This window comes from Chiloscyllium plagiosum, unplaced genomic scaffold, assembly GCF_037043375.1.
Source record: "Chiloscyllium plagiosum isolate Xiang-an unplaced genomic scaffold, Cpla_swu_hap1 HiC_scaffold_8, whole genome shotgun sequence".
In the NCBI taxonomy this organism is placed as follows: domain Eukaryota; kingdom Metazoa; phylum Chordata; class Chondrichthyes; order Orectolobiformes; family Hemiscylliidae; genus Chiloscyllium; species Chiloscyllium plagiosum.
Genome location: NW_028270146.1, coordinates 50,897,472 through 51,116,058, shown reverse-complemented (window position 1 = coordinate 51,116,058; position 218,587 = coordinate 50,897,472). Strand labels below are relative to the sequence as shown.

The 218,587-nt window shown below is 40.9% G+C and overlaps 2 protein-coding genes across 5 annotated transcripts; both read left to right on the top strand.

Moving 5' to 3' along the window:
• Positions 1-63,010: 63,010 nt before the first annotated feature.
• LOC122553559 (kinesin-like protein KIF28) lies at positions 63,011-166,926 on the top strand. 4 transcript variants are annotated; one of them, XM_087989824.1, is made up of 24 exons: positions 63,011-63,136; positions 71,958-72,149; positions 72,393-72,599; positions 72,704-72,739; positions 74,013-74,234; positions 87,735-87,889; positions 88,098-88,209; positions 92,660-92,727; positions 98,705-98,847; positions 105,405-105,526; positions 106,039-106,129; positions 106,615-106,675; positions 110,083-110,206; positions 111,906-112,053; positions 115,187-115,305; positions 122,087-122,170; positions 123,440-123,585; positions 124,397-124,525; positions 128,157-128,291; positions 129,324-129,490; positions 130,744-130,850; positions 132,165-132,318; positions 132,412-132,578; positions 166,679-166,926. In XM_087989824.1, exons 1-24 carry the CDS (start codon positions 63,083-63,085, stop codon positions 166,844-166,846), a joined length of 3,111 nt encoding a protein of 1,036 aa, XP_087845950.1. In that variant the 5' UTR covers positions 63,011-63,082; the 3' UTR covers positions 166,847-166,926. The 4 variants fall into 4 exon arrangements, with proteins under 4 accessions (XP_087845950.1, XP_087845949.1, XP_043553479.2 ...); XM_087989823.1 differs by having other exon boundaries at positions 122,087-122,194; positions 130,747-130,850; XM_043697544.2 differs by having other exon boundaries at positions 122,087-122,194.
• Positions 166,927-174,656: 7,730 nt separating this feature from the next.
• Positions 174,657-194,718, top strand: tmem179ab (transmembrane protein 179a, genome duplicate B). The gene is made up of 4 exons (XM_043697553.2): positions 174,657-174,980; positions 178,830-178,967; positions 179,217-179,295; positions 192,511-194,718. The coding sequence occupies exons 1-4, from the start codon at positions 174,679-174,681 to the stop codon at positions 192,688-192,690; spliced, it is 699 nt and encodes a 232-aa protein (XP_043553488.1). The 5' UTR covers positions 174,657-174,678; the 3' UTR covers positions 192,691-194,718.
• Positions 194,719-218,587: the final 23,869 nt, after the last annotated feature.

Genomic DNA, 218,587 nt, shown 5'->3' with positions numbered 1-218,587 from the left:
AAATTGCCCGTAGTGTCAGGTGCATTAGTCAGGGATGAATGTAGAGGAATGGGCCTGCGTGGGTTGCTCTCCGGAGGGTCGGTGTGGACTTGTTAGGCCGAAGGGCCTGTTTCCACACTGTAGGTAATCTAATCTACCCTATATTTCCTTATTAATATCTTGAAAACTTTGATCAGATCACCCTTATCTTCTAAATTCTAGAGAAAACAGGCTGAATTTGTCTAATCTGTCTTCATAACTTAACCCCTGAAGTTCTGATATCGTTCTACATTCAGGGCCAATATATCCTTCTTTAGGTGTGGTGCCTAGAGCTGCTCAGAGTATTCCAAGATGGGTCTAAGTAGGTTTTTATGTAACTAGAATAGAACTTCTCTATCCTTGTATTCCAGTTAGCATTCTATTGATTTTGTTTTGCATCTGTTTGTGACGTTTTTAAGATCCATGCACCTGAAGCCCCAAGTCTTTTTGGAGATTTGTTGGGGGAGAGAATGTAAAATGGACATAATGTAGTCAGTTTCTGAAGTTATGGAATTTAATGTTGAGACCTCAAGGCTATCAAGTGCTGAAGAGGAAAATGAGGCATTGTTCCTTGAGCGTGCACTGTGCTTTGTCGGAATGTATGCAGCAAGCCCAGAACAGAAATGTTAGCCTGAGAGCAAGGTGGTTTATTGAACAAAACTGGGAGGTTGTGGTCATTCCTACAGATAGAGTGGAGGCAGTCAGTGTTGAATGCCTCACTACCAACATCCTGCGGTTACAATTCATAAGAAATTGAACTGGAGCAGCCATATAAATGTTAGGGCTCCTATACCTGGGAATTCTGAGATGTGTAACTGGTTTCCAGTCTCTCCAGAGTGTGTCCACCATCTACAAGGCACAAGGATGAGATTCCTAAAAGATTAATTTGTCTGGGTGGGTGAGGTTTCAACAACACTTCAGAAATTCAACACCATCCAGGAAAAATCAACCGACTTAATTGACATCTGATCCACCACCTTAAACATTTAGCCTCTCCACCACGGATATGCAGTGGCAGCAGTGTGTAACATCTACAAAATTTCCTGCAGCAAGTCACCATGCCTCCTTCGACAGCACTTTCCATACCAATAGAGTCATACAGCGCGCAAACAGACCCGTCGGTCCAAACAGTCCATGTCAACCATAATCCCAAACTAAACTAGTCCCACCTCCCTGCACTTGGACCATGTCCCTCCAAATATTTCTCATTCATGTAGTTATCAAAATGTCTTTTAAATGTTTTAATTGTACCCACATCCATTACTTCCTCTGGAAGTTCTGTGTTGAAAAAAATGTCCCCATGTCTTTGTTACATCCTTCTCCTCTCATCTTAAAAATGTGCCTCCTGGTCTTGAAATCCCCTACCTTAGGGAAGAAATGCTTGTCATTCAGCTTATCTGCACCCCTCATGATTTTATAAACCTCTATAAGGTCACCCGTCAACCTCCTGTGTTCTTGTGAAAAACGTTTCAGCCTATCCAGCCTCTCCCCATAACTCAAACGTTCCATTCCCAGCAATATTTCTTCTGAGCCTTCACCAACTTAATAACATCTTTCCTATAACAGGGCGACTAGAACTGGACACAGTAGAGTGATAGCATCATAGTGGTATACAGCTCAGAAACAGACCCTTTGGCCCTTCTCATGCATGCTGACCAGATATCCTAAATTAATCTAGCCCCATTTGCTAGCATTTGATCCATTTCCTTGTAAACCCTTCCTATTCATAAACCCAACCAGATACCTTTTAAATATTGTAATTGTGCCAGCCTCCACCACTTCCTCTGGCAGCTCATTCCATACACACAATACCCACTGTGTGAAAATTTTGCCCCTGAAGTGCATTTCAAATCTTTCCCATCTCACCCCAAACCAATGCCCTCTAATTTTGGATTCCTTTACCCTGGGGAAAAAGATCTTGTCTATTCATTCTATCCATGCCCCTTATGATTTTACAAACCTCTATACACCTCAGCCACTCCAGGGAAAATAGCCCCAGCCTATTCAGCCTCACCCTTTAGCTCAAACCCTCCAATTCTGGCAATGTCCTTGTAAGTCTTTTCTGAACCCTTTCAAGTTTGCCATCTTTCCTATAGCACGCACACCAAAATTGAATGCAGTATTCTGAAAATAGCCTCACCAATGTCCTGTACAGCCGCAACATGACTTCCCAACTCCTATACACAATGCACTGACCAATAGAGGCAAGTGTACCTAACGCTGCCTTCACTACCCTATCTACCTGCAACTCAACTTTCAGGAAACGATGAAGCTGTACACCTAGGTCTCTTTGCTTGGTAATACACCCCAAACCTTACCAGTAAATGTAGAAGTCCTGCCCTGACTTGCCCTACCAAAATGCAGCACCTCTAATTTATCTAAATTAAACTCCATCAGTGGTACTCCAGAAGAGGCCTCACCAATGTCTTGTACAACTTCAACATAACGTCTCAACTCCTATGTTGAAAGGTCTGAGCAATGAAAGCAAGTGTGCTAAATGCCTTCTTAACCATCTTATCTATATGTGATGCAAACTTCAAAGAATTATGTAATTGAACCCGAGGTCTCACTGGTTGACGGCACTACCCAAGACCCTACTTTTAGTTGTATAAGTCCTGCCCTTGTTTGTTTTACAAAAATGCAATACCACGTATTTATTCACATTTATCCAAATCAAACTCCATCTGCCATTCTTCAGCCTATTCACCCAATTGATTAAGATCTCTTTATATTCTTAGATAACCTTCTTTATTGGCCACTATATCACCAATTTTGATGTCATCCATAAACTTACTTAATTTGCCTTCAATATTCTCATCTAAATCATTTATATAAATCACAAACAAAAGTGGATCCAGCACGGAACCAGTGAGACATTGCTAGTCACAGGCCTCCATTCCAAAAAAAACAGCCCTCCCCATCATTACTCTCTGTCTCCTGCCATTAAGCCAATTTCATCTCCAACTGGCAAGCTCACTCTGAATCCCATGTGATCTAACATTAGATTTAACCACAACTTATCTTGTCTTGAAGTTATATTGCTATCCTTTCACTGTCGCTAATATTAAGTTCATTCGCCTTTTTTGGAAAAGGTGAGTGAATCAAATATCAGGTGACAGCATCCCATGAATGAAAGACATCAATTGAACAAGAATTGATGAGCAAATCAAGTCGACGATATAGGTTCTTAATCAGATTCTGTTGGCTGCAGCCTACTTGAGTGTCATAGCAGATACATTGGGGTTCAAGAATATAAATGTAAGTATTGAACAAGAAAAGATTAGATTACTTACAGTGTGGAAACAGGCCCTACGGCCCAACAAGTCCACACTGACCCTCCGTAGAGCAACCCATCCAGACCCATTCCCCTACACCTAACACGATGGGCAATTTAGCCGGAGGACACCCACACAAACACAGGGAGAACGTGCAAACTCCACACAGACAGTTGCCTGAGACAGGAATTAAACCCAGGTCTCTGGCGCTATGAGGCAGCAGTGCTAACCGCTGTGCCACCATGCCGCCCAGGCTGTACATTCCAAAATGTTTTCACATCTCACATTTCACAATGGCTTTGTCATGGATTCTAACCATTGAAGGGAAAGTTCTGCATGCTGTCTAATTCATAAAACTATTAAAGCAGGACTCTGAACAACTGACATATTTCCTCTATTCAAATCTGCAGGCTACATCTCTCAAACATCATGTAGTTTCTCCAAGAAGAGTAGAGCATCAATTTGGCATTCATAATTCAGGAACTACATGGTGATCGCGCATTACTGCCCAAGATAGTTTAGAGTTCCTTCTCATTTGATTATTGTTATCACAACCATTGCTGTTCACACCAAATACTGCAGCAAATCAGAGTCAGCCTCTTGCCTCTCGTGTATATACACTATGCAATGTACCGATTTCAATACCTTAGTTCTAATTAGGTCATTAATGATCTGATATCCTTCAGCACACTGAATGCAGCAGGTTGAGATTCATTAATTCTTAATAAGATTTCTGGACAGAACACATTGTGGTAGCAAAGTAGTTTCTATCAGAAAGGGAAACTGGCTTTGCCTTTGAACTAATTTAAAATTAATTCAGCTTGTACATTTCTCCCTGTCAAATTATTTCTCATTAAATAATCACAGATATAATTTGAAAATATTTATATTAATAAAAAACTAAATGCTTAAATACTTCTTAAGAAAGTCATGTTTATCACGTACCTCCTAAAAGGAGCTAGTTTTGATCAAAACGTTACCAATATTCCATTTTTTCTATCTGCTATTAAATAGCTGAAACCTTCTTATAGAAGTGTAGGGACATCAATGGGCCATGCTGAGCCACAAAGAGCTTTGTAGGTGTCTTTGCAATATGTGTCTCCACACTTGAGTTGCTTCCCATCTTTAATTCTTATTGTTCAATTTTAGACATTCATTATCAAAATTTAGGTTTCAGACTTGGGCTATACTGAAAAAAGAAAAGTGTAAATGCATTCCATTTGAATGTAGATTGTCACAAAGTGGTTGTAACTGCAGATCAATTAGATGTAGCTTAAGCCATAGTGGAAGAATGTCTTCTGTCAAATGTGATTTCAAAAGATTTCCTTTTAGCTTCAGCACATGAAGTCCTTTATATAAGATGATACATACAAATACGATGCTAACAATGATGTTTCCCATAGAATGACAAAGAAACAAGCATACTAAGCTGGTAAAAGCAACATAAATTCATTCATACAGCAAAAAAAAACAGACTAAACAAAAATGCTGGCAATTTAATGGCTTGGTTTATGTCTTTTCACAGAACTAGAATTAAATTTCAAGTCTTTATTTTGTTGAAATAATCAAGCCACAAAATCTTTGTGACCACAATAAAATTTCAATTTTTAACTGTTGCTAAGTTTTTGCATTAAACATGACTAATTTCTGTCTTAATAACACAATCTGTGTGTTTCCCTTTCCTATTCAGCTGGAAGTAATGACGGTTGAAGTGGGACAGTCGATGTCCATTTAGCTGAGAAAAGACATATTACTGCCACTTCCAAAGAGCCATGGGCAAGTTCTTCATTTGTGCAGGAAAAATGCAAATTCATCTCTTTGAACAATTGTGCTTCAAGGTAATTTCTGGAATTTGAACCTCAACAAAGACAACCATGTGAAATAAATTAAGTTAGGCCTCCCTGCTTTATTATTTCTATAAATTATCCTGCTGGGAACGTTAAAATTCATTATCAGAGTATAGAATTTCAGATTTCTGGGTTCAGAATGTTTTGAAAATATTTGTGTTTTGAAGGGGAGTTAAAATGGGTGGTGACTGGGTGGTCTGGTTGGCCTCTGTGGGCTTGGCTGAGATGCTCGGCAAACTGTTCCCCAAGTTTACGTTTGGTTTCCCTGATGTAGAGAAGACCAAACTGCAAAGTGGAGGAACAACACCTCATCTTCTGCCTGCGCAGCCCACAGCCCAGAGGACTCAACATTGAGTTCTCCACTTTCAAATACCTTCCATCCTCTTCCCATCCCTTGGCTCCCTTCCCTTCCTTCTTCCCATTGACCAACTGGCTGGTGCCCTCTGCCTGTCTTCACCTATCCCCACTTCACCATCATGCCCCGCCACCCCCTTAAGTGAAGCTCCCCTTAACCCACCCCCAGTCCTGAAGAAGAGTTATACCTGAAACATCGACTTCTCCACCTCCTGATGCTACCTGGCTTGCTGTGTTCTTCCAACCTCCTGCCTGTCTACTTGACATCAGGGTAGCACTTGACCGAGTGTTTATTCTTTATTCATTCACTTTTCTTTATTCACTCCCGAGATGTGGGCACTACAAATAGCCTTATAACAACTGTGTAGGTTTCTAGGCCATTAAGAGTACACCACATTGCTGTATGGTTGGGGTTACATACAGGCAAGTCAGATAAGAATGCTAGTCTTCTTTCCCTGAAGGACATTAGAGCAAAAGATGTTTCCTTATGATAATCTGATGGTTTTGTGGTCAACCGATGCATGTTCCACCTGCATGCTGATAATACCAGCTCTATTTTGACTCAAACTCATGAACCATTCATTGTCCCTGAATTGTCACTCACTTATCTGACTTCTAGGACTGTTTGTGCAGAAAATACATGCAACCAAATATTGGGAAGATTAAAGCCATTAGCTGCAGTTCCCTCTATGAAGGCCATTCCCTTGATACTTACTGCATTTCTTTCTGTGACAAAAATCTGAGGTTGAAACAGACTGTGTCAACTCTCTGTGTGCTCTGTGACCTTGGGATCCAGCTTCTGATTACATATCTGTACCATCACCGCAGATGGTTATCTCCGCCTCTGTTAAGTTGTCTGTACTCCATTTTGTTTCATATCATCTATAGCTCAAACCCTCATCTATACTGTTATCCCAGAATTTGATAATTTCAATGCCCATGTAGCCTGTTTCCCAGCCTTCACCTGACATATAACTGAATACACTCAAAAGTCTGCTGACCATATCCTAACCTGGACCAAACTATTAACCCATCACCCTTCTGATCACTGATCTATGTTGGCTGTTCATCCAGCAATGTCTTGATTTTGCAATTTTGATCCTTGCTTCCCTCCAGGAAATCCTCCTCCCTATCTTCCCCAGTCCCGCAGGATTCCTGAGGTCTGTTGCATGACACCAGTGCTGGCCTCCTACACATCCCTAATTTTAATTACTCCATATAGTGACCATGCCTTCAATTACTCAGGCCCTAACCTCTGGAATTTCCCTCCCTAAACCTCTCCATTTCTTCACCTCTATCTATTCTCACAAGGCATTGTTGAAACCTACTGGTTTGTTTAAACCTTCAGTCATTTTTCCTAAAATAATGTTGTGGCATATGGTTAGATTTTGTTTGAACATGGTTAAATGTTGTTTGATAACTCTCACGTGAACTGAATTGGAACATTTTATTACATTAAAAATGCAAATTGAATGTGAGTTGTTAATTTATAGAAATTGAAAATGCAACTCAGTAAGGAGCAGTAGGTGAAACGCAACAAAGAATTCTATTAACATGGGAGTTGAACTATATTGAATCTCTTGTAATTCTTAAAATTTAAATCTTGCTGCCTCTGTTTCATTTAGGAGGTGACATGACTCCAACCCTAATTTAAGGGGCAGATGATCAAGCAAAAGAATAACAAGAAAGGATTGATCAGCTGGAGATTTTTAGCTGCTGTGAGTTCACTGAACAAGTGCCCAGATATTATTTCAGTTTACTTGAAAACAAAATGAGGATGTAAATGAAAATGAAAATAGAAAGGAGGAAAGAAACAATTCCTATTACTGTGGTAGAGTGTGATGATTCACAGGGATATCCCAATATACTCCAAAATGTCAGGAAATGAAAAAGGAGGTTTAATGAAGGAATTTTTGGATTTAAAGAAATGTCATCTGTAAACAAAATGGCAACTGATTTGGAAGCCTCAGTATTTGCTTGTTTCATGACTCACTATAATGCAGAAATACACCAGTTCTATGCTCACAAATCCTGCAATCTATAGCGGGAATGAACTTGAGAAAGTAAATAAAAACAAATTAGAAGCACAAAAATTTAGAAGATAAATGGTGCCAGTGAAAGATTTGAGTCAATGGAAATCCAAAATTGATTGGAAAAAATGATGAATGAAGGAAGGGAAGCATCTGCCAGAGTTATTGCTGCTTTAGAAAGTGACACTCCCAATTCAAAAGGTAATGCTTCACAGAATGTAATGTAGGACAATTATATAGAGTTTTACAGTGCAAAAATGTATCAAAGTAGCATTTATGCTCCATGCAACCTTCTTCATTTTGCCCCAACATAATTTGCTTTTACTTCTTTCTCTTGTTAGCCAGCAACCGCTTAAATACATTGATGCTGTTCAGCATGTTAAAACCGAGGTGGATAAATGCTTAGCCTGAGTGGGTTCAAAGGCCCACCTTCATCTACTGGATCATCTGTCCAGTTCTGTAAATGAATGTTAGGGAAACTCTCACACTCAATCACTTCATTCAGTTGCACAGCTGTGTCAACAATACCTCAAGAGGTGAATATGTTATAACCATAATAAAACAAAGAACTGCAGACGATGGAGATTTGAAACAAGATCTTATTGAAAAATCTCAGCAATTCTGACAGCATCTGTGGAGAAAAAAACTGTTAACATTTTGAGTCTAGTGCCCCTTCATTAGAACTGAAAACAGATGGGAAATGATAGTATTTATGCTGATGACAGGGAGCAAGAGAAAGGGTTGAACTGAATGGATGGAAATTGTGTCCACAGAGAGAAAAAGAATGGAAAGACAAATAAAAGAATTGCTGATGGGCTGGCAGAGAGTCATGAATGCTGAATGGGTACTAACTAATCGAGGAACCTCGATTATCCGAAGGACACGGGCGGGAAATATTTCATTTGATAATCGAACGTCGGATAACATGGTCAGCCACACATCGGAACCTTGTGACCTTGTTCAGATAATCCGAAATTCAGTTAATCAAGTGCCGGATAATCGAGGTTCCTTTGTCGTTGGCTGCACTGGGAGCAACCTTTGATGACTTTTCGTGCCTTTAAAAGATCCCAACCATCTGTTTCATCTTTGAAGTCATGGAACAGACAGGCTACTGTTTTGGTGCTTCAAAGGATGAGCGTGTTGCTGTTCTAAATATATTAAAGCCTAAAACAAAAGCAAAGCACTGCGGATGTTGGAAACCTGAACTGAAACAGAAAGTACAGGAGGTCTGGCATCTGCCCACCTCTGTTTTAACGTGGTGAACAGCAGAGTTATATTTAAGGTGCTGCTGTATAAACTAGTGAAAGAAATAGAAACAATATGTACTGGGGTGAAATGTGAAAACTGCAGCATCTGCAGAAAAAGTAATATGGTTGTTTTTAAGCCTGATTTTCTCATCAACCAGTTCAGACATTATACACCTCTGGAGTAAATGGGACCTGGACCTGGGCCTCCTGATCCCGAGGTATGGACATTATCACTGTGCCATAAGAGGGCCTAGTTAATATGACTTCAATATGATTTTTCTTCAGAAGACTGAAACTGTTAACATTGATTCTTTCTCCACAGACTGACATTAAAAGCTTTTAAATTAATTATGAATAATTGTGTTAAAACATACTTAACTTCTCCTACATCACTCAGTTATGACACATGAAGTTGTCAACATCATTTGAATTTAACTGTTAAAGGATTCCTGACTCTTGACCAGGCATTCCTGACGAGCGTGTGTCTGATTCCATGAAAATAGTAACCAAAAAAACTATGGATATTGTAAGCCAGGATAAAAAACAGAAGTTGCTGGAAAAGCTCAGCAGGTCTGGCAGCATTTGTGAAGAGAAATCAGAGTTAATATTTCTGGTCCAGTGATCCTTCCTCAGTTGCTTAGATGCTACCTCACTTGCTTAGCCTGGGCTGGTTCAAATACCCACCTTCATTTATTGGGTCATCTATCCACTTCTGTTAATGAGTGCTAGGGACACTAACTCTCACACTCAATCACCTCATTCAGTGTCAACAAAAACTCCAGAGGTGAACACATTATAACCATAATAAAACAAAGAACTGCAGCTGCTGGAGATCTGAAACAAGATCATACTGATCAGTAAGTCAGGGAACATCTGTGGAGAGAAAAACAGTTAATGTTTTGAGTCCAGTGCCCCTTCATCAGAACTGAAAACAACTGGGAAATAGTAGTATTTAATGAGGATGACAGGGAGTGAGAGAAAGGGTGAATTGAATAGATGGAAATGGTAGAGTGAGAGAGGAAAATAATGGAAAAACAGACAGGATTGTTGATGGACTGGGAGAGAGATGAATACTGAATGGATGCTAACAGCAATTGTGGATTGTTGGAGAATAAAACAGATGGGGGAGGCTGTAAAGACCAAATCCGAATTTTTGTTGAATGAGGATGACTCAAGGACCTTGTAAAAATGATAGGTGGGTTCTAATTCCTGGAATACTTCCCCGATTACCATGGATTTTAATTCTTAGGACAGTCTTTTCATAGTGCAGACAGGTCCAGGTTGTGATTTCATGTCCAACTTGGTAGGATACATTATGGGCAGTCTAGTGGCTCAGTAGTTAGTCCTGTTGCCTCACAATGCCAGGGACCTGGATTCAGTTCCAGCTGTGGTTGACCATTTGTGTAAAGTTTGCATGTGTCTGTGTGAATTTACACTGGGTGCTCCAGTTTCCTTCCACAATCAAAAGATGCGTGGGTTGGTCATGCTAAATTCTCTGTAGTGTCCAACCCTTATAGAGGTTTATAAAATCATGAGGGGCATAGATAGGGTAAGTGGACAAGGTATTTTCCCTGAAATGGGCAAGTCCAAAATTAGAAGGCAAAGGTTTAAGGTAAGAGGGGAAAGATTTAAAAGGGACCTAAGGAGCAACATTTTCATGTAGAGCGTGGTGTGTGTATGGAATGGGCTACCAGAGGAAGTGGTGGAGGCTGGTAGAATTACAATGTTTAAAACGCATTTGGATGGGTACATGAGTAGGAAGGGTTTAGAGGGATATGGGCCAAGTGCTGGTAAATGGGACTAGATTTATTTAGGATTATCAGTATGGATGAGTTGGGCTGAAGGGTCTGTTTCCATGCTATACATCTCTATGATTCTATGACTCTAAACCTGGGGTTATGGGATAGGCTGCAATCTGGGTGGTATGCTCTTTGGAGGTTTGGTTGGTTGGCTGATTGACTCTTTCCAACTATAGGGATTCTGTTGTGGACATAGCCATGGTCTACTTCTCCACAAATTTCACAATCAGACTGTATTTTTACAAGAGTTGTAGTTTATGGCTCCTTTATTGTGTTGTGAACCATAGTTGTGAATGAACTTCTCCTTATGAGCCCTAAGCTAGGCTTGAAAGACTAATAGAGAGAAAGAGAGTCAGAGAGAAAACACACTTTGATTAAAAACTGGAAGAAATGTGGAGACTAAATCAGAAACAAAAACAAAAACTGCTGGAAAAGCTCAGCAGGTCTGGGAGCATCTGTGGAGAGTAATCAGTTAATATTTCCTCAGGTCCTGAGGAAGGATTACTCAGCCTGAAACATTAACTTGATTTCTCTCCAGAGATGTTGCCAGACCCGCTTTTCCAGCAATTTCTGTTTTTGGATACATTTTGATGTTTTTCTGAAAGACCAAACGTTCATTATTCTGTTGAAACTCATTGGACTCTGCCTGATTGACAGCACAAATCTAATCTCTGCTATCAAATTCAGAGTTTCTATTTACACAAAGTTAAAGGGCTTAAAGTGTCTGACATTTCACAGTTTGACATGGGAGCCATAGATAGACATGGGGATTGTTTGGATGATATGAGGAAGCTTGGATGGGTCATGGGGAATTTGTGCAGGATCGGGGGAAATGAAGGCTTGAGGAGCTTTCAGGTTTTATTTGAGTTCCACAGTCCTGAGAAACATTCTTTTGAAACATTCTGCCTCACACTCAGCAACTGCTGTGCCAGCTTCTGCACAGTTCCTGGGTAAGCTGATCTGACTGCAACCCAAACCTGCACCCCCATAATAAATAGCTCATCTTCCTGGTTGGAAGTGGGAGGGGAGATTGAAAGCCAAAGATAGGAGGTGCAGATGGGAGTCGAGATGGGGATGTCATGGGACCAGAGGAGTGGAGTACTGGGGAATTAATGGGACAATGCAAAAACCAGGTGAGAAGAGGTTTGTGGATTGGAGGTTAGGGTGACCAAAGCTGTAAGTCAGTCAGTCACAAGCTATTTAAATGCGACAATGTATAATGAGGTAGAACTAATAAGAGATCTTGTAGCTAAGGATTCTCCAGAGTTAATGGTTATAACCTGGTACAGTTTCAAACTCAGTTTAAAGGGGAGCAACTCCAATCTCAAACCAGAATCATCAATTTAAATAAGGGCCATCACGGAGATATGAAGAAAGAGTTGTCTAAAACTGACTGAAACAATAAACCAAGGGAAAAGTCAGTGGATGAACAGTATCAAACATTGAAGCAGATATTTCACAATGCTCAGTAAAAAATTTATTCCAGTCAAAAATGGACTCAGTGAAGAATAAACCATCCACCATTAACAAAGGGAGTAAAGGACAATATTCAACCAAAACCTAAGATATGCAAAGTCGTGAGAATTAATAGTATGCCAGAGGATTGGGAATTTTTAAGGAACTCCTGCCAGATGACTAAAGGACTAATAAAGAGTGAGAAAAGTGAATATGGAAGTGAATTGACAAGAAAAAATTAATAAAAAAACAAGAAGAGCTTTCACAGGGATATAAACCAAAAGAAAATAGTTCAAGTAAATCTGGGATTCATGAAGGATTCAAATGGTGCATTAATAACAGGAAAGAGGGAAATGGCAAATAATTTAAACTAATATTCTGGATTGGTCTTCATGGTAGAGGACAATATAACCAGGCCAAATATAACAGGTATGCAAGATGAGAATGGGAGAAACAATCTTGTAACACTCTCTATCATGAGAGACAAGTATTTGACAAACTAATGGGATTAAAGGCAGATAAATCACCAGGGCCCAATGGCTAGCAGCTAAGAGTTTTAAAGGTAGTGGTTGTAAACTGAGGGGAGAATTTGATTGTATTATCCTCGAACTTAACTGATTCTGGGAGGGTTCCAGTGGTTTGGAAAATCCATACATGATACCCTGCTCAAAATGGAAGGAGACAAGAGGCTGGAAACTATTGGCCAGTTAGCCTAATAGCTGTTGTTAGAAAAATGCTATTGTTCATCATTAAGGAAGAACTAATAGGACATTTTGAAAAGTTTGACTCAATCATCGTAAACATGGTTTTGTGAAAGGAAAATCATGTTTGACAAATTTACTAGAGTATTTTGAGGATTTAGAAAGTGTATTTGGATTTCCAAAAGTCTTTGTGGAAGGGCCACAAAGTTTATTGCACAAGATCAGAGCTCATTCTGTTGAGGATAATATATCAGCATAATTTGAGAATTAGTTAACACTCACAAGATTGAGATGAGATAATGGGTACATTTCACTTTGAAAAAACTTTGAATGGCACAAGGTTCAGTCCTCGGACCTCAATTATTTGTTATTAATATTCATGCGTTAGAGAAGGGGCATTGTAATGTATCCAAATTTGTTGTTGATACAAAAAAAAGGTGGGCGGGGCATTTTATGATGAGGACATAATGAATTAGCAATGGGGTATTTTAAGTTGAATGAGTGGCCAAGGCTTGACAGATAGAGTAGGAAGGTCTGTGGTAACACACCTTGGTAGGAAAAGACAAAAGGCAGACTATTATTTAAGTGGAAAGAGACTCCAAAAAAGTGCAGCACAGAGGGATCTGTGCAATCTTGTGCATGAAGTACATGTTAGTATGCAAATGCAGCAAGAAATTGAGAAAACAAATTGATTAATGGTGTACAGGGGAACCTTGGCATTCTGAACATGATGGGCAGGCACTATTTTGTTCAGATAATTGATTATTCGGTTAATTGATTAAATGCCTTTCTTCTGGGGATCAGAGTTTTTAAAAGTCTGCTCCTCGTTCAGGAGACTATAGCAGCACACAGCGTACAAGCCCCTGCACCACCCCCCCCCCCCCCCCCCCCACCGCCTCGGACAAACCCGCCCCCCAGCCAACCCCAACGCCTGTCCAACACCGCCCGCCTCACCATCCCTGTCCAGCGCTGCCCCCGTCCCTCTCCTGGGCAGCCGGACTGGAAACAAACAATAAGACTGCTGCTGCTACTGCTGCCTTTGTGGGGTAGGTCTCTAAATAGCACACATACACACAAACTTCTTACTGCAGCTTTTTGACAGGTTCCACATCTGTACAGTACAATGTTGGCCAGATTATCTGGGGAACGGAGGGGGTTTAGGGTACATCCCTCTGTAGAACTCCAGGGAAAGTGTGGGGAGAGAGAAAGGAAGAGAGGTCAGTCGTTTGGAGACGGTGTCTGTTTAATTACTGTAAATAAAAGACATAATCACTGTTGGAAACGTGTCTTTGATGTAATGTTTCTACCCGGACCTCGAGATCTTCGGATAATCCAATTTTCGGATAATTGGTATTCGGATAGTCGAGGTTCCTCTGTATATTGTTTGGGGATTGGAATTTTTAAAATAGGGTAACTAGGAAGTTTAGAAGAATGAGTGGTGATCTTAACAAATCATACAAGATACTGAGGGGGAATGACTGGTTAGGCGCTGACAACATCTTTCCACTAATGGGGCAATCTCAATTAAGGGAACCATGGTTACAGAATAAAAGGTTGCTTATTTAAAATTGAGTTGCAAAGTAATGTCTTCTTGTAGAGACCAATGAATGTCTATAATTCTCTATCACAAAAAGTTGTGGAGGCTAGATCACTGAAAAGGGGAATCCGTAGATTTTTTATTGCTAAGCAGTAGAGGGATGTGAGGAAATACCCAAGAAGATTTGAGACTTGGGTCAGAACAATCGTGATGCTGTTGGATGACAAGGCAGGTCTGAGGAATATCTTCTTCTTGTACCTATTTCTTATGGTTCATGCCATGGGTAGGTGGATTTCAGTTAGGCTGGGAGAGAGCAGAGATGAAGATTATGCACTGCTGCCTCACAAGCAATGCTGGAAAAACATCTAATTGCTGATTCAAGAATTCCTCACCTCCACTTAACTACTCAAGCTCCAGGTCAGAATTATACATCAATAGAAAATAATGTGAGACATACAACCTCACTAAAATATTTAAATGCCTGACCTGCCACCTGAGACTGGGTTGGTGTGCACAATCAGTGTCCCCTTTCCTCAAGCCAGAGGTGAATGGGTCTGAGGCTGACAGGTTTAGGTTTGAAACTTTAACGCGATAGCATTTGACCCAAACTCAAATCCATGCCCACCCGGAAAGGACATTAAAACCACTGAGAACATAAAGTATAATCTCAGCAGGAGGATACAGGAATGGAAAATTGGAATTTGGAATAGAGACCTGAGATGTTGGCCATTTCCCCTACATCAGAGAAGTCTAAGAAGATATTTAATTAAAAGTTTTAGAATTATGAGAAATTTTGGCGGAGTAAATACAGAAAGATATTTTCCCCCCTCTTGATGTGCCAGAGATGAAAGGAGTCAAAGGGAAACTTAGTTATTCAGCAAGCTATTAGAAGAAGGAATGATGTGTCAGAGAGAGTAGCTAAGAAATCTTTCGAAGGGCATTGAGAACGTATTTGAAGTTGAGGAAAATATCGAGCTATGGAGAGCACACAGGGCAGTGGAATTAGTTTTGGATTTTCTGATAAAGAGCTAGCACAGACACAATGGATCATGAAGTAGTTTCCATCAGTGTTATGATTCCTTAGTGTTATACATTTGAGAGCAAATTTCACCCTTCTTTTCAAGATTTTCCAGGCCCATTGTAAGAAAGCATTTAGAAGTAAACAGTTTCCTCATGTAAATAAGTGTGTCACTTCAATTAATATTATCAATGAGTTAAAAGTGCTGACAATCCTGGTATTTGAATTAAACAAGAAATTGGTAGAAAAAGCAGTTTCAATAGAAACCAGTTTTTTATGCAATGTAGCACAAAATTATGTTGATCCTATTATGCTGATTGCTTTTAATTGCTTACAAGGCAATATGTAATCATAACCACTTTTACCAATTACAGTGAATAGCAAACGGCATCTGGGAACCTGTTCAAGAACCAGGAATATTAACATAACAGGATACACCAAATATATGCAGCTAATATACACAACATCTGGAAATTAAGCCTCCAAGGCAACTGGTGTGCTGCAAATCATGCTAACACAACAGGCTTATTTATTAGTTTCTTAATCTCCTTGGATAAACTAAATTATTTAATGTTGCAAATAAGGTTCACTGAACAGAGTTTTGAAGATCATCATGCAAAATATGGAACATACAAAGACACAAACAAATCTGCCATTACAGTTTGTTGATATTCCATTAAAAATTTAAAATGGTTGCAAATCCTGGTTTGTGCAGACTCCATTGACAATAAATACAATGGCCAGCCATCTGATTATAGTTCAGTCTGTTATTTCTCCTTACTGTAAGCTGTTCCATTCCTTTTAAAGACTGATATTTCGAAGGAGGTCTGGCCCAGTTTGTCATCTTGCTAATATGATTTTTTTTTACTTTTAAGAATACAGGAAATAGAAGCAAAAATGGGCTATTACTCCTGAAATATTGGCTGATCTGACTGTAACCTAACTCAGTTTTCTTGTTTGCACTGCCAGACCAATTGTTTAGCTCGCTCATAGATCATTTCAAAGGGCATTTAGGATTAACTACGTTGCCATACGTAGGCTGGAATAGGTATTGGCAACACCTTTCATTACTAAAAAAAATTAATGCAACAGCACTGTTTAAAACTAACCATCTGGTAATTTCACAGAGTGGATTTGCATTTCATATTGATTTACTAGACAAATGTTTATTCTGCTAGCTACTGTGGGTGGGATTTGAACTCACATCGCCAAAGCTTTGGCCCAAGTCTCTGGTTTGCTAGTCCTATAAGATTGCCACTTTGTTGTCTTTCTTGCAATGTTAGTTTGTCAAGAAATAGATCAATCTTCATTATTTCAGCATGCTGTAAGACGATTATTTTGTATAAACTTTGAGACACTAAGGGCTTCCTCCACTTTAATAGCACTGGATATTCTTCAATGAGCCACCACACTTGTTTAATATTTCCCTGCAACTGGCAATACATCATTATTGGCAGAGGCCAAAACACAAGAATGTTCCCTTATCACCCTTAAAATTGGTGTGTGGCTAGTGTTGGAGTAAGAAAATGACAGAAATTTGAACCAATTTAAATTAATTAATTGGTTTTAAAAGTTTACATTTACGGTGTAACTTTAGTAAATAGCATTCTAGACACAAATTGATTTTCAGTGTGATGCAGATTTGGATTTTTGCTGTTAGTCCCAATCTCACTGAGGTAGATTTCAATGTGCTGGTGTATATTGTTCTATTGGCACAATTCTTCAAAAGGAAATGTGTAATTTCCAAGAATGGGAAGCTAGCAAATGTTGTGCAAGGACTGTATCATTTTATTTTTCTGTATTTTTACTTGTGGACTGAAATGGGGAAAAAGATTGTGTTTTAAAAACCAAGGATTATGGAAAGTTCTACAGCAATTTTCTTTTTGAAAGCAAGTTACTGGGCACTGATTGTAAGCGTTGTTTTAACAGCTGCTTGTTCAGTGGGGATATCTAGTTATAGACAAGCTGGACTCTGTGGACTGTATACAAATGGAGATTTAACTGGAAACAAGTAGTTGATTGATCTGTGGAGTGGTAACTAATTGTCAATGACAAAGGAGTTCTGCCTACGAACAACTTTGTGATTGGCTCCTAGGTAGCTGAACAGCTCATGGGTGTGAACGTTTGGGTAGAGGCCATCATTACAGGATGGCAGATTTCCTTCCCTAATGGACATTAGTGAACCAGTTGGGTTTTTCTGACATTTGGCAATGGATTCATCGTAGTCATTAGATTCTGAATTCCAGATAATTATAAAATTCAAATTCCACCATCTGTGGAATCCAGGTCCCCAAGAGCATTATCTGGGTCACTGGATTAACAGCTCAGCCATAACACCTCAAGGCCATCAACTCCCCTGGAGAAGCAAGATTGAGGAGCAGCATAAACTAAAAGCATTATCTCTATGACCTCTGTGGGCAGGGACCATTGAACTGCCTTCCCAGCTTTTCCTTCTGTTGATAATACCCTTTTGTTTGTATCTGTCTGTATGAGTGTAGGGTAAGTATTATAAGGAGGTTAAAGTTTTAACTAGTAGAGTTAAATGTCGATGATTTTCATAATTTATTTTATTCATTCACGGTGGAGAACATCACTGGCTAGGCCAGCATCCCAGAAGGCAGTTGAAAGTCAGCCATGTTGCTGTGGGTCTGGAGTCACATGTAAGGTAGACCACATAAAGTTGGCAGTTTCCTTCACTAAAGGACATTAGTGAACCAGATGGGTTTTTCCAACAATCAGCAATAGTTCCAACAGACTATTAATTACAGATTTTTAAAATTGAATTGAACCAAGATCCCAGAACATTATCTGGAGTCTGTGAATTAACAATCCTGTGATAATACCACTAGTCTATCATCACCCCAATATCTGTTGTTAGAATTTATGTCAGGTTAAGTACAGAAACCTAGTTTTGTACTTTCTGTCAAACCAGGTCTAAAAGACAGGTCAATTGGGGAATTTCACATATTTTTGTAAAGTTGTTACTTTAGTGATGACAGGGTTTGATTTCCAGCATATAACTCCAGTGAGGTATAACAGTTAGTGACTGACCAACTCACGTGGAAGCTTTCCAGGAAGATTACCTAGGCCAACCAAAGACTTACAATGTCAGAGAACCACTGAAGGATAGATAAAACTACAAAGAGTTTCATGCAGATCAACAAAGCTTACAGGTCCTAAGTACAAACACAGCATTTTAACCTTACATCAATGGTAGGGAAATAATTGGTGAAGATTCCTGGTGATAGGATTTACTCATATTTGGAAAAATATGGAATTATTAGCAATAAGCAGTATGGCTTTGTATGGGGAAGGTCATGTCTCATAAACTGAATTGAGTTTTTTGAGGAAGTGATAAAGATGATTGAGGGCAGGGGGTAAGATATTGTCTGTATGGAATTTAGCAAGGCTTTTGATAAGGTCCCTCACAGCAGGCTGACACAAAAGATGAAGTCACATGATGTTCACGGTCAGCTGATAAGATGCATATAGAACTGGCTTAGTTATAGAAGATAAAAAGTAGTGATGGAAAGATGTTTTTCTGACTGGAGAACTGTGGTCAGTGGTGTTCTGCAGGAATCAGTGCCGGGGCCCCTGTTGTTTGTAAAAGACTTGGAGGCGAATGAGGTGGAATGATTTGTAAGTTTGCAGATGACACAAAAATTGGGGAAGATGTAGATAGTGAGGAGGATTGCCAGAGGATACAACAAGACCAAGATAGACTGGAGGCATGGGCAGAACAATAGCAGATGGTGTTTAATCTGGACAAATCAGAGGTGATGCATTTTGAAAGATCTAATGCAGGAGGGTAGTCTACAGTAAATAGCAGAATCCTTACTCACATTATCATTAACGTACAGAGAGATCTGGGCATACAGGTCCACAGTTCCCTAAAAGTGGCAACACAAGTGAATAAGTTGGTCAAGAAGGCATATGGCATACTTGCCTTCATTGGTTAGGGCAAAAATTCTGAAGATTGGCCTGTCATATTACAGTTGTATAGAATTTTAGTTAGACCACATTTGGAATATTATGTATGATTCTGGTTGCCATATTATCAGAAAGATGTGGAAGCTTTGGAGAGGGTACAGGAAAGATATACCAGGATGTTGCCTGGTTTGGAGGGTATTAATTATGAGGGGAGATTGGGCAAACCTGGGTTTGTTTTCACTTGAACATCAAAGGATGAGGAGCAGCCTTTTCAAAGTTTACAAAATAATGGGAGACATGGGTAGAATGGATAGGCGGAGTATTTTTCCCAAAATGCAAACGTTAAGTACTGGGGGCCATAGGTTTAAAGTAAAAGGAGATAAGTTTAAAAGAGATCTGAGAGGAAAGCTTTTTTAACCAGAGAATGGTAAATACCTGGAACGCGCTGCTAGAGGAGGTAGTTGCAACAGCAATGTTTATGAGACATCTTGACAGCTTTATGAATAGGCAGGGAACAGAGGGATATGGACCATGTAGAGACAAAAGGTTTTCATGCATTGGCACAGCCTGGGTGGACTGAAGTGCCCGTTCCTGTTCTGTACTGTTCTTCTTTGACACGATCATCAGAACACACAAACATAGCAAGATAAATGGAAGGTGTGGCCTTCTTCGTGCACCAAGGAATTGCTAGCTTTCAATCAGCTTCATAAGGAATATAGCAGAAAGACCATTGGCAGACCATAGTGCACTAGAGCAACAGCTGATTCAGTCCAAACAGACATACGCAAACCCAAACAGACTATGCACAAGGGGTGGCGAAGATATATCAAAAATCCTCTGGTGTCCCATCAGAAATATAAACATAAAGTGATGAACAAATCAAAATCTGATGGTATACACAATGAGACAAAGACCAGCAAACACATATTTCACATTGTCATTGTCATGGAAAACATCAATGCCATTAAATCATCAAAATTATTGGCGTGCATTCAAATATGTGTCCGCTGAAAGCAGTTGACTATTTGTTATTGGCTCTGGATTATACAGAGGCAGGTGGCAATATACTGTCTATGCGAATTCTAGAGAACATAGAATCACAGCCATGGGATGACATGACAAAATGTATGAAAGTGAAGCTTTAAGAATACAATGGCTCACTAATTCCATGTCCAATATCAATTGCATTGGAGTGCAAGTATAGTCAACCTACTTGGACATCGCAGATATTCTACAACGTAGATACTGCTGGGCCAGCAATTGCAGCTATACTATCACCTTACACTAGTCATAATCCATAGAATCTGCCACACATCAGAGAGACACAGAATGGCAAACAGACCATTCAAGTGGTGACTGCAAAACTGAATATGAAAAACACCACAACATCACTTTCATCGGAATTGATGGAGCAAAAATCACAGCTCTCTGCTGTGGAGAGAAAATTGAAAGTTTATGAGGAAATAACTAGATCAGGATAAATCCAAACTAGACAACAACATCTTTGAGGTGAGGAATTCCTTAGGGGCCACCTCCACTCAACTCCAAAGACGAATGAAGAGCTGAAAGAGAAAGGAAGGAATTAGGATGAACTATAACCTTTCCATCGTAAATCCAATGAAAAGATTGTCAGTTTACTTGAAGAGCTGGAACAATTCACATGCAGGAGTAGATGAAAGGAGCACCTAGAGATAGTCCTTGTCATCTTACCTGGGTGTCCTCAAAGAGCCATCAAATTTCTGAGGGAGCAACTTGGAGGAAGAGGCTACAAATCGTAGATGAGTTTCTAGGTTTCCACCACTTACTTGGGAGTCAGAAAGGCACACCATTCAGCTGCTTGGAATCGTCCCATTCTGAGTTTGAACGGAGAATGGAAGGAAAACGGTGACAGGACAGAAAATCTGTCTTTAAATTGTCGTAAATTAGAAAAGAGGATTATTTTTAAAGACACGGCTTGAGATGAATTTAACTGAGAAGCACCAGGAATAATGGAAAGTCAGAGAAACATAATAAATTAATAGGAGCAATCCAAGGAATAGTAAGTTTAACATAAAGAAGGAATTTTCAGATACGGCAATTCAGCTCAGTTGAAGCAAAAGTATGGTCTGTTAAAAGATGTTACAAAATAAGGATAGCAAGCCAAATTAATCCTGTCATTATCACTGGATTTGCAACACTGATCTTAAATCATTCAGTGACCCTCTGAGTTGCTCAATTCTTCCTAATCAGACTTTACAAATAATAGATCTTGAACACAATTTATAAATTAAACAAAAATAATTATTTATTATTAAGTTTAGCAGGATACAAACATACTATAAGGTAATCAATTAGTACCTATGGTAAAAGCCTAATCTTCTTTGAATACAAACCCCCACTCACACACCGACACACAGAAACCGGGATAATTTTTTAAAAATTGGAATTTACTAGTATGATAGCCATTTCAATGAGGAACACCATCATCATGAAACCCTTGGACTATAGCTTGCATTACAGGCACGTAATTCAAAGTCACTGCTCAATACAAACAGCTTCCACAAACCTCTGGAGACTTTTACTTATTTTTAACAGACTGCAGCCTGAAATGACTCCACAGAGGGCGGTATTGTACCACCAAGTTATCCTTTATTTATACGTGGAAAGTCCGTGGCACTGATCCAGCTCCCTCAGAGCTAGCTCTCAGTGTGACCAGAAACTCTGACACTCCTGTTTATTTTTTTTTAAAATATTACCCCCACACTACTGCTTAACTGCAGTAGCTTATTTTTTCCCCCAGCATCCATGTTGTGCATGTGCCAGGTGTGAGACACAGTGAGAGACACAAGGTGCACAAATTCTTTATTCAGTTTCCACCACCAGGAAGAAAGGAAACACCCGAGTGGCCAGTGACAAGCAGTGCCCTTCACATCAAAGGGCAATGCTGTGTGATCAAACAGTGAAGGGGAGGGCAGGGATTAAATCAAAATAGAGTTGGACAGGGAAATAATGCACTCCACTCCCTGTGGCGCCCACCTCTCCCTGAACAACACCAGGGTGTTGGTGGAGACCGCGTGCTCCTTCTCCAGAGAAACCCGGGCTCTAACGTAACTGCGGAAGAGGGACAGGTAGTCGGTCCTAACGATGCCCTCCACGGCCCACTGCCTGTTTATGGCCAGTTTGGCCAGGAGCAGACCCACGAGGAGGTCTTCAGACTTGCCCTCCCTCTTCCGTACCGGGTGCCCAAAGATCAGGAGCATGGGACTGAAGTGAACCAAAAACAGAGAATGTGGTTTTTAAGAAATCAAAAAGGCAGTGCAAATGCCCACACGTGGTCAACGGACTCCACAGCGCCACAAAGCAAGCAGTTAGGCTGGGAGTCCGTGAACCACTGCAATCTGCGGTTGCCCAGATCCCCAAGAGAAAGGGGGAGGACTCCTGCATATAGAGACCTACACTGGGGATACCCACCGCCCGGTGGCAAATGGGCACACCAAGGCGTGTCCGGACAGTGGACAAGGGAGAAGAGGTGGACGAGGGAGAAGAGGTGGATGGTGTGCAGCAGCAGTCAATACAGGGCCTGCCTTTTCATGTCCTTAAAAAAAGGGACAAAACTAAAATTCCAGAGGCGGCTCAGGTTGTGGGGCACAGACTCCCGTGGGAAGTAGGGGACCTTGGGGTGAATGTGAAATTCCGTCCGGGCTGGGGTGAGCGCGGACGGGATCCCACCGCACACCTAAGCATCCCCCAACTGGTGCACTACGTCGGGTACAAGCCGTTTTAAGGCGTTGGATAGCGGTGGCCACGTACCAGCCGTCTACCGCTGCCCTGCTCGCTATATCTTGAGGCAGTGTCCAGCCCAGGCCCCCGGCACCCAGCACGTCCCCGACCCTGGTCACCCTCGCCGCCACAGCCCTCCCCTCCGACAGCCACTCGAACCTGCGAGTATGGAGGTGCGGATCCCTGAGCAACAGCTCCCTGACGACAGCCGTTACTCCTGCCAGAGGGTAGGCGCGGCGTGATTCGACCATGTTCCAGACAGTGATCAGGTCCTGGTAAAAGACAGGCAGCGTCCTGAGGGCGACCTCCAAACCGACACGGTCGACGAACAGGAGCTGCGTGTCGTAGTTGAGATTACGCACCTGGCGGAAAAAATACGTCACCAGGGCGCACCACCTAGGAGGAGGCTCGTCGTAAAGGTATCGCTTCAAGGTCTGAAGGCGGAACGTCGCGACCTGGGTGTGGACGCACACCAGCGACTGACCGCCCTCCTCAATAGGGAGACTCAGAACCTGCGCAGTGACCCAGTACATCTTTTTATCCCAGAAGACGTCGATCAACGTTCTCTGGATGTCAGCGACAAAACCAGGAGGAGGGACCAAAGTGACCAGCCGGTACCACAGCATGGCAGCCACCAACTGGTTTTTGACCAGCACTGGGAGCAGTCCTGCAAGATAGCACTCGCAGCAGTCCTGTCCAGCGGCCTAGGCGAGCCGAGACTTTGGCGTCCAGCTCCGGCTCCAGTTCACCAGCCAGGATTCCTCAGTCAGGCTGAGGTAGACCCCCAGGTAGAGGAGATGGGTGGTACTCCAGCTGAACCCCTATAACTCCTCCAGAGAGTCCACCTACCAAGGACCGACCAGTAGTCCGGAACATTTGGCCCAGTTGATCCTGGCGGAAGACACTGCCGAGTACACGGCCTGGCACTCGCGCATCCTCCCCAGGTCAGCTGGGTTGGTGAAAGTGAGGAGCATGTCGTCGCCGTAGGCCGAGAGGACCACCTCCTGTACCCACGCCGCGCAGAGTCAGCCCCGACAACCTCCTCCGCAAGAGGCGCAGGAAAGGGTCCACGCACAGGGAATACAGCTGGCCGGACAGGGGGCAGCCTTGACGCACTCCTCTCCCGAAGCGAAGGGGCGCCGTCAGGGACCCGTTAACTTTAACCAGACACTCTGCGGCGGCGTACAAAAGTTGAATCCGGGTGACAAACTGCGTCCCGAACCCGAATGCCCGCAGAGTCCCGAGCAGGTACTTGTGATCGACCCTGTCGAACGCTTTCTCCTGGTCGAGAGACAGGAAGGCGCTCGGCAGACCAGCCCGTCGACAGAAATGGATCAGGTCCCGGACCAGGTGGACGTTGTCGTGTATCCTCCAGCCCGGGACTGTGTAGGACTGGTCCGGGTGAATCATGTGGGCCAGCACGGAGGCCAGGCGAGAAGACAACACCCTGGCGAAGATTTTGTAATCCGTGCTGAGGAGGGAGACCGGACGCCAGTTCTTCAAAGAACGAAGGTCCCCCTTCTTTGGTCCGCCCTGCGCCAAGAAATGGGCAGCTCTCCGACATTTAGACACTCCCCAAGACCTGTGCGTAGTCCCAGAACACCCTGAAGAACTCCACAGTCAGCCCATCCAGCCCCGTGGACTTGCCCCTCGAGGGCCGGTCAGCTCCTCTAAAGGTGACAGGAGCGTCGAGCATTTTGGTGTCCTTCGGGCTGAGCTGCAGCACGTCCTCCCACAGAACTCTGCGATTATCCTCATTGGACGGATCCAGAGAGAACAGAGCCATGTAATAGTTTCGGACGTGGGCCCCGATACCCTCCGGGTCTGAGACGAGGGACCCGTCGTCGGCCAGCAGCACAAGGAGCTGTTGACGGGAGCCATGCCTTTTTTCCAGCGAGTAGAAGAAGGGGGAGCTGCGGTCCAGGTCCTGGAGGAGCTGGATCCGCGACCTCACGTACGCGCCCCGAGCCCCAACGAGCTGCAGGTCCCGGAGCACGGACTTCTTCTCTTCGTATGCCCCGCGCAGGGCCGGGTCCGCTTCGGGCTGACCGAGGCATGACTCCAGGTCGAGCAACTCCCTCTCCAACTCCCCGATCCTGGATTTCCGCCTCTTTGTTGACCCCTCGCGTACTCCTGACAGAAGACGCGGACGTGAGCCTTGCCCACATCCCACCATAGCCTCAGGGAGGGGAAGCTTCCCTGCTTCCTTCTCCAACCGGCCCAGAAACGACGGATGGAGTAGGTTGAGAGTTTGTTTCGGGTGAAGGTGACAGGGTAATCTCCATGAGGGCAGGCTTGGCACATTAGGTCTTTTTTCGCGCCTTCTGTCCTGCCAAAGCTCACCCCACCCCCACCCCCGCCAGAGGCCGAGGCACTATGGGCGGCACGGTGGCACAGTGGTTAGCACTGCTGCCTCACAGTGCCAGAGACCCGGGTTCAATTCCCGCCTCAGGCGACTGACTGTGTGGAGTTTGCATGTTCTCCCCGTGTCTGCGTGGGTTTCCTCCGGGTGCTCCGGTTTCCTCCCACAATCCAAAAAAAAGATGTGCAGGTCAGGTGAATTGGCCATGCTAAATTGCCCGTAGTGTTAGGTTAGGGGTAAATGTAGGGGTATGAGTGAGTTGCGCTTCGGCGGGGCGGTGTGGACTTGTTGGGCCGAAGGGCCTGTTTCCACACTGTAAGTAATCTAATCTAATACACTAGGAGCCTCTGGCTTAGCCCCTAGCTGCCGGGGCTTGTGGTGTTGACTTTGGGGGAGGGGGAGTGGGTGTGGCAGCGCCACCCTCAGCTGTTGGTGTGGGCTGAGTAGCCTTCTGGGTGGGACAGTTCTTTATGTGCCCCACCTCACGGCATAGGTGACCCTGTACTCCGTCCGCCGTCCAGAAGATGCGGTAGGCCGTGCCCTCATGGAGGAGGGTGAACGAGCCCTCAGTGACCACCTCCCGGGCCAGGCAAATGAACACCTTCCAACATCAGGAGTATATATGGCGGAGGGCAGGGTCCTTCAGACCGAGCAGGAGCAGTCGGACACCTGGCTGGATTTCCCCCAGAGTTTGAAGGTGGGGAAGAAGGAGCTCTCTGGCAGTGAAGGGCGGGACATTGGAAATCACAACCCTCTGGGCCATGACCTCCAAAGGGTCGATGGGTAGATGTGTCCCGCCCACAGTGGAGCCTCCTCTCCACAGCTAGGTGGACCGCCTGCTCGGTCCTGAGGACAAATACGGCCTTCCATACATTCTGGCTGCAGCGATGATGGCCAGTGGGCTGATCACACTAACCATGGCCTTACTGCAGGCCTCAACAGACATATTAGGGAGGGGGATAGGCCTTGACCCCCAGGCGTTTAGTCAAGTGCCTGAAGGGGGTCAGGGTTGCAACCGGGGCGGGAACAGCCGAGCCTAAGGCAGCGGTTACCCTAGCATAGGTGTGGCTGGGGCCTGCTATTTTGAGGCTCGCCATGCTGTGCTGCTGTGTGTTAGTGGTGGTAGACCCTAGGAAACAGCTGTATTTTTAAGTCCAGGTGGGGTTCCAGGGACCAGCAGTAGGAGTGCCCCAGGCAGCAGCAACACTCCCTTGACCTGGGTGAGGCTCTGGCAGCAACAGTGGAGGTAGGCCTCAGGCAGCAGCAGCAGTTGGGACAGCTGTGGGCAAGGCCCAGGCTGCAGCACAAGAAGCAGGCCCACGTCTCCTTTTCCTCCTTCCCCTTCCTTCCTTCCTTCTCCCAAGCATCCCAAGGAAGAGTAATAGCAATAGAGAATTAATTAATTAGGATAACAATCAGGCTTTTGTGTGGCTGTTTGTATGACCTCAAGATAGTATGGTTGCCTCGCTGGTGCCAGGTTAGGGATGCTACTGAGCAGTTACAAGATGTTTATGGGGCAGGGTGAACAACCGCATGGTCCATATTGATTGGAAATAGAAAGAAGAGGCCAGAAGTTATTTTTTGTGCTGGATTAGGGTTTAAAGTGGAAAAGGGTTGGTGTTGGGGCTATTGCTTTTCTTGTTATATATTATTGATCTAGATCAACAGACAATTTCAAGTTTTGCAGATGATGCAAAACTTGTAAACTGTGAATGGGATAGGGTTGAACTTTAAAGAATGCAGACGGTTGGTGGATATGTGGCAGGAGAGTTTCAAGGAGGACAAGTGTAAGGTGATGCATTTTGGTAGGCTGAACATGGCAAGATAATATAGAACAGGAGTTATAATTCTTGTGGGGGAGGTGTAGGAACAAGAGGAGCAGATATGTATTTGCATAGATCATTGAAGGTGGCAAGACAGTTGGAGACAGCAGTTCATAAAACATAGCCAATCCTTGGCTTTATTTATAAAGGCACAGAGTACAAGAGAAAGCAGTTTATACTGACCTTATATAAAACATCTTTTAGTCCTCAGGTAGAGTATTCGTATTTTGCACAGGTCTGGGTGACCTATTATAGGAAATATGTGAATGGATTGAAGAGAGCACAGAAGAGATTTCTAAAGCTGGTTCTAGGATTGAGAAACTACAGTTTCTGGTGCGAAACCTGGCTGTAGTGTGCCAAGATCAGCAAATTCTGGAACAGCAATTACATTCCATGAAAATAAAACCCTAACAACAGAAACCAGATTGACAGACAATATCACTGCTGACTGACCATTTGCAGCACCTCCAGACAGAGTCACCATGATGGGATCTGGATATATCAGCAAATCACCTATGTTGTGGATACTCATAGGCCTGGGTGTACAAAGTTAAAAATCACACAACACCAGGTTATAGTCCAACAGGTTTAATTGGAAGCACACTAGGTTTTGGAGTGACGCTCCTTCATCAGGTGATTGTGGAGGGCTCGATCGTAACACAGAATTTATAGCAAAAATATGCAGTGTGATGTAACTGAAATTATACATTGAAGAATTGATTGTCTGTTAAGCCTTTCATCAGTTAGAATACAGTGATAGTTTCACTTCTTTCATGTGTAAATCACAAAACCCTTTTTTTAAAAGTTGCATTCTCGGGTTAGCTGTTAACAATGGTGATAGCTAGACAACTTATTGAAGGTGTTAGCCCCCTGTGTTCTCTGTCTATGACCTGATGTTTAGACTGATTCTAAATCTAAATCTACTATGAAATGTGGCACCCAGAACTGAACACAATACTCAGTTGAGCCCAAACCAATATATTTTTAAAGGATTAGCATTCTAAGTAAAACTTATTAAGTGAGTCCTGCATTGCCCAATATCTTCAAAAGGAATGTTCCTTACTAAGCCTGCTTGATGGCACTGTTGCAACTGAAACCTCCATTACCAGCATAAACTGAGTTAGATAATCTCTGCAAAGCTTACTGCAAGTTATTTTTTATGGTGCAGAAGTGGTTTTTTTGGATTTGATTCACCCAGCCTCTGTTGGCAGGCTTGAATTTAAAGGATATAAACAGGATTTACATCCTTCTTGTCTGATTATATTCAAATTCAAGACACACAACTGAAAGATTATTTCATTAATTCCCCATCATAATATTTACAATAACATGTGCAAATTAATTTGACAAATGCTTAGTTACAGGAAATGTACACAAATGTAATCTTGGTATCGTGGGCTGTTTGGTCATCAGCCAAAAGCGATGATCTAACTGAGCGATGCAGCATAAATGATAGCTTAGATGTTGCACTAGATCAGCATATTGTTCTGGGACATAATTGTAATACCCACAGGTTTAAAAGAAACTGAGCATTTTAGTTTTTAAGCACAGATTGATAACAGACGAATAACTGGAATTGTATATCACCGTGTAGCTTTTTGAGAAATGCATTTTGAATGTTACACTTTTCATGTTCAATATTTACAATTTCATGAGAAAAGCTGAGTGTAAAGTTCATTGCGTAATGTAAACAATTGCAGCAAATAAGAAAAGAGCACCAAAACAGATTGGAATGAGAAATATTAAGAGATTTTACTAACATTTTATTGTTTTATTGATTAAGTATTTAATTCTGTGCAAAGGAATACAAGAAGACCCCAAAGGTACAGTGTTAGAGTTTGTATTCATCTAAGGCAGCTAGAGTTATGTTCCGGGGCTGTGTTACTAAAAGCATGGCATCATCCAGTTTTAACCTGCCTGCCTATTGCAGCAATGATCTCATCTTAAATTCTGGGATAGGGCCATTCATATATAAGGAGAGGGTGGGTGTATCATTAATGTCTCAACTGGGGAGTCTATTCAGCCACTGCACTAGATGGGGTTGGAGATATAGACAGTCTGGTCAAATTGTTGCAAGAGAAAAATTTTCTGTGCTAGCCTGCTCTTGCATTGATATGTCCTTTCCCTTTTAGTAGTTGGTCCTTGCTAATCCTACCTCCTAAGCCCTTCTCTCCACTTCCACTAGTACATGCAAAGGACAGAAACTTAACATCGATGATGTGTACTCAGCCCCCGACTGTACTCACTGTATACCCATGGCTGCGTCGCCAAATACCAGATGAATGCCATTTACAGGTTTGCTGATGACACCACCATAGTTGGTCGAATCTCAGATGACGATGAAACAAACTACCGACGGGAGGTGGAAGACCTGAAAAATGGTGCAGTGAGAACAACCTAGCGTTCAATGCTGGCAAAACCAAGAAACTCATTAATGACTTTCGGCAGGATGTTACTCATACCCCCCACACATTAAACAGCACAGAGGAGGAACGAGTGGAGAGTGTCAAGCTCGTGGGAGTGGTCATCCACAACAAGCTTTCTTGGACACTTCATGTGGAAGCACTGGGCTAACCTGCCATCTATAGAATCCATCTACCAGGCTCGCTGTCAAGGAAAGGCTGCCAACATTCTTAAAGATCCATCCCACCCTGGCAATGTTTTTCTACGACCTTTACCATTGGGAGAAGGTACAGAAGCCTGAACACACACACCAGCTGGTTTTGCAACAGTTTCTACCCTACTGTTAGAATACTGAATGGACTCACAAACTCTTAACATTTGTTGTACCTGTGTTTTTGTTTTTGCTGCTGTTTGCCTATTATTTACTGTCAATGCTACTTAACCATGTGATCTGCTTGTATTGCTTTCAAAACAAAGCTTTTCACTGTGCCTCGGTACACATGACAATAAATTCAAATTAATTCGATTCAGATTCCCTATGAAGGGAAACACCATCTTAGCAGTACAATGGGATCTTGATCAGATGGGCTGAGAAGTGACAGATGGAGTTTCGATAAATGCGAGGTGCTGCATTTTGGGAAAGCAAATCTTAGCAGGATTTTTACACTTAATGGTAAGGTCCTTGGGGGTGTACGTTCATAGCTCCTTGAAAGTGGAGTCACAGGTAGATAGGATAGTGAAGAAGGTGTTTGGTATGCTTTCCTTTATCGGTCAGAGTGGGGGGTCATGTAGCAGCTGTACAGGACATTGGTTGGGCCACTTTTGGAATATTGCATACAATTCTGTTCTCCTTCCTAGATGTTGTGAAACTTGAAAGGGTTCAGAAAAGATTTACAAGGATGTTGCCAGGGTTGGAGAATTTGAGCTATAGGGAGAAGTGAATAGACTGGGACTGTTTTCCCTGGAGCGTCGGAGGCTGAGGGGGTGATCTTTTGAGCTTTATAAAATCATGAAGGGCATGGATAGGGTAAACAGACAAGGTCATTTCCCTGGGGTGGTGGCGTCCAGAACTAGAGAGCATAGGTTTAGGGTGAGAGGGGAAATATATAAGAGACTGAAGGGGCAACTTTTTCACACGGGTGGTGCGTGTATGGAATGAGCTGCCAGAGGAAGTGGTGGAGGCTGATACAATTGTAACATTTAAAAGGCATCTGGATGGGTATATGAATAGGAAGGGTTTGGAGGGATATGGGCCGGGTGCTGACAGGTGGAGCTAGATTAGGTTGGGTGGTCGTCATGGACTGAAAGTTCTGTGTCTGTGCTGTACATCTCTATAACTCTATCCTTCCTTTCCCTGGTCACTCATAATCTCATCGCCCCAATCCATCTTCCTTGCTCTCTCTCTCTGAAACCTCTCTTCCCAACTCTGGTTCTACCAACCTACCCAGCTGCATACACATAAAGCCTTGGTATCCAAATTCAGAAAATCACAACCCTCTCACCAGGTTAGGCATGAGTACTGTCACTGGTGGGCCAGACATTACCCCCTCCTTTTTCTTTCTCACCAAAAGTTTCCACCGGTGACTGAACCATCCCTGTCTCAATCCCAAACACACATCTTCTGAAGCTGGACAGCTCAAATCAGAATAGCAGCCATTGCTCCTGCTCCCTTGTGGCTGCGTGCACTCATGTGTCTGTTCATGCAAACTGTGCTGTGTTAGACTCTGCATGCACAGCACCACAGTATGAAAAGATGCTCAAATAGCAGCAAGCAGAGACCTTAAGTGGCCTCCTCAGTTGCTGCCCAGAGGAAGCTGAGACAAAGCCCACACCAGGATTCAGAATGGGAAGGGAATTTCCAGAAGATTCTTGGAAATTCCAGAACGATTGGTCACCCTGATGTCTGGGTACAATTGCACTTTTCTTGACATGTTTCTCTGGTTATCTTTGTTTTATCACTCAAAATCATCTTGGAATTCAAGGGGACCAGAAACCTCTGGTTGAATACCTCTCCTCGAGACCCATCTTTTGTTTCTTTACTTATCCCATTTCTGGTGTGTTAGGTAATGGTTTGGAAAAGGTTAATGTTGACAAGAAAATTGAGGTCTACCTAATCTGATAATGGCTGGAGAAAATTGGAACACTTTAGGATCTCAAAGGCAACATACCTGTCTCTAATATTCATAATGGTGATGTCAATCTTACCACTGTAACTTGTTCTGATTGCTATCACACAATAAACTACATTGTTTAACATAGAAACCTCTCCTCATTAAAATGTCTATGGTTTTCCCCTATCTCTTTGGGCCATGTAGACTCTGTAGACCCCATCCTCCTTCTCAGAAGACCTTTCACTTGACCCAGTTTCTCAGCAACCAGGATTTTACCTCATTGCCTGCTCCAATTGTGCAGGCAACAGCACAGCAGGATGATGCAGCACATTCCGTCCAGTATGTACTGGAGACAGACTGTTCCACAGATCAGTCCAAGTGGTGGAATTGTATCTTCAGCCACCATATGCTCTGCTCCACCACAGCCCTGCTTACTGCACATGCATCAACTTGCTGAAGGTGCCTGGCAGCTGTGTGCCAACACAGTTCATCAAAAAGGGACTGTGTGCTCTTCTCAAATCCCTATCCCATCTCAGATCAACACTCAGGTATGCTCCCAGAGACTCCATGTCCTCTTTTACAGCTGTTTACAATGTATATTAATGATGTGGATGAGGGAGCAAAATGTGACATCTCAAAGTTTGCATGGGATACCAAGTTGGGTGGGAGGGTGAACTGTGATGAGGATGCAAAGGTCCTTCAGCAAGACCTGGACAGGTTGGGTGAGTGGGCGAATCAATGACAGATGCAGTATAATTTAGACAAATGTGATGTCATTCACTTTGGAAGCAGAAACAAGGAGGCAGATTGATACCTGAATGGCTGTAACTTGGGAGAGGGGAGAGATGCAGCAGGACTGGGGTGGTCTTGTGCACCAGTTGCTGAAGGTAAGCATGCAGATGCAGCAGGTGGTAAAGAAGGCAAATGGTATTTTGGTCTTCATGACGAGAGGGATGTGCTGTTGCAGTTATGCAGGGCCTTGGTGAAGCCACACCTAGAATATCGTGTACAGTTTTGGTCTCCTGTGGAAGGATGCTCTGCTCTCAAGGGGGTGTAGCGAAGGTTTACCAGGCTGATACCAGGGTTGGCGGGACTGATGTATGAGGAGAGATTGACTGTTTGAGATCTTGCTGTGTTGTATAGTAAGATGTCCCATCACCCTCCCCAAGCAGGGCAGATCCCTACTGACAAAGATGACCAGGAACCTGTCTGTATGTCTTTGTAAAAGAACATGTTAATACAACAGTACTGCTAGCCTTACAGCACCAATTCACTTACAGACAAGGCAAGGCATTGACACTGTGAGCATGCCACAGGCACTGAGTGAGCAAGTGTTAATGGATCAGGTGAGCAGCCCTGAGTTGCAGGCGGGTCCAATCCATGAGCTGGAAATCCTGTTGTAGATACAAAGTGTCCTTTCTATAGCCTTTCAATACCCTACAATGCAGATCTGGTTCCCAAATGTCCTGCAAGCGCATTGGAAAGATGCCATGCAGATCATAAAGGTTTGGTAAATCTCGGGTGCCAATGTCCATGAACAATATGGCTGCTGCCCATGGATTATGTCCTGAGATGCAACCAGCAATGAGTTGAACTCACCAGGGATGTGATTGACTTCCAATCACCCCAGACTTCTAAGCAACTTTGATGAGTGGTCCATAGACCAACTGCTGAGCACTGACATTGCAACCCCCTTCCCAACTCCTCTCCCAGCTCAGCATAGTCCACTTTCTGTGCAGCATAGCCAACTTCAGTCACAAGTGAGGTGCCAGAAGACTGGAGGTTGGCTAGCGTGGTATCACTATTAAGAAAGGTGGTAAACAGAAGCCAGGGAACTGTAGACCAGGGGGCCTGACATTGGTTGTGGGCAAGTTGTTGGAGGGAATGTTGAGGGACAGGAATTACACGTATTTGGAAAGGCAAGAACTGATTGGGGATAGTCAACATGGCTTTGTGCGTGGGAAATCATGTCTCACAAACTTGATTGAGTTTTTTGAAGAAGTAACAAAGGGGATTAATGAGGGCAGAGTGGTGCTATAGTATATGGACTTCAGTAAGGCGTTCAACAAGGTTCCTCATGGGAAACTGGTTAGCAAGGTTAGATCTCACCGAATACAGGGAGAACTAGCCATTTGGATACAGACCTGGCTCAAAGGCAGAAGACAGAGGGTGGTGGTGGAGGGTTGATCTTTAGACTGGAGGCCTGTGACCAGTGGAGTGCCACAAGGATCGGTGCTGGGTCCACTACTTTCCATCATTTATATAAATGATTTGGATGTGAACATTGGAGGTATAGTTAGTAAGTTTGCAGATGCCATCAAAATTGGAGGTCTAGTGGACAGTGAAGAAGATTACCTCAGATTACAATAGGATCTTGATCAGGTGGGCCAATGGGCTGAGAAGTAGCAGATGGAGTTTAATTTAGATAAATGCGTGGTGTTGCATTTTGGGAAAGCAAATCTTAGCAGGACTTATACACTTTATGGTAAGGTCCTAGGGAGTGTTGTTGAACAAGGAGACCTTAGAGTGCAGGTTCATAGCTCCTTGAAAGTGGAGTTGCAGGTAGATAGGATAGTGAAGAAGGTATTTGGTATGCTTTCCTTTATTGGTCAGAGTATTGAGTATCGATGTTGGGAGGTCATGTTGCAGCTGTACAGGATATTGGTTAGGCCACTGTTGGAATATTGTGTGCAATTCTGGTCTCCTTCCTTTCGGAAAGATGTTGTGAAAATTGAAAGGGTTCAGAAAAGATTTACAAGGATGTTGCCAGGGTTGGAGGATTTGAGCTATAGACAGAGGCTGAACAGGCTGGGGCTGTTTTCCCTGGAGAGTCGGAGGCTGAGGGGTGACCTTATAGAGGGGCATGGATAGGATAAATAGACGAGGTCTTTTCCCTGGGGCGAGGGAATCCAGAACTAGAGGGCATAGGTTTAGGGTGAGAGGGGAAAGATACAAGACACATAAGGGGCAATTTTTTCACTTTGTGGTTGGTGCATGTATGGAATGAGCTGCCAGAGGAAGTGGTGGACGCTAGTACATTTAAAAGGCACCTGGATAGGAATATGAATAGGAAGGGTTTGGAGGAACATTGGCCGGGTGCTGGCAGGTGGGGCGAGATTATGTTCAGTTATTCGGTTGGCATGGACAAGTTGGACTGAAGGGTCTGTTTCCATGCTGTACATCTCTTTGACTCTATGACTGTATTCCCTGATCTTGTCTGGCCAAACGACTGTGGCAAACTTGGACTGGATGCATCACTGATGCCACCTGAAAGTGACCCCTTCCACACCCCTCCCCGTCTGGACTGAGGACTAGCTTCTCCCCAATGGTCACTTGTTTGGAATAACGTCAGTCAGTGTAATTGGTAGCTGGCACATGCTATAGGTGGTACATTGATGCATTGGTGTGTTGCACAGCAAGATGGCCTCTTATCCTCATACTTCTGTCTCTCCACCTACAGGACAGATTCTGAAAGTCGAGCAGGGTGTCTGTGTACTTGCACAGTAGGTCTTCTCAATATGGCAATACAGAGAGCCTTTGGCTCTGGCTGAAGCTACGTTGGCTAATCTTGAATGCCAATGTCTGTGAAAAAGTGGCGCTTGTGGCTGGTGCCTATGAACCCTGTGCTATGGTACTGTTCTACACTGAACAACGTGGCAGGTCCTTGCAGCCAGCTGAGAGCTGAATTTACTCGGAGGATTCTCAACATCTAGCTTGTTCAGCACAGTTGAAATAATAGGAAGCTGCTTATTAATAAAGTGAAATGTGCATTTGATAAGAGATTTAACAAGCAAGAATTCTTCTTAAGATAAACAACTCACGGCTACCTGGCAAAGAATTTGCCTCAACATCCATTAGAAGCATAAAAGAAGCAGTGAATTGCTTCCAAGATAGGCCTCACCAGACTTCTCACATGATTCTACCACAAATCTTGCCATAGACCATGTTGAAAATGTGTTGCTGGAAAAGCGCAGCAGGTCAGGCAGCATCCAAGGAACAGGAGAATCGACGTTTCGGGCATAAGCCCTTCTTCAGGAATGAGGAAAGTGTGCCCAGCAGGCCAAGATAAAAGGTAGGGAGGAGGGACTTGGGGGAGGGGCGTTGGAAATGCGATAGGTGGAGGGAGGTCAAGGTGAGGGTGATAGGCCGGAGTGGGGTGAGGGCGGAGAAGTCAGGAAGAAGATTGCAGGTTAGGAAGGCGGTGCTGAGTTCGAGGGATTTGACTGAGACAAGGTGGGGGGAGGGGAAATGAGGAAACTGGAGAAATCTGAGTTCATCCCTTGTGGTTGGGGGGTTCCCAGGCAGAAGATGAGGCGCTCTTCCTCCAACTGTTGTTCAGGCTTCTGTAAGATTCTACCTCTTGTTTCTGATTGAGTTAAATACAATTTTTGCTGAACTTCTACCCTTCTTAAAGAGAAATGTATTGGTGTATTCCATTTGGTTTGTGTTGATCGATGTAAATAATTCATAATTTATTCTTGATATAAATAATGAATGTGTTGAAAGAATTATTTAAAAGCATGCTTCAAGTTCCAGTCATTATTAAATTAGGATTCTGTGAATTTGACATCTAAAATATGAAGGCACTTTCAGTTGCCTGAGTGACACAGCTGGATGTGTTTAGTGTCACTGAGGTGAAGCCCTGAGATCCCCAGGACCTTGTGAAGAGGCACAGCTGGAGGAGTTGATGACATTTAACAGGAACTTTCACATTTCACAAGAGGCATGAATCCTTCGTAGTTTATAGGTCAGAAGGGATCTTTTGCCAGACTGGCAAAGTAACTAGTGGAACACCACAATAATCAGTGCTGGGGTTTGAACTATTTATTATAGAAAAATAGGTGGTAATTGTGAGCAAGATACAAAGGGCAGAATTTTGTCAGTGGCATGCTGCACCCAGTGGTGGAACGTAAAGACTTTGCTGCTTCCAGCTTCTTGCTTTCCCGCCCTTTTCCATGGGACTTTAATTAAAATCCAATGCTGGCAGCATGCACATGAAACGTGTGATTCCCAAGAGGGGCACCCTTTTCCCACAATGCTGCTGCTATGGGTGAGATAAAAGAAAGCCTTCTGGTCAATCAGTGAAGCTTTACATCCCAGCCAAACCATGCATGGCCAACTCCATTGTTATTAACATGAAACTCGAAAACAAAAAAGTCACGCGGACATTTTTCAAAATTAAATTCTACTTGTGAAGATGTCACATTACATTGCTGTCACTTTATTCATGCATGCAATGTTGTTTGCTGGGGCTAACAGTCAGAAAACTAAATATACTGGCACTAAAAAACATCTGGATGGATATATCAATAGGAAGGGTTTAGAGGTGTATGGGCCAGGTGCTGGCAAATGGGACTAGATTAATTTAGGATATCTGGTTAGCATGGATGAGTTAGACTGAAGGGTCTGTTTCTGTGCTCTACATTTCTATACCTCTATGACCCCATGTTAACATACATTGGATGTTAGGGACATTTCGTTGTTGAGGAGGAAACAATCATGTGTGTTTGTGTTAATTATTTATTGAATGTTCCTTTTATTGAATATCCTGTGTTGTATTCACTAGCCCCGGCTGACTCTTTATCCTATGCATTATGAAGGACATCACTCTCGATCACTTGTGGCAGGTATAATTGAAATGTAGATAAACTAAAAGCCCTGGCCCTCTGCAGCCAACATTTTGAGATTGACACTCTCAGTGGATAGTACTGACACAACCTTTTCAAATCCTCATTTTCTTGCCTAGACTCACTGTTCCCACCATAGGCTGCCAAACCTTTCCCATTTTCTCTACTGCCCTGACCCCACCCACTATTCTTCCTTGGATCCTTCAATCTACCATGACCACAACCACATTGCATTGCACACCCACCAATGACCTATCCTTCCAGGCCTGAGTGTCCATGCAAGCTGCCTTCTCCTCCTCCCCTCCCTCTATCTGTGAGGCTAAACAAGGAAATTCAAAAACGGAGACAGGCAGATAGCAGAAAACTACAGGCCAGTTAGCTTGACGTCTGTTGTGGAGACAATGTTAGAACTGATCGCTGAAGAGTTTAACGCTGTGCACTTTTAGAAATGAAAGGAGATCAGGAAATGTCAAATTGGTTTTGAAAATAGAAATCATGTTTATCTATTTAATGGAGTTCTTTGAATGACCAACATTCACTCTGATAAAGAGTCCGCAGCTATATAATACTTGGACTCCAGAATGTATTTGGTAAGGTGCCACTGTTATGAAGTTGAACGCGTGTACTGTACCTTTAAGAGAGAGTGAATGCTGTTTTGCACTGAGACCTTACAAGCACCTGCCATTTGACTAACTAGCAATCCCGGAGTGTACTGGAAAATTGAAAATATGTAACATTTGGCTGTGAAATAGATACCTGATTTGTTTGCTGTTTTAACAACAATTCAAATTTAACCAATGAGTTTAAATTATGCTTCAGGATATTAAAACCCAATGTTTTGCCAACATCAAACCAATGAGACAATCAGATGTTGGGTGTATAAAAAAGGTACACAGTTTGAAAGTCAGACAGAGCAACTGCTATTTGAAACACTGTCTACCAAAGGTACCTTTTCATATGAAACACCTTCACAGTAAAAGGAAAGAAGATGACCCAGAGAGATCTTCAGACGGAAGAAGAAAGGCACTGGAGATGACAGCCACTGTATTGTTTTGAAATTAAGTTTATGGAATTTTAATAAGTGTTTTGGAACAGTATATTGTTATACAGTTGGAGGCAGATACTAAGCAATTAAGAGAAAGTGGGGCTTGGAGTTGTGAATAGCTGTTGTTTAATGTTCACTTTTAGTGCTAAAGAATAAATTGATGTTATTTTCTTTAAATATGGAATTTGGGAGTTCTCTGTCACTTATATTTTAACAGATTATGAGGCGAGGTGAGCTTTTCTGGGTGTTTGGTTTAATTAACAGAAGGCTTCACCACCGTGTCATAAGAACACATCAAAGGTTATTGTGGAAGTGTAAATTCTCATGGTGTAGAGGGTAACATATTAGCATGGATACGGTTTGTTGGCTGGCAGAAGATAGAGTGTGTATATGTCTGCTCCTATTTTGTATGTTCTATTGTACATTGATCTTACATAAAATTGGTGATACTCAGCATCTTTAAATGATTGCAAACTGGGTCCCATGATTAGTTATGACAATATTAAGGGTATTGAGGCACTTCAGATTGAAACATGTTGAATGGAGTCAAATTGAATTTTATTAAAAATTCTGTAAGTTTCAAGAGTATTTTTTTTAAAAATGTACACTTCAAATTTTGTGCAAAATATGTTTCTTTTGGGAAAAAAAATATTCAGAGAAGATTCACTACTGGGCTCATTCCTGGGATGAAGGTATTGGCTAATGAGGAAAGATTCTACAAGTCGGACTTCTACTCAATGAATTTAGAAGAATGATTAGATTCCCTACAGTGTGGAAACAGGCCCTTCAGCCCAACCAGTCCACACCAACCCTCTGAAGAGTAACCCACCCAGACCCATTTCCCTCTGACTAATGCACCTAACACTATGGGTAATTTAGCATGGCCAGTTCACCTGACCTGCATATCTTTGGACTGTGGAAGGAAACCCACGCAGACACAGGAAGAATGTACAAACTCTACACAGACAGTTGTCCGAGGCTGGAATTGAACATGGAATCCTGGTGCTGTGAGGCAACAGTGCTAATCACTGAGCCACTGAGACATGATCTGATTGAGACATACAGGATTCTGAGGAGATTAGAGCTGAAAATGTGTTGCTGAAAAAGCGCAGCAGGTCTGCAGGACTCCTCCCTACCTTTTATCTTAGCCTGCTGGACACACTTTCCTCATTCCTGAAGAAAGGCTTATGCCTGAAACGTCGATTCTCCTGTTCCTTGGATGCTGCCTGACCTGCTGCGCTTTTCCAGCAACACATTTTCAGCTCTGATCTCCAGCATCTGCAGACCTCACTTTCTCTTCTGAAGAGACTAGGCAAGGTAGCTGCTGAGAGTACATATCCCATCAAAGGGGAATCTAGCACAAATTCAATACATGTGACCTCCAATTTAAGACTAACCAGAGGAGAAACTTTTCTCAGAAGTGTCTTTAATTTTTGGAATCCTCCACAGAGAGGCAGTGGAGGCTGGATCATTGAGTTTATCCAAAGCTGAGCTAAACAGAATATTAATCAAGAAGGCCACAATTAGAACAACAATGATCTCCCTGAATGGTTAAGAAGATTCAAGGGGCCAGATAGTGTGCTCCTGTTCGTGTTTCATATATTCTTGATGAACATAATTCTAATAAACAGTATCTGAGTATAGACAGCAATTGTGAAAAATGTTCAAATGCTTCTCACATATGAGATTAAAAAAAATTGTTTGCAAAGTAGCTAATTGTGCACCACATAGCCACTAGATATGTCCTCACTGTGGATCCCTGGTGTCACATCTGTGGGATGGTTACATCTCACTCGAGACATCAGCCATGCTTGTATTCAAGCCAATTGGCAGCTACTGGCTCCCAAACAAGTACAGAATGTGTGCTCTGTAGCCATTAACATTTTACGCTAACTCAGTTGTGAAGCTAATTGACCCTTAGTATTGGAGCAACTGTTAAATCCAGTTAGGCTTTGAATTTAACATATCTATCAAAATTAGATTAACCTAGAATTAGGATATTGTGCTGTTTTTAATCTTAATTTGTACCTTCAGGCAATAAAGTTGTGTTGGAAACACAGCAGTATTTTTTTTGTTGTTGCAGAAACAATAATAAAAACCCACGTGACTTTCCACAGCAAAAGATGTCTATTCACTTTGCAGCTCTTTCGTAACATTTTTCAATCACATCAGTAAAAATAATAATGCCCATAGTATTTTTGATATCTTATTTTACTCCGCAGTTATCATTGCTGCTTCATAATTATCTGAAGTTTTCAGTGCCATTTATATTCCATGCTATAGGCAAGAAGACACAACACTCAGCAGGAAGGTCACATCATGCTGCACAGATGCATAGAGTCTACTTGCCGACAATGCTTGCTCTCTTGTCAAAATCAAGACACGCCGTGATGAGGATTGATGACAGCAGGGTAACTAAAAGCCTAAAAGCAGTTCCTATCTGTTTCATGCCATGTAGAAAGTCAGCCAGATAATTGACTAATAATTAAGTACAGCTGTAGTCGATTAGCATTTTTATGGTTGATTAACTTAAAATAAATGTTGTCCGTTCCGTAAATGCTACCTTTCAATCCCAATTTTGACACTGGTTTTGCTTTTAGATGCAAAATACTGAATTTACATATTGTTTGTATTATATGTATTCTGCAGGAAAATAAATGAGTCCCCAGAGAGACCATAATTTACATCAGAAAACAACAGGAAGACTGGAATTGTGAATTACTTTTCACCCTTACCAACTTTCTCTCTCCTTTTGCAATGGGTCAAGCACTTTTTTTGTGTTATAATAACTATTGCAAAATGTTGTTTTTGTATGTGGCAAAACCAATAAATGCTCATAAACAGCAGTCGAAATAATAAATGAACATTTTAAACATTTGAACATTTTGAACACAGTGGCAGAAATTAAACTCCATCCAGGTTATTCAAAAATATTTATAATTTATATTCTTCCTGTTGAAGGGCATGTAGGCCTAGGCACTGGTATGCTTCTGCATGAATTTCTTCTAGTCTATGTCTCACTATGGTAAGCAGTCTACACATGCCATATTCATATTTGATGTTAAAGAACAAGTCTTTGTTTCTATCTGTAATAGTCTTTAACCAGGTTCAAAGATGGGTCAGGTTCATGAAATGCTAGTAAATGCAATGTTGTCCCTATGAAAGAAGAAAATAAAGATGTAGAATTATGCCTTTCATGAACTTGGATGTTTTGTGTTACAGAAGGTTGTGTACCAGCCTTTGAGTTTAACACTGGGCTTGAGTCCTATTCCATCATGTGATTTCATTATTAACCTGTAAATCCTACCATACACCTGTGGCAGTTGGTAAAAGGAAGAGGGCATTCTGCTCAGCAAATTTGAAATGGAGAGGCATTCGTCAAGCTATAGCCGCTGGCAAACTGTTGCAGAAAATGCACTCTATGGAAACAGACACAATACAAGGAAGCCTCTAACTCAAAGTTCCTGACAGCAGAATATCCCAAAGTCCTTTGCAGTCAATTAAGTACTTCTGAAGTGTTACTCATTTCCCCTCCACCCACCTTGTCTCAGTCCCAACCCTCGAACTCAGCACCACCTTCCTCACCTGCAATCTTCTTCCTGACCTCTCCGCCCCCACCCCTACTCTGGCCTATCACTCTCACCTTATCACCCTCACCTTAACCTCCTTCCACCTATCGCATTTCCAACGCCTCTCCCCCAAGTCCCTCCTCTCTACCTTTTATTTTAGCCTGCTTGGCACACTTTCCTCATTCCTGAAAAAGGGCTCATGCCCGAAACGTCGATTCTCCTGCTCCTTTGATGCTGCCTGACCTGCTGCGCTTTTCTAGCAGCACATTTTCAGTGTTGAGGAATGTGCCAGGTAAGGCAAGTAATTGTTTGGTTTGGCCATGGGGATATACTCATCCCTTTCTCACTACCTCAGCAATTAAGGGATAGGTGATAAGGTTCATGGGCAACCTCTCAACCTGCACCTTTGTAAGGCCCTTGGCACATTAATCAAACCAATAAAATTGATGAAACGTAGTGGCCAAAGTGAACATTAAAAACAAATTTGAATAGAGTTAAAAATCACACAACACCAGGTTATAGTCCAACACGTTTAATTGGAAGCACACTAGCTTTCGGAGCTCTGAAAGCTGGTGTGCTTCCAATTAAACTTGTTGGACTATAATCTGGTGTTGTGTGATTTTTAACTTTGTACACCCCAGTCCAACACCGGCATCTCCAAATTTCAATAGAGTTTATCTTAATCAGGAGAAAGTTAGCAACAGACTGTTCACACCAGTGAAGCCAATGGGTTTCAGTTCAGCCGTAGTGGCAGCATTAACATTTCAGAGCAAACAGCTTTATGCAGTGTGCTTTGCAGTAAGAATAATGACATCCGCTTTGGGCAAATAAACCAATAGTTAACATTTCTGTCCCATGTGCATCATGTTATACTTGGCATGACCCAAACTTTAGCTTCCACCAGAATGCTTGGATTTGTGTCTCACTTTCTTCTGTCATATACACACATCACCCTCATTACAGCATGAATCTGGTGCCAAATTGCTAGCACACTAATGGCATAAAACACCAGCTGCCCATCAGCTAACACCAGTGCTCCAATGAATGAATCAGTCTTGAAATTAAATTAGGAAGGGACCTATCTCAAAGACCATTTGGAGTGAGTCTGAAAGATTGGACAGTTTAACCGGCAGTTCAGAAAAATAATAACAGGAAATTGGATAAAAGTAAAGAAACTTTTGGGGCTGCTGATATTTTGCTATGTTTAATATCTTGAAAGGTGTTCCAAGTAAATTTCTCAGCTTTATTACACATGGGAATGATTTCTTGAGTTAGTATAATGAAAGATAACAATATGGAAATTCAGATGTGAAATCTTTGGAACATCTCAGTTATCATTTTAAATTAATTGAGACTGTTTTAGTCCAGATCTGTACAGCCATGTCAGAGAATGCGTACAAGAGCATGAAGGGGAGAATCCACTTTATGTTGGTGACTAAAATATGTGCTCATGGAATCAGTTTTGTTAACCTTTCTATGTATTTGGAGATTTTTAGATAGAGATTTTGAGATATTTGAAAATTTAGAGCTTAGTGCTTCTTATTACACTTTGTTGATGATGTTATCCTAAGATTTTAGTTGTGCTACTCTGAATGTATGATGAAGGGCTTTTGCCTGAAACATTAATCTTCTTGCTCCTCGGATGCTGCCTGACCTGCTGTGCTTTTCCAGCACTACACTAATCTTGACTCTGATCTCCAGCATCTGCATTACTCACTTTCGCCTTCTCTGAATATATGTCTTGTCTGGCAGTTTCTTGGTCACTTTGTATACTATGCAACCGCAGCTGGTTTGATAGTAGCATTCATATAATTTTTATAATGACGTTTGGAGATGGTAAATTGTTTTTCTATTGATTGAAAGGAGTTTACGATTGTACAAAAGGTTTATTTGACTTTTTTGTATTACATGCGAAATTCACAGCCAGTCAGATTTTGGTTAATTCCACTCCATCACCTGCCATCACTTTCCAATGAATGCAAGATTGTAGCTCATTAAAGTTAAAATAAACAAGAAATGATATTAGAAAAAATAAAGGAACAAACGACTGACAAATTCCAGACTTGATGATTCCCCAGGATTTCAGAAGAAGTAGTAGATACTTTAGCCTTAATTTTTCAAATTTCTCTCAACCTGGGAATTGTCCTTTTAGATTCAAAAGTAATGATGTAATTCCATTATTTTAGTAAAGCGATAGAAACAAATTAGGAAGCTTTAGATTTGTTGGCATAATATATGAAAAAGATATTGGAATTTAATAAAGGATTGACTAACTAAGTACTTGAAGAAAATTGAGCTGTTAGATTTGTAAAGGATTATACATTTGTAAAGGATTGGTCATATCCAGTAAATCTAGTTGACTTTTTTGAGGAACTAACTTAAGAATTTGACAGGGGAATGTCTATGGATGGAGTTTATATGAAAATGAATGCTCACGGAATTGAAGGCTGTTTAGGTAATAATATATATAAAGAAAGAACAATTGGTAATTGGAAGAAAATAACTAGTGATGTCTCATACAAATTTGTGCTGGGACTTTAACTACTCATTGTACTATTAAAGATTTTAATAACATATTAGAGAGCTACATATACTGGTTTGTTAATGACAGACTGATTGGTAACTCGGTAAGTAGCATAGTCAGGAATGTCAATTCACAAAGATAGATTAAACAAGACACAAAACAATGGTAGATGTACCTCAATGCAGGAAAGTGTGTGGCCATCAATATTAGGTAAAGAAAAACCAACCTTTTAAACAATGAAAAACAAGCAACAATTGAATTCCAAAGAACTTTTAGATCAGTGTTTACACACTAGAATGTCATAGTCACATTAAATGGTAGTCAAAAGGCTTCTAGTTTTTCTAAATTGGAGGGTTAGAATGTAGAGGGAGGAAGATTTGCTACAGCTAAACATAGACATGAGTGGGACATATCTGATTTACAGTTCTAGGCACTGCAATTTAGAAAGGATACATTGACTTTGGGATATGCGCCATACAAGGTTGAAAGAGTTAGATTATATGCAGAGATTGTGTTGACTTGCATGACAGTCAAATAGAAACTTAAGGAGAATTTGATTAGCATATTTAGGACTTTGAAAGAAATTGATGGGGTGGCTAGAAAGAAGAACATTCTGCTAGTAACGGAAAAGTAGTGTTTCTGCAAAGCTGGAGTCGTGAATCTTAAAATCAGAACTAGGCCATTGAAGAAATAAATGAAGAAAAGCTTCTTTCTTCAAAGGGTTGTAGCAGTGTGGAACAGTTTTTCACAAAAAGAAAACAATAACTGTCAGCTGAATTAATAATTTTAAATAGGAAATTACTGACATTTTTACTATTTGAGGAATTAGGAACATAGGAGTAGGAAGAGGCCATTTAACCCCAAAATCTGTTCCACAATTTAACATGGATATTGGTGACCTACAACCTAAATCCATATATCCATCTCTGTCCCACATCACATTAATACCTTTAGTTATTATAAATCTTTCAATCTCAGATTTTAATTTCACAATTGATCAGCAAAATGGATACAAAATTTACTGAGTGATCAGAAATCTTTCACCCTGGACTAAGGTTTGCAATGGAGTAGTCGAGTGGTCATAGAGTCATAGAATCCTACAGCAAGGACACAGGCCCTTTGACCCAAACTGGTCCAAGCCAACCAAAATGTCCATCCAAGCTAACCTCATTTCCTTGCATTTGGCCCATATCCTTCCAGTTCTTTCCTATCCATGTATTTGTCTAAATGCCTTTTAAATGTTATTAATGTACCAGCATCAACCACTTCTGCTGGCAGCTCATTCCATATGCCTACCACTCTCTGTGTAAAAATGTTGCTCCTCAGATTCCCTTTTATTCTTTCCCCTCTAACCTTAAACTGTTGCCCTCTCGTCCTCGATTCCCAATCTCTGGGAAAAAGACTGAGCGCATTCACTCTATGCATGCCTCTCATGCTCTTATACACCTCTATAAGTTTCCCTCTCAGTCTCCTACGCTCTAAAGAAAAAGGTCCTAGCTTGTCCAACCTCTCCCTGTCATTCTGACTGTTGAATCCAGGCAACATCCTTGTAAATTTCTTCAGCACTCTTTCCAGTTTAATAGCACTCTTCCTAATAACAAGGTGACCAAAACTTAACACAGTTCTCCAAGTGAGACCTCACCAACGTTCTGTATAACTGCAACATAACTTCCCAACTTCTATACTCAATGCCCTGACTGATGAAGGCCAGTGTGCCAAAAGCCTTCTTCACTGCCCTGTCTACCTGTGACTCCACTTTCTGAGAACTGTGAACCTGAACACCAAGATCCCTCTGTTCCATTACGCTCCTTAAGGCCCTACCATTCACCATGAAACTCCGACCTTGATTTGACTTTCCAAAATGCAAGACCTCCCACTTATCTATATTAAACTCTGTTTGCCATTTCTCGTCCCACTTCCCCAGCTGATCAAGGTCCTATTACAATTGCTGACAACCTTCCTCACTGTCCACAATAATGCCTATTTTAGTGACATCTACAAACTTACTAATCATGCCCTGTACATTCTCATCCAAATCATTGATATAGATAACAAACAGTAATGAGTCCAGCATTGACCCCTGAGGCACTCCACTAGTCACAGGCCTCCAGTCTGACAAGCATCCTTCCACTATTACCTTCTGCTTCCTACCATCAAGCCAATCATGTCTTCAATTTGCCAGCTTGCCCTGGATTCCATGCAGTCTAACCTTTCTGAGCAGTATACGATGTGGTCAATGTTGGGATGTGTTCCTAATATATATTAATGATCTAGATCTTGGAGACCGGGGACAATTTTAAGCTTTGCAAATGGTGCAAAACTTGGAAACATTGTAGAATAAGAGGACAGTGTGGAATTCCAAAAGCACTTTGACAAGTTGGTGGAGTAGATGAATAAGTGGCAGATGACGTTCAATACAGAGTAGTATGAGGTGATACATTTTGTTAGAACAAGATGGAGAAACAGGATAAAATATCCTTCAGGATATGCAAGAGCAGAAGTCCATAATTCACTCAAGGTGGCAGGGCAGGTAAACAAAACAGTTCACAAAGCATGAACCATCTCCAACTTTACTAATAGGGGCATAAGGAAAAGCCAAGGAGGTTATGTTGTACTTATATGAGACACCATTTAATCTCAGCTGCAGGATTGTTTATAGTTCTGGGCAGCACACTCTAAGAATAATGCGAATGCATTGGAGAGTGTGCAGAAAACGTGAATTTATATGAATGTTTCCAGGATGAACATCTTCAGAAGACCTATTGGAGAAGTTGGGACTATATTTGCTGGAGAACAAATGACTAAGACAAGATACAGTTAAAGTTTCAAAATCATGAAGGGTTGGACTGGGTAGATAGTGAAAAACTGCTTCTGATCATAAGAGGAACTTTGCATGCAATGAGTGGTACTGGTCTGGAATGCGCTAGCTCAAAGTGTGGTGGAGACAGGTTCAACTGAGGCATGTAATAGGGCATTATATGATTATTTACAAGAAACAATATTCAGGGTTATGGGGAAAAGGCAGAAGAATGACATTAAAGTCATTATGTTCATTGACAGAGTCAGTGCAGACACAATAGGCTGAATGTCACATTCTGCAGCATAGCAATTCTGTGATGTTAGTAAGTCAGTATTGCACTCCTTTTAAGACCAACGTGTCTTTCTTGAGGTGAGATGCCCAAATGCTCACAGTATTTTAGTCAGGGGCTGAATCATGGTGTGTACAAGTTGGTGGAGTGGATGTATAATGGCAGATTGTATTATATTTAGCCTTGTATTCTAAACATCCACATATAGAGGAGATTTGGTCTTTTTAATTATTTCCAGTGATTGTTCATAATATTTGAGTGATCTATGCATTTGGTCTCTTCAATATTAAGGGATATAGACTGAGACAGAGGGATGGAATTTGATTAAAGATCTCATGGAATGGTGGAACAGAATCAAGGGACAAAGTACTCCATTCCTATGTTCCTATATAGCTGCTATTGTAAAAGCAGTAGCAAATTTGAAGTACAATTGAAACTACCATTGATTTGTAATGGAGCCTATACCAAAGGTTATGGCACAGTCGAACATTTACATCAGGGAGAGGTACTCCCAGGAGGAACAAGTCTCACTCTGCTTTGCTTATTGTACAGTTTAAGCCATCATTTTGGATTTAACTCTGGTAAAACTAGGCATTTACCAGAGAAGATGGCAGTCTTGTTCTGCTTCAGTTTAGTGCTGGGTTAGGCCCTGACTCTTAATTTACACTGCAGAGATTTTGTACAAAGCAGAAATGACTGTATCTTTGCTGATGGTAGAATATAAATGCCCCCTTAATTTTGATGAAGATAGAGGTTAGTCATGATCGGTGATATTATCGTAGTTCAGAGTTCTTCTATCTTTGCCTTTCTTTGAAAAATGATTCTTCATTTACGTGATTCTGCCTTATTCTGTATTCATTTCGAAACAATATCTCATGGGTAGAACAAAATTCATATACCAATAAAAGATTCTGAAAATGTAGGTTGAAAGTGAGACTTCACATTTACAAAGAATTAGATGCATGAACAAAGTAATGGACTAAGAGAGTATGTGTTATATAAAATTAAAGCAAAATGAGGGGAGAAATGTATTTGTAAACAATTCCTAGATTCTTCAAATAATAGTAAAGATTTATGTTTCAATAAGCATACTTGTTTACATGCAGATCACAGATGACTTCAATACCACAGTGCACTGAAAAACATTTGTACTGTTGTCAACCTGCTGGACAATACTCAATCTTTACACGCAATTATAATATCCACCACAAGCTGGTGCTGTAGACAAAATAAATGATATTAATCTGAACCAAAATATTTAAAGTACTGTTGTGAAATGGTGGAAATAATCTATTACAGTATAGTAATACGTTTTAAACAGGATATATAGCTACAATTAGGTACATTCTGTTACTTATTATTTATTTACAAATTTGGTGCCGTTTAGATTTACTCCTTAATTTAATATTACTCCTTAAAAAAAGAAAACACATTCATTTAACTGTACAATGATTTGATTAATGTATATGACACATAAAGTGCTGGAAACGGGTTGACCCAGCTGGCCTTAATATCTATATGTGTTTTATTTTAATAGAATACAAAAATGAATAAAGCAATATTAATGACAATTTTTCATCTGTCATTTAAATTAATAGTATCTATTATGACCATTAAATCAATGCCAGTGAAAAAAAGCTCAATAACTGAACACAAGGAATGATTAATTGGACAGGATATTTAAGAAGAAAAGCATGTGGACATGTTGTTACCAGGTTTGAAATAAGACATGTGTTTCTGATACAGCTTCATAAAGAAGATTTGACAGTTACAGAAAGTGGTCACCGGAGAACCAAGGAATCCCTACAGTGTGGAAGCAGGCCGTTCAGCCCATCGCGTCTACGCACTGGGAACAAATGCAGAGGAAATCAGGGACATATGGCTGTGCACAACTTCAACTTAATGGTTCATTTTAATTTTAATTTTGAAATTACTGAAGGATAACAAGGACTAGACTGTGCTACTGAATAAATATAAAGGATTTTGGAACACATGAAAGAAAATTATAGCAGGCAGCAGATGAAAAAAACAAACTTCTTAACTGATTAGCTTAATTAGGAGAAATGTCAAAGATTATTCATATTAAATTTTATGCCTGATGTTGTTTACTTGTGAAAGAGGTTCTCCACAGATATTCTTTTACATCATGTTGTTTACACTGGAATATGGAAATCTGTACAGTACAGTTACTGGCACTTGAACAACGTTGTTTGCCATCTTTTCAGTACAATTTTGGATACTAAATTGGTAGTCAGAAGTTACTGTTGATCAGCCTGAAAACTTTGACATTTTGCTGAGTTTTAATTCCGTAGAACCAGCTGGATTTCAGGCTTCCCCACAAACAATAAATAATAGAAAAATATTTGATCTTGGAAAACATTGCACCTTTTCCCAATCCTGTAATCTTTGTACATTTGTGCACACACATAGATTCGTGAAAATGTCACACTGCAATGCCAGTTTGAATTCTAAAAAGTAATATAATGTGACAGATTTTGGTGCAGTTTCAACAATTGTTTTACTCAGCCATCTTCAAGAAACTCAGTACTATGTGAACCAAAGAACTTGGCGACATGTTTGATCGGCACTCCTTAACATTCATGCCTTTTACCTCTGGCGTAGCATGTACCATTGACAGATGCACACCAACAACTTGCTAAGGCTTCTTCCCCAGCATTCTCCAAACCTGTAATCTCTAACACCCAAAATAATCACAGCAGTTGCATAGGAATGTCACCACCTCCACATTCAAACCCTGTATTATTCTCACTTGGAAATATATTGCTATTATTTCAAACAACAATACATATTAAATAAACAATAACCTGATTACCGTTGCAGGGACAGTGGAGGGTGGCATGGTGGCTAAGTGGTTAGCGTTGTTGCCTCACAGCACCAAGGACCCGACTCTGATTCAGCGTTGGGCAACTCTCTGGAGTTTACACATTCTCCTGCTTGCATCGGTTTCCTCCAGGTGTTCTGATTTCCTCCCACAGTCCAAAGATGTGCCAAGATTAGGTGCATTGGCCATGCTAAATTGCCCATAGGGATGTGCTTGCTAGGTGGATTAGCCATGGGGAAGTGGAGGGTTTCAGGGATGGGGTGGATTAGAGTGGGATGTTATTTGGTCAATGTGGACTCAGTGGGCCAAATGATCTGCTTCCACACTGTAGGAACTCTATGTTTATACCCAGTTGAAGATGGCAAAATGTGCAGAAAAACTTTGAATTCATTCCTCAGTGTGTAATTAAATAGTTTAAAAATCTGATTATTTTAACTTTGAGAGATTTGGGTGAATGGTTTTCTTGCCTAATTGTGTAACAATATATGTCTAATTCCTACATGCTTGTTAATTATTGTAAGATAACTACACTTAATGTTTTAATATTAAAATGGAAACTGATGGAAGTATGAACTAGATTTGCTACTTGTTTTCTGAACACATTACTGAAAACTTGTTTAGACCTAAAGACAATTGTAAAACATTGAAGATATGAGTCATTGTGCATTATCAATTAGAATGATATGGGAATACTGCTTTATATAATCCAGGACAAGCAGGTTGCTTTGTAGGATAATTATGACCAGATTTAAGGAAGTACCAAAGAGATAATTCAAAGGTGATGCAGAGTAAAAAAAAATACACTTGGTTTTGACTTACAACAGTTTACCAACATGTATACAGCTACTTCTGTTTTTAAAATGTGAAAGTAACAAAGTAGATAATTACTTCTAATGAAGACACAGTCAAAAAGGCCATTATTTTATATGTTTATATTTGTTATGTTTCAGTCACACAAGAGCTAAACTCACACTTTAACATTCATGAAAAGCATTGGCATACATCTGTAAGATGAGTAGCATAAAAACTGATAATGAATGTGTTCAAGGGGCCTGCTTCAGGCAGCATTATAATAGTTCATTGACCTTCAGTGATCTGATGACATGAGTACAGAAAACTATAAACACCGTGCTGAGTGACAATTCTAAGAGCTGGTTATTTACAGGCACAGGTAACCTCTCAAAGGCAATATATTTTGGGTGGAATATCATTCAGATTTTGATCTGCCTTTATAAATGTAAAGCTGGAAAATCATTTTTCGCTTGATAATATTTTCAAAACATCAGTACTGTGAGGTTCCATTTGTTTCTGATAGATACTTTTTTTATTACAAAATGTATTTTAATAAAAGGAAGATATGTTAGATTCGCAAAAAGGGCCTCTTGTAAAAATATTTACAATTAATTACCTGTGGAGTTTGCATAGGCAAATTCCACAACAGGATTTCATGACTGGAAGTTTACTTGCCCCACCCCCACACCTCCCCACCACCCCAGGGGTCAGTTGCCAAGCTTTGGGGTGGGATGTGTAAAATCAGGTGGCATAAGATTAGATTCCCTACAGTGTGGAAACAGGCCCTTCAGCCCAAGTCCACGTTGACTCTTTGACGAGTAATCCATCCAGACCCATTTCCCTCTGACTAATGCACCTAACACTATGGACAAATTAGCATGGCCAATTTACCTGACCTGCACATCTTTGGACTGTAGGAGGAAACCAGAGCACCTGGAGGAAGCCCATGCAGACACAGGGAGAATGTGCAAACTCCACACAGTCACCTGAGGCAGGAATTGAACCCAGGTCCCTGGTGCTGTGAGACAACAGTGCTAAGCACCGTGTCGCTCCTATAATTAGGAGCACTATGCCCATTATCTCATTGCCTCCACTGGAACTTTATCTCAGTCATCTGATGGCAAGCTGGGCTGGTACCTCTTTAGTGAGCTCAACGGAGGTCCCTGCAATGGTCAGCTCCACCCCCACCAACTCCCGCCAACCAATCATGGCCCACCCATACCAATTGTTCAATACCCAGTGATGATCCTGCTGAGGAACTGACTGCAGTGGCCATGTCTCCTGGTGCTCCTGGGACTAGTTGATTGGCCGGCAACATTTGAAGTTGGGACTTCCTTTCAGATGGGGGCAGAAGCCCTAAACTGAGCCCATTGTCACTGAAAAATCAGGTCTAGGTTACCCAGCCAGGCAGAGACAGAGGCATGGGTGATTCCACTGCACTGCTGTCTCGACATAAAATTCAGGTTTACCACATGTTCTTTGTTCCCAAAAATAAAATACCAATTAAAATGAATATATCAAATGCACTTATTCAGAAATGAATGTAAAATAGGTTTTACTACTTAAACTAAATTGCAACATTTCCAAAATGTGCCTATGTTAAAGTAGACAACATCCAATAAACCCATGTAAAGTGCTTTTAAGCTATTAGAAGAGACAATTTGTCAGAAACCAAAGCAATTTGCCATAATGTGAATGATGTGTTTTACACGTTTCATGATTTTGCGGAGATTCATACAACAGATCAATGAAGAATGTGTCAAAATGTTTTTATTACTACACAATTAAGCAAAAAATTTAAATTATCAGCCACTAACTTGCAGATAATCTGATAGCCCATCTACATTGATAGCTCATCTATGGAGCGGCTACCTTTCAAATTCCACTGCCTTCAAACTTTTTTAAACAGAAAAGCCATATTATTAGTCTTTGCTCAGCCATCATGATTGGAGTATCCCAGTGTACGTTCATATATTTAATACTGTGTAATGCATTCTCCTTAGCCTCCTCAAGAATGTCAATTATTGATTTGGTAAACTCCCTCATGCATTTTAGATACTTAGTTGACATTTGTGTAGTTACAATTGTCAATGGCCATCTGCGAATATTCCTAATTCCAGAGCAGCCGAGTGCCTTTCCAAATGGAATAGATACAAAGTAGAATTATCTCATTATTTTATTGATAGCTCATAGGATCCCTATAGTGTGGAAACAGGCCATTTGGCCCAACAAGTCCACGCCGATCCATTGAAGAGTAACCCTCCCAGACCCATTCCCTAATCTATTACTCTACATTCGCCGCTGACTAAAGTAGGTACCGAGATATTCCATTGCTTCATGTTACATTGGACGATTTGGATCATTTCAGTGGTTTTAAGTTATATCAGTATTTTAATTCTAGTGAATGCCTGATATTAAAATATTAGCTGAGATTGACTGACTCCATTGATTTATATTGAGAACCCTAGTTGTTGATTTATTGATGATCAGGTAGGGATGGGAAGGTAAGATTTGTGAGACAAGATTTGTGAATTTCCTCACAGTTTTTGACATATTAACAGAGTAGAAAGGGCACAGGAAAAGCATTTGACAGGAAACCTGTTTTGTTTTCACCTCAAATAAAACAAAAGAACTACCAGTGCTGAAGATCTGAAACCTGATTTCCACCATTAAGATACATTGTGTGTTCTCTTGGTTCTCTTATTAAGAACTAACAATGAGGTGTGGCTGATCAACAGTCTGTCAGCTTTCTCTCTTTACAGCTCTAATATAAATTTATTGGGTAATGGTTCTGAAAAGGTTTCTATTGGAGACTGTATTAAACTTCACCTAATCTGATGATGCCATGCTGCTTTGTTGGGAATAAAGCAGAAACATTAGAATCTTATGGAGTGCAGAACTACGTTCATTGTTCTCTTCATATACTTAGTAAAACTGGTGGGCAAACCAATGGCAGATGTAGTATAACTTGGATAAACGTGAGGTTATTCACTTTGGAAGCAAAAACAAGAAGGCAGATTACTACCTGAATGGTCGTAAATTGGGAGGGGGGTAGTGTGCAGTGGGACCTGGATGTTCTTGTGCACCAGTCACCTAAGATAGGAGAAAGTGAGGTCTGCAGATGCTGGAGATCAGAGCTGGAAATGTGTTGCTGGAAAAGCGCAGCAGGTCAGGCAGCATCCAGGGAACAGGAGAATCGACGTTTCGGGCATAAGCCCTTCTTCAGGAAGGGCTTATGCCCGAAACGTCGATTCTCCTGTTCCCTGGATGCTGCCTGACCTGCTGCGCTTTTCCAGCAACACATTTCCAGCAGTCACCTAAGATAAGCATGCAGGTGCAGCAGACGGTAAAGAAGGCAAATGGTATGTTGATGCTCATTGTGAGAGGTTTCAAGCACAGGAGCAGGGATGTGTTGTTGCGGTTGTACAGGGCCTTGGTAAGGCCACACCTAGCCTTTTCTGAGGAAGGATGCTCTTGCTCTAGAGGGAATACAGCAAAGGTTTACCAGGCTGATTCTGGGGATGGCAGAACTGACGAATGAGGAGAGATTGACAAGGTTAGACTTGTTTTACCTGGAGTTCAGACGAATGAGGGGGGATCTCATAGGGACTTCTAAAATTCTAACAGGACTAAACAGGGTAGATACAGGGAGGATGTTTCTGATGGTGGGTGTGTCCAGAACCAGGGATCACACTCTGAGGATTTGGGGTAGATCATTTAGGATGGAGATGAGGAGAAACTTCTTCACCCAAAGAGTGGTCGGCCTGTGGAACCTATTACCACAGGAAGTAGTTGGTGCCAAAACACTGACTTTATTCAAGAGGTGGCTAGATATTGTACTTGGGGTGAATGGGATCAAAGATTATAGGGAGACAGCAGGACTAGGCTGTTGAGTTGGACAATCAACTATGATCGTGATGAATGGCAGAGCAGGCTTAAAGGACCAAATGGCCTCCTCCTGCTCCTATCTTCTACGTTTCTGTGTTTCTATGTTTATCTTACTAAGGTAACTTGTTTGTATTAGGCAATAAACAACGTCTTTTAGAAAGTGGGAGAGGTGGCAGCATTATGGTAATGCCAGTGGATTATGAAATCTAGAACCCTAGGCTAACGTACTGAAGATGTTGGGTTCAAATCACATTACAGCAAGTTGTGATTTCACTATAAGATAGAAGTCTGGAATAAAAACGTAAGTTAGTGACTATGTTGATTGTTGTAAAAGCCCATTTCCTTTATTTCCTTTGGCTCACAAGTGACTCCAGATCCACAGCAATGTGGTTGACTTTTACTAGCCCTTTGGGAAAGGTAAGGCGCCATTTGGGATTATTAAAGTAGGCACGCATGTGTGTTTTTAAAAAGTGTATAAATTCATTTGGATTATCAAGCTCTTTAGAACTAGTAACAGATCTATGAAAGGAAATGTTGAACTAGAGAGGCATTTAAAACTCATGGATTTTAAACATTTGAAAAGAGTCTGTGCAGTGTATAAAAAAGTAGTGTTTGCTACTTCACTCTATCTGTTGACATATACTTGAGGTTTATTATTGCTAGATTAGTGCTATAATTACTGATTTCACAATCTTCCATTAGCACTGTAGGGAGGTTCTTAGTTCAAAGTTTGACTTACAGCTCCAAAGGCTATAGACACTTTGAAGTTGTACCATAAATGCTTGTTGGTGCATCAATAGCCTCTGCACCATAATACCTATTAATGTATGCTCCCAGTTGCACCTCAGCCAATTTATCCCTCATACCTTCATAATGCCCTTTCTTTAAATTTAACACCTTGGTTTGAACTACATGACTTTCAAGCATGATGTAATATTTTATCATTTATGATTATTCGTCCTGAAATGTGCTTTTATAAGATTATTCCTCCATCATTTCTCATAAATCCATTTTTTTCTATGTATTTATGAGATGAGAGCATTCTTGGCCAGGCCAGCATTTATTGCCAATTCCTAATTTCCCAGAGTCAGCCACATTGCTGTGGGTTTGGAGTTGCATGTAGGCTACAGCAGGTATTGATAGAAGTTTCCTTCCCTAAAGGGCATTAATGAACCAGAAGGGCCAACAATCAACAATGGATTCATGGTCATTAGACTCTTCATTCCAGATTTTTATTGAAGTCAAATTCTACCATATGCCATGGTAGCATTCAAACCTGGATCCTCAGAACATTTTCTGAATCTTGGATTAATAGTTCTGCAATAATATTATGAGGTTATTATCTTCCCTAGTAACACAATACTAGATAGAAAGTGACCTGTTCTCCAGTCAGTTCCTTAACACACAGCTGGGGAGAACCATCCCCAGTTCGCTTTAGAAACTCATCACCGCACTTATGCTCATTAGGTTTACTCAGTCTATTTGCAAATTGATGTTACCCAGGGTGCTCTGGTTTCCTCCCACAGTCCAAAGATGTGCAGGTTAGGTGAATTGGCCATGCTAAATTGCCCACAGTGTTCAGGGATGTGTAGGCTGGGTGCATTAGTTAGGGGAAATGTAGAGTAATAGGTACAGGGGAATGGTTCTGCGTGTGGACTTGTTGGGCCAAATGGCCTGTTTTCACACTGTCGGGATTCTAATTCTAATTACTATAATACCTAAGTGGTTGATTAGCACAATTTGGTGGTGGTTGATTTATGATGCAGAATGACACCAACAGCATAGGTTTGATTCCTGAGATTACCATGAAGATCCTACCTTTTTAATCTTTCAAACCTGAAGTGTGGTGACCTTCAAGGAATGCTTTGTGCATTCAGGTAGAGTGCCCTTAACTTTGTCTTTCTGACATTATGCTGCATTCTAAGCTTGGTTGATGCTCGTCGTCAGTTTACCTGCCACTGTATGGGATGCTGACTCTGGGTCAGAGAGGGCAACACACCATCCTGGAGTCAGAAATGATTTATTGCAGCATCCCCTAACATTACTGCTCTTCTATTCTTCTTCCTCCTGCCCTGAGGAGTTAAGTCAGTCGTGGTGCTACAAATGGGCTCTAGCTGCTCTCCCTTGCCCTCACCAATATTCAGGATGGAGCAAGCACCATCCACTGCCTGCTTTGCTCTCTTCAACTGTTTGGTGGTCACCCTATCTCTTTCTGCTTGTATGCTCCTAACGTAAAATGTGACCAACTCCTTAAGTGATCCTCTCAGTTTCCTGTTTCACAGATATGCACAACCGACTAACAAGAAGTGGTGCATCAACCTACAATGGGGGTTGCGTTGTCTCCAGTGAAATCTTATTTTGTAACTGCTAGGTTTGTTTGCTGTGCAGTTTGTATTCTTTAGTACATTGTTTTCTAATGGTAGTTTCATTCACATTTAAAAAACTATATGGAACATGGAGCAGTCTATATAAGTGTTGTACATTCTCTGAAACTCTTTGTAAGAAGGTAATGCAACTGACTGACCCTCTGATATCCTTCAGACCTCAAGAGCAAATTTTGCATTCATAAGTCTTACTGTTGCCTACTCTCACTATCTAATACAGGAAAAATGACAGTTGATCTCAAATCATAAAGAATATAAAACGTCAAACAGGCCTTCATTCATATTCCTGATCTCCTGAAGCGTTCACATTTCCTTTGCTAAATTAGCTGTGTATTGAAACTGTAATACTTCTTTAGATGTGAAGTGTTTGTTTACGACTAATTGTGGATTAGCTGCACATCAAGTGCATATTTATTCCTTGACTGAGCACATGGTAATTCTGGTCATGATCTGCTGAGCACTGTGTTGAGGATTACTGCCGATAGTGGCTTATTAAGGTTTGAGTACACAGCTGTCAGCAACCTTCATTTTGGGGACTGAATGAGTGCAAGCTTTCCACTGGGTTTTAATTTCTTAGCACCTTGTGATGGTTACACGAAGAAAGAAATTCCTGTCTGGAAGTTCAAGAGGTTTTGTTTAAGCAACAATGTAAACAACCACATTCAGGAAATACGTCTTATTGTATTGCAACAGAATTGCACATTACTACACCCATGTTTCTAGGCATATTGATTCTTTTATAGAATATCCACACTACCACATCTATTTTAGCTGGAGTGATGCAGGAATTTTTAAAATTCATTCATGGCAAGTGGGCATTGCTGTCTGGGCTTGTACTTACTGCCCATCCTTACGTGCCCTTGAGAAGATGATGACCAGCTGCCTTCTTGACCCACTGCAATCTATTTAGTGTAGCTACCCCCACCCGGCATTTGGGGAGGGAGTTCCAGGCTTTTGACCCAGTGACACTAAAAGAACGGCAATATGTTTTGAAGTCAGGATGTTGAGTGGCTTGGAGAGGAACTCACAGGTGGTGGTATTCCCATGTATCTAATACCATCTCTTTCAAGATGGTAGTGTTTTTGGGTTTAGAAGATGCTGTCGTATGAGCTTGGTGAATTTATGCAGTGCATCTTAACAATGGAAGCATTGCTGCCAGTATGCATTGGTGGTGGAGGGAGTGAATATTTGTGGAAGTGGCACCAATTAAGTTGGCTGTTTTGTCTTGAATGGTGCTGAAAATGTGTTGCTGGAAAAGCGCAGCAGGTCAGGCAGTATCCAAGGAGCAGGAGAATCGACATTTCGGGCATGAGCCCTTCTTCAGGAATGAGGAAAGTGTGTCAAGCAGGCTAAGATAAAAGGTAGGGAGGAGGGACTTGGGGGAGGGGCATTGGAAATGTGATATGTGGAAAGAGGTCAAGGTGAGAGTGATAGGCCGGAGTGGAGGTGGGGGCGGAGAGGTCAGGAAGAAGATTGCAGGTTAGGAAGGCGGTGCTGAGTTCGAGAGATTTGACTGAGACAAGGTGGGTGGAGGGGAAATGAGGAAACTGGAGAAATCTGAGTTCATCCCTTGTGGTTGGAGGGTTCTGAGACGGAAGATGAGGCGCTCTTCCTCCAACCGTCGTGTTGCTATGGTCTGGCGATGGAGGAGTCCAAGGACCTGCATGTCCTTGGTGGAGTGGGAGGGGGAGTTGAAGTGTTGAGCCTCGGGGTGGTTGGGTTGGTTGGTCCGGGTGTCCCAGAGGTGTTCTCTGAAATATTCCGCAAGTAGGCAGCCTGTCTCCCAATGGTGTCAAGCTTCTTGAGTGTTGTTGGAGCTGCACTCATCCAGGCAGGTAGGGAATGTTCTATGACACTCGTCACTGTGGCCTATAGAGACTAAACAGGCTTTGGCAAATTAGGAGTTGAGTTACTCACTGCAGGATTCCTAGCTTTGGGGTAGACGAAGTCCTACTGTTATTATCGCAAGACTATTAATCCAGAGACCCAGACCAGGGGGCCTGGGTTTGAATCCGACCATAGCAGATGGTGGAATTTGAATTTGATAATATAGAATTCAAATAGATAATATTGAAATCTAGAAATAAGAGTCTAATGATGACCATGATACAACTATTGAATGTCAGGGGAAAAAAAACCCCACCTGATTCACTAATACACTTCAGTGAAGGAAATTTGCCATCATTACCTGGTCTAGCCAACATGTGATGTAAGACCCACAGCAATGTGATTACTCTTAATTGCTCCTTGGCAATTAGGGCTGGGCAAATAATGCTGGTCCACCCAATGAATGGATGTTTAAAAATCCCTGCTCTTGCAGCCACTGTATTCATATGGCTAGTTTCTAGTCAATGTTAACATCCAGGAGCATTGATAATAGGGTACTCAGCAATGATAATGCCATTGAATGTCAAGGGGCAATGGTTAGATTCTGTCTTGTCGATGATGGCCATTCCCTAGCATTTGAATGTTGCAAATGCTACTGCCACATGTCAGCTTAATATTGTCTGGGTCTTGCTGTGTATGGGCATAAACTGTTACAATATCTGAGGAGTTGTGAGTTGCCTAGATGGGCAGCAAATCTTCACAACATGAGACACAATAAATTTGAACTACCAGACCTCAGCTGCATAGGCCCCAATGTTCCACTGGGTGAAGGTGAGAGCAGTGTGGCAGAGTACTCGTGGGAGTGGAACTTGCTACATTTTCAGTCACTGGCATAATCAGTATTGATTGTCCACATCTAGTTGACCTGGACGTAACTATATAGCTATTTAAAGTTACTTTTGAGAGAGATAAGAGTAAATTACACTGATGTGTGGCTGGAGGCATATATTTGCCAAGTCAAGTCAGGAGAACAGCCCTCCTTAAAAGAACAGTTGGGGAACCATATGGCTTTTTGACAGGTTTATTGTCACTTTTACTGGTTGCTATTTTACATTTAGATTTACTTTGTAAATAATTACAAATTCTCAGACTGCCAGATGTTATCCATACCATTCAAAAGCAGGATAAGAAACATTTTTTTCCTCAGAATTGAAGACTTATGATCTGAGCACAGATGAAGGTTGGACAATTCAGATTAGATTTTCCAAGTGGTGGCAGTCAGACTCAGGTTGCCACTCTACATCATTGTCTTCCTGTACATTAAGGACGAGCTCAGTATTTCAGACAGATTTCTGATCAGGGTTTCAATGAGGAGGATGAACCAACTGTTGTTAACAAATGTGGTCAAGGAGTGTACCGTCTTGTGGCTCATTGGTAGTGTCCCTACCTCTGACCAAGGATGGTCCTGTGTTCAAGCCTCACCTACTCCAGAGGTGTGTAACAACATCCCTGAACTGGTTGATTAGGAAATATCTCTAATTATAAAAAAAAACACATTAAAAACACGTGGTGAAGCTAATATTAGGCTGGAGGAATGGGAATGGTTTAGGAACCACCAATGAATGACCAGAAAGCTATTTAAAAAGGGAGAAAATTGCTTATGAAAGTAGCAGATAATGAGAGATTCTATGCGTACATAAAAAGGAAGTGAGTAGCTAAAGTGATTGTAGGAAGTGACTGGGGAACTAATACAGGAGAAAAGGAAAATGGCAGGAAACTTAGACAAATGTTTTGGATCAATTTTCACAATAGAGGACACTGTAAACATCCCAAAGACACCTGATAAGTAATGTGCTAAGGGAAGGAAAAGCCTTGATCTTGTTATGGTGCAACCCTGTGGAGATGTCAATTTGGACTCCCAATATTCTTGATTTTCAGATGTGTTGTCAGAGTGTCATTCATTGTCTTGGTGTTCCATCACATTGTCATATCTGTATGTGTTCTATCGAGTTCACTCTGCACAATTAGCATGTTGTTCATTTCCCTAAGCTCACTTTTATTCTTCTTCAACATGCCTCCATTCAATGTTGTGACTTTATAAAACCTGAGATCACTGCGCAATTTGGATATCTTTGCAGGTAATCACATTCCCATTGTTTGGCGTGTTTCTTTGACCTATTTTATGTATGGTTAGGCGGCACGGTGGCTCAGTGGTTAGCACTGCTGCCTCACAATGCCAGGGACCTGGGTTCGATTCCAACCTCGGGCGACTGTCTGTGTGGAGTTTGCACATTCTCCCTGTGTCTGCATGGGTGTGCTCCGGTTACCTCCCACAGTGCAAAGATGTGCAGGTTAGGTGAATTGGTCATGCCAAATTGCCCATAGAGTTAGGTGCATTAGTTAGGGGGAATGGGTCTGGGTGGGCTACTCTTTGGAGGGTCGGTGTGGACTTGCTGGGCTGAAGGGCCTGTTTCCACACTGCACAGAATGAAATCTAATCTGAAGGATGGAAGTTTTGACACAACCCTTTGGATAATGTCCAGTCTTTAAGGATCTACAGCCTGAAATATCTTGACCTTCAGAAGCCCTCAGGAAATTGTTTAAAGCTTGTCACTTCTGATTCTGAATACTCAGAATAAAAAAAATTGGCATGACCAAAAGTGCTGTCATTTCTTCTTGAAGGTTGAAAGAACTCCCTACATTTTTTGTGGGCATTTAAATAAAAAATGTACCTTCTCTTTGAAGACAGCAAGAATATATATATGCACTGCATCTGTTTCAATTTGACAATACAATTCAAAGACATTTGCTTGTTCATTTCTAAGGGCAGTCAGAGTCAATGTGACTGGTTTAAGATTTAAACAAAACATGACTGTCAACTGTCAATTGGAATTAATGGGTGAATTCCACATGGCAACACCTCTACCAATCAGGGCCCACTTGTCAATCAATCAGCACTCTCCTCACAGGCAGTCTAAATGTTGGCTTTCCTTTTGAATTGACATTTCTGTGAAATGTTCTAATCAGGACATAAGGTTTTTTTTATCCCCCACAAGACTCACGTTCTGTACCACCAAACGTTTGTATTTTTAGTGTTTTAATAAAAGCCAGTTAGATCCAGAATGGATTCAGGCAGTCTGTAAAGTGGAGTTTCTAAGCAGAATGTGAAATGTAATGTAAGTTGAGAATCAGAAAAAAAATTCCATGCTCATTTAGCAAAGGATTACAATGAACTTCAATATAATCTTAATCCTGTTGTCTGACATATGAGACTGTTGAATAAATTAATAATGAGTATTGTAGAATTGACTTTTAAATAATTAAGTCACTCAATTAAAATTTCAAACCTTAGGTACTTACGTAAATCCAAAATAAAAAATAAAAACAATTCCAAAAGAGATAAAATGTTTTACTTTATTATTTGTAATTTGTTTCTCCTTCTAATCTAGTGACTATATGACTTCAGTATTTTGGTTTCCCTAACTTGGTGATAGGAATTAAACATTAATATGTCTTGTCGAATAATTCAGTACTTTCATCACTATTCTTCTGCAGTTGCCAACATGGTCAGTTCTGAGGCTTGACAGAGCACCTTTTGGCTTTCAGACATGCCAGTGACATTACATCCGTCACACGAAGGTCACCTTCCTGATATAGCATCATATAAAACACCAGCAGAAGATATCAGCAAGGCACAAATCCATTAACATTGGCAGTGCATGAAGTAGATGAACTATTTCACAGTACAGCTTCCACTGCTTTTTTTCACCTTTATTGTGTTTTTAAATCAAACTGCAAAATATCGCTTAACTTGAGAAGCTTCATAATGATTAATGGAAATAGTCTAAAAGTTGCTGTTCGTGTACGCCCATTCAATCAGGTAAGATTATCCATTTTATTCTTTAAGATGCCAGTAAATTTCCCAGTGAAACCTGTCTGTAAAATCTATTATTAACTGTGAAGAATTGAAATTAATGATTTAAAAATACCTTTGTAGGCCAGGTATAGAATTTTACATGGCTTGATGATAAAATAGAATTCTAAGGAAATTATAACACTCAGCTTACTTACGCTTTATCTCAGGTAGCTCCTCAAAATCTCTATTCTGCAGACTCTGCCACATGGGAGACATTGGGTACTTGAAGGATTAGTTAGAATAGTTGTTTGGAAGTATGATACCTAGGACACCTCGACTTTGTTTCTGCATATTCCTGACAATGTCTTTTGATGTCTTTAGACCCATCCTGAGCATTTTCTATTTTGGCTGATCACAAGCCAGGATCTTTCATTTATCAGCAGGAATATGCTTTTAGAACATAGAACACAGAACAGTACAGGCCATTCGGCCCGTGATGTTGTGCCGAACTTTTCTCCTACTCGAAGATCAAACTAGCCTACATACTTTTCATTTTATTATCATCCATGTGCCTATCCAAGAGTCGCTTAAATGTCCCTAATGAATCTGACTCTACTACTACTGCTAGTAGTGCATTCCATGTGCCCACCACTCTCTGTGTAAAGAACCTACCTCTGACATCTCCCCTAAAACTTCCTCCAATTTTCTTAAAATTATGCCCCTTTGTGATATCCATTCCTGCCCTATTCACTCTGTGCCTCTCATCATCTTGTGCACTTCTATCAAGTCACTTCTCATCCTTCTTTGCTCCATTGAGAAAAGTCTTACCTCCCTCAACCTGTCTTCATAAGACATACCCCCCTGCAGCAGCCTGGTCAATCTCCTCTGCACCCTCTCTAAAGCTTCCACATCCTTCCTATAATGAGGCGATTAGAAATGAACACAATGTTCCAGGTGTGGTCTAACCAGGGCTCTACAGAGCTGCAGCATGGCCTCATAGCTCTTAAACTCTATCTCCTGCTAATGAAAGCCAACACACCATAAGCCTTCTTAACAATCTTATCAACTTCGGTGGCAACTTCTAGCGATCTATGAACATGGACCCTGAGATCCCTCTGTTCCTCCACGCTGCCAAGACTCCTGCCTTTAACTCCATAATCTGCATCTAAATTCGACTTCCAAAATGAATCACTTCACACTTTTCCAGGTTGAGCTCCATCTGCCACTTATCAGCCCTGTTTTGCAATGTCAATGTTCCACTGCAACCTACAACACATATCAAACTCCACCAACCTTCTTATCATCAGCAAACTTACTAATCCACCCTTCCACTTCCTCATCCAAGTCATTTATAAAAATCACAAAGAGCAGAGGTCCCAGAGCCAATCCCTGCGCAATAGCACTGGTCACTAAGCTCTAGAGTGAATACTTTCCATCTACCACCACTCTCTGTCTTTTATGGGCCAGCCAATTCTATATCCAGACAGCCAAATTTCCCTGTATCCCATGCCTCTTAACTTTCTGAATGAGCCTACAATGGGGAAACATATCAAACTCCTTTTTAAAATCCTTGTACACCACATCCACTGCTCTATCTTCCACAAATAATTGAATTAGTTTTGTGAGGCATGACCTGCCCCTCACAAAGCCATGATAATTATCTCTAAGCAAACTGTGGTTTTTCAAGTAATCACAAATCCTGTCTCAGAATCCTCTCCAATAATTTGTCCAACACAGACGTAAGACTGACTGATCTATAATTCCCAGGTTTATCCTTATTCCTTTTCTTGAACAAAGGAATAACATTTTCCACCCTCCAATCATCTGGCACTACTCCAGTGGATAGTGAGGATGCAAAGATCATTGCCGAAGGCGCAGCAATCTCTTCCCTCATTTCCTGTAGTAAACCTGCACCTTTTCAAAGATACTTCGAGCACACTGCTGATGAGTTGCCATTGTTGTCCTGGGAATGTCCTGATGTGACTGAGCAGCTACTTTCAGAATTTGGTGCCAATCACGCAATTGACAGGTCTCACCCAATGGAGCTGGTTTGAATGATTACTGGTCCTGGGAATATTGGGTTGCTACTGGATTCAGAGGATCATATGAAAGCAATGGCATTGAAAATTCTGTAATGTTTAATTCTGTAATGGATGTCCACATCTCAGGAGCAGCAAGATGTGCAGAGATCACTGGTGTCTAGTAAACCATGACCTTAGTCTCAGTGATGAGATTCTTGTCCTCAAATTCCATTTCCCTCAGTCAGCTGAAGGCTGAGCTGGCACCTTGGAGGTGATGATGAACTTGATTATCTATGTCTACCTGCACCTAGTCTGTACACCACAAGATTGACTTATGAAGAGGGTATAAAATATCAACAGACTAGCACACACCATAGGGACGCTGCTAATGCATCCATTAATTGACACTTTTCAGACAGCGTGACAGAAACTCTCTCCAGGAAGGTCCTCATTGAGGTTCAGAAGAACAAGGTCCAGTGATGTCTCCAGACCCTAACTATATTAATTGTCAGCCATAAGATCAGTGCATAGCACGAGCATAACTGGGGAGCACTCTACTGGGGAACCAGTGTTTGAGAAGTATCACGCCCAAGAAAGGGCTGGGAAGTTCAGTTGATTCTATTGGTAAAGACATCCTTGGTTCAATTAAATGAATAAATAATTATCTCATTTTATAAGTTTGAAAAGAAAAGGTTGAGTTAAGTTTCTGAGCAGGATAAAGGGGTGAACTCCTGCCCTAATTTGGGTAGCAGCTCAAGTGTCGATAGTGCCATTAAAGATGAAACGATGCTGACAAAAATGTAACTAGTACTGCACAAAAGTCAATGTATACATTATTTGTGAAAATGACATGCGAGTGATATGTTTACTGATTTAATTGGAATATTGCACGCTGACAAATTGCATGGAAGATAAATAACATTTTTACATTGATATAGACTTTCTTCAGAAATTTCTCCAAGAACTGAATGCATTTTGAAGTTCAGTAACTTGTTTTGGAGGCAAAGGTAGCAGTCATTTTATAGAGAACAATGTCCTATAGACTGTAATAAAATGAATGGCCAATCAATCTATTTTTGGTGCCATTCGTTCATCCAAACTGATTAAGACTGCAGGGGTCATTTTCCAATTTGATGCTAACTGCAGGGAGCCTTGCCCACAGGAATTTCTGGTGCATACAACCATCATTACAAACATTGAAAAATGTGCAAAATGTACCTGATTTTACGACAAGTGAAGCCAATTGTTGAGGCTCCCCACTGACAACATAAAGTTGGAAAGTGATTCCTAATGATCACCGACTCAGCGTGAATCTGAAAAGAAAAAAATTACTGTGATGTATAAAAAAATCATGCTCAGTTCATTGTCAAAATTGTGGAAGTGCATGGGCAAATTATGGCTGTGTTTACAGAATAAAACATTGTCTCATTATTATCTTCTGCTTGAGTTTATGCTGTATATGACAGACAAACACAATTTAGAAGCTTGACTGCAAATCCACATTTCAAACACCAAACTGAAACAGAACAAAGTTTCCTGAGCACTTAAAAAAAACATTCTTGACTGTTAGCTGCATGTTAATCTACTGGTTTGTTTCAATGAAGCGATTATGTTTTAAATGGTAGCAACAACCTGCAGTAGGGAGATAATTCTTGCTGCAACTCCAGTAAATGTTAAATCTCTGTTCTTTATGGGGTTGTGTATTTTAAAGGATGGATCTTTTTGTTGACTCATAAAATAAAAAGATTTAAATGCTTAAAATGGAAAAGTCATCGAGGGAATGAGAGAAGGATAAAGTTAAGAATTCTGATTACTCTGATCCTTAGTCTAGGAGTTCCTGCTTCTTCAGTTCATCTGGAGCTGGAGGCTGGTGGATCAAGTGAGATAGTGGCCTACCTCCTAGTACATAGTCATCAAATGGAATAGACTGCTGCAGAATAGCCAAGTCTTTTTTTTAAGGGGAAACAATGGTGTAGTAGTATTGTCGCTAGATTAGTCATCCAGTAACCCAGGTATGTTCTGTGGACTCAGTTCTGAATCCTACCATGACACTTGGTGGAATTTGAATGCAACAAGCATCTGGAATTAAAAGTCTGATGCTGACCTTGAAACAATTGCCAGGGAAAACCTATCTATCTGGTTCACTGATGTCCTTTAGGGAAGGAAACTGCCACTCTTACCTAATCTTCTCTATGTGTGTCTGCAGACCCTTAACAATTTGATTGAGTCTTAATCAGCCTCCGAAATGACCTTATCACACTATTCAGTTGTACTAATCATGACAAAGTCTCAAAAAGGATTAAACCAGACAGACTACCTGGCACATTGGCCTAGGCACTGGAAAGGATCACAGCAGAAATTGTTTTGCTGACCTTGCGAAGTCCTCCTTACTAGCATCTGGGGACGAGTGCCAAAATTGGAAGAGGTGTCTCACAGACAGGTTAAACAACAGCGACATAGTCATCCTCATGGAATCATATCTTACAGACAATTTCCCAGACACCACCATCCCTATCCCTGGATATGTTCTGTCCCACTGGAAGACAGAGCAAACAGAGTTGGTGGCACAGTGGTATAGAATCCAAAGGGTGTTGTCCTAGGGGTCCTCAATATTGATTCTGGACCCCATGATGTTTCATGGCTTCAGGTTAAACACTGGCAAGGAAATCTCCTGCTGATTACCATATACCATCCTCCCTCAGTTGATGAATCGGAACAACACTTCAAGGAAGCACTAAGAGTGGCAAGGGCACAAAATGGACTCTGAGTGGGGGATTTCAAAATCCACCATCAAGAGTAGCTCAGCAGCAGTACTACAGATTGAGCTTGTAGGTCCTAAAGGATTAGCTCCTAGACTCGAGCAGGTGGTAAGCAACCCAGCAAAAGTGACTTCATCCTTACCAATCTAACAGCTGCAGACAAAATCTGAGACAGCATCAGCAAAACTACACAGTCCTTGTGGAGATGAAGCCCCACCTTTACAATGAGAATATCCTCCATCATGTTGTACTCCAGCACAACCAGCAACCTCATGGCCTGGCATATCCCTCACTCAACCGTTACCATCAAGCAAGGGATCAACTCTGTTCTGACGAAGTGTGCAGAAGGGCATGCCAGAAGCAGCACTAGGCATATGTAAAAATGTAGTGTCAAAAGAGGCTTCTTACATACCAAACAGCAGAAGCAGCTAGTGATTCTCAGAGCTAAGCGATTCCACCAACAATGGATCAGATCTAACTGCCATTCCTCCATATCCAATTCTGAATGGTGGTTGACTATTAAACAATTTACTTCACAAATGATGCTCCAAAAATATCCCATCTTCAATGACAGGGGTGGCCAACACATCAGTACAAAAGATAAGGCTGAAGCGACTGCAGCAATCTTCGGCCAGAAGTGACAAATGGATGATCAATCTCAGCCTCCTCCAAAGGACCCCAGTATCAAAGATGCCAGTCTTCGGCCAATTCACTCCAGGTGATATCAAGAAATGGCTGAAGGCACTAGATATTGCAAAGGCTGTAGGTCCTGACAATATTCCAGCAATAGCACTGAAAACGTGTACTCCAGAACTTGACAACCCTAGCCAAGCTGTTCCAATGCAGCTATGCAATGGCATTTACCCCATAATATGGAAAAGCTCCAGATTTTGTAGACAAAATTAGACAAATCCAACCTGGTTAATTACCACCTTTTCAGTCAACTCTCGACCATCAGTAAAGTGATGGAAAGTGTCATCAAAAGTGCTCAGCAATAACCTGCTCAGTGATGCCCAGTTTAGGTTCTGCTTGGGCCACTCAGCTCCTGACCTGATTGCAACCTTGGTTCAAACATGGACAAAAGAGATGAATTCTAGAGTTGAAAGCGAAAGTGACAGCCCTGGACATCAAGGCTGAACTTCACCAAGTGTGATATCAAGGAGACCAAGCAAAACTAGAGTCAATGGGAATCAGGGAGCAAACCCTCCACCTATCATGGATTCATACCTATCACACAGGAAAATGGTCATATTGGAGGTCAGTTATTTACACTCTAGGATATCCCTGTAGGTGCTCCTCAGGAGAATGTCTTAGACACAATCATCTTCAGCTACTTCATCAGTGACCATCCCTCTGTCATAAGGTCAGAATTGGGTTGTTTGCTGATGATTTCACAATCTTCAGCACCATCATATATTGTTGGTAAAGTGTTGGAAAAAGTTATAAGAGATAGGATTTATAACCATCTAGAAATGAATAATCTGATCAGGGACAGTCAGCACGGTTTTGTGAAGGGTAGGTCGTGCCTAGCGGATCTTATTGAGTTTTTTGACAAAGTGACCAAACAGGTAGATGAGAGTAAACTGGTTGATGTGGTGTATATGGATTTCAGCAAGGCATTCGATAAGGTTCCCCACAGTAGACTATTATACAAAATGCGGAGGAATGGGATTGTGGGAGACATAGCAGTTTGGATCAATAATTGGCTTGCTGAAAGAAAACAGAAGGTTGTAGTTGATGGAACAGGTTCATCTTGGAGTCCAGTTTCTAGTGGCATACCGCAAGGGTTGATGTTGGGTCCACTGCTGTTTGTCATTTTTATAAATGGCCTGGATGAGGGCTTAGAAGGGTGGGGTAGTAAATTTGCGGACGACACTAAGGTCAGTGGAGTTGTGGATAGTGACGAAGAATGTAGTAGGTTGCAGAGAGACATAGCTAGGATGCAGAGCTGGGCTGAGAGGTGGCAAATGGAGTTTAACGTGGACAAGTGTGAGGTGATACACTTTGGATGAGTAATCGGAATGCAAAGTACTGGGCTAATGGTAAGATTCTTAGGAGTGCAGATGAGCAGAAAGATCTTGGTGCCCATTTACACATATCCCTGAAAGTTTCTACCCAGATTGACGGGGTTGTTAAGAAGGCATACAGTGTCTTGGCGTTTATTAATAGAGGGATTGAGTTCCAGAACCAGGAGGTTATGCTGCAGCTGTACAAAGCTCTGGTACGGCCACACTTGGAGTATTGTGTACAGTTCTGGTCACCGCATTATAAGAAGGATGTGGAAGCTTTGGAAAGGGTGCTGAGGAGATTTACTAGGATGTTGCCTGGTATGGAAGGAATGTCTTACGAGGAAAGGCTGAGGACCTTGAGGCTGTTCTCGTTAGAGAGAAGAAGGTTGAGAGGTGATTAATAGAGACATACAAGATAATCAGAGGGTTAGATAGGGTGGACAGGGAGAGCCTTTTTCCAAGTATGGGGACGGCAAACACGAGAGGACACAACTTTAAAGTGAGGGGAGATGGGTATAATACAGATGTCAGAGGTAGTTTCTTTACTCAGAGAGTAGTAAGGGTATGGAATGCTTTGCCTGCAATGGTAATAGATTCACCAAGTTTAAGTGCATTTAAGTCGTCATTGGACAGGCATATGGATGTACATGGAACAGTGTAGGTGGGATGGGCTTCAGATTAGTATGACATGGCGGTGCAACATCGAGGGCCGAAGGACCTGTACTGCGCTGTAATGTTCTATGTTCTATATTCTATCAGCATTCCTTGTGATACTGAAGCAATCCAGGTCCAAATGTAATAAGACCTGAACAATATCCAGGTTTAGGCTGAAAAATGACCACACAAATGACCATCTCCAAGAGAGAATTTAAACATTGTTGTTTGACATTTAATCATGTTACCATCATTGCAATCCCCCACTCTCAAAATGCTGGGGGTGGGGGAGGGGGGGGGGGTTGACATTTTTTTAGAACTGTACCATTCATATAAATAAAATGGCTACAATAGCAGGTTAGAGAGTGAGAATCCTGAAGTGAGTAACTTACCTGTTTAAAGCCTGTTTACTCTCTACAAGCCACAGTAAGGAGTGTAATAAAATATTCTCCACTTGCCTGGACAGGTAAAGTTCAAACAATAGACAAGGCGAAAGTGAGGAATGCAGATGCTGGAGATTAGAGTCGAGAGTGTGGTGCTGGAAAAGCACAGCAAGTCAGGCATCATCCGTGGAAGAGGAAAATTGACATTTTGGGCAAAAGCCCTTCATCAGGACGATTCCTGATGAAGGGCTTTTACCCGAAACATCGATTCTCCTGCTCCTCGGATGTTGTCTGACCTGCTGTGCTTTTCCAGCACCACACTCTCGACCATCCAGGACAAATCAGCCTTTTTGATTGACACCACATCCACAAATATCCACTCACTTCACAACACTCAGTAGCAGTAGAGTGCATCATCTGATTGATGGATTACAGAAAAGGCTCCTAAGGCAGCACCTTCTAAACCCACAACTTCTACCTTGAAGGACAAGTGCAGCAGATACATGGGGAACACCACCTGCCAGTTCCCCACCAAGGCATTCACCATCCTGAATTGGAAATATACCACCATTTCTTCTGTGCATCAAAATCCTGAAACTACCCTCCCTAAATGGCACTGTAGGTTGACCTACAGCACATGGACTGCAGCAGTTCATAAAGACAGCTTACCACCACCACCTCAAGGCAACTAGTGATGGGTAATAAATGCTGGCCAAGTCATCGACACCCACATTCTGTGAGTGAGTAAAAAAAAATTAAGATTGGTTTCAGAGGTTAATTGAGGGTTGCATACAGTTTGTGGGAGGGATAGAAAACCTTCCGCTAAAAGGAGGTAGATCATGGATGACATAGGGATACATGTTCACTGTCCTATCCTATGAATTTTAGTTGCCGTCCCAGTTTCTTCAAATGATCTGCATTGGATGTGTATAATCGAGATTACATTGTGTGGATTTTCAGTGCTAATGCCTTAAAATTAATCGGTATGTGTTGTTTATTCCTGCACATGATTTTCTAAGAGAGAAAAAGCAATGAGAAGTAAATGTATCATCTCAATGGCTGGCAACAATTGTACCATTCTGGATCCAAAAGACCTCCAAAACAAAAGAACCTTTACCTTTGATTATTGCTACTGGTCAACTGATGGGTATATTGAGAATGACCAGGGAGTTTTCCTGCCTAATGGACCTCACAGCCGATACATCAGTCAGGTCAGTCAGACAATCTTTTCTGAGAAATAAGGTATAGCAATGCAACTATTAATTGGTTTTTAGCATTAAGATTATAACTGCTGATATGCAGTTAAGTACAAAGTATTATCAGAAATGTAATGGTCTTTTATAGTATTTTAAGGAAAAGTATTACAACCATAGATTGGGCTAAATAATAATAATTTATAGTATTGTACTACAATTTGAACTATGCAGGGATTAATTTATTGTTAACATTTAAAGGAGCATGTCTTTAATGAACTTGGAAGAGCTGTCTTGGAAAATGCCTGGAATGGGTACAATGCAACCATTTTTTCCTATGGTCAGACTGGATCAGGGAAGAGCTATTTGATGACTGGATATGGAGGAAACAAAGGTCTTGTTCCCATGATTTGTGAAGCACTTTTCCAGGAAATTAAACAGCGTCAAAGCAAGGATGGACAGTTTTATGTAAGGAGTCAGTGTTATCACATACGCACTCAATCAGAGTTTATTTCACATTTATTGTGGCATCCTGAAGTGCTCCTCTATTGATTCCGTATTGTCTTTTATAGGTTTATTTTAGCATGTTTGAGATCTACAATGAACAGGTACTTTTAAATCTTTCACTATATAGAAATCAAGTAGAAAATTAAAACCTAGATATTTAGTGTTTCCCAACTTTATTCAGCAAACCTCAATCTGTCACATGGGCAAATGTGAACACAGCTTAAATTTTGCCTTTTTTGTGCCAGCAGCCTCACCACTACATCACATACCATAATTGATTTACTTGATTTTTAAAACTTCCTCATGAAAATTCAATAATGAAGCTAAGTTCACTAGAAATATGTAGAAGTTACAATTTGAACAGATAGTTTGTCCAAACCATTTTTAACTGACTCCACCTGAGCTAAAGCACTCAACACCATGAGAATTCTGCTCCCATATGTATTCAACCCTTTTTCTTTTCAGCAACAATACCATTTAATCTTAAATGACAACATAATTTGTACCTAATTTTTTATTTCAAAATATACTTTATTCATAAAATCATCTGTAAGTACATACAAATGTACTAAATCACTTCAGTACAATCTTTATGGAGAAAATCAAACAAAAGCATTGGAGCATTAACATTCCTCAGGGTTTTTCTACAGTTGGAAAAAAATGGCATTTTCAACTAATGCAGGAAACTATTAATGTTTATTTGGAGGCACCAAGAGAGTCTGACAACTGAAGGGACCTTGGTTATACTTTGGCAGAAAGATGGTGGTCTTTCCCCACTGTGCCTTGGCAGCAGCCAGCTCAGGTTTTAATGTGTCCCTCAGCATGTAGTCCTAGAGCTTGGAATGTGCCAGTCTGCATCATTGGTTGAGGTCAACTCTTTACAAGTTTCAGGCAGACCAAAGCGTGTTTCAAATGGTTCTCCAGGCAGAGTCAATATTTGTCTCGGTGTGCCTCCTGAAAAATAAACCTAGTATAAAACATTTCCCCAAACCAAGTAACATTCTAATTGGAGGAGAAAGTGAGGACTTGCAGATGCTGGAGATCAGAGCTGAAAATGTGTTGCTGGAAAAGCGCAGCAGGTCAGGCAGCATCAAAGGAACAGGAGAATCGACGTTTCGGGCATAAGCCCTTCTTCAGGAGCTCTCCTGAAGAAGGGCTTATGCCCGAAACGTCGATTCTCCTGTTCCTTGGATGCTGCCTGACCAGCTGCGCTTTTCCAGCAACACATTTTCAGCAACATTCTAATTGACCTACATTGGATTAATTCACATGATCGGGTGTTGTTGCTGTTTAGTTCCTGCATATCTGTTCTATCTACGACAACTCCATTGATACTATGCCTGTCCATGTTAATGTTTACACTTGGTTTCTAAGGTTCAAGACCTCCTGTCAAAGGTTCGTAAGCCTCATGGCCTGCGTGTGCGGGAAGGCAGACATGGATTTTATGTTGAGAGTCTGAAATCAGTGCCATGTAGCAATTTTAAGCAACTTGAGGCTTTACTGGATCAAGGAATTCGGAACAGAAGTGTCGCAACAACGAACTGGAACACCACCAGCAGCAGATCCCACATGGTGATCAATATCCATTTTCAACAGGTAGTAAGTGTAAGCCCAATAAGAGAGATAAGATGTAGATGCAGAAAGAGACCAGTCAACCCATCTAATCTTCTTTGCCATTCAATGAGATCATGCCTGTTCTGATAATGCTCAACACTATTTTCAACTAATGCAGGAAACTAGTAATGTTCATTTGGAGGCACCAAGAGAGTCTGACAACTGAATGGGCCTTGGTTATACTTTGGCAGAAAGATGGTGGTCCAGCATTTCAACTCCCCTTCCCACTCAGCCGAGGACATGAATGTCCTGGGCCTCCTTCACCGCCGCTCCCTCACCACCCGATGTCTGGAGGAAGAACTCCTCATCTTCCACCTCGGAACACTTCAACCCCAGGACATCAATGTGGACTTCACCAGTTTCCTCATTTCCTCTTCCTCCACCTCACTCCAGTTCCAAACTTCCAGCTCAGTACTGTCCCCATGAATTGTCCTACATGCCTATCTTCCTTTCCACCTTCCACTGCACCCTCCTTTCTGATCTATCACCTTCATCCCCACCCCCATTCACCCATTGTACTCTTTGCTACCTTCCCCCACCCTCCTCCCTGACCTATCACCTCCATCCCCACCTCCATTCATCTATTGTACTCTATGCTACTTTCTCCCCACCCCCACTCTCCTCTCATTTATCTCTCCACTCTGCAGGCACTCTGCCTCTATTCCTGATGAAGGGTTTTTGCCTGAAACGTCGATTTTCCTGCTCCTCGGATGCTGCCTGAACTGCTGTGCTTTTCCAGTACTACTCTAATCTAGCATCTGGTTTCCAGCATCTACAGTCCTTGTTTTTACCCTGTTTTTGCCTTTGTAACATGCCCTGGTTATGTCCCACTATATAGCTATTGTTAATGGGATGATTATAGACTACTCCTACCAGTGTCTTTTCTCCCTTTTTATTTCTTACCTCTAGCCATTCGGATTCTGATGCAAGATCATTTCTTGCTCTTGTACTTATTCAATCTAGTTCTAACACACCACCCTTTTCTCCCTGCCCTTCCTTTGGAAAACTCACATACTCCAGAATTTTTAGGTCCCAAATTTGATCTTCTTGCAACCAATTTCAGTCTCTGTAAAGTTTATAACTTGTTATCCTATTTGTGCCGTTAATTCATCTATTTTGTTCAGACTACAATGCATATGAAAGTAAAAAGCCATAAATGTCTATTATCAGTTTTTCCACCTTTTGATCCTATTTACTGTTGAGCAACATGATAACTTTCTGATGGGTAGGGTGTTAGGCTCATTCCAAATAAAAGTCAATCCAATAATCTAATGAACAGAACATGATATTTGCTCAACCTGAATGGGAATAATAGGAACAATTCAAAAAGGGGTCTAATAGAATAACATATTACAAGTAAAAATTGCAGTTGAATTGAGAGTTTATTTACATGTAATTTTTTGATTTGGTGAATTGTATGTCTCATTAAGTATGATGGACTACTTAACAAACTGATCATTTAATTCTATCTCTTAAATGAATAATGTTTTAAAGAGTTTCATCTGGTAAAATAATACTTTGAATCAAAATGCACAAGCAAAATTAAGAAATAATTTATATGATATTAAGTATAGGAGAGTTATGCTAATCTTATATCAAATCTTCATTTGATCACACTTATTGTACCATATGATGCTATAGTCATCATATGAAAATATAGAGGTACTGGATAGAGTGCGAAGAAGATTTGCAAGGATAATATGAGGAATGTGTGGTCATTCATGTGTAGATTGGACTGACAGGTTGTACCACTTTTGCCTTGAAAACTGAAGGCTGAGAGGTAATCTAATAGAGGTATTTAAAATGATGAAATGTTTTGACAGAGTAGGTACAGAGTGAATGTCTCTTTTTGAAGGAATAGCAAAACACAATGTCATCAATACAAGTTAGTCACCAAAAAATGCGATAAGAAATTCAGAGGAAACGTTTTCACACAGTGGTGAAAATATTAAATACTCTACCAAAGCAAGTAATATAGATGCTTTGAGCGGGATATTGGACAAGCATACTAGGGAGAAGGGGAAGAAGGAGTATGATGATAAATTTAGATGAGAAGAGGCTTGAGTTGAGCATAATCACCACCATGGACTGCTTAGTTCCAATGCCCTGCTTTTCTGCTTCATATCCTACGTAATTCTAAGCAAAACTACAATCAAACTGAAAACAAATTACAAATGAAGAACAAATTGGAATTAAATGCTGAGAAACAATAAGCAGAATGTTATGTCCTCCTCTAAGAGGAAATTGGTAGCAGTGGGCCTTGCTAAACCTGAGAGTTTTCCTGTCTCTATGCCAATTCTATGATGGGAAGGCCTATGGATGGCCTTCAAACTACCTTGTCACTTGAGGCCTTTAATTGGAATAAGTGTCCAGCTGACGGCCTGGCTACATTGGTGTTAACCGGTGGTAGGGTCTCCCATGTGGGAAGCACAAGAAAACCATGCTGTATTTGCTGGTGGGCATCCAAAAGGGAACCTTTGTTTACAGCGTTAAAAATCACACAACACCAAGTTATAGTCCAACAGGTTTAATTGGAAGCACACTACCTTTCGGAGCATTGCTCCTTCATCAGGTGGTAGTGGAGGGCTCAATCCTAACACACAGAATTTATAGCAAAACTTTACAGTGTGATGTAACTGAAATTATACATTGAAAGATTGATTGTCTGTTAAGCCTTTCATCTGTTAGAATACCATGATAGTTTCACTTCTTTCATGTGTAAATCACAAAACCTTTTTTAAAAAAGTTGCATTCTCAGGTTAGCTGTTAACAATGGTGATAGCTAGACAATATGTTGAAGGTGTTAGCCCCCTGTGTTCTCTGTCTATGCCATTATGTTTAGATTGATTCTAATCTAAAAAGTGAGATAATGGAGTTCTACATGAATGCATGCAGTTTTTGAGCAAAGTACAATGTAACCCTGAAAGTACAAATTCACCCCACAAAATATATGTGTGCTTGTGGGTCTTTGTCCGTGTGTGTGTGTGTGTGGGTGTGTCTGTCTGGGTTGGGGGTTGTGAGTGTGAGAAAGTTAATCTGTGTGTGTAGTGAGTGCAGAGTGTCTTAAATCTGTGAGGGGGTGCATGTGTGAGTGTGGGAGTGTGTGTCTGCAAGGGTGTGTGTGGGTGTCTGTGTGCGTGTCTGTATATATGTGTGTCCATGTGTTTGTGTTTATAGGAGTGTCTGTGTGTGTGTGAGAGTGTGTATGTGTAGGAGTATCTCTGCGTGTGTATAGTGCAATGGTGGTCACCTGTAATGTGACATGAACCCAAGGTCCTAGTTGAGGCCATCCCTATGGGTACCGAACTTAGCTATCAGCCTCTGCTCGGCCACTTTTCGCAGCTGCCTGTCCCGAAGTCTGCCTTGGATGATGGTCACCTGAAGGTCTGAGTTCGAATGTCCTGGACCACTGAAGTGTTCCCCAACTGGGAGGGAACCCTCCTGTCTATTGATTGTTGTGCGGTGCCCATTTATCCGTTGTCGTAGCCTTTGCTCAGTTTCCCCAGTGTACCATACCTCCGGGCATCCTTGCCTGCAACGTATAAGATAGACAACGTTGGCTGAGTCACATGAGTACCTGCCATGTACAAGGTGGGAGGTGTCCCCCATGCGTAATGGTGGTATCTATGTCCACACTCTGACACGTCTTGCAGCACCTACCGTGACAGGGTTGTATGGAGTTTATAGCTATTGAGTGCTTGGACCCATGAAGAAAAGGATGACACGCTGAAAGCAACCTTCATGCCTTGCTGCCAGTGACCCTCTATATCCCTTGGGGCACCAATTTAAGACAGATGAGGAAGAATTATTTCCCCAGGTGGAATGTGCATCTTTGGAACTCTTTGCCACAAAGCGTTGTGAGGACAGAGTCCTTGTGTGTATTTAAGGCTGAGATAGGTAGATCAGTAGGGAAATCAGGATTATGGGGAAAGGGCGGGAAAGTGGAGAATCTCAGATTAGCTATGAACTTGTTGAATGGTGGAGTGGGCTTGTGGGGCCGAATGGCCTATTCTGTTCCTATTTCTTACAGTCTTTGTTCAAACAGTAAACCGAGCCGTTTGATTTTGGTTAGCAAAGGCATTGCCCTGAGAAATGAACCATCAAATTGTTATCACCTATTTTGTTAAGCTGTAACAGGCAATGTATGTGTAAGTGTAGGCCCCTGTGTATTAATATATGTAGCTTCCAGTACATACAAATGCACCATACTGTCAGCCTAACTGGCTATCTTAGATTGTTGTCAGCATAATTCTTTGCTACTTAGTCTATTTAGGATTATCCAGCAAACATCCAATTGTTGGACACTGTATTGTGAGGTTTTCAACTATAGGCTGGTTTGGTGCAAACACTACTTCACTCATTTGAATGCTAAAGGGACAAGTTATTTGATATGATCTTTCAGTGTTTAGGGTGTACTTACATGGCAACACACTGGCACTGCAATTCATATATCATATCATACAGTTGTTTGACAGACAAAACAGCTTCTTGGCTTGACAGCAGCAACCTGTTGTGGGGGACACCACTCAGGCTACTTTTGCATAATTGCATCATGAAACTGCCAGCTTCACCTGTAACTCAAACATTTGAGATATCTTACCCTTCATTTGAGGTAGACCAAGATTTTCAGAGCCAAAAGTGATAACCTTAGCATATGGGTTTGCATGATATACAGTGAGAAATGATCTGACCAGTGTCCCATTTTCACCTAGGATGGCTTGATGTGCCTGACTTGTACATTAAGCTTGCAGGATGAACAAGTGGCTCTGGCCCTGTTTAGGAAATTGCTGATGTAGTTAATTTCCAAGTGCGTGAAACTGTACAAATACAGGACATTCTGCTATATTGTGCATTTCGTTAATGCAAATTCACCATAACACAATTGACAAATTAGGGACATTGTTTCTAAAATGTGAACCTTTAAAACATGTGTTGGCTGTAATGCGATTTCATCGCCAACACGTTTAATGGTGTTTCTAAAGTGCAATTTTTCTATAATGTGGGGTTGCGCGAGAACACAACCATTGCATTAGAGAAAGAACTACTTATACTAACCCGTGAAAATAGGTTTGTGACGGACAGTTGTGGAGAACCCCAGTCAATTTCTCAACTAGGTCATTGAGGCAAGGGAAATCATTGAATATTTCAAACTTCAATTTGAGTTCATGATGTAGCTCATTAAAAAATGCAAGGATATTTTTACAGACAGTTGTAGATTCAACTGTCATTTACATATCAGAAGTACGTAAGAGTTAGGAGGTTTCTTGAGAAACCGAACAAAGGTGATTTCATAATCTGGGCCGAGCAGGGATCCTATCTCATCATCATTATATGGTCATTTGTGGCATTGTTAAAACTAAACTCAACTGTGCAATTGGTGCGTTTGTAAGTTCAGTAAATACTAATTCACACAATGATAGCAGGTCTAGATCACCACACTAATGCCTTAGTGCAGATATAAACCAGTGAGTGTAACATCAGTGAGAAAGAAATGAGTGGATATGAAGACAGGCTGAGTAGATTGCGCCTGTACTCATTCTTGGGGGAATTGACAGGGTTGATGTTGAAAAGTTGCTTCCCCTTGTGGGAGAATCAAGGAGCAGAAGGCATAATCCCATGACATTATCATTCACCATAATATATGATTTGAGGGTATAAAAGCTTCATTTTCCTCTATGTGGTAGATATCTGGAAAACTAATGGAAGATCAACTGAATAGCAGCCTCATGGTAACAGGGAATTCAGACATTCAGCAGCAGTACATATCTCTATTTAAGGCATTGACCACCAAAAAGACAGAGTTAAATTCCTTTTGATTTGAACAGAGTTAAATTCTTTTTGGCTTGAATATAAATTCATTCAAGACACAGGAAACTTTTATGAGTGCTTTACTTAAAAATGAAATTACAATCAAAACTAAAGTTACAGATTTGAAGCACCATACATACTCTCTCTCTTTAAAAAGAAACAAGCTAGACAGTCCCTTGATCTGATTTCATTAAAAAGGCAGTTAAACAGTCCTGAAAGCACTGTTTCAAAGGATCTTAACAAAAAAACTGCTTAGAAACACTAAAATAATGATTTCCTATGTGTCAAAGGTTTACCTGCAATATGATGTCTGTGAGTTTCGCCATTTACTTCCTGCAAATCAGTGTGAAACTGAAAAGAAAGCTGGCATAGTATCATAATTGAAAACTACAAATGCTGAAGATCACAGCGGGTCAGACAGCATCCATGCTGTCCATGCTCATCAGGGCACATCCACTCAGCTCTAATGAAGAGTCATCTAGAGTTGAAATGTTAGCTTGCTGTCTCTCCATGGATGCTGTCTGACTTCCTGTGATCTCCAGCATTTGTTGTTCAGTACAGATTCCAGCATCTGCAGTTATTTGCTCCTATCATCAGTATCACTATTCCCTTTTTTGGCATGATTGCTACCTAGAGTCAAAATCTGCTATTACAAGCCTTAGGTTCTTAAACTTCAAGGCCACATTTCTTAAAAGAGCAATAGCAGAGAAAAATTAAAAAGATGAGAAGCAAGAAGAAAAATAGGAGAGAAATGCAAAACCTGTAAAATAAATTTTTATGAGACACAGGCTCTGAAAATCACTCTTGCTATTGGCAAAATTAGAACAACTGGTCTTTCCGTGGATGATCAGAAAAGATCCAGAAGAGATCTGGAAAGATCATCAAAGACCAGCTCAAGGTAGACTTAACTTCAGGATTTACAAACTCCAACTCATGTCACACAGACAGCTGCTTGAAGAGCCTGTTGATGAGTATGACAGAAGATGCCACAGCAAAAAACATGAGTATAATATTTCTGAAGAGGTATTATCAGCAAGGTGCATCTGCTTCTACATCAGTGAAGACCTTTAGAAAAGATCTTTTGGGAAAAAAAAACGTGTGATACCATTTATGCATTACCTGAGGATGGACGCTCGTATGAACCCACATTGCAAAGTCAACAGCAGTTCCATGATTTTGATGTCACCAACAGTATTGTTACAGTCAGCAAGTTGCATCAAACCATCTAAATCTGTAACCAATGTGATTTATCACATCTACCCAAAACTAGTCCAACTTTTCTTGATATCTGTGAATCTTGTGGCACCAAGGAGTATGGGTACATGTGCAAAATTTGGTTCCCACAGTCAAGCCAGATCCTAGATCACAACACATATGACCAATAAGGTAGTATAACACCAAACACTGGCATTAAAGAAAGTATTAAGAAATTGCACAAAAGTAAACAGATCAGTGAAGTTCTGAATCAACCAAGTGAGAGATAAATGTCAGAAGATTACTGATACTTTCCATATTGTTAGGCTTACAAACCGTGTCGTTAGTATAAAGTGATCAAAACAATAGTATTATATGTCCTGAAAAGACAGGAAAGCACATACTATAAGTAAAAATCAACTCAGGAGCTAATGAAATCAAGTCATCACTAAGCATTCTGAAAGATATGCACCTCAACAAATGGAAATCTGTGGTACACTCTAGAATAACTCAGGATATGATGGAAAACAACTTCATTCTTTGACAGAATCACACTGCAGTGCCAATACTCAAGCTCATCTTGGTTTCCCAAAATCCTTTTCCTGATAGATACCATCGGTCCAGACATAGACCTACCAGTGTGCACAGATCTCAATGTGTTCACAATTCAGGAGATTCAAACCACACCAACTGAGGCAGAGCAGTTCACATTTGAACCAATCGAAGTAATCTAAAAGGATATGACTTTGAAGTGAGGTTTTAACCAAGTACCAAGATGTTTGTATTTGACACACTGAACAGATTGCCAGCCCACATAAAATATTCTGCTTAATCTACAAATTGACATTATTGACTAAGAAGTTCTCAAGGTTAATCTGTGACACTTTGACCAGTCTGAACAGATGCAACTAACAGCTGCTGAACATGAACAACCACAAGAAATGTAAATAATCATTATTGAGGAATGGTCTGATAGTGTTAAAGAAGAACTTGCAAAGATTTATTCAGTTTTGCTATGCAGAGATGAAATTGTTACATCAGGGCAAATCATTTTCAAGGTTAAATAAGTCTTAATATCAAAAGCATTAGGGCAAGGTAGCATGTCCATCTTACTGGAATCATGCACTGACCAGGAATAAATCAGGATATTCAATGACTCATGAATGCATGTGAGAAACATAGCAACCCAGCAGTGAAGGGAACCTCTTTATCCACACAAGTCACTACTTGGACAAAAATAGGAGCAGAACGATACACAGTGCACAGAGTTGATTGCATCCTCGTAGTGCCTGCTGTTCAATGGTTTAGCAACATAAACAGCACAAACATCATTGGCACAATGAGTGTTATTTTTGGCTTATTTGGTATCCTGGATCAGATAATCTCTGACGTCGGACTGCAGAACACTTTCAAACCATTTCAACGTTTGCTATATGGGGATTGACCCGTATCACATTGTTATCATAATATCTCTGCTCAAATATTCTAGCAGATCAAATGGTACATACTATCAAATTAATAATCATTAAGTGTCAAACAACGAAGAAGATACATGCATAGCATTGCTACATTTTCATGCAACATCAATGGACAAGGGATAACCATCCAGGACAATTTCCTTCAAATATAGAGGAGAATGAAAGAAATACACAATGAGAGCAAGTAGAGAACTATCCAGGCTGCATACTGAGCTGAGAATGTCAGTTATAAATACAAATACAAATTTGTAGATACCAGCAAAAGCTTCATAAAATGCAACCAGCCTAAATAATACAAAATCATAACTGATCGTGGCATTTGTAGGATCAGAAGCCAGCTCAAACCAAACAGCCATAAACAGCAGGAAGACAAACTAATTGTACAATAAGTGAGCAACAGTGAATATTGTGTATCCCTCCAGATAAATCAGGGTGTGTTATTAGATCTCTAAAGCATTACATTGAAATATAAAATATTGGTCATATAAACTCTGTTTTACCCGTTAGTGTAATTATCAAATTATAAGGGAGTGCTGATATACAGTCATGCACATCTGTTTTGGATAAATTTTCATCATTGGGAAAAGTGGGATGATGTGTTATAGAACAGAGAACAGCACAGCACAGTAAAGGCCCTTTGGCCCTCGATGTTGTGCTGACCTATTATCCTACTCCAAAATCAGACTAACAGACATATTCTTCGTTGTACCATCTTCCATGTGTCTATCCAAGAGTCGCTTCAATGTCCCTAATGTATCTGACTCTACTACGACTGCTGGCAGTGCATTCCACACACCCACCACTCTCTGTGTAAAGAACCAACCTCTGACATTTCCCCTAAACCTTCCTCCAATCACCTTAAAATTATACCCTCTCATGATAGCTATTTTTGCTCTGGGAAAATGTCACTGACCATCCACTCTATCTCTGCCTCTCATCATCTTGTAAGCCTCTATGAAGTCACCTTGCATCCTTCTTCACTCCAATAAGTGGAACCCTAGCTCCCTCAACCTTTCTTCATAAGACATACCCTCCAGTCCAGGCAGCATCCTGGTAAATCTCCTCTACACCTTCTCTAAAGCTTCCACATCCTTCCTGAAATGAGGTGACCAAAACTGAACACAATATTCCAAGTGTGGTCCAACCAGGGCTCTATAAAGGTACAGCATGACATCACATCTCTTATATCTCATGGTCAACATGTCAAGTGTTCCTTTAATAAACACTTGAATTATTATTGTATCATAGCATGTGACCTGAGGTGGAGATGTCTCAGATTTCATTTTGTGCCAAGGTCACTTGAAACATGAAGAGAAAATGAGGTCTGCAGATGCTGGAGATCAGAGATGGAAATGTGTTGCTGGAGAAGCGCAGCAGGTCAGGCAGCATCTAGGGAACAGGAGAATCGACGTTTCGGGCATTAGCCCTTCCTGAAGAAGGGCTAATGCCCGAAACGTTGATTCTCCTGTTCCCTAGATGCTGCCTGACCTGCTGCGCTTCTCCAGCAACACATTTCCATCACTTGAAACATGTCACACTACTAAATGTGTGCTACTCTTTTGGAATGTAATATTTCTATACAATATAATCTAATGTTTGTGAATAATTGTATTATGTGTAATAGAATATTTATAAGGTTTTATTAAGTATTGTTGCATCAGCTAACATATCCTCTCTGGATACAAATTCATATCAATTATAAGTCAGATTTGAGGAAACAAAAACTTTGGAACTCAGAAAAACTTCGGAAGCTTGCATCTGATAAACTTTAATAACACTTTTATGCGTGTCCAATAGCTAAAAAATGAATGTGCAAATGTAAAGATCATGATGGCAAGGGCATTTCAAGTCTTAGCAATGTACTGTGCAAAATCTGTCAAAATCTAAAAACCAGCAGCTATATTCTAGGCATATACTATGTTTTGAGATGTCTGTAGAGAACCAGAATCCTTTGCAAGATGTGTATTCTTAACCTGATTGGTGATATGTATAAATCAGTATTGAATTTTCTATATTATTGGATCTCCAGGGTGAGTGTATGTGGAACTGGAATTTCAGAACAGTCGATTTCTATCAATTCAGTAATGCATATCACACAATGATTTATCAGGGCTAGTAAGGATTGCACAATTAAATATGAACATAGAACATTACAGTACAGGCCTTTCGGCCCTCGATATTGCGCCGACCTGTCATACCAATCTGAAGCCCATCTAACCTACACTATTCCATGTACGTCCATATGCTTGTCCTGTGACGACTTAAATGTACTTAAAGTTGGCGAATCTACTACCTTTGCAGGCAAAGCATTCCATACCCTTACTACTCTCTGAGTAAAAAGGTAGGCACTTTTTATTGCATAATGGATTGTCTCCTAATTACAAGAAAAATATATTTAAAACTGTGAATGGTTTCAAACTGAATATGATCCTTAAATTCCTGACTGTTCCACATTTTTAACATCCCAAGATTGATTTCAATATATACCGCTGAGGCTATTTATGAGGAATAATTTTACTACTGTGAAGTTAACTCTATATTGCCTTAGGTCTGCCTTCTGTTGAGGTTCCTACTCAATTGTTTGACTGTTATCACCTCAGGAACTCCATATAATCACTTACTTAACTTTGAAAGCCATTCCCTCAGTTCTCAGTTCACAGAGCAGGAAGCCAATGATCAAAGGTCAGAGACTTGGCCCAGAGTGAGGACATTCTGATCATGAGAAGTTAAATGAGCTTTTTGAATAGGTTGAGGGGGTGAAAGGAAATTCCCAAACCTTATGTCCTTTCTGGATGAGGAATCATCACAAAGTAATCTAGCTTTAGAACTGGAATCCTGTCCTGGATTAAATGAAGAAATCATGCATGGTAGCCATTTTTTTCTAAATAAGCCATCAAACAAAGCTATCCCACATCCAACACAAACTACACATTTTCCCTGAGAAACCTGATTTCAAAGTTTATGTCAATGAAATCCATGATATGTGTTGTGTGGGCTGAGAATGGTTCATTTTCATTAAATTAACACTACCCAATATCTATGTATTGCATGTAACTAGATGCCTTCCATTTCAAAACTGAGAACACATTAATTATTTTGGCTTCTTTGCATAATTAATTTATAATGCCCCATATTATGGGTGAGTAGACTGACTGATGAATTCTTCTTGTACTGAGAATTGTCTCAAGATTGTCAATCGCATTGGAGCACAGTCACTGAATACTGAACTCAAGCTTGACATTGCAATGCCAGGCAACTGGAAACAGGAAATTAGATTAAAGGAGACCTGTAAAAAAGAGTAGTTCAGGTGACAACATTAAGGAAGTAGCAGGATATTTCGTTAATCATAACGCAATCAAGTTGAGTCAATATGATTTTATGAAAGGAAAATTCCATTTTACAATTTAGCCTTCCTTGAGGATGTGATAAACAGGGTGGATAAAGAGGCACAGTCAAGGTAGGGTTGGGTTTTTGAGGAGGGAGTGGGGAGTTTGAGTATAGGAAATCAGCAGACCTGCCTTTTACAAACACTTGCCATATTTTTGTTCTGGGGATGCAGGAGTGGAATAGAACCAGACCCTAAACCACCAGCAGGAAGCACAAGATGGCAAATGATCGAGGCAATTGTCCATCTATGTTTCTCTCTCTTTGGCACATCTCTTAATTTTGACAACAACCCAATTGTACCATGAATATCAGGCTGTAAAACCCTTCAGGACTACTTTTGCCTCATGCCCTCCCAGGCATCCTCCACACTCATTCTTCCAATATCTCCTATATACAGATATGTCACTGAATTATGAATGATAACATTATGAAGATTAATATTTTCTAAATGAGTTTGGCTTAATAGCAAATATCCTCTTTATGATGTTTTCCTATTGTGTACACAAATGATAAATTCGAAAATTAACACTTTGGATATAATTGGAAGTTGATTGAAGACTTTATAGTGACCTGAACTCCCACTTTCATTTAACCAATAGAAGAATAAAAATACTCAACCATGAACATTGATTCTGCTTCTTCCCAGTGATGTTGGGTACCGAACCATTAGGAGAAAGTGAGATGCTGGAGATCAGAGTCGACAGTGTGGGGCTGGAAAAGCACAACAGGTCAGGCAGCATCCAAGGAGCAGGAAAATCGATGTTTCAGGCATCAGGATGTTCCTGATGAAGGGCTAATGTCTGAAACGTCGATTTTCCTAATCCTCGGATGCTGCCTGACCCGCTGTGCTTTTCCAGCACTACACGCTCGACACCTAACCATTAGAGCTGCTTCAAACTTGAATTGCTTCAAAACTGAGAATCAGTCCCTACTGTGGTATGAATAACAAAACTACCTGGTTCTTCAACAGTTAATGGCAATGATTTATATGTCGGTGTAGGTTGTCCATTAGGTTAGTGGTATTAGGTGTCTGTAGATGAGATGCTGATGTCCTTTCCCACAAAAGAAAGTGAATTATCACTATTGACTCCATTATTTATATCCAGCAGTATTGATTGTCAACTGCAAGGATTTTTCCTGTTCATAATTTATTCCACATCCATGTTAAATTAGAATCATGTCATTCAATACTGGGGTATTATTGAAAAGCAATATATTTTTCTGGAGCAGTCAATAATGCTGCCACCAGGTATTTAAAACAGCTCTGATTTGCTGCTCTACCTAATTCTTTCAAATCCTTTAAATTTCTACAATACCATACACATGAAAAGGATTAACTAGGAATTCAATTTTTACTTTCTCACTTGTTGAATAGTTGCTTAAATATTTGTATAAACATTTTTCAATATTCCTTATTTCTAATCTGACAATGATTGTTACAACAAGGTTCCCACTATCACACACCATGTATGTACTTACATGCTATTCAAAACATTTTTTATCTTTATTTTTATGTCCATAATTCATAGTGCATCTATCGTATTCCACTCAACTTGACAGTTACCTTGACATAAGCTTGATGAAGAAATAAATAACTGTTTAGTATTCATAACAGGTGTTTGCAAACCAATTCATGACAAAGCATTCAGAGATTAACTTGGTGGATTTGGCTGGCAGTGAAAGGCAACGAAGTGCAGGAACTGCTCCTGACAGATTCAATGAAGCACGGGCAATCAATCTCAGTCTAACAACTCTTGGAAATGTTATTAGGTGAGCTTAACCCAATCTGACCTTTCTTCAAAAAATAAATGAAACCAATATTGCTTTTGGAGTTCAGCTTACAGTTTTAATATTTATGCCTAACATCTGAACTGGCAATTTTTTGTACGAAACAAAATCAGTGTGACCAAGCCTTGATGGCTTTATGTACCTGTTGTTAAAGTGAGAAACTGCTTACTGTTCATTAAATATTGTGCAGTTCCCTATCGGACAAGGCTGTGGGCAAGAGAGTTCAGTACATTCCTTACCGTAACTCAATACTTACCAGGCTGCTTAGCACTGCACTAGGCGGGAACAGCAAGACAATTATGGTGAGTTTTGATGAATTCCTTGAAGTGTTTAATAATTTTTTCTCAGTTCAGAAATGTTAAAATGAATTTAACTGCAATTTTCCAAATTACATTTAACTGCATTGACTTGCAATTAAGAAGTTAGTACATTTATATTTACAACTCCAATGTAGCTCATTTTGGAATTCCTGACTTCTGCTGCTTATATATTAAAGAGAAAATAATTCATTCAACTGTTATACAATAAATGTCATAAATGAAGGTATCTGTCCATTCATTAGTATATCACTTTCACACTGTATTATCCTGCTTTATGCCCATACTTGCTGTACATTCAGAATCTGAAGTGAATTCAGATCATGAACAAGATTTCATAACTGATCCCATCTGCTTAGAGAATTAAAACCTATTAGTAACTTTGTAATGATTAGAAGAGAGAGACCCAGGGGTTCTGATACATAATTCTTTGACATTTGCAACATGGGTAGACAAGGTGGTTAAGAAGGCATTCGGCACACTTTCCTTCATTGCTCAGACCGTTGAGTATAGGAGTTGGGACATCATGTGGTTGTACAGAACATTGTGAGGCCTCTTCTGGAATACTGTGTGCTGTTCTGGTTGCCCTGTTATAGGAAGAAGACTTTTAAACTGGAGAGGGTTCCACAAAGATTTACCAGCAAGTTCTTGGGAATGCAGGGTTTAAGATATAAAAATAGATTGGAAAAGCTGGGACATTTTTTCAGTGAAGTATAGGAGATTGAGATTTATAAAATCATGAGGGCCATAGAGCAGGTGGATGATAAGGATCTTTTCTCTTGGCTGGGGGAGTTCAAAACTAGCGGGCATTTTTAAAGGTGAAAGGAGAAAGATTTAAAAAGGACATGAGGGGCAGCTTTTTTACACACAGAATAGTTCTGAAGAAGTGGTGGATGCGGGTACAGTTACAGCATTTAAAAGATGTTTGAATAAGTTAATGAATAGGAAAGCGCAGGCAGGTGGGACTAGTTTACTTTGGGAACATGGTCAATGTGGACGAGTTAGACGAAAGGATCTATTTCAAAGCTGTATGACTCTGACTGTATGACTCTGTGACACATAATTTGTGGGGGGCACGGTGGCACAGTGGTTAGCATTGCTGCCTCACAGCGCCAGAGACCCGGGTTCAATTCCCACCTCAGGCGACTGACTGTGTGTAGTTTGCACATTCTCCCTGTGTCTGCGTGGGTTTCCTTCGGGTGCTCCGGTTTCCTCCCACATTCAAAAAATGTGCAGGTTAGGTGAATTGGCCATGCTAAATTGCCCATAATGTTAGGTGAAGGGATAAATGTAGAGGGGTGGGTTGCGCTTCAGCGGGTCGGTGTGGACTTGTTGGGCCGAAGGGCCTGTTTCCACACTGGAAAAAAGAAAATTCAACAGGATTAACATACTTGCAAACCATACAACACAGTCCACTTAACTATGAAGGAAAGAAATTTGCAGACAAGCTTTTGAGAGCTCTTCAGTGACTGAATATAACATTTGAACCATACAGGCTAGCAATGTGCTTACTCAGTCCTTTATTGGTTTTTCTCAGTTGCAGTAGGGATTAGGAGTTATTACTAGCCATTGTGTAGCCATTCTTGAAGGATTGAAGAATGAACCTATACTTCTAATTCTGGTAGCTATCTAGTGTTGGTTGACAGAAAGCTAACATATTTGGACATTGGAAAACAAATGGAAATTACATGGTTATTGTCCTCAGTTTACATTACTGATGCTCCCCCAGGGATTTCACAGTCTCAAGTTGTAATGCTGGTGGGAAGTCAACTGATCCTCAATTGATTATCGACTTTTTCTCCAAAAGTTCTGCTGGTCTTCTGTCTACCAAAGTTACTCTGCGAGACCAGTCAAGGGATTTCCACATCTTCCTGTTTACATGATTATATTAAAAAGCATCCTTGCAAAAGGACCAAAGGTCTGGAATCTATGGATACAGGAGCGAAAGAAAATCAAAATAGCAAAAGATAATTGTTGCACATTCTATAAGAGACACATAGAACATTTCAAAAAGTAAATGCTATGTTTCCAACATGTTTCTGCAAATATTTAAGAAACCAGTAGGGTTTGGCAATCTATTAAACAGTGGAAGGAAAGCAACCAACCTCCAAATAAATAACAATGAATTTTTTAAATGACCTTGAAATTATGATATGGGTTGATACATATGAACATTTAATATGTTCATTTCAAATTGCTTTTTTCGCGTTTTTAACTTTAGCATTAACCTTTCAAAATAAATTGATTAATACAACTCACAATAGCAGGAAAGAAGAATTTCAAATGCATTACGCTTTTCAACCTATTTCCATACTGTATAATTTCAAGGACTATGATTTTAAATAGAATGTTATTTACATAGCTGATTTTATAGGTTAATATTCCTGCATGCAGCAGTGAAATTGCTTTATGCTTTGGTAAATATTTAAAGGATATCATCTTCATGAAAACTGGCTGACAACATTCCCCATTTGTTTCAGAGTACATAATGCAGGATTATAACTCACTTTGAGATAAACCCTTGTGGTACATCTGTATAATATGGTGAAAACATGAGCATGACTCTTCTCCCGATCAAAACAATAAAATGCCTTCTACCAATTGAAGCCTCTCCAGTGACCTTAATAATTTTGATCTTTCCATCTGCTGAACACAAAATCTAAGATTTTCTGTTACATGTTCTCTAGTCTCAGACTTCCTTGAAAATTAAAATCAGGGCAGCTGAGAGCAATAGCCGAAGTGTTCTCCTGTTGGTCAGAAATTGACCAACATACCAAAGAGCTCTTTATTTGCAGAGGATTTCCCACAACTTCAGAGTGCATCCTGCCTGACATGCTGGAGTGGAAATACTTCAGGAATCTGGACTGAAAAAAACCTGATGTAACTGGCGTTGAACAGTATTGAAATCCAGAAGTATCTGAATGGATTGGTCAGGCCTTTGGCATGAAGTTAATTTATTAATTTGGCAAGAATGTATTGAGACTGGCAAAACTCCCTGAATAAGACCTCAGTGAATGGAACACTGGAGACCCCCATTTTCCTTTTCCTTTTGAGTCATAGAGTCATAAAGCCCAGAAACAGGCCCTTCCATCCAATTCCTTGACCAGCTCTCCTAAACTGAGCTAGCCCCATTTACCTGTGTTTCACCCATATCCCTCGAAACCTTTGCTATCCATGTACTGTCCAAATGTCCTTTAATTGTTGTAATTGTACTCATCTCTACCACTTCCTCTGGCACTGTATTCCATACACACATCACCCTCTGTGTGAATAAAATTGTCCCTCAGGTCCCTTTTAAATCTTTCCCCTCTCACCTTAAACGTATGCCCTCTAGTTCTGGACTCCCCAGCCTGAGGAAAAGACCTTGGCTCTTCACCTTATCTATGCCTCTCATTATTTCATAAGGTCACTCCTCAGCCTCCTACACTCCAGGGAAAAAAGTCCCAGCCTATCTGGTCTATCCTTATAATGCAAACCCTCCAGTCTCAGTAACATCCACGTGAATCTTTTTTGCACCCTTTCCAGTTTACTAACATCCTTCCTACAGCAGGGCAACCAGAATTGTATGAGTACTCCAAATGTTGCCTTACCAATATCTTGTACAGACATAACATGACGTCCCAACTCAACATTCTGACCAATGAAGGCAAACATGTCGAATTCCTTCTTCACCACCCAGTCTACCTGCATCACCACTTTCATGGAGCTATGTGCCTGAACCTCTAGATGTTCAACAACACTCCCCAAGGCCCTACTGTGGTAATAGTGTAGCTCCTGTCCTGGTTTGTATTATCAAAATACAACAGCTTTTTCCCAGGTTTAGGGAATCAAGAACTGGAGGGCATCAATTTCAGGTTAGAGGGGAAAGAATAAAAGGGAACCCGAGGGGTGGCTTTTTCACACAGAGGGTGGTATGCATGTGGAATAAGCTGCTAGCAGCAGTGGTTGAAGCGGGTACATTAACAACAGTTAAAAGGCATTTGGACAAGTACATGGATAGGAAAGGATGAGAAGGATATGGGTCAAATGCAGGGAAATGGGGTTAGCATTGACGGACATTTTGGTCGGCATGGACCAGTTTGGACCAAAGGGCCTGTCTCCATGCTGTAGGATTGTATGACTCTATGGCTCTAACACCTAACATTTATCGAAATGAAATTCCATTATGCCATTCCTTGGCCTATGTACAGTACATATATTTAGAATAGAACTTTAAATTACATTAACTTCCACATGAGGCCCTTCTAATTTTTAAAGTAAGAGATTCTGTTTTTAATCCATGTGAAAAGCAGGCATGGTTGAACAAATCTTTATGGGCATCCCTTCTTCAAATTTTGAAATGACTAAATGGCAGTGAAAGGTGTGGCGTCTAATTCATAATGATTACTGCATTTACTGTAGCATACTGATCATTAACTGTAAGAACTATTTCCAGGTTACAATGATTAGTCCAGCAGACATCTATTATGATGAGACCATGTCAACATTACGATTTGCAGAAAGGTAAAGTACACCATAATTTATTTATACGTTTTCTCTCAAAATCAGTAACAAAACCATATTGAATGAAATGTGTAGCATTTTGATCCTTACAATCTGTTCTTCAGTGTAGACAGATGGTGAAGTCTCTGTGGCCTAGTCACTATTACAAGTATCACACAAATTGCTTTTTATTATTTTTATCAGTGATTTGGATGAAGGCATAGAGGAAAACTTGTACAAATATGCAAGTGAAGTGATTACATTAGTGGAAAAAAAACACGAAAGGATAGATTGTAACTGATAAGGTGAGAGAACAGGCCTCTGTCAGATGAATAGCCGTTAAGATTCGTAGATTGGCATAATGCATTTGGGTGGAGAGGCTCTAAACAGAAAAGTTAAATGGAGAACGGACTGGGGGTTCCATAACTTGATTAGTTAGAAATCCATAACAAGTTGGGGAGGCAGGTCTGAAAAGAAATAGGGTCTCAAGATGCATTGCCAGGACAACAGAATATGAAATGAAATATGCAATCCACATTCTAAGCGAAGTGAATGTTAAGCCTCATCTATAACCATGCCCTTCATATGGTGGGAAATCTGACAGGTGTGGAAAATATTTGCATGGTATAATGAGAATAGATATGATAATGAAATGATGATTAAAAAAAATCACAATGTACTAGAGACATTAGCCGCCAAAACGTATGGTCCTGGAAAAGCACAGGCAGCATCTGAGGAGCAGGAGAGACATTAGCTGTCTTATGCAAGTGACTGGGATGAAATCAACTACATTAGTGGGTGTTATACTTAGACAGAACAGCATTATAGACAGCAGAGTGAATAAAAGAGCTTGCAGAGCTCACTAGAGTCAGACAGCAGCCATTCATAGGCTACCATTACAAATCACAAACTGTTCGCAGAGATAATTATGGTCATCTCTTCCATCTGGAAAATTGAACTCCCAATCACAAATCAATCAGGATGACAGTATTTTGACCTCACACCTAATCAAGGGTCTTTAGTTATCAGGTAAGAGTATTGAATACAGAAGTTGGGAGGTCATGTTACGGCTGTACAGGACATTGGTTAGGCCACTGTGGGAATATTGCGTGGAATTCTGGTCTCCTTCCTATTGGAAAGATGTTGTGAAACTTAAAAAGGTTCAGAAAAGATTTACAAAGATGTTGCCAAGGTTGGAGGATTTGAGCTATCGGTAGAGGTTGAACAGGCTGGGGCTGTGTTCTCTGGAGCGTCGGAGGCTGAGGGGTGACCTTATAGAGGTTTACAAGATTATGAGGGGCATAGATAGGGTAAATAGACAAAGTCTTATCCCTGGGGTTGGGTAGTCCAGAACTCGAGGGCATAGGTTTAGGGTGAGAGGGGAAAGATATAAAAGACACCTAAGGGGCATCTTTTTCACATAGAGGGTGGTACCTGTATGGAATGAGCTGCCAGAGGAAGTGGTCAAGGCTGGTACAATTGCAACATTTAAGAGGCATTTGGATGGGTATATGAATAGGAAGGGTTTGGAGGGATATGGGCTGGGTGCTGGCAGGTGGGACTAGATTGGGTTGGGTTATCTGGTCGACATGGACGGGTTGGACCAAAGGGACTGTTTCCATGCTATACATCTCTGTGACTCTATGACTCTAAGTTTTGTGAGCAAGGGCTATTTAACATTAGGAAAACATAAATTATGGGAGAAATTGTAGAGGTAATGAAATAATGAAAAGATCAAACCACCCACATTTAAACAGGATAATTCAGGGAGGAAGATAGGGTAAAGGAAATAGTTTAGCTGTTAGGAATCTTACATTTTAAAGACAGTCATCAACCTCAGGAATAGATTGCTACATTTAGGGAGGGTAGATTTACGGCAAACATTTTGGTAAAGGAGCATTATCTTCGATAATGGATCTGAAATACTTAACCTAGGAGCCCAGCTGAAACTTCATAGATTCTGATATGTAACACAGCCACTTGTCAGTGTTGAGCAATCTTGAGGAGTCTTGAAAAGTCTTGAGGTGTTCAGAAAAGTTGTAGTGGGAGAGAGTCATGTCTTCTGCTCCTCATGTTTTCATCAGTATAATATAGTCTGTACAGGTATATAGTACTATGGAACATTCCTTATCTTCTTCTTGAAGACAAGCACTGCAATTGCTCATCCTTCTGCACAAAATGCTAGAAATCTTAGATGCGCCCTGGAAGAAGGATTGGCAGCAGCATTCTACCTTAGGTGCACAGATGTTACCATTACAGGAGCTGGTGAGTTCTTAGAAGTGCAAAGTTAGTATGCCATTAATAAAATAAAGTACTGAAGAAACTTAGCAGGTCTAGCAGTATCTTTGAATGGAAAATAGAATTAAGGTTTTTAGTGACACTTTCTTCAGAAAACAAAGTAATATTGCTATTTTGTTACTCAGGGCTTGTTTGGTCAGAACTGGATCTGAAAGAAACTTGACACATTTCTTTCCTAAAGCGACTTTAGGGTTTTCTATGATTTTGTTCCTCCCATGAGTTTGTGTGAGTATAGAGTAGAAAAGAATGAATGAACATTTAACTTACACTATGTTGGGACACACTTGTTGTCTCTGTCTTTATAGTTTGGTAGATTCTTGTGTACAATTGTATTCATAAAAGTCTTGTGTTGGCAGATTGCCAGCCATACTGTATACATTATTGCATTATTTTTATGACAACACTCTGGGATGTAAAGGTTTGTATTTATCTCATTATTAGACAAAACATGCTTAGCTGCTTTACGGTGTGAATTACTATTCCTGATTCATGATTCCCCATTTCATCTTTTCCCATTGCCTTTACTTGGTCTTGTCAGACAGTTTACTTATTCAAATTTCCAGTTTTAATTTATGATCTACATTGAAATCGTTTCTCTTCTCACATACTAGTAGGCCAGATTCAATATTTTTTTCTTAGATATTAGTTTCCAGTATTGAGAATGAGGAAGTCAGAAGGAAACGATGTAGTGCGGTCTAGTCAGGCTGGATCTAGGAGTCAAGGGGTCAGGGTAAAGTTGTCAAGGGGTCTTGGAGGAGTTAAAGGAGTCAGTTGTTTTGTTACACAGCTGTTAGTCATGGTTTTAATCTGTTCTACATTTCCGGGGTAGCTATACAGGTAAAAAATAGGATCATAGATTCAGAGTCATACAGCCCAGAAACAGACAGTTAGGTCCAACCAGTCCATGCCAAACATGTTCCCAAACTAAATTAATCGCACCTACCTGTGTTTGGTCCATATTTTTCCAAATGTCTCTTAAACACATTGTAGCTGCATTTACCACTTTCTCTGGCAGTTCATTCCACTCATGAACCATTCTCCCTGTGAAAAAGTTGCATGTCATGTCCTTTTTAACTCTTTTATCTTAAAAATAGGCCCCCTGGTTTTGAACTCCCCCACATTAGGGAAAAGACCCCTGTCATTCACCTATCACCTCATGATTTTATAAATCTCAATAAACCTCCTAAACTCCAGTGAAAAAGTCCCAGCCTTTCCAGGTTTTATAAGTTAAGCCTTCTATTCCCAGCAATATCCTGGTAAATCTTTTCTGAACCCTCTCCAGTTTAATAATTTCCTTTCTTTAACAGGGCGACCAGAACTGCACACTGTTATTTGAATTTGTTAATAATCTGGAATTAAGAATCTACTGATGACCATGAAAACATTGCCGATTGTTGAAAAAAGCTATCTGGTTCACAAATGTCCTGCAGGGAAGGAAACTGCTATCCTCTCCTGGTCTGGCCTACATGTGATTCCAGACTCATAGCAATGTGGATGACTACCAACTACCCTTTGAAATGGCCCAGCAGGCCATTGAGTTCAAAGGCAACTAGGGATGGGAAATAAATGCTGGCCAGCCAGCAATACTCAGTGAATAAAATAAAGTCCTCTAGAAAAGCCTCACCAACATCCAATACAACCTCAACATGACATCCCAATTCCTATATTCAAAGGTCTGAGCAATGAAGGCCAGCATGCTAAATGCCTCCTTAACCACCTTGTTTACCTGTGACACAAATTTCAATGAATTATGTACCTGAACCCCTAGGTGTCTCTGTTCCACAACACAGTCCTACCATTAATTGTATAAAGTTCTAACCTTGTTTGTATTACCAAAATGCAATTCCTCCCATTTATCCAAATTAAACTCCATCTGCCACTCCTCAGCCCATGTATGAAATCTCCAACTTTAACCCAAAGTTGGAGACATTTTTGGATCAGGGAAAGTTCCAAGTTGGAAATTCAAAGTTCCTGGACAATTCATGTTGGATAATGCATTGGAACTCTCTTGGATTTCAACTTGTATCTCTCAGATGCCTTGTCTCTGATTGTCCGAACCGGAATATCTGGACCAACATTGTGTAGGCTAGGTGGATTAGTCAAGGTAAATGCCGGGTTGCAGGGATAGAGTATGGGTTTGGGTTTGGATGCCATTTGGAGGGTCCATGCAGACTCAATGGACCAAATGGCCTCTTTCTGTCCCAGCAGGGATTCTATAATGCTATGATATGTGCACTGATTGCTTCATTAGCCTAATGATTTTATGGCAGAATTTCCCCAGTACTTGTGCTGACAGCCACTCTAAAATGGTAAGCAGAGATAGGATAATGTCCAATTGTGCTATGATAAGAATCCTGTTTATTTTTCCCATATGGAAATTTTGTCTCACTAATACATACATTATGCATTGGACATAACAAGGTCTAGATTTCTACACAAACATCCAAGCTGCAGCCTGCACTTTTGTGCCTTGTTCAGGAGAATAGGGCTATCAAGCACTGGATGAAAGTATGTATATAATGAAGCACTGAAATATATTTGACTTTTTTATTAAATGCCATGACATATTAAAAACGCAAAGATCTGTGCTTTTTATCTATAAAGACACATCTTTAGCTGCATTGAGATCCTATAGAAATGAGACAAAACCACTTCATCTACTTCCGATGTCCATCTCTCATGTAATAATACGAAGATAGGTGGAGTTGTGGACAGTGAGGAGGGCTGTTGTCGGCTGCAGAGGGACTTAGATATGATGCAGAGCTGGGCTGAGGAGTGGCAGATGGAGTTCAACCCTGCCAAGTGTGAGGTTGTCCATTTTGGAAGAACAAATAAGAATGCGGAATACAGGGTTAATGGTAGGGTTCTTAGTCAGGTGGAGGAACAGAGGGATCTTGGGGTCTATGTACATAGATCTTTGAAGGTTGCCACTCAGGTGGATAGAGTTTGTAAGAAGGCCTATGGAGTATTATCGTTCATTAGCAGAGGGATTGAATTCAAGAGTCGTGATGTGATGTTGCAGCTGTACAGGACTTTGGTTAGGCCACAGTTGGAGTACTGTGTGCAGTTCTGGTCGCCTCACTTTAGGAAAGATGTGGAAGCTTTGGAGAGGGTGCAGAGAAGATTTACCAGGATGTTGCCTGGAATGGAGAGGAAGTCGTACGAGGGTAGGTTGAGAGTTCTCGGCCTTTTCTCGTTGGAACGGCGAAGGATGACGGGTGACTTGATAGAGGTTTATAAGATGATCAGAGGAATAGATAAAGTAGACAGTCAGAAACTTTTTCCCCGGGTACAACAGAGTGTTACAAGGGGACATAAATTTAAGGTGAAGGGTGGAAGGTATAGGGGAGATGTCAGGGGTGGGTTCTTTACCCAGAGAGTGGTGGGGGCATGGAATGCGCTGCCCGTGGGAGTGGTAGAGTCGGAATCATTGGCGACCTTTAAGCGGCATTTGGATAGGTACATGGATGGGTACTTAATCTAGGTTAGAAGTTCGGCACAACATCGTGGGCCGAAGGGCCTGTTCTGTGCTGTATTGTTCTATGTTCTATGTTCTATGTAATACTACCTGCTGAATAAAGATACCTCAGAGATTTTAAAATAATGTGACGTGACAAAGTGCAGTACAGTTATGTATTATAATAATATAAACCTATAGCCAACTGCACACACATCATCTGCACATTTCTTGTCTTTAAAGAGCTAAGAATATACAGAACAGAGCAGTCATTAATGAAAGCCTAACTGAGCAGCTTCTCATGGATCTGAAAGAGGATAATACTGGGCTCCGAGCAAGAATCGCTGACCTGGAGAAAGCTGGAGATGTTCATATTGATGAGCAAGGTAGGTTTATTATTTTACTGTACACTGGTTGAACACTACCATGGAGGTGTTTGAGAAATTATTAAAGGTCCAGTATTATGGGATCAGTGGGTTATCCTAGATATCCCAGCAACATGGTAACAGTAAATAAGCAAATATATTTATGCTATTGTGCTGTTAAGATTTTTTTAAAAGGATTGTAGCCATTGAGATGATTTAATACTGCTTTTGTTTTGCTGTACTTGATTGCTGTCTTTTTTGTCAGCTCAGTATGATACTCAATTTTTGACAAGAATACAAACTAATACATAGTGAGCATTCAGAATTCAGATTAGAAATAAGTAACTATGATTGTTCGGGCATATTATCACTTGAATGATGCTCGCATATTATCATATTATACTTGCTTAATTGTTGTACCCTTGAGAGAGCATTCATTATCTATTTGATTAAATTTAGAAATATTTTGCTTTATCATTTCTTTTCGATGAAGGTAGATGAGGCATTATTAAAGAAAGAAGTTTCATTTAAATAGCACCATTGACAACCACAGAATATCCTAAAAATGAAGGATTTTTGAGTATAATCACAGACTTAAGATTGGGAAATGAGGCTGTGAATTTGAGTATGCCAAGACCACAAGAAATGAAATAATTTATTGTTTTAGTGCTGGTATGTAACATTGAACAGGCCAACTCTGCTGACGAAGCTAACGTTCCACCATTGAGCCAAGACTAGTATCGATGACCCATCTTCCTATTTACCTAGCACTAGACCAAGACAAATAAGATCTTTTAACATATTTCAAGTCATATTAAATAGTCAACTTGAAGGCTGCACTACTATCGGCAGATTCAATATTGAAACAGGTTAGGTAACATTATATTAAGAACTATTCTCCTTGCAGTTCTACATTGCAGATAATATGATACATTTTGTTGGTTCTTTTGCATCTAGGCATTTCCATGAGAATGCAAACAGGTATTGTATATATCAATATACTTGACTGCATGTAACATATGCTGAATGCAAGGCAGATGGTGTAGAAATGAGACTAAAATGTTCAAGGCACAACAAGGTGGTACAGTGAAGGATGGGAAATAGCCACCAAGCCTTCAGCATAAAACTCAGAGCCAAATGGCAAATAAGAGTAATGGCAAAACAGATGGACTGAGTCTGTAAAGTGCTGCTCCTCCATTTTATATGCAAAAGCTAAGGCCCATGAAAATGAGACAGGGTGCTAAAATATAGGCAGCTTGGCACTCTACACGAGGCCTGTGCTAATCTAATAGGCATGATTTGAATAACTTGTGGGATTTAAAAGTCAAGGTCTGATAATGTGATTTAACCCCAGTGATGCTTTTAATCTGCAGCAATGAAATTGACACTGGGTCTTCAGCAGGGCCAGGACATGTTGAAGACATTTAATATTCAAAAGGGATAATCTTGCCACAGGTTTTCTTTGAATGTCAGAAGATTTAGATCAATCCACCCCCAATATTTATGCAACTGTACCACCCAGCATGCTCAAACTTGGATTTTCTGGAGGAAGTGCATTCCAGCCAAGATTATGTCTATTCTGACAGATTTACGGTGACAGCACACTAGAAGGGACTCAGATGGTCCACATTACTGTTTGTTTGAAAGGTAATCACTCCAGCTAACACACTTTCTTTACTCTGCACAGCTGAAAGTGAGTTTAGGAGTGGGCGGCACGGTGCCACAGTGGTTAGCACTGCTGCATCACAGCACTAGAGACCCAGGTTCAATTCTTGCCTCAGGCAGCTGACTGTGTGGAGTTTGCACATTCTCCCCGTGTCTGCGTTGGGGTGCTCCGGTTTCCTCCCACAGCCCAAAAACATGCAGGTTAGGTGAATTAGCCATGCTAAATTGCCCGTAGTGTTAGGTGAAGGGGTAAATGTAGGGGAATGGATCTGGGTGGGTTGTGCTTCGGCAGGTCGGTGTGGACTTGTTGGGCTGAAGGGCCTGTTTCCACGCTGTAAGTAATCTAATCTAATCTCTGCCAGATAGGTGACCAGATTTTCAAACGTTAAAGCAGGACATCTTGCAAAGACTCGGGAAGGCAGATCTCTGTGATGATGAACATTGTGGGCAACTGATGACAAGAGTCTGGGGAAGGGAGAGTTAATGACAGGAAATCATGTGATGACACCTCCTGAAATATGTCCTGCTGAAGTTGGAAACCCTAAAGACACCATATTATTGAAGACAATAGTTATGAGCCACAGACTTTTATTTCAATGACATTTCTGCCACCTTTTCAAATCCTATCCAACTTATCTTGTATATATCAAAATAGAGCTCCAGTACAACCAGTATATTCATTTGAAAGTATTACTATTTACTAGGATTTTTCCTTTGGAAATGCATCAAGTATCTCACAAGCCATTTCTTTTAAGATTCCAGGATGAAATCCATCTGGATCCACATACTTGACAGCTCACAGCTCCAAAGGTTTAACTCACTTCTCTAGAGATAATACTATCATTAATGAACAGAGCTGCCCCTCCACCTTTTCCTCACTTCCTATCATTCCTAAATGTCTTCTATAGTTCAAGATTCAGGTCCTAGTCCATGTCATCCTCCAGCCATTTGTCTGTAACAGCTACCAGATAATTCTTATCCATTTCTTTTTGTTCTCTAAGTTCATCCAGTTTTGTAATGCTATGTAAATGCTTTGTAAATTCCAGTTTTATATGTTGGTTGACTCTTAAACTTGTACTCTTTCTCTCTCTATCTTCCTTTCATGGGCTGTTTATAATTTCCTGTATTAGCAAAGTTCTCATTAGCCTTGATTTACTAATTGAGATTCTACAGTGTGGAAACAGGCCCTTCAGGCCAACAAATCCACACCAATCCTCCAATGAGTAACTCACCCGGACTCATTTCCCTACATTTACCCCCCGACTAATGCAGCTAACACTATGGGCAATTTAGCATGGCCAATTCACCTGACTTGCACATCTTTTGGACTGTGGGAGGAACCTGGAGCACCCGGAGGAAACCCACACAGACATGATGTCAATGTGCAAACTCCACACGGACAGTCGCCCGAGGCTGGAATCAAACCCGGGTCCCTGGTGCTGTGAAGCAGCAGTACTAACCACTGAGCCACCGTGCCGCCAATTTGATCCCTTACCACCACTATTTAATTTAAAGTCCTTTCTACTTCCCTAGTTATGGGATCAGCAAGAACACTAGCCCACCAGTTCAGGTGGATTGTCTCATCAGTACAGATCCCACATTGCCCAGTTCTAGTGCCACCGTGCTACAAACCAGAATCCACTTCTGTCACAGCAATCTTTGAGCCATGAGTTCATCGCTCTAATCTGATTTGCACTATGCCAATTTGCACATGACTCAGACAATGATTCAGAGATTATGACCTTTGAATTCTGCTTCTTAACATGGTGTCCTTTTTTCTATGTTCAGGACCTCTTCAGCTATGGGAAGTTAAACAGCCATTTCTGGTTGCCTTCTGTTTTTTTTTTCAGATTGTTTTTTGGACTGTTTTGAATTCTTGAGGCACAGTGCTAGAAATGTTCCCAAACCATTTCCCTTGAAGCAGCCAGTTCTCTCTATCTTGGTTAATCTTTTCTTGGGTTTCTAATTTCATCTCAAGCCGTTTTTTTTTCTGAAAAGCATGTTCTCATTCATTCTCTTTCTCTGAGCTTCTCTTTCTTTCTTCTGAAACTCTCTCTCTTCCCTGAAACTCTCTCTCTTCCCTGAAACTCTTGCCACAGTTTTCTCCTTTCCAGCATCATGAGCCATTTTCTAAATTAGGGTGGAGTTCTGGGTAAAGCAATCCAATTAGCTTTTAGTTCTGATCCCTCTGTCTGTTCTAGATTTAGACTAGGGTCCAATTGCTCAAGAACTTCCAAAGTAACTCAGGACTTTTTGCCTCACCAGGTACTTTCACAAGTATTTACCTAGTTACAACTTCCAAAGGTCTTTTACTGAGAGATACCAATGATGTGCGATCTTCAGCCATCTTTTTGCATAAATTATCACACCACATTAAAGTCACATTAAGAGAATTTGCTGCAGTTACATTTACTTGCAGTAAAATAATTTCACCCATGGAAATCTCCCTTACCAGACTTCCAATTGGTTCTTTCAGTATCGGATTCAGAATCATTGTCTTAATTTGAATGCTGATCAGATGTTTGTGCATTTTGGCCATATCTGGCTCATTTTAATGGATTTATCTCTGAAGTTAGGTCTCGATTTCTTTCATATGCAAGAGAGAAAAGGGATTTCTTTTACTTTTCTCCTCTCCTGTCCATAACATAACTGGTTCTTAATTTTTATTTTACTTCTTTTCCCTTTTAAAATAAGCAGGTGTATAATTTCCCAAATCCTGTTGCGAAGTCCAATTTAAAATGACCCAAAGCAAATTCCTTAGTGTTAAATCAAACCAGATTGCATTAATACATTAAAACCCCAGGGGCATTGTTCATAGCACTCATGCACGAATGCAGATAGGGAAGAAAAATAAAGAATTTAAAGACATTACAATTATGCATCAGTTAAAAAATAAGCAGCATTAATTCATGTGAGTTATAGCCTTGTAAGTCAATCTCCAGTGAGTTCTTGCAGTTGGCTATTCTGGTAGAATTCCTTTTCATAGGAACTTGCAGTGGATGCAAAAAAAAAATCTTGTAAATTGGTAAATTAGATCACTTTAAAGTAAAATGCAGGATTCTTCTGGGAGAAGAAGTCAAGATGAACAATAGACGACAGCTAAACTTGAAGCTCTTTCTTTGTGATTGTACTGATTTAAAATGCAGATTAAGGGAACAAATAAAATATGTACATTTAAAGCTGTTTAAAGTAGTCCAAACATTTCAGTGAAATGACTCAAACTCCCAGTTAAGTCCATGACACCATGAGACATAGAAGCAGGAGTCGGCCATTCAACACGAGTCAGCTCCACCATTTAATGAGATCATCATCCTCAACTAATCATCCTCAACTAATCATCCTCAACTCCACTTTCCTGCTATTTCCCAATAATAATTGATTCCCTTATTGACTAAAAAAATCTATGTAGCACAGCCTTGAATATACTTAAAGACCCAGCCTCAACAGCCTTCTGTGGTAAAGAATCCCAGAAATTCCTTTTCACTTCTGTCTTAAATGTACAACCGCTTATTCTGTGAAGCCTTCTACTTCCAGTCCGATGAGAGGAAACAACCTCTCCACATCTACCCTGCCAAGTCCTCTAAGAATCTTGTATCCTTAATAAAGTTGACTCATATTCTTTTATATTTGTCTACATTCCAATGAGTGGAGGCCCGATTTACTCAACCTCCCCTCATGAGACAGTCTCTCCATTCTAGATATCAGCCCTAATAAACCTCCTCTGAACTGCCTCCAATGGGAGTAAAGCTTTCCTTGGATCAGAGGCCAAAAACAGTCTTCTAGCTGGGGTCTGACTTGTGCCTTGTCAGTCACTATAGTTAATGAATAGCTTTGATGCATCTTGTCAAAACCCATTGTCTATTGTCTCAAATTACAGTGGGTATGTTAACATTATCTTAGATATAAGGAGTTTCAATTGCTCTATCTTGGTTCAGAATAGCTAGTGCAGCAAGCCATGTGCAATTCCTAAATGTTGGTTTGATTGGAATGGTTATGCAATGCAAGGTGTGTGATATTCCAGGAATTTAGTTTAGATCACCTACAGTGTGGAAACAGGCCCTTCTGCCCAACCAGTCTGCACATAGTAACCCACCCAGACCCATTTCCCCTTTGACTAATACACCTAACACTATGGGCAATTCACCTAACCTGCACATTTTTGGGCTGTGGGAGGAAACCAGAGCACCCAGAGGAAATCCACACAGACACAGTAAGAATGTGCAAACTGAACACAGACAGTTGCCCAAGACACCTGGGACCCTGGTGCTGTGAGGCAGCAGTGCTTAACCAATGAGCCACGGTGCCGCCATGTAAGCACTTGTCCCTTTGTTACTGTAGACCAGAACTTCCTCAAAATTGTGATCAACTGCCAACAAGTGATCAACAGCGGTCATATTATCAATACAGCAAAGTCCAAAAAACAATAAGCAAGAAAATATAGTATTAAAGAAAAAGAATTTAGCCTCCAGGGCACAAGAGGTGATTTTCAAATTTGGCTCCATCCATTGAGTGCTGTGATCAATTTGAAGTTAACTGTTGGTCAGGAGTGTTTTCAATTGTATTACAATTGGGGGGAAAAAATACTTTCTACTGCAGTAATGCAGTTTTCCACTTCGTAAACTAGTCACATAAGCATCACAATTCTTCTGTATTACTAGGATTAATGCCATCTGGATTTTTACTTTCTTAAATTCACTAAATGATCATTTTTGGATATCAAATCAAATTCTGAAATCAAATTGTTTGATTTACTGCCTTGATTTATCTTCTAAATGTTAATTTAATAACATAAATTCTTTACAGATTTGATGCCATGTTTATGAAATGTTTATGTTTATGAAATGTGATGTCCTGGTTATGATGATCTCAATATGGGATATTTATTGGAAAAATAACATTATCATTCAATATAGAGGTGCTCAAAAAATTAATTGTTGACAATGAACGACAATTGAAAGATATGCAGAAATCATGGCAGCAGAAACTTGAAGAAGCAAGGAGGGAATGGGAGCAGCAATATAGCTGTATTATAAAGGTAATTATTTGTGTCCATAATGTTTTACTAGATACTGTATAAATAGTTTAAGAAAATGTATTGGGCAATTTGCTGTAGCCAGATTACATTTAAAGTTCCAAAGTCAATAGTTTTAGTGTTGTGTTTTTTTTTGAGGAGTTTCAAAGCTCATTTCACATTTCAATGTTTTACTTAGATATTATTTTCAAAAAAGCACATGCATAAGAGTTTCAAACTGGTAAATTGAAACAGAATAGTTCTGTTTAAATGTATTTGTTTGATATAGAAGAAAAATCAAATAAATGTCAAATCTGTTGTCAAAAGAGCCCATACTGCAGGATCATACATTAATGTAGTTGTGCAAATCCAAACTCAAGAACTGCAATTAAAACCATTAAGTGTGAATAATTTAAATTGCTTTACACAGTGAATATTGATTTCGAATGAATCTTCTATTTAAATGGCATTGCAATTTGATTTTTAATTCAAAAAACACAGAGAATAGAACTGTAACCAATTATTTTTAATTTCAGGAAGAGCAAATGATGGCAGAACTTCCCTATTTCCTAAATGTTAATGAGGATCCCCAATTGTCTGGGGCAGTTAAACACTTTATTCATCATGGTGGGTGAACACTTTAAGAACATCTCCAATTTGCATGACTAATGGTGCAAGTGGTGATCAGTTTTCAAGCTGTTTAATCATCTTATGCATTTGTAGTGCATTGCTGCTGTGGCAGAAAATCAAGCTTGTTACAATGCACAAGGACCCATTCTGTTTTATTTGATTGCTGTAGTATTTAATGCCATTTTGAAACATTCAGAATTGATTCATGTATGGAAGAGACAAAATAAAGATAACAGAGTTATATTTGCTTCAACCTTATACAGTACTGTACTTAGTATTCAGGGAGTTTCTTTTTATATATCTCAGGGAGATTATTGCATGCATTCCCTGTGGCTGAGAGCACTTACTAAAATCCTGACTCTCATTTACAATTGAATAAGCTGACTTCTTGCTGTGTGCCAAGTAGGTATCTAGAATGAGCCAGTGTTCTATAATTGCAAACTGCTGAGTTGTGAAGCCAAGAACTGATTTTAATATTGCAGGCATTACTACAATTGGGCGAACAGCTGGTTTACAGCAGGACATTGTTTTGAAAGGACTGGGGTAAGTGAAACCTAGGGATTAAGTTACCTTCCATTGTTATCAAATGCAACAAGAAAAGCTAAAGTTTAACCAGTTTAATAGTCTATTGAAAGACAGGCATTTAAATTTTAACTTGTTGAGCACATTGGTCAGCTATTCATTTTGCTGGTGAAGGGGCAGCTACCATTTTGAATCTGACTGACAAGCTGTAGATGCGGATGCTGCCTGACCTGCTGTGCTTTTCCAGCACCACTCTAATCTAGACTCTGATCTCCAGCATCTGTAGTCCTCACTTTCGCCTAACAGGTTCCCGATGTTTCTCTCCTATATCAGGGGCACAGTGATGCTGGCACAGTGGTTAGCACTGCTGCCTCACAGCGCCAGAGACCTGGGTTCAATTCCTGCCTCAGGCAACATTCTCCCTGCACATTCTCCCTGTGTCTGTGTGGGTTTCCTCCCACAGTCCAAAGATGTGCAGGTTAGGTGAATTGGCCATGCTAAATTGCCCCTAGTGTTTGGTAAAGGGGTAAATGTAGGGGAATGGTTCTGGGTGGGCTACTCTTCAGAGGGTCAGTGTGGACTTGTTGGGTCGAAGGGCCTGTTTCCACACTGTAAGTAAGCAATCTAATCAGACCCGAGGAATGCCAGTGAGCTGAAATGTCAGTGGATCATGTGTGTCCTGGGGAGGAAAGGGGTGAAGCCAATCAGGCAAAGCAGGCCTTTCTTAAAACTTCAGCAGCAGTGAAGGATGGCACAGTGGCTCAGTGGTTAGCACTGCTGTCTCACAGCGCCAGGGACCCGGTTTGATTCCAGCCTCAGTGACTGTCTGTGTGGAGTTTGCACATTCTCCCCGTGTCTGCATGGATTTCCTTCGGGTGCTCCGGTTTCCTCCCACAATCCAAAGATGTGCAGGTTTGGTGAATTGGCCATGCTAAATTTCCCACAGTATTCAGGTTAGATGCAGGTTAACTGCATTAGACAAATATAAGGTAGGGGAATTTGTCTGGTTGGGTTACCCTTTGGAGGGTTGGTGTGGACTTGTTGGGCCAAAGGGCCTGTTTCCACACTGTAGGAATTCTAATTTTTAAACTGCTCAATCCCAGTACACATACACCTTAAGCACACAGACCAGCAGTGCCTACTGAGACTGCAATCTGTGTTTTGAATACAATATAAAGACACAGATTTGTTTGAGCAGAGGATCTTCTTCTTGATTGTCCAGAAGTGAGGCCTTTCAAAGCAACCTCATCATAAAAGGTAATAAGTGACCGCAACAGAACTGTTATAGTGCAGCCGTTTCACCTAATGAGCATCTTGATTAGAGCCATTCTCCTGCCTTCTCCCTGCTATCTTACACGTTTTTCCTTTTAAATGACTACCTAATTGCCTTTGACTGCTGAGATTGAATTCACGTTCATCACAATCTGTGGCAGAGCATTCCAACACTAATAACTCACTGTGTGAAATGTTTCTCGTCATATCATTGTTGCCTCTCTTCTGATTACTGTAGATCTGTGCTCTCTCATTCTCTATCTGTCCATAAGTGTGAACGTTATTGTCCGATCTACTCTATCCAGACCTCTGTTCCTTTGAACACTTTTATTAGATCTCCTGCTAGCCTTTTGTTCTCTCAGGAAAGCAGCTCTAACTTGTCTAATATATCTTCATAAGTGAAATTTCTCATTTCTGGAATCATTCTTGCAAACACTATCTGCACTCTCTCCAATGCCTTCACATCCTTCCTAAGGTGTGGCACCGAGGACTGGACACAATACTTAGCTAAAGCTGAATAATGTCTTAAACAAATTGCTCTTGTACTCTGTGCCCCTATTAACGAAACCTAAGATATTGTAGGTATTTTCTAATCAAACTGATCATAGATGTTATTACATACCTCTGGAACAGGTTGGACTGAAAACTGGGACCTTCTGGCTCAAAGGTATGGGCACTACCACTGCATCATGAGAACTCTCCTATGATATTGTATACTTTGTTGATTGCTATACTGTCAACTTCAATGACTTATGTACACCTGTGTACTCAGGTCTCTGCTCTTTCACTTTTTAAGAATTGTACCACTTTTTAAATATAGTTTGTCCACACTTATTTGCTTCCAAAATGCATCACCTCATGTTTTCTGCATTGAACATCATCTGACGCCACCTATCCATCCATTCCACTAACCTCTCTGTCTCCTTTTGATTCTCTACATTATGCTCCTCACAGTTTCCAATGATTCCAAGTTTCATCTTTTGGAATTGAGCCTGTGCATTAAAGTCCAGGTCATTTCTATTATATTTGGGAAAACAAGGGTCCAAACTGACCCTAGCACAAAGCATTTCACCCTGCTCAAAAAAACATCCATTAACCATTACTCTTTGTTTCCTGTCACTCAGCCAATGTTGGATCGATGTTGCCGCTGTGCTTTTTGTTCCATGAGCTGAATCTTTGCTCACAAGTCAGTTGTGTGACATTGAAGCAAACGTCTTCTGGAAATCCATGTATACTACATCAAGCCGACTGCCCTCATAAACCTATTCTGTTACCTCCTCAAAAAAATTGGCCAGTTAGTTAAACATGATTTTCTTTAGGAATAATTCTCAATTAACCCACATTGTCTATTAATTCTGCTCCAAATTATTGAAGCCAGAATTTTCCTGCTGTGATATTTAAACTAACTAGCCTATATTTGCTCGGCTTATCTTACACTATTTTTTGAACAAGAGTATAATGTTTGCAATTCTCCTGTCCTTTGGGACCAGTCCATTCTTACTGCTCTCAATATTCTTGGATGCATCCCATGTGGTCTCAGTGATTTGTCAATTTTACGCACTGACAGCCTATTCAATACTTCCATCTTACCAATTGTAAATCTTTCTGATGACTACATTTCCTTTTCTTCACCATGGCTGGGTGGCATTTTCTTAACTGATAAAGACAGATGCTAAGTATGTATTTAAGACTTTAGCCATATCCTCTGCCTCTATGTGTAAATCTTCTTTTTGGCCCCTAATTGTCCCTGCTCTTTTTACCATTCTTTTTATCATTTGTACTCCTGTGCAGCACTTTGGGGTTCCTCCTTTGTCTTAGCATTTGATTTGCGATTTTTTTTTTCAATATTTGGTTATTAATTTTGTTGCTCTCCAAGTTGTACCTCTGTCACCATAATATTTCATGTCCATGATTCATAGACTTAGAAATTTCTTTTACACCTCAGTTAAGACTATGTTGTCGTAAAATGCATGTGGATGTGTAAGTGCAGCAAAGAATGACTCACCTTCTGGTATTTTACTCCTTCCCCATTCACCAAAGGTCATGGTAATTTTGAAAGGTAATGTACATACTTCCAAAAGAATTTTTTTATATAAGATGTCAGATTGAACTTTTGAATGAAGTGATCTCTAATTGGGTTTGCTTTATATTTTTAGGATTCTGGACAAGCATGCAGTGCTTACTAGTCATGACCATAAAGTGGTTCTTGAGCCCATAAACAAGGCTCGGATTTTGATCAATGGAGTACCTGTTCTAACAAAGCATCAGCTACAGCATTTGGTGAGGTCTCCATCTCCACTGGTTGTCGTTGTATGACTTTACTGACATAACATTACCTCCTAATGGTCATCATAGAAATCGTAGAAACCTTTCAATGTGGAAACAGGCTATTAGGCCCAACAAGTCCACACAGACCCTCCAAAGGGTATCCCACCCAAACCTGTTCTATTACTCTACATTTCCCATGACTAATGCACCTAACCTACATATCCCTGAACACTGGGCAATTTAGCGCAACCAGTTCATCTAACCTGCACATCTTTGGACTGTGGAAGGAAACCGGAGCACCCAAAGAAACAACGCAGACATGGGGAGAATGTGCAAACTCCATACATACAGTTGCCAAAGCTGGAATTGAATGTGGGTCCCTGGCGCTGCGAGGCAGCATTGCTAACCACTGAGCCACCGAGTCACCCCGTGTGGTCTATCTAAAAGCAAAGTAGCCTCACACCACCTCACAACCCATCTCTCTCTCTCTCTCTCTCACTCTCTCCCTATGTCTCTCATGAACTCTTGCCCCCTCTCAATCTTCCTTTTCCTTTTCCACGTTCCCCTGCATCCTCTCTGACCTTTGACTCATTCACTATGTATAGAATCAATGAGCAATATAGTAACAGGGGCAATTTAAATGAAAAACCCATTCAAAAAAATCTTCAAAAAAGTGTTTTTTCCACAACCTCACAAGTGTCAATCAGGCAGTCTTTTGCAGCATCAATTACAAAAAACTTTCCCTCACTTGCCACCATTTCATCTTTTCCTTCTTAAGCATCAAGACTTTGAAAGAAAATCAAAGAAAGTATAATTTGCTTTCTCTGAATCAAAGCAAACATTTCCCTTGTGATTTTGTATACAGCTCTTGCTAATGATTTCCTTTGTGAGTCTTGAAGCATAGTCAATCATTCATGATAAGGCCAACTGGCAATCATATCAACAGGAACAGATACAACTCCAAGACTCATTGATAGAATCAGCAACAGGGTTTTAAGTGTGAACACCTTATGAACTCACAATCCAGGAATGAGAGATGAGAATTCCAGAATTGGATCTCTCCCACCCTTTATAAAGCCTCTGCCTCCATTCTGACATTGAAGGAGACTTGAAAATCAGGGCCAGGGATAAGTCAGCTGTTCATCTTTAAATATTTCCATAGGAACTTTTTTATTTGCCCAAGAAAGTAGACATTGCCTTTCATTTAAGAAATCATCTAAAAGATGGTTTCTGTGACAGTATTGCATGCCCTCATGACTACACTGGGGTTTCAGCCTAGATTTTTGTGTGTGAGTGGGATGTGAACCAACAACCTCTGGCTGCAACTTGTGTGCGGTAATCTTGGTAACTTCAAGGCTACATGACACTATAATGATGATGATTGGCATTAACAGTACCTATAAGAATTCCAAATGATGATTGGTTAATTCAAAAGTAAGAGGGAATGTGGAATAATTCATCAGAAAGGCAATCTAAAAATTTATGTTCAATCTTTATTGAATTGTTTTATAGTACCTTTTAACTAATCCCACACATAAGGAATGCTGAATATAGCATTCTAAAACTTCAATTATTAAGAGTATTTGATTTGTATTTTTAATGTATAGTTGCATAACAAATCAGAAGTTGTTTCATAAAGATCATAAAGACCTGCCCTATCCTCTAACATAGAGCAAATAATGGCAGTAACAATTGTTTTCTGCCTTGGCAGGACAGAGTTATAATTGGATCCTGTTCATTCTACTTGTACGTGGGTTTCCCACATGAACGAAATGACAGAGATAAAATTCATAAATACAACTATGAATTTTTTGCTTCTGAATTGGCATCTATTGAAGGGTTTGGAAAGGTGAATGTAGGTATGTTTCATTTTGAGTCTAACAATATTTAGCCGTCTATATAAACATATTGATGGTGCTTAGGAAGACAGGTCTGAGTCAGAGCTATATTTGTACAGTCCTGTTCTTCATCATGACAAGCAAAACAAAAATTAATGACCAGCTAGTTACAAGCTACAGATGTGTTCATTTTATTGTAATCAAATAAAACCAAATCCCTGCTTCCTGCTCATTTTCCTTAAAGTAATCAAAAGTATCTTCAAGAAGTCTTTAGTTACTTATCTAACGAGGGTATCTGACTATGCCCGTGTGTGATGATGATACATGTCCTTACTGCAGTAGAAAGTAGGTTCTGACTTCTGATATGATGAAGTCTAAAAAGATTACAAGCCGCTGTGTTGATTTTACCTTTGTTAACAGTGTTCCGTGCCAAAATTGGTGTTTCTGTTCACATGTATCAATAGGTATGAACTATAAAGTGCACACATGCTTGTGTTTGACCATTGATTTCACGTGAAAGTGAGACCAAACAATCAAAAAAATGTGAAAATAAAATACACAATGAAAGAGAAACTGGTTTACATAAGGAGCTTGTGGGAATGGCCCATCCAAGTGCTTGGTTAATGGCTCTGGTTAGAGATTTTTCTCCTGTTGATCTGGAGATTTGAAAGCTGACTGGTAGAGGACTTGAGGAGGAGGTTTTAAATTTTTTTTGCATTCTTAAGGTTAAAATCTTTGGGTACGGAAGGGTACTTCTTTATGTATAAGATGCTTTTAAGAACTTCTTCCTTTAGACTTAATATTACTGAGGGCTTTCAAAAGATGCAGAGTGTGATGTTTAGTAGATGTGGAGAAGTGATTACACTGCAGGATCAGATGGGTGACTACCAGGAAAGTTAAAAAGATAGATCAGAAGTCTCCTGTGGCTATTCGTATCTCAAACAGATATTTCGTTTTAGGTGCTGTTGAAGGGCATGGTCTCTCAGAGGGAAAAAAGAAGTGGCAGTCAGATCTTGGGCACTAAGAATGAATCCTATATGTTAAGCACGGTTTGTCAAGACTTAACAGGATAATTGTTATAGGGGACAGACAGGGGATTCTGCAGCTGGGAGCATGAATCTAGGTTAATATGTTGCCTTCCTGGTGCCAGGGCTAAGGACATCTCAAAACAATTGAAACATATTGCCAAAGGGGAGAGTGAGAAGCCAGAAGTTGTGGTGCACATTGGGAGGAAGGACATAGTTAGGAAATGGGTTAAGGCTTTGCAGAGTGAATATAAGAGGTTAGTAGAAGGTTAAAAAACAGAAATTCAAAGGTAGTAATCTCTAGTTTACTCCCTGTGCCACGTTCTAATGACAGTAGGAATAAAAAGATAGGGCAGATAAATCAATAGCTGAAAAGACAGGCAATGCGTGAGAATTCAGATTTTTGGATCATTGGGATTTCTTCTGGGACAGAAAAGACCTACTAAAAATATCACCTGAACTGGGAAGGGACTAATATCATGGCAGGGAAATTTGCCAGTTCTATTTTGGGAACCTTTAAACTATTAAAGAAGTGGTGCAGGGGAGTTCCTAAGTAGCTGTAAAAATATACAAATGAGGATGGTTCTGAAGTAGAAGGGAGCAAGTTAATTAGAAAAGGCAGTCAAGATCTAGTTCGAGAATTAGGTAACTCTGAAGAATTAATCACATTTATTTCAATGCAAAGGGTCTTACAAGTAAGGCTGATGAACCAGGGCTTATATGGGAACATGGGACTAAGACATCATAGCTATTATAGAAACTTGGCTGAGGGAAGGACAGGACTGGCAGCTTAATGTTCTAGGTTTTAAATGCCATAGGAAAGATGGAAAGGGAGGCAAGAGAGGAGAGGCAGCAGCGTTTTTGATTAACAGAAGTATTATTGTAATTAGAAAGGATATTTCTAACATTTGGATAAGTTCATGAATAGAAAAATATTTGGAGAATATAGGCCAACTGCAGGTAAATGGGACTAATTTAGTTTGGGAACATTGTCAACGTGGACGAGTTGGACCGAAGGCTCTGTTTCCATGTTGTATGATTCTATGACATCCAGTTCACAGCTCGGTGTTTCCAGGTGCCAATGGAAATGGAGACTGCCTCTTGATAGCCCAGAGTCAGATTAGCCCAGAACCCCTGCCTCTCCTGGTGTCATAAAAACCTTATTGTTGTTTAAAGCACCATTTGCTGTAACACTTGTGAAACTCATTGAAGAGTGAATGATGCAAGCTCCATTCAAGTTGCAGAGTGTTAGTGCCCCTACTTCTGAGCCAGGAGGCCCACACTCAAGTCCTACCTGTTTCAGAGGTGTACAATAGTGTTGCTGAATAAGCTGATTTCAAAATACCTGCAAGCTCTATCCTAAAATTGTAACCAGAATCCCATGTAAAGTATAGGAGTCTGACCAATGCATCACCAATAAATAGTAATGGCCTTGCTCTGTGCCAATTTCAAGCAAATGCTCTGTTAATTTTAGTTTACAATTGTTTTAAGTCGATAAGTGATTTTATACAATATTTTAATAACTTGTTTTACTGCACAGTAATGTTTTGGGATACTCCCAATTTGAAACAATTATAGAAAATGTGCCACCCATTAGAAAATAATTTCTGAATGATAAGTTAGAAAATGCTCCCTCTAAATCTGAACAGCAATGACATTTACTGCAGAGCTACCAGCTAAATATTCTAGATGTCCATAGGCAACATGACATTGCACAGTGCCACTTAATATTTACACTTGTACTTATACTCACTTAAGGAGTTAAATTTCTTAAAAGATGTTGTCTATGAAAAAGTTATCTGACAAATGAAAGATCCAACTACACTCATTTATGAAGTCGGGAAATGTCCATTTGTAAAAACTAATCTGTGCTGATTCGGTATAAATTTTCTCCAATTTTGGTATGAAGTTGGAATGAGATAGAATATACAACAACCAAGAAAATTATTAAGTTCATAATTCCTCAGCTACAATGTTACAGTGATTTCTTTTCCTGAGCTACAGACATGTATTTAGTTTCTTATATGTTCTCTATTTTCCATCTGCACTTTTTCATAGCTAGCTTATGTAATTATTGAACAACTGCTTTTATCCTTTGACACCAATTTTTGCTTCTTGTACCTTTTTAGGAATGGGAGAAGAACTGAAGGAAAATCTGGATCCTGATTTGGCCAGAATTTTTCATGACTTTATAGCAATCATGCCAATGGTGGCTCAAGCAAACCAAATAAGTGAAGAACTTAACAAGGTCCATTTCATGTGATGATTCTAGTGCACTTCATTTTGACTGCAGTTAAGATCTTGGTTTTTTAACCCTACCTCAGCAATGCAATATACTGCAGAGCTCCATGGAGCTGAAACTCATAATAAAACCACAGGTTGTGAAGTCACAATGAGTTACATTTGCAGAGGAGTACAATTCTTGTCCACGCGCCGTTGTTACTGTGGATTGTCATTAATTACAAATTACTTACAAATTCTCTTCCTTTGTTAAAGATATTTTCCAGAATCATAAAGTAGTGAGCCTTGATATTGACAGAGGCGGTGCTTTGTCTGACAAGGTGTTATAGAGTTGTGTCCATATGCATGTTGCAAATTCTCCTGTCAAGAACGCAGCCTGATTAACAGGCCTCTCTTACAGGCTGCAGCACCAGGTAAAGTTCCTGAGCTGCTGTTCGCTGTATAAGGTCATGTGATAAACCTTTCAAAAAATTTGATGCAACCCAGAATTAGCAAAAAAAATGTAAGATTCACCAAGTGTTTTGCTCAAGGTTTTGTTATGAGCAAATGTCTTTATGTCAGCTCCCTGAGGCGCCAGTAATTTTGCCGGCCTGAATGTAGTCGTACATATTGCAATCATGCAATAAACCTCATTATCATCTGAGAAAGGTGCATCTTCTGTAGATACTCTATAGTGGCATTTTCTTTACCACTAATCACTAGTTAGGCCCAGACAATTAACAATTAGCAGCTACGAACTATTCAAAAACTTTAATTCTGTTCTACACACTTAAACATGTGACAAATACTGCCCGCAGTGGTCATTTGGGACAATACAAAATGTCTGCAGTGGTGCAGATCTGACCATCATGATGAGAATTTGAAATCCAGAAGGATCAGAAGAAAAGATCAAATTTCATGCAAGTTAACTTATCACTCTAAGAGCATTGCTGCTTTAAGAAGACAAATACAGTTAGCCAGCAGCTGAAATATGATCACAGATAAGAAGCATGATACGATGCATTGAACACAGAACATTACAGTGCAGTACAGGCCCTTCAGCCCTCAATGTTATGCCAACCTGTGGAACTATTCTGAAGTCCATCTATCCTACACTATTCTATTTTCATCCATATGTTTGTCCAATGACCATCTTAATGCCCGTAAAGTTGGCGAGTCTACTACAGTTGCAGGCAAGGCGTCCTATGCCCCTACTGCTCTCTGAGTAAAGAAACTACCTCTGACATCTGTCCTGCATCTATCATTCCTCAATTTGAAGCTATGTCCCCTCATGCTAGCCATCACCTCTGAAGAAAAAGGCTCTCACTGTCCATCCTATCTAACCCTTTGATTATCTTATAAGTCTCAATTAAGTCACCTCTCAACTTTCTTCTCTCTAACGAAAACAGCCTCAAATCCCTCAGCCTTTCCTCATAAGACTTTCCCTCTGTACAGGCAACATCCTAGTAAATCTCCTCTGAACCCTTTCCAAAGCTTCCACATCTTTTCTATAATGCAATGACCAGAACTATATGCAATACTCCAAGTGTGGCCGCACCAGAGTTTTGTACATCTGCAGCATGTCCTTGTGACTCCAAAACTCAATCCCTCTATCAATAAAAGCGAACACACATATACCTTCTTAACAACCCTAACAACCTGGGTGGTCAATTTCAGGGATCTATGTACATGGACCCCGAGATCTCTCTGCTTATCTCCACTACCAAGAATTTTACCATTAGCCCAGTATTCTTTACTCCGGTTGCACTTTCCAAAGTGAATCACTTCACACTTTTCCACATTAAACTCCATTTGCCACCTCTCAGTCCAGCTCTATAGCTTATCTATGTCTCTCTGTAACCTGCAACATCCTTCAGCACTATCCACAACTCCACCGACATAGACATTAGTAAATGTCATCCACAAATTTACTAACCCATCTTGCTATGCCCACATCCAGATCATTTATAAAAATGACAACAGCAGTGGCCCAAAAAAGATCCTTGCGGTACACAATGAGTAACTGAGCTCCAGGATGAACATTTCCCATCAACTCCCACCATCTGTCTTCTTTCAGCTAGACAATTTCTGATCCAAACCGTTAATTCACCCTCAATCCCATGCCTCCATATTTTGTGCAATAACCTACCATGGAGAACCTTATGAAATGCCTTACTGAAATCCATATAAACCACATCAACCACTTTACCCTCATCTATCTGTTTGGTCACCATCTCAAAGAACTCAATAAGGTTTGCAAGGCATGACCTAACCTTCACAAAACTGTGTTGACAATCCCTAAACAACTTATTCCTCACTAGATGATTATAAATCCTATCTCTCATAACCTTTTCCAACACGTTACCCACAACTGAAGTAAGGCTCATTGGTCTATAATTACCAGGGTTGTCTGTACTCCTCTTCTAGAACAAGGGGACAACATTTGCTATCCTCCAGTCTTCTGGCACTATTCCTCTAGACAGTGATGACATAAAGATGAAAGCCAAAGGCTCTGAAATCTCCTCATTGGCTTCCTAGAAAATCCTAGGATAAATACCATCTGGCCCAGGGGTCTTAACTATTTTCACACTTTCCAGAATTGCTAACACCTCCTCCTTGTGAACCTCAATCCCATCTAGTCTAGTAGCCTGTATCTCAGTATTCTCCTCGACAACATTGTCTTTTTCTGGTGTGAATACTGGTGAAAAATATTCACTTAGTGCTTCCCTTATCTCATCGGACTCCACGCATAACTTCCCACTATTATCTGTGACTGGCTCTAATCGTTCTCTAGTCATTATTCTAATCTTGATATACCTATAGAAGGATTTTCCTTGATCCTATCTGCTAAGGACTTCTCATGACCCTCCTGGCTTCTCTTAGCTATGAGGTAGAGGCTGAATAGGCTGGAACTATTTTCTGTGGAGTATGGGAGGTTGAGGGGTGACCTTCTAGAGGTTTATAAAATCATGAGGGGCACAGATATGATGAATAGCCAAGGTCTTTCTCCCAGGGATGGCAGAGTCCAAAACTAGAGGGCATAGGTTTAAGGTGTGAAGAGAAAAAATTAAAAAGGACCTGAGGGGCATGTTTTTCACACAGAGTGTGTATGGAATAATTACAATATTTAAAAGGCATCTGGATGGGTATATGAGTAGGAAAAGTTTAGTAGTTGGGAAATAGGACTAGATTAATCTAGAATTAGGGTCTGTTTCCAAGTTGTATAACTCTATGACTCCATAAGAGACAGAGCAGTGCCCTTAGAAGAAGCAAAAATGCAAGCTCCACACCCAAAGGCAAAACTACATTCAGAAGCCAGTGAGAAACATTGAGGCAAGAGTGAGTTGGAAAAACAGAGAAAGTTTGGCCAAACTTAGAAACTACAGAAATCTTGCTAAAGAATGTTTGTTTTATTATTCACTCATGGGACCTGAGCATCACTGGTTGGCTTTTATTGCCCATCCCTACATGTCTTCGAGAAGGTGGTGGTGGGCTGCCTTCTTGAACCAGCACAGTCCATGTGGTGTAGGTTGACCCCAATGCTGAAGGAATTCCAGAAGTTTGGCTCAGTGACAGTGAAGGAACAGTGATGTATTTCGTAGTCAGGATAGTGAGTGGCTTGGAGAGGAACTTGCAGGTCATGGTGTTCCCATATATCTGATGCCCTTATCCTTCTAGGTGATAGTGGTCATGGGTTTGGAAGGTGCTGGAGGGATTGGATGTTTATGGATGTGATGCCAATCAAGTGGGCTGCTTTTTCCTGGGTGGTGTCAAACTTCTTGAGTGTTGTTTGAGTACCCATCCAGGCAAGTAGGGACTACTCCATCACAGTCCTGACTTATGCCTTGAAGATGATGGACAGGCTTTGGGGAGTCAGAGGTGAGTTACCTAATGCAGTATTCCTATCTTCTGACCTACTCTTGATGCCACTGTGTTTATGTAGTGGGTTCAGTTGAGCTTCTAGTCAATGGTAACCATCAAGATGTTGATGGGGATTTAGTGATGGCAATACAACTGAATATCAAGGGATGGTGATAAGATTGTCTCTTATTGGAGATGGTCATTGCCTAGTATTTGAGTGGAATTAATGTTACTTGTCACTTGTCAGCCCTAATCTGTATATTATCCAGATCATTTTGCATTTCAACATGGACTCCTTCAGTATCTGAGGAGTTGTGAATGGTGCTGAACATTGTGCAATCATTGGTGGACATTTCCACTTCTGACCTTATGACAGATGGAGGTCATTGATGTGGCAGTTGAAGATACTTAGATCTAGGACACTACCCTGAGGAAATCCTGCAGATTTGTTCTGGAGCTGAGATGACCTCCAACAATCATCTTCCTTTGTGTCAGGTATGACTCCAACCAGCCAAGGGTTTGCCTCGTGATACCCATTGATTCATGTTTTGCTAGGGGTCCTTGATACCACACTTGGTTGAATGCAGCCTTAATGTAAAGTGCTGTCACTCTCACCTCACTTCTGGAATTCAGCTCTCTAGCATATATCTGAACCAAGGCTATAATGAGGTCGGGAATTGAGTGACCCTGGCGGACCCGATAAGGAACAACTACTGGGTCCAGGATATAAAGGTAGAGATGCCTGAAGGAGCCAGGAGTAACTTTATGATAAATATTGTGAAGACCAAGGGAGTACAAAAACAGTGTCATCACCATCATCATTAATTTATAGCAGGTGCAGCTGCAAGAAACAGTAAAAAGGTCAGAAAAGAACTTTAGACCAGGGATAAGTTTAGACCAGGATTAGGAAGGCCTCAGAATGTATTTAGGTTGAAACCGTATTTCTGAAGAAGAGTCATACTGGACTCAAAACATTAACTATTTTACTTACTGATACTTGTAGACCTGCTGAGTTTCTCCAGCATTCACTGTGTTTGGGTTAGATTTCCAACATTCACAGTATTTTACTTTTATTGAAATATTAGGATAAATGGTAGCCACTATTTTGATTATTTAAAAGGTGGAAAACACTGATAAAAAATGGGAAACTCTAATGAGCAAACCAGAGATAGATTATTACAAGTAAACAGATTTTCAAAGCATGAAATTGATGGATTGCCACATAACAGTCAATAATACGAATATAATATACAATCTAAAAATTGATTGAAGAATTCAATACAGTGTTACATAAACTATCCAACTCCAGAGAAAGTTGAACCATGGTGAGAAATAGGAAGAAACAAATCTGTGGAGATTACTTACAATGGCATAAAAGAAATACTTCATGTGGCCAAGAAGAAATTACCACCACCAAGCCTAAAGAAGGCTCAGTAAAAATTGACAAGAGCAAAAGAATGATCAACAGTGTGCTACCGTTTGCCAGTACTATGTGGAACAATGGCTAGACCTGAAATCCCGTGAGACGATCAAGAATGCATACTGAGACCTCTGACAGCATTCCACAATCACGAACAATTTCCAAGTGTATGACAAAAAAAAAACTAGTTATTCCAGCTTCCCTTTGGAAAAACTGTAAAGGAAAGGATACTCTGAGGACACTCAGCATTACCAAGTATACAGCCAGGGCTCAGTCAGCAGGCTTGTACTTGTTTCAACACAGCTGCCATCTTCCATGATGGACATTTATAAGGATGAAGATCCCTATATGATGTTATGTGGTAACTATCTGAAGTAGGAGAGATGTTCCTCTCTGAAGAAAATTCATGGGATTAAAGGTCCTCCAGATAATGACTCTATCATGGGATAACAATAGGGAAAAAATGCTTAGCAAAAATGTTTGAAAAGACAATGGCTCTGAAGGGATTAATACTCAGGCTACATTGGCTCCACCTAGTCCTATAGGTCCACAAGCAGCTCAATAAGGGCACATATCTCTTCCTGAAGCAGTGCCTGCTTTCCTTGAGCTGCCAAGGAATACAGGCCAGTCAATGTTAAACTTGTAAAAGAGGCTCACAGCCTTGTTACAGTATACAAGTGGCCAATCCATGTCATTAAAGTAGATTGACAGCTATCCCCTCTCCCTGCCTTTGTTAAACCTAAGAATGGATGGATTGGCTTCGGTTTTGCATGTCTTGAATGTTTACATCAAACACACCAACAAGGCCCTGGTTAAAATTACCTCCAAAGAATAAAATGTAGTGAGTGTTGTGGCCTATACTGTGTGAAAATGTGCAACTCTAGTTGCAGTAAACATTGCTCTGCAGAGTCTGGTAGCACTCTGACCTGGTTAGAAATTTTGTGAGTTTCAATTCCACTGCTGAGCCCTGAGTACATTTGTCTAGTAATGAGCAAGCCCTCTGCTGTCAAAGGTGCCTTTTGCAGTTGAGATGTTGAACTGAATTTGTGCCCTCTTTTTGAAGAAGAGGAATGTTTTCCTCGGATCTTTATTAATGATTATCCTCAATCAAGATGATACAGAATATCAACTTGTTTTTGGATCTTTCTGTGTGCAAATTGACTGCTATCTTTTCTCATTTACAGTGGAATCTGCATTTCAGAAGTAGTTTGTTAGATGTAAAATTCTTTGGGGTGTCCAAAGTTGCAAAAGACACTTAATACATGAAGAAATATCCCATATTGCAAATAAATATTTGCCACAAAGAGGTAAAACCATCAGTATTCAATCCATACCATGACTCTCTGAGGTTAATTTGAGAACTGGACGTTTGGTGGCCTGGGAAAAGTTTACTTTCCTAATTTGCATCCTTGAAATGATGAGTGGTGTCAAGAACATAAAATGACAGAGGAAAAATAGGCTAAAATGATTAAAAGAAAGGTAATTTAATGCAGTACCAATATAATCGTGCATTTTCATCTTTCTGAAGGGGGTTATCTTTGAACCTGAGGTGAAAAACCTGACGTCAACAGATGCCAAGGGAGAGGGATTAGAAAAAGAAATTATTGTGAAGGTAATAAACAAGGTAACGAAACAGGTAAGTGACATCAGGAGTTCTATTCTGTTCAGGTAGAATTTCAAATCAAATCAGGTTAATACAAATATTTTGGAAAATTCTAATTAGTGAAACATTCTTTCCCAACAATATATTGACATTCAATAAGTGTTATAATACTTCAACTAAAGAGCTTAGTCTGTACTTTACCTTAGTCAAGTTTTATACTATCCATTTAACTCCAAAGCCTCCTAATCATTCATACACTTACAAAAGACAAATGTCACCTTCTTAGGTAAATTAGAATAGGCAACAAATGCAGTCTTGTCAGCATTGTTAACTGTCCAGAGAGAAACTTATGAAAAATTGTGAAAAGATGTAGAATAAAAATCCTGTTCTTATTTTTCTTTTAATTAAAAAAAATGTTCCTTGAATTTGTGTGAGTCTCATCCCATATTTGACCTGTGATCCTGTAAGTAAAACCTCTGCATAGTCAATATTGTGGCAGGGGCTAAAGGTATGATAGGATCTTGCAAGCAATCATGTAGAAGTCTGAGTTATGAGGAAATGGAGTCATGCCAAGTTAATTCAAATATTTCCTTCTATCTGGTTGCTCCCACAGTAAGAATAATGACACTGAATAATTTACTAGATTATACAGCAAGGGTGAGCATGCATGTGTTTTCTTTCGACTTTCTCTGGAAACTTACTGGACCTCTGCCAATTCCATAATGAGCTGAATACAACAACAGAACTTCAGAGAAATTCAAAAATTGAATTTTTCCATCTTCTTGTAGCAAAGTGCCTTACCTCGGCCAAGAACCTCCAAGGCTAATGACAAGAGGTTGCTAACATGAGGAGCTCTGAACATGATGTCACTTTTGATTATTCCCACTGCACAGCACTTACACTTGGGTGCATTACTATACAGACAAAATATGGATTAGATACCCAGAGGTCATAAGGTCACATTCCACCATGATAAATTGTGAAATGAATTACAATAAATTCAGTCATTTGAAGGCTGTTGCAGGAAAAAGGAAATCATGATGTGCTGTCAGATTGTTGGAAAGACCCGACTGATTCATTAATATCCTTCAGGGAAGGTAGCCCACTAATCAAGCTGGAAACTGGCTTTTATTTGTTTTGTGGTTTTTTTCTAGACTGGTACAAGCATGTTCATCTTTCACATGCCATACTTGATCAAACCAATAGGTCCTCTAGGCATTTATTTCTGTGTTCAGAGTCTGTGACTGGAAATCAAAATGGCTAATGGTCTATTTCAAGGTCGAGATCTGGCCACGGGACAAGTTCACTGATCGAAAGCTTTTAATTGAAGGCATCTACCAACACTTTCTAGAAAATGGAACAATACCTAATATGGTGGAACAAGATCCATTCTGGGATTCTGTTGAAATCTTGCATCTTGGGAGGTAAAAAGCAGAAAGCACGTACTGTTAAAGCATTCTGTTTTCATTAAGCTTTTTATTGATTATTGCCCATGTAACCTTTTGTCTCAAAGGGATTTTGTTTTAATCTGTATCACAATGACATTGGATTATATTCACAAAAGGTTAGTTTTCAGAGATCTGTTTTCTGCAATGCTCCTTAGGACAAATTAGTTGGAATACCAAAAAGAAATTTGTATTTCACTTTAAACATAATTAAACATTACCATGATTACTCACAAGAGCATTCCAAACTAAATTTGATATGGTCACATCAGGAATTATCAGGAAGGCTGTCCAAAATCTTGGTCAAATAGCCAGGTTTGAAGACAGGTATTTAATGACAATAGGGTTGTAGACAGGATGAGTGGTTTATGGAGGGAACTCCAAAACTTAGACTGAAGGTAGTCAAACGCAATGATGAAGCAATTAAAATGGAGAAGAATTCTAAACAAGAATTCAGATTACAGGTGTGGTAACTATCTCAGGAGGGTATAATGAGGGTATAACCCCCAGGAGGGTTCATTATTTTTGAGACAATGGAGCTTATTAACAATATTCCAGAGCTATTTGCATTTTAATCTCTAAGTGGTCTTCAAATGCTCAGTGGGAGAAGGCAAATCATTTACCGGAATGCTCACAAGGAGGAGGTTTCTGTTTTAAAAGTGGTAGCATTAAAAAAAACCAGTAATATTTGATACATTTTGAAATTGAATAATCAAAAATGATAAATTCATCAATAAAATGATTAATGCCCATTTTTCTATCAACATGAACCATTGTAAATGTGTTGCAGTGCCCATGTGTGGTTGGAAACTTTGGCGTATTGCATAGCTTATGAAGACCAGGTGGAGGCTATTAATTATCGAGGAAAAGAAGAGGCCATTATACAGATCAGATTGCTGCCCTGCTCACCAAGTGGAAAGTAAGCTCAAAACATGACCATAAAATGTTAACACTCTTGGGAGGAGCACAATGTAGGTTTACAAGAATGATACCTGAACTTCAGGGGTTATGAGGAGAAATTATACAAATTAGACCTGTTTTCTCTAGAACTTAGATGGGTAAGTGGTGATCTGATCAAAGTTTTAAAGGTTTCAGTAGGAAAAAACAAGGTAGATAAAATTAAACTATTTCCACTAGTTGGAAAATCTAGAATGCGGAGCAAAGTCTAAAAATAAGGGCCAGAATGTTCAGCAGAGATGTTAGGATGCAGTTCTACACACAAAAGGTGGTTAGAGTTTACAACTGTTTTCCACAAATGGCAGTGGGTGCTGGATCAGTTGTTAGTTTTAAATTTGAGATAGATCATTTTTTGTCAAGCATAAATATTAAGGGATTATGGGCCAAAGGCAGGTATATGGAGTTAGACCACAGGTCAGTTTTGGTATAGTACAGGTTCGAGTGGCTGAATGGCCTACTCCTGTTCCTTTATTTCCTGCATTTCACCAACTTTTTAAGCAGTGCTAGGATGATTAACATGAATTATAGGTTAATGTTAGCTAATGTTTGACTGACTTTCCATTCCGGCTTTTACGATGGGAGATTTTCTCAATTGATAGAGTATGGAAACAATATTGAGAGATCAGGAATTAAGGTAACTATTGCTTCTTCTCCCCATGACACTGGTCCTGGGATAGAGAGACAAGACGGAGGTTTAATCAGATTGGATCAATTTGGATCCTCCAAATACCAATCAATTTTGGGGTGTAGGGAGAGAGACTCCATTGGGTATCGGGTGCCCAAACAGTAGGCTTGTTTCCTGATCTGAAGTGAGGTTCCCAGAGTTTATTCAGCTGCCTTGGTCATGTGGCATAGGCAGCCTTGCTATTGGTAAAATACCAGTCTCCGTGACAATAACGTCTTAAGTAGAGATTAATTAGGTACTTACAGCTTACAGTTTACTAAAGGGTGGTCAGGCTGTTAAAATTCCAGTAGCGTTGGATAGTTGATTGGCACAGCACCTCCATCAAGCAGTTTAATTTTACTGGAGCCAGTGGATTACCAGAGATCATACGTACAGTTGCTAAAGGGAAGTGATTAAATTAAAAGCAGCCTTAGCTCAGTTGGCTGGATTGTTGGTGTGCAAAGTAGTGTGATGCCAACAGTGTGGGTTTAATTCCCATCATCAGTTTGAGGTTACCATGAAGGACTCTCCTTCTCAACCTCTTCCCTCACCTGAAGTCTAGTGGCCCTCAGGTTAAATCACAACCAGTTGCTTCTCTCTCTGCTGAGACAACAGCCCCTATGGTCTGGTAAGACTATGGTGATGCAATAACATTCCTCTTTATCTGAAATGTGGAACCAAGTCTTTGAAAGATAAAATGACATTATGCAGATGGCAAAAAAAACTTTTGACTACTAGAAAGTCTACAGCCATCATATTTATTAAAAGGAATCTAATCGGAGCCACAACAGATTGATCTGAATTTTTCCAAGTTCTGATTTATTCAGCCAATAAATATCATATTAATTCTGCCTGCTTCTAACAGCATTCCAAGTCTAAATTTTCATTTCAAAGTAAACTCAAGAGCAGGATTACGTAACAGCGGTGTTAAACATAAATATTTATTACTGTAGCTGTAGAAAATGTGATGGATAATGTAACTGTGCAGTAAGATATTTGCTTTCAGTAATATAACTAACAACTTGATAGGACTCTGTAGCTGTTGAAATTTTCATAAATATTCACAAGTGCTGTAACAATAATTGGAAAATTAATTTTACTTTGAATTTTACCACTTGGCCTTGTGTTCTCACTTCAACTTTCAATCATTGTTCTTTGATGTCAAACTACAACAAAATTTGAGGTCATTTGAGAATATTTTGATATGGCTAATTTTTTTCACCAACTTAATCATACTTGCCCCAAATTAATTCGGGTAGATTGAGGGTAATGATTCCACCTCAATAACCTATCAAGGGAGGCTTCACCATTATAGAATCAGAGAATCGCTCCAGTGTAGAAGCAGGTCATTCAGCCCTTCAGGTCCACACCGACCCTCCGAATAGCATCCCACCCAGACCCATACCCCCTACCTTATCCCTGTAACTCTGCATTTCCCATGGCTAATCCACCTAACATACCCCTGGATACTATGGGCAATTTTAGCCTAGCCAAACCTGCATATCTTTAGACTGTGGGAGGAAACCGGAGAACAGGAGGAAACCCATGCAGACATGGGGAGAATGTGCAAATACGAATTATGTATTTGTTACTTTGCGCATCCATTTTTAATCCTCTGTAAATGAATTGGCTTTGAATGAGGAAATTTGTGTACATTTCTCTGAAATGAGCCTAACATTTAGTTGAGCTGAGAATGATTTGTTATTGGTGAAAGAATGAATCCAGGCTCTGTAATATGATCAGGACTTCACATCTAAACAATACAAGTGAGACACTAAAGGTTTTTAACTGTGCATAAACTGCATGGGAGGCACTGCTTGCTAGGCAAGGCTTGCAAAGTATTAGCAAGTTTGGAGAAGATTTGTAGCTCAGGTTGAGATAATGGATGTATGTTTGCTCACTGAGCTGGAAGGTTCATTTTCAGACATTTCAACATCATACTAGGTAACATTATCAGTGAGCCTTCGGTGAAGCACTGGTGGTATGGCCCACTTTCTATTTATGTGTTTAGGTTTCCTCGGGTTGGTGATGCCATTTCCTGTGGTGATGTCATTTCCTGTGTCTGTGATGTCATTTCCCCTTCTTTACCTCTGAGAGTAATAGATGAGGTCCAAATGGATCCATACAACAAACACATCAATTTGGATCCTATCTATCACCCTCTGAGAAAAAGAACAGGAAATGACATCATCAACACATGAAATGACATCACCAACCCAAGGAAACCTGAGCATATAATAGAAATTGGACCATCACAACAGTGCTTCACCAGAGGCTCATTGATGATGTTACCTAGTATGGTGATGAAACATCTGTAAACGATCCTTCCAGCTCAGCAAGCAAACATACTCCCTTCCCAAAGTATACACAAGCATATATATCCCTGCCGAGCCACATAAACTTAAAGGCTGTTGAATATGCTGATCAATAACATTGACAGAGCCAATAAGTAAGAATTCCAGGAGAAAAGAAATTAATGTAAGACATCAAGCAATTTACAAAGGTTGGATTAGTAAATGATGTATATGGAGTTAGGGGTAAAGAGGTGGAGGAGGGTCCCGCATGTGAAGTACAGTACAAATGTATCTAAGGCCTGTTGAGCTGACTGATCTATCTCATTACTGTGCAATGTATACAGGTCTGTGTATTCACCATGCTTGAGTTGCTTATATTTCATGCATTTTGGAACCCTACACATCCAGAATATTTATATTTTGATATAAGAATTACCATTGCTACCTGGAGATATTCATCACTATATTAGAGACTTTGTAAAAGTTCTCCTATAGCCAGGATTTCAGGGCATAATTTTTCCAAAAACCAACCAAGTCACCTCATTCCTTTTTACTCGTTTCAATTGAAAAGTGAGCACTTGAGAGAAGATGCATTTGTGGAAAACTGATATGATTTACGTACATTCCCCGTTTAGCCCACTGGGAGAGGAATCTGTCATTGTTGACCCTGATGATCTGCTGGGAAAACGCATGGACTTTCAAATGCAGATTACTCTATGTTTAGGAGTGAAATGGATCCAAGGAAACAGCAGCAGAGGAGTTCAAATTGGGTGAGATTTCCCAGCTTTCATCTACATACATCAGTGACACGTAAAGCATTCAAACCCCGGGAGGATTTACTTTAATGAGCAGCTCACAATTAGACATAACCTTTTTCCAAATTTTCTTTCACCTCCTCCTAAGTGGGCCACAGAAACTCAGTAGTGATGCTGTTACATATAAAAGATTTGCAGCAAATTTCTTCCTGCTCCAGTTATAAAACAAGAGAGTACGTAAAGTGCTGGCTGCTCTTGTGCCAGGTAGAATTTTGTTAAAGACTAAGAGCTCAACAGCTTTGTAGAGAGTCAATTCTGGTATGGAATAGATCAATTCTTCAAGTTTCCTGGTGGGAGTATGGTCTCTCCTTCCTTCTGGAGAAACATGCTGCTTGTAGTGACTATCTTCCTACTGGGAACAATTCAGTTGAGATTTCAAACTTATCACATAACACAGTCGAGTGGAGCACCAATTACATGAAAGCATTACTAACACTAGCATTACAAAATATTTAATGTTGGTACTTTTAGATGCCTCCATACATTCTTATACCATATACTACTTCAGTCATGTTTACATGCTGCTTAATAAACTACACAGACTGTGATGAATATTTAACACTCATTTGTTCCAGATTTAAATGCAACAAAAAATGCCAAGTGGAAAATTCAGGTGTAAGTCACGTCAACACTACATGGTGTCAAAAAATTTCAAGTCCTCTGTTACTAGAAATGTGTGAATTATAATTTTATCAGATGATGAAGAATATTTAAAACAACTGTTAACATTTGTAATTGAAGTTTCTCCACATCTATTTCGGTTTAACTCTTACTATATAACCATTAAAATCTCTATAACATGTACTTAAAGAGCATCTGAAGATATTAATATCAATTCTCAGCAATGTTATATTACATTCTCAATATGTAAAGCATAGATTTGTCAATATTTAGTATAAATTTCCGATTTCAACATCACAGAGTTTCAGAGTGTTGTGTTTCAAACATACAATGATTTTGTTCACAAATATCTCCTTGTGTGTACAGGTTTATGATGTATGGGCTTCCTGCAATGCTCTATACCCCTGCTGTGTGGAATAATGCCAACTTTGAAATGGATTACACAATGTGCTTCATGATTCAACATGTTACTGCAGATTTCCTCAGTTATTTGAAAACACATGCAGTAGTACTGGAGCTGTGGGGTTTGCAAGGTGTGTGAAATGAGATTCAAACATTTTGCAGGCAATGAAGAAAATCTGATATGAAAAAATGCAATTTGATCCCCTGTATTGTTATTAAAACCTCAAAGTTACTGCATTATAGTGAACCAAGTGATGGATTATGCTTAGGCTCCTGTTGCAGTTTTGCTCATTTTGAATTCTCATTTTTGACATCATCAAGTGGAAGAGATGTAAACACAGTGTTGGTGCTTAACTTGAAGGAGGTGAGGAGGCAAAATTGGTCAATGGCTTACTCTAAGTGATGAATAAAGGCTAGTTCAAAAGCTAGTTCTAGCTCTAGAAATGTGGAGCAAGCTGCATGTCTGTGCTCCAGATGAGAGGGTAATGCCTGAGGCAAAGCCAAACGCATATGTATTAGAATGTTGAATGTGATGGAGTATTCCATTATTAGAAATTCCCAGTGCTTGGCTTTGTTTCTGGTAACTTCCATTCTAAAAAGACATGCAGTGCCAGCTACTCATGGACTTGATACAGCAAATGATTGATTTCCATTCTAAGCACTTCTTAGCAGCTGTAACAGCTATATTCAACATTGGTCAATTAATGTTTTCTTCTATGGATGTCTGTTTGAAATTTTCACTTTCTGTCTAAAATTACTTGGGAATCTATTACTGGCAATATTGGCTGTCAATGTATCATGTAGGATACAACACACAAGAAAACTAATTGCCCATCAGCCCAGTATCTGCTCTTTGATTGAGTGATCAAATTAAGTACATTATCCTGATCTTTTGCCACAGCCCTGTAAAATCATTTCTCTTCAGGTATTTATCCAATTTCCTTTCTGATTCTGTACATTATAATTCTGCAAAATTAGTCACCTCCAACACCCTCCTTCTTCAACAAAGAATTCCTCTTAAATTTTCTCAACAGATTAACTATTTCAGTATTCACTCATTTTACACCTTTTCCCTCACCCATCTCACTTCCTACCCCTCATTTCCCAATCTTCCTCTCCCCTCTCCAATTCTCTCTCCCTGCACTTTCCCAAAGTCCTTTGCTCTACTCTTTTCTCCCCAACCTTTCCTTTACTCTTCTTCTATTCTCCTTGTCCTCATCCATCATATTCCAATATTCCATTGCCTTCTCAATCTGATTGACCTTAAAAATGCAGAGGTTTTCAATGTTGGTCTTACTTGGTCAAAGCAGATCCATAAAATACTCAAGTGCAGAAGAAACAAGTTGATAAAGAAACGGAAAAGTAACCAAACTCTGTTTTTCAGAAGGTTGTCAAGAAATGGAGACTGAGTTTGCTCATGTTGCACTAGCTGGTAATGGTAGTGTGCTGTTGGATCTGTGCTATAGAAATCAATGGACATCTGTGCCACAGGTATGCTGAATCTGTTCATTACAAGATTTTTCAGCACTAGAAATATTAGCTTTCAGTTGATTCATATTTATTTGCATCAGTTTTCAAACATGTAGACCACTCCTAACTGTATTCCATTTCGCAGCAAGAACTAATATTTAGTGTTAGATATAATCTGCAATCATTAATGTCTTGGTGTTAAAGGCAAGGTATTAGCATTGATGGAATATTGGCTGTCTGGCAGAAGGCAGAGAGTGGGGATAAAAGGGTCCTTCTCAGGTTGGAAGCCAGTGACTAGTGGTGTTCAACCAGGGTCAGTGTTGGGACCACAATTTTTCACTTTGTACATTAATGATCTGGATGAAGGATCTGAGGGTGTTCTGGCTAAGTTTGCAGATGATACAAAGATAGGTAGGGGGCAGGTAGTATTGAGGAGGCAGGGAAGCTGGTTAGGAGAGTGGGCTAAGAAGTGGCAGATGGAGTACAACGTGAAAAAGTGTGAGGTCATTCACTTTGGTAGGAAGACTAGAGGCATGGACTATTTTCTAAATGGGGAGAAAATTCAGAAATCTGGAGTGAAAAGGGACTTGGGAGTCCTAGTCTAGGATTCTCTTAATGCAAACTTGCAGGTTGAGTCAGTAATTAGGAAGGAAAATACAATGTTGTCATTCATCTCGAGAGGACTAGAATATCAAAGCAGGGTTGTGCGTCTGAAACTTTATAAGGCTCTGGTCAGGCCACATTTAGGGTCCCATATCTCAGGAAGGTGTACTGGCTCTGGAGTTGATCCACAGGAGGTTCATGGAAATGATCCCTGGAGTGAAAGGCTTAATATATGAGGAACATTTGAGGACTCTGGGAGTTTAGAAGGATGAGGGCGGATCTAATTGAAACTTACAGAATATTAAATAGCCTGGATAGAGTGGACATTGAGAAGATATTTCCACTGGCAGGAGAAATGAGAACCAAGGGCATAGCCTTAGAGTAAAGGGAAGATCCTTTAGAGCAGAGGGTGGTGAATCTGTGGCATTCATTGCCACAGAGGGCTGTGGAGGCCAGGTCATTAAGTATATTTAAGGCAGAGATAGATAGGTTTTTGTTTGCCAAGGGGATCAAAGGTTATGGGGAGAAAGTGGGAAAATGAGTTTGAAAAACCTGTCAGCCATGATCGAATGGCGGAGCAGATTCAATGGACAAAATGGCTTAATTTCTGTTCCTTTGGTCTTATGATCTTATGGTCTTTCCTTCTGATGAAAGAAGCAGCCTCTTTTCACCGAAAGGAAATAATTTCAAACAAATTCTGTCTTTAATATGATTCATTGTTGTCAAATGTAGGATTCTGAGAAATGTAGATCCAAATTATCTGAGCAACTCAAAATGTTGGAAGAAGAGATTGAAAACCTCAAAGATGCAAACCGAAGCTTAAAAAGTGAAAACATCAAAATGCAAAGGGAACTCGAAAGGCTGAGAAACCTCCCCTCAAGCTCCGGTAATACAAACTGTTATTATTGTGCTTTGTTGAATGTTATATGTTTCAACTATCATTCATTGCCGGCAAACTAACTCCCAAACTTCTCACCAGGATTAGTTACAAATGGAGGTTCAATGAAATCCGCTAATGATCGATCTGATCAAAAGTCCCCATTTCCCAGCTGGGATGCTGAGTTTGCCAAGGCCCTCAAGACATTTTATTTCAGCATGATTGGAGTGAGAGCGAGACTAATTCACCTGAAGGAGGTCAGGCCACTGGTAAGAGTCACCTAACCCCCTTTCCACTTATCTTCTCCACCCTTCCCACTGACCAATCTTATTTACCTCTTACCTGCATCCACCTATTGCCATTCCATCTACCGTTCCCCATCCCCACCCCCCATTTATTTCTCAGCCCCCTTCCCCCTGCCCAGCCCTGATGAAGGGTCCTGCCAAAAATGTCAACCCTCCTGCTCTTCTGATGCTGCTTGACCTACTGTGCTTTTTCCAGCTCCACACTTTATCAATTCTGACTTTCCAGCATCTGCAGTCCTCACAATCTCCAAGCCACTAGTAAGTATACCTTAGTATCTGCCTTTCACTGGCACTTGCATTTGACAATGAAGCAATAGAATCTACAAACTTTCAAAGTGAATGAGTAAATGGAATCCTTTTAACTTTACATACTTACTAAGAACTCTTTCATACTTATTGTAAATGTGGAGAGACACGAATAAGGGGACCTTATTAGACAAAATATTACTTCGAAATGCATGGTATGATGATAAAGATCTAATCATGAACTATTTTTAGGTATGAATTATAATAGTATTGCAAATAAGTAAAATATGGGATTCTGAACATCCTTGGCTATAGCAGGCCTTGTGGTAGAATAGTGCAAGACAAGTCTGACATGGCCTATCTTGACTTCAGAAGCAACTTGATGCATCTTTTCTGATGCAAGGCTAGATTCTCATTAGAGCTGAAAATGTGTTGCTGAAAAAGCGCAACAGGTCAGGCAGCATCCAAGGAGCTGCCTAGATTCTCATTAGGCAGTGGTGAGTTGTCAATTGAAGGGGATTATAGATTGTTACTCGCTTTATTCAGGCCACAACTTGCTTCATTAATATTCAGATTCCCATCTTACCAAACATGCCAAATAAGCCTAATGTTGAGAAAAATTGATATGGAAGTTGGACCAAGTCCCTGATGACTTCAGCTCACCACTGGCTTCAGAGACCCTCATGTTATTCAATACCAAACAAGATCTCAAGGCATGATCCATGGGCACCAGCCATGAGCATCCCTTGACCTTGGACACTAACATCTGACATTCACCACCACTCACAATCCTCCTGGCACTTCTCCAATCCACTTTCAGGACGCTTAGACAGCACAGACCTGCATTACCGGGTGCACAGCAAAAGAGAATTGAAAGGCAGCTTTAAGGACATTGCACACACAGTGAGTTATCCAGCTCACTGATTAGACCATGCTGCATCTCAGGACTGCTCATTTGCTCTCTTAGCACTTGCTCACCTGGTGCCTTACTGCATGCTGTCAGAATCCACACCTTTCCTTACCTTGTCTTGTTATGATGTACCATCATTGTTAAAAATTAGCATTTCAGCCAGAGACAAAGGCTACCAGTACTGCAATATTGATCTGTTCTTTTGTGCAGAGAAATAGACAGTCTGCTTATCATACTTGTCAGTGAGAACTTTCCTGTGCAGGGATGGGGTGAGAGTCTTGCTATACATCTCTCCCAGGCATCAATCCAATATCTAAAGTATGTGATAGCTGCCTGCGTGACAAGCACAATGAGAATTTATTCAATTGAATGGCCATGCTGGAAAGTACATAATGGCTGGTCCACAGTCCAGTCAAGGCAGGCTGTTGTCAGTAAGGGGATCCTGTACTGTCAGTCATGGGCACAATCTGCATACAACCTAGTGGCTTGGCCTCTGTCATCCATCCACTTGTGCCCAGCATGGTCAGTGGATACCTCTGAATACAGTCTGGGAAGTTGGTAATGGCCAGCCCTGTAGAATCAGCACTCTCTTTCAGGAGAATTCTGTCACGTCAGTTGGGGATCTGCAAATACAGTGGTTAGGGGTCTGGTCAGTTGTCTCTATCTGTTGAAGTCAGTCAAAAATTTAGGATGAATACAGACCTGAGGGTCATGTGTCAAATGTTGAGGAAGGTGTAAGGGGGTCCTGTATGTGCAATCAGGAGATCAAAACTAAAAGGGATGGAGCAGTCAAGGCTGGACAAAGAAAATCAAGGCATGTACAGAGATGGAAACAAGCCTGGTGCTGGGGGAGAAGCTCAATGTGTGTGGAAGGTATGGTAAGCTATGAGAGGTGGATTATCAACAGTGACAAATATGGAGGCCTACACAAGGTGTGCATAGAGGACCAAAGTAGGCATCATTAAGATGTAATGTCAGGGTTCAAGGATAAGCAGGACGGTTAGATGCAAAGTTCAATGTAATGGATCCCCATGTGAGGGATAGGTAGAAACAGATTATCAGGATACTGTGAGGTAAAGGAAGACACAGGGGATCTGAGGAAGAGCATGGTGACCAAGCAGAGCTGAGCGTGTCCACCATGAGCTGCCTTCACTGTCACCACTTGTGCTTCTCTTGATGCTAAATACAAGTGGAAAATGGCTGGTACCTTCTCAAGGGTGAGTGGAGTCAGTGTCAGTTTGATGGTGAAAGCATGGAATCCACATCTCTTGCACACTAGGACTGTTGCTATATTTAATTGCAAGCATTCCTTTACCTATTTGCAATGCATGCTGTTTGAATGTGCTCAGGCATCAAATACTGATTAAAGAGTATTTGCACCATGTCATTTGTGCTGGCAAATCTAACATTGCCATTTCAGTGCTGCAGAAGGTAACTCATAGAGGTGTAAAAATGTCAAACTACTTGTGAAACTTGCAAGGGTGCTGGGGGAGGAGCAAAGCATTGCTTTATGACTGACATGGGTCTGGAATGGGAAGGGGTTCAGAACAAAGCAGGTACCTTCCTTTTAGATGCTATAGAACATAGAAAAGTACAGTACAGATCAGGCCCTTTGGCCCACGATGTTGTGCCAAGGTTTAATCCTAATGTAAAATATAGTAACTTAACCTACACACTCCTCAACTCACTGCTATCCATGTGCATGTCCAGCAGTCGCTTAAATGTCCCCAATGACTCTGCTTCCATCACCACAGCTGGCAACGCATTCCATGCATTCACAACCTCTGACATCTCCTTTATACCTTCCTCCTAATATCTTCAAACTATGACTCCTCGTACCAGTCAATCCTGCCCTGGGGAAAAGTCTCTGGCTATTGACTCTATCTATGCCACTCATTATTTGTTATATGTTGGTCACTCTGCCAGTGTGGCATCTTCACCAAGTTGGTGACCAGTGCCCTGGTGGGGCAGATGACAGAGCCACTGAAAATGTGATTCTGTCACTTGGACCAGTCTTGGGGGCTCCTCCAGTATAGTAAGACTGTGCCATATCATCTTGACATGCTGTGATCTGTGCAATTGAAGCACGGAAGGAGGAGACATATGCTGAGGAATTGAGGGAATGGGAGCACCCTTCTGAGGAGGAGGATGTTGGGGAGTAAGAAGCTCTTCTTGAGTATGGCCGAGCTCAGCTGCACTGGGCACTACAAATCAGCAAGGACCTGATTGATACCCAGCTCCTGTAGATGAGAACTGGGTGCAGCATTCTATCATGGGGGTGTCAGCCATGCCTCTGTGCCATGAGTTGCATGGCTTTGTTGCTGCTTTACCAGGTCATTGCTGGTGAGGGGCAACACTGGACTGCCAATACTTGTCTGGGTGCATAGTGGACTTTTAAATATGACATTGGTGGAAGGGATTCCAGTCAATCAGCAGACATGTCCTGAGAGGCGAATCACTCTGGGAATGGTGAGAAAGGATTTGAATCAGGTGGGAGGGACACCTTAGGGCAAGGTAGTTAGGTTAGATATGGTAAGGAATCTCACCAGGCTTCCCTTCTAAGAAAAACAATGCAACGATCACAGAACCAAATAAAATAGATTCAGCTTATGCTGTTGTTGCAACTAATCTCAGAACAAATTCCCTTCTTTCCATTCCTGAGGTTGGCAGAACAGAGTTTTGGATTTCAAACAAATACGTACACACATTAAAGTTGTCAAGAACAAGCTAGACTGATCCATGTGAGTTCATTCAAATTAAGGAGTTATTTTATTATAAACTTACTCAAGTGAAATATAAAAGTTAATAAAATGGAAAAACCTATCTCAAGGTCATGACATACACATGCACACTTGCATATAATCAAGCAGAACAAGATTCAGGGTGAGGGAAGGTGGAATTCAAATAAAATTATATTCTTGGGTGAAGGAATTATATTTTCCGATGTTCCAGTCAGAGTTATATCTGGTTGGTCTTCTGGAGACAATCTTTGCAATCTGTAATCAGTCCTCTTCCCAGAGTCGGAAGTTTGGCACTTAAAGTTCCCTTGTTCTCCAATTCGCTACCTCTGGGTTGTATTCCAACTTGATAGTGTCACTGGGAAGTTTTTAGCTCTTCTTGCTTTTAAAAATATTATTGGTGTCTCTGGGCATCATAACCAGTGATTAGACTCTTTTGGGAAGTGGGTGGGCTCTCTGGCCTATTCAATTCCCCTGCATCCTGATGATACCAGTGAGGCCCACTATTTCAGTTTTTCACAACATCTCATTCATTTTTATATTTAATGTCTACATTCAAAGCACAACTGAATATTTTCATGCACCACCCTATCAGGCAGTGTATTCCAAAACTGACCCACTCCTTGGGAAAATGGTTTTTCTTCTTCTTACTTCTGCTTCTTTTCCCTAGCACTCTAAATATGTGCGCTCTGGTAATCAACCCAGCAGCCAATGGAAACAGTTTATGTTTATTCACTGCTCCCAAGCCCTTCATGATTTTAAAACAACTGTTATCTAATCAACTCTTAGCTTTTTCTGCCTGAAGGGGAAAAATACCAGCTCCTTGAATCTATTCACTAAATGTACGTCCTCATTCTTAAAACCATTCTGGAAAATCAATTTGATATCATCGCTGAAGTCTTCACATTCTTCCTAAAGGCTAATGTACAGAATTGGACAAAATACTCCAGCTGGGGCTGGTCCAGTCTTTTATAAATGTTTGGCTTCCTGGCTTTGTACTCAAAGCTTTATGAACTTTATAATGCTTTCTCACCATCAAAGATTTGGACACTCTCATGTCTCCTTGCATTTGGACCTTTTTGAAATTAGAATAGTGAAATATACTATTTAGTGGCATTTATATTGTTTCTGCATTAAGGTGGATCAAATTGTGAACTACTGCAGTAACCCAAATATAATCACCTACTCTAGATGACAAATTCTTCTGGTACAGTTTGCATCCATATATTTTCTAAAATCAAATAAAGAACAAATAAGAAGGGTCTTTCATCCAAATAAGCAATAAATTACCAATGTTATGTGATTGTTTTCAATTGCTGGAACTGAGTTTCCAAAAATAAATCAAAGGTTTTCTTTCCTGCAGCAATGTGAATAATAGGGAAAATTAAATAAACCAGGAATAAAGACATGGCTTGTAGTGTGTCAGATTGTGTTCTTGAATGTCTTTGTATATTTCACAATAAGAAGGTTTTCGCCTGGTGTGCTGGTCGAAAAGATTTTTTTTACAGTCAGAGGCGTGAGTTAGATGAGGTAAATTTTGTGCTTACCATCATAGGAATGGACTTATTCCAGTGTTGGCATAAAGAAATACTTTTTAACATTTGGATTATGTCATTCTTTTATCTTGGGCTGACAGTGGAATCCAAGTCTAAAAATATTGTATTTGTTAAAGAATGGTCTTTCATAATGGTTTTCATGAAGAGTGACAGAAAGGTGATGACAGAATTGAGACAGCCTCCTACTCAGCCGTGAACTCTCCCAGTTTTGTTCCCTGCAATTTGTATTCCTATTGGTGTTCATATATCTTCATCTCTTTCCATTTTATGTTAATGCCTAAAAGTCATCAACCTGAAATATAGGCCCTGATATACAGGAGGAGCATTTGGGTAGGAAGGCATGTGAGGAAGGAGGACATGGGGAATTCAGTGGGAAAATAAAAATTCAGATTGAAAAATCCTAACACTTCCATTCCCTATCGGTCTCATTGTTCACAGGCATATTAGGTTTCCTGCTGAATGAATGGCCTGAACATCAACCTCTCCAATTGAGGAGACCGGCATGCAAGGGAGCAGGCATGGAGATGACTGGCAGGATGAGATCACAGCCAAGGGCATCCTGTGGTCTGGGAATATTGAATGTTTTTGGGGCTGGGGTGGGGGCAGGGTGTGGCATCGAGTGTGATTGACAATGATTGTGATTATTGGGTGCGCTAGGATCAGGGAGAGTAATATCTGTTGTAGAAAAGGTCATGTTTGAAGAGAAATTGTGCCTGAGGGGAGCTTATGATATGGGGAGAAGGCAGGAGAATGAGGTTGAGAAACATAGCAACCACGATTGAATGGCAGAGCAGACTTAATGGGCTAAATGGCCTAATTCTGCTCCTGCATCTTATGGTCTTATGGAAGTAAGTTGACTATAACTTTAAACCTGAGTTACGAGAGTTGCTGCACTGTCTAACACTGCTTTAAGAATCATTTTGACCAAAGCTAGCCCCACAAACAAAACTAGCCATATCCTCAAATTGAAATAATGAAGACCGACTCCTACTGTGGAGATGTATAGCATGCATATCTTTGTCAATGAACAAAGAACAACACTGCACAGGAACAGGCCTTTTGGCCCACCCACCAAGACTATGCTAACACACATTGCCTTTCTAACCTAAAAGCCTTTTGCCTCTGTGCATTCTGCATTCTCCCTATTCTGTGCCTATTCATATATCTGTCAGAATGCCTCTTAAACATTGTGATTGCATTTACCTCCACCGCCTCCCATGGAAGTGCATTCAGGCACTTACCATCCTGTGTGTAAAAAATCTTCCTCTCACATCTCCTTTCAACTTACCTCCTTTTACCTTAAAACTATGTTCCCTAGTAATGGACACTTCTTCCCTCAGGGAAAAGACTCTGACTGTCCATTCTATCCATGTCTGTTGTAATTTTGTAAACTTCTATCAGGTCCCCCCTCATCCTTCAATGTTCCAGTGAAAAGAAACCAAATTTTTCCAATCTCTACTCAGGTAATACTTTCCAAACCAAGAAACATTCTCGTAAACTGTTTCTGTAACGATTCAGTAGGATCATCTTTATCAATAATCTATCTAACTTCTGCCTTAAAATATTCAAAACCTCTGCTTGCATTCTGCTTTGGAGAGAGTTTAAAATACTGACAACCATCTGTGAGAAAAAGTTTCTCCTCATTTTTGTCTTAAATGGGGGCCACATCATTTTTAAACAGTGACCCTTAGTTTGGGATTCTCCCAGAAAAGGAAATGTTTCAATTAAGTCATATGTTAAACGTCTTAGCTCCAGCAATCGCAGGCCTAGCCCGTCTGACCTTTCCTTATAAGGTCCTTATACATTTATTCAGGTAGAAGTTTGGTAACCTTTCTCTGAATTGTTCTAACTCATTTACTTCCTTCCTTAGAGAGTGAAGTTAATATTGTACATATTACTCCTGATATGATTTCACCAGTGCCATGCATAATTGAAGTATAACCAAGCTTCTTTTGTATTCAATTCCCATCACAGTCAATAATAACATTCTGTTAGCTTTATTTATTACTTTCTGTACCAGAAAACGTGCATTTTATGATTCTTGCACTAGATCATACATGTTGTTTTACAGCTCAGAGCCCCACAATCTGTCACCATTTAGATAGTATGCAATTTTCTATGAAACCTGCCAAAATGGACTATTTCACATTTTCCACATAATAGAATTCTGAAGAAACTGGACTCAAAACATTAATTTTAACTTACTTACCACAGATAGTGCCTGACCTGCTGAGTGTCTCCAGCAATTTCTGTACTTCTTTTAAGATTCTAGGATGAAATTCATCATGACCCAGGAATTTGTCATCCTACAACTTCAACGATTTGCCCAGTACCACTTCCCTGATGACTTTAACTTTCTATAGTCCCTCACTTCCACTTCTTGATTTACAACAATTTCTAGAACATTACCTCAAAAAGCAAGATAATTGTTCAATTCATCTACCACCTCCTTATTTTCCATTGTTATTTCCTCAGGCTCATTTTCAAAATGACCAATACTCACTTTGTTAAATAAAAACAAAAGTGCTATGGATTCTGGAAATGTAGAATAAAAATCAAAAGGTTATGGAAGCTCATCAGAACTGGCAGTGTCTATGGAAAGAGAATTGGGTGAACATTAAGTTTTGAGTTCAATATGGCTCGACTTCTGAATTGATTTCATTAATCCTTTTCTTTATAAAATATCTGGAGAAATTATTACTATCTGTTTCTACATTTCTAACTAGCTTTCTCTCATACTCCAGTTGTTCTCTCCTTATAAATATTTTACTCATTCTTTGCTGTTTTTATATTTTGTATAATCTTCTAAGCTGCCAGCCACCTTGGTGTAACTATATACATTCTCTTTAAGTTTGACACTGCCTTTAATTTTTATCTGTTGACATGTATGATGGGTTCTCTGCTTTGATTCTTTCTTTATTATTGGAATGTATCTATCCTGAATGCTCTGGAATATCCCCTGAAATCCTGTCTCTGCATCTCTATTTACTTATCCCTTAACCTCATTTGACGGTTCACTTTAGCTAGCTCTGCTTTCATGCCTTCATTGAAAATACTAGCCTTGGATCCACTCTTCTACCCTCAAACTGAATGTAAAATCAATCATATTATGCTTAGTGCAACCTAGGTTGCCCGAACTATTGGGTCATTAATTAATCCTACTTCATTACATAATACCATGTACTCTGCTCTCTGGTAGACACCAGAATACGCTGTTTCTAAGAAACTGTCTCGATAACCTTCTATGAACCTTATTGTAAGATCCTTTTCAGCTCTGACCAAATGTCACAAAGTCTAGCACGAAGTGTGCAACACAGCCATCTGGACTCTAGTACTTTGCTGAAAAGAACATGTAAGGAAATTAGAATGATTAATTCGAATCAGACTTTGCAAAACTACTGCTAACTTTGATAGTAACAGAAGCTCCACATTAAATATAATTAGGATAAATAAACCAAGATGTAAATATTGGTTCTGTTTATTCCGACTTGACTTCAATGTAGATAATTAGAAAGGAAATTCTAATTATCGCTTGGGCCCACTTGTGCCCACACTAGGGTCACTCGAACCCACAGTGGGCCCACTTGTGTCCACACTGGGCTCACTCAAATCCACGCTGGGCCCACTTGTGTCCACACTGGGCTCACTCAAATCCACGCTGGGCCAACTCAAGTCCACACTGGGCCCACACGTGTCCACAGTAGGCCCATTGAATCCACGCTGGGCCCACTCGAGTCTGTGCTAAATCCAATCGAGTCCATGCTGGACCCACTCGTGTCCACATTGGGAGCTCAGGACCCACACAGGGCCCATTCAAGTCCACGTTGGGCTCACTTGAATCCTCGAGGAGAAAGTGAGGTCTGCAGATGCTGGAGATCAGAGCTGGAAATGTGTTGCTGGAAAAGCGCAGCAGGTCAGGCAGCATCCAGGGAACAGGAGAATCGACGTTTCGGGCATAAGCCCTTCTTCAGATTCCTGAAGAAGGGCTTATGCCCGAAACGTCGATTCTCCTGTTCCCTGGATGCTGCCTGACCTGCTGCGCTTTTCCAGCAACACATTTCCAGCTCACTTGAATCCTCATTGGGCTCACTCAGGTCCACACTGGGCCCACTCAAATCCACGCTGGGCCCACTCAAGCCCATGCTGGGCACATTTGAGTTGGTGCTGGGCTCACTGAAGTCCACGTTGGGCCCACTCGAGTCTGTGCTGGGCCCACTTGAGTGTCCACATTGGGCCCACCCCATGCCCACACTGGGCTGACTCGAACCCATGCTGGGCCCACTCATGGCCACAATGGGCTCACTTGAATCCACGCTGGGCCCACTCAAGTCCATGCTGGGCCCACTCGAGTCCACACTAGGCCCACTTGAATCCACGTTGGGCCTACACGTGTCCACGTTGGGCCCACTCGAACCCACACTGGACCCAATCGTGACCACAATGGGCTCACTTGAATCCACACTGGGCCCACTCATGTCCACGCTGGGCCCACTTGTGTCCAAGGTGGGCCCACTCATGTCCAAGCTGGACCCACTCGTAGATGCACTAGGCCATTTGAATCCACGCTGGGCCCACTCAAGTTTGCACTGGGCCGATTCGGGTCTGAGCTGGGCCCACTCAAATCCGGGCTGGGCCCACTCGGATCTGAGTTGGGCCACTCATGTCTGCACTGGGCCCACTCGAGTCTGTGCTGAGTCCACTCAAGTCTGTGCTGGACCTACTTAAATCCATGCTGGGCACACTCTGTCCATACTGGGCTCGCTCAAGTCCACTCTGCGCCTACTCGAGGCTGACTGTGGGCCCACTTGAGTCCAACTCTGTGCACCCTCATGTCCTTGCTGAGCCCAGTCACCGCTGCCGATGCTGTCACTGCAACCAAGCTCTTATGGTCAGTAACATAAAAGAGGCAAAAAATAGAAAAAAATGAGAAGAGAGGAAAGAGAAAAGAAACAAAAACGAAAGTGGATGGAGCGACAAGCCCTGGATTCAGAAGCCCTACTCCACTGCCACCATAATGGAAATTTTTCAAGTTAATTTACCTCCCAACTGCAAAGAAAATTTAACTAGCTTAAAAAACATGTCCAAATGGTATGTTTTTTCATTAACATTATATTCTGCATGGTTTCTCCAATAGCATACTTCAGTTATGGTGATCCCAGATAGAGGAGGTTACAATTTAATATCAGTAATGCCTTTTATTTATTCATAATAAATTCATTAAACTCATTAAATTAAATTTATATTGAGATAAACGTCCACAGGGATATAATCTACCTCCCTCTGTGTGCCACTTGCTGGACAAAACTCAATGGAATTAGAAGACTACCATAGAGAAAAAATATAAAGATGACTTTGTTGGTAAATTTCCTTTTGAGTAGTGGATATGGAAGGAGGATTTTTAAATATGTTTTGAATATTAACAGGGCTTACTTATTCACAAAACTGATCTGATTGATGTTGACAAGCAGGAATTATACAAAAAATATGCTCCCACCTATGCAAGTGTGACCTTACATGCTCAGGATTTACCCAGATATGTAAAATACAAAGGACAATGTCAGGCAATGTCAGTGTGACACAGTTGTACAGTGTAAGCCAATTATTTTGTGAATATGTAATTTACCCCTTAGCCAACCAACCTGTGACTGGAATTGAATTTACAATGAAATATGGTATTTTAAGATTATGAAAGACAAAGAAAGGAAATGTTTCAATTTGAAAAGGCTATATATAACAAATACTAGACAACAGTGTTCAAATTTAAATATTGGAAGAAAGGTATAAAGTACAAAGAATACTTACTTAAGAATTTAAGAAAGTATTAGACAAAGAAATTCAACTCACATAAGAAAGCATGAAGCCTCCAAAATTGAGTTGGACTATTACAGATGAACAGAATATAGCAGATTATAGCAATGGATTCTTCAGATCACTTTTCACAGAGTTACAGACAAATACTAATTGTAATAATAAATTGCATTTATACAGCATAATTAACATGCTTAGATATCCCAAAGTTCTTCACAGTAACATGTTAAAATAAACTGGATTTTGAGCCAACAAAAGAGATATTAAAATAATTGACAAAAAGTTTGTAAAAGAAGATAGTTAAGGAGCAGTTTGAAGAGGAGAGAGAGTGGTGGAGAAGAGCAATCATTGAGGAAGGGGATTTTAGATCTTAGGGTAGGCTGGATACTGAATGTACTATCACCAAAAGTCTGACAAACTCGCAGAGTTAGAGCAGGAGGAGATTACAAATATAGGCAAAGGGAGGTCATAGGAGGAATTTAAACCTGAGAATGAAAGTTTTAGAGTTGATATTAGATAAACCTAAATGTTCTAAAATACATATAAAGAAATATATCGTTGCAGAAACTTGAAGGATGAAATGCCATATTACTTACATTGTATAATTCTCAGCGAGGTGAAGGAAAATATTTTCACTTTTTTTAAATATCCTAGATGTAGAGGAAAGCAAATATTCAGAATTAAAGTAAGACTAATTAGAGTTGGTTAACATAATATCTACAGTGTATGGTGGATTTTAAGTATCTAGAATGTGCCACATAACACCAGCAGATTTTTCAGCGCTCATATCATAAGTCAACTGTGAAAGCTAAATCACTTTTCTTCCAAACTGGTTGTAATTTTGTTTTCTATGCTCTGATGGATGCTGGCATTGCTGGCTGGGCCAACATCTATTATCTGTCCCTATTGCCATTGAGAAGGTGATGGTGAACTTGAACCTGCAGGTAGACTGACAAAACCATTAGGGAGAGAATTGCAGGATTTTGACCCAGTGACAGTGAAGGAACAGTGATATATTTCCAGATCAGGATGCTGAGTGCCTTGCAGGTGGTGGTTTTACCCTGTAGCTGCTGCCCTTGTCCTTCTAGATGAAAGTGGTCATGGGTTTGGAAGGTTCTAGATCAGGATCTTGGGCTAATTTGTGCAGTACATCCTATGGATCATATATGCTCCTATTACTGAGTGTAAGTGGTGGAGGGAGTGGATGTGGTGCCTGCTTTGTCTTGGGTGGTATCAAACATATTGAGTGTTGTTGGAGCAGCACCCATCCAGGAAAGTGGGAAGTATTCCATCATATTTCTGATTTGTGCCTTGTAGATGATGGACAGGTTCTGGGGAGTCAGGAGGTGAGTTACTCACTGCAGTATCCCTAGCCTCTAGCCTGGTTCTTGTAGCTATTGTAATTGTACAGTGAATCCAGCTGAGTTTCTATTCAATGGTAAACCACCGCATCCCCCAACTCCACTCCCTGACCTAGGATGTTGATATTGGGGGATTCAGTGATTGAATAGAATAGAATGTCTACAATGTAGAAACAGGCCATTTGGCCCAACAAGTCCACACCAACTCTTCGAAGAATAAACTACCCAGACCCATTCTCTTTCCCTATTATTTTACATTTTTACCACTGACTAATGCACATCTCTGAACACTATGGGCAATTTAGCATGGCCAATTCACCTAACCTGCACATCTTTGTGATTGTGGGAGGAAACCAGAGCACCCAGAGGAAACCCACGCAGACAATGTGCAAGCTCCACATAGACAGTCGTCCGAGGCTGGAATCAAACCCGGGTCCTTGGCACTGTGAGGCAGCAGTGCTACCCACTGAGCCATTGTGCCACCCTTTCATGTTAACTCCATTGATTGACAGAGCTGTGGTTAGATTGTTTCTTATTGGAGATGGTCATAGCCTGGTAGTTGTGTGGCATGAATGTTACATGCCATTTGTCAGCCCAAGCCTAGATATTGTCCAGATCTTGTTGCATTTGAACATGGATGGCTTCAGTAATTGAGGAGTTGTGAATGGTTCTTCTGGTGGAGGTGTTAGGATTCAAAAAGATGGTTCAAAAATTTGCATTAGAGCACTTTTCCTGAATGCCCACAGCATTTGAAATAAGGTAAATGAGTTGACGGCACAAATCATCACAAATAGGTATGATTGAGTGGCCATTACAGAGACATGATTGCAGGGTGGTCACAACTGGGAGTTAAATATCCAGGGAAAGGCAGACAAGAACAAATGGGAAATGATACTTAAGGATGACATCAGGGCATAGTAAGAGATGAGAGATTTTCTCTGGAGAAAATGGTTGAATCAATTTGGGTGTAAATTAGAAATAGTAAGGGGAAAAGGTCACTGATGGGCATAGGCCATCAAATAATAACATCATGTTAGGATGGGCAATAAACAAAGAAATAACTGATGCATGTAAAAATGGAACGACAATTATCATGGGGCATTTTAACCTATATATTGATTGGTCAAACCAAGTCAGTCAAGGCAGCCTTGAGGAGGAGTTCATAGAATACATCTATGATATTTTCCTTGAACAGTACGTAATGGAACCCATGGAACAGTACGTAGGCTACCTCTGTGTAATGAGATGGGAATAATTAATAATCTCATAGTTATGGATCTTCGCAGAAGGAACGATCACAGTGTGGTTGAATTTAAAATATAGATGGAAGGTGAGTAGGTAAAATCCAATACCAGTGTCTTGTGCTTAAACAACTGAGACTACAATGGGATAGGATGAGGAGTTGGCTAAGGTAAACTGGGAGCAAATACTATATGTTGGGACAATTGAGGAACAGATAAGGACTTACAAAGCAATTCTTCACAGTGCCCAGCAAAAGTATAAACCAGTGAAAAGGAAGGACTGTAGGAAAAGGGATAATCAGCCATTAATAATTAAGGAAATAAAAGAGGGTATCACATTGAAAGCTAATGTATACAAAGTGGCAAAGATGAATGAAAACCTAGGGGATTAAGAAATCTTTAAAGATCAACAGAAATGCATGAAAAATAATCATAAAGCAAGTTAAGATGGGTTATGAGAGTAAACTAGCTCAGAAGATAAAAATGGATAGCAAACATTTCTACAAATACATAAAAGAGTGGCTAAGGTAAACATTGATCCTTTAGAGGATGAGAAGGGGGATTTAGTAATGGGAAATGAAGAAATGGCTGAGGTGTTGAGCAGATATTTTATGTTGGTCTTCACAGTGGAAGACATAAATAAGATGCCAGTAATTGATGACATGGAGGCTATGGCAGGTGAGGACTTAGAAATAAACACTATCACTAAAGAGGTAGTATTGGGCAAGCTAAAGGGGCTAAAGGGAGACAAGTCTCCTGGTCCTGATGGAATGAATCCTGGGGTACTAAAAGAGATGGTGGGTGGAATAGCAAATGTGCTTTTGGTAATTCACCAAAATTTGCTGCTTTCGGGGCGGTTTCAGCAGATTGGAAAACAGCCATTGGTATGCCACTATTTTAAAAAGGAGGGAGACAAAAGGCAGGTAACTATAGGCCCATTAGCTTAACTTCTGTAGTGGGTAAAATGCTTGAATCTATAATTAAGGAAGAAATAGTGAGAAATCTGGATAGAAATTGACCCATTGGGCAGATGCAGCATGGGTTCATAAAAGGCAGGTCATGTTTAACAATTTACTGGAATTCTTTGAGAACATTACAAGTGCAATGGACAAAGGGGTACTGTTGGATGTGGTATATCTGGATTTCCAAAAGGTATTCGACAAGTTGCCACACAAAGGGCAGCTGCATAGGATAAAGGTGCATGGCATTATGGGTAATGTATTAGCATGAATAAAAGATTGGCTCACCAACAGAAAGCAAATAGTAGAGATAAATGAGTGTTTTCTGGTTGGCTAGTAGTGTGCCTCAGGAATCAGTTGCTTACAATTTACATAGATGATTTAGAGTTGGGGACTAAGTGTAGTGTGTCAATATTCGCAAATGGCACTAAGGCGAGTGGTAGTGCAAAGTATGCAGAGGACACTGAAAGTCTGCAGAGGGATATAGATATTTGATTAGATTACTTACAGTGTGGAAACAGGCCCTTCGGCCCAACAAGTCCACACCGACTCGCCGAAGCGCACCAACCCAGACCCATTCCCCTACATTTACCCCTGCACCTAACACTACAGGCAATTTAGCATGGCCAATTCACCTAACCTGCACATTTTTGGACGGTGGGAGGGAACCGGAGCACCCGGAGGAAACCCACACAGACACGGGGAGAATGTGCAAACTCCACACAGTTAGTCGCCTGAGGCGGGAATTGAACCCGGGTCTCTGGCGCTGTGAGGCAGCAGTGCTAACCACTGTGCCACCGTGCCGCCACGATATGTTAAGTGAATGGGCAAGGATCTGACAGATGGGGTACAATGTCGGCGAATGAGTGGTCATCCACTTTGTTAGGAATAATAGCAAAATGGACTGTTATTTAAATGGTGAAACATTGCAGCATGCTACTGTGCAGAGGGGCCTGGGTGTCCTTGTGCATGAATCACAAAAAGTTGGTTGCAGGTGCAGCAGATAAGTAATAAATGAAGTGGATTATCATGTTGGAGGGATGGAGTTTTAAAATAAGGAGATTACGCTGCAGCTGTATATGGTGCTGGTGACGCCAACTTGGAGTACTATGAACAGTTTTGGTAGCTTGAGAGAGGATGTACTGGCACTGAAGTGGGTGCAGAGAAGATACACTAGGTTGATCCTGGAGTTGAGAGGGTTGGCTTATGTGGAGAGATTGAGTATACTGGCACTATACTCGGTGGAGTTTAGAAGAATAAATGATATCTTATAGAAAGAAATAAAATTATGAAGGAAATAGATAAGATAGAAGCAGGGAGGTTATTTCCACTGGTAGGTAAAACTAGAACTAGTGAGCAAAGCCTCAAAATGAGGGGGGAGCAGATTTTGAACTGAGTTGAGAAGGAACTTCTTCACCCAGACGGTTGTGAATCTGTGGAATTCCCTGCCCAGTGAAGCAGCTGAGGCTACCTCATTGAATGTTTTTAAGGCAAAGATAAATAGATTTTTGAACAGTAAAGGAATTAAAGGTTATGATGAGCGGGTGGATGAGTGTTTTTTTGTGCGAAGTGGCTTAGCAACAGCATTGCAGTGAAAGGTGTGAGTGGAGCTGAGTCCACAAAAACATCAGCCATGATCTTGTTAAATGGCAGAGCAGGCTCATTGGGCCAGATGGCCCACTCCTGCTCCTATTTCTTGTGTTCTCATGGAGCACACTGACACCTTTCATTACAATGCTGTTGCTAAGTCACTTTGCACACAGGACACACATCCATCTCATTTATTGGAATAGGGTGCATCTTGGGCTCCGAGCTTGCTTTCTGAGCACCCATTCATTTTGTCCGTACTTGAGTGATTTTCCTTGCGTTGCTGGTTCTTACATTGCTGACTCATCCAGAATTCACAACTCAACATCAAGAATCTAATTTTGCTGTTCTCATTATATTTCTCCAATTGATTCGCTGTTGCTCATCATTCAGTGACTGAGAAAGCTCTGCCCATCTGCTGAGGTCTAACAAGTGACAAAGGGTTAACATATCTTACTAACTTTTTTATATCCTTCTGCAGTATTTATAAAGCCAAGGATCCCATATGTTTTAACAATTTTATCAACTTTTCTGCCACCTTCAAAGATTTATGTCTGTGAATCGTGAGCTGTTTCTGAACTCACGTTGAAATTTTGTCATTTAGTTCATATTGCCTCATAATCTTTCCTTCCAAAATATATCTGTTCACACTTCTATGCATTAAATGTCACATGCCTGCCCATATCACTGCTCTGTCTATGGCCATTTGAAGGCTGATAATATTTTCCTCACTACATGCTACCTTTCCAAGCATTCTGTCATTTCAAACGAAATGAACTGATATATAAGCAGAAAATGTAATGGAATTCTGGAAGAATTTATTGCACTCAAGTGAAAGATTTTGAAAGTGTCATTGTAAGTTCATCATGCATGAGATATTAGAGCTGTCTCATGATAGGAATTAATTTGGAATTCACATTTTTTTTATATCAAATCTTGGATGTGAAATCAGCTGGCAATCAATTTTGGACTATTGCTTGTTAAATCTGCAGTAAGTATGGCATAGCCATTAATCTTTTGCATGAATATTCAAGTATAAAGAATATGAAGCATTCTTAATGTCTTCACTACCACCTCAAAACCTGATGCACAACAGAGAAAGTATGAGCCACGATATACAATGACAGATACCTTAGAATAGTTAAGGTAATGACTAGAGTCATAGAGTCATAGAGATGTACAACACGGAAACAGACCCGTCAGTCCAACCGATCCATGCTGAACCAGATATCCCAACCCAATCTAGTCCCACCTGCCAGCACCCAGCCCATATCCCTCCAAACCCTTCCTATTCATATACCCATCCAAATGCCTTTTAAATGTTGCAATTGTACCAGCCTCCACCACATCCTCTGGCAGCTCATTCCATTAACGTATTACTCTCTGCGTGAAAAAGTTGCCCCTTAGGTCTCTTTTATATCTTTCCCCTCTCACCCTAAACCTATGCCCTCTAGTTCTGGACTCCCTAACCCCAGGGAAAAGACTTTGTCTATTTATCCTATCCATGTCCCTCATAATTTTGTAAACCTCTATAAGGTCACCCCTCAGCCTCCGACTCTCCAGGGAATACAGCCCCAGCCTGTTCAGCCTTTCCATGAAGCTCAAATCCTCCAACCATGGCAACATCCTTGTAAATCTTTCTAAACCCTTTCAAGTTTCACAATATCTTTCCGATAGGAAAGAGACCAGAATTGCATGCAATATTCCAACAGTGGCCTAACCAATGTCCTGTACAGCCGCAACATGACCTCCCAACTCCTGTACTCAATACTCTGACCAATAAAGGAAAGCATACCAAACACCTTATTCACTATCCTATCTACCTTAGTCTTCAGACGTATAGTTTGATATGGTCTTACTCATCACTGCTTGTAATCACTTCCTTTTTTCCATTGTTCTAAATTTTGTTCAGCCCAGGAGACTGAATGCTTGGTCTTGCCCTCTGGCTGGCCCCCCAGATATCCAATGGATCATCAACTGTACACATCAGGCAATTGTGATCTGTACACATGTACAGTCAATTTCATTTAAAAGTTGACCCCCTACTTTTGACTAAAAAATCCTTAGGTTTTTATAATGTCTCATGCTAGTATTAGGAGCACTGAATGAAGGCAACAGTCCAGGGATTACTTTTCACAAAGAATAACCTTTATTGTCAGGTGCATTCGTATGCGTGCACTGAAAAGTTTGTAATGTCACTACTTTGGTGCCATCTTAGGTACAAGGTACCTTTGTGTTTGTTACATTGGGGTTATATTATAGACTCCCTAATAGTCAGAGGGAAATTGAGAAGCAGATTTGTAAGGAGATCTTGGTAATCTGTAAGAATAATAGGGTGGTCATGATAGGGGATTTTAACTTTCCAAACATCGACTAGGACTGCCATAGTGTTAAGGATTTTGATGGACAGCAGTTTGTTAAGTGTGTACAAGAAAATTTTCTGATTCAGTATGTGGATGTACCTACTAGAGAAGGTGCAAAACTTGACCTACTCTTGGGAAATAAAGCAGGGCAGGTGACTGAGGTGTCAGTGGGGGAGCACTTTGTTGCCAGTGACCATAATTTCATTAGTTTTAAAATAGTGATGGAAAAGGATAGACCAGATCTAAAAGTTAAAGTTCATTGGAGGAAGGCCAATTTTGATGGCATTAGGCAAGAACTTTCAAAACCTGATTGGGCGCCGGTAAAGGTATGGCTGGAAAATGGGAAGCCTTCAGAAATGAGATAACGAGAGTCAAGAGAAAGTATATTCCTGTTAGGGTGAAAGGAAAGGCTGGTAGGTATAGGGAATGCTGGATGACTAAAGAAATTGAGGGTTTGGTTAAGAAAAGAAGGAAGCATATGTAAGGTATAGACAGGATAGATCGAGTGAATCCTTAGCAGAGTATAAAAGAAGTAGGAGAATACTTAAGAGGGAAATCAGGAGGGCAAAAAGGGGACATGAGATAGCTTTGGCAAATAGAGTTAAGGAGAATCCAAAGGGTTTTTACAAATACATTAAGGACAAAAGGGTAACTAGGGAGGGGATAGGGCTCCTCAAAGATCAACAAGGCAGTCTTTGTGTGGAGCCACAGGAGATGGGACAGATACTAAATGAGTATTTTGCATCAGTGATTCCTGTGGAAAAAGACATGGAACATATAGAATGTAGGGAAATAGATGGTGACATCTTGAAAAATGTCCATATTACAGAGGAGTAAGTGCTGGATGTCTTGAAATGCATAAAAGTGGATAAATCCTCAGGACCTGATCAGTTTTACCCTAGAACTCTGTGGGAAGCTAGGGAAGTGATTGCTGGCCTCTTACTGAGATATTTGTATCATCGATAGTCACAGGTGAGGTGCCAGAAGACCGAAGATTGGCTAATGTGGTGTCATTGTTTAAGAAAAGTGGTAAGGACAAGCCAGGGAACTATAGACCAGTGAGCCTGACGTCAGTGTTGGGCAAGTTGTTGGAGGGAATCCTGAAGGACAGGATGTATATATATTTGGAAAGGCAAGGACTGATTTGGGATAGTCAACATGGCTTTATGCATGGGAAATCATGTCTCACAAACTTGATTGAGTTTTCTGAAGAAGTAACAAGGAGGATTGATGAGGGCAGAGCGGTAGATGTGATCTGTATGGACTTCAGTAAGGTTCCCCATGGGACACTGGTGAGCAAGATTAGATTTTATGGAATACAGGGAGAACTAGCCATTTGGATACAGAACTGGCTCAAAGGTAGAAGACAGAGGGTGGTGGTGGAGGGTTGTTTTTCAGACTGGAGGCCTGTGACCAGTGGAATGCCATAAGGATCGGTGCTGCGTCCACTACTTTTTGTCATTTATATAAATGATTTGGATGCGAGCATAAGAGGTACAGTTAGTAAGTTTGCAGATGACAGCAAAATTGGACATGTTGTGGACAGCGAAGAAGGTTACCTCAGATTACAACACCTTCAACATATTGTCTAGCTATCACCATTGTTAACAGCTAACCCGAGAATGCAACTTTAAAAAAAAGGGTTTTGTGATTTACACATGAAAGAAGTGAAACTATCATTGTATTCTAACAGATGAAAGGCTTAACAGACAATCAATTTTTTCAATGTATAATTTCAGTTACATCACACTGCAAATTTTTTGCTATGAATTCTGTGTTACGATCGAGCCCTCCACAATCACCTGATGAAGGAGCATCGCTCCGAAAGCTAGTGTGCTTCCAATTAAACCTGTTGGACTATAACCTGATGTTGTGTGATTTTTAACTCAGATTACAATGGGATCTTGATCAGATGGGCCAATAGGCAGAGGAGTGGCAGATGGAGTTTAATATAGATAAATGTGAGGTGCTGCATTTTGGGAAAGCAAATCTTAGCAGGATTTATACACTTAATGGTAAGGTCCGAGAGAGTGTTGCTGAACAAAGAGACCTTGGAGTGCAGGTTCATAGCTCCTTGAATGTGGAGTCACAGGTAAATAGGATAGTGAAGAAGGTTCTGGATTAGTGGTGCTGGAAGAGCACAGCAATTCAGGCAGCATCCGAGGACAGGCAAAATCGACGTTTCGGGCAAAAGCCCTTCATCAGGAATAAAGGCAGAGAGCCTGAAGCATGGAGAGATAAGCTAGAGGAGGGTGGGGGTGGGGAGAGAGTAGCATAGAGTACAATAGGTCAGTGGGGAAGGAGATGAAGGTGATAGGTCAGGGAAGAGAGGGTGGAGTGGATAGGTGGAAAAGGAGCTGGGCAGGTCGGACAAGTCCGGACAAGTCGAGTTGCTGGAGGTTAGAAACTAGGATGAGGTGGGGGAAGGGGAAATGAGGAAACTGTTGAAATCCACATTGATGCCCTGGGGTTGAAGTGTTCCGAGGCGGAAGATGAGGCGTTCTTCCTCCAGGCGTCTGGTGGTGAGGGAGCGGCGGTGGAGGAGGCCCAGCACCTCCATATCCTCGGCAGAGTGGGAGGGGGAGTTGAAATGTTGAGCCACGGGGCGATTTGGTTGATTGATGCGGGTGTCTCGGAGATGTTCCCTAAAGCGCTCTGCTAGGAGGCGCCCAGTCTCCCCAATGTAGAGGAGACCGCATCGGGAGCAACGGATACAATAGATGATATTAGTGGATGTGCAGGTAAAACTTTGATGGATGTGGAAGTCTCCTTTAGGGCCTTGGATGGAGGTGAGGGAGGAGGTGTGGGCACAGGTTTTACAGTTCCTGTGGTGGCAGGGGAAAGTGCCAGGATGGGAGGGTGGGTCGTAGGGGGGCGTGGACCTGACCAGGTAGTCATGGAGGGAACGGTCTTTGCGGAAGGCGGAGAGGGGTGGGGAGGGAAATATATCCCTGGTGGTGGGGTCTGTTTGGAGGTGGCGGAAATGTCGGCGGATGATTTGGTTTATGCGAAGGTTGGTAGGGTGGAAGGTGAGCACCAGGGGCGTTCTGTCCTTGTTGCGGTTGGAGGGGTTGGGTCTGAGGGCGGAGGTGCGGGATGTGGATGAGATGCGTTGGAGGGCATCTTTAACCACGTGGGAAGGGAAATTGCGGTCTCTAAAGAAGGAGGCCATCTGGTGTGTTCTATGGTGGAACCGCTCCTCCTGGGAGCAGATACGGCGGAGGCGGAGGAATTGGGAATAAGGGATGGCATTTTTGCAAGAGGTAGGGTGGGAAGAGGTGTAATCCAGGTAGCTGTGGGAGTCGGTGGGTTTGTAGAAAATGTCAGTGTCAAGTCGGTCGTCACTGATGGAGATGGAGAGGTCCAGGAAGGGGAGGGAGGTGTCAGAGATGGTCCAGGTAAATTTAAGGTCAAGGTGGAATGTGTTGGTGAAGTTGATGAATTGCTCAACCTCCTCGCGGGAGCACGAGGTGGCGCCAATGCAGTCATCAATGTAGCGGAGGAAGAGGTGGGGAGTGGTGCCGGTGTAATTACGGAAGATCAACTGCTCTACGTAGCCAACAAAGAGACAGGCATAGCTGGGGCCCATACGTGTGCCCATGGCTACCCCTTTGGTCTGGAGGAAGTGGGAGGATTCAAAGGAGAAATTGTTAAGGGTGAGGACCAGTTCGGCCAAACGAATGAGAGTGTCGGTGGAGGGGTACTGTTGGGAACGTCTAGAGAGGAAAAAACGGAGGGCTTAGTGAAGAAGGTGTTTGGTATGTTTTCCTTTATTGGTCTGAGACTTGAGTACAGGAGTTGGGAGATCATGTTGCGTCTGTGCGGGATATTGGTTAGGCCACTGTTGAAGTATTGCATGCAAAACTGGTCTCTTTCCTATTGGAAAGATGTTGTGGAACTTGAAAGGGTTCAGACAAGATTTACAAGGATGTTTCCGTGGTTGGAGAATATGAGCTATAGGAAGAGGTTGAATAGGCTAGGGCTGTTTTCCCTGGAGCATCGGAGGCTGAGGGGTGACCCTATAGAGGTTTATAAAATCATGAGGGGCATAGATAGGATAAATAGACAAGTTTTTTTCCGTGGGGTGGGGGAGTCCAGAACTAGAGGGCATCGGTTTAGGGTGAGAGTGGTAAGATATACAAGAGACCGAAGAGGCAACTTTTTCACGCAGAGAGTGGTACGTGTATGGAATGAGCTGCCAGAGGAAGTGATGGAGGCTAGTACAATTGTAAGGATAAATAGACAAAGTCTTTTCCCTGGGGTGGGGGAGTCCAGAACTCAAGGTCATAGGTTTAGGGTGAGAGTGGAAAGGTATAAAAGAGACCTAAGGGGCAACTTCTTCATGCAGAGGGTGGTATGTCTATGGAAGTGGTGGAGGCTATTACAATTGCAACATTTAAAAGGCATCTGGATGAGTATGTGAATAGGAAGGGTTTGGAGGGATATGGGCCAGGTACTGGTAGGTGGGACTAGATTGGGTTGGGATATCTGGTTGGCATGGACGAGTTGGACTGAAGGGTCTGTTTCCATGCTGTACATCTCTATGTCTCTATGACTCTATAAACAAAAAACATTAGCATAGCAATATAAAGTTTTTAAAATTACTCAAATTACTTAAAGTTCAGAAAAGGAATAAAAGTATTATAAGTAAAGGAAGTATCTTTAAAAAGTACTCAAATTGTAGACTTTTTGCTGAGTCCATGCCCGCTGGGCTGCAGAATTCCAGGCCTTGCTGCCTCTATGTGCTGGCCTCTGGCCCGCGACATGCCTCCGCGACCATGATCCAGGACCCGCCTCCGGGACTCATCTCCCAGGCCAGCCTGGACTCAGGCTTTCTCCCTCCCGCTGCGTGCTCCGGCCCACAACTCACCTCCAGGACACACCTCCGGGCCTCACCTCCAGGACCCCTCTCCTAGGCCAGCCTGGACTCAGGCTTCCTCCCGCTGCGTGCTCTGGCCCACGGCTCACCTCTGGGACCCGCCTCCGGGACTCGTCTCTCAGGCAGACCTGGATTCAGACTGCCTCCCACTCCAGGCTCTGGCCTATGACTCACCTCCAGGACTTGCCTCCAGCACAGCATGGTCTCCGGGTTGGATTTAGACCCGTCTCCATTTGCTCTGAGTAAGTTTATAAAGTTAAAATTATGAATGGGATGGAGAAGCAAAACTGCAGAAAGGTGAAGAGAAGAAGAAAGAGAAAGGAAAAGGAACTAGCAAAGCACAGGAGCACTGACTGGAGCATCCTATTCTGCCGCCATCTTGAGACCATCTTTTCATTCATAATTGCTCTTTTCTTATTTAAGCCACCTGAAATAGACAGCCTGGAATAGCAATTCCCTGCTGGCTTCTGAACCACTGAGATTTTTCTGAATCTTACTTTTTCTTGGCTAAATGCCAGTGACATCTAGTTTTTTGGAGGGTTTTCACTTCAAGGCCAGACGAGATTTCTCACTGTATCTTACCACACTCACCCTATTCACTATTTGTCCCTCCCTTACAGAATTCCTTTCATCTGATTCTAACCAAATCTCACCAAAACCTGTTCCTAGAACAACTTGCCACTGAGCAGATATTAGTGAAAAGACCAGCATCCCTTGCAACCACGCCATCTTTAAAGAGCTACCATGCACCCGGACAAGAGTTGATGTTGTGGTTACTTCCAACAATTATCTGCAGCATACTCTCGTGCAAGTTAACAATCATTTACAGAGCCAAATTTAAGGAGAGTCCGTCCTAGATTAGCCAGGCCAAAACTCTACTGAATACAAAAACACAATTTTTAAAAAATTTCCCCTATCTGCTTTACTACTCAAATTCTAATCTTGTCTTTGCATATTCATATGAAAAGCAGATTCTCCAGTTCCAGGTACAATCTTTACTAACACGCTCAGGACTTTTTTATCCTATCCCAGCCTGGCTCCATCACTGCAACTGTTTGCTTCACCCTTACCTGTTTATCATCATCCCCACCTTAGGTTTCCTAACCAGTTCATCTTTTGTCATTCCCAATGTCTTTCTGGAGAATTCTGTTGATCTCCTTCTTTATGGTGTACAAGGTATGGCTGGAGAATTCTGCTCCTTTGCTTTAACTGTGAACATATTGTGAGAGACGATTTCGGTACAAATAGTTAAGATGTGCATGACCTCAGAGTCTAAGGGGAATAGAGCCGTGGGGGTAGGGTAAAACATGCTTCTCTATAATAAAGGACGAGACATCTGCTGCTACAGAGTAGAAAAACAAGTCCTTGATTGATAAGACCACTAACTCTGACAGAGAAGAATAAGTCCTTGACTGATAAGACTACAGGGTAGAAAAACAACTCGGGAAACTGTTGCAGACTTTGTGAGAATGTGAACCTCGTGACTCTTTAGAGCTATAGAGGGGAGGGACTTGTACTGTATTTAATCAGACACATTGTTAGCCTGGCGCGCCTTTTTTTTTAAGGGTGCCCAACTCTGCAGACTTGTTAATAAAACTTTGTTTTCCTGAATTTGTCTAGAGCGATTATTGAGAAGCGATTTTCGTTTCTAACACATATAAATCCCGATTTAACTCTTATAACTGACAACCCAAGTAATTGTCCATCACCAGCAATGTAGTAACACAGAAGCCACAAAGCCTTGCTGCTCACAGAACAAAGCTGGCCTGACTGCTACTCACTCACATATGCAACCCTATTCTTTCAGCCTAGTCACTGTTTAACACCAGGCCACCCCGTTTACCTGTCCTTAACCACATCCGTGTCTAAACACCACTACTCTATCTCAAATGTCCACTGAAGGGGTACAGCTTGTTATTATCCAATAGGGAAGCAAGGTAGACAAGCAGGAGGCTGGAAGAGCACAGCAAGCTGGGCAACATCAGTTGAAGTAGTCAACGTTTCTGGTGTAACCCTTCTTCATACAAAATGTTGATTTTTCCACCTCCTGACGCTGCCTGGCTTGCTGTGTTCTTCCAGCCTTCTGCTTGTCTACCTTGGATTCCAGCATCTGGAGCTTTTCTTCTCTCAAACCAATAGGGGAGCAGGCAAGCAATCGGATAAATCCTAACAGCCAGCAAAAGCGAACACAAACAAAATGAATAGAGACTTGATCCATTGTCCCTATCCATTATCTTTCAAGCTCCCTGACTAAATGACAGATGATTCTCCTGACTGCTCTGAGGGCCCGACAAGACTGTCTGTTACCCACTCTCTAGACTGTCTGTTACCCACTCTCTGGACTGTAATCAGACATAACCCCCTGACTGTGACTGGCCTGAGTGGATGATAGACAGTGACCAAACCCCTGAATGATGTGGGTGTGGGACTTGAAGATACCAGCACTCCTTGACTGACTGGAGCCCCACTATCCCTCCCACCCTTGATTTGACTGAGGACTTGTCCCCAACTATTTTCTGACATGGCCATTTAGATGAATAAACATGCAGTGTGTGGCACATGTCTCTGATGTCCACCCCAGAGAGATCCCTATTGATGAGCAGCCTGTCTATGTGTCTGGATAAGAGAGCAGTCAATATGGCTGTGCCATTTCACTGATCCTTTACGTTCTGGCTGAAGCACCAACACACCAACAGTAACACTGAGTGACCGCACATTAAGAAAGCAAGTGAGCAGCTCTGAAATACAGTCCCATTCTCCGGCCCTATCTCTGTAACCTTCTAAATTCATCACTTTCAAATATACATCTAGCTCCCATTTGAAACTTGATTGGAATCTGCCTCCACCATTCTCCCAAGCAGTACAGTGTACAACCTGAAGATTCACCTCATATCACTCCTAGCTTTCTTGCTGACAATCTTGAAATTGTGAACCCTAGTTACTGACATACCAACGAGCAGAAGCAGAATATCATTCTTCAGCCTGTCAAAATTGGTCATTATTTTGAGCACCTTATTAAGGTCACATCTTAATCTTCTCTGCTCCAAGGAGAAAAGCAAATTTTCTCTATTTTTTCCTTGTATTTAAATCTCTCATTCCTGGTATAATCCTAGTAAATCTCCTCTGCACTTTCTTCAGAGCTCTAGCACCCTTCCTTAAGTAAGGTGCCCGGAACAGAACACAATTTGTCAAATACTTGTTTTACACTCTATGCTTCTTTAGCACTCTGCAAGTGGATTGGAGAGGTGCCATGAGGATCTTGAAGAGTTGGCAAATGTGGATGCCAATGTCCCTGGGTGAGGGCTGGTGTTTATGGATCATATTTGGTGCTGAGCAAGATGGAGGCTGACCGCAGCCAGTGTTAAGCTGAATTCGCTAGGTCCCCATTCTGTTTTCCGTGCGACGATTTATCAAAATTGCATTCGGTAAGATAAGAAGTTGTGCAAATCAAAGGTATTTAACAAGCAATAATCCTCTTTGAGTAGCAGCTCACTGCTGCCTTCTGGGATACTCACCTCAATTCCTTGCAGATGTATAAAAAATGTATCTAGTTGCTTCGAATATCAAGATAAGCCTCATTGGATTTCTCATGCGATTCTGCTACAAATCTCAGCATTGCCCGTGTTATTCAGGCATCTGTAAGATTCTATGGAGTAATTCCCAAGAACTGCCATGTAATTCACCCCTTCAGTAATATTACTAGTGTCCGGCTCAACTCCTTACTGTTTGTCTAAAGGTTTGGTCACATAGATTTGAAACTTTCATAAGAATATATGGCATTCAGTTTGCCTGCAATCAACAAAAAAAAAACATGCCTTTTGTGCAAATTTCACAGGGAGCGTGATATTCCCACTTCTATGTTTTCATCCCCACCCAGTTAAGCCGGTCTGAGAAATTCACAACTTGAAGCAGAGATAGTACATTGTGCCTCAAAGATGAGTTTATCTTTTCATACAAGATTGAGGATATTTTGAAGAGCCCAGACAGTGATGTCCCACTAAACAAGCAACAAAAGCTAATGACAGCTGTGACAGAGGAAGCAGTTCTGATTTATTCCTTTCTGGAATTTGGGCATCGATGGCAGAGTCAGCCATTGCTGACCATCCCTAATTGGCAGACTGAAGATGCACTGAATGGATAAATCTGGACACTTGCTTCACCCAGGATATACAGAATGGTAATGGTTCCTGCACCATGCACAACACAGTGCAAATGTGAAGGTTGTAGATCTGGGCTGAAGAAAGTGCTAAGTGCTTTGCCTCTTCAGAAGATTAGGAAGAGCATGAGGATGAGGAGATGGAGTGATATGTTGAAGTAACTATGTCTGGTGAGGTAATCTGAGGCAATTACAAGTAACAATGCATATTGCTGCCTGAGATGACCTGATTAAGGCATGTGTTGCATATGAGTCTGAAAGATCATAAGTAGATTGAAATACTGAGGAGTGCCTGAAATATAACCTTGATTATGTTTATGGGCTCATGGGTAGAACAGCTTCAGATTTGCAAGGAGTAAGAGTTAACATATGATCATCCTCAAAGTTCCCATTACAACGTGTATCATATCAATGTAATGTGCAACTAGTTGCTTACAGGCAATAAATTATATTTTGTTAACTATAAGGGATTCTCCTAGATAGACCAGGAAGTAGTTTGCCTCTATCATATTAGACAAAGTAGGCTCTGTAATTTTCAACACTTAGAGGGGCTGCAATCTTTACAATGTGCGGAGGTCAATACAACATGGTGTGTTGGCATGTCCATTCAACATGGTAAGCATTTGCATGAATATAATTTGACTGCTTGTTCAAGGTGGTGAGCAACAGTGTGGATTTCATTTGCTCACACTACATGGTGAATGGTGATATGAAACCTTCGCACTCAGCTTTAAGTCACCTGCTTATACAGAGCAGCTGATGGCAGGGAAGACCAGAAGGTTTTGGAATCCTTCAAAAGAAACCCTTGTAGCCTTGTGAAGAATGTTCCAACAATGGTAAAGCATTTCAGAGCTAATAGGAGACGTGCTGCAACAAGAAAGTTGGCAACCTTTGGAAAATGAGTATTAGGAATATTGAAATGGATTCATTCTAGAAGTCTAGAAGCAGCATAGATCAATCCTAAGGGAAAATCAACCATGGCACAGGAGATTATCAGAATCCCTTTATTTACTAAAGTACAAAACTATAAACAACATACATGATAAACCAATACAATGGGTAGGATAGCTACCAGGCATTAGAAGTCCTCATCAGTGTGGTGAAATAAAGAAACCTCACAGGCACAGACTGTACCCAGTAATTAAAAGCAAATCTTTATCTGTCATAAAATGTGCAAATTTGTGACACAATTTTTGAAAAGCAAGATATCACCCAGTTATCCATACAAAAAATTACTGAGGGAGAGCAACAGAAGAAAAGGCTGAAGTTTTCCTTGGGCAGCCAGATTTTACATTTCTGTAAGCTTGATATTTATGTCAATGGTCATATCATATATTGCACATTAGACACCTAGATGAAACACATGAATTAGAATTAACAAGGTAATCGGTTACTCAGCTATCATGACACACTTATCAGCTTTAGCGTCTGATATCAAATCTACATGAATAAGTGTTATAAACCATGTGATATGGTATGCTACCAGTTGATTGTTTCTTACTCCCATAGCTAGGCATAATGAGATTGGCCATCTCCTGCACTTTCTCTTCTGTGGTCATCAAAGTGGAGGTGGCTGAAGGGCTACCTTTGGTTTTCTGTTCCTCCTGGTGGTCTCTGCGCTTGTCACATGCAAAAAGAGAAGGAAGAAATGTCTGAGCGTGAGAAATTGATGATTTGGGAGGATAGAAGGGCAGCATTTGTGGAGGATCACTGTGAGGGGTGGATGTGACATTGTATTGAGATGAGGCTGAGTGTCACTGATAGTTTGTTAAAGGGGATGTGAGGAAGTACCTACACATAGAAAGGGCAATTACTCCTGAAAGTCTGTTAGCATGAGGAGTGATGTGCAGCTGAAGATTTAAGAAGGAAGAATGAGAGGTAGAGTGTGATGGTTGGGCTAGCGCAAACATTAAGACTGTTGAAGTGCTATGCCTTAAACCTCTTCCACACTATCTGCCAAAGCACTTTCTAACTACAGTCTTTCTCCCAAACTCTTCCATCATTTTCAGCTACACATGTTTATTTTTGGAAACAGGCTTTTTTTTCCTTTGTTTGTGCAGAAGAGAATCTCCCTATCTGTCCTGACAGCCTCTAGTCCAGAGGTACATTGGGGAAGAATGGCACTGCCAAGTCTGTTTCTGTCTTCATTTATGTAGCTTCTGGCTCTATCTCCTGTGCCTCAATCCTGCCCCTCACGTGCTCCCTGTTTGGCTGAAATATATTGCAGTGGGTTCAGTTAAATAAAATGAATTTGAGATGTGTGTCTCTGTAATAATTATGAACCAGTCCCCTTCCTGGACCTCTCCATCTCCATTAGTGACGACCGACTTGACACTGACATTTTTTACAAACCCACCGACTCCCACAGCTACCTGGATTACACCTCTTCCCACCCTATCTCTTGCAAAAATGCCACCCCGTATTCCCAGGAGGACCAGTTCCACCACAGAACACACCAGATGGCCTTCTTCTTTAGAGACCGCAATTTCCCTTCCCACGTGGTTAAAGATGCCCTCCAACGCATCTCGTCCACATCCCGCACCTCCGCCCTCAGACCCCACCCCTCCAACCGTAACAAGGACAGAACGTCCCTGGTGCTCACCTTCCACCCTACAAACCTTCGCATAAACCAAATCTTCCGCCAACATTTCCGCCACCTCCAAAAAGATCCCACCACCAGGGATATATTTCCCTCCCCACCCCTTTCCGCCTTCCGCAAAGACCATTCCCTCCATGACTACCTGGTCAGGTCCACGCCCCCCTACGACCCACCCTCCCATCCTGGCACTTTCCCCTGCCACCGCAGGAACTGTAAAACCTGTGCCCACACCTCCTCCCTCACCTCTATCCAAGGCCCTAAAGGAGCCTTCCATATCCATCAAAATTTTACCTGCACATCCACTAACATCATTTATTGTATCCGTTGCTCCCGATGCGGTCTCCTCTACATTGGGGAGACTGGGCGTCTCCTAGCAGAGCGCTTTAGGGAACATCTCCGAGACACCCGCACCAATCAACCAAACCGCCCTGTGGCCCAACATTTCAACTCCCCCTCCCACTCTGCCGAGGACATGGAGGTCCTGGGCCTCCTTCACCGCCGCTCCCTCACCACCAGACGCCTGGAGGAAGAACGCCTCATCTTCCGCCTCGGAACACTTCAACCCCAGGGCATCAGTGTGGACTTCAACAGCTTCCTCATTTCCCCTTCCCCCACCTCATCTTAGTTTCAAACTTCCAGCTCCGCACTGTCCCCTTGACTTGTCCGGACTTGTCCGACCTGCCCAGCTCCTTTTCCACCTATCCACTCCACCCTCTCCTCCCTGACCTATCACCTTCATCTCCTCCCCCCACTCACCTATTGTACTCTATGCTACTCTATCCCCACCCCCACCCTCCCCTAGCTTATCTCTCCATGCTTCAGGCTCTCTGCCTTTATTCCTGATGAAGGGCTTTTGCCCGAAATGTCGATTTTGCTGAAGCTTCTCGGATGCTGCCTGAACTGCTGTGCTCTTCCGGCACCATTGATCCAGAACATTTTTAAGTCTTCTACCTACTGTAAGATGCTTAGGTCAATTTATTAAAAAATTGTAATGTTTGTGTTGGTTTTACTTTCTATATTTATTTTCTCTAATGTAAGAATTAATGGCCTTAACTTTAGTGAATGCAGCATGTGTTACCGCACAGAGCCATTGGACAATTTTCTAGGTTGTTGTCTGCTTGAGTCGCAGGTAGTCAGGGTAGTGAAGAAGGCGTAAGGTATGCTTGCCTTTATTGGTCTGTGCACTGCGCATAGGAGGTCATGACATTGGTTAGGCCACTTTTGGAATGCTGCATTTAGTTCTGGTCTCCCTCCTATGGGAAGGATGTCATTAAACCTGAAAGGGTTCAGAAAAGATTTATAAGGATGTTGCCGTGATTGGGGGGTTTCAGCTGTAGGGAGAAGTTGAATAGGCTGGGGCTATTTTCCCTGGAGCATCAAAGGCTGAGGGATGACCTTACAGAACTTTATAAAATCATGAGGGGCATGACAAAGTGACAAGTGCCAAAGTCTTTTCTCCAGGGTAGGGGTGTCCAAACCTAGAGGGCATACGTTTAAGTTGAGAGAGGAAAGATTTAACAGGGACCTAAGGGGCAACTTTTTCATGCAGAGAGTGGTGCATGTATGGAATGAACTGCCAGAGGAAGTGGTGGAGGCTGGTACAATTATGACATTTAAAAGGCAGCTGGATGGGTACATGAATAGGAAGGGTTTAGAGGGATATAGGCCAAACTCTGGCAAATATGACTAGATTATTTTAGCATATCTGGTTGGCATGGATGAGTTGGACCAAAGGGTCTGTTTCCATGCTGTAAATTTCTATAACTCTATCTCAGCTTTGACAGTACTCAAGATGCTAAAATGTATCCAGGTTTATAACAGCACAAAAGGAAAGACTTTAATTTGCTTTCTGTCCTACTCCTGGTAGAATCCACAATTATTTGTTGTTTGCCAAAACTAACCAGACCATTGTACGCACATCAGAAAAATGTCTCAAAATATTTCCATTCAATTCATTCCTGTTACTGAAGTTCAGTTACTGCTGGTACATTGTCAAATGCAGTACTATTTATGTGCATAGCAAGGTCATACAAATAGCATTGGATTTCTACTTTTCACTGTCAGAAATTAATACAAATCCCAATAATCAGGCAGGATAATGATTTTAAATTTTACAATGATGATATTTAATGCCCTAGAGGAAGGACAGACATTAATTCAATTCATTTTGCTGCCAATCACAGCTATGATGAGCCCAGGGACGCTGCACAGAAACTTTTAACTTCTCCAATGTAAATTGAAGGGATCAGTCACACTCAGTAGGTCCTTTGTGCCTCCTGGCAGCATGGCACCTTATTGACAGTCTTGGATTAAACGTTGTGACTATCACCCAACAGTAAAATTATACACACTAGTCACAGGAGATGTTGAAAAGAAATTGTAAAAACAACATTAAAACACTCAAATATAAACAGTCAAAAAGAGATTTTTTTAAAAAAATTAAGACTTTTTGATTAAAACTTCGTATTCCTCTGCTAAGTATTATTCTGAATGTATAATCAAACTATAACAAGAAATTCTGTAAGGCTACAATAGTCTATTTAAGTCTCAACCATTTCTTCATGGCATCCAGTTTCAAAAAGACCTATTCATATAAATTATTTGAATGTGCACATCGGAGGTATAATTAGTAAATTTGTAGATTGGAGGTGTAGTGAACAGCAAAGAAGGTTACCTCAGAATACAACGGGATATTGATCGAATGGGCCAATGGGCTGAGGAGTGGCAGATGGAGTTTAATTTAGATAAATGTGAGGTGCTGCATTTTCGAATTGCTAATCAGAGCAGGACTTATACACTTAATGGTAAGGGTCCTGGGAGTGTTGCTGAACAAAGAGACCTTGGAGTGCAGGTTCATGGTTCCTTGAAAGTGGAGTCACAGGTACACAGGATAGTGAAGGTGGTGTTTGGTATGCTTTTCTTTATTGGTCAGAGTATTGAGTACAGGAGTTGGGAAGTCATGTTGTGGCTGTACAGGACATTGGTTAGGCCACTTTTGGAATATTGCATGCAATTCTGGTCTCCTTCCTATTGGAAGGATATTGTGAAATTTTAGAAAAGATTTACAAGGAGGTTGCCAGGGTTGGAGGATTTGGGCTAAAGGGAGAGGTTGAAAGGCTGGGGCTGTTTTCCCTGGAGCATTGGAGGCTGAGGGGTGACTTATAGAGGTTCACAAAATCATGAGGGGCCTGGAGAGGGTAAATAGACAAGGTCTTTTTCCTGGGATAGGGGAAGTCCAGAACTCGAGAGCGTAGGTTTAGGGTGAGAGGGAAAAGATGTAAAAGAGACCTAAGGGGCAACTTTTTCACCCAGAAGATGGTGCATATAGAATGTGCTTCCAGAGGAAGTGGTGGAGGTTGGTAAAATTACAACATTTAAAAGGCATTTGGATGGGTATATGAATATGAAATGTTTAGAGGGCTGTGGGCCATGTGCTGGAAAATGGGACTAGAATAGATTAGGATATCTTGTCAGCATGGATGATTTGGACCAAAGGGTCTATTTCCATGCTGTCCATATCTATGACTCTAATTCCTTTCCATATTTTACTTGGACTTTGCATCTTCCTTTGGATAATGGTATTTAAATCCCACTTTATATTTAGGTAAGGAACTTTTCATTGGTGCCTCCGAATTAATGTTTCTTTTGTAATGCATTTTAGGATGAAGGACGTATTCTTTGCCTCAGGTATTTTTCAAATGAAAGAAATCAACTGATCGAAGAGCTGGGAGAGGAATTGGAAAGTTGTGTGGGAAAACTGAAGAACGACATTGCAAAAATTATCAAAAGAAAGAAAGAACTTCAGATTGATGCAGTGTCACCACCTTAAAAGAAAATCTTCGAATGGAAGTTGGACTCATATTATTCATGTGGTGTTAACTGTTACCCAATCAAAATAAAGCTGAAAGGTTTTTTTTTAATTTTTGCTTGGCTTTGTTAATGATATTGATGTTATTTTATGACTTCTTGCAATGTTGGTGATGTTGCCGTGATAGCAATAATTGCACTGAGACAATAGGAGTGAATCATTGTATTATATTTCTAGGTTACGTATTGCAGGATTTTGAATCAGGTATGAAAAAAGAATACTCACATTGGGATGATTTATCACTTACTGCTGATGACATTCCTGCTTTCCTATTTGTGTCTTTTTGATGGCCTCAAGAAGTTAAGTATTACTAAAGAAGTAATTATGGTGATTGACTACAATAAACTCTGTTGGTTGTGCTCAAGTGGTGGACATTGGGATAGAGTCCAGTGTTAGGACTGCCAAAAAAGTGGAGTGTGTTCAGTTACTTACTAGGTTAGTCATACTTCTTACTTCCTGTTGCTGCACTCTCAATCTGATTGAGCGTTGAATATTGCACCATGTTCCCAAATTGACAAAGAGGACAAGCTTTGAGTGTCAGTGAATGAGCCATCTATCACAATACTCTGCCTTCCTTTACAAACATGGTGTTGATATGTTTGATCCAATTAAGTAGCTGGCCAGTAACGTTACAGATTATGGCCCATCAATGAAGATGCTATTTAGAAGTATGAGAATATAGGCAGGTGAGAAAAGACTAGACGATGGTGGAGTGTTGGCTTTTTTTCTTCAAGATATCATTGCCTGTTATTTACAATGGTATGTTTTTTGTTTTCTTTGATGCCTGTCAGAATGTTACCTAGATCTTGTTCTTAGCTGCATCGGCTGATTCATTTTCAGAAACATTGAACTGAATTTTACCAGCCATTTGAGAGTTTGAACAGGAAACATAAAATCTGGCAAAATAGCATGGGAAAGCAGCAGGTGAGCTGCCCAATTTCTTGAAGAGAACATGACAGTGTGATGCTTTGAGTGGCTGGTTTGAATGCTGCTGAGAGTTGTAGTCCATCAACTTGCATGAAAGGCATTCAAAGACTGCATTAGACTTAGCATTGGCCTTGTGAGTGTGAGGTAGCAGAAAGATGATGGTGCTATTTATCCTTGCAGAGTGCAGAAGATCATTGACCTCCTTTATACTCTTCTCAGCCTTCTATTTCACTGTGGGGATTTTTACTGACCCATACTGTTATTTCTATTCAGGTGACCTGACTGGTGAGTTGGCCACTTTTTGTGGCAATCCAGGAAGAGGACTGAGCTTCTCTCTAACATCCCATTCACCAGCACTTCCATACCATTCACTGTGAAGCAGTGAGAGAGCTTAGTTTTCTTCCGTTATGTGTGTTTGGACTTTAAAGGCAGTTTGAATGGTAATTCTGGCTTGCAGCATCTGTAGTGGTGTCCAGCTAAGGTTTAAATATGAGGCTTCACCGAGTATTGCTCCAGCGTCTTGCTTCCATAAGTGAAAAGCTGAGAAGCACATGCACACTCGAAATAACTGCTTAAAGCTTATAGTCATATAGTCATGGAAGTTATAATGGAGAACAAATGACAGCAGACCAAGTAAATACATACTTTGGTTTTGTTTTCGAAAAGGAGGACACAAATAACCTCCCAAAAATATTGGGGCACACAAGGTGTAGTGAGAGGAAGGAACTGAAGGAAATCAATGTTAGTAGGAAAATGGTGTGAGGGAAATTGATGGGATTAAAGACCGATAAATCCCCAGGGCCCAATAATTTTCATCCAAGAGTACTTAAGGAAGCAATCCAAGCAATACTGCATGCATTAGTGATCATCTATCAAGATTCTATAGAAGTTCAAACACTTCTCATGGACTGGAAGATTGCTAATGTAACCCCAGTATTAAAAAAAACTAGGAAGAGAGAAAACAGGGAATTGTGTACTTGCTTGACATTGGTAGTGGGAAAAGTGTTAGAGTCCATTATAAAAGATTTAATAGAGAGCTCTTGGAAAACAAACTCAGACAAAGTCAGCATGGATTTATGAAAGGGAAATCATGTTTGACAAATCTACTGAACTTTTCAAATGTGAAACCTGTAGAATGAATAAGGTGGAGCCATGGGATTTGGTTTACTTGGACTTTCAAAAGGTTTTTAATAAGGCCTCTCATAAGCGATTAGCATGTCCAATTAAAATGCATGGGACTGGAGTAGCGTTTGTTCTCTTTATTCTTTGGCTACGTGGACCAATGGGGTCCATGTACAGCAGCGACTTCCAGAAGTCAGTGCCCATGATTGGTGTGTCGATGTAATCCCCATGAGCGGAACCTTGGAGAGACTGTACACATAGCTAGGATTTAGATCAGAGTGGTGCTAGAAAAGCACAGCAGGTCAGGCAACATCACAGCTACACAGTTTAGAGGAAATGTTGATTGTAGAGTTGTGTATTGTTGTGTATTGGCATGGATATAAAATTGATTGACAGACAGTAAACAAAAGGTAGGAATAAATTGTTTTTTTCTGAGCGGCAGAATAGTGGGACAATTTCAGTGAGTGGACAAATGCCTGACAGATTAAGTATAATATGAATAACTGTCAAGTTATTCACTTTGGTAGATTTTTGTGTAAATGGTGATAGATTCAGAAAGGGGGAGGTGCAACGAGACCTGGATGTGCTTGTATATCCGTCCCTGCAAGTAAGCAAGCAGGTGCAGTAGCAGTGAAGAAGGCAAATGTTATTTTCTGTCTGTGTGGAGTTTGCATGGTCTCCCTGTATCTGTGTGGGTATCCATCCAAAGTCCAAAGATGTACAAGTTATCTGTATTGGCAATGCTAAATTGCCTAGTAGTGTCAAGGAATGTGCAGATTAGGTGGATTAACCATGGTAAATGCAGAGTTACGTGCCTGGGTCTGGTGGGATGCTCTTCAGTGAGATGGTGCTGTCGCAATGGGTCAAATGGCCTCTTTCTGCACTGTAAGGATTCCGTGATTCATGGAGAAAGTGAGGTCTGCAGACGCTGGAGATCAAAGCTGAAACTTTATTGCTGGAACAGCACAGCAGGTCAGGCAGCATCTAGGGAACAGAAGATTCGACGTTTCGGGCACATGCCCTTCTTCAGGAATGAGCAGAGAGTGTTCAGCAGGAGAAGATAAAAGGTAGGGAGGAGGGACTTGGAGGAGGGGCGTTGGAAATGTGATAGGTGGAAAGAGGTCAAGGTGAGGGTGATAGGTCGGAGTAGGGTGGAGGCGGAGAGGTCAAGAAGAAGACTGCAGGTCAGGAAGGCGGTGCCGGGCTGGAGGGATTCGGCTGAGACAAGGTGGGGGGAGCGGGGATGAAGAAACTGGTGAAGTCCAAGTTCATCCCCTGTGGTTGGAGGGTTCCCAGTCGGAAGATAAGACGCTCCTCCTCCGACCGTCGCGTTGTTGTGGTTTGGCGGTGGATGAGTCCAATGACCTGCATATCCTCGGTGGAGTGGGAGGGGGAGTTGAAATGCTGTGCTACAGGGTGATTGGGTTGGTTCGTCCGGGTGGCCCAGAGGTGCTCTCTGAATCGCTCCACAAGTAGGCGGCCTGTCTCCCCAATATAGAGGAGGCCACACCGGCTGCAGCGGATGCAGTAGATAATGTGGGTGGAGGTGCAGGTGAATCTGTGGCGGATATGGAAGTTTCCTTTGGGGCCTTGGAGAGAAGTGAGGGGGGAGGTGTGGGCGCAAGTGTTGCACCTCCTGCGGTTGCAAGGGAAGGTGCCGGGAGTGGAGGTTGGGTTGGTGGGGGGTAAACCACAACAACGCGACGGTCGGAGGAGGAGCGTCTTATCTTCCGACTGGGAACCCTCCAACCACAGGGGATGAACTTGGACTTCACCAGTTTCTTCATCCCCCCTCCCCCCACCTTGTCTCAGCTGAATCCCTCCAGCCCGGCACTGCCTTCCTGACCTGCAGTCTTCTTCTTGACCTCTCCGCCTCCACCCTACTCCGACCTATCACCCTCACCTTGACCTCTTTCCACCTATCACATTTCCAATGCCCCTCCTCCAAGTCCCTCCTCCCTACCTTTTATCTTCTCCTGCTGAACACTCTCTGCTCATTCCTGAAGAAGGGCATGTGCCCGAAACGTCGAATCTTCTGTTCCCTAGATGCTGCCTGACCTGCTGTGCTGTTCCAGCAATAAAGTTTCAGCTTCCGTGATTCATGGTGAAAGGATTCAAATATAGGAGCAGTGCTGAAACTGTACAGGGCATTGGTGAGAATACATCTACTGTGCAGTTTTGGTCTCCTTATCTGAGGAAGAATGTTCTGGCTTTGGAGGGAGTGTAATGAAGATTTACCATTCCTGGGAATACATATGAAGAGAGGCTAGATTAGTTATGGCTATATTCACAGGACTTTTGGATTTTGAGGGGGATCTCATGCAATCCGATAAAATTTTAACAGTAGTTTAATAGTACTAGATGTAGGAAGACTGTTCCTGGTGACCAGGGAGTCCAGAACCAGGAGTCAAAGTTTAAGGACATGGAGTAGGCCATTTAACACTGAGAAGGTGAGAAATTTCTTCATCCAGAGAGAGGTGAGTCTGTAGAATTCCCTGCTACAGGAAGTGTTTGAGGCCAAAAATATGAATGCTCTCAAGAAGAGGCTGGACATAGTTCTTAGTTCTAAAGGGATAAAAGGTTATAGGGAGAACGCAGGAACAAGTTACTGATTTGGATGATCAGTCATGATCATATGGAATGGTGGCGCAGGCTTGAAAGGCTAATTTACTTACTGCTTTTCGTATTTTCTATGTTTCTAACTCACCCTTGACAACAGCGCAAATGTTGCCATGAAGCTCACTCGCTACCATGCCTTAATTTTAACTGGGAAAGTCTAACTCAATCGGGGTAAAAGGAAGAACTGCAGTCAGCAAGAAGGCAATATGACTGGTCACAAAAGGAGGGCTGCAGTCAAAAAGAAAGGAACCCCAGGGATCAACAAAATCCAACCATAAGTTGAGAACTACAATCAACAGGAGCTGTCAGTCTTGGAGTAATTGTGTAACCGTTTACCTAGAACATAATGTATGTTTGGGCATTGCATTGCTCTAGCACTTTTATTGCTAGGAATGGCTTTGATTTCCACATCCTCTCTGAAAGGAATTGCAAGCAGTCTAAAAGGGACATTGTAGTGTCATTGAACTCTTCCGTAATTTCATTTTTATCTCTCTCTTATTGTTTCCTTTAATATGTATCCTATTCTTGAAATTGAGAGTCTGATTGATTCATTAATTATTTCCCTTATTATTTGCATTTTCAAAACTGAATTGTAAGCCTGAGAATAGGGTTAAGGTTTTCTAAAATGCATATTTTTCAAATGGCACGTAGACTATTAAGTTTGTTAAGGGTCATATCTCACAAATTTTTAATGTAATGGTTTGGTTGTGGAAAATAGAACGTAGCACAATCTTGACAATAAATCCAGACCAACTTTCATTTTTGTGTCCCACGGTTGTCCAATGGTCAAATGTATGATTCATAGAAATATAGAAAAAAAGGAGCAGGAGTTGGCCATTCAGTCCTTCAAGCATGCTCTGCTATTTATTATGATCATGGCTGGTCACCCAGCTCAATAGTTCTGCTTTTCTCCCATATTCCTTTAGTCCCATGTACTTTATTCAAATTCTGCTTGAAATTATATAATGTTTTGACTTCAACTTCTTTCTTGTGCTTTCCATGAGTTCACCACTCTCTGGATGAAGAAATTTCTCCTCATCTCAGTCCTAAATGTTTTAGTCTGAATCTTTGGACTGTGAGCCCTGGTTCTGGACAATCGCGTTATTGGGAATATTCCTGCATCTCCCTGTAATTCTGTCAGTCCAATGAGCATTATATGTTTGCAAACAAGTTGCTACACTTTATAAAATAAAATGATAATTTCTTGTGGAGCACAGAGAATGAAAGGGAAACCTCACCACAGTCACTTTATCTACCTCCAATCAAAATTCCTGTATTTTCTCCAATGACTTGATTAACTATTTACATATCTTGTTCTTGTTTGTTATCCTATGTTCATAAATGGTCTTCAACAACCCAAAGTGCTTTGCATGAGTTATAAAGCAAAATTTCACACTAAACCTCATAAGGTGATGCGATTTGAGTACATAGCCTACAGCTTAGTCAAAGAGATGAGTTTCAAGGAGTGTTTCAAATGAGGAAAAAGAGAAGCAGGGAACCAGATAGGTATAGGGCATGAACTCAAGTACTTAGAATCTTGGCTGCTGAAGGCATGGGCACCAATGATTGAATGATTAATATCAGGGATGCCCAAGAAAAAAGAATTAGAGGACTACAGGTATTTTTTTTTTTGGCTAGAAGAGATTACAGATATATATAGGGGCAAGGGAGATTTGAAAACAAGGATGAAAGTTTTAAAATTGAGGCATTGCTTAACTAGATTCAATATTGGTTAGCAAGCACAGGATGAATAGGAATTGCCATAAGTTAGTACTGTAGATGTTAAACCAAAATTTATTGAGTTAGTTGAAATGAACCTAAATTGAATGAAATGAAGAGAAAACATATGAAGACTGGTGATGCCCTAATGATTAGAAATATCATTGGTTTTACAGTGCTTGTGTGTTTTTATCAAGGAATATGCATCAAGCTCTGTAACACAATAGCAATGCACTGACTGTCACAGTAACTCTGGAAAAACAGAAATTTGTTCAAAACAACATGATAAATCGGAAGTAATAATGTTGACTATGTATCAGTTGAGTTTGTGATGATCATAGAATTGTGCTGAGTAAATATCACATGGTTAATCAGTGGTGAATCTGTGGAACTCACTGCCTCAGAATGCTATGCATTCACCAAATCAGAGAAAGTTAGGTTCTTGATTAATAAAGGTATTAAGGGAGAATGCAGGAGAAACAAATCAGCCATGATCAAATGGTAGAGGTGGTTCGATGGGCCAAATGGCCTAGTCCTGTGCCTATATCTTATGATCTTATGGATAACATAGAGTGGTGAACACAAGCTAAGCTGAGGAGAGAATTCATTAAGCAGTAAATCCTCTTTTCAAGGAGAGACAAGCAAGTCTTAATGGATTCATTGATCAAACCAATATAGAAAATGACACATTTGTGATGTTTGCCAGTTGTCAAACTGATTATTTGCTGGAGACTGGATACTGTCAAAATTATAAATGCATAGCGTCTTTTTCAGGAAAATGCGTGTGTATATATGTATAAAACTCTTACTTAACAGCAAAATTAGCTAGCTCAGGGAACACGAAGTCATCTGATCAACCACTAGACGTTTAGGTGGAACAGGCTGATCATCTATTCGAGTCTGATTTTTGGCAACTCCAAGTAAAATGGTTCACGTGTGACTAAGATTTTTTTGGAGTATTTTTATAGTTTAGTGTGCTTTGCTTTTGTAAACAACATTGGGTATATTCTGCAAGCTAATAGATAACAAAAAAAACATCCACCTGCATCAACCTATTTCCAAGCTCACAGGATTAAACAATCTAATACCAAACCATTATGACTCCAGAATGAGGATTTGGGACTGAAGCACCAATAAATGCAGAGCTGATTTAAGTCATATTATTGTTCACATTGAAGGAAGTCGGAAGTTACAAGTTAATATTGGGGGAAATGGGAAGTGGTAGTTGAGTGAGGACAGAGCGAAGTCTGGACCACTCGGGTTAAAGGATGATATCTTCAGGATCCCACCACCCTCCTTCCCCCCCCAACACCCCCTACCTCCTGAGCCTTAAAACGACTGGACGTCAGCGGATCGATCGGCGCAGGCGTGAACCAGGAGCTCTGGATCCTGCTTCAGTGTAAGAAATGGGGATGAATAATTTTTTATTCGCTCAGTGCATCCTGTATTTTCTGGCGTTTCTCTTTGGCTTCATCGCCGTGGTGCCGCTGTCTGAGAACAGCAGTGATTTCCAGGGGAAATGCCTGCTCTTCACCTGCGGGATGTGGCAGAATGAGAACATCACTGTGGAGAAGCAGCGCTTCATGGTCGAGGAATGGGGCCCGGAATCCGCCTGTCAGTTCACCACCTTCATCGGACTTTTCAGCCTTCTCCTGTCGGCAATCCAGGCTTGGAGGCTGCTCTTCTACCTTTGCAAAGGACATGATGAGTAAGTCGCGCTATGGGCGGGGGATTTCCACGGAACATCATAGTTACTGAAACCCAAATCCTATGAACCCCAATTCCACCCTCTTTCCCATCAAACCCAGAACCTATGTGCCCTAATTCCACCCTCTTCCCAGTGAAACTCATATCCACTGTACCCATTTCCATCCTATTCCCATTTAAACCCATTTCCTCTGTATCCTAACTCCACCATATTCCCAAGTCCACCATATTCCCACTGTATGCCAATTCCACCCTATTCCTATTGAACCTCATATTCACTGAATCGCAAACCCACTTAACTTTAAACTTAGTACATACCCATCCAATCTTCATAGAGCCCTAAATCCAATTTATCCATCAAACCTGGTACCCATTCCATCTCTTGCTGACTGAACCCTAAGCCCTTACAAAATGGCATTGAGGATGATGAGGTCATAGTCGGTCATAGTCAGAGATGTACAGCACTGAAACAAACACTTCTTTCCAACTATCCTGACCCAATCTAGTCCCATCTGCCAGCACCCGGCCCATATCCCTCCAAATCCTTCCATTCATATATCCATCCGGATGCCTTTAAAATATTGCAATTGTACTAGCCTCCATGACTTCCTCTGGTAGCTCATTCCATACGCATACCACCCACTGCATGTTTAATGGTGGAGTAGTTTCAAATGGCTGAATGGCCTACTTCTGCTCCGATTTCTTCTGGCCTTACCCAGTGAAAGTACACACTGAATCCCATATCCAATGAACCCTTAATAACTGAGCCCTTCATCTACCTAACTGGATAGCCAGAGCACCTATAACCTTTACCATCAAACTTGTTCCCTATTGTGCCCCGAACATAATTAACTCTTGCCACTGAACCACATTCCCTCTGAACCCTGTAGCCACCCAGACCCTTGCCCATTGAATCCCTTATGTACTGAATTTTCTTTTCCCAAATATTTTTATGCACTGAGCTCCATGTGCACAAAATTCCATAGCTGCTGGGTTCCAAAATCCCTGAACACAATACCCACTGTAATCATTTTTACATCTTAATGAATTACTTAAGGTATTTCTTACCCACTGTATCCATTACATAAAGAACCTTTCCCACTGATCCCCTTGCCACTGTACCTGATTCATTGAATCCTTACCCAAACAGCTTACCCACTGAAATCATTCCCACAGTAGCACATTCCATCTAAATTCCTTAGCCACTGAAACCTTTCCCACTGTCTCCAATTCTCATAGACTCCCATTCCCACAATACTCTTTCCCCACTGGATCTTTATCTACCGTCTCTTACTCACTAAACTCTTTGCACTGCACTCCTTATTCAATATCTCAGGTATCTACTGCTATGTTGAAATGTTCAAGAAACCATGAGACCATGAAGTGTAGGAGCAGAATTAGATCATTTGGCCTATTGAGTCTGCTCCACTTTTCAACCGCGGCTCATATGTTTCTCAGCCCCGTTCGCCTTCCCTCTCCTTGTAATCCTTGATCCCCTTACTATCAAGAACCTATCTATCTCTGTCTTACATACACTCAGTGATTTGGCCTGAACAGCTTTCTATGGGAATGAGTTCCACAGATTCATCACCCTCTGATTGAAGAAATTCCTCCTCATCTCAGTTCGAAAGACTTACCCCCTTCACTCTGAGGCTGTGCTGTTGGGCTTTAGTATGTCATACTAGTGGAAACATCTTTTCCACATCCACTCTATCCAAACCTCTCAGTATGCTCTAAGTTTCAATCAGATACCCCGTCATCCTTCTAAATTTTATTGAGTACAGACGCAGAGACCTGAATGACTCCTCATATCACAAGCCATTCATCCCAACGATCAATTTTGGAAACCTCCTCTGGACCTCCTCCAACGCCAGCACTTCCTTCTTTTGATATGGACCCAAAAATACTCACAATCTTCAAAATGTGGTCAGACAATAGCATTAGGCAGCCTCAGCAGTACATCTCTGCTCTTGTTTTCCAACTCTCTTGAAATAAATGCTAACATTTCATTTTCTTCCTAATTGCCAATTGAACCTGTATGTTAATCTGACTCCTAATTCCCTTTGTATTTCAGATTTTCAAAGCCTTCCCCTGTTTAGAAAGTTTTCTGTCTCTATTCTTACTACCAAAGAGCATAACCTCACACTTTCCCACTTTATATTCCATCTGCGACTTCTTTCCCCTCTCTCCTAGCCAGTTTCAATCCTTCTGCAGGAAATGCACAGCAGGTCAGGCAGCATCTGATTAGATTATTAGAATAGATTAGATTACATTACAGTGTGGAAACAGGCTCTTCGGCCCAACAAGTCCGCCGAAGCGCAACCCACCCATACCACCCATACCCCTACATTTACCCCTTACCTAACACTACGGGCAATTTAGCATGGCCAATTCACCTGATCTTTGGACTGTGGGAGGAAACCGGAGCACCCGGAGGAAACCCACGCAGACACAGGGAGAACATGCAAACTCCACACAGTCAGTCGCCTGAGGCGGGAATTGAACCCGGATATCCGGCGCTGTGAGGCAGCAGTGCTAACCACTGTGCCACCATGCTGCCCCAATTCTCATTCCTGATGAAGGGCTCCTGCCCAAAACGTCGATTTTCCTGCTTCTCAGATGCTGCCTGACCTGCTGTGCCTTTCCATCACCACTCTAATCTTGACTCTAATCTCCAGCATCTGCGGTCCTCACTTTTGCCTAAATCCTTCTGCAGCCTCTCTACTTCCTGTCCCTCCACCTAACTTTGTATTGTCTGCAAACTTAGCAACAATGCCCTCAATTTTTGTTTATTCCTTCATGGGATGTGGCTGTCATTAGCCAGGCCATCATTTATTGCCCATCCTGAATTGCCCATAGGGCAGTTAAGAGTCAGTGACATTGTTGGTCTGGAATTACATGTAGATCAGACTAGGTAAGGGCAGCAGCTTCCTTCTTTAAAGGAGGTGAGTGGACCAGATGGGTTCTTCCTGACAGTCGACAATGGATTCATAATCAACATTAGACTCCTAGTTATAGACATTTGTTGAATTCAAATTTCATCATCTGCCATGGCATGGTCTCCAGAACATGACTTGGGTTTCTGGGTTAATAGTCTCATGATAATGCTATCACCTTTCATGTTACTTTGTCCAGATCATTAACGTATAACCTGAATAGTTGTAGTTTGCGGAATTCCACTAGTCACTGGCTGCAATCCTGAAAAAAGATTCCTTTATCCAACTCTCTGCCTTTTGCCAATCCTCTATCCATGCCAGTATCTTGCCACGATGACGTCTTATCATATTTAGCAGCCTCTTGTGTGGCGCTTTGTCAAAGGCCTTCGAAAAATAGTCGCATTTGGATATTTTGCATCTATCAAAGAGGACATTAACTCCTACATCCCAGAGTCCACACCCCTATAGCACTCATTCAGTCCTACACTAGGAGTGCCAGTCTTGATTTCTGTGATGAACCATAGTCTGGATTGGAACCCACAACCTTCTGATTGAGAGGCCAGCATGCTATGGCTAGCCTTGGTCCTTGGACTTCCCATCATTTACAGGTTAATGCTAGACAACAACATATTTGTAATCTTCTAAATATGATAGTAAATTGCAATATAATCTAACTTCCAGTGCAACTGCATTTAAAAATCATTATCCCACTGAATAAATATTTGTGTTTTATTTTAGAATGGAGCTAATTAACATGAGTTGTCTTACTGTCACTTTAAATAGAGCTATCATCAGTGCAGCATTCTAAGGTTCCCATTTTAACAGAATGTTTATGAGACATGTCACTGCCTTTGCTGTCTTCCTGATGTGCTTCCTTTTCAATCCCTTCTGTCCACCCCACGTACTGGTTGCAGCACTTTCTTTGCAACATTCCTGAATCTGCTGGTCAGCACATTTGTGGTCTTCCTTATCTTCGTGGCAAGTACTCTGGTTACTGTTGGCTTCAATATGTGGTGTGAAGCGATCACTGAAAATGGAAGGATGCCTAACAGGTATGTGATTTTAGGAAATTCTCTTCTCCTATGCTCTGTGCTTTCTCGAGTCAACCAGCAAGTAAAAGTAAGTAGAAAAAAATAGATGAGTTCATTATGAAATTTATTATCACTATTTACTATTAACAATTAATTCATTAATGTTCTTGCCAAATGAAAATAAAACAAATAAAAGCATTTCCAAAACAGGCTTTCTAACATGTAACAGTGCATGACCTTGGTTGAACTTCCTAATTGTTTTGTCTACAGTTGTGAAGAATTGCAAGATATTGATCTGGAACTCCATTTGGATAACTCATCCTTCTACGACCAGTTTGCAATTATCCAGGTAAGCCTTTGGAAAGTTTAATTTATGGACTGCAGCATCAGAGTCGAGAGTGTGGTGCTGGAAAAGCACAGCAGGTCAGGCAGCATCTGAGGAGCAAGAGAATCGACATTTCAGGCATAAGCCCTTTATCAGGAATGAGGCTTGTGGGTTGGGGCTGAGAGATAAATGGGAGACGGGTGTGGTTGGGTGGAGGTAGCTGGGAAAGCGATAGGTGGATGAAGGTGAGGGAGAAGGTGATAGGTCAGAGGGGGAATGATGGACAGGTCCAGAGGGTGGTGCCAAGGTTGGAAGCTTGGGACTGGGATAATGTTGGCGAAGGGGAAATGAGAAAGCTGCTAAAATCCACATTTATCTCATGTGATTGCAAGGTCTCAAGGCAGAATATGAGGCATTCCTCCTCCAGGCAGCGGGTGGTATGGTTTGGTGGTAGAGGAGGCCCAGAACCTGCATGTCCTTGACGGAGTTGGGGGGAGTTGAAGTGTTGAGCCACAGGGTGGTGGGGTTGGTGGGTGCGGGTGTCCAAAAGACGTTCTCTGAAACAATCCGAAAGAAAGCGTCCTGTCGCCCCGATGTAGAGGAGACCACACTGGGTGCTGAGTCTAGATTAGAGTGGTGCTGGAAAAGCACAGCAGGTCAGGCAGCATCCAAGGAGCGTGAAAATCGACGTTTCAGGCAAAAGCCCTTCATCAGGATGCAGTAGATAACATTGGTAGAGGTGCAGGTGAATTTCTGACGGATGTGGAAGGATCCCTTGGGGCATTGGACGGAGGTGAGGGGAGTAGTGTGGGCACAGGTTTTGCACTTCCTGTGGTGGCAGGGAAAGGTGCCAGGAGTGGGGGGTGGGCTGGTGGGGTGCGTGGACCTGTTGAGAGATTTGCAGAGGGAATGGTCTTTTCGGAACGCTAATAGGGGTGGGGAATGAAACATGTCTCTGGTGTTGGGATTGGTTTGGAGGTGGCAGAAGTGGTGAAGGATGATGTATGTGGAGGTTGGTGGGGTGGAAGGTGAGAACAAGGGGGGGTACTGTCCTTGTTGCATTAGGAGGGTTGGGGTTCAAGGCCGGTGGTGCGTGAAGTGGAGGAGATGCGCTGGAGGGCATCGTCAACCACATGGGAAGGGAAGTTGCAATCGTGGAAGAAGGAGGCCATCTGGGACTTTCTGAAGTGGAATTGGTCATCCTGGGAACAGATGTGATGAAGGTGGAGGACAGAACCCCTAGTCCTCACCTTTCACCCCACCAACCTCCGCATACAACACATCATCCTCCGCCACTTCCACTACCTCCAAACGGACCCTACCACCACAGATGAATTTCCCTCCCCACCCCTATCAGCGTTCCAAAAAGATATTCCTTCTGTGATTCCCTTGTCAGGTCGACACCCCCCCATCAGCCGACACCCATTCGGGCACCTTTCCCTGCCATTGCAGGAAGTGCAAAACCTGTGCCCACACCACTCCCCTCACCTCTGTCCAGGGTCCCAAGGGATCTTTCCACATCTGTCAGAAAGACACCTGCACCTCTACCAATGTTATCTACTGCATCATTTGCACCCGGTGTGGTCTCCTCTACATCGGGGAGACAGTACACTTTCTTTAGTTTCAGAGAACATCTCTGAGACACCTGCATCCACCAACTCCACCGCCCCGTGGCTGAACACTTCAACTCCCCCTCCCACTCCACCAAGGCCATGCAGGTCCTGGGCCTCCACTGCCAAACTATTACCACTCGACGCCTAGAGGAGGAACGCCTCATATCCCGCCTTGGGACCCTGACACTACACGGGATAAATGTGAATTTCAACAGCTTCTTCATTTCCCATTCCCCAACATTATCCCAGTCCCAAGCCTCCAACTCGGCACTGCCCTCCGGGCCCATCCATCATTGCCCCCTCTGCCCTATCACCTTCTCCCTCACCTTCATCCACCTATCGATTTCCCACCTACCTCCCCCCAGCCCCACACCCCTCCCATTTATCTCTCAGTCCTGACCCACAAGCCTCATTCCTGATGAAGGCCTTATGCCCGAAACGTCGATTCTACTGCACCTCGGATGCTGCCTGACCGGCTGTGCTTTTCTAGCACCACACTCTCGACTCTGATCTCCAGCATCTGCAGTCATCACTTTCTCTAGACTGCAGCATCAATCTAAAACAGTACTAATGGATAAATTGGAAAATTTGAACCATTAGTTTAAACTTTAAACTAAGTAATCAGATGGGTCAATGGGCCAATGAGTGACAGATGGAGTTTAATTTAGATAAATGTGAGCTGTTGCATTTTGGAAAGGCAAATCAGGGCAGACTTATAAACTTAATGGTAAGGTCCTGGGGAGTGTTACTGAACAAAGAAACCTTGGAGTGCAGGTTCATAGCTCCTTGAAAGTTGAGTCGCAGATACATAAGATAGTGAAGAAGGCGTTTAGTATGCTTGCCTTTATTGGTCAGAACATTGAGTATAGGAGTTGGGAGGTCATGTTGTGGCTGTGCAGGACACTGGTAAGGCCATGTTTGGAATACTGTGTGCAACTCATGTCTCCCTGCTATAGGAAAGATGTTGTGAAACTTGAAAGGGTTCAGAAAAGATTGGAGTTGGAGGGTTTGAACTACAGAGAGAGACTGTATAGATTGGGGCTATTTTACCTGGAGTGACAGAGGCTATGGGGTGACCTTAAAGAGGTCTATAAAGAGGGGCATAGAATAGACAAAGTCTTTTCCTCGGAGTGGGAGAGACCAAAACACGAGAGCACAGATTTAAAGTGAGAGGGGCAAAATGTAAAAGGGACCTAAGAGGCAACATTTTCACGCAGACGGTGGTGCATGTATGGTATGAGCTGCCAGAGGAAGTGATGGAGGCTGATACAATTCCAACATTTAAATGACAGCTGGATGGGGATGTGAATAGGAAGGGTTTAAGAGGGATATGGACCAAATGCTGGCAAATGGGACAAGATTTATTTAGAATATCTGGTCAGCATGGATAAGTTGGACCAAAGTGTCTGTTTCCATGTTATACATCTCTGTGACTCTAAATGTTTCAAAAAAGATTAAGTCGTAGGATTATAATTCCAGATACAGTAATTTTAAAATCCTCAAACTAATATCCCTGCAGTCACCACCCTTTAACACCTGCAGTTGAAATGCATTCCCTTGTATCTACCTTACTTCATTTTATCAGAGGCTATGAATATTGACAACTTGCTCTGTAGACAGATGGTGCACATCATTTCTAGGATAATATGGAGATACAGGAACATATTCCATTAAAGCTCATCTCTGTGCACCCGTCATGAACTGAGAGCTAACAGACTGAACCTGGTACACATGGCTGATGAGCAGATGTAATCAGTTTAGTTTAGTAACCCGATCTAGATAGCATCTTGTTTTTAAATTCATTCATGGGATATGGTAATTGGCCAGCATTTATTACCCACCAATAGTTGCCTTTGAGAAGGTTGTGGTATGCTGGCTTCTTGAACCACCACAGTCGACATGCTACGCTCATGTTAGAGAGGCAGTTTCAGAGTTTCAACTTGGAGTATTAATCAGTGATCTGGGGATAAAGTCAGATTATACCAGAAGCACAGAATGGGCTCTTCATAAAATAGCCACCAAGTTTTAACTGTGGCAGATTTTATTTTCAATTGACTTGGAAAATGTTGCCAAGAATTTTAATTTAACACAAAGTTAAAATTGGCAGTGAGACGAGGAAACAAATCTTCAGACAAAGTTTGAACTACGGTTCTGTGAACTTCAGTGGAAAGATCAGGCAGGATGACCAGTTAGTCTTTGATTTATGACAAAATGGTTATGAATGGTGTGGAGGATACAAGTCAACTTTCCACCTGACATATGTTGAAACCTTGCATTTAAAATTCTTTAGCAAAATCAGAAATTGCTGCCTGACAGTATCTGTGGAGAAAAGCAGAATTAATGTTTTGAGTCCAGTGGCTCTTCTTCAGAACTGACAGTTTTATTTTTGTTTCCGTGTAAAGCCACTCAGAATTGATTCAAGTGATAGTCAGATCTAATAGCGGAGGAGGCTTGATGTGCCTACTCCTGCTTCTGTCTACTATATTACCTGCCAACCTCTGTTTTACTGGATTGTTTTTCAAGTTAGTATTGAATCCAGTACCTAATCAACATTCCTAATTGGAAAGCAAACCTGTTGCATAAAGCTTTTTGAACTTGCAATGGAGATGACAGCTTTCCAGTCGCAGTGTGATTCACACTGTCATCAGGAGAACAGAGGAGTTGAGGGTTGTCAGTCAAATTATGTGGATGGTATATGATAGAAATATAAAAACAGATTTATCGGCAGACGGTAGGTAGTATTTCCTTGAGGGGTACTTCAGTTTGATTCCGTGGTTTAACTGAGGCAAGTTGCTAATTTGTGATTCGATATTAAGACTTATTTGCCTTGTCATTCCTTACAAAGGGTTCACAGCTGTTCACCCATGTCCGTGCTGGTTTTCAAAACCTGCCAAACCCTCATCAATCTCTATAAATTTTACCTCATTCCATCCCACATCCCTTAGGGTTATCTGTCTTCCTCCAATTCTGGCCAGTTGCACTTTCGATTTTCAGCATAGTGACCATGCCTTCAGCTGCCTAGACCCTAACTTCTGACATTTTCCGTGAATTGGCTCAGTATTGACTTTTGTTTAATAGTGCTTCAGTGAAGCACCTTTGAAGGTTTTATGACATTAAAGGCATTAATTCCTTTTGGCTCAGGAAGTTTTCCTGGGTGGCAAGTCTCTCTGTCCTACTGTCATAGCCAAAAATGGCAGGAATGCTCAGAAATGGCAAGTTCTATCTCTGCACATGGCACTTCCTATATTCCCATTTAAATGGCCAGCTGGCTCCAATCCTGTGTGATTTTGATGAGATATGTGTTTGAATCCTGATGTCTGTAGGTTGGACCAGGTAAAAGGGGATCTGAACCTTGTGGACCTGTTTGGTTAGCCCAGAGGTGCATGGTATCCTTTTGGCACCAATCCCAGGATACATTTGGGAAAAGTAAGATACCCTTTAGAGAGGTAATATGCTCATTCAGATAGGTAGAACAGTTCTCTGGCTGAGATGAGGCACTGGCTTCTAATCCGGACTGTAGCCCCAGATCAAAAATAATAAGTTTGGGCAACCATTTTAAAAGGATACATTTTGTGGGGCTGAGAATAGTCCCATCTCTATTCACCACACACAAGAATTAAAATCCAAACTGCCATATTATGCTAGTTACAAGCTTTTGAATTATTTGACCTAATAGGATTAATCTACGAATAGCAAAGACAGATGAAAAGTTGACCTGAAGTCCACTTCATGTTGGTATCATGATAAGTTTGGAGGTGCCTTCAGCATATGCTTTATAAACTCGTGTACAAGAAGGCCAATGAGTGGCTGTTACAATACTTTGTTTGTAGAATATCAGTTGGAATATATTTGCACTTAGTAAAGTCTGTCATGTTTTGGGAAATGGTGACTTCAGTTACAGACAGCGAGGAGAAGTCCTGAGAATAAATTGTGGCTTCTTTGGTGACTGCCTGTGGTGTACTATCAATCCTTGTCCTTCACAACCTTATTGCAGTCGACCATATCATCCACCTCCTACCATGCTCTTACCATGCAATTCTAGCTGGAGTATTTCAAGCAATTTTTTTTTTGCAACCTCTGTTCTTTTTACATATAGAGTTTTCCCAAGGATCTATCCTGAACTCTTGCCTGTTATGTATCTACATTCTGCTTTTGGGCAATATCTCCTGGAAACATAGGATCAGGTTCCACGTATAGGTTTCTCTACCTCTTTAGCACTTCTGTATTGCCATACTGTTATTTGTTACTTAGTCCAACTAAATATTTAGTAAACTAAAACAGATGGCTTTAGCCCCTGCATATAATACGCACCCTTCCCATAGATTCATGTTAATTCTTGATCTAAAGAAGTGGTTATCATTGACCATGTTAGCATTTTTCATCTAACCCTCTTTGCCCTTGAACTGGTGTTGGTGAGCCTCCTTCTTGAACTATGACAGATTATGGGATCTAGTTACAGCTACAGCCACATTAGGGAGAGCATTCCAGGGTTTTGACTTGGTGATAATAAATGAATGTGATTGCATTTCCTACTTCGAATGGTATGTAACCTGGAAGAGAAGCTGTAGGTGGCAGTGTTCCAATGCTCCTACCACCATTAGTCATGATCAGCTGACTCTTATGCTTTATTGGCTAAGTCCAAGTTGCTTTGAAATTATTTGGAAATTTTTTGCTGCCATTTCTGGTGATTTTATTTTGCATCGTACCAAACTCAATGTATTAGCTACCTACCCCACCAGTCTGATTCCAGCTCCACTTGACCACGTATTATTCCTACAACAGCTCACCATTCAGCAGATATCTTCCCAAACATAGGTACCCTTGCACTCGTGCCACTTTTGAAAGGCTGCTATGCCCTCAAACACATATTATCAATCCAGACTTATCCCTCATTGGCAGTCTCATGGCACTACAGCCATAAGCCAAGTTGCGCATGGCACATAGCTGGAAAAGCTGGCACACTCTCACACATACAACTTCATTCGCACAATCTAGTCACTGCTTAACCATTCAGCCATACTTTACCTGTCTATCACTACATCCCATCTGAACATCCTCTAAGTCAGTGCTAATCCGACCCCATTTCTCACTGTAGGCCCACAGCTCATCATTGTCAAAAGGTATGGTGCTGGAATAGCATAGCTGGTCAGGTAACATCTGAGGAGCAGGAGAGTCGACGTTTTGAGGCAAATGCTCTTCATCTTTTACATTGCTGGTGAAGAGCTTATGCTCGAATCGTCAACTCTAGGATGCTGCCTTACCAGCTGTCCTTTTCCAGCACCACATCTGTTGATTCTGATTTCCAGTATCTGCAGTTCACACTTTCTCACAGTTCATCATTGTCCAGTACAGGGACATCACATAGATGGACAAAATGAAACATAAGCCTTTGTTTACAGAAAACAAAAGCAAATACAAACTGCCTTTCCCCACAATGCAAGCCAGATTTCAGCATCATGACCAATTACTATTTTACAGTCCACAATAGATTGTTGCACTCATCTATGACAAGTGAGGTTCTGTCTGTAGTGCCTGATATAGCTGACCTGTCATGAGCAATGACAATCCTTCCTTCCCTCCCTTACCCCTGCCCCCCCACCCCTTGTCCTTCTCCTTGAAAGATTACTCCGATTCCCTCAATTTCTTAGCATCTAATACATTGACTCATTCCCTGCTCCAGATATTCAAAGCACAGCACACAGGGATGATGTGGCATATTCTGTCAGGACTATACTGGAGGGCCAGCCCTCCCAGGCAGGTCCAAGCAGCAGATCCATATCTTCAGGGACCAACATGCCATCAGTGGCAGGGCCTGGACACTTAGTGGAAATGACTTAATGGGAAGCTAAGAAGTGACAGTTTTTTAAAATCTCAGATCAGTCATCATTGGTATACCTAGCAAATGAGGACTGAGCACGCTACACTGGACAGTGAGACATGCTACACCCCCGTAATGTGGGACATGACTTCTTCATCCATCCACATTCATAGAGATGTACAGCATGGAAACAGACCCTTCAGTCCAACCCGTCCATGCCGACCAGATATTCCAACCCAATCTAGTCCCACCTGCCAGCACCTGGCCCACATCCCTCCAAACCCTTCCTATTCATATACCCATCCAAATGCCTTTTAAATGTTGCAATTATACCAGCCTACACCACTTCCTCTGGCAGCCCATTCCATGCATGCATCATCCTCTGCGTGAAAAAGGTTGCTCTTTAGGTCTCTTTTATATCTTTCCCCTTTCACCCTAAGCCTATGCCCTCAAGTTCTGGACTCCCCCACCCCAAGCTCAATTTGTGTAACAACTTGATGAAGGTGCTGTGCTGGCTGAGTGTCATTGAGAAGGGATTGCCTGCAGTGGTTCAACATCTTTCCTACCCCAGACTCAGATCAAATGTTCAACTACTTACTACACTTAATACAGACCATAGTACACACACGTGACAAATTATATTGTGTGACTCACACAGGACACTTGGAAGTTACAAGAATAATGGTTCCCCTTCAGTCAATATTGGCCTTTTGTAATGTCATTACTGCTAACTTCAACATTATTGAGGTACCCAAGTTCAATTTGCAAGCAGCAGTGGCATGTTGTAAATTGCCTTTGACCAGCATCTAACCCCTCAATTTCTTCAAACTGCATGCATAGCAAATGGGCATTGAAATGATTGCAAATTAAGTGTGGTTGAGCTTCGCAAGTGGCTACTTCCTGTATTTGTAGCATCCAGCAAATGAATCCAATGCTTTTGTCCATCGAACTGTAGTTTACTGTGTCTATGCTGGTCCTTGTCCTTGCCATTTTCTAATGCTTCAAGAGAATGGAAAGTGAGGGCAGGGAACACAGCTCGCAGTGGACACCATCAGCTCTAAGCCTTGCAAGGCCACCAGGTTCACCCCCTCTTTACATCTCACTTCTTCACCAATCTATCCCCTCTCCTTCCCATGTGAAGACTAACCACACCTACACCATCCTGCCTGTTCCCCAAACCCTGGCAGTGCACCTAAATAATGCCCACCCTGCCCCTTTATGCCCCATTGTGAAAAACATAGAAGATGTCACGAGATTCTCATAACATTGACTTCTTCTGCCACAAACCTTGGCACAGCTCCTGTTACTGAGACTCCCATAAGACCCAGGTTCAAATCTCACTATAGCAGCTGGCGGAATTTAAGTTCCATGAGTAAAATCTGGAATTTAAAGCTTGTCTAAGTAATGGTGATAGTGAAACTATCGTCATCCTTTCCTGGCCTGGTCTACGTGTGACTCTAGATCCACAACAATGTGATTGAACCTTAATCACGAAAAACTCAGCAAGTCATTGAGGATAATTAAGATTGAACACCTAATAATGCCATGTTGCCTTGCCAGCAATGCCCACATCCTATGTATAAACAAAAGAAATTAGATTTCAAGTCAATGATAACTCCTAAAACGGTTGGAATTTGATTATATTAATGCCATTGAAGATCAAGGAAAGATGGTTAGAGTCTGTCTTGTTGGACATGATCTTGTGTTGTACAAATGTTACTTTTCAGCTCAAATCTGGATGTCTCTAGGTTGTGCTGCATTTAGAAGTGAGAAATATTAATGAATATTGAGCAAACATCCCCACTGCTGATAACATTATTGAGGGATGGTCATTGATAATACAGCTGGAGGTGTTTTGGCCAAGGACACTATCCTAAGGGATTAAAAATAGTAAAATAAATTATTCAAAAATAGGGAGGCAGATTATTATTTGAACAGCTGAAAATTGAGAGAGGGGAGTGGTCAATGAGACCTGGGTGTCCTCATCCATCAGTCACTGAAAGTAAGTGTGCAGGTGCAACAGAGAGTAAAGAAGGCAAACTTATGTTGGTCTTCACAGTGAGAGGACTCGAGTACAGGAACAAGGATGACTTTCATAAAAACCTATAACATGCTAACAGGACTAGACAGGTTAGATATAGAAAGAATGGTATTCCTGAACTGGAATAGCCTTGTCCAGGCTGCAGCCTGTTGTGATACATAAGTGTTTTGTATTATAGCCATAATATTGTTAACACCCATAGCTTTTGCTGCACTAGTGCCAGTTAACCATGCATCCCTCTCCCCAGCCGTTGTTTCACTTTAAGTCATACCATTCTCAAGCTTCACATCTAATTTGAGTCGAAAGGTCAGCTTCCAACTCCATAACCTTTATTTGAATCCATCTTAGTATTCCACTTCACTTCTGCATTTATCCTAACCCACACAAATTCACAATTGTGTACCACTTTGGTTCACAAACCAACACAGTTGGTTCTGCTATAATGCGTTAGTTCCATTCTCGTGCAACCCCGTGTAATAAGAAAATAATGTAATAGCAGCACCACTTAAACTAATGGGGCCAGAATTGTATTATAAACAGACTTTAAAAGTTCGCACTGTAGAAACAGTGTCCCCAATTTGTCAATTATAGCAAATTCACATTTAACGAAACACACGTTAGAGCAGAACAAACTGCATTTGCTTTTGGTTTGCAATGCCCAAAGGTTAAGATTCTTATTTTGTCAAAAACTTCAGTACTTTGTTCGGGAAAGTATTAGGGGCAGCGTGGAGGCTCAATGGTTAGCACTGCTGCCTCACAGCAGGTTTGATTTCAGCCTCGCGTGACTGTCTGTGTGGAGTTTGCACATTCTCCCCATGTCTGCATGGGTTGCTCTGGTTTCCTCCGACAGTCCAAAGATGTGCAGGACAGGTAGATTTGCCTGCTAAATTACCCATAGTTTGCAGGGTTGATGGATTAGCCATGGGAAATACAGGGACAGGATAGGTGGGGAGGTGGGATGTTCTTTGGATGGGCAGTGTGGACTTGATGGACCAAATGGCCTGCTTCCACACTGTAGGCATTCTGTGAAGTGACTTTTTTTTTAGAAATGTGGACATTGCTGGCTAAGTCAGTGTTTATTGCCCATTCCTAATTGTGCAGAGGGCAGTTAAGTGTCAGCCACGTTGCTGTGGGTCTGGAGTCAAATGTAGGTCAGACCGGGTAAGGCTGATTTTCCTTTTCTAAAGTACATTAGTGAACCAGATGGGTCCTTACAGCAATTGACTGTGGTTACATGGTTGCCATTAAACCAGATTTTTATTGAATTCAAATTTTACCATCTGCCACAGTGGGGTTCTTTATCAAAAATATTAAATTAACATACTGTGATCGTCAATGTGGTCCACAAAACACCAAACTTTATTTGTAAAGAAGGCCATCTAAAAAGTAGGTTGGCAACTGAGGGTAAAGTCCTCTTGTCATTAGTTGGCTTGCTTTTCCATGGAAGAACTCATGACAATGACAACCATTTCCTATTTAAATATAATAAATTGCAGTTTATACAGATGGTCAGTCACTTTTTAATTAAGGAAAAACCTGCTCATTTTAAAGTCACGGTCTTTCTGTTGATGAAAATTAAATTGATTTAGAATTTAAAAGCAGACTAAAGATTATCAAATCAGTGACGTATTAGACAGCTGGATGGACAGAAGGACTTGGGCTAGAAAGTAGTGTACCAGCCATTGCCTGTTTCTTAACTAATGGCTAATTCATAGTGAGCAACTATTTAACTCAATAGCCAGGTGGCTGATAATAATATGAGCTATTGCTACTAAACTACCATCATTTAGATTTTATGTTCAAAGTGGGTAATGCAGTAAAACCAGACAGATGCTTAGGTTCAACTTTCCTTTTACAAGGAAAGACATTACAGATGATCTGAGTCAAGGTCATATGTTGCCTACCTCTTCATAAGTCTCAAACGCTTATATCGAGTTCAAGCATTGCTTTATATACATTCTTCCATTCTTACCAGTGAGGGGAAATAAGTAATGAAGGAGGAGAGATTATAACATATGTCAATTGCAAACTGTCCGGACAATTTGTTTTTGTAGAAGCCTTAATATCAGAGGCAGGTCCTGAACCCACACTTGCTGACAGTGGAACCTATGTGAAGATTTTATTGTAGGAACCTTACATTTAGTTACCTGCAAGCCCATTGCAAAAGACAGTAGAAACATAGAATCCCTACATGGAAAAGGCCTTTTGGCCCATCGAATCTGCCTCGACCACTAAGAGAATCCCAGAACCCCATCCGTTCCCTGTAACCCCACATTTACCATGGCCAATCCACCTAGACTGCATATCGCTGGGCATTACAGGGCAATTTTACCATGACCAATCCACTTAACTTGCACATCTTTGGACCAAATAGGCAAGCTTCTGATGCTGCTGGCCCAATTGAAATGGAGGTCCCCTCAAATTGGTATGCAACATTAAAAACTTAAGAGACTAGGACAGGAGACTTTATGGTTAGGAGAAAAAAAAACCTCTGTGGGGATCATTGGGACTGGAGCATTGTACGTCCAGTCCCACTGTCCAATGCCCACAACCTTAGCTAAATGATAGGTGGACATGTAAAGTGGCCTGGAAGAGGCTCTTCATGCAAATTGGCTGCACACCTCCATGGGAAACTTTCTGATTGGCTGGATTGCAATGGGGAACCATTCCAACGTGTGTCCCTGTTCCATAAGCTTCCGTGCCTCTACTCCCACCTCTCAGGGACAGGAACATTCAAGTCAAATATCTTGAGAACTCAACCATTCACAAAAAAAACATACAGTTTTGTGAGTATCTTGATATTATTGAATCCAGTTATGGAATATATTGAAATCTGTTAGTGTGAGCCCACAACCACATTTTTAAAAACTGTATGGTTTGGAAATTTCTCAAATAGCTTAGCCAGGGATTTTCCCTCAGAAGTGCAGCAAATTTCCTGCTTTCTGTGCTGCCCCTGAGGTGAAATAACACTGCAGGAACAGCTTCAAAGGATTTCTTATCAGACTAAATCATTAAAGTTAAATTTATGTCGGCTGGGTTTAATTTTGACTTTGTGATTGTATCAAATAGGTCAGATCAGATCATCTAATAAATACTGCATTCAGTTTTCAGCTATTGCGTTGTTTTATGCCAACGCCCAAAGTCAGAATTAGACATTTCTGAACAAAGTTTCTTGACAAAAATAACAACTCCTAAGAGGTGCAGTCAGACCCATCTGATTTACAAATCAACAATTGAGGCATTGTCCATTGCGTTAGCAGTCAGATTATTTATATGATGTCAGAAATGTATATTTATAAAAAAATGCATTTATACATGAATTAAAAAAGATTTTGATAATCTGCAAAAATGTTTCTATTGTGTGAATACAATCTGTTTACTCAAAATGATGCAAAAACAGAAATTGCTGACAGACCTCAACAGATCTGGCAGACCTGTGGAGAGAAAGCAGAGTTAATGTTTTGAGTTCTGCTTTCCCTCCACCGATGTTACCAGACCTGCTGAGTTGCTCCAGTGCTTTCTGTTTTTATTTCAGATTTCCAGCATCCAAAGATCTTTAGTTTTCTCAAAATGACTTTTTGAATTAAGTTAGGATAGTACCAGTCAAATTCTCCCTTGCTGTCACATTAACCAGATCCTTTCTGAATTGCAGAATTTAAGTTACTGTTAAATAGACTTTGTGCAGGTTACGTTCAAAAGTGAAAAGGACGGCATGTATAAGTTAGTCATTTTTCTCTTTGTCTAATATTTGGGAATTTCATCTGCAGTTTGGCTTATGGGCTGGATGGGCTGCTTGGATGGCAATTACCATTCTGGCGTTCCTGAAAGTGTATGACAACTATAGACAGAAGGAGCTCCTCGATAGCCTGGTCCATGAGAAGGAGTTGCTTCTAGCAAGATCATCCAGGAGACTATTAGAGCAAGTTGAGAAAAATGCATTGATTTAAGTCCAATTATAGTGCATATTGTAGAAAGATGACTCTGCCTGGTATAAATCAATGCTGCATGTTCTATGTCAAGGGGAAAAAATACTGTAAAACAGGATACTCTCCGTCGTAATAATTACTTACATAAATAACAACTACGTCTTACTGTAGATATTGTTCTTTCAGTGCCTAATAAACCTTAGTCCATAAAATGTAATGATTTTATAAGATGTTACTGCACAAAAGGTGATGACTGCTGTAGAGCTAAGTTAAAATTAAAACTTCTCCTGCTCATTCTTGAACTTCAAAATGTAAAGTTGTTGCTAAGAACAAAACTATCCTGTTTTACAGTAGCAAGCTAAATAGCATACAAGAAATTTCATGTGATAAAGATAAACTTGGTAATGCATAAAAATAATGGAGGAAAAGAATTTCCAGCCAGTAATATCTCACATGGTTCAGCATATTCCCACTTCTATGAAATATTGTACTGAAAGCAAATGAATGAATTGATAAATTATGCCCACTTTGATCGCAGTTGGTAATGAATTTCATATTCAACATGTCAATATTGTTTGGAGTTAAACTCTGTGAAACTTGAATATTCTTTCTCATGACAATGCATTGCTTTCGTACTTGAAAATCTCATCTGCAATGTTTAGAAAATGATAATGACGGTTCCTTAGAAGCAGCTGCTATCTTGCACCACTGAATGTTTTACCTTAAATCAATTGCCTCTCTTCTGCTAATAAAATGAACAACAGCAATTGGAAGCTTAGTGGTATAAAGCGACAGACTTTATTGTACCATATGTTGCTCATAAAAAAAAGGATCCTTGTTATTAATGTCAATTCTTTAACCTTGATTACAGTGTCCTATGCTGAAAACCTGTGTAAAATTAAATTCATTCATATGCTTGTTTACATCTGTGCTATAGTTTCTTCCCCTTATGGGAACAAATGCACACTTTGATTTCTGCTGCTACTTAATAACTGTTTTTAACTGTCAGTCAGAATATAGCTGGCTACAGTGTCTTTATGCTTCCCCTGTGCCTACAAAATATAGGAAAAAAGACACATCTGCCATATGGGAACCACAAGGGTAAACTTGCAAACTCTGACATGATTGCTTGATTATTCGATGTGCTATGCCACCATACAATTTTATTAGTACTTTTTCTGTTTGTTATCAGCTCACCCTTAAAAACAAACATCTAAAAGGCCTTGGTTGCACTTTTCATGACTAAAATGTAAATTCCAACAATACCTTCCATTCATATAGTGGCTTTAATATAGTAAAATGTCCCACGGCAGTTCACAAAATTTGAGACTGAGACACTGAATGTGACATGCAGGCATGTGACTAAACATTTGGTCAAAGATAGATTTTTAAGGAGTATCTTCTTGGTGGAAAGAGAGATTATGGAATACAGTACCACAATTAGAGATCAAAGCAGAGGTGAAGGGGTTAAGTGTTCTGATTGTTCTTCCAGTCATCTACCATAATTGTTGCTGTCTATGTTTGCTAGTGCCTGACTTTGTTCTATTTCTGCAGTGGAGGTCTCAACACTTCGAAGTTATTCTCCTGCCATTTGTACAGCTGTAGCCATGCTCATGCTTATTTCTTTGTTCCTACATAAATACTGCTATTGCAGCTCACCTTAACTGGAACAGTTGTTCTTTGTATACAGAAATCATGCACAGCCGCAAGCTCTCTATATTTTTCTAACTCCAACTTTCATCTGTAAATAAATGTCTGAAAGTTGTCCATCTGTGTCTTGACCCTCGCACTTACTGGTCACTGCACTATCTAGTTGTCATTGCTACCCCAGCATATTCCCAAGTGAATCAGATTGGCAGTTGTGCCTTTAGTGCCTGTACCCTAAGTTCTAGGTATTCCTTTCACAACTTCTACAATCTTCAATTCCCTATCTACCTTTTAGATCCTCCTTCAACTCATCACTTTAACTAAATTGTCAGTCACTGTTTCTAAGATCTACTGTGATGATGTTTGATTACAATTGTGTAAAGTGGGGCATTTTTCTGAATTAAAGGTGATACATGAATGCAATTTTTTTTAAATTTAAATGCAGAGTTCAATAATTGGCATTTACATTGTGCATTTAATATAGTTTTAATAAATTGCAAAACCGCATCAAACAAAATTAGACATCTATCCACGTAAGGTTACATTTGTTTAATTGCACAGATCTCAGAAATGCACTACACCTTCAAAGATAGCTAGATGATATCACTGTGTGCAATACTGTAGTATGAGATCTCCATCTTACACTTACCTGTCAGCCAGTCTGTTAGTACTCAGCAAACATCCAGCCAGCTCCTCAGCTGTGTGAGTAATATAGAACAGGATCTGATATGGATCTGAGCAATGTGTGGCAGAATGTGACAAGGCCCATTTTGACATAGAGAGCAACCCACACCATTTTTTCAGCTCTGTCCAAGCAGCATGACAAGATTCTTGTGGCGACACAGCAGTGAGATGCCAATTGACACTGATTATTGCTTGTAAAATGCTTTGTCAACAGCCCAACTCACCTCATTAACATTCAGTCTGCCATCTCACCAAATGCTATTCACATGTCGGTGTCAGGAAAACCTGGCAACAAAACCACAGTGTTTTCCAGGGGAATTCCATTTGCCACTTGCTCCAAGTAACGTTTATGTTGCCTATGATCAAACTGCAGCTCTGGACATGGTCAACAGATCAATCTCCATAGACAATGGCATTTGGCATCTGCCAATCTCTCAAGATACCCGACTCCTCTTGATGTACTGGTAGTGTGCTCTGGAAAGGCAGGCTGCAAAGGCAACTAACATTGAAAGATTGCTGCAGGGATGTTTTACGTACAGGCATCCAGCTTGCAGACTGGATCAGGCAGCATTTTGCAGTTGCTTGCTTGCTATTTTAGGACTTGTACATTTAGCACTGACCGGCTTGCTCACAGTGTCCCTGCCTTTACCTTGCCGTATCAATTAGTGCAGTCACAAAATCACTTAGCTTGCCTTGCTGCTAAGGAGCCCTCAGTCCACGAGGTGTAAATTATGTAGAACAGCACAGTGCTACATCAATCGCACACTTGCTGCAGTGCTACCAGCTGATGTGGCAAATGCGTTGCGTGTGCAGAATGTAAGCAGCTAGACATCCAACTCTAAGAGGAATGTTGTCAATGAAGTCTATGGATGTACTTGTCAGTCAGGAGGTCCTAGCTCAGTAAGTCAAGGGCATTGGCCATCGTCAGGCATCCAGTGAGATCTTTGTAGGTCAGGATCCAGGGAGCGGGGTATGGTCATCCTTTAAATCCAAGCGACCAGTCTTGTGTAAGAGTTAATGCTGTCGAGAAGATGTACAGGCAACAGTCAGAGGTTTGTGTGTGTTTTGCGCAGGGCTGTCCACTTATATTAGTCGATGATGTGGACTGTGGTCAGTCTGTTGGGTTCATCCACAGAAAGTAGGGTGAGGAGGGATGCAAGTGCATGGGACTGAGCCTCATTAAGTTCCTGTCCAGCCACTGGGACCTTCGTGTTTGGGGGAGTGTGGAGTACAATTGTGAAGGATGGAGGGAGCAGCAGGATTTGCAATAAGTGGGATATGGTAAAACATGACTGGGAAAGGCATAATGTCAGGGGGATGGGGCAATCCATGGCAGGAGCAGCCTGGCTTCAAGGGCAGGAATCAGAATGACCTTACCAGGCATAGTCACCTCATATACCACGGCATGGATGGAAAGGTAGGCTGGTGTAGGCTGGTATATAGACAAGTTGGGGGGGAACATGAGCTGTGAAGCCTGTAGGGTTAATGGAAGGAGCTGGAAATGTGTTGCTGGAAAAGCGCAGCAGGTCAGGCAGCATCCAGGGAACAGGAGAATCGACGTTTCGGGCATAAGCCCTTCTTCAGGAATGGAAGGAAGGGGCTACTAAGAAGGGAATGTGGACATTTGGAGGCTAACTAATATGTTCAGGCTGAGGCTGGAAGACACGGACTCACTGACACCTTCCACCATGCTGGAAATCAAAAGTGCACAGTGTGGAAGAAAATGGCAGCGAGCACACTCTGACTGGGTGGGATAAGTGACTCAACCAGTGAAGGACTGGCCTGCAGCAAATACTGACCATTGAGTTTTTAATAGGGTAGAACATTGGTCACAAGCCCAGGCAATGTACAGCATGCATACATAGGAGACAGGTGCAATAGCAGAGATTGAATGTGAGCTGGCAGAGCCAAGTGTGCGGTACTAACTCTAGCAGAACAGAGAAGACCATTGATCTTCCGGTGGTACTGCTGGCCATTCTTCTGCCAGGTCTGGTTGTGTGGTGTCCTCTGAGATAAAGACTCTTTTCCTCAGTATCATCTCATCCAGGGGTGGCAGTGTAGTTAGCAGGGACCCGGATTTGATTCCAGTCTTGGTGACTGACTGTGTTGAGTTTTCACGTTCACCCTGTGTCTGTTGGGTTTCCTCCAGGTGCTCTAGTTTCCTCCCACAGCAGGTCAGGTGAATTGGCCATATTAAAAAAAAAATGCCCCATAGTATCCAGGGGTGTGCAGGTTAGCTGAGTTACACATGGTTTAAAAAGCCCATGCAGGGTTACTGGGGTGGGGTATCTCTGGGTAGGATACTGTTCAGTGGGGAGGTGCAGACTCGATGGCCTCTTTGTGCATTTTAGGAATTCTGTGATTCTTCCAAGACCTCCAGGCCACTGCCTGAGAATTGTGGTACCATCTGCCCCTTCTCTGCCATATTCTGTCTGCAGCCTTGGAATGCTCGTGCTTCTCCGGGTACAAAGCAACCTTTTAAAGATGGTGTGTATCCAAGGAACACTGGTCTTTCAGCAATATCGGCCAAGTGGTGAGTTGTTGTGAGAAAAGTACATGATAATATGGGGCTAAAATCAGACGTGACAGAGGCCATGGGCATGGTGGTAATTAATTAGATGAATTTGGTGAGATACAGTGAGAAATCTCGGAGTGAGAGGTCTTTGGGTGAGAAATCACTCAAAAAACTCAATGCAATTCAGATTTAGCCAAAAAAACATGAGATTCAGCCTATAGTAGTAATGTAAGTAATCATGACATCTAGAGTGCACAAGTACATCTGATATGTTATATTAGTGTATGTAGTTAGTTGTTGACAATAAACATTCAAATATCTGACTGAATATGAACATGACTCTTTGTGATATACATCACATAGGCTAACAAATAGAAAACTGTAGTCATATAAATAGTAAGTCAAGTCTAAAAGACAATGACAGCAAACAGACATTAAAAGCTAGTGACAGTAAATCTTTACTGAAGGCTCAAAGAACATAACGCAGAGGCAGTTGTGAGAAGTTCTTTTCCTAATAATTACTCATTAAATGTCTGAGTTCAGAGGTAAAGTTCATATCTAGCAGTCAAGACTGAATGCTACAAGTTTATTAAAGCTACAAACATTTGTGAATATTCTATCTCTTAAAAGGCCACAGCTGATCTGGTTTAGCAATTGGTAATTTTAAAGATGCCGAGAGAAACCTCCAATATGCAACTACATTCCTAAAGCAAAATACAGTTACAATCACAATTCGATGTCAAAATGGCATTTCCGCTGTTCAGACATTAGTGAATGTCACCCTCTTGCTTCTCAAAAACAGTATTAAAATAAAAGCACATGACATCACTACTATTTTTTTTAGGCATCAACATTATCTGCAGGCACATGCTGACTATTTTTCTAATCATCAAAAACTGAAGCAAGGAAGCAGAAGTGAAACTCCACCATTTTGCAACATAGATTTTGACTTAGATATTTTTAAAGCGTAAAGCAGTGTATAAGGATGGAATGCAAACATCTGATCATGGACTGGCACTCCAGTGAATCTATATAACTCTACTGAAAAAAAAAATCTTTAATGACTCATTGCCAGGGTTGGAGGATTTGAGCTATAGGGAGAGGCTGAACAGGCTGGGGCTGTTTTCCCTGGAGCATTGGAGGCTGAGGGGTGACCTTATAGAGGTTTACAAAATTATGAGGGGCATGGATAGGATAAATAGACAAAGTCTTTTCCCTGGGGTCAGGGAGTCCAGAACTAGAGGGCATAGGTTTAGGGTGAGATGGGACAGATATAAAAGAGACCTAAGGGGCAACTTTTTCACGCAGAGGGTGGTACGTGTATGGAATGAGCTGCCAGAGGAGGCTGGTACAATTGCAACATTTAAGAGGCATTTGGATGGGTATATGAATAGGAAGGGTTTGGAGGGATATGGGCTGGGTGCTGGCAGGTCGGACTAGATTGGGTTGGGATATCTGGTCGGCATGGACGGGTTGGACCGAAGGGTCTGTTCCACCTGCATTACCTTCTGAGGTGGAGAGTTGCAAAGTTACATGACTTTCAGAGAAAATATTTAGTGCACATTTAATAAAACAGTATTTTTGAGGATATTGGACTATATTATTTATTAAATGAAGGAAAATGTATAGAGTGGTCTTTACACTGACAATATGCATCAACATCTCACAATTAATATTTTCAATGGGAAAATGTTAAACCACAAATTGTCAGTTGATATTTTGTAATATTGAATGGCTATTTTTGGATGACATATGTATTGTATGCATTAACCTGATAATCATGAGGAGCTGCACCTATAGTCAGAAACTCACTACTGTAGCTTAAGGTGCACAGGGCAAATTCACCTGTCATGACCTAGGTAACAGACAGTTGAAACAGACAAATTGGTCTCCTACCATCATCTTCAATAAATGAATCATGTACTCAAGTCATAAGAGAAACAATTATAACCTTTTATAAATATCGCAGTACAGAATATGAAACAAGGAACAGTGGCTGGCTAAAATTCAACCATACAGGTATCAGCCTAAATTTTAGCAGATCATGTGGGTTAGGAAATTTCATTTACCAACAATTTATTTTCTTTTCTGTCCAGGTCCAACTTGCATTGTGAGTATTATTTTGCATTATAAACAGAAAGTTTCAATTGTTGGTTAGATAATGAGAATTTTCTTCTTTCAGACCAAGTGTGGAACCATGCCCAGAAGTGGGAAGGCTCTGACTTAGTAGTTGCCTGGATCTTCCCACAGGATTAACATTTTTCTCAGCCCCCATAACATATGCATTTGTGATAAAAGGCCAAATTTTATTGGCAGGCAGTTCTGAAGATCTCCAGAACCTTCTGGGCTCCAACACCTGGTGCTATATTTAAAAGACAACCGAACAACATTTTACTCTTTGCGACCTAGGAGCATTAATCATCTTCTGCTCAATAACTCCCTCACCCGGGGAGATGGCAGAGATCAGGTAAAAACTAACCTCCTAGTTCTGTGATGTCTCCCCAAAGATTTTCCTGAGGACTGCTCAGAAGAGATTATTTTCCAAATGGAGGGCAACAAAAGACCATCCAGCCTGATGAAGGCCAGAAATGTTGCAGAGTTTAGCATTTCTGGCATCTCAAGAGAACTTGACTCCAGTGCCATGAGTGGATGAATAATCTGTTGCTCTTTGTCAGAATACATGCTGTAGTCTCCCTCTGTGCTTCAATGCCCCTATAAGTTAGCATTCTAATGTTCCACTATAGAGGATTCTCCCTCAGGAGGGTGATGCCAAGCATCTTCATTAGACACTTCATATGCAATCCACATCTGTCACTTCCTTACAAATTAGCACTATTGGCACCACAGTGGTACAGTATTGCCTTTCACACATTTGCCAGGGTTTATCCTTACAACATAAACGACAACACTTAGCAGCTCACTCACCATCAAGCCACAACTAAGATAATGTACACATCTGATAGTTTTCACGAAAGGCCTGCATAGAACAAGGGTACAAACACAAAGAGAAGCCCCTTTTGAATTCAGCACCTTGCCCAGTCAGGTCACTGTGACTGCCTCCCTTGATGCAGTCATGCTTTAATCCTGACATTGTCAGTACTTAACAATAGCGGCATGGTTGCACAGTGGTTAGCACTGCTGCCTCACAGCGCCAGAGACCCAGGTTCAATTCCCACCTCAGGCGACTCTCTGTGTGGAGTTTGCACATTCTCCCCGTGTCTGCGTGGGTTTCCTCTGTGTGCTCCGGTTTCCTTCCACAATCCAAAAATGTGCAGGTTAGGTGAATTGGCCATGCTAAATTGCCCGTAGTGTTAGGCGAAGGGGTAAATGTCTGAGTGGGTTTTGCTTCGGCGGGTCGGTGTGGACTTGTTGGGCTGAAGGGCCTGTTTCCACACAATAAGTAATCTAATCTAATCTAATCAAACAAGACTGCATGTGATTGACTTTCTCCCAGTCTGATTGATGCAGATGGACTTCAGCCGTAACATTGTAAGCATATATACAAAAAACAGTTTGGTTGTGAAGGAGTCAAGTAATGGAAGAAGCTTGTACTCAATGGAACTTGGAGGAAGAAATATCCACAGTCAGGTACGCCTCATGTATAGAGTCGAGCTAACGAGCATGCTTTCCATTTTTGCCAGAGGAATAAGCCCATGCACACAATTCCAGCAGGTTGGAGTGTTAATGAACATACATGACAGACCGTGAATGCAAACCAGGTTCATGGAAATACGACCTACCCTGAATGGTGTGAGAACTTACAGTAACGGCAAACCTTCAGCATTCATAGGGAAATGAACCTTTGTCTCCAGCCCAGTTGAAGACTCCTGACTACCTTTCAAATTTATTTTATCTGCTACCTCCTAAGGTCCTAAGTAGCATAGATGAAGGGAAATACAATACAAGGTTTCTGAGTTTATTGTTGGAAACAATTATCTGTAGCTGACTGACAGGCACTTTGCATATGTTAAGGATAAGTCAGTTTAACTGGTTTATCATGAGGTTTTGTAAAGGAACTAACGGAACCTGGCATATATGTATCATTGAAAAGGTTTTGTGGGGGATCCAAGATGGCGGCAACCCAGCAAGTCTGAGTCTATAGTGCTCTTCCCAAGACTTGGGTAAAGTGGGTCACCCACCCCCACCACACTCACCAAATCATTCATATTAGCTGTTTAATTTAATTAGTTGCTTAGTATTACATTTAAACAATCTAATATTTAGTAAAAATGACCAAAGGAAAGGGAGCCCGCAGCTCTCAGCAAGCAGGAACCCCTCCCCCACCCTCTCCAGCTGCAGCAGAGGCATCCACAGCCGCCCCGGTGGACTTACCAACAGTAACAAGCCTTGTGGAGATGATCTCCAAGCTGGACGCGAAGATCAATGCTTTTATCGAGGAGTCCCGAAGTCGATGGGACTCACTCTCGGCCGCGCTGCAGAAGCACGACCGAGACATTAAGGAGATCGAGCGCCGAGTCGGAGGGGCGGAGTTAAAGGCCGCGACCTCCGAAACTACAGCGCAATCGGCCGTGGATCGGGTCCGGACTCTTGAACAGTGAGTCCGGACCTTAGAGAATTACATTGACGACCTCGATAATCGAGGTCGTCGAAAAAATATTCGTTTGCTGGGCCTTCCCGAACGGGAAGAGGAAGGCCAGCTTACAGCGTTCCTCGAGAAGTGGCTGCCACAGCTTTTAAATCTGGAAGCTGGATCAGGCCAGGTAAGGGTAGAATGGGCCTACCGGGTAGCAATACGCGGGCCCGGCTCGAACCAGCGCCCACGCCCGGTCCTGTTCCAGCTGCAGAGCTAGAAGGAGAGGCATATACTCCTAGAAGCCTCTAGAAATCTTGGAAAAGACCCCCAATCTATGATCTATAAAGGATCCAAGATCATGTTATTCCAGGACTTTTCCGCCGTTCTGGTCCGAAAGAGGAAGGCATTCGACGAGGCAAAGAAGCATTTAAGGGACTTAAATATTCAGTACTCCTTACGCTACCCAGCGACGCTATGCTTTAACCATGAAGGATCCGTGTATAACTTCGGATCGCCAGAAAAGGCTAAGGAATTTTTGGACTCTCTTAGATAAACTGTAAGACATAATGGATGTTGGTTTGCCTTTCCCCCCGCTTTGGTTTATATCCCCCCTTTTTTTTTTCTTACTTCACTGATTAATATTAACATGGGGGGTGGGGAGAGGGATTTGATTTTCTCCCCCCCCTTGGGGTTGTTTTCTTTTATTATTTTATGTATATATGTGGGATGTATGTATATGTGTGTGTGTATATATATGTATGTATGTATGTATATATATATATATATATATATATAAGCTGGGGGATTTGGTTAATGTTGGTGGGGGGAGGTGGTTACCTTATTCAATTTTACCTCTGTCTTTAGGAGCGGGGTTGTTTCCCCCTTGTTATTTTGTATTAGTATATTTAATTATTATTTGTTGAGGTTGTAATTTTATAGTTAAATGTTTATAAATGGTATTAACATTACCAAATATATCCAGGTGTTGGTATGGGTGGGGGTAGGGTGCTCACTGTTAACTCTAGCATTGTATTATATTTGAATTCTCCTCATTTTATTGAGGAGCGCCTGGGTCAAGGGTGGGGCATTGGTTGGGAGAGGATATGATGGACTTTTGGAGAGGAAGTGACATCCCCTGGGAACAAGGGGGAAAATCTCCACTTAGATACGTTTTATATTTTTTTTATTTAGAAATAGTTTTTTATTGTATTGGTGTGAGTGTATTACAGAGGCTTTATTTTTGTAAATTTTATATGCTCTATGCTCGGGATGTTCTGGATAGGGTTTCCCCTCCCGAGGGGTCTCGGATTGGCCCAGATGATTATGATTGATCAGTCGGTTAAGTGTTGCACCTGGAATGTCAAGGGGAGTAATTTGCCAGTCAAAAGGAAGAAAATATTATCAAATCTTAAGAAGAAAAGAGCTGATAAAGCTCTCCTACAGGAGACACACCTGTCAGATAAAGAACACTTGAAATTACGACAGGGTGAATTTGATCAGGCCTTTTTTTCTTCTTTTAGCTCAAAAAGCAGGGGAGTTGTTATTCTTGTTCGGAAGAATTTCCCTTTCAAAATCCTAAAGCAGATAAAAGACGAATCTGGACAATATATTTTGATTACAGCCCTCATAAATGGAGAGGAATATGGGATTTTAAATTTGTATTGCCCCCCGGCACACCCCTTTAAATTTATAACGGAAACCTTTTCAAAATTGATGGCTTTTGGTGCCCGTCATACAATTATAGGGGGAGACTTTAATTGTATCATGGATCTGGAAATAGATAGGATTCCCAAGAGTACTGCAGGAGTATCTCCCAGATCTAGACAATTGATGGATCTAAACAAAGAATTAGGATTAGTAGACGTATGGAGATGTCTTCATCCACAGGGCAGAGATTTTTCTTTCTACTCCAATCCACATAAATGTCATACTAGAATTGATATGTTTTTTGCCCCCTCGATTTTTTAAAATTCTATATCATCCTGTAAAATAGGTAGTATAGCAATTTCCGACCACGCTCCTGTATATATGGAAACTAAGGCGAGGAACAATGGGACATCCCCTCGGCATTGGCGTATGGACCACTTCCTAATGAAAGATAGTAAATTTGTAAAGTACTTCTCTCAAGAATTTAAAACCTTTTTAGAAATTAATTCAGGTACAGCTAGCAACCCATCAATGATGTGGGAGACCATCAAAGCTTACACGCGAGGTTTGATCATCTCCTACTCAGCGACCCAGAAGAAATTGAAGGGAGAACAACAGCGTCTGCTTGAAGCTCGCTTAAAAGCAGCTGAAACAGCATACACTGATAGACCTTCTATTATTAAATTGCAAAGGATTACAGCTCTTAGGACAGCTCTAAACACTACGCTTACTCAAACGGCTAAGAGGGAAATATTATTTGCAAAACAAAGGTTATATGAATATGGCGACAAACCGGGTAGATACTTAGCATTTCTTGCAAAGAAAAGAAAGGCCCCTCAGACAATTACGTCTATCAAGGAAAGTATGGGTATTCTGACTCATGATCATAAAAAGATTAATGCGATCTTTAGAAAATTTTATTCTCAGTTATATAAATCGCAGGAGAGTGAAGATAGGACGAGGAGGATGCAGTCATTTTTAAAAAATTTGACATTTCCAGGCCGAACTCCGGAACAGGTATCAGTCCTAAATGCTCCTCTAACAGTCCAAGAAATATTTGATGCAATTAGGCAACTTCAGAGTGGTAAGGCACCGGGCCCAGATGGTTTTCAAGCTGAATTCTGTAAAGAATTTACAGAAATATTGGCTGGTCCACTTATGGACATGTATAACTATGCATATAGTCAGGGCTGTCTCCCGCCTTCGCTGAAAGAGGCAAATATTTCTCTTATCCTTAAAAAAGGAAAGGATCCAGAAGATTGTACATCATACAGACCAATATCCTTGCTAAATGTAGATTTTAAAATCCTTTCTAAAACGTTAGCACTGAGACTAGAAAGGGTACTGCCACATATTATAAAGGAGGATCAGACGTAGATCATCCAATAATATTAGAAGGGTTTTGAATATGATTCAAGCCTGCCATCAGGGAAAGATACCAGGAGTAGTAGTTTCATTAGACGCGGAAAAGGCATTTGATAGGGATGAATGGTCATATTTGTTTTACACATTGGAGAGGTTTGGTGTTGGACAGGTGTTTACCAAATGGGTCTCAACATTGCATAGTGATCCCAAAGCACTTGTGGTTACCAATGGATTAGGTTCGGATAGCTTCAGTGTGGGTAGGGGCTGCCGTCAGGGATGTCCCCTCTCGCCATTGTTATTTACGCTAATAATTGAACCACTAGCAGAAGCTATACGAGCTGATCCTAATATAACGGCCCTGAGGATTGGTACAGGTAAACATAAAATTACCCTTTATGCAGATGATGTTCTTCTATTCCTCAGTAACCCTCTGATGTCCATACCTCGCCTAATCCAAGTTATTAATACATTTAGCGCATTCTCAGGCTATAAAATTAATTTTTCAAAATCGGAGGCTATGCCAATGGGTGGCCTTGCTATGACACACCACTTAGTGGATGGATCCCTTTTTCCCTTTCGTTGGTCCCTGGAGGACTTCTTATATTTAGGCATTTTTATTACTCCAGTATTTGGTCAGTTGTATAAGGCTAATTTTGTGTATTTACTGGAAAGGATAAGGCAGGACCTCCAGCGATGGGGAGACCTACCAATTTCCTGATTGGGTAGAATAGCACTAATCAAAATGAATGTCTTGTCCCGTCTCCTATATCCTATGAGAATGCTTCCGGTGATGCTGCCAAGGACGGCTCTACGTAAATTATATGGCTGGCTGGGTTCCTTTATCTGGAATCATAGACGGCCCCTCATTAAGCTGAAGAAGCTACAGCTTCCACAGACAAGGGGAGGATTGGACTTCCCAGACTTTAGGAAATATCAGTTAAGTTCCCTATTAAGTTACATAGCTGATTGGGTCTTGTCTGATCCACAATCAATCTGGTTGGACATCGAGGCCTCTCAAGTAAAATACCCACTTATTAACCTTTTATTTTCAGACAAGAGGAAAATCATTACAGATCACTGTAAAAATCCTATAATACTAAACACAATTAAGGCTTGGAATATAATGCGGCAAAATGAGGGCAATTCACATAAAACATCCCCCTATGCACCGATAGTGGGAGCATGGGGATTCCAACCGGGGTTTACAGATGCCACTTTTAAACTCTGGAGATCCAGGGGTATCTCATGTCGAGGAGACCTATTTAAGGATGGGGTCCTGATGTCTTTTGAACAGCTGCATCAGAAATTCGGATTACCTAATGGAGACCTCTTTCGATACTTCCAAATTCGAGATTATATACAGAAGAAGACTACGTTATTAGATAGTCTTTATAAATCCGATAGAGAATGTAGTGTCCTACGACCAGTGGGGGTATCTTCCGTCAGTACTATTTATCATTTACTACATGATGAAGTATCGGGAGATATGGATAATCTGATGAAAACATGGGATCAGGATTTGGGACTAGAAATCTCTATGGAAACGTGGAAAGATATTTGGGAAAATGCTAGAAGAATTACTATCTGTAACAGAACCCAGGCTATCCAGCTGAAGATACTTCATAGGGCCCATATAGCACCGGTTCGATTGGCAAAATTTAAGGCAGGAGCATCTCCAATGAGTTCCAAATGCAAAATAGAGATGGGCACTCTTGTACATTGCCTATGGACCTGTCATAAGATCTGTAGATATTGGACTAAAGTAGCAAGTACCCTGACAGAAATTTTAGGAACAGAAATTAAAGTGGACCCTGTATCTCTCCTTTTGGGCTTTTTGAACTTTCCCTCCCTGGACATGTACGGGAAGAGACTATTTTCTATTCTTTCTTTCTGTGCAAGGAAAAATATTTTGGTGAACTGGGTGGCTGAGGGGCCCCTTGGACTTTCAAATTGGCACAGACTAATTATGGAATGTATTCCCCTTGACTTCCTTACAAATATGGTGCACCGAAAGACCAAAATATTTTATAAAATATGGCAGCCCTTCTTGAATTACATAAATACAAATATCTCGGCTATCCTAACAAGGGCTTTTATTTAATTGAGATTACAAACCTGGCTGGTCCGGGGCCCCTTAGGAGAGGAATCCCGCATGAATACGGGTTTTATTACATCTGATGTTAATACATTCTGAGCATGTAAGAGACTTAAATATACACTCTGGTTAGTTATAGGTTAGATTAGTGGATAGTTGAGTTTTGTTTTTTTTTCTTTTTTAGTATTTCTTTTTCTTCTTTTGTTAAATTTTGGATATTGTATATTTGATTTAATTGTATATCAATGTTTATATTTGAGAGTTTTGTTTATTTTTGTAAACTTGTAAAAATGTTAAATTTCTAATAAAAATATCTATATTAAAAAAAGAAAAGGTTTTGTGATTTGCAAGTGGCCAGACTGAAAGCACACATTCGTGTTCTAAACAGTCTGTGGATCTTACACTTAAATTAATAATTTCCATATTGATTCTTTAATACAGTTAACTTTGGCAAATATTAAAAAATAGCTTTTCAGATTCAACATGCATTTTTAATTTCTAAAATCCTCAGTTTGGTAATAGAATATGCCTTTAGCAAGCAGAAATGAGCATTGTTAGGTTGCCAAAAGCTCCACGCAATAGATTAATCAGGCAGCATTTTATTATGGTGGCAGGACAAGGAGGAATAGGGAATCTGTAAACAACCAGTCAGTTTATCTCTGGATAGAAGAGTTGTTCCTTCAGGAAACCAGAAATCAAGATAAATTGTAAACGTGACCTCCAATGGTGTAATGAGCAATGATATACAGGTTCATACCTGAGTAAATCTGGCATGGTCTTAAAAATTCAAGTATACACATGAGCTTTATGAAATAGAAACAAGTCATTGAAAACATTGAAAACCTTCATATAGATTTCTGAAGAAACTCATTGCGGCAATATTCTGTAAAGGCTTTGTTTCACATTATTGCCTTGACATTAATATCATGATACATCGCCTATTCAGGAATTTCTCATGATTGTTGATATTGTATCATTTTATTTATGCACTACCTCCAAATTAACATTGTGTGTTGAATATATTAGAATTACCAACAGAGCACTCCCAAGGCTGAGACACTTAAATTAATAATTTCCATATTGATTCTTTAATACAGTTAACTTTGGCAAATATTAAAAAATAGCTTTTCAGATTCAACATGCATTTTTAATTTCTAAAATCCTCAGTTTGGTAATAGAATATGCCTTTAGCAAGCAGAAATGAGCATTGTTAGGTTGCCAAAAGCTCCACGCAATAGATTAATCAGGCAGCATTTTATTATGGTGGCAGGACAAGGAGGAATAGGGAATCTGTAAACAACCAGTCAGTTTATCTCTGGATAGAAGAGTTGTTCCTTCAGGAAACCAGAAATCAAGATAAATTGTAAACGTGACCTCCAATGGTGTAATGAGCAATGATATACAGGTTCATACCTGAGTAAATCTGGCATGGTCTTAAAAATTCAAGTATACACATGAGCTTTATGAAATAGAAACAAGTCATTGAAAACATTGAAAACCTTCATATAGATTTCTGAAGAAACTCATTGCGGCAATATTCTGTAAAGGCTTTGTTTCACATTATTGCCTTGACATTAATATCATGATACATCGCCTATTCAGGAATTTCTCATGATTGTTGATATTGTATCATTTTATTTATGCACTACCTCCAAATTAACATTGTGTGTTGAATATATTAGAATTACCAACAGAGCACTCCCAAGGCTGAGACACTGATTCATGACAATCAAACAAATCAATATTTCCCTTCGGTTTACCAGGAATCCACTTTAATCCTAACTGGTGCCTCAGGGACACCAAATCTGACCTTTCATCCAGAAAGAAAATGCAATTGTGAAGTAGGAAATCAACTGGCCAGAGCAGAAACTGGCTACATATCAGTAGTTATTAGCAATTGAAATAAAATTGCGAACATATAATTTAATGTTATAATAATCTAAGATAAATACTCTTTTAGTGTTGAAAGATGGAACTTTAAATGAGAAACTATAGGATATATAACAGACTCAAGAGAAATTGAATAATATCAGAAGTTTCTTCATGTAGCAACTTCAGGTTACAATCAGTGGCCATGAATTACACTACTATTTGCTTGTGGGCCATCGATGTTGCTGGCTGGACAGCATTTATTGCCCGTATCAAGCTGCCTTTCAGACTGTGGTGGTGAATTGATTTCTTGAACCATTGTGGTCTATGTGCTGTTGGCAGACCCACAATGTCATTAAGGAGGGAATTCCAGGATGCTGGCCCAGTAATCGCCATTACTAGCTTTTAGTTCCATAGGTATTAACCAAATTGAATCTCTAGCTGTCATAGTGAGATTTGAGCCCATGATTCCTATGCATGTGTTGGACCTCTATACTAATAGTCCACTCTACCACCATCTCCCCACAATACAACAAGAGCTGGACAGCATCCAAATTGGACTGATAAGTGTCAGGTAATTTTATGCCAACACAAATGCCAGGTAATGACCATGTCCAATAAGAAAGAACCTGACCATTGCCCATTGACATTAAATAACATTACCATTGCTGAATCCCTTACTATCAACATCCTGAGGCTTACCTTTGACCAGAAACTGAACATGACCAGTCATACAAATACTGTGGCTACAAGATCAAGGCAGAGGCCAGGAATTATGTGGTGCATAACTGACCTCCTTCCTTTCTAATCTTTGTTTATCATTTAAAAAGCACAAATCTGGAATCTATGGGAAAACTCTCCATTTGTTTGATTAGTGCAGTTCTTACAAAAATCCTGACATCATCTGGGACAAAGCATTCTATTTGATTCCCGCCCCATCCACTACATTCAAAAGTCACTTCCTTCACCACTGATGCACAATGGCAGCAACTTGCACTCAGTAATCTACCAAGCCTCCTGTAACAATATCTTCCAAACCCGTGACCTTTATTACTTAGGAGGACAAGAGGAGCAGATACGTGGGAACACCTCAATCTAAATGTTTTCCTCCAAGCCACTCACCATCCTGACTTGGAACTATATCACTATTTGATTATGGTCACTGGGTCAAATTCCTGAAACCTCTTTTCTAGTTGCACTGTGGGTGTGCTCACATCTCAAGGACTGATACCTTCTCTTGCGCTATTATTCAAATAACTCCACACAGAGGCTGGTATCCTGTCACCAAGTCACCCTTTATTTATACATGGAAAGTCCTTGACACTGAACTAGCTCTATCAGCGCCAGCTGTCGGAGTGAACAGAATCTCTGACACACTTGTTTGTTTTTTTGTTGGTGTAGGGCACAGTGAAGACCAAACAAGTGCGTAAATCTGTATTAATATTCCACCATCAGGAAGAAATGAAACACCAGAATGGCTAGTGACAGACGACACTCCTGTTTATTTATTTATTTACTTTTCTTTTCTTTTCTCCCCCACCCTACTGCCTGACAGCAGTAGTGGTGCTTATTTTTCCCCAGCACCGTGTTGTGTGTGTGCAGGTGTAGAACACAGTGAAGAACAACAAGGTGCATAAATCTTTATTAATATTCCACACCAGGAAGAAAGGAAACACCCGAGTGGCCAGTGACAGACACTCCTGTTTATTTTTGTTTTGATCCAGCTCCCTCACAGCCAGCTCTCAGAGTGAACAGAACCTCTAACACTCCCGTTTATATATTTTTTCTCTTTTTTTTCTTTTTTTTAGTGCTTATTTTTCCCCAGCACCCGTGTTGTGTGTGTGCAGGTGTAGAACACAGTGAAGAACAACAAGGTGCATAAATCTTTATTAATATTCCACACCAGGAAGAAAGGAAACACCCGAGTGGCCAGTGATAGACACTCCTGTTTATATGTGTCAATCAGGGCTCCCTAATTGGACCAAATTAACAGCCCCAATCATGGAACTCCTATTCTGTCAGGTCCACCAAGCCGCCCTAGTTACAATCATTACAATTAGGGTTGGATAATAAATGCTGGCCAAGCCAGCAACTATGATAATCACATCCCATGAACGAATGATAGAAAATACACTTTCAAGATGGCATCATTTTATAGTGAAGATTAGTGTAGTGGTGGAAAAATGCGGCAGGTCAGGCAACATCTGAGGAGCAGGAAAATTGACATTTCGGGCAAAAACCTTTCATCAGGAAAGCTCATTCCTGATGAAGGACTTTTGCCCAAAACATCAATTTTCCTACTCCTCGGATGCTGCCTAACCTGCTGTGCTTTTCCAACACTACACTAATCTTGACTCTAATCTCCAGCATCTGCAGTACCCACCTTCACCATCATTTTATAGTGGCTGGACAAACTAAAAGCTGGTTTAATTGTAATAACTGAGGATCAGAATACAGAGCCCAGTCTGGGTATTAAAGCTGGAATCCTGTTGGCATTGTTTCGACTGAGATGGGAGGAGTGCACTGTCTTTCTCCAGTCTCATTCCTTCAGGGGTCACAAAATTTTTTTTGATACTCCCAGTTTCCACCTGAACAATTGTATGTTTTCTAAATGTTAGATTTAGAGCAATAAGTTACATCAACCAAGTTTCTTACCAAGCACTAAGTTATTGAGATTTATAAAATGAAAAGTATTTTACAAAGTTGCAGTTAGTTAACCCAGTTTGTAATATGGAAAAATAAATATTTATCTCTTTAACTAACCCTAAACATATGCATTCCCATTCACATCAGGGAAAGAAAAACTAAGGATTTCTTTCAACGGAAATTCAGTTTGAGAAAATTCACTTTTACCCAATAAGTCTTAGCTCTTGAAGGCAATGAAAGGATGAGTGTGGGATGTTCAGACAGCTATTGGTCTGGCATTCTGGCAGTTATAGACTGATCATTAACACAGATGCTTTTGTGATGCAGCTTGCTTACAAACACAACATAGAGAAGTCATCCAGTAGCTGTTCAAGAGGAAAATCATGCCTCACATTGGATTCCTCACAAAGATACTCAAGAGACAGCAGACATGCACTGAACACTTTCTTACAGCAATCATCTCAGATTGAAAATCTAAAACCATCTCCAGGTTACAATACACTGTTCAAACAGACAGCATAAAATGCAGTCATGAAAACAATCATGCATTTTTAGTGAAGTGAGTTCTCGCAGCCAAGATCAGCAATTTCTGGAACTATATGGTTTCCAAGAAATGTTTTGTTAAAAAAAAGCTCCAAAGTCTTTTCATTGATCCTTCAAAAAACAATCTTGATCCACACAACTTGAAATAAATTTGGTTTTCCACAATCCTTCACAACTGAAGTCCAAAAGCTGTTGCTAAATATGTAATCAAAACAGCATGAATGGTTTAATAACTGACTGCTTTAGCCTGCTGCACTCTTAGGTGTAGTCTGAAAACAGCTAAACCCAAAGATGCCCTCCATATTAAAATTTGTCATTGATGTTAAGGGATCAAAGCTCAACTTAAAGTGAAAGGCATGCAGCTAATGTTAAACTTAGATAGAACCTTGTACGAAAGGATAAAATATGAAAGTGCCTTTATGAGCAGAAATAAATGTTTTCTACGCTACACTTCTCCAAACTTGCATGCCAGTACTGCAGAATCCTTTCATATTACTTATTGCTTTCCCTGTATCTGTCTTGGTGAACACTAACAGAGTTAGATTTTCTCCCCCAACTTCAAGTCTGCGACTCTGTGAAGTCTCCCTACAACAGTGGTAACACTTAAAAAATACTTTATTGGCTATAAAAATGCTTTAGCTGTTGTGAAAGGCATCATATAAATGGAAAATCATTGACTCCTTTTACTTTCAGGAGACTAGACGAATATAATCTTTGTTGCAGATTCTTATCATTGTTGTAGTGATGGAGAGAAGCATCAGAAAAAAGATAGAGAATTTCAGAGAACGGTGAGGGAATGGAGACCGGAGACGAAGGTGAACTTTAAGGTACGTGACAATAACAGGAATTTCACAGGTGAAAGATGGAAGAGGAATGATATATTGTCATTCACTCCTTTGCAAATTATTTAAATAAACAGGTATTTTACCACGATAAAGATTACTTGATAGGTGTAATCATCGAATGGACACAATATAAGAGACAATGGTGGTGGAAACTACTCAGAGTGAAACTGGAGAAGAGAACAGAGATACAGAAGAAGGTGCAAATTGGGCTTATTAAAGGCATCTGTTCCTTTTCTATATTTGGACAAAATATCCAGACACAGCATAAAAACCGAATGAGATAATTGAAAACTAACCTACTTCAAAGTGCCTACTTAGAGAATATCACTTTACATCCATGTGAGAAAATATATTTAAAATCATTGTTGCAAACGTTTCGTCCCCTGTCTAGGTGACATCCTCAGTGCTTGGGAGCCTCCTGTGAAGCACTTCTGTGGTGTTTCCTCCGGCATTTATAGTGGCCTGTCCCTGCTGCTTCCGGTTGTCAGTTTCAGCTGTCCGCTGTAGTGGCCGGTATATTGGGTCCAGGTCGATGTGTTGTTGATGGAGTTTGTGGATGAGTGCCATGTTTCTAGGAATTCCCTGGCTGTTCTTTGTTTGGCTTGCCCTATAATGGTAGTGTTGTCCCAGTCGAATTCATGTTGCTTGTTGTCTGCGTGTGTGGCTACTAAGGATAGCTGGTCATGGCATTTCATGGCTAGTTGATGTTCATGGATGCGGATCGTTAGCTGTCTTCCTGTTTGTCCTATATAGTGTTTTATGCAGTCCTTGCGTGGGATTTTGTACACTACATTAGTTTTGCTCATACTGGGTATCGCGTCCTTCGTTCTGGTGAGTTGTTGTCTGAGGGTGGCTGTTGGTTTGTGTGCTGTTATAAGTCCTAGTGGTCGCAGTAGTCTGGCTCCATCAACAAACACATTGACCTGGACCCAATATACCGGCCACTACAGCGGACAGCTGAAACTGACAACCGGAAGCGGCAGGGACAGGCCACTATAAATGCCGGAGGAAACACCACAGAAGCACTTCACAGGAGGCTCCCAAGCACTGAGGATGTCACCTAGACAGGGGACGAAACGCTTGCAACAAAAACTTCCAGCTCGGCGAACAGAACCACAACAACGAGCACCCGAGCTACAAATCTTCACCCAAACTTTGAATATTTAAAATCAATCAAATATAGAAATCAAAAATCCAATTCAAAATAAACAATTATGAGTTGATTTATTTTATTCTAGTCACTAAACAAGAGCCCAATTGGATGTTGTACAAAGTTTAAGATCCTAAAACTAAAGAATAATGTGGGATCATCAGAAGCACAATCTCTCACACAGTACAAACCAAATTTCACTTATCAGTGCAATGTGTTTTGAACATGTTTTATCCTGTTAGACATCATTCCTATTTTGACCAGCATCTGAGATAGTTCATTCCTTTGATTGATGTTCTATTTATCTGCATGTTTGCATGGACAAGATGATGTGAACACAGTCTCTACTTTCCTGAAGCACACATTTTTTAAATTTAACTTGTAGAATAAATTTCCTGTTGGTGTGAGTTTGCACATGCTTTGATTAAAAACCTATTGGTCTGCCATATTCTTCCTCACAAGTAGTAGTGTTAGGATATAGTTGTAACACATTACTTTACTTAAGCATTTGAATTCTAAGTGTACATTTACTGTACAATGTGGAACAACGTTAGATTGGCGTATTATATGCACTATTTTGGTGCATACATAAATAAATAAGTGAATTTAGACAAAATGTGAAAATCCATCCACCCTGTAAAATGAGCCAAGAACCTTTTTCTTCTTTGATGTTTCTGTAATCTCCAAGCAAGAATTTGAAACAACTTTATGATGCATTGGGGCAGTTTCACCAACACAAAAGCAGAAAAAATGCATGGTGAGAAAGTTTAAATATATTTATGATTGATATTTATGCTAATCTGCATGTTGCTAGTGTCAATGTTAAAATTATCAGGATTATCGTTTTTGTAATTTGTAAAAATTGTCTTAACATTGTTCCTGTGTGTGCCCATTTGGAATCAATCGGTGGTGAGCATGTGCTGTTACCGTGGCATTCAGGTGATTGGTGCCAGAAAACATGGCTATATTCCATTAACCTGACGCTTGCCCTCTTTAGTCTCTGCATTAAAAATACTTCATTGGCTGTTAACATTCTTCAGCTATTGTGAAAGGCATAATATAAATGGAAACTCGTTGATTCTTTTTACCTTTAAAAGGATTTGCATTGATAAACAGGATTCTACTCAGCAGTAGAATGAAGGTAAAATTTGCATTTGAAGTTATTAAAAAAACATTTATTCCGTTTAAACTTAATTTCATAATGATTAGAAACATTTGCAAGTGGCCCAGAAAGTATATGTCAGCAGATATTCATTCAGTATCTTCTGCTCTTGCTGATGGAGATTTTGGAGGGAGGAGGACCATATAATTAGGCTGGGTGGTGGCAGAACTGAACCTGCTGCCTCTACTAGAATTACATTCTGGGAGAGGCGGTCATGGTTGAAGGTCCTTCAAGTTGCTTGAAGGTTTTGCCATTGTACACAGTTACCATCTCTGAGAGATTAACCATATCCCAAAGGTGAGTCCTGACAACCTGTGGTATGTCCATTGGTGGAGCTTCCTGTTTGGCTTTGTGCAGCAACGGACTGTTGCTTTCATCGTAGGCCTCTGTTTACAAGCCTCCACTGACAGGCACGATGCAACTGCATCAGCTGCTCATGGGACATAGCAAGGAACTGATCCAGGTCAACACCTCTGCAGGTAAATCTCCTGAAAGTCCTTTCCGTTTTCTGTTCTACCTGGCCAGCCATTTTCACCTGCTCTCCCTGAAAAAGGGCTGTTGGGATTAACCCAGCTGCAATTATATTGTCCCTACCTCTGAGCCAGGAGACCTGCTTTTATGTCCCACCTACTCGAGAGGGATGTTGTAATATATTTGAACAGCTTGATCAGAAAATATTTGGCATAGTGGCAGGCTGTTGCCATGTGGAGTACAGGACAGGTAGAAATTGTGTAGGCAGCTTGTCATCACTAGAGGAGGAGGGGTGATGTCCTTGGTAAGGGCAGGTAATGTCTGATTTAGGAACAGGATATCAGGAAGGATGGTCCTCTCCCCATGCCCTCCAACACCTTGCATTGCTTATCTGTGCCATTACTCTCATTAATCCTGGAAGTCTGGTGGCATTGCTGAGCGTAAGAGCTTCCAACCTCTGACTGGCCCGGAGCATTCACTATTTGGGATTTCCCTCCCTCAATATCTGTGAACCAGTAGCCTCATAACTGGCAAGTTGCTTGGTGGGTATTCCAAAAAAACACAGTACATTGTGCCAGCCAACAAGCAAGAGTCCCAATCCCTCAACAAGATACACTCCATCAATTCAACATTGGGACAAAATATTTACAATACTGGGAGTTTCCCACTCAAAGAAATAAATTAAATGATGGCTACCTCAACAGCTGCTTTCTTTCCTTTTATCAACATGGATTAAACTGGCAGTAGTTCCAAATGGAGATATTTGTTTGGTTTTTGTGATTAAATGCCTGTTGTATTGTGCTGTGACACCTATTTATGGAGAGAAACCAGAGGCATTACTCAAATTTCAGGTTCTAAATACTCCTTTTATTGATTCGCTGAAAGCAAACAGGATATCTGATACTTCAGTTAAAACCCATCAGATTGTAAATTGATTTTACAGCAAAGTCTAACATTACAACTTGTACATTCATAAAACTACATTTTCAAAACCCTGTTTCCTCTGAGCTTGCTTCATTTGTGGAGAGACTTTCTGTTATAAAAGACATGAAGTGATTAGGGTATTGCTACCTGATCTTCATTGGCTGTGTACATTAATGGACTGTCAAGTTTTCATTTATCAGCAGCCCTTAAGTTGAAAACCAAGTTTGTCAAGTATCTGTCACGCTAACACACCAATCTGGAGTATTTTGGGCTTTTGAAAATGTAATTGCTTTCAGGCAACCAATCCCAGTTTTCCATAAATTGCTACCATCTGAAGTTGAACTCAGGATTAGCATGAGGTCCTAAAGAATATTGTATTATTGGACTAATATTTCTTTCAACAAAGTCTTCAAAGTAAAAGTTGACAGGAAATAGCTATTGTATTTTCCAAATGTCTAATGTATCTTTACAGAATGGCCAAATATAAATAATACAAATTGGATTAATACAAGGGATTATAAAATGTAATATGGAGTCCAACTCGACTAATCAAGTAACAATTCTTTTTAAATATAAACACCATTTGCAGGAGTGATGACACCACTTTTCAGATCTACTATCTGTGGGCTTTAAAGATCAGGTGCATCATATCAAGCATTATTCTTAATAGGCTGGAACTGCATTAAATTCAGTGTACAGAATTAAAGTCTGTAATTTTTATCCTGACTTTGTGGATGCCCAAGATAAAATCAAGTCTTTCTTCTTGCTGAAATGTGCAGATCTCATTATAGTCACTATAATCAATGCATATATAATCAAAGATACAGAAAAATGTTATGCATATATTTTGTAAGTCAAGTAATATGCTTGTTTTTTAGTAATATTTTAAAACTGTCACAATTTTTTTCTCTGTGATGGACACATTGTTTTAAAGTTAATGCTAGCAACAATGGACATATATAAAATTCAAGGTGAAGTATGCAATAATTATGCCGAACAAACCAGATCAAATTTACACCTTTCTCCTTATTTCAAATGTATACATTTAGTTGAACTCCCAGCCTTCCAAGCAAGAAGGAGAAATTGGCTTTCATTGATGCTTTTCAATTAATTATCTAACACTTTCCCACCTCTGAATTAAAAGAATGCTAATGTGACTTCAGTTCCACTGAGTGAAATTAAATATTATGACATGGGTCAGTGCCCACAACTCACCATATGATGAGTTTTCATTTCTCTAGACTGTGCTGACAGGGAGAGATACTGACTGAGAAGCAGCTGCTGCCCTCTTAAAGGAGACAACATTAAAAGGACAGTCATTCAAAACCCTTTACCTTGATGCAAACTGAAGAATTACATTACTAGAGACATAGGAGGTTATTTATTTTCACCCTCAATCTGGGAGTAGTGCCAAACATTAAAACAAGGAAAGATGAATGAAAAAAAAGACTTTACAAACAGGATAAAATGAAAATAGGAAGCAATGTAATCTCTGTTATAGTTGGTTCATTACTTTTAAGAGTAATTTTAAAAAAACAGCAATTGTTTTTAGCTCTTGTTAGTCCAGTCAAGGTCCTTTAAGTCCAATGCCATTCTTTTCCTGAATAGCTATCTGTTAACCAGCTGTAAACTTGTCTATCTCAATCTCTTCCTCTCCACAATGGTTCACAGCTCACGTTTGGGCCTATTTCAACACAACTTCACAAGAATTTACAAAAATAAATTTATTCTAACTTCAAATTTGCATATAAACTCTGTCAAATTAAAGGGTAGTTTCCAAATAGTGAAGTTAAAGGTAGCTGAAAATATGTTAAGAGTTTC

Coding starts and splice junctions, on each gene's coding strand:
- LOC122553559 (XM_043697544.2), top strand. CDS start 63,083: ATGATTAATGGAAATAGTCTAAAAGTTGCTGTTCGTGTACGCCCATTC. Junction 72,740..74,012: donor TTGAGATCTACAATGAACAG/GTACTTTTAAAT, acceptor TTGGTTTCTAAG/GTTCAAGACCTCCTGTCAAA. Junction 112,054..115,186: donor GTTTGGAAAGGTGAATGTAG/GTATGTTTCATT, acceptor GTACCTTTTTAG/GAATGGGAGAAGAACTGAAG.
- tmem179ab (XM_043697553.2), top strand. CDS start 174,679: ATGGGGATGAATAATTTTTTATTCGCTCAGTGCATCCTGTATTTTCTG. Junction 174,981..178,829: donor CTTTGCAAAGGACATGATGA/GTAAGTCGCGCT, acceptor TACTGGTTGCAG/CACTTTCTTTGCAACATTCC. Junction 178,968..179,216: donor AATGGAAGGATGCCTAACAG/GTATGTGATTTT, acceptor TTTTGTCTACAG/TTGTGAAGAATTGCAAGATA.